Source organism: Bos grunniens, chromosome 3 (assembly GCF_055505025.1).
Source record: "Bos grunniens cultivar Pamir isolate PY7600 chromosome 3, Bosgru_T2T1.0, whole genome shotgun sequence".
NCBI classification, from domain to species: domain Eukaryota; kingdom Metazoa; phylum Chordata; class Mammalia; order Artiodactyla; family Bovidae; genus Bos; species Bos grunniens.
The window spans coordinates 54,699,072-54,987,429 of NC_141167.1; the positions used below are offsets into that span (position 1 = coordinate 54,699,072).

The 288,358-nt window shown below is 38.3% G+C and overlaps 4 protein-coding genes, 1 long non-coding RNA gene, 1 other non-coding gene and 1 pseudogene across 78 annotated transcripts; 3 read left to right on the forward strand and 4 right to left on the reverse strand.

Annotated features, from left to right (window-relative positions):
• The first annotated feature begins 3,467 nt into the window (after window positions 1-3,467).
• NEXN (nexilin F-actin binding protein) lies at window positions 3,468-59,828 on the forward strand. Of its 6 annotated transcripts, XM_086390725.1 has the most exons (14): window positions 3,468-3,607; window positions 26,616-26,694; window positions 27,949-28,140; window positions 28,345-28,423; window positions 28,509-28,657; window positions 34,870-34,911; window positions 36,095-36,292; window positions 36,386-36,562; window positions 38,235-38,423; window positions 46,000-46,197; window positions 53,270-53,491; window positions 57,957-58,142; window positions 58,399-58,756; window positions 58,856-59,828. In XM_086390725.1, exons 2-14 carry the CDS (start codon window positions 26,668-26,670, stop codon window positions 58,867-58,869), a joined length of 2,031 nt encoding a protein of 676 aa, XP_086246851.1. In that variant the 5' UTR covers window positions 3,468-3,607; window positions 26,616-26,667; the 3' UTR covers window positions 58,870-59,828. The 6 variants fall into 6 exon arrangements, with proteins under 6 accessions (XP_086246851.1, XP_086246853.1, XP_086246854.1 ...); XM_086390727.1 differs by lacking the exon at window positions 34,870-34,911; XM_086390728.1 differs by lacking the exon at window positions 27,949-28,140.
• Window positions 59,829-61,253: 1,425 nt separating this feature from the next.
• Window positions 61,254-94,293, reverse strand: FUBP1 (far upstream element binding protein 1). 50 transcript variants are annotated; one of them, XR_015160301.1, is made up of 24 exons: window positions 94,069-94,293; window positions 88,080-88,170; window positions 87,192-87,254; window positions 86,335-86,373; window positions 85,328-85,367; window positions 84,818-84,867; window positions 84,654-84,725; window positions 84,472-84,529; window positions 82,642-82,804; window positions 82,450-82,548; window positions 82,223-82,324; window positions 81,869-81,971; window positions 81,668-81,768; window positions 81,146-81,287; window positions 80,335-80,495; window positions 77,403-77,554; window positions 77,236-77,315; window positions 73,541-73,669; window positions 71,560-71,634; window positions 65,183-65,242; window positions 64,956-65,101; window positions 63,210-63,309; window positions 62,289-62,335; window positions 61,254-61,384 (listed from the first exon to the last, which is right to left on the reverse strand). XR_015160301.1 is itself a non-coding variant. In XM_086390705.1 (22 exons), the coding sequence occupies exons 1-22, from the start codon at window positions 94,186-94,188 to the stop codon at window positions 63,299-63,301; spliced, it is 2,064 nt and encodes a 687-aa protein (XP_086246831.1). In that variant the 5' UTR covers window positions 94,189-94,293; the 3' UTR covers window positions 63,086-63,298. The 50 variants fall into 50 exon arrangements, 21 of the variants coding, with proteins under 21 accessions (XP_086246831.1, XP_086246827.1, XP_086246833.1 ...); XR_015160299.1 differs by having other exon boundaries at window positions 73,532-73,669; XR_015160300.1 differs by having other exon boundaries at window positions 84,818-84,870.
• On the forward strand, window positions 93,397-138,583 carry DNAJB4 (DnaJ heat shock protein family (Hsp40) member B4). 6 transcript variants are annotated; one of them, XM_086390737.1, is made up of 4 exons: window positions 94,372-94,475; window positions 118,707-118,804; window positions 135,319-135,887; window positions 137,278-138,477. In XM_086390737.1, the coding sequence occupies exons 3-4, from the start codon at window positions 135,453-135,455 to the stop codon at window positions 137,509-137,511; spliced, it is 669 nt and encodes a 222-aa protein (XP_086246863.1). In that variant the 5' UTR covers window positions 94,372-94,475; window positions 118,707-118,804; window positions 135,319-135,452; the 3' UTR covers window positions 137,512-138,477. The 6 variants fall into 6 exon arrangements, with proteins under 6 accessions (XP_086246862.1, XP_086246860.1, XP_086246863.1 ...); XM_086390735.1 differs by lacking the exon at window positions 94,372-94,475 and adding an exon at window positions 94,681-94,800; XM_086390736.1 differs by lacking the exon at window positions 118,707-118,804 and having other exon boundaries at window positions 93,397-94,372.
• On the reverse strand, window positions 116,541-116,636 carry LOC147375645 (U6 spliceosomal RNA; annotated as a pseudogene).
• Window positions 138,584-156,189: 17,606 nt separating the features above from the next.
• LOC147375646 (uncharacterized) lies at window positions 156,190-167,337 on the reverse strand. Its single transcript, XR_015160329.1, has 3 exons — window positions 167,202-167,337; window positions 160,966-161,031; window positions 156,190-157,013 (listed from the first exon to the last, which is right to left on the reverse strand). It is a non-coding gene; the product is annotated as an uncharacterized LOC147375646 (long non-coding RNA).
• GIPC2 (GIPC PDZ domain containing family member 2) lies at window positions 164,083-264,060 on the forward strand. Of its 14 annotated transcripts, none has more exons than XR_015160328.1 (7): window positions 164,194-164,652; window positions 194,108-194,293; window positions 205,542-205,722; window positions 229,943-230,049; window positions 235,789-235,870; window positions 252,221-252,342; window positions 263,330-264,060. XR_015160328.1 is itself a non-coding variant. In XM_086390738.1 (7 exons), exons 1-7 carry the CDS (start codon window positions 164,413-164,415, stop codon window positions 263,564-263,566), a joined length of 1,107 nt encoding a protein of 368 aa, XP_086246864.1. In that variant the 5' UTR covers window positions 164,220-164,412; the 3' UTR covers window positions 263,567-264,060. The 14 variants fall into 14 exon arrangements, 12 of the variants coding, with proteins under 12 accessions (XP_086246865.1, XP_086246867.1, XP_086246876.1 ...); XM_086390738.1 differs by lacking the exon at window positions 252,221-252,342 and adding an exon at window positions 251,975-252,048 and having other exon boundaries at window positions 164,220-164,652; XM_086390742.1 differs by lacking the exon at window positions 263,330-264,060 and adding an exon at window positions 251,975-252,048 and having other exon boundaries at window positions 164,220-164,652; window positions 252,221-252,307.
• On the reverse strand, window positions 199,292-199,395 carry LOC147375648 (U6 spliceosomal RNA). Its single transcript, XR_015161789.1, has one exon. It is a non-coding gene; the product is annotated as a U6 spliceosomal RNA (small nuclear RNA).
• Window positions 264,061-288,358: the final 24,298 nt, after the last annotated feature.

Here is a 288,358-nt window from a genome sequence, read left to right on the forward strand (position 1 = left end):
CTCAAACTACCGCACAATTGCACTCATCTCACACGCTAGCAAAGTGATGCTTAACATTCTCCAAGCCAGGCTTCAGCAATACATGAACCATGAACTTCCAGATGTTCAAGCTGGTTTTAGAAAAGGTAGAGGAACCAGAGATCAAATTGCCAACATCCTTTGGATCATCAAAAAAGCAAGAGAGTTCCAGAAAAACATCTATTTCTGCTTTATTGACTATGCCAAAGCCTTTGCCTGTGTGGATCACAACAAACTGTGGAAAATTCTTCAAGAGATGGGAATACCAGACCACCTGACCTGCGTCTTGAGAAACCCGTATGCAGGTCAGAAAGCAACAGTTAGAACTGGATATGGAACAACAGACTGGTTCCAAATAGGAAAAGGAGTACGTCAAGGCTGTGTATTATCACCCTGCTTATTTAACTTTTATGCAGAGTACATCATAAGAAACGCTGGGCTGGATGAAGCACAAGCTGGAATCAAGATTGCTGGGAGAAATATCAATAACCTCACATATGCAGATGACACCACCCTTATGGCAGAAAGTGAAGAAGAACTAAAGAGCCTCTTGATGAAAGTGAAAGAGGAGAGTGAAAAAGTTGGCTTAAGGCTCAACATTCAGAAAATGAAGATCATGGCATCCGGTCCCATCACTTCATGGCAAATAGATGGGGAAACAGTGGCTGACTTTATTTTTCTGGGCTCTAAAATCACTGCAGATGGTGATTGCAGCCATGAAATTAAAAGACACTTACTCCTTGGAAGGAAAGTTATGACCAACCTAGGTAGCATATTAAAAAGCAGAGACATTGCCAACAAAGGTCCGTCTAGTCAAGGCTATGGTTTTTCCAGTGGTCATATATCGATGTGAGAGTTGGACTATAAAGAAAGCTGAGCACCGAAGAATTGATGCTTTTGAACTGTGGTGTTGGAGAAGACTCTTGAGAGTCCCTTGGACTGCAAGGAGATCCAACCAGTCCATCCTAAAGGAGATCAGTCCTGGGTGTTTATTGGAAGGACTGATGTTGAAGCTGAAACTCCAATACTTCGGCCACCTGATGTGAAGAGCTGACTCATTTGAAAAGACCCTGATGCTGGGAAAGATTGAGGGCAGGAGAAGGGGACAACAGAGGATGAGATGGTTGGACGGCATTACCTACTCAATGGACATGAGTTTGGGTGGACTCTGGGAGTTGGTGATGGACAGGGAGGCCTGGCATGCTGTGGTTCATGGGGTCCCAAAGAGTCAGACACCACTGAGTGGCTGAACTGAACTGAACTATTTAGCCTCACATGGCCTTCTTGTTCTTTGTAGAATATGTCAGATAGCATCTTTCATGGGGCCTTTGCACTTCCTCCCAGACCAATCTTCTCACAGAGATCTCCAGATACTTACATGGCTCATAGGCTTTTCTCATATGAGGCTTTCTCTAAACTCTTATCCAAAGGGATAATATCCAGCCATTCCATTCCCAGCATTTCCTACTTTTCTGCTCTGCTTTATCTGTATTGCTTATTACTAAGCTGTTTATCTGCTTACTGTCTGTCCTCTTCCACTAGAATATATGTCATATGATGGCAGGGCTTTTTGTTTTGTGACTGGTGTATCCTAAGTAGAACTAAATATTTGTTGAGTGAATGAATAATGAATCGAGGGGAGAAGACACAGCTTTGCATGCTGTGGGTAGCTAGCAAAGTTTATAGAATGAAGAGCTTTGTTGTGTCTGGTGAATCTGCTGAGTAGATCCTTTAGGAGAGTTTCTCTCACTTCTTTAAGTCATAAATATAAAAGTGTAATTATAAATTGGTAAGTGTAGGGAGGAAGAGTGGAATAAGAATTTGTAATGGGACTGATACGTGCATGCATGCTGTTGTGTCCAGTTCTTTGTGATCCCATGGACTGCAGCCCAGACTCCTGTCCATGGAATTTTCCAGGCAAGAACACTAGAGTGGGTTGTCATTTCCTACTCCAGGGGATCTTCCTGACCCAGGGATCAAACCAGTTTCTCCCACATTGTGGGTGGATTCTTTATCGTTGAGCCACATTGAAAGCCCAGGGACTGATACAGATTGGGGTAAAAGGAAGACTGCTCTGAGAAAGCAACATATAAGCAGATAGCAAAAGCATATGTTGAATTTAGGTAGGTGAAGAGTCTAGGGAAAGAGAATTTCATACAGGGGGAACAGCTTATGCAAAGGCTGGGCAACTGGAGTGACCACAGAAAATTCCATGAATCGAAGAAGGTCAGGGTGATGGTACTGAAGGGAGCAAGATAACAAGTTTAAATAGCTGCTTTTTAATTAACCAATCTAGAACTTTTCTGTAATTTAAGAATGAATGGCTTATACCTCTTAAAAGAATTGCCATCCTGAGCAAATAGTGTATGGGGATGGGGTGGATAAAGAAGGTTGTAGTTAAGACCAGAAGACCTTTTCAACATCTTTGAAAATGTAACCTGAGCACCACTGTCTTGCTAGTGCTAGAAGTTGGAGGTGGTTGTCCCTGGTTTGTGTAGATGCTAGTTCAGTTTTGTTTATTCATTCATTAAATTGATATTCATCTTATGCACGCAGTGAAGACTTGAAGATCTCCCCCACCAGGAAAATGTCCCCATTAAATGAGTATTTCAGGTTTTAATATGGACTGTCTGATGGCTTTAATTGACAGGCTGATGGTCCAGATTGAAAATATTCAATCTAGTTCTAATATTCAATTAGCTGGTGCTAATATTTGCAAGATGCCTTAATGTGGATTTAGAAAGACCAGAGATGATTTGCCCTCAGTTAAGGAAAACTGGGATATTATATAAATCTTATTTCTTTTTACGCCTCCTCCTCCGCGTCCACCCCTCTTTCGCATCCTCTCTTTCGTCCACTTTTCTCTATCAACCATTCTGTTGAGAGTAAAAGACCAGAACCAAGAGAAGGAGAGCAACAGACAGATGAAGTGGTCCCGGGTCTGCTGGTCTCTGCTCTCAGCAGTAAAAGGAAAGTTGGCTGAGGGGCGACGCTTTGGATGAAGATGAGGTGGTGGTTTGGCTACTTAGACCCCAGAACCGATAGCTCAGCTGAGAAGCAGGCCCTAGAGCAAACCGTTAGTGGGTAGAGGGAAGGCAGCTGCAGCCTGTTTCCGAATCCCACTCCAGTAGCTCCCGCTCCTCACTGGGGAGGCAGCTTCCTTTCCCCGGAGCCCGCCGGGACGCGAAGGCGGACCCGAGGGGAGGGGGTCAGCTCCGGGATCCAGAGTCGGGCGACCGGCAGGTCCCGGCGGAAAGTTGGCAGCCACCGCCCCCCTCGCCCGCCTTCCTTCTCGACTCTCCACCCCTCTCTGGGCGATACGGCGGAGGCGGGGGTTGGGGGAACTGGCCTCGTGTTTTGGAACAGCTGCAGCCGGCTCTGGGCCCGCCTGGAATGCGGGAACAGGCTGCGCACCAGGACTTTTATGGAAACTTGCTGTTGGAGCGGGCGGCGGCGGCGGCGGCCAGAGAGATCGCAGCGGCTGGAGTGGCGGCTGGAGCACCCGGACCCCTGCCCACACCCCGGCGCCCGACGCGCACAGCCTCCGCGCGCGCACCCCGGACCTTCGCGTGTCGCTGGCTTGAGGAGGGTGAGAGGAGTCGGGGGGACGTGGGACTGGGGCGGCCGAGATCGAGCCGTCGGCTCCCCTTGGGGGACTGGCGGGGGCGGCGGGGACGCGCGCCGCGGCTCCTGGCCGGGGTCCATCCAGCTGTGTGGATGTGTTGGTCCTCGGCGCGAGCGAACCGGCCCTCGGAGCCGCATCCCCGGGCTCCGCGCGGCGCGGGGCGGGCCGGGGCGGCCTGGCTGTCTCTCCGCGGTCACCGGCCTTGGGCAGATTCTGGCCGCGACATCCCTGCCCAGCTCCGCAGCTTCAGCTCAGCTTGCGCCCTATGTGTGCAGTTTCGGGAGCTTTCTGGGTCCCGCAGGCAGTGATCCTCCGGGAGTGATCTTCTGCAAGTGGAGCGGGCTCCCGACCCCTTGCTCGGTCCCAGTGGGCCCGGCAGGTAAAGTGCCGCGTCCTCCCCCACCACGTGCCCCCGGCGCTGTCTCCTTGTCCGCCGGCACTGCCTGCTGTTTTTGAGAGAAATCATTCCCTGTCTGTCCCAGTGGGAGGCTGGGGAGTGAGATGTGATTTAACTACCCGTCGTCTGCCCCCTCCCTCCAAACTAGTTTTTCGCGATTCTGTCCGAGGTCGGATGTTGGGAGTTGTGCAGCTAGAGCTGAACTTGGAATGAGTGATGGAATCACCTCTCGAGACCTCCCTTGACTATATACTCTTTAAAAACGCCAGCCATTCCAGCTGTTTGTAAACTGTGAAACGCTCTACAAATGCTAAAATATATATATATATATTTATTATTAATGGCTTTTGTAAAGAAAATAGCCAAGTTCAGAATCGTTGATGGCTTCAAGGTCTTCACTTCATATTTATTTAAGGTCCAGAATGTGAACAAAGAGTTGGAAAGCGGGGTGGGGGGAAGAGAGAGAGAGAGGACAGAAGGAGAACAAGATAAAAATAGCATAAGGCTATGTCCTAACAAAATGTCTGTCCTTGGGTAGGAGGCAGGTAGAGAAAAGAAATAAGCCATAATAAGAAAGAAATCAGTTCCATGAGCGAAGCAACTGGAGCATCATTCACCAGCTAAATTTTGTTAATGAATTCATGTGTGGGCCCACGGGTCTTCGAGTCACAGCATAACTATGTGTTGGGTAGCATGATTAAGTCAACTTAAGTATTTATACCATCTTAGTCATCCGTCAGTCATTGAATGAATTGCATTACTTTCCCCCTGATAATCCTTTTAACAGGTTAAATTTCTGCCCTAAGAAAATGCAGAATACACATAAGTCTGAAATTCTTTTCAGTTTTGAAGTCCAGTAGGGTGGAAAAGTGAATAATGAATTAAATTGAGGGACAAGGTTTGTTTTGTTTTTTTGAGGAGGTATATTTAGTAATAAGGCTTGCCAAGTGGCTCAGTGGTAAAGAGCCCACCTGCCAATGCAGGAGAGGCAGAAAAGTCAGGTTCGATCCCTGAGTGGGGAAGATCTCCTGGAGGAGGGCATGGCAACCCACTCCAGTGTTCCTCCCTGAAGAATCCCATGAAGTGAGGAGCCTGGCAGGACTACATGGAGTCCCAAAGAGTCTGACAGGACTGAGCACACACACATACCAGTATAAATAAACTTTCATTATTTAATGTAGTTAATTAAGATTCTCACAGCTATTAGCCTCCTATTTTTAAAAATATTTTGTATTTTAACTGGAATATTTTAAAGAAAAATGTGGGCAATTCTGTATTTTATCTGCAGTGATTCCCTTAAAGAGCCCAAAGTAAAAACCACAAGATTCTTTAAAATCCAGTTTACCTTAAAACAGTATTGATGTAATTCCATTTTCATGAAAGAGTCACACTTTTAAATCCATTTTAAACTGAAATGTAGAGAATAGCAATTTTTCCTGCTCACCTGAAAATGGAATCTTGCTGTTTTTGAAAATTTGATATGTAAGACTGATCATTGTCAAAATGTATGTCATCTTGAGATGACTATATTTAGCATCAACAAAGGAATGCATTATCTAGGTTTTTGAACAGTATTTTTCCCCTGAAATTACATTTGAGGTATTTGGGTTAGAGTTTCACTTGTGAACAGAATAAAAACTGGGTATGTATATTTGGGTGAGATTAATTGGCAATTTAAGAGCTTCCCTGGTGGCTCAGCAGTAAAGAATCTGCCTGTAGCACAGGAGAGGTGAGAGATATGGATTTGATCCCTGGATGGAGAAGATCCCTTGGAGTAGAAAATGGCAACCCACTCCAGTATTCTTGCCTGGAAAATTTCATGGACAAAGGAGCCTGGTGGGCTACATACAGTCCATGGGGTTGCAAAGAGTCGGACGTGACTGAGAACATGCACACACAATTGGGAATTTAGATTGCTTAGAACCCAAGTGGCCTGAAATGAGATACTATTTCATTTAGGGGGGAAGAACCCCTACTGTTACCTTTGAAACTCATTAAGGGAAATAAGGGCTTCCCCCGTGGCTCAGCTGGTAAACAATCCGCCCGCAATGCGGAAGACGTGGGTTCGACCCCTGGGTCAGGAAGATCCCCTGGAGAAGGGAAGGGCTACCCACTCCAGTATTCTGGCCTGGATAATTCCATGGACTGTATAGTCCATGGGGTCCCAAAGAATAGAACTCAACTGAGCAACTTTCACTTTCACACTGGTGGCTCAACACTAAAGAATCCTCCTGCAGTACAGGAGACACAAGAGATGTAGGTTTGATCCCTAGGTGGGGAAGATCCCCTAGAGAAGGAAATGGCAACCCACTCCAGTATTCTTACCTGGAAAATTTCATGGACAGAGGAGCCTGGCAGGCTACAGTCCATTGGGTCACAAAGAGTCAGACACAACTGAGCATGCGTGCACACACACACACACATGCAAAAGCAAATAAAAATATTAAGTAAAAATACATGCCTAAAAGAAAGAAAACAATGTATTACAGTAAATGTAGAAAAGTATGTAACAGATGGGCAGATATCTGGATATTTTTATATAAAAGAGGACTCTGTGCATTTTATGTTATGCTGGCCAGACACACAAAACATCTTAGTAGTTGGCTTTATAATTAAGAGGGAAAATGACCTATACCATTCTTAGTAATTTCACATATTTCTGTTCTTATTTAAACTGTGGTCTACATCACCTGTATGGTTTCTTTTATGTTCTCTTCCTTCTGGTTTTATCATTTATCAAGATTACATATTTATACACACTTGGAGTTGTTATATTTTCTTCATCTATTTAAATACTCAGTGCATGGTTTGGCTTGACTGTAATAGTATGGGTCTTCCCAGATGGCTCAGCAGGTAAAAAATCCACCTGCAATGCAGGAAATACAGGAGACGCAGGTTCAATCCCTGGGTCGGGACGATCCCCTGGAGGAGGAAATGGCAATCCACTCTAGTTTTCTTGCCTGAAAAATCCCATGCATGGAGGAACCTGCAGGGCTACAGTCCAAAGTGTCGCAAAGAGTCACATATGACTGAGCACATCCTTCACATTGCATGGTAATATACTTTCAATATGGTAGGATGGATGAATTTTTACCCAGAAATCCAGCTATTTAACTTTCAGTCAAGTTTGTTTTTTATTAGAAAATTAATACAACTATGTTATAGTTGTGGTTAAAAATTGGGGGGAACCGAAAAAGGGGCTCTCATCATCTGACATGTAAACTGTTAGTACTTTGATATAGTTCCCTCTTTCTCCACAAATAGGACTTTTTCCCCTCAGAATGCCATATCTCAGTGAAAGTACCTATGTGAAAACATTGATGCAGTATCTGCCATCTAGTAAGTATTCAATAGTTGGTTATTTTTCTCCCCCTCCTTTTTTTTTTTTTTTTTTTTGTCATCTCTTCCTTTTTGTTCTCTGATTAGAAGACAGTCTGGGATCCATCCCTTGGCCAGGTTTTGAGGTTGGTGAAAAAATTTTTTGTCTTGATACAGGCAGTTTGATTTTAGATTATATGGGCTTCTGTTAGAAGTGTAAACCAACAGAGTTATCACCATTCAGCCCCTTACACAAACCCTGGGATTTACTGTCCTGATTCCTAGTCTGATGTTGCTACACGCTGCAAGGCAGTAGAGGAGGCGGGCAATGTCTCTACAAGGCTGGTTGGCAAGAGCCTCCCTGCTCAAACCTGGACCCTGGGTCTGGTTTTGAAGGGATGACCCTATCAGCACACTTAACAAGATGGATGAATTGAAATGCTGCTACTTTGGAAATCCAGGCATGTGATTAACAGAATGGACATTTAGGCTTTAATGACTTAAGTAGATACTTGAGAAACCATAACTTCTTGATGCCTGGACTCATTTGAGGTTGGTGAAATTTGACTTCGCCTTTCTTTCTGGCCCTCCTTCCTGCCATTTCCTTCCTTTTCACTCTGCCTCCCTCTTTCTAGCCAAAACAAGCCCCCACCCCTGTCTCTTTGTATTTTCTTAGTGCTGCTTGTTTATTTAGATCAGGGTCTACAATTTGGGAGCCAAAAAGCCACGTTTAGCCACAGGCATATTTCAAAATTGTACATTTTATATTGAAATATGGATTTTCAGCCTCTCTTGAAAAATTGAAAGGTCTTAGCAAAACTGGTCCACATTTCTGCATAGCAGGGATACTCTAAAACTAAGTAGTGACTCCCTTCTCAGACAGGGCACACAACACACTCTCCTCTTAACACAGTCTCTACCATCCCCTGTTGTTTGATAACTAGTCATCACTGATATACATTATTTGTCAATTATATTGCATAACATTAACTTACATTACCTGACCATAGACACTTGAATATGCAGGGCCCTGATCTAAGTTTAGGGTAAGTCTGAAGCCATGATATGCTGGACTTGGAACCAGGAAGCTGAACTTTAAATGCTATAGATATATTTTGATTCACATCCTTCTCTCAAATAATGTAATCATGGAGCTGGGAAGGAGAGGTTAACTGTCATTGACACACTGTAATTGCTAGTGTCAGTTGAACTGAAAGGAACCATGTTTTGAGAACTAAAACAAAATATTTTAACTGATGGGATTTTAGAAAGTATAGGGGAGATACTTCTGGGAAAGAATTCTTTCCTAGGAACTCTTAAATAATCCTACGTCTTCCCCATCTTAGAAGTCTTCAGGAGAGTTTTAGCAACCCTTACACATTGGTCATAAAGTGCAGTTTACTGCTATTCTTCTACTTAACCGCCCTACCCACTTGTTTGGAGCCAGAGGCCTGGGTCTTTCCATTCCCAGTTATGTCCCTCACTGAAAGGCCATCTTCCACTTGAAGAGGGTTGAGGAATTCCAGTGTGCTCCAGAAATCACCACATCCATTTGCTTGGGAATCCCACATCTGGTTTTTCACGATATCTAGTTTAATGTAAACTGACTCCATTTAATTTTATTCTCTACAATTTTGTTTGTTTGTTCACTCATTCATTCATGCATCCTCATCATCAGCTTTCCTTTTAGAGATATCATACAAAAGTTTCATTTGGGCTCATTTTGGATCAGACAGTTTTCTGGTATCTCTTAGTTATTCACCCACTAGCTCAAACGTGAACTGACTTTGTACTGTGTCCTAGTTGCTAGGTGAGACACTAAAGATAAAAAATGGAGTAGAGCACAGGTTTTCCCTTCAGGGACTCAGAGTATGGTGAATGCTCTTTGAAAAATATTCCACACAGTCATACGAGTGCAAAGTATTATATATTAATATGGAAGAATGACGAGGCAGGTTGAAAATAAGATTGTTGGTGTGACTGCAACCAGAGATTATCATTCTAAGTCAGAAAGAGACAGACAAATGTCATATGATATCACTTATATGTGGAATCTAAAATATGGCACAAATGAACCTATCTACAAAACAGGAATGGATTCACAGACATAGAAACAGACTTGTGGTTGCCAAGGCAGAGGTGGGTAGGGAGAGGGAAGGACTGGGAGCTTGGAGTTGGTAGACGCGAACTATTACATTTAGAATGGATAAACAGCAAGGTCCTAATGTACAGCACAGGGAACTGTGCTGAATATCCTATGATAAATCACAATGGGAAAGAATATTTAAAAATGTGTAAATGTGTGTAAGTGAGTCACTATGCTATACAGCAGAGATTGGCACAACACTGTAAATCAACTGTACTTCAACTAAAAAACTAAATTAAAAACTAAAAAACAAAATGAAAGAAACAGCCAAAGGAAAAAAAAAAAAAGATTGTTGATTATCAGAGAGGAATTATGTACTGGTAGGAGGAAAAAACTCACTATTTTAAGTAGGTAAAATAGGATCCAGTTTCATATTTTTGAACTGAATGAGGTTTATAATGTTTAATAATATAATTTTCAAAGTAGAAGGTTACAACCTTCATTAAATGTAATAAGGTTACATAAGTTTATATTTCTTGTACAAGTAGAAAATGATAAAAATTTAGGCTCACATTTTATGAAGCTGAAAACAATGTTGTTTGTTCTATAAAGAGGTGGGTTTTAACATTTACTTCTAGTATATAGGTAAGTGTTCTGTCTATAACCTTCCTAAAAGTTGAGACAAAGAATTTACTTGAGTTTAATGAAATGCAGATTTAAAGCTGTCACTTTCTTGTCAAGTCTGTTCTCCTTGAGAAAGGAGATAATACTTTCACACGATGAAACAGTTATTGTAAATGATAGAGAGTTATGATTTAAAATTCTTAAGTCTTGCGTTATTTGCTATCTTGAAATATTTTAATTGCACATATAAAAATCAAATAAAGTAACTAAATTTAGAACATTTAGAGGTCAAACAGAGGTCCAGTGAAATTTTAGAATGGGAACATTAGCATGCATATTTTAAGATAATCTGTTATACTTAATATTATATTCTACTTTGAGACTTTCATATTATTTCAAAGTTTGAGTTCTATACCTTAGTATTCAACCTGTAAGTTACTTTATAACAGCCCCAAAGTATATTTTTGAAACACCTTTTATTAAGCTATTAAGTCATTTTAAAAAACTTCCTGAAGTCTACCTCATTAATTGCTATGCCAGTTGATACCAACATTAGTATATTTGTTTATGTATTCATGTATATGGGCTTTCCTGGTGGCTCAGAGGTAAAGAATCTGCTTGCAGTGCAGGCTACAGTCCATAGGGTCACAAAGAGTCAGACAGGACTGAGCAACTAAGCACATCAGTTCAGTTCAGTCACTCAGTCGTGTCCGACTCTTTGCGACCCCATGAATCGCAGTACGCCAGGCCTCCCTGTCCATCACCAGCTCCCGGAGTTCACTCAGACTCATGTCCATCAAGTCAGTGATGCCATCCAGCCATCTCATCCTCTGTCGTCCCCTTCTCCTCCTGCCCCCAATCCCTCCCAGCATCAGTCTTTTCCAATGAGTCAACTCTTCACATGAGGTGGCCAAAGTACTGGAGTTTCAACTTCAGCATCAGTCCTTCCAATGAACACCCAGGGCTGATCTCCTTTAGGAAGGACTGGTTGGATCTCCTTGCAGTCCAAGGGACTCTCAAGAGTCTTCTCCAACACCACAGTTCAAAAGCATCAATTCTTCTGTGCTCAGCTTTCTTCACATCCATACATGACCACTGGAAAAACCATAGCCTTGACTAGACAGACCTTTGTTGGCAAAGTAATGTCTCTGCTTTTGAATATGCTATCTAGGTTGGTCATAACTTTCCTTCCAAGGAATAAGCGTCTTTTAATTTTACATATATACAATTCATGTATATGTATTTCAAGTACTTTTAGATAAAAATGTAGAATGGTAGAGTGAAATAAGTAGTTGACTAGAAGTCAAGAAACTTGGAGTCTAGTTCCTTGTTCTGCTGCTGAACAGTTTACAACCTTGGATTAGTCACGGAATCATTTTGAGCCTCCTGTTTTTTCTTATGATAAATGAATGGCTTTGACTAATTGGTCTTTAATGTCTTTGTGAATAAGCTCTAAAAATTCATAATTCTTAGTACATGTATAACAAGACCCCTAATGTAATTCTGACAGGTAGTAAAACCTGTTCAAAGCTGAACTCATTTTTTTTACCCGTTAAACATGCTTCTAATGGTAACCCTGTTCATCCATTCACTCAAAATAAAAACCTTGAACCAATTCCTTCCTTCCTCTCCTCACCTCTACCCTCCAAATCTAATTGGTCAAAATTTTTGCAATAATGCTCCCAAGACAGCCCCCTTCCCTGGAGGAAGGGACTTTGTCTTTTTGTTCACTTTCATTTCTTCACAGCCTAGGATCATCTCTGGCATATAGTTGGAGCTTAATAAATACTTCTTAAATAAATGAATAAATGGGTTACCACGTCTTGTCAATCCTATTTCTAAAATATCTTTTATGACTTGTCATTCCTAATGCTACCATCTTAATTCAGGCCCTTATCTTTTCTTGCCAAGATCATTGTACTTGTCTTTCTCCCTGTAGTCTTCCCTCATTTTACTCCAATTTTCTGCACTGCTATCAGTCTCTTTTTCTTTTCTATAATACATGTATCATTAAGTTACATGTTTGCTTTAAAAATCCTTTGCTGGCTCCCATTGACTGTAGGATCAAGTCTAAACTTTTTCTTAGTCTGGCATTTGGGAATCTTTCCATTCTGTGTCCAGTCTGTCTTTCTAGTTTTACCATACATTCTCTGGACAACTCATAGCTCCCCAAATTTTCAGTGGGCTGTCAGGCTTGGATGTTTTTGTTCATGTTGCTCCTTTTGCCTAGATGTCCTTACTCTCCTTTCTACTTTGTGAAATCCTCTTATCCTTCAGTATCTACATCAAATGTCACCATTTATCTCTGTGTAATCTGCCTTAAACCCCACCTCCTCCTTAACCCCACCATGATCTTTTCCATGACTTTTCCATATTTCTATAGCTCTGTACATATCCTGCTATTATGTACGCTTACTACTTTGTATTATCATTAGTTGTGGTCCCATCTATTTTTCCCAACAAAGCTAATTGATTTCAAAGGCTGTCACATATATTTTGTATACCATCACCAAGGCATAATTCCTGGTACATAGTAGGTTTCCCTCACAAAAATACTATGTTATAAATACAGGTCTAATCTGTCAAGTTTGAAAAAAATGCATTTTTGATAGATCATAGACAGGCTATAGTAAGACTGCATACAATATTCCCTCAGAACCCTATGCTGGATACTTAGTTGTCTTCATTTAACATCAGCACTTAATATGCTGGATTGGCATTCTTAAATCCCTTCTGTGTACTGTTCTTGGTCAGTCAGTCATGTCCAACTCTTTGCAACCCCATCGACTGTAGCCTGCCAGGCTCCTCTTGTCCATGAAATTCTTCAGGCAAGAATACCATAGTGGGTTGCCATTTTCCTTTTCCAGGGGAGCTTCCCAACCCAGGGATCAAACCCAGGATTGAACCTGAGTCTCTTGTGTCTCCTACATTGGCAGGCAGATCCCTAACCATTAGTGCCACCTGGAATTAAATCCCTTTATTATTCATCGTCCCTTTATTATGACCAAACTTGTTGATGAATCACATGTTCAACCTTATCCTTAGGTCATTGTTTTCTCTTAATTTTCGTAACAATTCATCTGGCTTGCCTGAGATCTCAGACATTTAGAAAAGTACAGTGGGGCCTAATTGTTGTGCTGCTGTTACTCCTTTAAGGTGGCTAAAGACCTGACATCTGCCTGCTCAGATAAGAAAAGTCACTTAATACTAGATTAAGAAAAGTCTGTGAGATTCCAGATATAAAATCCCTTGGTATTTAGGTTACTGAGTGTAAGAATTAAGTTGTTAAACTAATCCTTATTTAGTATTCTAGAATACAGACAGGGAGTGCCCACTCAAACTACTTTCTTTTTTGAATTAAAACTGGTGTGATTTGATAGAATATTTTTCCTATAATTCAACAAGTCTCAGAATATGGTTTTAGAATCCTTAGAAGTCCCCAAGACCCTTCAAGGACCCATAGGCCTTTCTTTTATAACTACATATCTGTATGAGGCCATACTTTCTTTACATACTTCAATCAAAACAACATATCACAATAGTTTGAATACAGAAGTAGATATGAGAATATAGCTATCTTTTTTTAAAGCCAGATATTAAAGAGATGTGCAAACATGTAAAACAATGTCATTCTCCTAAGTATTTTTATTTTGGAAAATACATTTTTTTTCATAAAATGTGTTTATGTTGATGTATAGGAGGTTTGTTATTATTTCCCATGACAAGTATATATTTGAAAATTCTCTTCTAATTTTTAATACATTGATATCTGTAGATACAATCTATATAAACAAAAGCCTTCTGAGCTCCTCAATAGCAGGCCTGTACGTTGGGCCCTTTTATATTTTCTTGGTGATTGTCTGTCATCCCATGTGGTCTATGAGTTCCCTGAAAATAAATATTTTATTCTACGTTCATCTTTGTATATGTAGTGCCTTATACTGTCTAGCACATTGTAGAAAGATGTTTAATAAATGTTTTTGAATTAATTAATAAGTACATATTTATTCATTTTAGCTAATTTTTCATTTCCCAATTATTTCTGACTCTATCATACTTATCACCTCTAAGTTTATGAAATAACATGCAAACCACCTAATATATAGCAGATAATAGGGATTCAGTTGTTAGTTTCCACTCTTCTCCTTTATATAATGTAGAGAAACCAGGTCTTTCCTCTAATTTATTATAACTTTTTAAAAATTCTTACATTTTGTTGATATACGTAACTTCATTTTATTAATGACTTCCTCAAATGAGAACTCACCAGTTTTCTTTGAGTGGTTACTTTAAAGTCTTCCCAAGAAAGAATCAAAGGCCAGAATTATAGGGTTTGATTCTGGGCATAATTCTGAGGTGTTAGGAGGATGCACTGCATGGTGCCTAGAATGTGGCGAGTGTAGCTGGAGGAGGATTTAGAGCATCTATAAAGTATTGTGCATTATGCTGAAATAGATATTGGACAAAGTAAATGAAATAGATTGTATTGTTGAAGACAATGGAAAAAGCGAATACTTGTTGAAGCTTAGTGGTGGGTATATGAGGTTTGATTATATTAGTTGCTTTCACTATATTCCTGAAATAATAAAAAGTTAAATAAAGAAGATAGATTAGACTAATATATCTGATATGTTTAATATAAAATTTTTGATTTATGTCAGATGCATCTAGAAACCAGAAAATCTACATATATCTAGAAAAATCTAAGCACATTTTGAGATGTCAGAGACTGAAAGCAAAAAAGTCCATTCTTAGCGTGAAATGCAGAAAACCACCATTGTTAGTTTGGGAAAATACTTCACTGGTAAGGAAGTGGCTTAAGAATTTTCTTGGAGGGAATTCGCTGCAGTCCAGTGGGTAGGACTCGGAGCTTCCACTGCAGTAGGCACGGGTTCCATCCCTGGTGGGGAACTAAGGTACTATATGCACTACAGGGAGAAAAAAAATCTCTCAGAGGTAGAAATAGTCACTGAATATATTTGTCAAGGTGGGAGGTTGAAGGAATGGGAGAAGACAAGGTAAGTCAGAGAGGCTAGGAGAACCTGCAAAAGGGCCTAATAAGCCCAGGTAAGAATTTTAGTTCTGGGCTTATGTAGTTAACATCCGCAGAGCTGGAGTCATAGACTAGAGTTAAAGAGCACAGAGTGGTAGAGAAGGTAGTAGCCAAGTTGATGAAGGTAGAAAGAATGGCAAGCTGTTACATTATTAGAAATCAAAATAACTGGGGCTGGAAGTTACTCTGAATTTTTTTTTTGACTGCACAGCATATAGGATCCTAGTTCCCCCACGAGGGATCGAACCCGAGCCCCGAGCCACCTGCATTGGCAGCACAGTCTTAACCACTAGACTGTCAAGGATGTCCCATTCTGGAGCTTTTGAAACTTTATTTTACAACATGTAACCTGTACTTTAAAATCATTATTCTGATTATATGTGCCAGTTAAGAACTTTGAAGAAATTGTGTTTAATAAGTTTTCCTATAGCAACCAAGGTAACTTTGTGTCCTTAAACTTTGTTTAAGTTTATTGATCATAATGATAATGATCCACATGAATAATAAATATATATGAATATTTCTAGTAAGGATTATTATGTGAAGTTGAAGGAGGGCCTGGGAACTCTCTGCTATACAGCAACAAATATAGCAGCAAATTCCACATAAGTTTATAGACAAGTAGGTGAAACTCATCTATATGTTAACTAATAATATATGTAGAAAGCATGAAAGTGGGAGATGATAAAATGATCAAAGATTGAATGGATATTTGAAATTTGAGAATATATTTCCAAAAGATTAATTTGAAGGAAACCAGAATTGAAAGAGACATGTGTACCCCAGTGTTCATCGCAGCACTGTTTATAATAGCCAGGACATGGAAGCAACCTAGATGTCCATCAGCAGATGAATGGATAAGAAAGCTGTGGTACATATACACAGTGGAGTATTACGCAGCCATTAAAAAGAATACATTTGAATCAGTTCTAATGAGGTGGATGAAACTGGAGCCTATTATACAGAGTGAAGTAAGCCACAAAGAAAAACACGAATACAGTATACTAACGCATATATATGGAATTTAGAAAGATGGTAACAATAACCCTGTGTACAAGACAGCAAAAGAGACACTGATGTGGGAGAGGGAGAGGGTGAGATGATTTGGGAGAATGGCATTGAAATATGTATAATATCATATATGAAATGAGTCACCAGTCCAGGTTCGATGCACGATACTGGATGCTTGGGGCTGGTGCACTGGGACGACCCAGAGGGATGGTATGGGGAGGGAGGAGGGAGGAGGGTTCAGGATGGGGAACAAGTGTATGCCTGTGGCAGATTCATTTCAATATATGGCAGAACCAATACAATATTGTAGAGTTTAAAAATAAAATAAAAATTTAAAAAAAAACCAAAAGATTAATTTGAAAATCTTTTGGAAATATTCAACAGCAGATTTTAAAATGTAGTATAGACAGTTTATTAAGGGAATTAAAAATTGAGTCAAAGGAATGGGATCTTTTAGAGTTCTTTGCTTTGATGGTTACTACATGGATATTGAAAACCTTTTCATGATGGCTTTGGGGATTTATTTTAAATTATAGTTTATTAATTAGCAGGCATGGAGCTAGGCACTAGGAAGGAATCAATCCTCTGTGTTGTAGAAAAGGAACATAAAGTTTACCAAATATGCAGATGAAGGTCCAGGTGGAAGTAAGAGAAGAGCAAAATGTGGACTGAGAATGGAAGTCCCCGACCTTAGGCCTCTAGTGGGAAGGTTGGGGTATGGTGTCTGCTGTCTTCAATTCTGTATCAGGTGTGGTTGATGTTAGAATCTTACCTGAGTCTACAGATAGCATAGTGGGCTGGACCATTAAAAATCCTGTTCCAAGGCTTTTGTTCAGAGTTTTGGCCAGGAGACTATTAATAACATGAGAATAGGGAGAGTGTCTGTCTATTCAGTGCTGCATTTCTCAACATCTGGCAGAGTGCCTGGCACATAAGAGTTGCTTAATAAATATTTGTGTGATGAATGGTGTGTTCTATTTATATTGTAGTCCCACATAATGTTAACCATAATGAGAGTCACACAATATATCCCAGCATATAAAGTGCTTCCTCTGTAAGTTGGCAGGATTTACTTATTCAGTAAACAATTATTATATAAGTCTTCTATATATCTGCTGCTGCTGCTAAGTTGCTTTAGTCGTGTCCGACTCTGTGCGACTCCATAGACGGCAGCCCACCAGGCTCCCCCATCCCTGGGATTCTCCAGGCAAGAGTACTGGAGTGGGTTGCCATTTCCTTCTCCAATGCATGAAAGTGAAAAGTGAAAGTGAGGTTGCTCAGTCGTGTCCGACTCTTCACGACCCCATGGACTGCAGCCTACCAGTCTCCTCCGTCCATGGGATTTTCCAGGCAAGAGTACTGGAGTGGGGTGCCATCGCCTTCTCCGTTCTATATATCAGCACATGCTAAATACTGTGGATACAATGGTATATAAAATACAGTCTATGCTCTCAAAGACCTCACTTTCTGGTAGAGGAGGTGGTCAAGAAAGTGCTTTATTACCACATATTATGGTTGCTGTGTTTGTTCAATTGCTAAGTCATGTCCAGCTCTTTATGATCCCATGGACTGCAGCCCACCATGCTTCTCTGTCCTTCACCATCTCCCAGAATTTGCTCAAACTCAAGCCATTGAGTTGGTGATGCCATCCAACCATCTCATCCTCTACTACTGCCTGGAAAGCTCAAGTCATGTCTGACTTTGCAACTCCTCTCTCCTCTGTCCATGGGGTTGGCCCGGCAAGAATACTGGAGTGGGATGCCATTTCCTCTTCCAGGGAATCTTCTTGACCCAGGGACTGAACCCACATTTCTTATGTCTCCCGCATTGGCAGGCAGGTTCTGTACTACTAGCACCACCTGGGAAGCCCTTATACTGTGGTGAATGCCATAATTAGGGTAAGCATGGGAGTGCTGTTTTAACACACACTAGTGGAGAAGGCAATGGCACCCCACTCCAGTACTTTTGCCTAGAAAATCCCATGGATGGAGGAGCCTGGTGGGCCACAGTCCATGGGGTCACTAGAGTCGGACACGACTGAGCGACTTCACTTTCACTTTTCACTTTCATGCGTTGGAGAAGGAAATAGCAACCCACTCCAGTGTTCTTGCCTGGAGAATCCCAGGGACAGGAAGCCTGGTGGGCTGCCATCTATGGGACTGCACACAGTCGGACACGACTGAAGCAACTTAGCAGCAGCAGCAGCAGCAGAGAAGCACCTAACCCAGTCTCATGAGTCAAGGAAGGCTTCCTGGAGAAAAATGACAGTTTCAGAACTAAAGAATTAGTAGGAGTTAGCTAAGAGAATGAGTAGAATATCAAGCTGAGGGAGCTAGCTGTGTAAAGGCTCAGGTGGGCCAGTATTTCAGGACATGTGATAGAGTGGGAGGGAAGTATGGAGAAAGATGAAACCAGAGAGGTAAACAACCAAAGTGTATTAACTCATTGAAATAAAATGCATGTTGATGTATGGCAAAACCAATACAATATGGTAAAGTTAAAATAATAATAATAATAAAGTGTAGAGTGAGAAGAAAAGGGCAAAGACTGAAACATGGGGGCAAACAACACTGAAGAAGTGTAGAGAGGCAAAGAAACCCTCCAAAGAGAAGGAATGGTTAGAGACATGAAGGAACAGGGAGAGAAATGGTATCATGAGCCAAGTGAGAAGGATTTCAGAATAGAGAAGTGATAGAGTGTCAGATGCAGCAGTGAAGTTCAGAAGGTAGAAACTGTCCATTTTATGGACAGTTTCCCTTAAGGCTCAGCTGGTAAAGAACCTGCATGCCATTGTAGGAGACGTAAGAGATGAGGTTGGATCCCTGGGTTGGAAAGATCCCCTGGAGGAGAGCAAGGCAACAGACTCCAGTGTTCTTGCCTGGAGAATCCACATGGACAGAGGAGCCTGGCGGGCTACAGTCCACAGTGTTGCAAAGAATTAGACACGACTGAAGCGACTTAGCATACATGCATAAAGAGAAAAGGGCTTCCCTGATAGTTCAGTTGGTAAAGAACCCACCTGCAATGCAGGAGACTTAGGTTCAGTTCCTGGGTTGGGAAAATCCCCTGGAGAAGGGATAGGCTACCCACTCCAGTAATCTTGGACTTCTCTTATGGCTCAGTTGGTAAAGAATCTGCCTGCAGTGCAGGAGACCTGGGTTTGATCCCTGGGTTGGGAAGATCCCCTGGAGAAGGGAAAGGCTACCTACTCCAGTATTCTGGCCTGGAGAATTCCATGGACTGTATAGTCCATGGGGTCAAAAAGAGTCGGACACGACTGAGTGACTTTCACTTCACTTCATAAACAGAAAAACATTATTATGCCTAATTTACATGTAAAATGGAAGTTCACAGAATTTAACTGGCTTTCCCGGGGCCATACATCTAATAAATGACCTCATCAAAGTTTTCAGGCTCTAATTCCAGTATTTCTTCCACCATCGTTGTCTTTTGTTTTTGCTTTTCTGGCCACACACACTGCACAGCTTATGTAATGTTAGTTCCCCAACCAGAGATCAAACTTAAGCCCCTGGCAGTAAAAGTGCTGAGTCCTAACCACTGGACTACCAGGGAATTCCATCTTTGTTGCCATGTGTTTGAAAAATCAACAATTAAGTGAGATATTATCATTAAGATATATTTATAATTCTGAATTCTACCAAGGTCCTTAAGCATCAAAAGTTCTAGGAGAAAATTTTGAAAGATTTCATATTATATTTGTATGAAACTTTTGTCCAATTAAAAAAATACACAAATCTGTAAGCTTTTGTATGAGAAGGTTTATGAAATGTTATGACAAGATTGAAACTGTACGTGTTATTTGTTTTTAAATTTTAATTTCATAATACACATTGTACAACATATAATTACAGTCATTTACATATTGAGCAACTTAGTCCACAGCATGGTCCCTGGTTGGCTGACAGAAAAGGAGACAGTTGTGTCAGGGTTGAAGGTTACTGCCCAGGTGCTAGTGATAAGAATCCACCTGGCAATGCAGGGAACATAATGAGACTTGGGTTCGATCGCTCGGTGGGGAAGACCCCCTGGAGAAGGAAATGGCAACCCACTCCAGTATTCTTGCCTGGAGAATCCTATGGGCAGAGGAGCCTGGCGGGCTACATACAGTCCATGGTGTCACGAAGAGTCAGGACTGAAGTGACTTAGCATGCACGAAGGTGACTGTGTCTGTCTGGTAGGAAGGGCATGAGTACTTCAGGCTTGTAGAGTGAGGATAGAGAGAGAGAAAGAAGAGGATTTAAGGAAACAAACATTTTCAGCTGCAAGTTAGCACTATGGCTCCATTCCTTGACTAAAGTTCAGTGTCTGCGACTCCCTTTCACAGGAATTTCCTTGATGGATTTATGGTTTAGTGTTGAGATTCACTAAAATGTGTGACATTCAGCTAATTTTTAAATGCTTCATAGAGTCCTTGTCATGACTTTGTTGGAGTCAATTAATACTTTAAAAAGATTTCATAGGACTTCCCTGGTGGTCCAGTGGCTGAGACTCCACATTCCCACTGCAAGGGCCCTGAGTTTGATCCCCCATCAGAGAACTAGATCCTATATGCCTCAACTAAAGAACCTGCATGCTGCAACACACAAAAAAGATTCTGTGTACTGCAACTAAGACCTGGCTGCAGCCTGGTGGTTCATCGGTAGAGTCCAACTGCCAGTGCCTGCCAATGCAGGAGATGTGGGTTCGACCCCTGGGTCAGGAGGAGCCCCTGGAGAAGGAAATGGCAACCCACTCCAGTATTCTTGCCTTGGAAATCACATGGACAGAGGATCCTGGTGGGCTACAGTCCATGGGGTCACAAAGAGTTGGACACTACTTAGCAACTAAGCAACAACAGCATTAAAAAAATAAAAAGTTTTCATAAAATCAAAATGTTCAGTCATTAAGCAAATAAAATAGTTTGGATTACACTGTTAAATAATGTTCTGTTAGATAAAAATTTAGAAGCCTTTTGTACTTTGGCAATTTAGCAGAATGATAGAATATATCCATGTGTTCCTTAATCAAGAGAATAACATGCATGTGAATATTGTTACTGGGTTCTTCACTGTCCTTATTTGCAGCAGTCAGAGTGCTGCTTGCATGTTGCTGACTTGGGCACTTTAAAAATCAGAGCCCAAACGGCCCCTGACTTCATCCCACATGAATGAGTTTGCTAAATGAATTCTAAACCACAACCAGCTGAGATAGCAGCATTTCATTCAGTACCTGGGAATAATTTCGTAACCTGTCTGTGTTCTGCTTAACGTCAAGAGAATAACTAACTGTTAGCCTGCATCACTTTAAAAGGAAATAAGCTACTTAAATAAAAACTCTGTGATGCTCTCATAGGGTAAAATACCTGTTTCTCAATTCATCCAGCACCGTATTCTGCTACTAGTTGCCAGCTAAAGATTACAAATTCACTAAGTGTAGAGAATACTGTTAATCATGTCTTTTCAGCTTCCGACATATTTCTACTGCTTGGAATTGTGGTTCTCAAATAATTGGATTAAAGGCTCTGTTGATTACACAAGTAAGTCAAAGCTTATAAGCTGGTTGGTATTCCCCTCATCCCCATCACACAAAGCAGTTGTGCTGCTTTCTTGGCATCAGCATAATACAATGGGTAAGAGTGCAGACTCAGTAGTCACACTGCCAATCTGTGTCCCCTTTGTCCACCACTCATTGTTTGTATGGTCTTTGGCAAGTTACTTGACTTTTCTAAGTCTCATTTTCTGTAACAATTTCCATAAGACTTCAAATCCTACTAGAGAAACTCCAAGACATTTTTCTCATATTAATATTTTAAGAAATTTTAAATGACTGAGTTTGGAAAGTTTTTTGAGATAGAGTTTGATAATAGTATTCACTTCAAATGAATATTGTGGAAAATAAATGAAATAATGATTGTTAACCAGCTGGTACATTACCTGGCACACAGTAAAGGCTCAATAACTATTAGCTTGGATTATTATCATCATAAATTATTCATATTGTGATAAAAGGATGTACTAGTGAGATAGTACAATAGTACTAGTGAGAGAATACAATGCAGTCAATGACTGTGGAACAGAATTGTTTCCTGTAAAATTAATAAACCAAATGTAGTCTAATTTATACCTTTAACCCTGGTTCAGCACAGAAAGACAACAGAGTTAGCAATGGAATCCTGCTATCATTTCTACCAGGCAGTGTAATGTCTTTTAAAAATTATCTATAAATCCTACAAATATTTATCTGCTTGATTTTGAAATTTTTTTGTTCAACCTAAAACTATGAAAGATATATAGGTCCTACTGGTTTGTAATTTACACCTTAAAAAACAAGAGCTAATTAACTTATTTTGCTACAATTTTTTTATCCTCAAAGCTCAGAACAGAGTAAACTGTCAGCAAAGGATAGTTTGCTTATATTTTAAGCAATAATGTTAACATTAGTACTACTCAAATTTTCACAGACTTTCAAAATGAGAGCTCAGAATATTGAAATGACACTTTAAAAACTATTTTAAGTGGTTTTGTTCATACTACATTTAAAAAATCAATATTTTATTCTGAATCTATAAAGAAGTCAAAATTTAATTTGAATTTTTTTTTTTAACTAGGTGACAAGTGTTAACTGATCCATTTATTCTCCAGGATTACTCTTGACAGTATCAACAAGCCACACAATTTTATTTAATTTCACCAGGATAAAAAGACTTCCTGCTGGTCAATTAATTCAGCTAAAATGATCAGTCCTTATAATCTCATGAGATTGCACAAATTTTCATCATACACTTTTGTATTACTATTTTAAATTGCACAAATAACATGTTAATATATGCTCACTGGCAGGGAAATGTAGGTTTTTGCTGAAAAGGTTAAGGGAGACCATGAGTAATGAAATCAATCAAAATTATTGATACCTAATAATGTAAGGCATTATTTTTGAGATAACATGTTATATGTTATCTAATCCTAACTAGGAAGCAACAGAGTTGGAATTTAGATCTGATTATCAAATTGTAGTAATCAAACTGTGAGGTGATGAAGGCTGTATTAATACTGGAGCAGTAAAAATAGTGAAGTAATTAATATATAAGAATAAATTTGAAAGTAACATTAACAAATTGTGATAATCTGTTAAAATTAGGATATATAGAAGAAGAATGAACCATAAATAACTCTAAAACTTGAGAAGCTATGACAGTGAAGACTAGGTTTTGTTAGTTATACAGGAAGAAATATCTAATAGGTAACTCTAGATATAATAGAATGGCTCAGGTAAGAGAACAGAACTAGAGCTGTTTGTTATTTTTATCTCAGGCGCATTCATGCATGACCTACTTTTATTGGGCAATTATTGTTAATAATATAGTAAGCACTCACAGACCTACTAAATGACCAAAGTTAGAACTTGTTAATAATTACATGGAATCATGTCCACCTCCCTCCTATCATATTTTCTCCTGCCACAAAAGAAAACTTTAGCCCCAGATGGCTTCACTGGGAAGTTCTTGCAAACATTTAAGGAAAAATTAGTACCAGTTCTGCATGAAACATAAAGAAAAGGAAGAAATTTCTTAGGGAAAATTAAAGAAAAGGAAATACTTCTCAACTCATTCTATGAGAGCAGTATTACTCTGTTAACAAAAACAGACGTTATAAGAAAAAAAAAATCTGCAGACCAATATGCTTTATAAACATGGTTGCAAAACTTCTCAAAAGGTTTTATCAAATTATCAGTATGTTAAAGGATAATGCATGGTGAATTTTATCCTGGGAATATAAAGTCTATTTAACATTTGAAACCAAATTAATGTAGTTCACCATAATGAAGATGAAAAAACATAATTATCTCACAGACACAGACATACTTGGGCCACATGATGAAAAGAACCAACTGATTGGAAAAGACTCTGATGCAGGGAAAGATTGAGGGCAAGAGGAGAAGTGGGAAACAGATGATGAGATGGTTGGATGGCATCACTGACTCAATGGACATGAATTTAAGCAAACTCTTGAAGACAGTGAAGGACGAGGAAGCCTGGCGTGCTGCAGTCCATGGGATTGCAAAGAGTCAGACCTGACTTAGCAACTGAACAACAATAAAATGGGCAAAAGATTTAAGTAGACACTTTCATAAAAGAATATTTACAGATAGAAAAGAAATATACGAAAAGATGTTCAATATCATTAGGTACCAAGGAATGTTAATTAATACCATAATATGATGTCACTGCATACATTTAGAATGTCTGAAATTAAGAAGACTACACTAAGTGTCGGAGAAGGCAATGGCACCCCACTCCAGCACTCTTATCTGGAAAATCCCATGGATGGAGGAGCCTGGTGGGCCGCAGTCCATGGGGTAGCTAAGAACGACTGAGCGACTTCACTTTCACTTTTCACTTTCATGCGTTGGAGAAGGAAATGGCGACCCACTCCAGTGTTCTTGCCTGGAGAATCCCAGGGACGGGGGAGCCTGGTGGGCTGCCGTCTATGGGGTTGCATAGAGTCGGACACGACTGAAGCGACTTAGCAGCAGCAGCAGCAGCATACCAAGTGTTGACGAAGATGCAGAGAAAGTATAGCTCTCATATTGGTGGGAAGATAAAATAGTACAGCCATTTAGAAAACAGTTTGGCAGTTCTTTAAAAAGTTGAACATACATTTACCATAAGGCCTAGCCATTATACTTCATTTATTTACCCAAGAGAAATAAAAAAGCATATGTCCACACACAGACTTGTACGTGAATACTCATACCAGCTTTATTTTTAATAGTAATTGGAAACAACTTAAATGTCCATCTGCAGATGAATGATTAACAGTGGTTAACTCTGGTATATTAATACAATGGAATATTATTCAGTAATAAAAAGAAATGAACTTTTGGTATATGCAATGACATGGATGAATCTCAAAATAATTATGCATGGTGAAAGAAGCTGAACAGTAGAGTACATACTTGTATGATTCCTTTCATAGAAAACGTAAACTAATCTACAAGTGATAGAAAGCATTATCTGCCTAGGAATGGAGGTGGGAACAGCTGAAAGAAAAGGGAGGTTAAGGGGATCTGGGATACTTTTGGGTGTAAGTATATATTCAGTTTTTTTCTTTCTTTTTTTTTGGCTACACTGTGTGGCTTTGGGATCTCGGTTTCCTAACCAGTGATTGAACACAGGCCACGACAGTGAAAGTGCTGAGTTCTAACCACTGGACCACCAGGGAATCCCTATATATTTATATCTTGATTGTGCTGATAGTGTCCTGGGTATATACATATGTCAGAACTCATTGAACTATGCACTTTCAAAAAATATAGCTTACTGTATGTCTATTATACCTTCGAATTTTTTAAAATTGAAAACTTAAAGCCAATAGGCAAATTAAAATAAAATTGTAAAAAATATTCAATCAATACAGAAGTAGGCAGAAAAGGGGAATGGCATAGGTACACACACATGCATGCATATGCATTGTTAAAAGTTTGAAATTACATGAAATAAAAATGACAGAATTAAAGGAATAGACAATTCTATATAGGTTAAGAACTGCTGCTGCTAAGTCACTTCAGTCGTGTCCGACTCTGTGTGACCCCATAGACGGCAGCCCACCACGCTCCCCCGTCCCTGGGATTCTCCAGGCAAGAACACTGGAGTGGGTTGCCATTTCCTTCTCCAATGCATGAAAGTGAAAAGTGAAAGTGAGGTTGCTCAGTCGTATCCGACTCTTAGCAACCCCATGGACTGCAGCCCACCAGGCTCCTCCATCCATGGGATTTTCCAGGCAAGAGTACTGGAGTGGGGTGCCATTGCCTTCTCCGAGGTTAAGAACTAGACCAAGACAAATTTTTTTTATTAAAGACGATAACCCTGTATACGAGACAGCAAAAGAGACACTGATGTATAGAACAGGCTTATGGACTCTGTGGGAGAGGGAGAGGGTGGCAAGATTTGGGAGAATGGCATTGAAACATGTGAAATGTCATGTATGAAACGAGATGCCAGTCCAGGTTCAATGCACGATGCTGGATGCTTGGGACTGGTGCACTGGGACGACCCAGAGGGATGGTATGGGGAGGGAGGAGGGAGGAGGGTTCAGGATGGATTTTCTTTAAAAAAAAAATAAATAAAATAAAGACATAGAAGATCCAAATAACATGATCAACCACCTTGACCTCGTTGATAACTATAGAATAATACGCATCCAATAACAATACAAATTCTTTGCACAGGCACTTGATACATTCACTAAACTATTTTGGGTTATTAACTTACAAGGATTTTTTTAACACCGTGCACCTTATACCTTCTATACCCTAAATCTTGGGGAAAGAACTGAGAGTTACTATAGTTAATTATGTGCTTAGATTATATCATTATTTTTTGAGGGGTAATAAATGTGCTATTTCTCTTTATAAAAATATTTATATAGCACATTAAAAAATTAAGTCATCAAAAATTCTTACTCAATACTAATATTTTTTTCAGGAGCAGAAAATTACAAAGCTTCATAATCACCCCAAGACCACATAGAGCAAACATGAATGATATTTCCCAAAAGGCTGAGGTAAGCTTTTTAACTTAAAAGTTAAAAAATGCGGGAATCTTAGAGTTGACTGCATAACTGCTGGAAGGGCAACTGGTGGAAAGGTCATCCACAGAAGTTCATAGTAACATAGTGTCAAGATTTAAGACATATGAAGAGATAAAATTCACAAGCTGGTCTCAGTATTTTCATTTGGATTCTTATCTAGGAAGCATGATTATAAAATTGTGTGTGTGATGGTAAAGTGGATGTGATGGCTAGCATCTTGAGTAAATTTTAACATATTGACAAATCTTAGAAATTGTTTTTTCAGTATTAAAAAAACCAGAATTGACATATACTCTTATGAGAAATCAATGACACCATAAGTAGAAAATAAAATAGAGGCTGTGTATGCCACAGATTAATTAATCAATTTGCCATTAACACTAGGAGAAGGAGTTTGTTGTTCTGAGGCGATGAAGTTTTATTTACTGAAACTTCTTTTAGAAATCAGTGTAATTTTCAAAAAGATAAAAATAATTTGGTTTCCTGGTTTCAAAATGGAGGAAACCCATTTCTCCAGCCTTTTAACAGATTCCTCCTTCTTTGGAAAGCTTGTTTGTCATTTGGAAATTTTCCCTAGAGCACATCCTACTTGGAATGATACCGCATTCTCACGTATTTTCAGTGTTGGCTTAAAGAAGTTCTAGATGGGCAGTGCAGCAGTAGTAACAACAAAAATCACTGCTTGTGCACAAAGGCCATGGCTCACCTCAACCACAAATGAGAAGCAAAGGCTCTTCAGTTTTCCTCATATTAGATACAGAAACAAGCAAGAAAATTAATATATAAATTAGGCTTAAGCTCTTTGCTATGTTTTCAACTTATCTAACTTATTAAAATTAGACTTGGTATCTTTTAAGCAAGTAATGTAAAATCTGAATCTTTAATAATGAAATAGGTCAGTAGAATACAGGTTGTTTTGAAATGGAATGCAGTCTTCAAAGTTTATATTTTTCCAGCGTTCAGCTTCAGTGGAACACATACAAAATGGGACTTCCTTGCAATATATTAGTAACATTTTTACTCTCATATTTTCTGTAATATCATCTTTCATACTTAGATTTTAGAAGGTATCTAATCTGATTCTTATACAAATAAAGGTTTCAAACTCATTTCTATATTCTGTTTTGATAAATATTTCTGATATTGCTTATTCTGATCTATCTTTACCTAATTTCTTCCTTTCTTATTTTTTTTTAACTTTCTTCTCTTTATTTTCTTCTAACGAAGATTCTGCTTTCTTCATCTAAACCTATACCAAAAACCTATGTGCCAAAACTTGGCAAGGGTGATGTAAAGGATAAGTTTGAAGCCATGCAGAGAGCAAGGGAAGAAAGAAATCAAAGGAGATCTAGAGACGAAAAGCAAAGAAGAAAAGAACAATATATTAGAGAGAGAGAATGGAACAGGAGAAAGCAGGAGGTTATTTTATTTTATTTTTATTTTATTCTTGTGCAAATTTTCACCATTTGAATTTACATTTTATTTATTATTCACATTAACCACATTTCATATTAACTGTACTTAAAATATTTTCTGCATTTATAAGCTAATTTCAAACTCTGCATATAATATGATTTAGTCTGAAGTTTTGACATGTTCATGTTAATTTATTTACCCATCTAGATTAAAGAAATGCTTGCTTCTGATGATGAAGAAGAGGTATCTTCTAAAGTAGAAAAGGCTTATGTCCCAAAGCTAACAGGTAAGCCACTTGAGGGGTAAACTGAAAATAAAACTGCAAACAAAGAAACAAAACAAAATGTCAAACTTGTTTCATATATTCTTAGGAACTGTTAAAGGTAAATTTGCTGAAATGGAGAAACAAAGACAAGAGGAACAAAGGAAGAGGACGGAGGAGGAACGAAAACGCCGAATTGAGCAGGACCTTTTAGAGAAGAGGAAGATACAACGTGAATTAGCAAGAAGGGCTGAGCAGGTATACAATAGATATTCAGTCAGTATTTGCTGCAGAAACTAATTGTACAGAATAAAACTAACCAGTATGTTGCCTAATCAAAGTGTTTTACTATAACATAAACCTATTAAATAGCAGCTAGCCTGAAAGTAAGGTCTTAAGCACAATATTTAATATCGAATGCCTAGAAAGATAAGGGCAGAATGTGTCTATTTCAAGGTTGAGTACTGAGATGACTTTTGTTATGTACTGTCTTATTCTGTCCACATTCTGTATTTTTCTTGACACATTAGGAAATTTTACAAAGATATAAGGCAAATTCACACATAAATTATCCAGACATGTAACAAAATGCTGATCTTTTAATAGCAATCAAAAATACTTGCTGGATATTATCAAGCACTAAGGCTTAATTAGAATATCTTCCTACTCAATTATTTGTAACATGTAACAAAATTAAGTCACATTTTATTCAATAATGGTATTATTAGCAAGTTGGGGATGGTGATAGGAGAGGGGAGATAGGTGTGACAGTCATGTCCTTTACTAGCCATTCCTGATGCCCATAGCCATGAAGAACAAACTAGAAGAAGAAAGACATTATTACTATGATTTTATAGAATCTCTTAATGAACTTAAAATTCGCATATATTTTCTTTATTTTTTTTTAAATTTTATTTTTAAACTTTACAATATTGTATTAGTTTTGCCAAATATCGAAATGAATCCGTCACAGGTATACCTGAGTTCCCCATCCTGAACCCTCCTCCCTCCTCCCTCCCCTACCCTCCCTCTGGGTCGTCCCAGTGCACCAGCCCCAAGCATCCAGTACCGTGCATTGAACCTGGACTGGCGACTCGTTTCATACATGATATTATACATGTTTCAATGCTATTCTCCCAAATCTCCCCACCCTCTCCCTCTCCCACAGAGTCCATAAGACTGATCTATACATCAGTGTCTCTTTTGCTGTCTCGTACACAGGGTTATTGTTACCATCTTTCTATACTGTATTGGTGTTTTTCTTTCTGGCTTACTTCACTCTGTATAATAGGTTCCAGTTTTATCCATCTCATTAGAACTGATTCAAATGTATTCTTTTTAATGGCTGAGTAATACTCCATTGTGTATATGTACCATAGCTTTCTGCTCAAAGGATGAGAACTAAGAGGCTGGTAAAGATTTTAAAATACTCAAGAATCTGATCTAAGTTCCAGAAAAAGTTAATCTCTCAAAATGATTAATGATTGTAATGACATAGAAACTTGAAATTCTAATAGTCAAAATGAACATTTTATTAAGTAAAGAACTGATCAGTTCACAAAATTTCTCTAATATATTGATATTTGTTTTATATTATAAATGATCTGTAGTCATAGAGTTGAAAAAAATGCCAGAAGACAGTTATATTGCTTATGTACTTTAACCTTGTCTACACTGTAGGATCAAAAGAGATGATTAACATACTGATTTTAGTGAAACTAAACTAGTACAATAACGGTATTTATCTCTCAGAGTTTTATTAAGATTATATGAGTTAATAAGTGGAAGCATTTAGGACAGTGCCTGGTACAAAGTAAGTGGGCTATAAATGAATGTTTCATCTAAATAGTAGTACATATAAATAAAATGTCATGAAACCATTTTAGTTTTCCCTTCTCTCATCAACATTTTAACAAGTATCCTAACATAATGTTCACAGTATATTGTCTCTTTCATAACCATTTTTATTGCGAGGTTGTACTTGGCTCCTTTTTGCCTTTAAGTGTCTTAAATCTGTTTGCTATGTTTCTTTCAGTTCCTACAACTTTTCTGAACAAAAGTGACAGGGACTTCCCTGGCAGTCCAGTGATTAGGACTCAGCACTTTCTCTGCTGGGAGTCCAGGTTCAATCCTTGGTCAAGGAATTAAGATCCTACAAGCTGCACAGCATGGCCAAACAAACAAACAAAAAACCCCAAAACAAAGAGAAAAATGACAAAGAAGGCAAAGCATATGCCATATTTGCATGTCAAGGAAATTTACTCTGACTTTGTGAATAACCACTTTTATGGCACAAGTAGCCATTTGTATGGTGGCAAATAATGATATATGCCAGATGAAATTATAGAAAAGAATTGGGATTTTCTATATTTTATCACTTTGTATTTCTTTGTGTAAAGAGAGAATGGTATACTTTACCTCTGTCACCTCCAGTCATCAAAGATTAGGATTCATTTTTAAATGAAATTTCAGAAGGGGGCACAATTATTAAAAAATGAACATTTTAGGTTATATGTTATAAATATAAAACATATCACTATATGTAATTATATTTATAATACAAATTGTAAAATAAGGTAATACAATTATAGTAAAATATATAATTAAAATATATGGTGCTTGGCAGGAAATAATGAGTATACACATGGGGTTAGTCTACTTCTTTGAAATCTTGTGTTCTCTTCCAAGAAGCACTGATTACACACTAGACTTTGAGACCCACTACAACCCCATGAACTGAACATGCAGGCAGTGGCTTCACAAAGAACTATGTATGTGTTGAAGAGGCGAATTTGAATCTGATGAAGACATAGGGTACTCAGAAAGAAATGGAAAACAGCTAATCCTGAAAAAGAACCATTTTAGTAACTATAGATACTGTATGGCAAGAGAATCTTGGTTAATAAAAATTTTAGCCTATTGAATTATTTGAGAATATGTAGGTAGAGCAATATAAACTATTAATAGTAATTTCACTTTGTAAATATGGGAAATCTAATTTTAAAACCTAATTAAGTATATTTTCCACTCAAATCTAATAAAATTTAATCTATCTTTGAATATAAGAAGTAAAGCATGATATAGGTAGTTAAGAAGAGTCTTAATGAAAAATCATCTTGTACAAGTCCATTACTATAGATAGGATTTTTGAGTCAGATGAGTAGCTGAGTAATGTTCGAAATAATTACCAGTTCTGAGATTTTAGATTATTTTTGTTGTTCAGTCATGTCCAACTCCTTGCAACCCCATGGACTGCAGCACACCAGGCTTCCCTGTCCTTCATCATCTCCTGGAGCTTGCTTGCTCAAACTCATGTCCATTGAGTTGGTGATGCCATCCAACTATCTCATCCTCTGTCGTCCCCTTCTTATTATGATGAATTAAAAATAGAAATATTTTGTATATAGCATGTTGGAATCAAACACCAATAAAATTTGGGGGAGATCTTAATTTGGTATAATCTAGTTATCTTCTAGGGTATTTTGATGGACAAGGTTAACATCTATGAAAGTAGAAAAAGAGAAGTTATTGGTGGGAGACTGAGCTGTTACAGAGAAAAGGGAGCAAGGAAATTGATTTGGGAAGGAGCAAAAGGAGTTTTTTCCCCCCATGAATCAAAAGAAAGAGTTGGGAAGCAACTCTTCCATGGTAGCTTCTGAAAACTAGCACTATAATTGAACTGAATGTTTCAGTTCTCTGTGAATATACTGAGACCATGAATGCTTAGGCAAATTCATCTTTTTCCTTGTTTGTTGAAACCCAATGAAAAACATTCTATCTTTTGTTGTTTTGATAGTGGTTTAAAATGAGCAAAGAAGAAAGCAAAAACAAAAAACACCGAACCAAACAAAGAAAAACTCCTCCAAATATATTGGGTTGGCCAAAAAGTTCCTTCAGTTTCAAAGTATAAAGAAAAGACACATTTTTCATTTTCACCAAGAACTTTATTCAACAACCTATTCACTATTTCATTCCACTACATTTCTCAGGCAACTTCATAATTCCATCTTCCAAAAACTTTCTATCTTTTTGATCAAACAACTCTTCCAGGTACCTTTTACAGTCTTTCAGGGAATTGAAGTTTTTTCCATTAAGATAACTTTTAAAAACCAAAATAAATGGAAATCTGAAGGTGCAACAGCTGGTGAATATGGTGGATGAATCAGAACTTCCTAGCCAAGCTGTAACACTTTTTACCTGGTCGTTAAAAAAACATGCAGTCTTGTGTAACCTTGATGGAAGATTATGTATTTTCTGTTGTATAATTCCAGATGGCTTTCATGGAGTGCTACTTTCAGTTGGTTTAATTGGGAGCAGTACTTGTTGGAATTAATTGTTTTGTTTTCCAGAAGGAGCTAATGATAGAGGACTCTCTTCCAGTCCCACAATATATATAACATCACCTTCTTTGGAAGGAAGTCAGTCCAGCCTTTGGTGTGGTTGGTGGTGGTTCATTTTGCTTTCCCCATGATCTCTTCCATTCCACATTATTGTACAGTATCCATTTTTCTTTGCTTGTCAAAATCTGTTTTTAAAATGGAACATTTTTTGTTATGTTTAAGTAGAGAATCACATTCGGAAATATAGTCAAGAAGATTTTGTTGTTGTTGTTTATGTGGAACCCAAACATCAAAACAATTAGCATAACCAAGCTGGTATAAATGATTTTCAGTGCTTGATTTGGATATTTTGAATATGTCAAATATCTCACTCATGGTATAAGACTGATTGTTCTCAGTTAATGTCTTGATTTGATCACTATCAACTTTAACTGGTCTACCCAACCATGGAGTATAATCCAGCAAGAAATCTCCAGCACAAAACTTCGAAAACCACTTTTGACAGATTCCATCAGTCAGCACCTTCTCCATGCACTGCACAAGTCTTTTGTGCATTTCAGTTGTGTTTTTACCTTTCTCAAAATAATAAAGCATTTTTTTATTCCACCTTCAGTATTAAAATGGCTGCATGAAATTCACCAATTTTGGTAAGTTTTTTAAAATGCACACAGATATGACAACTGTCACAATACAATCTAACAAAATTGTTTCAAATGAAGTTAAAGGCAACTAAATGCTACTAGAGCCAGCTTACAGAAAAACCCAAATGAATTTTTTGGCCAACACAATAGTTTATTATCTACTGCAAGCTAATAAAAATCTGAAAAGGTGGTAGCACCAAGAAAAAGAAATCTGGGGTTAAAAAATTTAAATTTTTTTCCCTATGCTCTCAATTTCTCACTTCTCACCATACCTCCTAGAACTTTTTATTGAGATTAACACAAATTGTAGAGTAATTATTATCAATCTTTTGAAGGGAAATAATTTTATAATTATTTTATTATAGATCTACTAAAATTTTTCTTAGTATCATTTATCATTCAATAAAAGTTTCATCATTTACACAGCAAATCAGTATAATAGATAATTCCATAACAAAGCAAATTATTCTGAACAAAACTATTTAAAATAAATTATTAAAATATACAATAGATTTATTTTTAAAAAACAATTTGTTCAGAATAATTTATTTTTCAAGAAAGTTGATATCTTAATAAAATGGGTAATTTCTCCCTTGACAGAGACTGTAGAAAAGAGGGATGATGAGAGAATAGGGATTAAACCAGCCCAGTTCCTAGTATGAGCAGGGTACAGCCGAATTCCCTTAGCCTGAGTGAGGAACAGACTACTTCCAGATTCTTTCACTGGTGTTAGGAATCAAATTAAAACAATAAACAATTTGAATTTTTACTGTATAACCTTTTCATTTTCCCATTGTTTATGTTTCTTTTTCCTGAGACTTCAAACATTGTACTATTTAAATCATCTTTCTGTCATTTCTCACTCTGTTATGTACATTAGCCTCCTAACCTTATTGGCCAAATGGAGCTCCCTTCTTTGGAATGAGGGCCTTTCCTATATAGATCTGGTCAAAATATACAATAAACAATTATGATTGTTTTTCCTTCTAAACTAGACATGTGAAAGCCTGTACCTTTCACTGCACTTTATTATTGTGTCAGTTATATTTTGGCCGTATTGTAAAATATAGTCATGATGGTTGCTAATGATAGCTTTTCCTTTCATTGTGGCAGAGAATGGAGAAATGTTTCTGTATCTCAGTTTAAATTGCTTGTTTATTTAATAACTGTTGGTTGTAAGCTCACAGCCATGTTGTAAGAACTTGGTCCGTTATTCAAATTCCAGAATTATAAAGGTAGGCTTTATTTTAATTTTTTCTTAATGTACTGTTCCCAATATATTGATATCAAAATGCAAAAACTAATAGAAGGTTTAATCTCTATTTAAAAGGACATAATTGGCTAATTTGGAGCAACACAAAAATACTTCCAAAATTCTAAATTTTGAAAATTTACCATAAATCACAACTAAATTACTTTTCAGTTATATGTTTAAAGCAAAACGCAGAAATCTGATGTAATGTAATTATATGAAATTCTTATTCAATAGATTGAGGACATAAACAATACGGAAACTGAATCAGCACCAGAGGTAAATGGACATTTCCTTTAATGAAACATTCACCTAAAATTATCCAGTTCACAAATAATCTTTCAATTAAAAAATTAAGAGTTTTATTATGAATATAGCAACAATAAAAAGGACAAAAATATTTTGCAAAGCAAGGTCATACTTTTGCACTTTCAAACACTATAGCTTAGTGTTTATGGAGAAAAGTATGTTTTTGCTCTCATGGTTCAAGTGGAGGCACAAGTCTGAGTTTGAAATACTCTGCCAAGACTATATATTTCTTGAACTGTTACTAATAGTTGAGACTCTTGAAAGCTAACGTTGAAAAACGCAGTTTCTTTTCATCGTTTGTCTTCTTTCCTCAGAGTTCCTGATAGTTTGTTTTGGTTATTACATGCTAGCAGAGAGTACAGTATCTATTACCATGAAGGAATGTTCAACAACCACAACAGTTTTAGATCTCTTCTAATCTAACATACAAAGTTAAATATCAATCAATTTGATCGTGTGCCTAGACGTACAGACAAATAAATTGGAAGCAGTTTTACTTCAGGGGCATGTGTTACAAATTATAATTCTTTACTTTGTTTTTGAAAAAAGTTCGGAGGCAGTAATAGATGATATAAAAGAACTAATTAAAATGAATTTCAAAAACAAGTTTAAGAATATGTGAATAGGACCAAATACCAAAGAGTTTTGTCTATAATATAAATGTTTTCTAGATCACTTGGAAATACTGTTTTTTTTTTTCCTCGCTAAATGTCGGTTTTATTAAATATTTAAGAACTTACATGGAGAGAAAAGCCAAATGCAGAAAGCTTTCTTGTGTGTTTAAACTGAATCTATCCACCATCAAATTGATTGAGAGTATGCTCACATGCACATTACCTTTTGTGGGATGAATGCATGATAGCGAAATTTAGATAATGTCACATGGTTTTATCTGAACACTGTATTAACACCATCTTCTAGGAAAAAGGATGCTTCTAGAACCTTGTCAGCAATGGATTTCAGTAAGATTAATTCATAATGTACAATGAATTCAGAGAAAGAGCTATTTAATAGAAATCTGTAAAAACTGTATTTTTATTCTTCATAGCACTGATAGCAATGTAATGAAATCCACCAATGATGGAAGTAATGTCCCGTGGAATCTAAATTTTGATTTGGAAGAAATATGCTAATCACCTATTTTATAAATTAGGAAGGAGATGAATCACTGCTTGTAACAGTGGTACCTGTCAAATCACACAAAACCTCTGGAAAAATAAAAAAGAATTTTGAAGATATAGAAAAAGAACGAGAAGAGAAGGAAAGGGTCAAGTATGAAGAAGATAAAAGAATAAGATGTGAAGAGCAACGCCGATCTCTCAAGGAAGCAAAGTGTCTTTCGTTGGTCATGGTAATTTTTTTTTTAAGAACAAATAAAAAGTTAAGTTGAGTCAAATCATATCCTTTTATGATTAACGGGTAGGTTTTCATTATGTTTTCTTAGGATGATGAACTAGAAAGTGAGGCAAAAAAAGAATCACTTTCTTCTGGAAAATTGAAACTGACTTTTGAAGAATTGGAAAGACAAAGACAAGAAAACCGAAGGAAGCAAGCTGAGGAGGAAGCAAGAAAACGTTTAGAAGAAGAGAGGCGTGCTTTTGAAGAAGCAAGGCGGCAAATGGTAAAACAAACTGATGTATATGTAACATTTATATATGTGGATTATAATACATAATTATAAAATACATAATTATATATAATGTATATTACAATATTATATAAATTATATGTATAATATTATAAAAATGTTATCTGTAAAGCATTCAATATTAAGGGAGGTAGCTGGATTTGGAAAGGTTCATTGCTATAAATTTAAGGAGATCTTCTATGTAGAAGGGTCTGATTTTGAAACTGTATATATATTCCATATATAACATGCATCCATATTATGTTCTAGTTTTCATTTTGGGATATTTTATCTAATATTCTCCAAGTTTTTATAAATTGTCATAAATATACAAAATATTTATTCAGCAGAATAATTATTCAACTCTTTGTTAGTTCAGTCTGCAGTGTGTTTAATAGCATGGTGCAGCACACTTTCAAGTCTAATCATAAGTATACACTTAGTGTCAATGTGTGTATACACACACACACATATAGTGAACATATACGTGTGTATAAATGTATACAATCTAAGTGGTTAAGAACATGGACTGTGGAGCCAGACTGCCTGGATTCATACATCTAACATTTATTAAATGTGTATCCATGGACAAGTTATTTAACCTCTCTGTACCTTTCCTCATTTGTAAAATGGTTAAAATAATTGGGCCTACTTCTTAAATCATTAAATGAGTTAACACAGAAAGCAATGAGCATCTAGCATATAAGAAGTGCATTATTTTTTATTTATTTTTATTTTGCAATTTTTATTTTTTTGACCATGCAGTGGAGCTTGCAGGATCTTAGTTCCTTGACCAGGGATTGAACCTGTGCACCTTGCAATGGGAGTGCAGAATCCTAACCACTGGACCACCAGGGAACTCCCACTAAGCACTTTAAAATCATTAACTGCTATTATAGTAACAGATTTACCAACAAAAAAATAAAACTGAAATAAGAAAACACTGATTCCAAATTTCATTGCAAGAACCGAAGAATGGAACATATATAATTTTTTAATTTTTCAGACTTTCTTGATCAACTTTAAATAATGATGTTCTAAGGACTGTACCTCCAAAATTTTAATGTTCTATATATTTTGTTTGAAAATGTTGTTACTTTTGGGCAGTTATAGTTGGATATCTACACATTTTAGATATCACTGGTGGTCAATTTAGTGAAAAGACATAGTAATATCATTAATTAATTAAATCATAAATTTCAATGAGTATTTAATTAATTCATATTATATTAGTTTTAATTATAAAATCATTAAATTTGAATTGTGTATAAAATAGCTCCAGATATTTTACCCATTTAATTACCACAGTTCATAGTAAAAAAAAATCCATGAAAATTACAGAATGACTTTATTATCTAAGAGACTGTGTGTGTATACTGTTTGTACATACACACACTTTTAAATAACCCCTAATTTTTCCAGCTTAGATTTTTTTGAATCATATTAGATTCATATTTTTGAATATTAGATTATTCTAGAATTAGAATATTAATCTAATATTAATTAGAATATTAGAGGAAATATTAGATTCATATTTTTTGAATCATATAAAGGAAGGAGATTTTGGTCCCCTATGTGAGGTGACTGAGTCTGTGCCTTTTGATTGATAATTCGTTCCTGTCTTTGATGAATCTCAGTTCTTAATACTGAGTTGTTTGTTGGTTAGGTAAATGAAGAGGAGGAAAACCAAGACACAGAAAACATTTTTAAAGGGTACCGCCCTGGTAAACTCAAGCTCAGTTTTGAAGAAATAGAAAGACAAAGGAGAGAAGATGAAAAAAGGAAAGCAGAAGAAGATGCCAGAAGAAGAATAGAGGAAGAAAAGAAGGCATTCGCTGAAGCAAGGAGAAGCATGGTAAGACAGAATGTGGCTGCAGGCGGCCACTGGGATTCAGCTTTTTAGAGTATGTTAGGAGAAAGCATTCAACTGTGGGGAATACCCTATTATTTCTGGAAGTTGTGCCAAAAGTAGGGACGGCATATACGTTTTTAAAAGTCTCCTGTCATAATACCATCAGTTAAAGATCAGCTTCAGTATCATGTTGAAAAGGTTCTGATTAAATTGCCCTGCCTAGTATATATTATCTTCCTTCTCTGAGAAGGTGTGTTTTTTAGAACTAAGTATCTAAGCTGAGGGAGGGGGGTTCCTACCCCCACTTTCCCTTCCATTCTCTCCATTCTCTTCTGCCTAGCCACATTTCCTCCTTCCCTTCCTCACTCCTCCTTCCTTCCCTCCTTTCTTTCCAAGTTCCATCCCATCAGGATACATTAAATGACCAAAGCCATTTAACCACAATTATTTAACTCTCCAAAATGCTTATCATCACTCTGGATATTGCTACCCAACTTAACTCTGCTATAAAATTATACTTCTATACCATTTTAATGTTTGTAAATATACAATTATCTGACAAACTCTATTTTTAAGTACATTGACATGTGAATGCTGCACAACCTTCTTGAAACATTTTCATTCGCTTCAGTCATATCACGACCTGATTTTCTTCCTCTATGTCTGGGTGAGCTTCAGACACACATTCCAAGTGTTTTTTTGGCCTCATTCCAATCCCAAAGAAAGGCAATGCCAAAGAATGCTCAAACTACCGCACAATTGCACTCATCTCACATGCTAGCGGAGAAGGCAATGGCACCCCACTCCAGTACTCTTGCTTGGAAAATCCCATGGATGGAGGAGCCTGGTAGGCTGCAGTCCATGAGGTGGCTAAGAGTTGGACACAACTGAGTGACTTCACTTTCACTTTTCACTTTCACGCATTGGAGAAGGAAACGGCAACCCACTCCAGCATTCTTGCCTGGAGAATCCCAGGGACAGGGGAGCCTGGTGGGCTTCCGTCTATGGGGTTGCACAGAGTTGGACATGACTGAAGCGACTTAGCAGCAGCAGCAGCAGCAGCACATGCTAGTAAAGTAATGCTCAAAATTCTCCAAGCCAGGCTTCAGCAATACGTGAACCATGAACTCCCAGATGTTCAAGCTGGTTTTAGAAAAGGCAGAGGAACCAGAGATCAAGTTGCCAACATCTGCTGGATCATAGAAAAAGCAAGAGAGTTCCAGAAAAACATCAAGAACACTGGAGTGGGTTGCTATTTCCTTCTCCAATGCATGAAAGTGAAAAGTGAAAGTGAAGTCGCTCAGTCGTGTCCGACTCTTATCAACCCCACGGACTGCAGCCTACCAGGCTCCTCCGTCCATGTGATTTTCCAGGCAACAGTACTGGAGTGGGGTGCCATTGCCTTCTCTGACACTTAAATGAGTCCTGAGAACCTTAAGCAGTTCCACCTTTCATTTGTGCCTCATATCCAGTCACTCACTAAGTCTCACTTCCTATATATCACTATTAAAATTCCCCTATTTCCCACTGTTGTTCAGTTGCTGTTATGTCTGACTCATTGCGACTCTGGACTGTAGCACGCCAGCCTTCCCTACCCTTCACCATCTCCCAGAGTTTGCTTAGATTCATGTCCATTGAGTCAGTGATGCTGTATAACCATCTCATCCTCTGCCGCCCTCTTCTCCTCCTTTTGACTTCAATCTTTCCCAGAACTTCCTACTGCTACAACTATAATGCAGGTCACTGTTACCCGTTGCCTCAGGCCAACTCCTAATTAATTTGCTTTGTTGCCTATAATCTATTCTTTCCTATAAAGCCAGGAAAGAAAGAAAGAAAGTGAAGTCGCTCAGTTGTGTCTGGCTCATTGCAACCCCTGGACTGTAGCCTGCCAGGATTCTCCGTCCATGGGATTTTCCAGGCAAGAATACTGGAGTGGGTTGCCATTTCCTTCTCCAGGAGATCTTCCTGACCAAGGGATTGAACCCAGGTCTCCCACACTGCAGGCAGAGTCTTTACCGTCTGAGCCACCAGGGAAACCCATAAAGCCAGGAGAGTTCTCCTGATGAAACAATGGACGGAGGTTCATAACATTGTACAGGAGACAGGGATCAAGACCATCCCCAAGAAAAAGAAATGCAAAAAAGCAAAATGGCTGCCTGAGGAGGCCTTACAAATAGCTGTGAAAACAAGAGAAGCAAAAAGCAAAGAAGAAAAGGTAAGATATACCCATTTGAATGCAGAGTTCCAAAGAATAGTGAGGAGAGATAAGACAGCCTTCCTCAGTGATCAGTGCAAAGAAGCAGAGGAAAACAATAGAATGGGAAAGACGAGAGATCGCTTCAAGAAAATTAGAGATACCAAGGGAACATTTCATGCAAATATGGGCTCAATAAAGGACAGAAATGGTAGGGACCTAACAGAAGCAGAAGATATTAAGAAGAGGTGGCAAGAATACACAGAACTGTACAAAAAAGATCTTCATGACCCAGATAATCACAGTGGGGTGATCACTCACCTAGAGCCAGACATCCTGGAATGTGAAGTCAAGTGGGCCTTAGGAAGCATCACTATGAACAAAGCTAGTGGACATGATGGAATTCCTGTTGAGCTATTTCAAAGCCTAAAAGATGATGCTGTTAAAGTGCTGCACTCAATATGCCAGCAAATTTCTAAAACTCAGCAGTGACCACAAGACTGGAAAAGGTCAGTTTTCATTCCAATCCCAAAGAAAGGCAATGCCAAAGAATGCTCAAACTATTGCACAATTGCACTCATCTTACACACTAGTAAAGTAATGCTGAAAATTCTCCAAGCCAGGCTTCAACAGTACGTGAACCGTGAACTTCTAGATGTTCAAGCTGAATTTAGAAAAGGCAGAGGAACCAGAGATCAAATTGCCAACATCTATAGGATCATCAAAAAAGCAAGAGAGTTCCAGAAAAACATCTATTTCTGCCTTATTGATTATGCCAAAGCCTTTGACTGTGTGGATCACAAAAAACTGGAAAATTCTTCAAGAGATCGGCATACCAGACCACCTGACCTGCCTCTTGCAGGTCAGGAAGCAACAGTTAGAACTGGACATGGAACAACAGACTGGTTCCAAATAGGAAAGGAGTACATCAAGGCTGTATATTGTCACCCTGCTTATTTAACTTTTATGCACAGTACATCATGTGAAATGCTGGGCTGGATGAAGCACAAGCTGGAATCAAGATTGCCAGGAGAAATATCAATAACCTCAGATATGCAGATGACAACACCCTTATGGCAGAAAGGGAAGAAGAACTAAAGAGCCTCTTGATGAAAGTGAAAGAGGAGAGTGAAAAAGTTGGCTTAAAACTCAACATTCAAAAGACTAAGATCATGGCATCAAGTCCCATCACTTCATGGCAGATAGATGGGGAAACAGGGGAATCAGTGCCAGACTTTATTTTGGGGGGCTCCAAAATCACTGCAAATGGTGACCACAACCATGAAATTAAAAGATGCTTACTCCTTGGCAGGAAATTTATGACCAACCTAGACAGCATATTAAAAACCAGAGATGTTACTTTGTCAGCTATGGTTTTTCCATTAGTCATGTATGGATGCAAAAGTTGGACTGTAAAGAAAGCTGAGCACCGAAGAATTGATGCTTTTGAACTGTGGTGTTGGAGAAGACTCTTGAGAGTCCCTTGGACTTCAAGGAGATCCACCCAGTCCATCCTAAAGGAGATCAGTCCTGAGTGTTCATTGGAAGGACTGATGTTGAAGCTGAAACTCCAGTATTTTGGCCACCTGATGCAAAGAGCTGACTCATTTGGAAAGACCCTGTTGCTGCGAAAGATTGAAGGTGGGAGAAGATGGGGACGACAGAGGATGAGATGGTTATATGGCATCACCGACACGATGGACATGAGTTTGTGTAAACTCTGGGAGTTGGTGATGGACAGGAGGCCTGGTGTGCTGCATGCAGTCCATGGGGTCGAAAGAGTCAGACACGACTGAGCAACTGAACTGAACTGTTCTTTTTTTTAAAAAAAAAAAGTGAATTTGATTGTTACTACTTTGCTTAAAAATTTTCTACTTCCATTAAAGCAAAAATCCAAACACTACAATTTTAAAACAAATTTCTTTACAATCTTGCCCTAGTATTTTCTCATTTCATTTCTTGATTCTTGGTTAATCTGCCATGTTTGTTCCAGACATAGTAAATTTCTTTCCATTTCTTCAAAATGCTATGCTCTGATCTCTGGAACTTCATAAATACTGTATGAAACACGTTATCCCTCTCCTTTCCCTGTGCTCTGCTCTCTCCTGTTAGTATATTCCATTTCCTCTGGAAGCCTTTCCTGATAGTGCAAGTTCCAGAAAGGGTTCCTTTCATGTACTCTTAAAGCATTTTGTGTTCCCCCAGTGTAGCAGTAGTGCTGTTTTCTTGTTGCTTATGACTGTCTTCCTCACTCAGTGAGGCTGAGACCACATTGAGTACGTGGCATGATGCATTCTAGTGTAACAAACTTCCTAAAATGCTTGTGGAATAAGTGATATTAAAACTATTTTATGTATATTATTAGGTAATCCTTGATTCACAAATGGTTTCTACACAGAAACCCTACAAAATTCTGAAAGCACTTAATTTTTAGAGAACAAGCTGGTTCAGAACCGCTAGATGAGAAGTAGCTGTGGAGATTAAGAAATCTAGTCCTGGGGCAGATTTTTAGGCCAAATCTGTCTTTTATCATGATGTACTAGTGAGAAAAGTGCAGGGTTAGGGTTAGGGTTAGGTGCAGGGAAAACTAGTGTCCTAGAGACATTTCTATACTAGGAACAAGAAACTTTTCCCTTCCTTTATGTGGTTTTCTTATCTAGGACCAAGTATTGTCATTTCATTGTTCTTGTTCAGTCGCCCAAGTCGTGTCTGACTCTACGACCCCATGGACTGCAGCACGCCAGGTCTCCCTGTCCCTCACCATCTCCAGGAGTTTGCCCAAGTTCATGTTCATTGCATCGGTGATGCCATCCAGCCATCTCATCCTCTGATGCCTTCTTCTCCTTCTACCCTCAATCTTTCCCAGCATCAGGGACTTTTCCAATGAGTCATCTGTTTGGATTAGATGACCAAAATACTGGAGCTTCAGCTTCAGCATCAGTCCATATTATAGCTCAAGTAGCTCATATATTATTTAAAAATTTGGGGGGTAATATGTGGATTGTAAAACTATATAAATGTTGTTTCTGAGCTGCACTGGTTTTGTGGTAAAGCCTGTCATTTATAAAATTTGGAACAAATAAATAATTACCATTTGTTTTTCCTTATTCAAGTGTCTAGTTCAACCACAGGGACATAATTTAAATGAGAGGTTTATGTATGTACTTTCAGGGAGAAGGCAATGGCACCCCACTCCAGTACTCTTGCCTGGAGAATCCCATGGACAGAGGAGCCTGGTAGGCTGCAGTCCATGGGGTCGCTAGGAGTCAGATACGACTGAGCGACTTCACTTTCACTTTTCACTTTCATGCATTGGAGAAGGAAATGGCAACCCACTCCAGTGTTCTTGCCTGGAGAATCCCAGGGACGGGGGAGCCTGGTGGGCTGCCGTCTATGGGGTCGCACAGAGTCAGACACAACTGAAGCGACTTATCAGTAGCAGTAGCAGTTCGGGGAATATAATTAGGTAATTTCTTGTTATCCAAAGTGTATTGCAAGTCAATGACTTAAAAGCAGAGTTGTTATTTGCAGTTTAGAGACTGCCGGTATACAATGATATTGTAATAATAAAACTGCTATTTGGTAGCTTATCTTGGTGTCAGGCACACTGCAGAGTGTTTCCAAACTTTATGTGATTCTCATGACAATTCAATGAAAGTTGTTGCAGATAGGGAAATTCAGATCTAAAGAGGCTATGTAACTTGTCCGCGGTTGCAACTAAATCGCAATTAAATGGCAGTTAGACATGTAATTTATAAAATTATGAAAAGGTAGTCTAAATAGTTATTTATAATTTTATTAGACTTCTAAAGTTTTGGATCTTACCTTTTCCATATAGTATTTGTATTGACTTTGGATAAGTTAACTTTTTATTGCCTTAGTTTCCTCATGTGTTAAATGGGGATATTAATAACACCTACTTCATATGGGTATAGAAAAATAAGTCAATGCATGTAAAATGCTTAGAATTATTCTTGGCAGTTGTTAAGTATTAACTATTATTTATTTTTAATTAGCCTGACAGGAAATAAATCAATATAATAAAATCACAGCATTAAGTGATTATTGCCCAATTATGAAGGGATCATAATGATAACTCATTCAGTTAAAACCATGATTTAACTGAAACACTCTATTTTAATTACCAGAATTGAGGTTCATTTTACTTTTTAAAAAGTAAATTATTTTTTAATTTTTAAAAAATTTATTTGTCCAGAGAAAATAATTTTCTTCTTATCAGGCAAGTAGTAAACAGTTTGGTCTGAGAGCAGAGAGTTTCAAAGTACAAGATCTTCCGTGTTGACGCTGGCATCTGCAGACTGATCATCTTCCTGTTCTCCTACCTAGGACCAAGGAGAGGAGCAGTTCAGTTTACCGAACTAGGGCAAATTACCAAACTCGAAGCTTGTTTTCCTTAATGGGCTACTGAGAAATGTGGTGTCCCCTGTGAACCTCCTGTCACTTCTCGGGGGAACGGCACTCAGCATGGCGTGCAGGCATCTTTGCTATTTATCGCTACGTCTCAGTGGCTCCTGGTTCCATTTTCCCCTCTTTTATTACTTTAGAACAAGTTTGCTGGTAGTCTTGAATGCAGTATTTGTTTATTCCAAAAGATCATATTTATAATAAAATCATTGTAGAAGGAAAAAAAAAATTTATTTGTTTGACTGTGCCAAGAGCTAGTTAGGGCATGTGAGATCTTTGATCTTTGTTGTAGCATGTGTGATTTTAGTTATGGCATATGGGATCTAGTTCCCTGACCACGAATCAAACCTAGGTAGGCCCCCCACATTGGGAGCATGGAGTCCCAGCCACTGAACCACCAGGGAAGTCCTGAGGTTCATTTTAATCCAATTAAAAAGTTTTCCCAATATTAGAACATCTTTTAAATTTTTTTAATGAAAATTTTTGTTGTGTGCTCGGTCTCTCAGCTGTGTCCGACTCTTTGTGATGCTGTGGACTGTAGCCTGCCAGGCTCCTCTGTCCGTGGGAGTCTCCAGGCGAGAATACTGGAGTGAGTTGCCATTTCCTCCTCCAGGGGTCTTCCCCATCCAGGGGATTGAACCGTCATCTCTTGCATCTCCTGCATTGGCAGGTGGATTCTTTTACCACTGTGCCACTGGTAAAGGAAGCCCCTAATTCAAATTACTCATAGTAAAAGTCAAAGTATTTATTTGTGTTCATTGGAATGGAGACTAGATGGTCACCATTTTCTCTGTTACTACAAATACTTTAGTCTTATGTTTTCTAATAATTATTCCTTGTTTTATATTTTTAAAGAGAATTTTTGGTTTTTAGTCAATGTGAAATCTTTCTATTCAAGAGCTATTCCCTTTTTACTATGTATAATTCTGGTAAAAGTGATAAAAGAATTATTTTAAATAGGTAGTAGATGATGACACCCCAGAGATGTATAAAACAATCTCTCAAGAATCTCTTATACCGGGAAAACTGGAAATTAATTTTGAAGAATTATTAAAACAAAAAATGGAAGAAGAAAGACGACGAACAGAGGAGGAGCGGAGACATAAACTAGAGATGGAAAAACAGGAATTTGAACAACTGAGACAAGAAATGGGAGAGGTAAGATTTTAAGAAATATCCATTGATATCCCACAAATATTTATTAATCTAAGTATTTCACATGTATTACCTTACAATGACTTTCTAAGTATTATTATTCACATAAAGGACACTCCTATGAGGCACTTGGACAAGTTTAGCATAGTTGAGTTGAGTGTACCTTTCCAGCCTGCTATAACTCTACTCCTGCTTGCTAGTTTGAAACATATATAATTCCAAGTGACTGAGATATTACAATACTTAAGTAAATATTTCTTCCTATATACCTCACAGTTGTGTGTGATTACACCATGATTGAGAACTGTTGTTCTAGAGTGCTTAATATACCCATTTATACTTATTTGCCTTGAATCAGAATTAAACTGACCATCAAAATAAGAAAAACCTACAAGAGTACCATGGATGCTAATAGGAGCATCAGTTTGGCAAGTCTTTGAATCATTTTACAGGCATACTTCATCTCATTGTGCTTCACATGATTGCACTTTACAGATACTGTGTTTTTTTTAACAAATTAAGTCTGTGGCAACCCTGCATGGAGCAAGTCAGTGGACGCGTTTTTCCAACATTTGCTCACTTTGTGTCTCTGTATAACATTTTGGTACTTCTTGCAATATTTCAGACTTTTTCATTATTATTATATATGTTATAGTGCTGTGGGATCAGTGACCTTTGTTGTTACTATTGTAATTGTTTTGGGCCACCACAAACTGCACCCGTATCAGATGATGAACTTGATATATATATTATGTTCTGACTGTGCCACTTACTGGCTTCCCCTCACCTTGGGCCAATTTCATTACACAAAAGTACTGAAATTAGGACAATTAATGGCCTCTAAGTGTTCAAGTGAGAGTCTCATGACTTTCACTTTATGCTTGGTTGAGAAGTGATTTGTCTCACTTTAAAAGCTAGAAATGATTAAGCTTAGTGAGGAACGCATGTTGAAAGCTGAGATAGGCTGAAATCTAGACCTCTTGTGCCAAATGGTTAACCAAGATGTGAACGCAAAGAAAAATTCTTGCAGGAAATGAAAAGTGCTACTCCAGTGAACACATAAATAATAGCGAAGTGGAACAGCCTTACTGTCATGGAGAAAGTTTTAGTGGTCTGGATAGAAGGCCAAACGAACCACAACATTCCCTTAAGCCAAAGCCTAATCCAGGGCAAAGCCCTAACTCTCTTCAATTCTATGAAGAGTGACAGATGAAGACACTGCAGAAGAAAAGTCTGAAGCTAGTAGAGGTTGGTTCTTGAAGTTTAAGGGAAAAAACCATCTCTATAACATAACAAGTGCAAGGTGAATCAGCAAGTGCTGTTGCAGAGGTTGCAGCAAGTTATCCAGAAGATCAAAGATAATTAATGAAGGTGGCTACACTAAAAAATAGATTTTCAATATAGGCAAACAGGCTTATATTGGAAGAGGATGCCATCTAGGACTTCCTTAGCTAGAGAGGAAAAGTCAGTGCCTGGCTTTGAAGCTTCAAAGGACAGGCTGACTCTCTTGTTAGGGGCTAAAACAGCTGGTGACTTTAAGTTGAAACCAGTACTCATTTACCATTCTTCCTATGCTCTATAAATGGAACAATGAAGCCTAGATGATAGCACACCTGTTGACAACATTGTTTACTGAATATTAAGCCCGTTGTTAAGACCTATTGCTCAGAAAAAAAGATTCCTTTCAAAATATTATTGCTCATTGACAGTGCACCTGGTCACCCAAGAGCTCTGATGATGTGATGATATTAATGTTGTTTTCACGCCTACTGGCACAGCATCCATTCTGCAGCCCATAGGCCAAGCAGTAATTTCTACTTTCAAGTCTTATTATTGAAAAAATAAATTTTGTAAGGCTTCAGCTGTCATGATGATCTTTTCTTTTTGTAGTTCTTCTGTGTATTCTTGCCACCTCTTCTTAATATCTTCTGCTTCTGTTATGTCCATACCATTTCTGTCCTTTATTGTGCTTATCTTTGCATGAAATGTTCCCTTGCTATCTCTAATTTTCTTGAAGAGCTCTCTAGTCTCTCTCATTCTATTGTTTTCCTCTACTTCTTTGTATTGATCACTGAGGAAGGCTTTCTTACCTCTCCTTGCTATTCTTTGGAACTCTGCATTCAAATAGGTATATCTTACCTTTTCTCCTTTGCCTTCTGCTTTTCTCAGTAACGCCTTGTCAGACAACCAATTTGCCTTTCTGCATTTCTCTTTCTTGGGGATGGTCTTGATCCCTGCCTCCTGTACAGTGTCACGAACCTCCATCCATAGTTCTTCAGGCACTCTATCAGATCAAATCCCTTGAATCTATTTGTTACTTCCACTGTATAATCATAAGGGATTTGATTTAGGTCATATCTGAATGGTCTAGTGGTTTTCCCTACTTTCTTCAGTTTAAGTCTGAATTTGGCAATAGGGAGTTCATATTCTGAGCCACAGTCAGATCCCAGTCTTGTTTTGGCTGACTGTATACAGCTTCTCCATCTTTGGCTGCAAAGAACATAATCAATCTGATTTCAGTATTGACCATCTGGTGATGTCCATGTGTAGAGTCTTCTCTTATGTTGTTGGAAGAGTGTGTTTGCTATGACCAGTGTGTTCTCTTGGAAAAACTGTTAGCCTTTGACCTGCTTCGTTTTGTACAAAAAAGATCTTCATGACCCAGATAATCACAATGGGGTGATCACTCACCTAGAGCCAGACATGCTGGAATGTGAAGTCAAGTGGGCCTTAAGGAAGCATCACTATGAATAAAGCTAGTGGATGTGATGAATTCCCATTGAGGTATTTCAAATCCTAAAAGATGATGCTATGAAAGTGCTGCACTCAATATGCCAGCAAATCTGGAAAACTCAGCAGTCACCACAGGACTGGAAAAGGTCAGTTTTCATTCCAATCCCAAAGAAAGACAGTGCCAAAAAATGTTCAAACTACCACACAATTGCACTTATCTCACATGCTAGTAAAGTAATGCTGAAAATTCTCCAAGCCAGGCTTCAACAGTATGTGAACCGTGAACTTCCAGATGTTCAAGCTGGATATGGAAAAGGCAGAGGAACCAGAGATCAAATTGCCAACATTCGCTGGATCATTGAAAAAGCAAGATAGTTCCAGAAAAACATCTACTTCTGCTTTATTGACTATACCAAAGCCTTTGACTGTGTGGATCACAACAAACTGTGGAAAATTCTTCAAGAGATGGGAATACCAGACCACCTGACCTGTCTCCTGAGAAATCTGTATGCAGGTCAAGAAGCAATAGTTAGAACTGGACATGGAACAACAGACTGGTTCCAAAGCAGGAAAGGAGTACGTCAAGGCTATATATTGTCACCCTGTTTATTTAACTTTTATGCACAGTACATCATGTGAAATGCTGGGCTGGATGAAGCACAAGCCGGAATCAAGATTTCCCGGAGAAATATCAATAACCTCAGATATGCAGATGATACCACCCTTATGGCAGAAAGGGAAGAAGAACTAAAGAGCCTCTTGATGAAAGTGGAGAGTGAAAAAGTTGAGTTAGAACTCAACATTCAGTAAACAAAGATCATGGTATCCGGTCTCATCATTTCATGGCAAATAGATGGGGAAAGAGTGGCAGACTTTTTTTGGGGCTCCAAAATCTCTTCAAATGGTGACTGCAGCCATGAAATTAAAAGGCATTTGCTCCTTGGAAGTAAAGCTATGACCAACCTAGACAGCATATTAAAAAGCAGAGACATTACTTTACCAACAAAGGTCCATCTAGTCAAAGCTATGGTGTTTCCAGTAGTCATGTATGGATGTGAGAGTTGGAGTATAAAGAAAGCTGAGTGCCAAAGAATTGATGCTTTTGAACTATGGTGTTGGAGAAGACTCGAGAGTCCCTTGGACTGCAAGGAGATCCATCAAGTCAATCCTAAAGGAAATCAGTCCTGAATATTCATTGGAAGAACTGATGCTGAAGCTGAAACTTCAGTACTTTGGCCACCTGATGTGAAGAACCGACTCACTGGAAAAAACCCTGATGCTGGGAAAGATTGAAGGTGGGAGGAGAAGGGGACAACAGAGGATGAGATGGTCGGATGGCATCACCAACACGATGGACATGAGTTTGAGTAGGTTCTGGGAGTTGGTGACGGACAGGGAAGCCTGGCGTGCTGCAGTCCATAGGGTTGCAGAATCTGACACGACTGAGCTGAACTGAGCTGATGGTGATTTCTCCAATGAATATGGACAAAACCAACTGAAAATCTTCTGAAAAGGATTCAACATTCCAGGTGCCATTACGAATATTCATGATTCAAGGGAAGAAAGAAGTCAAAACATCAAATTCAGAAGAGTTTAGAAAAAGTTGATTTCAACTCCACGGATGATTCTGAGGGTGTCAAGATCAGTGAAGGAAGTGACTGTAGATGTGCAAACAGCAAGGGAACATGAATTAGAAGTGGTCTCTGAGGATAGGAATGAATTCCTTAAATCTCATGATAAAAGGTTAATGAATGAGGAGTTGCTTCATATGGGTGAGCAAAGTGCTTTCTTGAGATGGAAGCTACTCCTAGTGAAGGTGCTGTGAAAATTCTTAAAATGACAACAGAGGGTTTAGAATATTGAATAAACTTAGCTGACAAAGTACTAGCAGTTTTTAGATTGACTCAAATTTTGAAAAAAATTCTACTGTGGGCAAAATGATATCAATGAGCATTGTAAGCTAGAGACATTATTCACAAAAGAAAGACATATGATTCACAAAAGAGTCAGTTGTTGCAGCACACTTCATTGTTGTCTTAAGAAATTGCCACAGCCACTCCAGCCTTCAGCAATTACCACTCTGATCAGTCAGCAGCCATCAACACTGAGGCAAGAATATCCAACAGCAAAAAGATTACGACTCACTGAAGGCTCAGATTACCATTTTTTAGCAATGTTTTAAAGTTATGTACTTTTTTAGACATAATGCTATTGCACACTGACTATAGCATAGTGTATGCACTAGGAAACCAAAAAATTCATGTGACTCACTTTATGAAGATGTTTATTATGGTGGTCTAGAATTGAATTCACAATATTCTCAAGGCATGCCTGTATTATAGACTCTACAGGGCCAGCTTCATGAGCATGCACCTTGTGCCCACATAGGACCCCAGACTCAGAGGGTCACACTTAGGATTTAGTGTTCTGAGGTTGTCTTTGAAATTTTAGAGGTTTATCTTTCAATCTCTGTGTTATAAGTAAAAGTAGTTGGACAGTGGAGCCTGCACTAGTCTTGGCACCTTGCCTCAACCACTCATGATGTCTCTCTGCTTGTATCCATGGTGGGCTCTTGGCACCTCTTCTCCTACCTCCTGATGCCGCAAAACCCTGTTTAACCTTCCTACCCCTGGACACTTCTTTGCTCCTTCTGGATGGCCAAGCAGTTAGAGGGGAGGGTGAAGGAGGAGACCAGCATTCTACTGTCACCTTAGGCTTCTGGCTGGGCAGCAACACAAGCAGCAGTCTAGGATGCATGCACAACCCCATTGCTTGGGGTGAGGTGAGCACCCCAACTCAAGTAGGACTGGTAGTGTAATGGCATGTTTCACAACTGACTCTGGGGGGACTTCTTGCCAGCTCCTGATCTAGGAACGGAGTGGGTTCCTTCACAGAGGTTGCAGTCTCTTAGAAGCTGACTCTGCCACGGGTTGGAGCAATTGACCTGTACGGATATTTACTTCTTTGCCCAAATCTACCAAGAGATTAGAAATGCTGTATATATAGTTAATAAGAAAATATAATGAATATGCTACAGGAAAATACTGCAAGGTCTAGCCTTGGAATTAAAAAAAAAGTAGTAGGATTTATTTTATAAAGGAAGCTGAAAATGAATTGTGTGTCTAGAAAAATGAAGTAAACTAGAATATATTTTAGTATACTATTGAGAAGTAATCTAATTAATATATAGCAAGTTAACTGTCAGACATTCTGATGCTACTCTGTGTCTGGGAGTTTTCAATCAAGTAGAAAGCCAATTTCAAGATTACTCAGATTGTAACCGATTAGTCAACCATTAATTTTGATCAGCTACCTGGGAACCACTGTGATATGATACAATGTCATAACTGTTAATTTCTATTTTAGGAGTTGCTCATTTTCACCCAGATAGACCAAAATGTGGAGGTAGTATGAGGAATAAACTTTTTCTTTTGTTGAATCAAAAAATTAAGCCTCATGTCAACATCATCCACTCTAACTCTCCCTGCATACCGTTTGCCCCTACCCAAACTCCAGTCCCACCTTTTTATTTCTCTGCCTGGAACTCTAGGTCTTCCCCAGGAAAAGTGTACCAGGAATAACTGGAATATTCTACTACTCCATTAGGATTTAGTTTAAGAAGTATACAAATACTTTATATTTGTGAAATATACAATATTTTGTGAAAAGCAAAGGGAAAACTTGAATAAAAAGTATTCAAGATACAATGGATAAGGAACTGGAGCCTGATTTTCACTGACTCCTTATCTTTCTTGGCAGAATATAGAGAATACAAGTGATATGTAGCAAAATATAAGGATTTTATCACACTGTGTCTGTAGAAATGCTTAATTCAGAGTATTGAGTGATATTTGACTATCATCAAACCAAAGGCAGGACTAATTTTTAGAGATACTGTGGCTCTACATAGAGATGAAAAGATCATGTCCAGTGGACTGAGACCAGGCAAAAGGCCACACAGTATCAGAGTCAGAATTAGAACTTCTCTTAGCCCAGTGATTTTTAAAAATTTTCTTTACCTCCCCCTAAAAATTCCTCTACAATTCCTCATAAAAGTTAATCCTCATATGCATATTTTAGTTTTACCAGGTTATAATGGAATATTAATAAGCTTTCAGCCAGTCTCTAGTTAAGTAGTATTTTAAATAAAGTAAGATGTTATCTGAAGTCTTAAATTTGTAGCACCACTTTTAATTAGTAAATTTAGGCATAGTGTTTAGGGGAAAAGTTATTTATAACATTTAGTTTTGGTTTCAAATAAGAAATAGTGAACTTTCTGGATAACTTAAGTACAAACTAATTTTATGGTATTTAATATATAACAATCTTAATTTTTTTGAAGGAAGAGGAAGAAAATGAAACCTTTGAACTGAGCAGGGAATATGAAGAATTAATCAAATTGAAAAGGAGTGGTTCTATTCAAGCTAAAAATTTAAAAAGCAAGTTTGAAAAAATTGGACAATTGTCTGAAAAAGAAATTCAGAAAAAGATAGAAGAAGAACGAGCAAGAAGAAGAGCAATTGACCTTGAAATTAAAGAGAGAGAAGCAGAAAACTTTCATGAGGTATATACATACATATAGTTTTATATTTAAGTTGTAATACAATAATGGATTTAACAGAAGTAACAATGTCTTTGAAGTAAGTGTTGGTACATACAATTAACCATCAGAGTATATAATAATCTGGGAACTAATACAGAGCAAAATCATATTAAGATCTTGAGACTTTTTAAGATTTTGCTATTCTAGTATTATTCCAAAATGACTTTGGAACAGAGAGAATGAGAGCCTATAGTGAACATCAAATGGTTCACTCTAGCAAAAATAGCTCAAAAGTAAATCTTTATTGGCACAAGTTTTTACTTTGAATCAGTAGGAACCAGTGTATTTTTGAGTTAAACTCCAGGGATTATTCATACCTACTTAAAGATGAGGACAACAAAGCCTATGTTATCTGCTAAAGTCATGCTAAATCATTCAGGTACAGAACCTAAATAAAAATTCAGGTGACATGAATTTGGTACCTCTGGCAACCCACTCCAGTACTCTTGCCTGGAAAATTCCATGGACTGAGGAGCCGGATAGGCTACAGTCCATGGGGTCGCAGAGTCAGACATGACTGAGCGACTTCGCTTTCACTTTCATATGTAAAATTAGGAGGTACTCACTAGATGACCATAATGTCCCTTCCAGTTTAAGGACTAGTTCCATGATATGAATATTGGTTTAAATAAGATCTGGAAAGCTTATTGTCAGAATTGCCATTTTGTTGTATCTAACACATACTCTTCTAAAATTCATTCTCATCAAATATTCAACTATAATACAAGTGTCAGAATTTGGGAGGGCATTCAGAGGAGACTGTTGAATAAAAATGGTGAAACTATGGGCAAACTCCAGAACTATAAGCAATTCATTGAGACAGGGAGAATGTGAGCACAGCACAAGGTAACGAAGACACAAGCACCAGCAAGATGACCCATCTTAGATGCCATGTTAAACAACTTTATTGAGGTGCACCGAAGGGATTTTTTTTTTTCTCTAATTTTATTTTTAAACTTTACATAATTGTATTAGTTTTGCCAAATATCAAAATGAATCCACCACAGGTATACATGTGTTCCCCATCCCGAACCCTCCTCCCTCCCCATACCATCCCTCTGGGCCGTCCCAGTGCACCAGCCCCAAGCATCCAGCATCATGCATCGAACCTGGACTGGCAACTCGTTTCCTACATGATATTTTACATGTTTCATTGCCATTCTCCCAAATCTTCCCACCCTCTCCCTCTCCCACAGAGTCCATAAGACTGTTCTATACATCAGTGTCTCTTTTGCTGTCTCGTACACCGGGTTATTGTTACCATCTTTCTAAATTCCATATATATGCGTTAGTATACTGTATTTATGTTTTATTTTTAAAACATGGAATGATATTATCAAATAGGTATCTTCATTGCATGATCATGTTTAAGCTAAAGATGGTTTTGGATTCACGTATTAAAAAATTATTTGAAAGCCTACACCGGGGCTACATTGGCAAATAAACCTGCGTAAGTCCTGGCTCATATGGTATTTAGAATCATCTAACAGGGGTAGGGATGTAAAATAATGACTGGAAAGTAAAGTCACAAACAGCTTCAAACAATTATAGGTGATAGGATAAAAGGTTGTAAAACTAGTTGTTAGCTGAAGGGCCTTTTAAACCTTGCAGGCACTATGATTTAGGAATAATGTTAGTAATCAAAGTTTTAGGACAGAGTATAAAAAGCTAGCTTAAAGAATCCTGGGGTCATGGAGGATGAACTGGGACAAGGTAATGAAGCTGGGGGCAAGGGAGAAAAACTGAGTTACAGGCAGGTGGTTGCTGAGAAGGCTAACATTTCTTCAAGATTACTAGGGAAACTAGATACAGAGAATTCAGGAAGTCTGGAGAGGAGAGGTGGATGAACAAATTGTTTCGGACCTGTGAAGTTTGAGCTATATTTGGACAAGTAATGTCAGTCTGAAACATAGGTATTGAGCTCAGTCAAGAGGCAGGAGCTAAAGACTAACTTTTCTGGATACTATTTGAAAGTACAGATGTAGATAAAGCCATCTTGAAAGGGTTAATAGTTGTCAGATGAGTAAAATCCTGGAAAACATTAACATTCAGTGGATAGATGGGCCACAAGATCAGTTGATTCCTTAGAGATAAATCACAGAAGGTAAAGAATTTAAATCAGGATGCACTTGCTCCCCTTTTCTGGTTAAACGTAGTGAAACCTCAGAGCAGTCATACCTAGCCCTATAAAATTTATAGGTAAGAATAAGAGAAATGATGCTGGTGGTTTCTTGCTTTAATGCTGTTACTGGCTCTCTTGTATAAAAGGACATAAGATTAGGACTTGGCTGACTCTCTAACCCATGAGGATGTCCTGAGTTGAGTTTCCTGTGAGGAACCTGACATTCTTATCTCAATAAACTAAGGGTCACTGAAATATTGTATTAGCATAGTTTTGGCAGAGTATAGTCAACTTCCAGGGTAGGACCTGTCCCTTCTGATTGTTTCAGGTTTCCTTCTTTAGAAAATACCTTCTTTTTATATTCCAGACATCTTTCAAGGCCTAACTCATTCATGTAAACTTACCTAATCTAAGAATTCCATCCCAGCTCCTGTAGCCCTTAACTGTATCAACATTTGGTACATAAATCACTTAACTGCCTAATAGTGTTTGATTTTCTAGTTAGATTCTCCAGAACCATGCTTTACATTCTCTTTTATCCCAAATTCACTGCTTAATTGTATTGCCTGTAATATCCACATGCTGGGAGTACCAATGCCCTACAAAGAATGCACCTAAAGAACAAAGATCATTCCATTTATAACATAATTCTCAGTAGATCCATATCCTGTTAAAACTTCTAACCTGGCTTTACAGGGATTCAAGGAAAAGCAACTGTACTTAATAACCATAAGACTATTCATAAACTTTCTCCAAGTCAGCTTCTACTTAAAATTTATTTTCTAAAGGCAGGTTTTAGGTAACTACATAAATAAAATTTTTGAGTTTACACAAACTTTTATACAAAAATCTAGAAGTTATTAAGAGGGAGGGATCTAGCCAGAATAGTAGTTGTTATACTTGCTGAAATACACGATCTTAAAGATTTGTTATGCAAAGAATAACATTAAATATTCAGTGTGAACAAAAAGGTCCATTTTTTTTTCCATGTAAGTCTTGGAAAAGTCTGTTGAGATAAAACCGCAGTTTATTAGTTTGCTTGTTTAACAAGCAGACCATTGTTTTAAAATGTATTTTTTGCCCTATCTTTTAAATATAACAAGAAGCAATCATACCAATAAAATTCATTAGCAATAATGGTAGTCTGGTATGTTTATCAACTGAAGGCTAAATAATGGCATGAACAGAAGTTACCCATCAAGTCTCTAATTATGTCTGATATCCTAGCATTTTCCAGTATCAAATAAAAACTGGATTCAGGAGAACCAGGAAAACAGTCCAACTTACTTTTAACATCTACATTCATTGGAGCTGTGGTGCAACACTTCACACTATAAAACATTGATGAACCAATATTTTTCTTATACAGGCAATTATTTTATAGCCTATTTCAAAATTTTATTTTTTTGCATTGGATATCTGGAAGTAATTTCCTCATAGTACTTTGAAATACAAATGGTGAGATTTCCAGATAAACTCACAAGAGTCTAAGTAGTTTAGAGACCAAGAGTCAACTACAAGCAAGGTATTTTTGAAACCATGGGTTAACTATACTCACAAGACCCCATTCTACTAAAACTGCTCTCAAAGGCCAGTAAGTGACCTTCTTATCACCAAACTGGTTTTACAGACATGCTACCTGACAGTTCAAATTCTACTCTTACATTACCCCTTTATTTTCATGGCTTCCAACTCTTACCCCTAAATAAATTGACTCAGAACTGGATTTCCTGTTTCCCCAAGTTTCAGTCATTGCCTCTTTCAACAGCTGTCTTATTTTATTCTACCTGTACACATTCTTCTTTGCCATTGCTTTTCGATAAATTATTTACTGGATAGAATTCATCTCAGTTATTAACAAAAAAGGGTGAGGAAGAAATCATGAAGTGGGAAATAACAAAATTGCATTTCTGTACTATGAGGTCGGGTAAAGAGTTAAGTGGAGACTCTTATGAAAGTATTTTAATAATTGTTAATAGTGTATGATTTCCTCATCCTTTTCTTTACTCAGTACTATTAACAAGCACTGAGATTTGGTTGGGCAAATAAAATACACTAGGACTCCAGAGACAATGTGTGATAATTACACTGGGAGAACAATTCCAACTGTTAAAAAAGAGTATTTCACAAGTGAACTTTCATCTTTCCTAAACTGGGGGATAGTCTGCAGTGTAGCAAATAGCATAACCCAAACATGTTAATTTTCTTGTGCCTAGGCATCTTCAAAACTATTAACATTTTAGTTCTTGTTGGTTTTTAGAAAGTAAACAATTCTTATTCTTGTATTGTATTCCTCTTGTAAAGGAGGAAGATGTTGATATTAAGCCTGCAAAAAAAAGTGAGGCTCCATTTACTCATAAAGTGAATATGAAAGCTAGATTTGAACGTATGGCTAAAGCAAGAGAAGAAGAAGAACAAAGAAGAATTGAAGAGCAAAAGTTACTACGCATGCAGTTTGAACAAAAGGAAATTGATGCAGCACTACAAAAGGTACCAGGCTTTCATATCCTTTCTTTCCCAAAGATGATTTCTGAAAAACAATGAAATTTAAGGAGGGATTAAAAATACATTTTAATAGCTTTCAAATCAGTGAAATGTTAATGTAAAACACTTTATAGTAAGGACACTTACATGTTCTTTACTTTGGGGGAAAATATATCTACCTCCAAATTCTATTACTAAATCACTCTCCTGAAAACATGACTACAGTATAAATGCCAACCTGAATGTATTTATTTTAATACAGAAACGAGAAGAGGAGGAGGAGGAAGAGGGTAGCACCATGAATGGGTCTACCATTGAAGATGAAGAGCAAACCAGATCAGGAGCTCCGTGGTTTAAGAAGCCTCTAAGAAACACATCGGTTGTAGACAGTGAGCCAGTTAGATTTACTGTTAAAGTAACAGGAGAACCCAAACCAGAAATTACATGGTGGTTTGAAGGAGAAATATTGCAGGATGGAGAAGACTATCAATATATTGAAAGAGGAAAAACTTACTGCCTTTATTTACCAGAAACTTTCCCAGAAGATGAAGGAGAGTATATGTGTAAAGCAGTGAACAGCAAAGGATCTGCAGCTAGCACCTGTATTCTTACCATTGAAAGTAAGAATTAATCCCTCTTTGAATCTAGAACTTTCATTCTATTTAAAAATTTTTTCTAAAAAAAAAAAAAAAAATCATTTTTCTTCTTCTCTTTTTTAGCTGACGACTACTAGGTCCCCTTCCCTCTCCCTGGAACACACCCTCTCTCTCCGACTTTCTTACTACATCCATCTTTTCTGTGGCGGGGCCAAAAAAGGAAACTGGAAGTGCCACTGTGTTGACTTCTTATTCCTTTCCCTAACAGTCTTCAAAAAACAAGCTCATCTAAAAAATACCTTTTTCCTTTCCAAAAGAGCACCAGATTCATCACCCCATTATGCAGTGTAAGTTAATGTGTAATTTAATGGGGCAAACGGGGGAATTTACTCAATTATTCTATCAGAACCTATTACAAACACTGTGTATTTTTCATGTTTACAGCATTAAGTTTTAAAGAAATTATAAACAGGACACATTTTGCATGAAAAGATTATCATTTATGAACTAGTCACACCTAAAATTAGTCTGAAATAGATGAGTTAGTGAATTTGGAACTTATCAATTTAAGTGGGCTTTTCCCCTCAGTAGAGTATCATTTTGGTTGTTGTAGTTTCAAAGTCTTTCTGGAGCAGGGAGATGAGGGGGAAGGGTTGTCATTTCTCCCTCTATGCAGAGAGAACACAAAACAAGAATTAAGACTTTTAAGAAACAACTGTCAGAGCAAATCTGATGGATACCACTGCCTAATATGGAATGTTGGGAATATCAAACACGTATTTTTCAAATCTGTGTAATATATATTCAAGCTTATAAAAAGCAAATTTATGTTCTGACTTTCCTGAGCAAATTATATTTTAATGAGAAAACTTTGTATTAATAGTTCATGCAGGACAAAACATAAAGATTTTCAGATCTAAGAGAATTAGATGTAGGGGAAAATGGCACAATCATCAATTTTGAGTTTTTAAAGTGAGTTTGTAAATAATTAGCTATCATGTTCTATTATCAAGTTGTTTTATATTTTAGTTTTCTGGAAAACAATTTTATTTTACAATGTAAACCCATAATAAAGTCACTTCTGTATTTAAGAAAAGAGACAAACACTCCTTAATAATATTCACCAATGTACATTTATTTTTTTTATTGAGGAAACCATAATCAATACAAAATTACAGCAATCATGTACCCCTTTACATACAATGGTATTAAAACAAACTAAACCACAGTTTGTAAAGTATTCAATTTACCTCAAGTCCAAGCTGCATCTCCCTAAGACACTGTTCCCATCACAGTAGCCATTTTAAGCCAATCTTCTTTTTACACGGGTAGTTTCTGTAGAGAACACTTTTCTCAGGACGAAAATGCATTGAGCATGCATAAGAAAAAATATATATATGTGCAAATACATTTATGAGTTCCTATAAGGGGTATCACTGAAGAAAATAAAATCCTGGGACTTATTTGCTTTCTTAAAAGCACCAGTTAAAAAAAAAATCCCTCAGAAGTTTATACTGTGGCAAGAAAACTCATGACTAAACAAAAAATAAGGTTATTTTCAGAATCAAAATTATCTTTAGGTATTGTTATAATACATTTTAAAGTGAGGCAGAATTTTCAGAAAATAAAAAGACATCTTTATTAACTAGTAATTTCTACAACCTTATTCTAAAGAACATAACTTTGCAGGTAGAAGTGGTTCTCCTGGCAAGAGTATTCAAACAAACATTATCACTTCTGAATATATTCCTATCTTCCTCTTAAGGTATTGTTTACTCCTACACAAACCCACTCCTGTAAATTAACTACTCAGGTATTTGTCTAAGAATATATTTTACAATGCTCATAAACAACTAGTATTAAATCACTAATTTTAGTATTAAAACCATTTTCATTTATTAAAAATAAAAGTATACTTCCCATTTCTAAGAGAAACATCAAACTATAAGAATTCTAATTACCACCACACTATGAAATCTTAAAAACAAAAACATATTGTCAAGTGCTAAATAAATCAATTTCAAGCCAAACATTGTCTCTACCACTCCTAACACCACTGCATTCAAATCAACTGGCTCACCTTTTCTGCTTTCCATTTATTTCAAGGTTAAGATTAGCGCCATTTAAAAAATGCCTGCAGTATCAATGAAGGCTTATGCTAATGAATAAAAAAATTCTCATGAGATAGAAACAATGCCCCAATATCTATTAGCATTCATATGTATTTTCTTTTATAAAAATGCAAACTACAACTAAGCAAAACTTGACAGGCTCTTAAGGTTCAAAGAGCTCCTTTATATTATCAATTTTAACATTGACTATTAAAACACATATACACACACATAAATGTGGTGCAATAACTAACTTTCAAAATTTAACATTTCATGGAACATTTAAGATCAAGTGAATAGCACTTTAAAATGAAAAGTGATCAAAAGCAGGCACAGTACACCCTGTATCATATTACGTATGGGAAAACATTTCATTTTTCTCAGTTACGATTTGCCAATTTTACCTTCTACATTGAGCCCTTCTATGGTCCATGCTCATCGGCTCACCAATGGCATACACTCAAAGGATTCCTCTTTATGGGTAACTATCTCAGGACCTGATTTTATGAGCTATGATTTGGTGCTTGCAGCATCTTCAGCACTGTGTGTGAAAATGAAGGCAGTATTTTTGAATATTTTTCTTTGTTGCAAAGATAAGCAGGAGTTTTAAAAGGATCAGCACATTTTAGAAACCGAATAAACAAAACTGATATGATGCTGCTTTAATACATTCATCTTAACTCAAAATATTTACCAGTTAAAATTATCTACAAGAACACACAAACATTTAAAACTGGCAAAAAATAAAATAAATGCAGCGTCAAGTTATTAAGGTATTATAAATCAGAAAAATATTGGTTGCTATACAGATTATGATAGGTTATTTGCTATACAGTTAACATTTCACTGATGCACATGCCTTTTATCAAACATACTGCCAGTATTTCTTTCGGTGTATATAAATAAGAGTTAGGAAAACTGAGTTGTCTTAAGGAAAAAAGGTCATAATAAAACTCTGACCCATAACGCCCTTACTGAATTGCTATAGTTCAAGAACAAGAAAAAAAGTAAAGACTCCATAGCTTTGGAGAGCAAAGAAAATGTCTTGTCAATCATAAACAGACTGTGAAGGCTGTTGAAGTTTCTGACCAAATGATCTCCTAAATCTTGAGAACTATGTAACTTTCCTTTTAAAATTCTAACAATTTTTCTGTATTAGGGAAAAGATTATAAAAAGTTTGGATGTAGTTTAATTACAGCAGCAATCTACTCTTAATTTTCTTGTTTTAATAAAAAGAAAAATCAAAATAAAAACATCACCTAGAAAAGTAAACAGTTGTTTGAACAACTTACAGACTTTCCACTGAAATGGTAGCATAAATAACAAAATACATTTTGGGGAAGCAGTAGCAGATTGCTTTTGAATACACAACCACAAAAACCTCACAGGGACAACATTAATGTACTGAAATATTTATTTATATATGTCCTTAGGTTGTGCTTACCTGTTGCTTTTTGCAGCAGAACCTAAGGTGGAAGGTCTGGGAAGGCACTGTGAAGTATAAATAATTGCACTGTTTGCAATTAATAAAGATTTTAAACCTTAAATGAATCAAAATCAACAGCCTCCAATTTGTGAGTACTGAATCCAACTGAAAACTATCTCTTCAGTTTAATTAATAAATGCACCACTTTCCTAAAAGGTCATCTATAAAACAGTATCATGCAAAATACTGAAACTGTTCACATCAATACCCTACTCTTAAACAGATAACTCCTTAACTATTAAAACTTCAAACTAGAACTACATATCCATATCTAAATAAGGGCAAGGGAAGAAGTCACTCTCGGTTCTATAAGATAGTCAAAAACATTTCAAAACAGCTACAATGAACTGTACCGCTATTTTCTACCCTATAAATAATCTCAACATTTATGTCCTGTACATCTTCCTTTTATAGTATATTCAGAACAACAAATGGTGCTCCCCTACCAATGAAAGAACTAGTATACATATTTAGGAAATGGTATTAAAACCACTACATTGCTTAATATTTGCAAACTGAAAACCACCCTGTCTGATACATTTCAAGTCTTTCATATTAATATATAAGATATGCATTATTTTACACTGAAAAGCAATATATTTTAGGAGCACCAATGAGTAATACTATTCAACTTTGTTAATGATGAGTTTTCTTTAGCTATAGCTAAAGCATATCAAAAATACTTACCCATTAAGCTCACTTAAAAAAAATACAGACCTATGAATATTCTATGTTAAATTAAGAAGCAGTTATGGTTTCCAAGATATAAGCACTGTATTCCAACATAATATTCAAACAAAGTATGGCATTTGCATTATGTGGAACATTGACAAAAAGATACTGTTGCAGTTCATCAATTTGTCATTCTGATGTACTTACAGTGCAATGCTCCTTGAAGGAACACAATCAAGGATGATACACAGCACAGTCCTCCTCACCCCTACAGAGCTAGTTCTATACTGGCTGGATCAAACCTGCACTTCAACAGACAATGGCAAGACAGACTGTATTTGCATGTAGTCTAATATATTAATATGCAAAGAGCCAACAAATATGCAAAGAGTAAAACAATGGATTTCAACAAAATATCAGAACTTCAGCATGAGTGTTATAGAGTAATAAAATGATTCAAGTACATAAAAAAATTAAGTTGATTCAATGATTGGACTTGTGCATTTACAAAACAAAGCTTATCTATACTGCAAAAAGGAAAAAAAAAAAAAAAGGAAAAAATAGCTCAAACATTTTCATACCGCAATAATGTTTCAATGGCAGATGCACTATAGCTATACTTTTTGCATACTATTCACTTTTTCTACCCTACATTTAGAAAGAAACACACTAATATTGCATACCTTGCAAGAGCTCCTTTACATGAAAAAAAAAATACTGTTCTTATTATAGACTACTCATATTTACTATTTGAAAACTGTTTAAAATTAGTTATGCTGAAACAGTCTTGGAAATCAAGTAATTATCAAATTAAAAACAGAAAGGTTAACTGTTATAGCAGCAGTACAGGTCTGAAACAGTGGTCATGTATAAAAGGAAATTTCACTGTTAATGCAATGGAAGTATGCCAAAAGATCATTGTACACACATGCAGTTTTTAATCAAACAGAAGGAAAAAAATGAAGATATCAGGATTACTTGTGCTGAAAACAGCCAAATACAATAAATGGAAAAGATCCTCCAATCTACTACTATACTGCAAGGGGGAAGAAAACATGCCAGTGTTTAAAAACTCAAATTAATATTTCATGGGGAAAGCTTATATATTTGTGTATATGTATCTTAATTTATCATTACTAAGAAATTATGAATTCTTTAAATACCCACATATCCAACTTACCGACACAGGAGGTTTCATATCATTTATTGTAAAGCACAAAACAGGCATTTTAAAAGTGAAAGTATACATTGAAAAAAGTACATTTATATCACAAAGCATTAACCACATAATAGTTGCAAATACATTTGCTGGAATGTGTACATCTACACTAAATACTAAAAACAAACCAATTTTCATTTCTACACAGAAATATTAACCTCCTATCAGTAGTGATAGATATTTTGTACATTTTCAAAAAAAAGAAAAAAGAAAGGAAGAAAGAAAGAAAGGAAAAACACTATTTAAACCAAAAACAAAATTAAGATCTTCATCAAGCCGTCTGCATCCATATATTTAACAAAGGTTTTTTTCCCCCACACAATGAAGCAAATACTGTATTGTCCACTTCTTATTATTGGCCCTGTGCAGAAGAGATACATAAGAAATACACAAAAAGTTAAAGAAAATCCTTTAAATGGAGCTAACTCAGGAGTGAATCCTCTAAGAAAGAAAAACTGGTTAATATAAATGGTGGTGGCTTCTTGCATGATTTGCAAATCCCTGGGGGAAAAAAGTTTATTTTTAAAATCAAAGGCATTATAGAAATATTCAGCACTCAGATGCCAGGAAGCATTATAAAAAAACAAACAAAAAACCCAAAACAATATACCACAGTACTTCATTTATAGTTTTGCCAGATAAAAATTTAAAAGGCAAACAGAATCCCAGACAAAAGTAAACATGCATAGAACATGACTGAAGTTGAAATCAGCACATTAGCAAATTTATTATACCTGAGGTGCTGGAGGATGCTGTGGCATTCCCTGGGGACTTGTCTGGGCATAGTAGGCTGCTTGTTGTCTATAGTACTCAGCCCAGGCTGCACTATAATCTGGCTGACCACCTGGTGGAGCACCCGTAGGAGCAGGAACTGCTTGACCTTTTGAGAAAACAGAACAACTTTGTTGCTGTAACCACAATTAAAAGCCCCAAAGAATCTCATTTCTAATAAAAACAATACCTTGCTTCTTGTAATATTCCTCCCAAGCCTTTGAATAATCTTGTGTCTGCCCTTGTTGACCTAAAAAAAACCCCCTAAATTTTAATACAAAATTATATCCACTGTAAGTACAAGTTATAAAGACAAAAGCACAGAGGGTCAGAATTGCTCCTGTTCTATTTTTAATATTCCTTAGTGTCAAAACCTACTCTGTAATTAAAAAATCAAAATACTCTTTAGTTTCTTTTTGCCATACTATCATAACTTTCAGTTCTTTAGCATTACTCTTTAATAAAAAACAAAACTATCTACATAGTTTCTTGATTCAGTTACAGTTTTTATAAACTGTTCATATTCTAAATTAAGTCTGAACATGCAGTCCACTGTTCCCCAATGGTTATGTTGCGGGGAATGAATGGACCACTATTTTTGGTAGTTTTCTTCTCCATTTGGATTTGTTATACTACAGGTTTTAAAATAAAATGAAAATCTTCAATGAAGAGAATATTTCTTGAGAAACAAAAACCCAGTTAAAAACTATTATTTTAAGATCTGGCCAAGATTTGTTCTTTCCAGATTAGTAACCTATAAACTATGTATAACACTAATCTTCAAGATATCTTTTAATAAGATATTTAAAGTTTTAATATGCTATGCCCAAATGATAACAATTTTATTAAAAATAACCTGATGCAGGACATAAAAAATAATCACTACTGAAGAGGTTCTAAGCAACAAAATCAATGAAAGACAAAACTCAACAGCTTTCAGAAAGAGGTCTTTTTTCTAGGTGACTTTCCTGAATTAAGAGACTAAAAAGACATAATCAAATGTAACGCATGAAACGTGAATGGGCTCTGTATTAAAAAAATAATAATAATAATGACAACCCTACCTCTCACACACAAGTAGCTACAAGGCACTTTTTTCTGACAACCAGGGAAACTTAAATATTATTAAAAATTTATTTAGAGCAACAGCTTGCAACTTACTTTGAAATGGCTCAGGCACCAAAACAAGTATATATACACACAAAGTACATATGACAAACTTTTGAAAATGGTGAATCTGGACAGAAAATATACATATAGGTGTTCGCTATACTGGTTTTCCAATTTTTTGAAGGTATTAAAAAAATTAAAAGTTGGGGAGAAAGAGACCATAATTTTTCCTATTTCTTTATTTGAACAGATTTTATTTAGTTTGCAATTCATTTGGCTTTATGAAGTTATGACAACCAGACAAAAAATACTCAGAGAAAGCTGTTTTATGTTTGTTAGATGGTGCCATACCAAGGCAATTTTAGAAAATAGTCTATTATCATCACAAAAGTGGTTAAAGAATAAAAGCAACTGAGGAAATAAAAATTGAAGATGTATGGCTTAAGAAACATAAGAAACTCCCCCTAGTTATACAGGCAGCAGCACAGAGAAATCCTATATTCTCTTAACAAAATTATCACACTTTCGTTTTTCCATACTTCTTTTAGGAAATGAATTTAATATTTTGATTTTATGAGACACAATTCAAGTAAATCTAAAACCAGTTTCAGTATTTAGACAACTGTCAAATATCCTGGTACTAAGAATAAAAAAAAAACCAACACACATTTTTTTTTTTTTTAAAACAAACTGCCCACTGCAAAGCCTTCTGACTTGAGGCCAAATTTATTTAAGGCAACGACGACGTCCACTACAGGTTTAAAAATGGAACTAAACTTCATTAAAAGACACTCATTTTTAGAGAGGAAAAAAACTACAGTTACCATGGAGACATATCAAGAAAATATCAAAACTCTAATTTTCACTGAAAAAACACCCCCAAACTCAAAATATTCCTGTGGAAAACTGAAAGTAAACATGTTATACTCCAAGAAACATAAACACGTGGTTAAGTCACCAACATCTGACACTCCAATCTTGAAAGCATCCATAGAAAAACTCATTCCACTCCTATATGAAGAGCAAACGCGATTCTTTTTGCTCAGCTATAAAGTAGGGAAAGAACTTTTCCCGTCTAATCTTTTTATGTTTTGGATCTTCCTCTAGCCTCTTGCCCTTTGGAAAGTAGGGAAAGAACTTTTCCCGTCTAATCTTTTTATGTTTTGGATCTTCCTCTAGCCTCTTGCCCTTTGGAAAGGCATGTACTTAACCTGTTCCCTTTATTCTTTCCCTCAGTTCCGAAACTGTTTTGACGTGAGACAGTTTAGTTTATACTTCAGTAGAACATTACTTAACATTTACATATAACGTGACAATGTAAGAATCTTAATTTCATTTCATTTCAGAGATAAGACTTAATCACCCTAGAGTTCACATGCAACATTCCATTACAGCCTAAGAGACAGTTCCGCTTGAATAGATTCCATCCTCAGACACCTTTATCTTTCCCACAATCACTCTCTCTTGGCTCTTTTAAAGGCTTAAGGTATCATATGCTAGGTATCATATGCTAAGGGTTCAGAGTTCACTGTATCAGTGCTTGACATTAAAAGGGCCTCTCTGAAGTCAAACTTATCCCCAAATGTCATCACTTACTCTCTTTTCAAATAGAAACTTCCTATATCTCTATTTTGAAGCCCTGTTTCTCTTTAGGGAGTTTACTTAGAAAAGTTTCCTTTCGTTCTAGCTTCAAAAGCACATACATCCAGATTACTGTCATTCCTTATATGGCAGCAATATGAATTTCTTAGTTTCTTTCATTAACCTTCAAGTATCTCATCTTTAAGAATTTCTCTCCTAAGTTTTCTTTGTGCTAATTGCAGGTAATTTAGAATTCTCTTAGAAAACTAATTTAAAAACAACTTATCTGTTTTCAACAGAGGTCTATTTTAATAAGCAAACTGAAAAATCTATAATGTTATTGTGGATTTTCTTAACAGAAAAAGCTGAAAAGGCTTCAAAGTCTGGGACAGTTCTAGTATGGTGACAAGGGCACTGGATGGAAATCAGGACATCCAGAGTCCTAGGAAATCCTACCTCTGCCACTTGGAAGATTAAAAATCTCTACAAATAAGGGAGTTAATTTGGAGATAAAGATCATTGTCTCTCCCTGGTATTCTAGTACTCTTTTCTTTCCCTCCTATTTAAAAACATCAAAGATTCAACTGATAAGTTTTATCCTTTAAGGTCTCTTATTTGTAGCTATCCTAAAAAGGTCTTAAGGACAAGCAATGCACTTAAAAGAAATCAAAGTGGTTAAGCAATCAATCATATACCAAAAAAATATCCAAAACAGAAGAAAACTTCCACAGGAAAAATAGACCTTGTAGCTATCATTAAGGGAGAAGGAAATGGCAACCCACTCCAGTGTTCTTGCCAAGAGAATCCTGTGGACAGAGGAGCCTGGTGGGCTGCTTGCTGTCCATGGGGTTGCACAGAGTCGGACACGCCTGAAGCACCTTAGCATGCATTCATGCATTGGAGAAGGAAATGGCAACCCACTTCAGTATTCTTGCCTGGAGAATCCCAGGGACAGAGGAGTCTGGTGGGCTGCCTGCCATCTACGGGGTCGCACAGAGTTGGACATGACTGAAGCGACTTAGCAGCAACAGCAGCAGCTATCATTAAAGATCACCTAACATTATTTAAGATTTACATTTAAAGGGAATCATTCAACCAGTTCACTTTGCTTATAAAATAACAGCTTATACCTGCAGTGCTACAGAAAAATAACAAGTGAAAAGAAGGCAAGGGTTAAGGAGGATCTTCAGTCAAACATAGTGTTTTAAGTTATTTCTATACCACCTTTTCCCACAAAGGTTTCAAGACAGACCAGCAGACTACCTCTATAATTACAATTTTATACAGCAGTCAGCAGGGAAAAGAACACAAACAACTTTTTAAAAGGCAAAGTGAAATGTCTACCCTTAAAAATAAAGATTTGAATGGTTAGAACTTGCAGATTATACAACATATTTTGGGTGAGTAACACGTGAATTTATTAAATACCTAAGTCTACCAACAGGGTTTGTTTTTACCCAATTTCAGTATTAATGTAGGAATCATATAAAGCATACTGCCCATTGTGAAAAGAAAACTCTTTAACCTTTAGTAATGATACTATTTCATAAAAGCTAGTGACCACAGGTCATGTCCACTATGTTGTTAAGGAATGATTACTAAAACAGCATTCTGGGTTATTCTCAACAGTATCCCCATTTGGGCAATAAATTGTGTGATCGCCCTAATTACAGTATTCTGTCTTCAAGTATTTTTAAAATTTCTTTTTGCAGAATTTTAGTTGTTATAGGTCTGCCTGAGATAAACTGGGTCAAGCTGGGCCACAAATACATAAATTAATGAATTTGTTACAACCTCAGGAATAACATATAGCAACTTTTCTAGAAAGCCTAAGAGGAGAAATTATTTTTCGTTTTTTAAAAACACAAATTAGCTGTGTAAAACATTCTCATCACCAGTTTTATGTACTTTTATATAAAGATTAATAGAATCACCATTCTGGAAATTTTTTTCTGTGAAAAATGGCAAATATTCTTTGGCAAATAACCCTGAAATTTACACTGAGAATCAATCACAAGTAGACTGTTATTTTATGATAAACCTATCACCATAGATACTTTCAATATCAGTGCAGAATGGGCAAGTTTATATGATTAGCTTGTTTGTCATTTCATTTTAAATGACTAAGAGAATAAGCACATGAGAAACAGCCAGATCTATCCAGAAGTACATCATTGGATTTGAAATGGTCCCTGAAAAATGCAAACATAGGAGACAGGTTTGGACGGCTCAGATGGTAAATGCCTGTCTACAATGCCGGAGACCCGGGTTCGATCCCTGGGTCGGGAAGATCCCCTGGGGAAGGAAATGGCAATCCACTCCAGTACTATTGCCTGGAAAATCCCATGGACAGAGGAGCCTGGTAGGCTACAGTCCATGGGGTCGCAGAGTCGGACATGACTGAGCGACTTCACTTTCTTTCATTTTCAAGAGTTCCAAAGTCTGGTTCCACCACTGTGTAGTTGTGGGACTTGTTTCCCAATCCGTACATATGTCAGTGAACAGACAGTAGCCCCCCACCACCCCCATCCATGGTTTTGTTTTCTGCAGTGAAGTGACCTAAGGTCAACCGTGACCTGAAAATATTAAATAAACAATTCATAAGTTTTAGACTGCACATCATCCTGAATAGCAACATGAAATCTCATGCTGTCCCTTTATCTGGCATATTCCACCTATTAGTCACTCAGCAGCTATCTTGTTTATATAATGTTGACTGTCCCAGTACTGCAGTGCTTGTGTGTCCAAGTAACCTTTATTTTACTTAATAATGGCCCTAAAGTACAAGAAGAGTGATGCTGGCAATTGGGATATGCCAAAAAGGCTTTTCCTTTAAGTGAAAAGGTAAAAAGTTATCTATTTAATAAGAAAAAAATTGTATGCTGAGGTCGCTAAGATCTACAGGAAGAACAAATCTATTAAACTGTGGCAGAAAAAAAATTCGAAGTTTTGCTGTCACTCCTCAAAATCCAAGTTACAGCTATAGTATGTGACACATAGTTACAGTGTGTGACATATGGTTGGTTAAGATGGAAAAGGCATTAAATTTGGACAAGGTATTTTGAGGGACAGGTCATTCATGTTCACTTGCATTCAATATACTCTAATTGTTCTATTTTATTAATGTTGTTACTCTCTTACTGTGCCTAATAAATAAACCTGATAATAGGAAAAAAGCATAGTACATATATAGAGCTTAGGACGATCTGCACTTTCAGGAACCCATGCGGCGAAGTACTTAGAACATATCCCCCATGGGTAAGGGGGGTGGGGAACCACTGATACAGTATTTGCAAAGCACTTTTATTAACAACTGTACTCTCCATTAGAATATAATAACCAGAAGGGCAGAACTCCTAGGTGTTGTGCCCACAATCACATTCTCAGCATCTATTTCTATGCTTAGCATGTAATACACGTTCTATGTTTAGTGAATGAAGAAGACAGCAATTCCAGGTGACTGTTTCTTTTTTCATATATGCATATGTTTTAATTAACTTCCTTTATCACTGTAGGTTACTTCTGTATCTGTTTATTTTGCAGAAAAAATAACACTGCACACAACCAATTATTGCTTGGTGCTCTATATTTTAGTTTCAACTAGTAAGTGGCTGATAAATTGTGTTTAGAAATAAAAAAACTTCTTAACCACAATTTAAACAATGATTTGTAATGACCATGATACTTCTGAGAGTTCAGTGATTTGGGAATGTATCCTTCTACACGTCAAGATTTTAAATTACTGGACGAAAGAAGTCCAAGGTACTAAAACCATGGAAAAAACATGCTTTTTATCAAAACCTTTAACCTTTTAGTGTGGTATTTACTGAATATTTTAGTTTAATAAAATGCATAAAAATGAAATGTAGAACATACCCATTTTCTTGTAGTACTCTTCCCAAGCCTTGGTATAATCAACCTGTCCAGCTGGAGCTGGATTCTGCTGATCTCCTTATTCAAGAAAAACATAAAAAAATTATGATTAAGGTTTTTAGGAAGCAATTTTGGCCGCTGGGGTGTTTTTGTGTACGTGTGAGAGGAGTTGGGAGTAGTCTGTCATGGGGAATGAGGGGAGGGAAATGCTGTGTGGTAGTGGCATCCTTGCTGGTGCCAAAGACCCACCCAGGATTCTGGGGGAAGAGACAGAGTGGGCAGAAAGATGCTCCATCTATTTAGAATAGTAGTTACAGTGAGCATAAGTAAATTCATTGGTCAAATAAGAAAACACACTGAAGATACCAGGTCTTTCACCATGTATAAGCATGGAAAACAGAAAAGCTAGGAAAAAACTTTCAAGTCTTAGAATAGAATTGCAGGTTATATGAACATACAGTTTAAAAATTATATACACATATGGATATTTATGTGTTTTTATACATATGTAGGTATGCATGCATGTAAATTCATTTCCTAGCTCTGCACACTGAATGGAGCTAGTAGCAATAACACCTCAGTGGCAACAAACACAACTATTTAGCTTCTAAATATCATTATCTACTAAAAAAAATTAGGGCTCCTTGGAAAAACGGTTAATTCAAGGGCTGAAGCTCCAAAAACACAAAGTAAGCATCTTATTGTCCAAGAAAGCAGGAAAGTGCTGAAAGAACTGACAGGCATGTCAAAAGAATACAGGAGCCATCGTGAAGGTGCTCCTGACTGGCCAATCTGGCTAAGTTTAAAATAAAACCTATTAAATCCATACTGACATAAATAGAAAGAAAAGGAAACCTCTTTCTTATAGTAAAATACCACCTAATAAATGTAGAAAAATGATGGAAGCAGAAATTATCATATTTGTAATTGAATTAGGTAGGTACTATCAATGAAGGCTAAGGCCTTCAATGAGGAACAGAATCCTAAGTTCAGCTGAGAAATCTTTTTTCTAAGGAAGTTTAGCTGTAGTGTTATGTTTTGATCAGAAAGGTAATTTCTCTTTGCTCTAGCAGTTTTATAATTTGTACTAGTTATTTTTGTTCTCATTTTTTAAAAAAAAGTTAAAATTATAAATCACGTCTAATCAAACTGAACTGTAAAACTTCTACTGTGTCTTTAAGGAAACAATAAAATTATCCCACTTGTCCTGCCAAAAAGAGAATAGAACAGTGGTATAATCACTGTATAACTTTCCTGCTGCTGCTGTAACTCTCCAGACAGTATTAATTTCAAAGAGAAAAATGGTGTTTTTATAGAACCTTGGCAGACCTCATTCATTTTTTTGCAGTATTCTTGCCATATTGTATGTAAGCAGGAACCTTGATCATGACCTCATCTTCATGAGAAAAGGTTGAAGGGACCTATGGTTGACCCATAAGCATCTCACAAAAGGTCTGTACTCTTTTGAAAGAAAAAGATAGGAATTATTTTTGACTGGTGAGAAATTGTTGGAACAACTGGTAAAATGGGGTAAGGGCTATGACTTGGGATAGTAAAAACAATCAGTGTTGATTAACTGATTTTGAATGCTGTGTGATGGTTATATATATTTTTTGAGAAACACAGAAAGGAGTACTTAAGAGTAATGGGCCATTAAGTCTACACTTTGGTCTTAATGATTCTGAAAAAGACTAATGACAATAGATATGGACACATAAGATAGGGTAATGGAACAGATGGGGGAGATACACATTTAACAGCTAGATTATCTGGGTATTCTTGGTAATGTATCTTACAACTTTTATTGGTTTAACAGTTAACTCAAAGTAACTTGTTTTTAAAAACTGAAGGCTACTTACTTAAGCTATTATTAACTAAGTATTATAAATATGGGGGTATTATACACTGATGTACTTCATATATATTTCCAAACACAAGTTTTCACTTCTATATAAAAAATAAATTCTTTAGTTACCATAGTTACCTTGTCCATTGGTTTGGGTTGTAGTTGGTGCACCAGCAGGAGCTGCAGGTGGTGGCTGTGCTTGTTGCTGGTAATAGTGAGCATAATAAGCAGCCCAAGCTGCTGAATTTGGATCCGTTCCTGTTTTAGCTAGAATAAACAAAGTTATACATTTGCATCTAAAATCCATAATCAATTAATCACACACACCCCCCTCTCTAGCAAATAAACAGAACTCCAAGTTAACTGGACATTAAAAAATAGTAGGTGGAAACTTACAAATTCTTCTATTATTTTTACTGCCATATTATTTTAGAAAACTGAGGCTCAGATTAAGTTCCTAGAAAACTAGCTTGTGGCAAAGCTGGGATAGGAATGAAGATCTTTTGGTTTCAAATCCAATGCTTTGTCTCCTAAATGCTTTGTCATCCTGTGTGGTTTTCCTAAATCAAGTTTGCCTCAAGTACAACAGTCCTTATGAAGAATTTTCAGGAACTAGCCCATACAAGAAACAATTATTTTATAACTATGAACTGTCCTATCTTCTTTCAATGAAGAGCCAATTAAAAAATCTTGGAAAAAGAAATTGAGATTAGCCGTATTTCATCTCATCATATTCCAGTGATTATCCTAAAAGATAAATTTGATGTCACTGTCCTATTTGAAATTATTTCCTGGTGTCTTTAGGACTAATAAAACTTTTAAGGACAGCATATCATTCAACGCTTTTACCAAGATATTTGGACACCCTGGCTTATACTTTCCTTTCCAGCCTCTCTCTGCTGTCGGTATCTTTCCAACACTCAAGGTCGGAACACAGTAAACTGGCTGTATTTTTCAAGTCATCATGCTCACATCTGGGCCTTTCAGCACGTTACACTTCCTCTGCACTTTACTGACCCTCACTCAATTTTTCATAAAAAAACTGATGCATTAACAGTATGGGACTTTTCAGTCAGAAAAAGAAATCTTCTTACTGATTCTTTTATACTTGGGAGCATCATAGGATGCTATATCTTTATTAGTTTATATCCTCAAGAAAAATCCTGGTAATTTCCTTAATCAGTCTAAATCTATATGAAAACCAGTCTACACATATGACTAATACATATTGAGAACTTACTAAATTCATGCAATATAATATTCATTCATCATTTTATAGATAAAACAGACTTTAAGTTCAAAACTTGCTTGCTATCCCATAATTAGTAAGTTGTAAGAGTAGGACTTATTCAAGTCTCTTACCTTCTGAAGTCAAAGTTATGGGACTTACTGCACAAATCTTTCATAATCCATTGATTTTTTACAGGAAGACTTAATTCAGAGAATACTGACTTTATTGTGAATACAGGCCCACATTAAAATTCCAGGGTATTTAACACAAAATCACAATTTCATTTTTTTTAATTTTCATTTCAATTTTATTTAAAAATATTTTGGTTTTACAAGCAATATCTAACCCTAAATGCTATCTTTTAGCTAAATGGTTAAGTAACTTCTTTCCCAAAGGCACTGCTGAAACCCACATTTAGTTATACCAATTCTTAAGAGTGGTGACTTCACCACTACTCCAAGTGGGAAAATGAGATTGTAATACAGAGACCACTTATTTTTTAAAAAGAGCAAAGGAAGATCCGCTTTTTCTTTCTATACAGAGCTGCTACTGCTAAGTCACTTCAGTCGTGTCTGACTCTGTGCGACCCCATAGACGGCAGCCCACATGGTTTCCCCGTCCCTGGGATTCTCCAGGCAAGAACACTGAGTGGGTTGCCATTTCCTTCTCCAATGCATGAAAGTGAAAAGTGAAAGTGAAGTCGCTTAGTCGTGTCCAACTCTAGTGACCCCATGGACTGCAGCCCACCAGGCTTCTCTGTCCATGGGATTTTCTAGGCAAAAGTACTGGAGTGGGGTGCCATATACAGAGCTATTCAAACATATAAACCATTTTTTTTTCAGTAGCTTGAATGAACAGAAAATAAAGTTATATATAATTTTTGATATTTGGTCTTCATCAGCAACTCTCACTTCAACGGCATGGCCTCATACAAGGACATCAACCTTTCTAGGCATAAAGAGTATATGAGGAGCTACATTTTTTTTTTTTTTGGAGAACAAGTGCTTTACGATGTTGTGTTGGTTGGGGCCACTTCTTATTTCCATCATTTTTTTCAATCTTACTACTTACCTGAACAGAGCACCCAAATAGGTGCAATCCTACAGATTCAAGTTAACCAATATAAATCTGCCCCTTAATTTTCTCAGTGTCTTCAGTGGTGTGATTCCTCAGCTTAGTAACACCATGCCTTAGCTTACAAGAGGGAGAGAAAAGTTTTTCCACTCTTTAAAGACTAACTTTTAGACTATTATACAATAAATCATATTTGACCTTTCTTCTGATAAGTCCTTCTATTAACAGCACAGTATTGCTAACACTTTAAGTACCCTCTTCTGCTACAGAATGTAAATTCATTACTCATACTCAGACGTCAGCACACTTCTTGAATGTGTGAGTTGAGGTTATTTGCTGTCATGTTGTATCATCATATTCCAAAAAGCATACCTCTTGTTATTCCAAAGAGCATGAAAAATGAAAGCGTGTGTCACTCAGTAGTGCCTGACTCTATGTGACCCCATGGACTGTAGTCCACCAGGCTCCTTTGTCCATGGAATTCTCCAGGCAAGAACAGTGGACTGAGCTGCCACTCCCTTCTCCAGGGGATGTTACTGACCCAGGGATTGAACCCAGGTCTCCTGCATTGCAGGTAGATTCTTTACCGAGTTACCAAAGGCATACCTCCTATGAAATTAAGGTATGTTAAAATATAGGACCACTCTCAAATACTAGAAATGTTTAATAAAGTTCACTAAAATAATTGCAATCAAATCATTTTAGCTGTTTTTAAAAATATATATACATATACATATATATATATATATATATATATATATATATATATATGCGCAATAGTATGAAAAGGAATCCTTAATTCAGTACCTTCCTTGAAACTACTCCAGTGAAAAGGTACACAGTAGGTGAGAAAAAAGGACCATAAAAATTACTGGTTTCAATGAATTCCCTCTTTGACCGTAATGGAAAGTAAACTACAGGGTAGGAAAAGATTCAAGAATAGGATAAAACGTAACAAACATATAAATCCAGATCTGAACAGAAAAAATCTTTATCTAAATGAATTTTAAGAGTTCCAACATGCAGATATTTAATATAGGCCTGACTTTTACTAATATGTGAAGTTATCATATCAGGAATACTAAAATAGACAATATACTTGCATATCTTATTTGAGAATCTATGCCAAAGTATTAAAACACTTCAGTTGACCCACGTAATTTTGTAAACAAATGTACATTATTCTTTCAAGGAAAATGTCACAATTAACAGACAATATATTTGATGGCACTAGCATCTAAAACCTAACACACTGTACTTCTTCCTATAGCTTTGGCTTTTAGCATTCAGCTGTATCATTTTAGAAACAGAGAAAGCCAAATGCAGGAAGAAAAACACTCATGAAAACAGACCATATTCCCAACAGTCTTATTTGCTATAGCAGAACCAGAAGCTAACACTCCTGCTAAAGGAGTGAACAAGTGCAGACAATGCACACAATATAGATTCAACACTAGGAATACCTAATGAATGTAACAGGAGTGGCAAGCAAAAACACAGATTATACCAAATGATAATCATCTTTTACCTGGATCTGGAGGGGCTTGTTGCTGCCAATGTGGGTATGCATTTCCCCACCCTTGGGGAGCATAAGGGGCTGGAGGGCCACTGAAAAGACAGAAATCAATTTAAAAATACAACTTACCAAAATCTGTAATCTTTGAAGAAAAGCCAAGAGCAAAACTCAAAACTTACTGAGGAGCAGGGCCAGGCGGTCCTGGATTATAAGGTGCAGGGTTATATGGTCCCATTGGAGTTCCTGGTCCAGGAGGCCCAGGAGGCCCATGGGGGCCAGGGACACCATGGGGCCCATGGGGTACAGGTGGCCCTAAAGGATTTACTGGGCCCTGCAAAAAGACAAAAATCACAAAGACAATAAAGGTTAAACATTTCAAAAGTCAAATAACCTTTCATTTCTACACCTTTACCTACCTGTAATCTAAAATTTATGTTTTTCCTTCATTCCTTACCCATGCTGCAAAAATCTAACTCTACCACATTGAGACATGTAAAATTAATTCAAATTAACAGTATTAGCAAAGACCTGATACATTTCCTTTATCTTCTACTCTTTTCAGACTACTCCCTTTTCCATTATTTCCCTTTCCTTGTACAATTCTTACTTTTACTATTCCTTCATCATCTTAATCACGGAAGCTTACCAAACATCAAGTTCTTTCCTTTACCTCTTCTCTCTCTGCATCAACTCTACATCTACTCTCCTAACATTAATCAGAGAAATATCTTAACAACATAGTGAAATGGCTGATGAATATTTTACCAATAATGAATACTAAACCAATAATATTTAGCAAGTTCTTCTTCAACAAAGTAGCCTTCCTCCTAGCCCTTCTGTCACTGAACCACTTTTGAATCAATTAAGTTCATTTTCTCCCTTACCCTTTATCATAATTTTCTAAATACATCAAGGATTTCCTTTTAATTGATTTAGTAAGTCACAGACTACTTCATATCCATTTCATGTTATAGTATAATTAATAATGCTTAGTTGATTCCTTTTTGATAATCCCAACTTGTAAGGACAACTAGATTCACCTGCTCTAAAATAAAATACTGTTAGTACTCACCATGTGACAATTTGGACAAAAATGCTTAATCTATATTTGGTTGTCAATTTTCTCACAATAAAGCTAAATACTTCATGACTTTTAAAATCCCTTTATTAACATTATCCCTCACTTCTATTAGCCATAACCTATCCTTTCTAAAGAGTAAAAAAAAAAAAAAAAAAAGATTACTGGAAAAAAAAAGTAGCAACATTTTATAGGGCAGGCATGCTTTTAAGTGATAGACACACATACTTCAAACATTTCATCCCTATAACCCTATAAGGTAGGTATAATTATCCTTACTTTCAGAAGAATGAGAGGCAAAAAAAAGTGTAAATATCTTCCTCTAAGATCATGCAGTCAGTAAATAATTGAGAGTATTTTGAACCTGGACACCTGACTCAGGAGTCCATGTTCTTAACTGCTTTTCCAGAACAACCTGTCTTGTATGTTCATCAATCCAAATGCAATCCTAATTTTGCTAATGATAGCAAAATCCAAAACCAAGGAGCACTAATCATTCTTCTGGCATCAATTCTTGCCATTACTGAGTCCAACAATTATTTTCCTCATGTTTTTGAACAATTACATTTATTCTCCTTATCAGAGAACTTAGAATATTTGTGTGTATTTTTAAGGTATTCTTAAGTGTCTTTTCTACATCTATTTTTGTTTTCCCAAGCATGGAGAAACACCTCATTCAGAGCATGGCAAACATCAAGGAGAATTTTCCTAAGATATTCTAATTATTAATAATAAACTAAGAAGCTCCCTCACAATATGTTAATTCTTCACAGTAAAATAAACATAGTAAAGCAGTATTTTGGGGGCTCCAAAACCACTGCAGATGGTGACTGCAGCCATGAAATTAAAAGACACTTGCTCCTTGGAAGAAAAGTTATGACCAACATAGATAGCATATTAAAAAGCAAAGACATTACTTTGCCAACAAAGGTCTGTCTAGTCAAGACTATGGCTTTTCCAGTAGTCATGTACGGATATGAGAGTTGGACTATGAAGAAAGCTGAGCACCGAAGAATTGATGCTTTTGAACTTTGGTGTTGGAGAAGACTTTTGAGAGTCCCATGGACTACAAGGAGATCCAACCAGTCCATCCTAAAGGAAATCAGTCCTGAATATTCATTGGAAGGACTGATGCTGAAGGTGAAACTCCAATACTTTGATGGAATTTTGCCCCCTGATGGGAAGAACTGACTCACTGGTAAAGACCCTGATGCTGGTAAAGATTAAAAGTGGGAGAAGGGGACAACAGAAGATAAGATGGTGAGATGGCATCACTGATTCAATGGAAGTGAGTCTGAGTAAACTCTAGGAGTTGGTGATGGACAGGGAAGCCTGGAGTGCTGCAGTCCATTGGGCTGCAACAAGTTGGACACGACTGAGCGAATGAACTGAAAGCACTATTTCCTCATTATTTTCAAACTTGGTTAGGTATCAGGATCACCTGGAACATTCTTAAAATTAGACACTGGGCCCTACTGCAGACATTCTGAATTACAATTATATGTTACATGCTGAAATGTAAAGCACACAAGCTGTCTACATTCCAAATTCCCCTAGATGACTGTCTGGAGCCAGTCTAAGAAATAGGATAATAGGATAATGTAGAGTTCTACTTTAATGAGGGGGGAGGCATCTGATTCTTCTTTGCCTCACCAAGGTTGCCCTTAATAAACAGTAAGCAAGCAGTAACAGTCACCAAGTAAGTCCTTAATAAATAGTGACTTCTGGTTAACTATCTATATCTTTTAGTATTTTTCACAACCCTCTACTAACCCTAATGTTGTAACTCAAGTAATGTCATCTTGTCTTATTTACCCACACTCCAGTACAAGATTTTGAATACCTGTAACTATATAACTTTTTTTTTTTTTTTTACTGCTGGACAATCTTTTCTATATTGTTAGGTGTCTGTTGTGATCAGATCTATAATTTTAGAGTAGAAATTAACACTTTTCTTATAGGAACGTATCAATTAATGTCTTATATAACTAATAGAACCTGTGCTAACAACAGGACGTTTAAAGCATACTCACACCAATCTTTTCTTCTATGAGTTGCCGAGCATAGTCTATTTGCTGTGGAGTGCCACGAATTGTAAATAACTTCATATTAGGATCTGCATTAGGTGGAGGATTTCTCTGAAGTTCTATTCTTGCACCAGACTGTTGGCTTATGCTTTTTATGGTTTCACCCCCTAAAATCAAAACACAGTAATTTCTTTAAAGATTCATAGGATACAAGTGGAGCTATTCAAAAGGAACTGATTATAATTAAGGAAGTTTTGAATAGTATCCCATCTGCCAATATGCTATTAGGAGTTTCCATTTATTCTACATTTTAAATCAATTTATATAATATACAATCAATCATAATCATACACTTTAAAGTTTTAAGACATAGTTTAATATGTCTGTACCCAACCTTAAAATGAATTATCGTATCAACACTTGGTTCAAAGAAATTGCTTTTATAAGCAATGAGAAGCTAACACAATGACTTAAGAATTCAAAAACTTAAAAACATGTGTCAGGAAACAGCAAAATAAACAAAAACACTCAAACCATTTTCCAGGTGAGAAGAAAAGTTTTTTACACTAATAATTAAACTGCTGATCCTCTTCTCTAGAAACCAATGTGATTCAAATCCCACTCTAGATTTAAGTACATATAAGGCCCTTCATTTAGGCTTTAGCTGTTACATATCAGCATAAGAACACTTTCCTACTAAAATACAGCCAAAGAAAAATCACTGCTATTCATCTACAACAACAACAGAAATAGCATCCAGAAAATCAGATAAAGCATTAAATTATTAACCACACATTAATAGTTTTAAATACATTGCCTTTTCCTATTATTAATCCAGTTTTCCCAGTTGGGACAATGAAATTAAATTCCTGTAGTCCACCAGGTGGTCCCATGTTCCAGTTGCCTTGACCTCTACCTCTTCCTCGACCACCAGGTCCAGGTCCACCAGGATTACCAGCCTAAAGAGGGCAAAGACAAAGTCAGAAGAGTCAGAAACTCTTCTTTCCACAATAAAATTATTGCATGTCTATTTCCCTCAACTTTCATTTTTTCTAAATCTTAAATTTAGAGAAGCTAGGAGATGCCATCCACCCCCAAATCAACAAACCACCACCACCTTTTATTCTGTTTTACTGTGGTGAATAAACTAGTGCACTTATGTAGCTGCCCTCCTGCTCCAAGATGTGTACCTTAAAGCAATTTAAACTTCCTAGCAATTAATAAAGTTTCATCTAACAGATTTTGATTTAACAACTATGGAGGGGAACTTCCACATTTAATGAAGGAAAATCTTCTTTAATGAAAACAAAGCAATGAACATATTAACATTCTATCAAACCTGAACACTTCGAAGGAGGTCTGTAATAATCTCTGCAGCATGCTGACATCTGTCTGGAGGTCCTGTTATTTGTGCTATTCTATCAGGTGTTGTTCCATCATCTTCAAAACAATGAAACAAAATTGGATTAATTTAACATTAAATTAATGAGTGTTAAAAGAAATTGCCAGCAAAGCTTAGAAAATTAACGTAAGTACTCACCTGGCTTAAACTGAATTCGAACACCAGCATCATTTTGTATTTTTTTAATCATCTCTCCATTTCTTCCTATTACAATGCCAACAGCAAATCTTGGAATGGGGACCTTATGCAAAGAAAACTAAGTATCAGGAAAGCCATTTCCTGAAAAATGTATCTGCCTCAAACCACAGAAGCACTATATTTATATAGAAGAGGTTAAAAAGATACAAAATATACTGTATTCTAAGTTGAAAAGTTGCGGGGGCGGGGAGGACAATACAATGTTAGAGAAGGCTATGTAACACAAAACAGGGAAAATCCTAGTTTATTTATGGACTAGCATTCAATCATTTCTGAATTGGTATTTTTACTTACATCTATTCCTTCATTTCCTCCTATTCTTGACCCATACTCATTTCGAACTTCTCTGAAACCACCTTGATCACGAATTAACTCTAACACCATCTCCTTGGCTTGCTGAAGTACAAAAAAAATTACCCAATTTAGGAAGCGTGTCTCAAAACATTGTAATTAGTCATGCATGTTTTACCCACTGCTATCCACCCCAAATCCCCTACTGTAAAATATAAACTTAAGTTTACTTGAACTTTGTATGGGTCTCCTGTAATCCTAAGAGGTTTGTCAGCACCAGTATTCTGAGGTCCATCTTGGATCATAACCATTTTAACTCCAGCCCGTTCCTGTTAATCACAGAAATCAGACGTATTAACAAAAGGGGAGAAGGAGGAAACAGGCTTCAAAATAGACAAAGTAATCATTTTAAATAGTAATACCTGAAGTTGTTTAATAGTCTCTCCCCCTTTTCCAATTACTAATCCTGCTTTGCTAGCTGGAATCATGATTTCTTGAACTGCATTTCCTGGTCCATCACCATGATGGAAGCCAGGGGCTGGTCTTCCTTTTTCAACAATCTGGTCCAGTAACCGTTTTGCTGATCTGTTAACAAATTAATAGTCAATACAAAATAATCAGGTATTTCGTCCATCCCAATTCAGATTTAGGTGGCCTAAAAGTAAATTTTAAAAATTCAAAGAAAATATCATCAATATAAAAAACTGAAACCATGCAATAAATTTTCCAGGTATATAATCTTCAATATTTTTGAGAACAGTATGAAACTTCCAAGAAGACATACCCTACTTCTAAAGTTATCTCAGAATAAAGCTCATTCATCCAAAAATTAAATGATGCATTTATTTTTAAAACTTTACTTTGGTTACTCATGTTAAAATTTATTTATTCATTCAACAAATAATTTAAATATGTCAACTATATATGCAAGGTACTATTCTAGGTTGGAGTTACAGCACTGAAATAACAGTTAAGGTATGTGTTGATGTGGCTTAACTTTATTAAATAAGTAAACACAGAAGGTTAAATAAATAACTCATCTGTTAAGTGCTATAAAGAATATTAAAGCAAGATAAGAAGGACAGATTGTATGTGTGTGTGAAGGGATGCTATTTTATGTAAAATAGATGAATGAGGAATTCCTTGGCAGTCCAGTAGTTAGGACTCTGCACTTCCACTGCAGTGGGGCATGAGTCCAATCTCTGGTCAAGCAACTAAGATCCGGGCAGCTGCATAGTAGTGATCAAAAAGTAAATAAATGAAAATAAACAAAAACTTTACTGATAAGGAGACATTTAAGCCAAGACCTGAATTAAGTACAGGAGTGACTATGAAAACATCTGGGGGAAAAACATCCCAGGGAGAAGAACTAGGAAATACAAAGGATTCAAATGAGAAGTATTCTTGGTGTCCTGAAAAAATAGAGAAGAGGCTAAACAGAAAAGAGGCTACTAGAACAGAGCTGGGAGAATAGCAAAATATGCAGTAAGAAAGGTGGCAGGGAACCTGAGCCATGATAAAGACACTGACTTCTACTGTAAATGGGAAAGCATTAAAGGGTTTTGAACAAAGTACTATATGAATTGACTCACATTTTAAAAGGATCAGTATGGCTGTACTATAATTGGACAAAGCTAAAAAAAAAAAAAAAAAAAACAAACAACACAACAACAACAAAAAACAGAAACACCTTGCAGTAATACAGGCAAATGGTACCAGAATTAAGGTGACATGGAAGGTGACAAGAAGAGGCTGAATTCTAAATAAATTATGAAAGATAAAATGACCAAGAGTTGCTTATGGATAAATAGGTCATTAAAGAAAGATAAAGTATTAGAACAGTTGTCATACAATGAAATGAAATGAATTAGACAAGTCAAAGTATGGACTGGAAAAACAATGATTCTGTTTTTAACAAGCTAAACTTTGATATGTTTAAAAGACATCCAAGTGTAGAATATACTGAGGAAGCAACAGGATATATACATCTGGAATTAGGGAAAGAAATCAAGGCTGAAGATTCAAGCAGTGACCACCTTTCAAATTTTTTGGTAAAAGAGTCCTGAAAAATAGAAATGTGGGGTTCAAAGATGGTTTTATGTTCAGATAAAGGGATTTTTTTAAGCATGTTTATGTGCTATTAGGAATTTTCTAGAAAAGGGGAAAAGTAATAGTGCACAAGAAAAGTTGGTTCAATTGCAGGGATAACATGCTTCAGGAAGGAGGGACTGGAACATGATTTTCATACTTACTGGACAGACTCGGGTGTTCCAGTTAACATACAAGACCTTTCTGGAAGGCCACCACTATCTACAATTAAAAACAAACAAAAATCTTAGGCCAAGAAAAGAGTAACAGCATCATTTTCACTAACAACTTTAAATATGCTAGTTTTCTTGTGACTTTGAAAATTACAGCAAGAGAATAACATTACCAGGAGCTATCTGTATTTTACATCCAGATTCCTGTTGTATGCGTGAGATCTGTTCACCTCCTCTGCCAATTACTAGTAAGAAAAAAGAAAATTATTTGCTGAAAGGTTTTAAAGTATATTTTGACTATGTCTTTTCAAAGCGTCAAAAAAATTAGATTACTTACTAAATCCAACCATTCCATCTGGAACTTTGTATTCTTCTGTCATTACAGACCTGCTAAGAAATGACAGAAACTAACATTTTTCTTCGAAGAAACATAATTTGTTTACAAATAAAAATAAACATAGAAATCTAACAGCTTCTAAGAGCTTAAACTAAGTTTGTAGGCACACACTTAAAATACTCAAAAGTCAAAATATGAGGCCTATGTAGCTAAAAAAGCACTTGGGGTACAGTTCAGAAGTATCATTTTAAGTTATTTTAATCACTTTAGTTTTTCCAAAGGGTGGCTAATTCCACCCATCCTTCCAAAGTATAAATGTATCTCACTCAAAAAGAAAACTGATCATTCACTATTATCTATTTGAGTCAAGGGCTTTAAAGGATTCACACACACACACACACACACACACAAAGACATGTATATTCACTATATACTAACTTGGTTATATTTCACATTGAATTCAACTAAAACTTGCAAAATACTCTTAGAAAAGCTTTTATTTTACTATACCTTTGCTGCTGATGCATTGGTGGTAACTGTGTTCCAAAAGCTACCAAAAAATTAAATGAAATAAAAATTATTTTATTTAAATTGACAGATGTTTAACAATATCATCATTTAAAGCAATTCTACAATTTCCCCGACATAAGACAACATCTTGAAAAGAATAAAATTTTACGCAGAATACTTAAATCAACAGTCAGCAAGAAACTCAGCGAAAGGGCAGACATTATTAACAATAGCATTAAAAAATGTCCTTTTTCAAGTGTTGTTAAGCAAAGATTAAGAAATGGAACTGTAACACTTATGTTCAGAGCAGCACAACTCACAGTAGCCAAGACATGGAAACAATTTAAACGTCTGTTGACAGAAGAATGGATAAAGGAAGATATGGTATATATACAGAGTGAAATACTATTAGCCATAAAAAAGAATGAAATATTGGCATTCACAGGAACATGGATGCAACTAGATATTATCGTACTAAGTGAAGTCAGAAAGAGAAAGACAAATACCATGTGATATCACTTATATGTGGAATCTAAAATATGACACAAATGAATCTATCCAAGAAATAGAAATAGACTCGTAGGCAGAGAACAGACTTGTGACTGGTGGATGGGGGGTGTTGGAGGGATGGAGTGAGAGGTTGGCGTTAGCAGATACAGACTATACATATATATGGATAAACAACATGTTCTTACTGTACAGTACAGGGAACTATATTCAATATCCAATGATAGACCATAATAGAAAATATAACATCTATCAATTAAAAACTGGGAATCATAAAACAAATTGAATACATAAAATGATTTAGCAACCAAATCTTATAATATATACACTGCCATAACAGAAATGGAAGATTATAAAGATAGAAGGTATATCTTTACAAATAAATTCACTCAAAAAGAAAATTTATGATCTTCAAATAACTTCAAAGATACCACAGAACATAGGAACAAAATCCTGTTATTAAAATTTAGTTTTTAACCAAATTTAAAATAAATACTTACAGTCATTTTGAGGAGCAACTTTCTTAGCATCTGGCTGATCTGCAAAATTAAAGAGTCTTTTAATTTTTTGCCAATAATATAAGACTCAGATCCCCCATACCCAATCAAGAACACCAATATAAACATTTATGGAAGTAGCTGAGGGTATGGTTTATCATTTGAACCAAAACCACCAAACTCAGCCCAAACACTTAGGAATCGAAATAAAGAAAACTGCACTTCTTTCATGCTCTTCATGTTTAAAAGATGCACAGACATTAAAAGAAAATTCTTTTTTACTGAATCAAATCACTGACCTTAATGTATGTCAATCACTTTAGAATGATACAAGAAAGTATTTAGTCCATTAGTTAGCAAAACATCACATGCTAAAGTCTAATGATGCTTCCCACTGTAGGAACTGAAGATTGGAAGGAAAAGAACCTATCAAAATGTGAAATTTTGACATATCAAAAGCTGAGTGTACCTGACAATGAACACAAAGCTATGCAAAATAAGTAAAAAAAAAAAAAAAAAAAAAAAAATCACATTACAAGGCAATCTCAAGCTAAACTGTTCTACTGTTCCTAACCAAACATTTCACAGCATAAACTTCAGCAGAAACTCAACAACTACATGACTTCATCTTTATCTACATCCTTTACACACATGAATACAATGCATACCTTAGAATAGGCAACCTACAGCTCAAAGTACTACATTCTCCTCCCCCCTTCAAACTTAAATGATTAAACATCAGAATGTTGTGCAGCAAAAATTCAGACACATAATCCAAGAAATATTTGTGTCCATTTAAGAATCCACTGGTTTATTTCACGTTTACATACTGAACACAGGTAATAAATAAAAATTCCTGCCTTTAAAAGGAGAGGGCATTCCCTCCCAGTGTGTTGTACTGCTCGGACTTGTCCAAGAGCCATCTACACATAAAATAAAAAGAATACATTACATACAACATCTGAAGCATCATTAGCTCATTTTTTTTTTTGTATATTAAAACCTCACTATAAATGTGAAAGACACTTAAATAAAAGGAAACCAAGTACTCCTGATCAAAAGCTACAAATACATTCTATAAGCTCATTCAGAATCCTCCTTTAAAAAAGAATAAAAGGGCAAAAAGAAAATGTATCAAAATTCATACATCAAATCTAAAATAAAAAATACGTGCAGACTTCTAAATTCAGAAGCTTCAACAATTATGTTTTTTAAAAAAATACAAAGCACTGTATATCTACTGTTTTAAGCCACATTTTGAGTTAAACCTGAAACACAAAACAAGGTACTAAAGCAAACAAAAAGGTAACAATGGTATAACCTGCAACACACAAAAGTAGCAAACTATATAGCAACTTCAACCTTTAAAGTGAAATCTCAAATAACAATGAGAATATAGCATCTCAGATTAATTCATGTATGATGAGAAAAACCAGTGAGATGTTTCCTAGACTTTTACTTCAGTATATTAACAAGTTGTCTGTGCAAACTATCAATCTGGCACAATCCTAAAAGAGGGAACATAGTGTTTTCTACTAAGACAAAACTGGCTGGTTAACTCAAATTTTACCTACCTTGTTTAGGTCTCTTTTTACCCCCTCTCCTTCTGAGGCCAATATAACCCTTACAATTTTAGGAACCTTATGATAAAAGCAATGTTTCAAAAAAAGAACACTTGAAAAGCAATGAAAATCACTTCAACTAAACTCTGTGTAAAACAATTTAAAATATTTATGGCTATAACTTACCTCCATCTTCCAAAGGTCTTTTTTGTCCCCCATAACCATAGTCATTTGAATTCAGTGACGTACCAGCATCACCTCCAATTTTTGCTGCAATCTTAAAAAACAAAACACATCATCAAGGACAGCATCATAGCTTTAACTATTCAGTACTAAATTTCCTCACATATGCTAAATATCTATCACGTAAGAAAATTAACTTGATAGACAAATTAAAATAATTCGATTTATATCATTAATAACTTCAGACAGTTAAATCATTATCATCTGAAACTTTCTGATATATCTCTATAAAAACAAAGAACTAATCAATCAGGAATCTTTAGAAGACTGACTGAAGAACTTTGAGGAAAGTCTGACTCCTAATTCTGTCTTCTCCATGACCATGTGTTGGCTGGCTCAGAGAGAACAGCTGTGAACAGCTTATGAAATGCTAAGGCTATGCTGTCTAACAAGATGTAAAATGCCACTCACATCTGGTCAGTGAGTACTTGATATGTCTAGTCCAAACTGAGATGTACTTCAAGTGTAAAAGACACACTAAGTAGTGAAACTGTGGAACAAATACAAAGCATCCCCCAAATTCTTACACTGAATACAATAAAATGGCAATATTTTACATACGTTGAGTTAAAATATGTAACTTGCATAATACTTCTTCCGGACAATCTTTTTCTAAGGAAATGTGGAGGTGTGGGGGAAACCTGGGAAGTTGTACATCTAAGTCTATTATAGAACCACGTTCTGGGGCAAACGTTGTATAAGAAATACCAGCCTCACAAGTGAGGCAAAACCAGGGGATATTTATGGCATTTTTCTATGAAAAAGGAAATGGAACTAAAATTACTGAGTGCCAACAGACCAAACTGACTATCTGTAATAAACGTTTTATACTCATTTTGTCACTGAATCACCACAACAATTCTGAGATAGAGTGCTTATGAGATAATCATTTTACAACTGAAAAATATCTCAAGAGGCATAGCAAGTCAATGGTGAAGTTCCAATTTCTACAGAGCTCCACGGAAATTACTAAAGGGGTAGTCACCAAAGATGGGTGATGTACTGATGTTATTCTTTGAATCTTGAGTATGTTTGAAATTTTCCATGATAAAAGTTAAAGAGAAAATGAAACTTTTGATGACTGGAATTCTTCCAAAGAGAGATCTTGATGTGGAACTAAACCAAGTGCCTCAGGCTTCATTGTAACTAGAAAACTGTGAAGGATAAGTGTATATAACAACCTGAATTCAAAATGTATCACATAAGTCCTGATACTTACATTATCTGTTCCCATATACCAAATATATTTCCTAGGGTTCCCAGATTTCCCTTTTTCTCATCTGTAAATGTAAACACCCACTACAAAGCATATTAGGATTAAATATAAAAATGCTTGATAAAAGAAGTATGTATTTCTTGATGCTATCTTAATCATCTTTCACTTTCTCAAAAGCTTATTTGTATATTTGATATGATTAATATTCTGAAAATTTTCCTCATCACACCTGAAAGTTGTTTTTCCACTTCAGTTTAAAGCAATGAGCATCTGAACTGTTGCAAAGGAACTTAGCTGCTGGGCACTGATTTATAAGTATTTCAGGTCTGAGAAACAACAATATACATGAAGGAAATAGTTTAGGCTGGCAATACCTTCTGCAATTAGCTTTTATAAATACTCTGAGTTTGCAAAGCAGCACTCCTTGAACTCCAAGGAACTTCTGCATAGAAAAAGGATTCTTAATTGGATATCTTCCTATTTATTGAATAGTTCTAAAAATATCCAAATGAAAACTGATCATTAAGTACACTCAGAAGAACCAGTTAACATATCTCAAAAATTCCAAACCAATACAAAAACATTGTTTGTGTTTAGATGCTTTGGTCCTGTTCAACTCTTTGCAACCCCGTGAACTACAGCCCACCAGGCTCCTCTGTCCATGGGATTTCCCAGACAAGAATACTGAAGTGGGATGCCATTTCCTTCTCCAGGGGATCTTCCTGACCCAGGGATCAAACCCACATCGCCTGCATTGGCAGGCAGGTTCTTTACCACTAGTGCCACCTGGGAAGCCCCCGTCACTAAAAATGTCAGTAAAAATCTTCTAGTAAAAATACTACTATTTGATCAGTTAAGTATATATTTGCTAGGTTACTTCACAGGATTACTTTAAGAGAAATAGTAATCCTTAAAATTCAACCTCTAGCTATATAAAATTCTTATGAGACCAGTAGAACTAAGTGTAGGCAACTTCTTTGATTTTAATTTACAATAAAAATACGAGTGTTCTATTTGGACTCTCCTTGCTTCTCAAAAGGGTAAATATTTTTTGTATTTTCACTGTTTTAGCATTGTCCACCTCTCTTCATTGATTATTCCTAGAATCTAAGAATTTTGGAGTTGAAAGAAAATTTAACAGATTCAGCCATACCACCTCATTTTCAAGAACAAAACAATAAAACCACAAACAATAGCACACAAAAGATTGACTTTCAGAAGTAATTACCTAAATGCCCCAAATGACTATCTCCTAAGTTTCAGTCTACATGCTTCCTTAGGCTTTGGGGTCCAACCGTGATTTGGGGTCAGTGGTAATTCTGGTTTTACTGCTTTGTGTCCTTGCCAAATTTCCTTAAGCATTTTGTGCCTCATTCATCTTCTGTGTACAAAAGAGATAAATAGTTTCTCCACTTACCTTGTAGGATAATTGTGGGAATTAAATGAATTAATACACACACGCTTAGCACAGAGACCTAGTATGTACCACATAAATTGCCAGTTACTATGAACAACTCAGCACACTAGAATTCAACAATGCAGAGTTCACAAGACTTCAAATGTTTGGTTCAAAAATTTTAACAGCCTTTTATTTATACTGGCCAAAGACATACATTTTGAAAGAATGCAATTATTTTCAAAACAAAATTTCATCACTAATTCATTAGATATATTCATTCAATTTAATAAATACTGAGTACCTACTATAGGAAAGGTCCTAATGGATTGTTTCCATGTACCAGAAATGTGAAGAGGCTAGAAATATTACTAGGCTGCCACTTCATTAATATTGTCCCCTCTCTACAGTCCTAAGTCTTTATTATCATAATCAAGCTTTGCTATCCTATCTCAAAATATGTTACTAAAAAAAGCCCCCAAAACAAAACTCTCAAATGCTAGTTTTCACTGAAAGAGAATAATGGTAAATAAAAAGTCAAGAGTTCTATTTTATAAATTTTTCTTTTTATTCAAACATAATAGTCTGAATTACTTTCATAATTATCAAGGAAGAGACTTAAAGAATTGAGTACCTAATGACTAATTTAATAGTTTAGAGGGGAAGTGATGAGGGTTGATAATCTTGCTTAACCTACGATCTACTACTCAGTCTCAGATTTACTTCTATCTTCATATAACTTTAAGGGGAAAAAAGTAGATATGCATTAATTTTCCAATGTTTCAGGGACAGAACTTGTTATCAGTGTGACCACTAAGTATCTAGTCAAACAATTTCAATATCACCCTCTACAGATAAAGCTTGAAATACCCAAATATAATTTCTAAACTATACCATTGGAAACCCTAGAGAAGAAATTTGGTGCCCCTGTGTTAGATTTAGCTCACAGAGTATTATAAAATCTGAAAACTTCACATTAAAAAAAAAAACAAACTATTAGAATTCTCTGGAAAAAAGACCGAGCTTCACTGCCAGATGGCAACAATCAGCTGGAGTAAATGCTACTAGCTTTAACTAGATAGGGTCCAGGGACCCTAATCATTTGTTCTGCTTTCCCGCATAACAAAGAACTGTTCAGCTGAAATGCCAATAGATTTCCCACCAGTATGTAGCTCTTTGAAGGCAATAAGCTGTTCTTATACCTCTTCCTTCCAAAGAACATAGCATAATACTCTGGACAAAGAAAAGAAACTTAAGGTTAGATGGAGATTTTGGAAATACAATTCAGAATCCATTTAATATAAATAAGGAAAAAAGTAGTTCAAATATTAACCTAACTTGTTCCGTAAACCCAAACACCTTTCCCTATACTCCACACCTGAATAATCAGACAAACAGCTACAACCAATATATATGGAAGCATTCTCAAATACCATGAGAAGGGGCAATTCAACTCGAATGCTAAACTTGAGAATATCAGATTTAAGATCAATTCTGTAGAAATAATCAAATCACAGCAAAGACACTTGTAAACTCTATTGAAGGACAAGAAATTCATAGTTTGAGGACAATTTCTATATTAAAAAAGCATTCTAACTTGGTATCCACCTTCACTTTTTCTCACCTCATTTTCCACCCTCCTTCCCCACCCAACCCTATCTCCAATGACTTCACTCAGGTTCTCATCTTCCCCCAAACCCCCATACCTTAGTGCATGCTGCTTCTTTATCCACTGGTCAAACTCTCATTCTTTAATGCCTTGCTTAAAATATCAGTCCTTTGGCAGTAGGGTACCCCACTCCCTTGTGATGTGTACAGTACCTGATTCACAGCAGAACTCTATAAATGTTTACAGGACAAATGGACGAATTAACAGTGCCTAAATCTTGTCTACGCTTTGAAAGCATTTATCAGATACTACTCTTTTGCATTTGGTTCTTTGACTATATCATGGCTTCCTAGAAAGCAAAAAATCCAATTAACACATTTTAAAAAGTCTCCAGTATCGAAGTATAGTGTATGGAACAAACTGATTCAATATGCTGCTTGAATAAATTAATTTCGGTTGAGTCTTCTCTAAAAACCCCTCTAACAGTGTTGCTGTCATTATATTAACGTTTCAGTCACGATTTTAAACAAGTTCAAAAACAGTAAATAAAAATTAGGTAAACAAATCGAATAATTGGTGTTAATGGTATCCCCCTGTTGACTACCTGGAAAATTTATGGTTATAAACAAGTACAGGTACATTTTTATTTATAATGTGTTCACATTATAAAAATATGAGCCGTATGCTACATCACTACAGATTTAAGGATTTTGAGTCAAATGATCCTTTAATCCAACTAGTTAAAAAGTAAGTTAATGAAGTGAACTCCTAATGTTATCAAAACATACCACAAAATTGATTTCTGATTACCATTAGCTTAACACTGTATTCCAAAAATGTCTAGCATCTAATAAGCATCGAATCACAAAGATTCTTACTTTTGCTTTAGACACAAATTCATACCGACTAAATACATTTGAAAATTACATGAAGGTAAAGTTCAAATTAAATCCTAGAGCACAACCTCTTTTCAACAGCTCCCGTTTGGGAAAGAAGTGCCTTCAAGGCAAATGTACGCACCTACGTAATACAAAGAGTCCTGGTCAGTTTACGACTCCGAACTGAGAGGCAGATTCAAACTGAAACTTCGGGTATGAACGACCTGAAGCCATTTTGAGAAGAGGGAAGGAGCCATAGAACACGCGTAAATCCCGCCCTGAGGAAGGATTCCAGCCCGGGATACTAGTGCTCCCTTAATTCTCTTCCTTGAATGTGTGAAAGTGAATGATACCGAAAGATTAACTGCGGGAGAGTTCGAATGGGCTGGAAGCTCTAAAGACTGCTTTAATGACAGGTCCCTTCCCTTACTATGGCTCCTACAGTCCTAGTCCTTTCCCAAACTCATTACTAGAAGCTTCCATACTATTGTGTAAAACTACGCGCGCTTTATCCCATGTAAGTGGATGTTCACTCAGAAGAAAAGGAAATGCTAACTCCTTGGAGAAAAAAGCGCGAGTACCGCAGAAGCGGGAGAATAACCTAAACCCATCTTCGCAGAGCATGCGTTGGGGTTCAAAGTGGCTCATACACTAAGAATACAAAACCCGAATTCCAGCTTATTACCAACGTGGAGAAACGTGAGTCTTCTCACATTTCAGAGGCCGGAAGGGCACTTCTTTCCTCTTCCTAACGCGCGAAGAAGTAGCGGCCTACTCCGCCAGCGGCCAATTACCGTGAGCTGTCGGGATCCCGCCGCGCGGTCCAGACTTACCTGCCGGGCTCTCTGCAGTGCATCTTTGAAAGCATCGTTAACTCCTCCACCACCACCACCGCCGCCTCCGCCACCGGCTGAGCCAGAGGAGGGTGGAGGCACTGTTGAATAGTCTGCCATGCCTACACTACAGTGGCCGCTACCGATTCCTCCCAGTGACCTCTCAGCCAACTGCTAAGAAAGAAAGAAAATGGCGGCCGTCAAGCCTGTATCGCATTCTTGTGCGACCATCGTGCCGTAAAGGGGCGGAGACTAAGAGAAGAAAATCTCGCGACGATTTGAGGCAACGCGCTGGCTTGAGGGGGTGAGGCTAGAAAAAGGCGAGGAGACATCGCGAGAATTGTCTTTATATTTCGCGAGAATGGGGTTTACTTTGGCACCGCCTCTTTGTGCATCCTTGGGCTAAGGTGGTACGATTTTTCCACTTTGGTGGTGGGTAAAGACTCGAGGGGCGACTGCGGTTCGCTTTAATTTTTGAAAGCCCGGAGGAATGGAGTAGTGTCTTATTGGCCGCCGCCTCAGGGAATAGAGTGGGTGGATTTTCCACCGAGGGTCATTCTGTTGTATCCTTGGGGAAGCATGTGACGTCGACAGGCGCAACGGCGGCGCAACAGTGTCTCGAGAGCGCTGCGGCCGGGAGTGCGCCTGGGAGAGAGCGCGCCCCGGCCGCCGCGAGGTGATGCTGCCGAAAACGTCCGCCCGGCCTAGCGGCAACGCGGCCTGATTTTCAGGGTAGTGAAGTGTCCCTGTATTTTACTTCTAGACTGTCAGTTTGGAGTTTTATCACAATTGGGGATGAATTCAGGCTGGAGGCCTTAGTTCTAGAGTTGATTTTACAAAGGTTTTGTGTAAATATTTTGGATGAGGCTGTGACGATATGATTGCTCATTTCTTTTTTAGAAATGTGATTGTTCCTAAAATGTAGTTTTCGCCGGACTTAGTAACCTAATGTCGTATGTAACCATGGCCAGTTTTATTGAGGTCCTTATAGTTATGAACAGCATCCATTTCTTGACAAATTCTTTGTGGCTTCTTGGCTTCTTAGAAATACTGTCCCAAACCTGTGAGAACTCAAATGTAATTTATTGTCATCTGGGAACTAGGTTGTTATTGTTACGTATTTTCTGTTATCTTCAATTACCAGGTAATTTCCTTTTGGAGCATATCGTCACGCATAATTTACTGCAATAGTAGTAGTAGTAGTTTAGACTCAGTAGTAATAGTTTCAGACACATTACAATGCTTTAGGAGTCTATTACAATGATTGTCTTTGTCTCCCTGCCCCCATTTTTTCCGCTTAGGTAACAAAGAATGAGGTAAAATGAACTTTACCAACTTTGGTATTTTGTGTTCAGTGAATCAGTTCTCAAAGTTTTTGTTTAGTCTCTCAGTCGTGTCTGACTCTTTCGAACTCCGTGGCCTGCAGCACGCCAGGCTTCCCTGTGGGTCACCATCTTCAGGAGTTTGCTCAAACTCATGTCTATTGAGTCGGTGATGCCATCCCACCATCTCATCCTCTGTCATCCCCTTCTCCTGCCTGCAATCTTTCCCAGCATCAGGGTCTTTTCCAATGAGTCAGCTCTTTGCAGCAGGTGGCCAAAGTATTGGAGCTTCAGCATCAGTACTTCCAATGAATATTCAGGATTATACCCCTTAGGATTGACTGATGTGATCTCCTTACTGTCCAAGGGACTCTCGAGTTTTCTCCAGCACCACAGTTCTGAAGGCATCAGTTCTTTTTTATTGTCCGGCTCTCACATTCGTACATGGGTGCTGGAAAAACCATAACTTTGACTATACAGACCTTTATGGGCAAAGTGATGTCTCTACTTTTTAATATGCTGTTTAGGTTTGTCATTACTTTTCTTCCAAGGAACAAGTGTCTTTTAATTTCATGGCTGCAGTCACTGTCTGCAGTGATTTTGGAACCCAAGAAAATAAAGTCTCACTGTTTCCATCCTTTCCCCATCTATTTCCCATGAAGTGATGGGACCGGATGCCATGATCTTAATTTTTTGAATGTTGAATTTTAAGTTTCATACTTTTTCCATTGCTAGTCTTACAGTAATTGAGAGAAATATGTGCTGCAGTCTTTGTTACATCTGAAGTTAACGTGTCCACTTGCTCAAGGCCCAAAATAAGTCGGATAACAGTTACATGCACGCAGTACACGTGGGCCATCATTCTCTTATTATTAGCTTTTCCTACCATCTTACAGCTCTGATTATCTTTTTCAGTGTGCAGCATGGTCATCTATTTCAATATAGGGGAAATTTGTATTTGGAAAAGCAGTGCATGTGTTGGGCTACAGATTTAAGCTTAACCGATAAGAAAATCTAAAAACAGTGTTGGGTGGTATTGCTAAATAGACTTTCTTCAGTTGTTCTTTGAGAAAGTCTGCCCAATAAATGGCAGTCAGTAATTGATTTTTTAATACTTTATTAATTAGACATACACCAGTTAGTCCTTATTGACATAGTTAGAGAATGCTATAATTTACCTCCAAAGAGATTTTATGTATACCACAATTTTAGTTATCTCTAAATATTAAAACATCTATTTCTGCTTTATTGACTGTGTCAAAGCCTTTGACTGTATGGATCACAACAAACTGGAAAATTCTGAAAGAGATGGCAATACCAGACCACCTGACCTGCCTCTTGAGAAACCTGTATGGAGGTTAGGGAGCAACAGTTAGAACTGGACATGGAACAACAGACTGGTTCCAAATAGGAAAAGGAGTACGTCAAGGCTGTATATTGTCATCCTGCTTATTTAACTTTTATGCGGAGTACATCATGAGAAACGCTGGGCTGGATGAAACACAAGCTGGAATCAAGATTGCTGGGAGAAATATCAATAACCTCAGATATGCAGATGACACCACCCATATGGCAGAAAGGGAAGAAGAACTAAAGAGCCTCTTGATGAAAGTGAAAGAGGAGAGTGAAAAAGTTGGCTTAAAGCTCGACAGTCAGAAAACTAAAATCATGGCATCCAGTCCTATCACTTCATGGCAAATAGATGGGGAAACAGTGGCAGACTTTATTTTTTTGGGCTCCAAATCACTGCAGGTGGTGACTGCAGTCATGAAATTAAAAGGTGCTTGTTCCTTGGAAGACAAGCTATGACCAACGTAGACAGCATATTAAAAAGCAGAGACATTACTTTGTCAACAAAGGTCCGTCTAGTCAAGGCTATGGTTTTTCCAGGAGTCATGTATGAATGTGAGAGTTGGACTATAAAGAAAGCTGAGCACTGAAGAATTGATGCTTTTGAACTGTGGTGTTGGAGAAGACTCTTGAGAGTCCCTTGGAGTGCAAAGAGATCCAATCAGTCCATCCTAAAGGAGATCAGTTCTGAGGTTCACTGGAAGGACTGATGTTAAAGCTGATGCTCCAATACTTCAGCCACCTGATGCAAAGAGCTGACTCATTTGAAAAGACCCTGATGCTGGGAAAGATTGAGGGCAGGAGGAGAAGGGGACGACAGAGGATGCGATGGCTGGATGGCATCACCGACTCAATGGATATGAGTTTGAGTAAATTCCGGGAGTTGGTAATGGACAGGGAGGCCTGGCGTGCTGCAGTCCATGGGGTAGCAAAGAGTCAGATATGACTGAGCGACTGAACTGAACTGAAATATTAAAAATAACTAAAGACCTCCATTTCTAGGTTTTTTTTTTTTTTTTGGTGAAGTCTTCTGGAAGTATGGATATTTTTTTTTTTTTTTATGGATATTCTAGGATGGACACCATTTGAAATCAGTCAAGACCAGGATTTCTCAGCCTCAGCACTGTTGACACTTTATGACCAGATGCTTTGCTTTGTAGCACTACTGTGCATTGTAGTATGTTTAGCAGCATCCTTGGCCTCTACCCATGGACGCCAGAAGCACATACCCCCCCATACCAATTATGACAACCAGAAATGTGTCTAGATACTGTAGCTGTCCCCTGGGAGGCAAAATCACTCCACAGTGAGGACCACTGCTGCTGCTTCTAAGTCGCTTCAGTCGTGTCTGACTCTGTACGACTCCATAGATGGCAGCCCACCAGGCTCCCCTGTCCTTGGGATTCTCCAGGCAAGAACACTGGAGTGGGTTGCCATTTCCTGACCACCGGTTAGCCTTAATAGCCGTCCCTGATTTTCCTTCAAGAAGATGTATTTACCATCCTTCTACATGCCACTACTTTTTACCTCCACTGCTCCTGAGTTACCATCACCACAGTCCTGGGCTGTTATAGTAGCATTTAGATTTTCTGCTTCTACCCTTAACATTTCTTCAGTTTACTTTTAAAAATTATGAAATTTTGTACAGCGAAGTATATAGTTATATACGTAAGTTCTCAAAAGTAACAAGCACCTGTTCATCCACTTTCCAAGAAGAGTCTCCAAGAAACAGACCATTAACAGTACTTTTGAAGCTCAAAGTTGCCTGTACCTAATTGTATTATAATTGTTTCTTCATATAGGGGCTTAAAAGCTTTATTTAAAACATCAGTCAGATAGTCTTACCTATGTCTTTCCTGCTGTACTTTAAATCCTATCTCCTGGAATGGCCTATGGGCTCCATATGATCAGGCTACTATCTAAACACTTGAGCCACCTGGCTGCCCAAGATCATTCCTGCCTCTAGAGTTTTATATTTGCATTTTCCTTTACCTGATTCAGATGTTCTTACGGACCTTCACATGGATGAATTGTCCTCGTCATTTGGGTCTCAGCTTAGATGTCACCTTAGACCATCTCTGACCTCTGGTTGTGCCATTTTGCAGTTGCTCTCCAATTACCATGTTCTCTTTATAGAATTGATTGAAAATTGTATTATGTTGTAGGTGTTAACTTGTTTATTGTCTCTCTTCTATTAGAATGTTAACTCCTGTATAGCAAGGACTTTGTCTGTCTCTACCATTGACTAGTTCCTAACATGTAGGCTTACATATTTGTTGAATGAATGAATATTGAAAAAAATCCACTTCCACATTTTGGTTGACTCTGTTATCTTGGTCAAGTGAACTTAGCCTCTGTGTCTCAGATTTCTCATCTACATGAGGATCATAATCTGTGTTGGTATCCTCAAATGAGATACCACTGTGAGCACTTCAGAAACCAGGAAATACTATCAAATGGAAATTGGCATTATTAAATGTAGAATTTGTCTTCTGGTATTTAATAATTGGGGCTTCCCAGGTGGCACAGTGGTTAAAGAATCCGCCTGCCAGTGCAGAGGACATAGGAGATGTGGGTTCTATTCCTTAGTCGGGAAGATCCTCTGGAGTAGGAAATGTCAACCCACTCCATTGTACTTGCCTGAAAATCCCATGGACAGAGGAGCCTGGAAGCCTAGAGGCCATGAGGTTGCAAAGATTCAGATACTACTGAAGTGATTTAGCATGCACACTGACCTTAAGCCACTGAACACACGTCAGCACATTTCATAAATAGGAAAGGATGATCCATGGTATGCAACTTCTATACACTTTTTGGATTAAACATCTATGTTCAAATCTTAGTTTTTGTAAAAGCCAGGATCCTGAAATAGCAACTGACTTGTGGAAAACTATAACCAATGACTTTTGACTTGGTTATATGTGAGTTAGTTCTGGATCTACTCAGTCTTCAAACTCACTTGTACTTTGCTTGTAACCATGAACTTCCTGATGTTCAAGCTGGTTTTAGAAAAGGCAGAGGAACCAGAGATCAAATTGCCAACATCCGCTGGATCATGGAAAAAGCAAGAGAGTTGCAGAAAAACACAACTATTTCTGCTTTATTGACTATGCCAAAGCCTTTGACTGTGTGGATCACAATAAACTGTGGAAAATTCTGAAAGAGATGGGAATACCAGGCCACCTGACCTGCCTCTTGAGAAATCTATATGCAGGTCAGGAAGCAACAGTTAGAACTGGACATGGAAGAACAGACTGGTTCCAAATAGGAAAAGGAGTACATCAAGGCAATATGTTGTCACCCTGCTTATTTAACTTCTATGCAGAGTACATCATGAGAAACGCTGGACTGGAAGAAGCACAAGCTGGAATCAAGATTGTCGGGAGAAATATCAATAACCTCAGATATGCAGATGACACCACCCTTTTGGCAGAAAGTGAAGAGGAACTAAGAAGCCTCTTGATGAAAGTGAAAGTGGAGAGTGAAAAAGTTGGCTTAAAGCTCAACATTCAGAAAATGAAGATCATGGCATCTGGTCCCATCACTTCATGGGAAATAGATGGGGAAACAGTGGAAACAGTGTCAGACTTTATTTTTCTGGGCTCCAAAATCACTGCAGATGGTGACTGCAGCCATGAAATTAAAAGATGCTTACTCCTTGGAAGGAAAGTTATGACCAACCTAGATAGCATATTCAAAAGCAGAGACATTACTTTGCCAACAAAGGTCCGTCTAGTCAAGGCTATGGTTTTTCCAGTGGTCATGTATGGATGTGAGAGTTGGACTGTGAAGAAGGCTGAGCGCCGAAGAATTGATGCTTTTGAACTGTGGTGTTGGAGAAGACTCTTGAGAGTCCCTTGGACTGCAAGGAGATCCAATTAGTCCATTCTGAAGGAGATCAGCCCTGGGATTTCTTTGGAGGGAATGATGCTGAAGCTGAAACTCCAGTACTTTGGCCACCTCATGCGAAGAGTTGACTCATTGGAAAAGACTCTGATGCTGGGAGGGATTGGGGGCAGGAGGAGAAGGGGACGACAGAGGATGAGATGGCTGGATGGCATCACTGACTCGATGGACGTGAGTCTGAGTGAACTCTGGGAGTTGGTGATGGACAGGGAGGCCTGGCGTGCTGCAATTCATGAGGTTGCAAAGAGTCGGACACGACTGAGCGACTGAACTGAACTGAAGCTGTAGATAATTTCATTATAATTTATGAAATCAGACTTTTCTTTAGTAAGTTCATTTCCCTTTGCCTAATGTAAATCATCTTAAAAATGGGTGTATAATAGCTAATAATCTAAAACTTGTTTATTGTGCTTTAAGAGATTGGCTAATTGTTCAGCTGAATTATATTTTATAGTCACTGTCAACATAGAAATTAATACTTCATATTTTGTGCTTAGAATGAAACAAATTCAGTGTTTTTAAGCTTATAAAAGTCTTTCCACTATTGAATTTGTTAAATCTGTGTGAAATATTAACAGATTTTTATAGCTCCTGAAGAAAAACAGTCCTTTATGGCTTTTTGGATAGGTGTTTGAGTGGCAAAATTGTAGACTTCTTGCCTCACTTTTATTATCCATCACCTACATCCAAACAACTCTTAGCCAAAAGGATCTGATAACTTCTGATCTGTGTCATTGGAACCGGGCCTGTACTTTCTGAGTGCACAGTCACAACAGATTCAGGTTAGATATGAGGAAGAAAGTGGCCAATTCAAACTGAAATAAGTGGTCCACAGTGTTATTTTAAGGTATTTGATGGTTAATGTTGTTTTAGGGTATTTGATTATTGGTCTTAATGACTTGTGTATCCTTTCTGATTGAGTTTGTAGGATACTATTTCAGACTGTGTGAATGGAATCAGGAAATACTTTTATTTTAAAGGACAAAGTTGTTAACACAAAGGTAACTTGGGAACTTTGAGGAGAACCACGTTTTGACTAGTGTCTGAAATTGGAGGCAGCTTCATGTAGTGAAAAGAACTCTGGACTTGGTCCGAGAGGATCTATCTAGACTCAGGTCCAACCCATGTGCCCTTTGGTAAGTCACATAACTTCTTCCTTTTACCAGCATACTAAAAAGAGAGAACAGTTTAATCTGTTTTTGAAAAGTAAAAAAAAAATTTTAAGTCATATGTTTTTACATAGTGATTTTTGTTTTCTCTCTCAGAAGTATCATCTCACCCTCAGTTTTTAGAAATTTCTTCTCTGATTTGGATGTCAGATTTAATAGCATGTCTTGATTGAAAGGCTGTTAGCGGATTGACAGATCCTCTAGGATTTTGCTGATGACCATTTATTTGCCATAAATCCAGCCTTTTGCCATCCTTGTCATTCCCACCTATTCTTAACTGCAGAGCCCTGGGCCTTTACCCATATCTTTCTCTTTGTCAGGAACACTTCCTCACCTCTTATTTCACTGTTGTCTGTTGAAAATTTTCCATTTTTCCAAAAAACCTGTATAAAACTCTAAAATTTAAAGATTCCTATTTGTTCTCATGTACCATGTCATGGTAATAATACCATAATATCATTTATTGTTTACTTACATTTCACTATATTGTAAGGTTTATGATAGTAAGGACTATGTCTTTTCCTGTGTCTTTACTGCAAAACACACTCTAAAGTGCTATATACTGGGCACTCTTCTAAGTGCTTTGCATGGGTGCATGGTCAGTCACTTCAGTCATGCCCCACTGTTTGTGACCCTTTGGACAGTAGTCCACCAGGCTCCTCATTCCATGGGATTCTCCAGGCAAGAATACTGGAGTGGGTTGCCATGTCCTCCTCCGGGGATCTTCCCTATCTAGGGATCAAACCCATGTCTGCCGTGTACAGATTTTTCACTGCTGAGCTACCTGGGAAGGCACCTCTAAGTGCTTTACATATGTTTAATTCATTTATCTGTACAATGCCTTTATGAGGTAGGTGCTATTAATATCTCCATTTTACTGGGGTACAGATGAGTTAACTAACTTGCCCAAGGTTACATGTTAATAAATGTTAGGGCTGAGATTTGAACTCAGGCAGCCTGACTTGGAAAAAAAAGAATCTATTAAAAAGTCAAGTAATGAAATGTATCTCTCTTAATTTCTAGGGTATGAGTCACAAGTTGTCATTTCTTACTTGGATTTTTAAAATATTTGCGTTAGTTTTTATCAAGATGTAGGCTAAAATTCTTCATGGGAAGGCAGCTCTTAATGTAAGGTAATAAAAATATTTAGATTACTTACAGAATTTAAAGAACATGTGTTGTATGTTATAGAAGCTTGTTTTTCTGTATTGCTGATTGCATTGGTGGATTAGTAATATATCTTACTAAAGAACATAGTGCTTTATGGTGTGTGTGTGTATATGTGTGTGTGTGTGTATACACCTGTATATTTGATGATGCTGTGTTATTTTTCAAATATATTGTTCAAGGGGTTTATGTATTTGTAGTACGTATCACTAACTAGACTGTTAAGACTCTTCAGGACCAATTCCAATGATCTTGTCTTTAATTCGGTGGTCGTCTGCAATTGATTACAGGAGATTTTTTTTTAAATGTTAGGGCTGAGCCCCAACTACCACTCCCAGAGATTCTGATTTAACTGGTCTATATCTGTATCTGTAAAAACTGTAAAAATGTTGATTTTTAAAGTGCAGCCCACACTAGAGAACCACGGGAATACAAAGTCTACGTGCTCCATCAGACTTCTGCTTATTTTTAATGCCTTGCAATTTGCCCTCTGGTTGTTACAGGCATATAATCTTAAGAATTCAAGCTCTAGAAACATTTTCTGTTTCTAAACCCTATCAGCTTTTTGAAAAATGTGGATACCTGAGCCCCATCTGGACCTAGTGACTTATATTTTTGGGAAATACACATTTTAAAAAATTAGCATCTTAAGGAAATTCCCTGGCAGTTCAGTGGTTAGGACTTGATACTGGCCTGTTCAATACCTGGTTAGGGAACTAAGATCCCACAAGCCATGGGGCATGGCCAAAAAGAAAAAAGCATCTTAGATTCTTACGTTCATCATAGTTTGAAAACTGACTTTTATACAAAAAAGTATTTAATAAGTATTTGCGTGAGGAGGCTGAATTAAAATTTGTTTCCCCAGATAGACTGTAGTAAATGTTCTGAATTCAGAGATCTTATCCTATCTAGTTTCCCCTCTGCATAAGAGAGGGCTGTGGTTAAGGACTGCATCTTATTCTTTGGCTTGCCCCATCTGGCTTACACTTTTCTGCTGGTAGAAGCCTAAATACTTATTGAATTGAGTTTTATGTGTAATAATAATTCTTATAATTTTCCTGCCAAGCCAGAGCTAAAAACAAATTGTTGAATATGATTATGAATGTTGGGGCCCCTTGAGGCTAAATAGTGCTGAACAGCATCTTCACTCAAACTTTTTCTAAGAACTTAGAAAGATGTTGAGAATCATCTAGTCCATTTCTTTCATTTTATAGTGGAGGAAATTGTGACCCAGACTACTTGAGTGCTGTGTACAAAGTGACAGAATTAATTGCAAGACTAGATTCCTATCCAGTGCTGCTTATTACATGAAATAACTTCTCTTTCGAAGCAGCAGTGATTGGGTTAAGTTTCAGATAGAGGTTTTCTGCTTTTTAGGTACAATGGAAAGAAGAATCTGTGCAGAACCAAAAACATCTTGGTTTTTAAAATTAGGACATCTGCCTTTACTCACATTTACTTTTTAAGATAATTAGAAGATGGAGAATCTTTGCCGGTGAAGTCCTTAACTGAAGATGTGTGGGTATGAGATATAAAACTCATTTGGCATACAATTTTGTTGTTGTTTTTAGTGGAACTTTGCTTCTCTGTCCTGACATTTCCACATCTCTATTTATAGCAGTGATCTCTTTGGAATTTGCCTTCTGATTCTGTTTGTTCTTTTATGTTGCTTCATATTAACTGATATTCTCACTTCATTTTTTAAAAAATGTACTTTTAAAGGACTGGAGAAGGAAAATAAGGAATAAAATCTTTAAAAGTATCTGAAATTACTATTTTCCTGTAACTTAACTATAATATTCTTTATAACATTATATATTATAGTACCTAATGATAGAAATACTAACTTTTCAAGATAGAATGGTAGTTTATTTTCTAAATTTAAAAACATATGAAGTCTACAGTGAATTCCTTTTATCCAGGATAGATATTACTTTGAGTCTTAACAACTTGCTTTTTAAACTGTACTCTGATATAAGTAAAGATCAAGAAATTTTATTTTAGTTAGAACCTTTAAATGGTATACTCTTTAAGGGCAGGAAATGTCGTATTTACTTTTGAGATGAATGTAGTATCTGGCATCTAGTGGCTACTTATTAATCTATTAATTTATTCGGTTTAGTCAAAATGCTGGGCATTGTTCTAGGTGTCAGAGATACAGTAGTGAACTAAATAGACAAATATCCTTACCCTCGTGAGTGAATGTTGAATGAAACTGAATCACTTTGGAAGGACTCTTTATTTGTTTGTAGGTAGTTATTTACATCAGTCTGAAAAAGAGAATTACCTGGTTGTGCAGTGGTTAGAACTTGGTGCCTTCACTGCTGGGGGCCTGAGTTAGATCTGTGGTCAGGGAACTAAAATCCCATAAAAGTGAGATGCAGCCAAAAGAAAAAAAGAAAAAAAACTTTGAAGGAATGGAAAAGAATAGACTGTAGTTTATTAAGCAGTGTATTGCGGAGTCAGAATGGGAGAAGATACGATCATTCATTATTTAAATATTGATTTCCTAGTGGATGTAAAATTATTTTAAGTAATTACATAATTGCCAGTCTTTGTCATCCTGATTGTCATTTAATTCTTGTGTTTTGTTTGTTGTTGTTCAGTTGCCCAGTCGTGTCCAGCTCTGCAACCCCATGGACTGCAGCACGCCAGGCCTCCCTGCCCCTCCCATCTCCTGAAATTTGCCGAAGTTCATATTCATTACATTGGTGATACCATCCAGCCATTTCATCCTCTGACACTCTCTTCTTCTGCCCTCAGTCTTTGCCATCATCAGGGACTTTTCCAATGAGTTGGCTCTTGCATCAGGTGACCAAAACACTGGAGCTTCAGCTTTAACATCAGTCTTTCCAATGAGTATTCAGGGTTAATTTCCCTTAATCATGCTGTCCAAGGGACTCTCAGGAATCTTCTCCAGTACCACAATTCGAAGGTATCAGTTCTTTGGTGCTCTGCCTCCTTTATAGTCCAGCTCTCACAACCATATGTGACTACATAGGGTTGTGAGAAGACCATAGCCTTACTATATGGACCTTTGTCAGCAGAGTGATGTCTTTGCTATTCAACACACTGTCTAGGTTTGTCATAGCTTTCCTGTCAAGAAGCAGTTGTCTTATGATTTCATGTATCATCCATATGTCAGGTTCTTGTTGTTTTTCCCGCCTGTCTTTGATTCCCACTTGAAACTCATCCAGACCAGCATTTCTCTTAATGTGCTCAGCATATAGGTTAAATTAACAGGGTGACAGCAGACAACCCTGTCATACGCCTTTCTCAATCCTGAACCAGTCAGTTGTTTGATACAGGGTTCTAACTGTTGCTTCTTGACCCACATACGGGTTTCTGAGGAGACAGGCGAAATGGTCTGGTATTCCCATCTCCTAAGAGCTTTCCATAGTTTCTTATGATCCACACAGTCAAAGGCGTTAGATAGTCAATGAAACAGAGGTAGAAGTTTTTCTGTTTGTAACCCTGAGTATAATGTTCTGTTTGTAATTCTGAGTAAAGGCCTCAGTTGGAAGCCAGGGAACTTCATAAAAAATCAGATACCACTGAGTGCCTCTGACTGTAGGGCCCAAAACTGCGTACACACCAAAGTTCTAGTTGTTTATTTGTTGTCAGTGTTTCATCCCATAGTGTGAGCTCCACAGGGTCTAGTCATCACTGTACCCAAGTACAGAAAATAATGCGTCACATAGTAGATGCTATTAATTACTCAGTCCTTGACCACTCAAAATGCAATTTCCTCCTACTCATAGCTACAGTCTATGAGTACAGTCTACATCTAATCTTCATCCAGACCACTCAAACAATAAAAGCCTTCCATTCCAGTATTCTCTTAAAAAGACTTACTATTTTAGACTCTTCACTAACATACTCTTTCCGTTCTTCTTGTCTTTTGACACTTCCCTTTTTTTTTCAGTCTTTGTTACTTCCTGGTTTTATTTGCCAGTCCAGGAATTCCCAACTCCCACTGCCCTTTGTCTTTCAGTTATATCCACTGTTTAAAATCCACTCTAAATCACTTGAAAAAGATTTTGGAATTAGATAAGCTTCAATTCATCATTTGCTACCTATGTGTCAAGTTATTTAACCTGGCCATGTTTAATCTTTTTCAAGTCTCATTTTGTTCTTTGTGCTCTAAGGATTGTTACAAAAATTAAATGAGATTTTGGTAACCATATACAATTGCCTGTAAATAATGAAAACCATTACTAAATAATAACTAAAAAATTTAGATGCAGAGTTACTCTTGGGCTGGTTGATTTAGCAGCTCAATAATATATCAGGTATCCATATATATTTTTTTTTCATTTTTTCCCTCTGCCATCCTCAGCATTTGACTTAGTGCACCTCATGATTGCATAATGGTTGTCACAGTTCCCAGTGTTACGTAGGCATGATTGTAAAGTGGAAAAAAGTTTCTTCTCTTTAAAACAACGAAACCACTGAAAAAATTGGTATGGATGATCTTAATTACAAAGCAGAACTAGAGACGCAGATACAGAGAACAAACATGGATACCAAGGGGGAGAAGAGGGGAGGGATGAATTGGGAGATGGGGATTGACATGCATACACTATTGATACTATGTATAAAGTAGATAAATAATGAGAACCTACTGTGTAGCACAGGGAACAAATCCAAAAAAGGGGTATATATATACATATATGAATCGCTCTCCAACTCTGGGAGATGGTGGGGCACAGGGAAGACTGGCGTGCAGCAATCCACTGGTTGCAAAGAGTTGGACACAACTTGGTGACTGAACAACAACAACAAAATAGCTGATTCACTTTGCTGAACAGCATAAACTAATACAACATTGTAAAGAAATTATATTCCAATAAAATTTTTTAAAATAATAAAAGCAAGGAGACCTTTCTACTACCTCCACCTCCTTCCAGATGCTGACTGATTAACCTTGTGCTGATCAGATCGGAATCACTGGTTTACTCTAGCAAGTATCATACTTGGCTTTGAATAACTGAGATGCATCTTCTGAGGCTGAGAGAGAGACCCTAACTTATTAGTAATAGTTACTGTTAGTACTATGTCTGTAAATCTATGACTCTCTGCTTGGACCCTTTTTTTTTCTTTTTGCTATCTACATTCACTCTAATAAAATAAAATTAGAAAAAAAAAAAAAAAACCTCGAGACTAAGGAGATTATATTAGAGTGAATGTAGATAGCAAAAAGAAAAAAAAAGGGTCCAAGCAGAGAGTCATAGATTTACAGACATAGTACTAACAGTAACTATTACTAATAAGTTAGGGTCTCTCTCTCAGCCTCAGAAGATGCATCTCAGTCTCGAGGTTTTAAAGTTCACTTCTACTGGTTTTTTTGTTTTCCCTCCGTACTGCCTCTATGAATATCAAAGAAAGTGAAAGTGAACTCGCTCAGTCATGTCCAACTCTTTGCGACCCCATGAGCTGTAGCCTACCAGGCTCCTCCGCCCATGGGATTCTCCAGGCAAGAATACTGGAGTGGGTTGCCATTTCCTTCTCCAGGGGATCTTCCCCACCCAGGGATTGAACCTGGGTCTCCTGCACAGGAGGCAGATGCTTTAACCTCTGAGTCACCAGGGAAGCCCTATGAATATCAAACTTATATCCAGCTGCCTATTAGACATTACCATTTGTATGTTTAACTGGCATCTTAAACTGAACATGTCCGATACTGAACTCTCCAATTTCCTCATCTAGCTCTTCTATCTTACTATTTTAGTAAATAACAATTCTGTTCTTTTAATTTACTGAAGCTGAAAAACCTTGGAGTCATTATTGATTTCTCTTACATTCCACATCTGATTCACCAGAAAATCCTGACTCTACTTCTAAAATAAAATAGGACCTTCACTACTATATCATGGACGAAATCACTTGGAGTATTATTGTAATACATTCTTAACTGGTCTTCCATCCTTGCCTACCGTCCTTCTGCATTCTAGAAGCCAGAATAATCCCATCATTTTTCTGCATAAAACTCTCCAATGGCTTCTTACTTTCCCTCAATTCAAGGCAAAGTCTTTAGTGACCTGCAAGGTTCAACACCATCTAGGCATCTGTTATTTCTCTGACCATTTCCCAACTCCTTCACCACTCCTACCCTCTAATTATTTTTTAATTTATTTATTGTTGGCTGCACTGAGTCTTCATCGCTGCATGCAGACTTTCTCTAGTGGTGAGTGAGGGCTACCCTCTAGTTGTGGTGTGCGGGCTTCTCATTGCAATGGCTTCTCTTTTGTTGCAGAGCACAGGCTCTAGGCCACAGGCCCAGTAGCTGAGGCTCATAGGCTTAGTTGCACTGTAGCATGTGGGATCTTCCCGGATCAGGGATCAAGCCCTTGTCTTCCCCATTGGTCAATGGATTCTCAACCACTGGACCACCAAGGAAATCCCCTACCCCACCATTCTTAAATAATCAAGCCTCAAAGATTCCTGGCATTCCCTCACTTCTAGATTTTTGTACTTGAAATTTCCCTCTACCGTATTTGTTCTACCCCCCCATATTTATATTGTTTTCCCCTTCTTTCAGGTCAGAGTGCAAACGTTATTTTCTTGGTGAAGCCATTTATGGCCACCCCATCTAAAATTTAAATTCTCTTATTTCCCTTTTGCACTTTATTTTCCTTAGTACCTACCATTATCTAATATTCCATATAGTATTTTAAAAATATTTTAAATTATATCTTCATTAGAATGTAAAGTACATGAGGCAGGAATTTTTGTTCTCAGTTTATCCCCAACACCTAGGAAAGTGCCTTGGCATATGGAAAATCCTTAAAATGTTTATGAAGAAATGAATGTTGATTCATCTTATGGTTTCTGGTTTTGGCTGGGTCCTCAGTGAGACTTAGTAATCCTTTACATGTTTCTGATTAGTTTCCTTCCTAGTTCCCATAACTGCTGTGTCAAACCATCATTCTGCATCAAATGCCCTACTTTTATTCTTAGCTTCTTAGTTGTGGATGTCCTAATCCTCTTGCCTTCAGATTTATGATTTTTTCCTTATTTATTTTCTCTTAGAGCTTTACTTCTGAGTTTGTTCCAATTTCCTCTATTTCAAACCTTCCTCTCTCCTCTGAGACTTGACTTACACAATTATTTCTTTTCTTACGTATTTGTATGTATTTTTATATATCTCATTTTCCTGTTTTTTTCCTCTCTTGACTATCTTAAAATTAACTTATTTGCTGCTGTTGCTGCTAAGTTTTAGCTTCAATTATTTGCTGACTTTTTGTGATCCAGTGGACTGTAGCTTACCGGGTTCCTCTATCCAAGGGATTCTCCAGATAAGAATACTGGAGTGGGTTGCCATGCCCTCCTCCAGCATATCTTCCCAAGGCAGGAATTGAACCCATGTCTCTCATATCTGCATTGTTAGGCGGGTTCTGTGCCACCTGGAAGCCCCAATCCTTCCTTATCCCTACTTTATTACAAGTCTCTCTCCTTCCCTCAGATTATCTTTAAAAGCTTAAATTTACTATTTCATTTTCATATCTCTTATTGTTCAGTTCATATGTATTAAGTTTTTAGAATAATTCTTGCACATAGTTAAGGACTGAGTGCTTACCATGATTAGTTGTAACTACTGAAACCAAAATCATTCTCACTCTTGTGGGTACTTTTCTGTCACCCTTCTTGACTTTTCTGTATCCTTCATGAAACACTGTCCTCCTTTTGGTTTTGGGACACCCATGATATCAAGTGATATCAAGATGTTTTCAGCTCCAAGTAACAATTTCTTTAACAATAAGGCCAATGATAGATGATCCCAATATTGGTTCAGGGATGCAACCCAGCCTCTTGCTTTCTTTTTACTCTAGCATTCTCACTGTGTCACAGATGTTTACTTTCAGGGTTGTAAAATAGCAGGCACAATATTTTAATTATCCCAAAGCAGAAAGGCAGTGCTGGGTTTTCTCTTGGGTAGATATCTCTTCATAGGGAAGAGAATCTCCTCCAGAGCATTTCCCTTGCATCTCATTGGCCACCTGTGCACCAGTCACTGGCAAAAGGAAATGTGATTACATGATTGACTTAGACTAACCACTAGTCATTCCCCAGGAGCCAGGGGGAGGCATCAACCTTTCTTGAAGGTTCATTACTCTGGAGGAAACTAGATATCTGTTTTCCAGGAAGAAGATAGGAATGGCTGTTTGGTTCATAATCAGTACTGTCTGCCATACCACTCTCACCTGGTTGATCTCTGAGTGCGACTTCTTAGTGTTTTTCATTTTTTCCCCTTTATTGATGTGTCCCCTAAATACTGGTATCCCAAAGTATTCTGTCTGTGATTCTTTCAAGTGTTATTTTTTTTTTTTTTTAAGATTCTTTTGGTGTGGACCATTTTTAAACTCTTTATTGAATTTGTTAAATTATTGCTTCGGTTTTATGTTTTGCTTTTTGGTCATGAGGCATGTGGAATCTTAGCTCCCTGACAAGGAATCAAACCTGAACCCCCCACACACACATTGGACGGGGGAGTCTTAATCAAGGACCACCAGGGAAGTCCCTCAGATGTGATTCTTTTAATCTTTTAAAATACCACCTGTGTTATGATCTTTTCTAAATCTTTATCTCCAGCGAAGACTTCTTTCCTTTAAAAGCCTGTTCAGAATATCCAGCTGTCTCCTGCACATCTTCATCCACATTAAATTCAATTAAATATTGTGCCAGGTTTTGGGAAGTCAAAAAGTAAATAAACATTGCCCTGTATGATCTTTCATTATAGTTGGAACAAGTTATTCCAACACAGCTAGTACTTAGGAATGCAGTTTTATCAGGCAATAAAATTTTCCAAGTATAGAAGTAGCATAGATGAAGGGGTTATAGGCAACTAAATGGAACTCATCTTTTTCTTCAAATCTACTCTTCCTATATTCTATACTTTCACTAGTAGCCCAACATTACACATCTTTGGCCTAATAGTTATGATTCTGGGCTTTCACAGATGGTGCCTGGGTTCAATCCCCGGTTGGGGAGGATACTGCAAGCCACATGGCCAAAAAGAAGATGAAGAAGAAACCAGGGCAATCTAAAATCTTTACAAATTCCCCATATAAAGTTGGTTGGTAAATTGTGTGTATTCTACCTCTATCAGATTTACCCAGTTGTCTTTTTATATCATAGTCTTCATACTTTCAGTTCAGTTCAGTTCAGTCACTCAGTCATGTCCGCCTCTTTGTGATCCCATGAATTGCAGCACGCCAGGCCTCCCTGTCCATCACCAACTCCCAGAGTTCACTCAGAGTCACATCCATTGAGTCAGTGATGCCATCCAGCCATCTCATCCTCTGCCATCCCCTTCTCCTCCTGCCCTCAATCCCTCCCAGCATCAGAGTCTTTTCCAGTGATGAGGTGGCCAAAGTACTGGAGTTTCAGCATTAGCATCATTCCTTCCAAAGAAATCCCAGGGCCGATCTCCTTCAGAATGGACTGGTTGGATCTCCTTGCAGTCCAAGGGACTCTCAAGAGTCTTCTCCAACACCACAGTTCAAAAGCATCAATTCTTCGGCACTCAGCCTTCTTCATAGTCCAACTCTCACATCCATACATGACCACTGGAAAAACCATAGCCTTGACTAGACGGACCTTTGTTGGCAAAGTAATGTCTCTGCTTTTGAATATGCTATCTAGGTTGGTCATAACTTTCCTTCCAAGGAGTAAGCATCTTTTAATTTCATGGCTGCAGTCGCCATCTGCAGTGATTTTGGAGCCCAGAAAAATAAAGTCTGACACTGTTTCCACTGTTTCCCCATCTATTTCCCATGAAGTGATGGGACCAGATCCCATGATCTTCATTTTCTGAATGTTGAACTTTAAGCCAACTTTTTCACTCTCCACTTTCACTTTCATCAAGAGGCTTTTGAGTTCCTCTTCACTTTCTGCCATAAGGGTGGTGTCATCTGCATATCTGAGGTGATTGATATTTCTCCCGGCAATCTTGATTCCAGCTTGTGCTTCTTCCAGTCCAGCGTTTCTCATGATGTACTCTGCATAGAAGTTAAATAAGCAGGGTGACAATATACAGCCTTGACGTACTCCTTTTCCTATTTGGAACCAGTCTGTTGTTCATGTCCAGTTCTAACTGTTGCTTCCTGACCTGCATACAGATTTCTCAAGAGGCAGGTCAGGTGGCCTGGTATTCCCATCTCTTTCAGAATTTTCCACAGTTTATTGTGATCCACACAGTCAAAGGCTTTGGCATAGTCAATAAAGCAGAAATAGATGTTTTTCTGGAACTCTCTTGCTTTTTCCATGATCCAGCAGATGCTCTCTGGTTCCTCTGCCTTTTCTAAAACCAGCTTGAACATCAGGAAGTTCACGGTTCACAAATTGCTGAAGCCTGGCTTGGAGAATTTTGAGCATTACTTTACTAGTGTGTGAGATGAGTGCAATTGTGCGGTAGTTTGAGCATTCTTTGGCATTGCCTTTCTTTAGGTCCTTGTGAGTGCAATTGTGCGGTAGTTTGAGCATTCTTTGGCATTGCCTTTCTTTAGGTCCTTGTAATTTCTCATTTCATTGAATTGTTTGCTCAGTAGAAGTTAATTGAACAGCAATGTATAGTAAGGCCTTATACTAGTAAAATTGTTCTTAAAAAACCAGCACTGTAGGGAGGCTATAAGCCAGTGAGTAGGGTATCGGCATATAGATGGTTACATAGATACTGAGAAAAATGTGGAAACTTGTGGTCAGAGGAACCTAACCCAAGTTGGGAGTCTGATTTGCTCAATTAGAGATTGAATCTCAAAGCAGTACTAAGCTGACTGTGGAGAAGAGGAAAATACACATACACATCACTTGATTTATACATACTAAAGAAATATTACTTTAAAGACATTACTTTGGGTGATTATGTAGTATTCATTTTGCTGTTGCTTAAAAATAATTTTTAACTGATCATAATTTAGATTATCAGTAGTAGTACATCATTACACAGTTGATCTTTCATTATCCATATTTCAAGATATTCATTATCTTGAAATTGGAGCACTCACTAAAATTTATTTATAACCCTGAAGTTAGTACTCAGGGTGCTTTCCATGTGCGTGTACATGAGCAGAGCAGCAAAAAAAATTTGAGTCTTATGTTCACAGCTGATTTCCAGTAAGGCGGTGCTTAACCTTATTTCAGCTCGCATGAACAGGTCTTTGTAGTGTATTTAGTGTGTTTTTGCATTTTTGTGCTTTTTAAAAAAAATTTTACTGTTTAAAGAGATATTTCAGTGATGTACTGAAGTGCTCTCTGATGTTCCCACTAAGCACAAGAAAGGTGTGATGTGCCTTATGGAGGGAATACATGTGTTAAAATAAGCTTCATTCAGGTAGGAGTTAAAGTGCTATTTGACCATGAGTTCAGTTTTGTAATAAACAGTCTTTATACAGGAACACACGTGAAAAAAGGTTATGTGTTGATGAGTTGACTTAATGCAGCATTTCCCTTAGGGGCAATGATTCAGTATTTGCTAATTCAGTGTTATGCAAGTTTATAGAATGTAACTGGTAAATAATGAGATAGCATGAATTTGACTTTTCATTTATGGCTAGGATTGATGAGTTAGATCAAGCTGGACAATATAGAGGTATAATTATTAAAGTATTGTGAAACTTCTAAAATATGTGCCCCTTTTCTGATAAACATCTCACCTCACTACCCTAAGTTTTCTTATATGTTCCCTTTAGCAAACATGCCCAGGTTGAGAATTTTAGTTTACAAGTTTTATTTTACCATCAGCCAGGCTGACATTTTATAAGCTAAGTGTTTATAGTGAAAACTGTTTTTTAAAATTTGCTAGATTTAATAGACTTTTATTGTGTTCACTGCTGTTTTAGCTTGCCCTCTGCCTCCAGTCAAAGAATAATTTATATAAAGCAGGGGTTGGCAAACATTTTCTCTTTAGGGCCACACATGGGCCACAGTCTCTGCTACTGTATGGGGAAAGCAGCAATATACAGTAGGTACTATTTTATGTTTATATTATAAGGGGAGGGATCATGACCAAAATTGTTTTGATTTCAGTAACTGTTGCCAGAGTAGGCTCCGGGAGTTGGTGCTGGACAGGGAAACCTGGCATGCTGTAGTCCATGGGGTCGCAAAGAGTCGACAAGACTGAGTGACTGAGCTGAACTGAACAGTTGCCTTGACTTGCTGCTTTAGCCTAGAAAATAAAAAGGCTGTATTTTAAAATATTAAAAACTCAAACATTAAATCCAGTCCATTTAAAATTAAGTTATTCTTGAAATCCTACTTCTTTCTCTTCCTTTAAGCAATTGCAGTACTTTGGGCTCATTGTATTTGGAGTTAGGCAGTCAATGGCCTAGTTTTATAAAAGTTGGTGAGTACTATAGAATGGCTTATTTTATACATGTCTTAGTACTATTTGCTAGGTTTCAGTGAAGTCTTTGAATCATATTTTAGTTTCCACAATGGCAGTGGTTTAATTATTTATGCCTTTACAGATGCACCCCATAAAGATATTTTGTAGTTAAGGTTAGGTACTGTTTTAAATGTAAAATAAATCATTTTATTGAATTATAAACAGTTGGAGAGCTAAACAAACTTGCTAAATAATCAGCTTATTGCATTCTTGCCAGAGTCTAATAGTTTGGCAAAACAGCAGCTTATCCTTTCCTTTCCTGCCTTACCTCTCCTGCATCATTTTTTTTTTCTCTCTAGTGCTTGTCTTACCTTGAGGAGCTGTTGGTTTCACTTTTCCACAGACTACCTCTCTGACCAGCCAATTAAGTTTTCCAGGTGACTATGATGTCTTCCCTCGGAGAAGGCCTTGGCACCCCACTCCAGTACTCTTGTCTGGAAAATCCCATGGACGGAGGAGACTGGTAGGCTGCAGTCCATGGGGTTGCTAAGAGTCGGACACGACTGAGCGACTTCCCTTTCACTTTTCACTTTCATGCATTGGAGAAGGAAATGGCAACCCACTCCAGTGTTCTTGCCTGGGGAATCCCAGGGATGGCGGAGCCTTGTGAGCTGCCGTCTATGGGGTCGAACAGAGTCGGACACGACTAAAGCGACTTAGCAGCAGCAGCAGCAGCAGCATGATGCCTTCCCTAGCTACCTGTGAGAGGAGAAACTTTAGAAAAGAATAAAAATCACATAAATTCCTCATTTCCCAGTGTTGCTTTTTTATCATTGTGAAAGCATATACTGAGGGAGCGTGTGTAAACAGAACAATTCCCACTACTTTATCCTAAAAGTAAAGTATTTGAAAAAATCCTCACAAAAAAGTCCTTTTTTGTAGATGAAAAATGAGATGCTTTGATTTTTGACTTTATTGAGATATAATTGACAATATTGTAAGATATTTAAAGTGTACATTGTGAAAATCTGATATATGTATACATTGTGAAAGGATTACTATTACTCCCCTCTAATTGATACATCTATCACTTCACATATTTATCTTTTTTTTTGGCCATCCCAGGGTGGCTTGTGGGATCCTGCTTTCCCAACCACGAACCTGGGCCCTCAGCAGTAAAAGCTCAGACTCCTAACCACTGGAATTCCAGGGAATTCCCTTCCTATCTTTTTTAAAAATGTAAAATGCTTTATGAATATGCATGTTCCTTGGGCAAGGGCTATAATAATCTTCTCTGCGTTATGCCAATTAATGTACAACTGAAGTCAGCACTGGGATATTATTTTATAAGTAAAAATAAAATTTTTATTTTTAAATTTTATTTGGCCATGCAGTGTGGCTTGTGGAATTTTAGTTCCCCAAGCACAGAGTCCTAACCACTGGACCACTAAGGAATTCCCCAAAATGAACTTCTCTTTAGTATTCACCTGTTAAGATTTTGTTTTCCCCAAATGTGCATGTAAAAGATGTGTATATATGATATACTTAAGTTCATAGGTTAAGGTTTCTGAAAAGCTGGATCATAGCACTAGTAATTAGAAGAAACCTCTAGATCTACGCTAATACAGTAGCCACTAGCCACTTGAAGCAAAGTACCTGAAATGTGGCTCTCTGAATTGAGATGTTGAATAAATGTAAAATTCACACTGGATTATTCTGAAGACTTAGTACAACAAAAAAGAGTTGTAAAATATCTTATTGATAATTTTTATATTGACTATATGTTGTAGTGTATATCAGATTTATTGAGTTAAAATATATTATTAAAATTTCACATTTCTTTTATTAAAATGTGGATTATAAAATTTTTAATTACATATGTGGCTTTTGTTTGTAACTTACTTTATTTGTAGCTCGCTGCTGGACAGCACTGTTGTAAATTATGTGATCTTTCAACGTAATCAAATACCAATTTACAAGACCCATTTAAAATGACCTAGAAATTCTATAGCTTTTTTTTACTTTCTGATTCAGTATTGAAAAATACTGTACAGAACACTTTGATTCTTCTTTTTGTAATTTTTGACTGCACTGTGTGGCAAGTGGGATCTCAGTTCCTCAACCAGGGATTGAACCCACGCTCCCTGCAGTCGAAGTGCATAGTCCCAATCATTAGACCACCAGGGAAGTCTGCTGCTGCTGCTGCTAAGTCGCTTCAGTCATGTCCGACTCTGTGCGACCCCATAGACGGCAGCCCACGAGGCTCCCCTGTCCCTGGGATTCTCCAGGCAAGAACACTGGAGTGCGTTGCCATTGCCTTCTCCAATGCAGGAAAGTGAAAGTGAAGTCACTGAGTCTTGTCCGACTCTTAGCGACCCCATGGATTGCGGCCCACCAGGCTCCTCCATCCGTGAGATTTTCCAGGCAAGAGTACTGGAGTGGGGTGCCGCTGCCTTCTCCGAGGGAAGTCTAAGAACTCTTTAATGCTAAAATTTAAGAAAGTATGAGATTAGCCCACAGTCTATTCACTAGCCCTGTGGAAGTTTTTCAGTGACTTCTTGTAAAAGGGGGTTGGAAAGAAGGGCAAGTTATTATTGGGCTATTTTATTAGGAAACATTTTAATATTACCACAGAATAAAATCAATTCTATATTCCCCAAAGGGAAATACTTTCTTGAAAAGTGTGGACTATTTATTATACCTGAGTGTCTGCAGATAACACTACTATTTTTTCAATAAACATTAAAGCCATTTTATTTATTTTTTAGAGAGTGTATACTTAAATTTTTTTTTTAATTTTATTACTTTTTTTGGGTAAAGACTGTTAAAGTGGTAAAATTGAATGGATACATTCTATTATAGTGCTTTGTGCTGGGAAAACTATTGTAAAAAAAGCAATGATGGAATCAAAACTTGGAAAAATCAAACTTTGAGAACTTGGGGATTACTAATATAGCTATAGTGATTAAAATACTGGGAAATTTAGGTGGCATAGACAGTAGTCCAAGGAGAATTATGATTGATAAGTCTCTCCTTCCTGTCAAACTTTTAATGTTAGTTTGATATCTTTTCCTGGTGTTTTTGGAAGCTTACAAATATTGATGAAACTTTTTACCTTAGTAAGAGAACTAAGATAATTTCACTAGCTTACTAAGAGAACTTAAAAAGGCATTTCACTATCTTCAAAGTAAATTGACACTTAAGATAGGAAACAAGGTTTGAAATAGTTTATTTCAAAGTGAAAGTGAAGGTTGCTCAGTCGTGTCCAACTCTGCAACCCCATGGACCATGGAGAAGTCCATGGAATTCTCAAGGCCAGAATACTGGAGTGGGTAGCCTTTCCTTTCTCCAGGGGATCTTCCCGACCCAGGGATCACACCCAGGTCTCCTGCATTACAGGTGGATTCTTTACCAGCTGAGCCACAAGGAAAGCCCAAAGTTTATTTTGAAGACCTATGGAATTAGCACTTCTTGAAACATAAAGGAGCAGTCATTAGGTAAAAAAATTGACATTTAAAACTTTCTCAGCAATCTGATCATAACTTCTTTGTGTCAGCTTCTTAAAGTGAGCCTTCCTAAATCTTATGATTTAATCTGATGAATAATTTTATGCTTTTTATTCTGGGCTTTGAGTTCTTGGTCCAAAACACAAACCCTTCCCCTTCCTCTCTTTCTTTCTAAATTATAATAATCTTTCAAGATACTGCACATTTTTCTGAAACACATTTTTTTTCTGAAAAATGAAACATTTTTTCTTTTTCATCTCCACCACTCTGTCCAGAGTGAGCATATAATTAACATTTGTGTAGTGTTTTCCTTTTAAAAGCCCTTTACATATTTTCTCATTCTATATGTCAGTCTAGTGAGGTGGATGATGTTACTCATTTTGGAGAATAAGGGAATAATACCTGGTTTTTCCAGAACTTTGTATAGATGCTAAATAACACAACTAAGAATACTGGAACCAAATTCTCTCATCCCAAATCTGATGCTCTTTCTTCTATGCCTCAATGGCCCCTTTACCCCTGTTTTAGTTACATAACACCATTTAGCTTTTAATTGTTTATGGTCTTTGTATCAAACTATTTAATTTGATTGCTAGCTGTAGACTTGAGATATGTACAGATTTGTATATGGGGAATGAAAATGGAAAAGGTGATAAGAGCTGAATACATCTCTTCTTAATAACAGTTGAAGAGGTCATTAAGAATTCTTTATCAGCCTGTTAGCTTCTGAAAGCATTATATCTTTTAAAGCATGATACCCAGGCTTGCTGCTTTTCCTCTAGACAAGCCACTACCTACCTTAGTGCCAAATTTTTAGTATAATTTGTATTTATTGTTTTATAATCTTAGATTTTTAAAAATTAATTTATTTTTGGTTGCACTGGGTCTTCATTACTGAATTTGGTTTTCTCTAGTTGCAGTGAGCAAGGACTATTCTCTAGTTTCCATGTGTGGGTGTCTCACTGCAATAGCTTCTCTTTGCCAAGCACAGACTCTAGGGCACATGGGCATATCTATTTTTGAAAACAAGTGTAGTACCCATTAGATACTATAAAATGGGCACTCAAATACTTCTGTTGACTGCCTAATTCCAAATATGAGTCCAAATTACTATAATTACCCAAAGAAGGACATTTAGAGTTAAGAAAAAAAAAAACAGGGTTTCTAGAACAATTTAAGTAGATGGTTGTTGAATGTCTTAAAGATACTTGTTTTTAGTTTAAATTTTCTGTTTTGTGACCTGGATGTAGTAAGAAATGAATCTTTTCAAAATATTTTAATTTTTTTCCTGAAGTTATATTTGTACCCATGACAAAATTTTTAGGTATTATAACTTATGCTCATTCCACAAGAATGAGAATATAGAATCCAAATTTCAAACTCATAAGCAATTTGCTGTAATAAATCTATGATAATGATGCCTCAGTGCTTTGAAGGCATTTTAGGAAAGTATAAAATGCAGAGGTAAAATATATTAGATGGCCAGTAGTTTGATTATATGTAATTATTTAGGTCTTATCTAAAACGAGGGCCAAATATCAGAACAGACACAGCCTAATAGTACTCCTCGCACGCCTACTAAGTTGCTTCAGTCATGTCCAACTTTTTGTGATCCTATGGACTGTAGCCTGCCAGGCTCCTCTGTCCATGGGATTCTTCAGGCAAGAATACTTGAGTAGGTTGCCATGCCCTCCTCCAGGCCATCTTCCAAACCCAGGGATCAAACCTGAGTTTCTAATGTCTACTACGTTGGCAGGCAGGTTTTATCACTAGTGCCACCTGGGAAGCCCAATAATATTGTTTATATTAATATTGGGTCAGTGTCTATTTAACTATTGTTAGAAATATCTTAAATCACTATTAGATTGATAACTACTGAAAAGCTCTTTGAAATCTTATCACTAGTTTCAATATCAGATGTATATGCCTGTATATAGATTACATATGAGAAAGCACATGGTAGTGTTTGATAAACTGTAAACATATTATTAAAGGGAAGACATAGAACAGTTTTTTTTAAAAAACATTGATTAAGAGGCTAAAATTCAGAGATAAAGGTCTGAAAAGGGGACATGGAAAGGGGCATGATCTTAGAGGATGCCCAAGTTCTTTGGGGATGATTCTGGTAGTTACTCTAATGCTTTATAAGTAAAATTTCCTCAGTGAAGAGAGACGATTAGTCAGTAGACCTCCAAGTAGTAGCAGAATAGTTTGTATAACTTAAAATAATGAAAACAATTTATAAATAAAGGTCATTGTATAAATTTTAGTGCTTTCATATATATTATCTGATTCTCACAGTAACTTTTGTCAGTTAGGAATTCAGAGAAATTAAATGACTTGCCTAAATTACCTATTAAATGGCAGAGCTGAGAGTAGGAACCAAGCATTGAAATTCTTAGGTCTTTTCTTCTTTTTCTTAAATTTATTGTTAATTGGAGGATGATTACAGTGTTATTTTGGTTTCTGCTGTACATCAACATGAAGGTCTTTATTTATTTTTTCTTTTCTTTTTTTATTATTTTTTGTAGTCCCTTTATGGGAGAAGGCAATGGCACCCCACTCCAGTGCTCTTGCCTGGAAAATCCCATGGACGGAGGAGCCTGGTGGGCTGCAGTCCATGGGGTCGTGAAGAATCGGACACGACTGAGCGACTTCACTTTCACTTTTCACTTTCATGCATTGGAGAAGGAAATGGCAACCCACTCCAGTGTTCTTGCCTGGAGAATCCCATGGACGGAGAAGCCTAGTAGGCTTCAGTCCATGGGGTCGCACAGAGTCGGACACGACTGAAGCGACTTAGCAGCAGCAGCAGTCCCTTTATTCTAGTCCCCTAATAGTTGAAAATGCAATGATGATAGTTTTCTCAAGGCATCTTTCAAGTAATACAGAATGATTGAAGTATATGAAGCAGCAACAGAAATCAAGACTGAAAAGATCTGACTCTAAAATCAAAGATATATATTAAATAAACACTAAACTTTTTATCCACTTATTTTAAAATTGTTATAAATAACAACTTCCTTTTTTTAGGTCAGTTTTAGGTGCACAGCACAACTGAATGGAAGGTACAGAAATACAGAATTTTCCCATATACCTCCTGCCTCTACACATGCATAGCGCCCCCCGCTACATTATCAACATCTCCCACTATAGATGGAACATATGTTTACAACTCATGAACTTATGCTGTGTGTGCTTAGTCGGTTAGTCGTATCCAGTTCTTTGTGACCCTATGGACTACAGCCTGCCAGGCTCCTCTGTCCATGGGGATTCTCTAGGTAAGAATACTGGAGTGGGTTGCCATGCCCTCCTCCAAGGCGTCTTCTCAACCCAGGGATCAAACCCAGGTCTCAATCTCGCATTGCAGGTGGATTCTTTACTGACTGAGCCACCAGGGAAGCCCAAGAATATTAGAGTGGGTAGCTTATCCCTTCTCCAGAGAATCTTCCTGACCTAGGAATTGAACCGGGGTCTCCTGCATTGCAGGTAGATTCTTTACCAGCTGAGCTACCAGGGTAGCCCCATGAATTGATACTAATAAATTATTATCACCCAGAGTCCATAATTTACATTAGGTTTCACTCTTGGTGTTGTGTATTCTATGAGTTTGGACAAATGTATATATTGACATGTGCCTACCTTTCGGTATGCTGAGTAGTTTCACTACCTTAAAATCCTCTGTACCCCACCTATTTATCCTTCCCTTCCCACTGACCCTTGGCAACAGCTGATCTTTTTATTGTCTCCATAGTTTTGCCTTTTTGAAAATAATATATAGCATGTAGCCTTTTCAGACTGGCTTCTTTGATTTAGTAATATGCATTTGTTTCCTCCATGTTTTTACATGGCTTGATGGCTAATTTCTTTTAATTTTCTTATTTTTAAATTTATTTTATTTTGAGAAAGTCATTTTTAGTGCTGAATAATGTTCCATTGTCTGAATGGAATTTTACCACAGTTTATTCACCTACTGAAGGACATTGTGTCCAAGTTTTGGCACTTATGAATAAAGCTGCTATAAACATTCATGTGCAAGTTTTTGTGTGGATGTTGGTTTTCAGCTCTTCTGAGGAATACCAAGGAACATGATTGCCAGATCACACAATAAATGTATTTTAGTTTTGTAAGAAATCACCAAACTCTCTGTCAAAGTAGAAGACATGCCTACCAGCACTGAAAGAGAGTAACTATTATTCTATGCCAGCATTGGTACTGCCAGAGTTCTGAATTTTGGCCATTCTAATAGGTGTGTTATGATATTTTATCGTTTTAATTTGCATTTCCCTGATGATGCTTCTGAACGGTGGTGTTGGAGAAGACTCTTGAGAGTCCCTTGGACTGCAAGGAGATCCAACCAGTCCATTCTAAAGGAGATCAGTCCTGGGTGTTTTTTGGAAGGACTGATGCAAAAGTTGAAACTCCAATACTTTGGCCACCTCGTGCGAAGAGTTGACTCATTGGAAAAGACCCTGATGCTGGGAGGGATTGGGGGCAGGAGGAGAAGGGGACGACAGAGGATGAGATGGCTGGATGGCATCACCGACTCGATGGACATGAGTTTGGGTGAACTCCGGGAGCTGGTGGTGGACAGGGAGGCCTGGCGTGCTGTAGTTCATGGGGTTGCAAAGAGTCGGACATGACTGAGCAACTTAACTGAACTGATTATGTACATTATGGAGCATCTTTGTATGCTTAGGGCTTCCCTGATAGCTCAGTTGGTAAAGAATCCACCTGCAATGCAGGAGACACCAGTTCAGTTCCTGGGTCGGGAAGATCCACTGGAGAAGGGATAGGCTACCCACTCCAGTAATCTTGGGCTTCCCTTGTGGCTCAGCTGGTAAAGAATCTGCCTGCGATGTGGGAGACCTGGGTTCGATCCTTGGGTTGGGAAGGTCCCCCTGGAAAAGGGAAAGGCTACCCACTCCAGTATTCTGGCCTGGAGAATTCCATGGACTGTCCATGGGATCGCAAAGAGTCAGACACAACTGAGTGACTTTCACATTTTTATATGCTTATTTGCCATCTGTATATCTTCTTTGCTGACATGTGTTAAGGTTTTTGTTAAGGTGTTTGTTAAGGTCTAAAAAATGTTAACTCATCTTTTAAACTGAGTTGTTTTCTTATTGTTGAGTTTTAAGAGTTATTTATGTATTTTGATAACAATCCCTTACTAGATATATCTTTTGAAATATTTTCTTCCTGTCTATGCTTTGTCTTTTCATCCTTCTATCAGTGTCTTTTTCAGTAGAAATTTTTAATTTTAATGAAATCCAGCCTATTAACGCTTTCTTTCATGAACTGTGCCTTTGTTATCATATTTTTTAAAATAAAAAGCATTGCCAAAACAAATGTCATATAGATTTTTTTCCTCTGCTCTAAGGAGTTTTATCATTTTCCATTTAGGTCTGCGATCCATTTTGAGTTATTTTTTGTGAAAGGTATGAAGTCTGTATCTAGATACATTTCTTTACAAGTGGGTGTCCAGTAGTTCAAACACTATGAGAAACATCTTTTTTCTATTGTATTTCCTTCGTTACTTGGTCAAAGATAAGTTGACTATATGAGTTTATTTTTGGGCTCCCTATTCTGTTTTATTGATCTGCTTGCCTTTTCTGATCTATTGTTCTTTCACCAGCACCATACTGTCTTAATTACTGTATTTGAAATACAGTGTGTTTGAATACAATGAATACCACGTATAACAGAATGATTTAAGATGATTTAAAATTTTAAACATAGTCAAAATGAGTAAGTAGAAAATATTAACTGGAATATTTGGAAAAGGCCATTTCTTCTTAGTTGGATAGCTTTGTGTGAGTGGATGCGTGTGCTTGTAAATAAGGGTATTTTGTTACACACATGTTACAGTAATCATTTTTCTGGGAAAAAATTCTTCTAGTTCATATGATAAGCACTGTCATAATAGTAGCTAACACTTCCATGGACATCATTATTTGCCAATCACATTTAAGTACATCATACATTTATCTCATTTAATCCTCCCTCCAGCCCTTTGAAGTAGGTAGTAATATCAATCCTGTTTTACAGATAAGGAAACTTGAGGCTCAGAGAGGTTTAAGTCCAAGGCCACACAACCAATAGGTGGTATTGCCAGGATTCTAATACAGGTAGTCTAACTCCAGAGTCTGTGCTTTTAACCATTACACTATCAATATTCCCTGATGCACCTTAGGAGATTTTATAGCCACTATTCAAATATCTCCAACACTGTTAAACAAGGTATAAAAGACTTGGTTTACTTATTCTTGGATAAGAAGCATCAGGGAATGGAAGTTATAATTTACTAACATTAATACTAGATGAGAAATTTCAGGTCTGAATGTACCCAGTTAAAGAATTAATTAAATATTAATAGAAGTTTTCAGCAGGAATATCAGTAAACTGTTAGAAATCATTTGTCTTCAAGTATTTCAGTGATGATGTAAATTTTAATAGTACTTTCATCTGAGACTTTAGAAGGCATACTGTCTTTCTCTGTATTTATTATAAACTGAGAAATGGTTTGTGAGTTGGAGAAATAAAACTTGTTTTCTTATCATCTATGAATAAAGCCAAAGTAGAAGGTAAAGATGGTATCAGTTGAATGATTAGTTATAAACTTCTAGTTTTTTTTTTTGTAGTTAAAATGCTACCTTTAGCTCTCATTATCTAAACATATTTAATATTTAAATTGTGATTATCAAATAAAAAAGAACTCATACTTCTTTAAAAAATAATTTCTCTGTACTTATTATTAAAGTATAATATTCCAAGAAGGGAATTTTGTTAAATCTATTAAAAATAAAATGTAATGTCATTAGAATATTTAATTCTGGCCCTTGACTCCCCTCAAACTTATTATTAAGCACAAAAGCTTTGTTGCTATTAACTTTTATAAACAAAATAATAAATATAAAGTTTTATGATTTGGTTGAAAAATTAAAATCATTTCTTTAAAATACATTTTAACTGTCCTTCAGTTAGAAAGGAACCACCTCTACCCCAGCATAAGAACTTGACCTTGTAAACTGCAACCATTAAAGAATCTCAGTGTTTGTAATTTTCTTTTAATAAAAGGAAGAAAATTGTGTTTTCATGGAATAATCTCATCAGTGTTTGAATAGTAAAAATTAAAAAAAAAATGCTAATTTCATATCTTTTGTTAAAAATATAGAGCCTTAAAGAAATTAAAGGAAAAAAATGTATGCTTTCCTAACTCGTTAGTTTTTGTTCTCTTCATGCTTTCTGCCACATATACACATACCTATAAAATCAAATAAGCAATGATTTATGTAATTTCTAAAGTGTTTCAAATAGACTTATTATGTAATTTTTTTGGTTTTTAAAAATACATTTATTAAATGAATGTTGTTTACATCTCTGCTCCATTTACCCTACAGGCTGCCATTACTGTTCCTTTTACACACTCTATAGTCACGATAATTATTCACAGGGAAACAACTGCTCTTTACCGCACCCCCCCCAAAAGAAAAAGCCACCCCCATTCATCTCAAACAAACTCGGATGAAGAAAATTCAATACAAAGTAATTGTGTAATGGATTTTCAGCTCTTAAGTGGTAGAAGAGACAACTCAGTCTGAAAAAGTAAATGTAAGAGTAAAATGTTTCTCAAGTACTATGTAATTTAATAATGACCATACTGATTTATTACCCTCTTGCGTGTAATTGCAGTGGGTATATTTGTATATATAATTTTTCTTATTATTTTCTAAGGACAAATTTCCAGGTATGATATTTATAGTGCTTCTAAAATCATTTTAAATAAACCATTCCTAAATGTTGGAAAGAATTATTTATACTGCTTATTTTAACAAAACCTAGTTAGAATTTTTTCATTTAAAGTCTTATAATTGCCTCCTTATTAACTTGGAATTCCAAGTTGAGGTGAATTCTTGCATTTCAACGCTGCTACTCTAATCCTTTTGTTATTTATGCTATTTGAAAAAATATGAAAATCGTTTATCACCCTTCTCTCTGCGTGATAAGCCAGATTTCTTTCCATTTGTTGATATGTAATGCATCTTTCAGAAATGCAAAAGATCTAGTAGTCTCTGGCTTCTAAAATCATTTAATATGTCAATTCCTAATAATATTTCTAGCTCTCTGAAAATGATTGAATCAGATAAGAATCTGGTTTTTTTTTTTTAGTTCCCAGAATTGCCCTCCAGAACAATTTAATACTTTTTATACTGCTATACCAGTGTTCTTTGATAATGAATATTTAATGGACTTTTTTTAGAAACTAATTCTAGAATACATTATTTTTATTATATTTTTATTCTACTCTCAGTGCTGGTCCTTGCACTGGATTCCAAATTGCAATATGCTTTTCTAAAAAGTAAGAGTCTTAAGGTAACTTTTGATCTTAGCATTTTCCCCCAAGTTTTTTGGACTTGGAAAGTTTATCTTTTGACATTAAGTATTCCTTGGTGGTACTAAAAATTTTTGCTGAATAGCTTACAAACCTCTGTAACCTGTAAGTAGGCTAGATAGATATTGTACTTTCCTATACCAAGGTGTTTTTAAAGAAGAGTTTTGAGAAATAGTAAATCTTAGCTGTTTAAATTCACAAAGATGAACATTATGAAAGAATTGCTGAATCATTTTCGTAAGGCTGCTTGGTTTATAGAGTAGGCGTTCCCATATTGTTAAAGGTTAACGTGATCACTGCCTTTTCATTATCCTACACATATATGTACATTTAATTTTTCTCATAAATGCTCTTTTTTCTTTTCATTTTACAGACTTAAGATATTTAAATACAGTGCTCTGTGCAATTCTTTTGATATTTTCTTATCAATCCATCTTTACAATATTAGAACTAGGAACAGTTGTGAAAAGATGAAGGAAAAACTATGTAGAAGATAAAAGATTTGAGTTATATACACTGAAAATATTTCTTATAAATATCCAAAATATATATTAGAAAAGCAGGCATCAAAACAGTGTATGATATATGATGTAAACTTTTTAAAATAAAAAATAGAAAACTACAGAAAATAACCATAAATATTCATAGGAAAAGAAAGGATTAGAAGGAAATATACTGACATTTATTGAGAATTATCTAAAGTGGTAAGATAGGAAGTTTTTTAAGATGAAAAACTTTTTTTCTGTCTTTTTTCTTTCTGTGTTTTCCAAAATCTTCAATGAGTGTTTATAATTAGGGAAAATGTGTTTTTAAAAGAAAAAAATATTTCTCATATTATACCTTGTAAATAGCATATCCAGACTGTAAGCTGATCCAGTTAAAGTCTTAAAAGAAATGTGAGTTTTTACTGCCTGAAACCTGATACTTTTTCCTGTCTTTCCGGAAGCAGCACAAAAATTCTTTAAATAGTGACCCTAGGAATGAGGAGGGCGGATCTCATTCTGTTTTAGTTGAAGTAACTAAATCAGATATGAAGCTTTCACAAGTATTAGTCTGCCTGAACTATTAACTCTTGCATACTACAAAAAACCCCACAAAACTTACCAAAATCATCAGCTAAAGACATATTTAAGTCCTTTACTTATTTTAAAATATTGTGTTTGATACTTATGATATATAGCCTTTTACAATGTGAAATTCCTGGCATTTCTGATTGCAGACCCTAGGAATTTTGAAAATGATACAAATTATTTGACAATTTTAATTTAAACCATATTTTAATACTGTATATCTTGAATGACTTGAAGTTGAAATTAAAATAACTTTTCATTTGTATGTATCTAATTTTAATAAGATACTTAATGGCTATAATGATTTTTTTGTTGCTTTTTCACTTAGAATGGATTAAGTAAATGTGTAGTTATGATATTCTATGCTGATATACTGGTTTCTTAATCCACTTGGCCTCTTAAAAAGGAAACAAGTATGGTGGAGCCAGAAGGAAAATGAATAGTTAATCATGGAGGAGGAGAAAACCTAGCTCGGTACTAGAGGCAGCTGGGGAAGTGACGTCCTGTAGCATTTGCTGTTCTAGAAAGTGCAGAGACACGTAGTGAAAATGGGAGGATCTAGAAGGAGGCCGTCTCCCGTGTAGTGTATATTTATCTGTAAGTGAGCCGTTGGGGAAGGAATTAAATACTGAGGCGCTGTCTGCTTGCTGCCTTAAGACAGCGAAGCTGAATTGCTGATTTGCTTTAACTTTTAAAATACCCAGCTTGGTTTATTTTTCTTAGAATCATTGTATTGCTAAGACTGGGGACGCTGTTTTCTTTCACAAAGGGAAATCTAAGTTCATTTCAAGGCACTCGAAATGGGGAAAGACTATTATTGCATTTTGGGAATTGAAAAAGGAGCTTCAGATGAAGATATTAAAAAGGCTTACCGAAAACAAGCCCTCAGATTTCATCCGGACAAGAACAAATCTCCTCAGGCAGAGGAAAAATTTAAAGAGGTCGCAGAAGCTTATGAAGTATTGAGTGATCCTAAAAAGAGAGAAATATATGATCAGTTTGGGGAGGAAGGTAAGAATTCAGTGTATATCTTTCTGTCTCTCTTTTTTCTCTATCAGCTTTCTGGTTATTAAATTCTCTGACATTTCAAAAGTAGAAAGACAAATAATGGATAAAAGCAAGATTTCATCCCTGATCATATGAATGAATGTTACATAGCTATGAATGAAATGTACTTGTTTGTCCTTTTTTGGATTTTGACATTTTGTGCAATATATATGTTCTCCCATTAGATTTGTATTGTTGACATTGTATTTGAAAAGAAACCTTAAATTCCCATACTCATTAAGAAATTGTGTCAAAAGTCTTATGCAACCTGTTTTTTTTTTTTTCTAATGAATTTTCTGTCAGAGCCAATAAAGATTCTTCAGTCATTTAAAATCTTAAGATTGGCAGTTCAAACTCTGGGTAGTTTATATTTTATTCACAAAAACAAAAGAAGTTTTTTGCCTTTTTTCTTATGGCAAAGCTAGTTTAGATTAAACAGGACAGAATCTTCTCTCTGAGAAGCCGAAGGCCCAGGCATTTAGCTGTAGTTGTTTTTGGCATTCTGCCTGGAGAGGAAAGAATTTTCCTGATGTCATAAAATACCAGAACAAGTTTTTAGCTTAATTGTAAACAGTAATTGTGTGCCAAGAAAATGAGATCTCAGAAATGCAATTTTTGACCTAAAATGGCCACCTCCTTAGAACAATGACTGATTTACTTTAAGATAACATTATTTCATTTGAAATTTTACTATCTAGGTGTAGAGGAAGGCATGATAACTTCCCTTTCCTCTCCCTGCCACACTTTTATTTCTCGGATTGTGAGATCTGAAACTAGTTGAATACAGTAAATGGAAGTAAAATTTAAGATTATCCTTTTATCATTCTGGATTTTAAATTGTCCATCATCGCCATGTAAATGTAGCTGTAAAGTAAGACTATTTAAAATTGCTGATTGACAACAAGAACATTTTAATTTTTACAAGTTCTGGAATTTCAACTTTTTATATCAGGACTGTTATTTTATTACTAATTTTTCTCCCCAAATATTATTTTAAAATCATTCATTGTAGTTATGAAAACTTTTTTTTTGCTTTATTGCATTTAATGTTAAATTTCCCTAATTAAAAATCTATCTTAAAATTCAATGAAGTGGTAACTGTATTTTGAGTTAAAAAGTTAAATTTAGTTAAACAGGGTAATTGTGTAGAGGTTGTTTTTTTTTTTTCTTGTTATGCTTTTTCTTTTTGATCTGAGTTGCCCCAAATTGCAGTTTCTGCTGCTATGAGGACCTGCAGTGTCAGGTTCCTGCAAAGTAAAGACTGAAAAAAGCAAGTAGTGGGCAGTTCAGTCCTGCTGGTTCCTTATGGCTGTACTACTCAAAATACTATGATTTGTTTCTTCATCTCAAAAGCTAAGCAAGATTCTCAGATACTACTAGCTATATACTACTCTTTCTGAAGAAGTTATTTTGTAATTTTTGTAAAGAAATCTACAAACACGATATAACAATATGAATTCCCATGAAAAAGCAAATACCCTTTGATTTAATCCACACCTCACTAACAGCCCAAATCTGTCTATAACTAAACCATAAGATTTAGTGTTTCTAAGGATATTTATCTTCAGAATTTTCAAGTCACCAAATGATACATTTTTCTTGGCTTAACATTACCTCTTAATAGTGTTTTTCTTGAGTTATATTTCTCCAGTTTGATTTTTACTGAGCGTCATCAGTGAAGTGAATTTTTAAAAAACAGGATCATCTGTGTACCCCAAGTCTTTTAGATAGTTGATATAAGCAATGAAAGTAATAGTGAGGGAAGAATAAGTTTTTTAAAGCATTGAAATATATTATTCAGAAATACTATTTTCTACTTATATTGCTTTAAAATACAGTTAAAATGAAAGTTATTTGATTATGTTTTAGAAATTATTCTTCCTTTACAGAAAAGCATTAAAATTATTTATCCTTTATTCAAAGTATCTCATTAAGTATACTGTTAAAACATAGAAAAATATTTTTGTTTCTTTGCCTGTCATTGATCTGTTTGTGCTTGCAGGCCTGGTTGCATAGCCCTCTGTGTTTCTCTAGAAGTAACAAAACGCTAATTTACCTGGTACACTTTCCCCCCGAATTATTATATTCTCTTTTACAACCTGAAGCTATGGGAATAAACCATGAACTGAGAATTGCATGAGTTAAACGTGCTAAATTTATATATTTAGGACCTAAGATAGCCAGTGATCCCAGTATATTTGTGTTTTGAAAATGTCTAATATCCACAATTTTAAATGCTGGGTTTTAAAAAAGCTGGATAAAAAAAGAGATGTTTTAAATTTACCGTATGACCCAGCATTTCCACTCCTGGGAATCTATAAAAGAGAAATGAAAATGCAGGTCCACACAAAGACATGTACGTGAGTGTTCATAGCAGCATCATTTGTGATGGCCCCAAATGAAAATATCCGAAAGTATCATCTTTTAGTAAATGGATAAATGAAGTGTGGTATATATGTATACACACACACTACTTAGCAATTAAAAGGACTGATTTAATAAAAATGCTTTGTAAATGAAATAACCTCAAACATTATAAATCATATATAAATGACTACATATTCTATTATTCCATTTATATGAAATGCATGGAAAAGGCAAATTTATAGACAAAACAGATCAGTGGTTGCCTAGAGCTAGAGGTGGTAGCAAGGATTAACTCCAAATAGAAATGAAAATACTCTTTGGGTTGATGGAAATGTTTTATAACTGGATTGTGGTGATGGCTGCACAGTTCTATAACTTCACTAAGACCATGGTATATTTACAATGGGTTACTTTTATAGTATGGAATAAATAAAATTGTTTTATAATAGAGATATTTCTCCATAGTTGAATAATTTGAAAACAAAAAACAAAGGACTACTGACACTTGAAATTGAATTTTGATCTAATTTCTCCTCTAGAGTTTTAGGTTTAGTTCTGAATTGTTCTGTGAATGTCAACAGAAGTTCATATTAAAACACATAAAATCAGATTTTCAGTAACTCATCCTTATAGTGGCCTGGTTTTCTAACATTTCTTTCTCTTCATATCTTTCTTTTTATATTATGTTTCACTCAATAACTTAAAATTTAAATACTGAAAGGTAGTATTTATATGATCAAATCTGTGTTTAGTACATTAATCTTTATACTAGCTATTAATCTTTATACTAGTTTGCTGTTTCTGTTCTTTATATAGTTAATTAACAATCTATTTACTATATATTTAAAAAAATAAGTAAATTGGATTTCTATGAATCAAAACTTTAAAGAATCTCACTGTGCTAGTTAACTCTAAGTAGTGTTATAAATTTGGGTTTTTACATATTCAGTTCAGTTCAGTCGCTCAGTCGTGTTCGACTCTTTGCGACCCCATGAATCGCAGCACGCCAGGCCTCAGCAGTTATTAAAGTCATATAATTTTTTTCCCTTGAAGTCCTGATTTTTCTCCAGTGCTGCTGCTTTTGATAAACTTTAATCAACTAATTAATGGATATCATTGTTATGAATAATATCCCAGACATAATTTTTTTTTGGATTGCAAATTGGTTGGTTGCTTGTTTTTTAAATAATAGCAGTCTTGGTACAACATAAGTAAATGTTGACTCTGGGGTACATTTCTTGCTCACACGAAGTGATGATGGTGTCTAGAAAAAATTTTGGATAGCATAGGTAGTCTAGCTGCATACTAAAATTTTCCATGAGCAGTCAAAATGTATGTAGTGAAAAGTTGACTGTATAGTTGATGACAGGCTTGTTCAAGTGCTGGGCAACGCAAGTGATACTTGCATAATAATTCATGTTATATTGGTGTGAATTTTGGTGGGATTTTCTCAGTCACAGTAGTACACAGTTGACTATTTAGTGTCAAAGCTTTATTGGAGGCTGTTTGTTATCTTTGATGAATGTCAGTTCAGACAGTGTGTGAATCTTCTCAGGGACTCAGTAATCCTGATTGAGTTACCATTTTTGGCAAAGGGCTTTTAGGGAAAAGCCAAACCCATGATGTAATAACTTAAAATGTAATTCTTTCTTTTCATGAATCCATTATACATCCAAAACATTTAGATTTTATCTTGTGAAGGGTTCAATTGGGCAGGCTAGTTTATTCAATTTACTTTATGAACTCTGTTAAATCGTTATACTCTGTGGGATGAAAGATGGAGTGATTGAAATAATTTAGTATTGGTTTAATCACATTGTAATGACCTTGAGTTATACACATATTCTATCATTTAAAAAAAAAATCTGCCACTAGCTTTTTTTAACATTTGGAGTTATAACTGTACCACTAGAATTTAGAGAAAGGAGTTTTGAACGAGTTGTATGTTAAAAGTTCTTGTCCTACTTATGCTTGTCATTGTTTTCTACAAGGCATATCCTGAGTGAAAGGTGCCAAATAGAATAAGATATTTAAAACTGAGAAAGTATGCTGAGTGACTTGAGTAGAGTTTTTTACTATTAAATTTCTCATATGTGTATGTGTAATTATACTTTATATTGTTTTTGTTTCTGCCTTTCTCTGTCTTGACACTGAAGACACATTTTAGTGTTTGTTTCTAACACTTTAAGAATTAGTTCTTCCCTTTATTCAGCAAACATGAGTGGCCGTCATTTTCAGAACTGTATGCATGAACAGTGCAAAAATAAATAAAATGTGTTTCCTGCCCTCAGATTACTCACTGATGAACATATTTGAACCTCTTAGTTTAATTCTCTTGTTTTTTTTTTTTTTTACAGTTTTATAATTTTTAGGTTCTGTTCCTGCTTGTCTCCTTTGTCAGGAATGCCCATAAGGATCATCCAGAAACTTTGCTGAGACTGTAATGATATAAATCCTTGTCAGTATCGATCCCTTAGAAAATCACTATACTGTTGTTTTGTAGGTTTTAGTAGAATCTTTCGTCAGTATGTAGTAGAAAATGCTACTTCAAATATGTTATCTCTTGTGAATTACTAATTGCTTAGTTGAGTCTTAGAGAACAGGATCGAAGAGTCACTGTCTTGGTGTCGGAAGCAGGTTGTCCATAATAGACAAAAATAACCAGCCCAAAGGTCTTACAGGTCAAAAGGGTTTACAGCTCATGATTTCAGTTTTCTTTTTACATGCTGTTGAAATTAATGCTATCATGTGATATGCCTAAGTAAACAATTTCATTATTTAGGATATAGATAGTAATTTTAATGTCTAAAATTTTCTGTTAATGGAATTTTTTTCCCTTTCTGCCATGAATGAGTTCTATTTTAATTTTTAAACAGTGAAAGATGATCTGAAATAAAAATAGTTATTTTGAATATGATATTTTATATCACTGATTTGTGTTCGCTGATAATGATGGTGCTCAAAAGATTTAGGTTACATATTTTGTTTGCATTGATTACCGAAGACCTTTCGATTGACATCTTTTTTTTTTTTTGCTATTTTTAAGATTATATATTTGAAGTAGAGTTGATTTACAGTGTTGTATTAATTTCTGCTGTGCAGCAAAGTAATTCAGTTATCCATGTACATATTCTTTTCCATTATGGTTTGTCACAGGATATTGAATATAGTTTCTGTGTTATACAATAGGACCTTGTTGTTTATCCATCCTATGTATTGTGATTTGCATCTGCTAATCCCAAATTCCCAATCCTTCCCTCCCCCCACCCCTTGAATGACATTTTTTAAAAACCTAAATTTATATACTTCAGATCATCAAACCAGTAGCTTATAAGAGGTTCCCAATTTTTATTTATTTTCTTTTTTATGCATGGAACAAAAAGTTGGAAATAAATTATCGTTAAAGATGGGGATTTGGATAAAGAATTTGAAAGCTAAAAATTTAACTTAGGGTGGAATGATTGGTAGTTATATGGCTCTTTTGTATTTAGTTATAATGGCATTTCTGACCAATATTAATAAATAGCAACCCAAGTTAGCCAAAGTTTATGAGTAATACAATTTTTCCAAGTTTAACTTTCAAGAGTTATAAGTATTTTTCTAACCATGCTTATCTTGTCGTTTAGGGTTGAAAGGCGGAGCAGGAGGCACTGATGGACAAGGAGGTACCTTCCGGTACACCTTTCATGGTGATCCTCATGCCACATTTGCAGCGTTTTTTGGAGGTTCCAACCCCTTTGAAATTTTCTTTGGAAGACGGATGGGTGGTGGTAGAGATTCTGATGAAATGGAAGTAGATGGAGATCCTTTTGGCGCCTTTGGATTCAGCATGAATGGATATCCAAGGGACAGGAATTCTGTGGGCCCATCCCGCCTCAAACAAGATCCTCCAGTTATTCATGAACTTAGAGTATCACTTGAAGAAATATATAGTGGTTGTACCAAACGAATGAAGATTTCTCGGAAGAGGTTAAACCCTGATGGAAGGAGTTATAGAACTGAGGACAAAATTCTCACCATCGAGATTAAAAAAGGGTGGAAAGAAGGCACCAAAATTACTTTTCCAAGGGAAGGAGATGAAACACCAACTAGTATTCCAGCAGACATTGTTTTTGTCATTAAAGATAAAGATCACCCCAAATTCAAAAGGGATGGGTCAAATATAATTTATACTGCTAAAATTAGTTTACGAGAGGTAAGTTAGTAGGATATTGGATTCTGAAACCAAACAGAATTATGCCTGTAATCTTAGGGAATTTATCTAAATAATAACTAACATTAATGTTTACTACACAGCATTCTTACAATTTTCATAAGAACCCTCTAGAGTAGTACTACTACTTTGCGTCTTGTGGATAAGATTATATTTTCTAAGTTCAGTTATTTATACTAACAATTTAAATGCCAATTTTAAGTGCTAACGAGATTATATACAATGAGGCCTACCTAGTATGGATTATCTGTACTTTGTTTTTGCAGTTTGTCAAATCTGCATTGTAATCTCATTACCTTAGTCCATGTATAAGATTTCTTCCAAAGTTGTTAACTTGAGTTAATAATTATATAACAAACAAGGCATTAAAAGGGAAAATAAGTTATGAGGGTACTGCTTTAATACATTAGTTTGTATTTATTCTATTTTTAGGCACTGTTTCTCAAATTGGATTATAATCCTCCAAATATGCCCATGTCAGTTCCCTGCTTAAAATTCTTTAATAACTTCATAGAGCATCTACCATAAAGTCTAAACTCTTTAGCTTAAACTAACAGGTTGTTTTTAATCTAATTTCTATCCATACATGTGTATACATTTCCCTAAGTTTGATATATTATTATCTTGTATACCTCTGTATATATATCTTTGTATACCTCTATGGAACACTGCTGTTCCTTGCTCTACCTCAACACTTACTAATGGTCCGGTGCTTACCTCAAGCAATCTGTATTCCCAGAAGCTAAGAGGGTACATTGAGTGCCCTTTGTCTCAGACAAGAATTCTGCACATACTTCTCTGACAACTTTATACTGTAAAGTTATTATTACTGGTTTGCTTCTGAATCCTTTGTGCATTCCTTGAGGTGGGGTCTGTGTTCATGGTCCCTATATGTTCAGCATCTAGCAGAAATATATGGCATGTATGGTACTCAGTAAATATTTACTGACTAAAACAATAAATATATTTATTGTTCTAATGTTTTCACTCTGGAGAAGTATATAGTTGCTCCTATCTTTTTCTTTCTGGTTCTTAATTTCTCCCTCTTCTCTTCTCCCATTCCATCCTTGCAACTTGAATGTTGTAATAGCAGCCTCAAACAATTCATTTCATTCTAGAACAATGTGAAAGACATTCTTTCCTCCTCTTTTCCTTTTTCCTTTTCCTTTCTTTCCCCTGCTCCTTTCCTTCTTTTGTAAACTATCTGATTATGTGTATCCTGAAGGGACTTTCTAGTGGGGAAAAAGTCTTAAAATTATTGATATTCTTTTGGAGGTTAAAAGTTTACCTTAGAATCATTCTTTACAGCTGGTAATATTTTTGTTTAGACTTTTATATTTGAAGTTTGTTAATTTTATTTGGTTCATTTTAGGCATTGTGCGGCTGCTCAATTAATGTGCCAACCATGGATGGAAGAACCATACCTATGACAATAAATGATATTGTGAAACCTGGAATGAGGCGAAGAATTATTGGATATGGGCTACCATTCCCGAAAAATCCTGACCAACGTGGTGACCTTCTAATAGAGTTTGAGGTTTCCTTCCCGGATACTATATCCTCATCGTCCAAAGAAGTACTTAGGAAACATCTTCCTGCCTCATAGAATGAAAAACTTTGTTAACCATATTTTGATAAGGCACTGAAAATATAAAAGGACTGGCCATTTACTGATGTAGATGTGAATTCTGTATAAAGACATGTAAATTATTTTGAGGGTTCATTACATTGCATGAATAGAGACGGGTCAAATAAAAAGGCAAAAGGGATTTTTGCAGTTAGAGATGAAGAGAAAACTACTCACTGTATTTTATTTCATTTCTCCCAGGTCAGAATTTTTTAGTATTTTGCTTACATGTAAAATTCATTTCTGTGGAGTTAATAGATGTATTTCTAATAAAGTACCAGGCTATCCAAGTACTTTATTTCTTATATATTTACACTGTCAGTGTGATAGCTTCTCATTTATAATGGAAATTTGAATTCTTAACTAAACTATACATGTGATAGGTACTTCTAGAAAAGAAGAACCCAAGTTACTTGGAAATCTGGTTAACTAGATTAAAATAGTATGAAATGCTGCTATAGGGCTGGTACCCATAAAAGAATATCCTAATACATATATTTCACCATTTTCATTTTTAAAGTATGCTGTAGCATTTCTTAATAACATAGTTATAATGTTCTTAAAACAGATGTTTTCTTCATAAAAAGGAAATTAATGGCAATTTATCTCCTGTGGAAATCCCAATTGCCTGAATTACTGATATTTTAGAAATAGGTTGTTTTTAAAATGCCATATATAATTTTATGGAAATTAACTATATATCTTGGACTTAATAAATTATAGGTACATTTTATTGTCCATTAGTTAAGGATAATTTGTTTGATAATAAACGTGTTTTTAGAGGAAATATTGTTACTTGGAATTAATTTTCCAATTACACAGTCTTCTATAACTTACTCATAATATGCTATATGTACCATATGCAATTTCCCTAAAAAGAATAAACTACCACTATGGTGTTAAACCAAAATATGGGGAAAATAAACACTAACTGCTGCTTATGAATGATGTTGCTACTACTTGTTATGCATATAAATATTTTACTTTTTCATATGTATAGATTGCATTTCGTAGGTGTTTTAGTTTTTTAAATATATTTACGTTTAAATAATTATTCTGTTTTCTGTTTTATAGCTATAGTAAGAATGATATTTTGAAACAAAGATTTTGGTTCAAAAGAAATTTTCAGGATAATTGGTATACAAGGTTTATTGGACCCTATCACCTTTTAGCAGAATATGGTCTTCTTTTAGAAATTCAAAACATAGGTTTTAATCACCATATACTTTATACAGCTTTATTGAGATGTAATTCTCATGCTAAAAAGTTTACCATTTTAAAGTACACAATCCAGTTGTTTTAGTATATTCACCTTATATAGCCACTTTGTAATTTCAGAACATTTACATCACCCTAAAAAGAAACCACATAACCATTAGCACTCACTTCCCATTCCTCCAGCCCCTGGCAAACACTAATCTACTTTCTACTTCTATGGATTCATCTATTCTGGACATTTCTTATAAGTGGGATTAAACAATATTTGGCTTTTTTGTTTGTTTCTTTCACTTAGCATAATGTTTTCAAGATACACCCATGTTGTATCATTCAGTACTCGTTCCTTGCTTTATGGCCGAATAATATTCTGTTGTTTGGATATACCACATTCTGTTTATCCATTCATTAATTGATGGGCATTTAGGTTATTTCCACTTTTTTGGCTATAATGAATAATGCAGCTCTGAACATTTTTGTACCACTTTTTCTGTACATAATTTTTTAATTTTCTTGGGTATATGACCTAAGAATAAAATTGTTGGGGATAACCATATACTTTAATTGCAAATGGAAAATGCTTGAAAATGTCAGAGAATTCATAATCATGCATATTTTTCCATTAATTTATAAATAATTCCTTTATAACTTTCTCTAAATGACAGTTAAAACTCCTTAAGGAAATGTGAACATTGTGGAGATTTTCTCACATCTAAAGAGATAAGAGCTGAAAAGCATCAGTGAGATTGGTAGGCATGGTTTCTATGTAAAACCCACTGTCATTATTTTCTTGATTAAGCATTTTCTCTCAAGTTAAATGATTTGTAGATTAGATGAATGATCTTTGGATTAAAGAGTATTTGTTAAAGTACAGAATTATTCTAATACTAAAAAAAGTTAATTGGCATTGCTATATAAACAGTTTATCAGGGATACCCTGGTGGTCCAGTGGTTAGGACTGTGTGCTGTCACTGCCAAGGCCCTAGGTTCAGTCCCTGGTCAGAGGACTAAGATCCCACAAATTGCGCGGCACAGGCCAAAAATAAAAAACAGTATATCAGTATCTCCCGGGTCTTAAAGGGTGTCAATAATACCTTCATGTGTAGTAAGTGCCCAATTTTCATTTGTTGAGTGTTGACTTAATGTAGAAGTAGAGTTTTAAAGTTTTCTTACTTGCTTATCTTATGAAGGTACTTTTGATTTTAAAAGGTTCTCTTTACATTAAACCAGATTCTTGGATACCTGGAATAGTTTTGAAAGTATTGTGGATCTTAGTAAGCTAATAGATAAAATATTACCTATCCTACAACTAAAATTTATTTTTATTTATTTATTTTTTTTACAACTAAAATTTAGTACATCATCTCTGTAGCTATTAGAGTTTGGGGTTTTGTGAATGTAGTTCTTCTTTTCTTTTTTCTTTTGGCCCCACCACGTGTCTTGCTGGATCTTGACCAGGGATGAAACCCCGGCCTATGGGCTATGAAAGCACTGAGTCCTAACCACTGGGCTGCCAGGGAATTCTCAGTTTATGTAAATGTAGTTCTTAGCCATTCTTATAAAGAGGAAACGAGATTTAGGAAAAGAAAACTGGAGATTTATGTCAGTTTTGGATGCAACCTTAAACATGAGAAATAAAACAGAGGCAAAGAACTCTACTCCTGTTTCTGTTAAAGGGATGGCACTGAGATGAAGAGAAAAAACTTGGACCAGAAGGACTCCTGTATTAAATTATAATAGGAGGTCTATGTTAGAGAAGAGCTTGAGAAATATTTAGTTTTGTTTATCTAATAGATTAAAGTTTGCACAGTGTTTTTAATATCAAGTATATATTTTCCATATCTGGGACTGGGAATGAAGGGGTTCAAGAGATGGGATTAACTGAGAATCCTAAAACTTGGAAAATATGAAACTTTTGGAATGAGGGTAGGTTTCTTTTTTATTAATTGCCTGCTTTATATGTCTATTATCTAACAAAGTAAAAATAAATTTGCAAGCATCTTATGGAAACTGAGAATAAGAGATCCTGAAAAGTTTCTAGAAAGCAAGGAATGGTAAACCATATTTATTACTAATTAAAAATATAAATATCACTTTTTATTTAGTACAACCATCATTTTAGTTAGCATTAAAACTGACTTCTGGGTGCAGCCCCCACCCCAACCTAGATCCCCCACCCACCTCATCCCAATCTCTCCCACTCCAGGCCTGTCAAAGTGTGCCCCACTCCTGGGCAGCCCCACACCCCCTGCTCAGGAGCACCACGCTCTCCTCTGTGCAGACCTCCTCCCCACCCTCCATAGGATTGGGTGCTACCTCCAGGCCATACCCCCTCACCTCCTGTGCCCCCTTGTCCCTCTGGTTGAGTTTCCCTGACTCCCAGGAACATGCGCGTTGACCAACCCACCTCTGGTGACCCCATTTCCCTGGCCTCTCTTCTCAAGTCCTTGGGCTCTTTGTGCCCTTTGGTACATGGGGTCCCCTCTTCTCACCCAACCCATCCTACATATTCACAGCCCCTCCTAGGGCAGCCCCCAGACCCTTGCTTGCCAGTGGCTGAGCCTGGCTCTGGCCAGGCAGATTCACCAGCCAGAAGGAAGGGCAGGTGCTGGGCCTCATCAGAGGGCCTGGCTGCTGGGGCTGGGGTGCCAATCCACCTTCCCCACGTCACAGATCCTAGAAAAACATTAATCTAAGAACCCCTTGAGTATGATGACAATTGGGTTGGAAACCCATATGCCCAGGTTCTGAGAGTCTTTATTTCTGTGTGATATCCTCAGCAGAGGGCGGCAGGTGTGTGTGTGTGTGTGTGTTCATTTTTGTCCGTCTCTTCAGAAACTTTGGGTGGGGTCGTTTCTGTTTCCTTCAGCAAGTTCCTGTTTTGTGGTGTTTATGGGGAGAAAAGTCTGGAACCATCCAGAGGTTCCTGTTTGAGAGGTTGTTAAAAACACAAGGTCAGTTACAAACCGTAGGGTGGCCAGCAGGTGCCCAGGTGTGACCCACACAGCCAGGGTCAGTCTCTGCCTTTGCATCTGTATTGAAAGTGTGTATGTGTGTACACACACATTTCCTGTTTTTGTGTGTGTGTGTTTCCTCTTTGTGTGTGTGGCTGTGTGATTCCTCTTTACCTTATTTAGATTTTCTGATTTTTCTATAATGAACTTGCTTTGCATTTGGTGAGGGTGGGGCAGAACTAGGGGTAAGGAAGCATAAACTACAATAGAAAGGAACACCAGTATTTTCAAGTTTGGATTTTAAAGTCTCAAATCCAAGAAAAGAAAAATGAAAAAGAAAAATCTGACATCTTAGGGTTCTGCCTAAAGCTTTTTTTGTTTTCTTTTTCATAACAACTTAAAATTTCTCAGCTAATTGTTTTCCTACCAAATGCTTTCAGAAATGTAACCCTCTCAACTGGGGAAATTGTATTTCACTCTAGCTTTTACAAATTACACTCCCTCACTTATTAAAGCAAACATGAACATTGGCATAGCCCACTTCAGAGTAGTAATTATACAATAGGACTAGTTAAACATTTTATGTCTTTTTTCCCCCAAAATATTTGACTCATAATTCTTGAAGGAAATTTTTCAGAAGGTAGAAGTGGAACCCTTAACTGATAATGGGTCCTCGGTGGTGGTGGTGGTGGTTTAGTCACTAAGTTATGTCTGACTCTTTGTGACCCCATGGACTGTACCCCACCAGCCTTCTGTTGTCCAAGGGATTTCCCAGGCAAAAATACTGGAGTGGGTTGCCATTTCCTTCTCCAGGGGATCTTCCCCCACCCAGGGATTGAACTCCAGTCTCCTGAATTGCAGGTGGTTTCTTTACGCACTGTGCCACCAGAGAAGCCCAGAGGGCCTTGAGTGCTGTGCTTAGTCGCTCAGTCATGTCTGACTCTTTGTGACCCCATGGACTGTAGACTGCCAGGCTCCTCTGTCCATGGGGATTCTCTAGGCAAGAATACTGGACTGGGTTGCCATGCCCTCCTTCAGGGGATCTTCCCAACCCAGGAATTGAATCCAGGTCTCCCACATTGCAGGCAGATTCTTTACTGTCTGGGCCACCAGGGAAGCCCAAGAATACTGGAATGAGTAACCTATCATCCCTTTTCTAGGGGAACTTCCCAACCCAGGAATTAAACTAGGGTCTCCTGCATTGCAGGCAGATTCTTTACCAGCTGAGCTACCAGACCTTAATATTATTTAAAAATTAGTTGCTTGTTGGCAGAGTTCCCTCACCTGTCTGCTTGCATCTCTTACAAGCATCCTATATTAATTAATCTATTTCTTGCCTACTACTTTGCCTCTTGCTAAATTCCTTCTGTGCTGAGACACAAAGAACTTGAGGGTTAGTAAGTCCAGACAGCAGACCTGAAGATCATTCCACAGGCAGAACAACTCATTGACCTGTTTGATTTGGCCCTAGGCATGCTTGGTACAGAGATTTCCTCTTCTGAAGAATTCTGACATAACTCATTGGGGGAAAATATGCATTTTAATTGGCAAACACTAGAATCACTGAAATCTGTTACTACTATATTACAATTCATTAAAATCCGGAAGGATTTCAGAAAAAATTTAGTTGTGGCTTATATAAGTTTATTCTCATTATCCTTGAAGAAGGTAAGTGGGGTTTATTTTAGGAATGCAAGACTGGTTTAGTATTTGTAATTTCTCCAATATGGCATTGTTCTCACCTCCTTTGTGTTGTTCTTGGCAAATATTCTACAAATATACCACATTTTTATATGTTATGGTTGATACATTACATACTCGTTGTTTTATACAATTGCTTCCTAAATCAGTTAAAGAAAGGAGAAGAAAAATGATCTGCATTGTCTTTTATAATTACATAATTATAATTACATATTACCTCATCCAGGGCTCTTTGTTTGTTCATGTGGATTTGAATTACTCTCTGAGGCCACTTGCTTTCAGCCTTAAGATCTTCTGTTAGTGTTTCTTATAATGTGGGTCCACTGTCAACAAATTCTCTCAGTTTTGATTTACCTGGGAATGTCTTTATTTTGCCTTCATTTTTGAAAGGCAAATCCTGAATACAGGATTCTTGGTTGACAGATTTTTTTTCTTTGAGCAATTTTGATATCTTATCCCACTGCCTCTGGTCTCCCTTATTTCCAGTTATAAGTAAACTGATTTTATTGGGGTTCCTTCATAAATGGTGACAACAAGTAGTTAGTGTCTTGCATTCAAGATTTTCTCCTTGTCATTGACCATCAGCATTTTTACTATGATGTCTATAGATCTCCATGCTTATCCTATGTGGAGTTTGTTGACTTTCATGGCTATATAGACTAATATTTTTCAATAACTTTGAGAAGTTTCCAGTCATTATTAAAAAAATTTTTTTTCTTCTTTTTTCTCTCTCTCTCCTCCTTTTGGTACTCCAGTATTGCATGAAAGTGAAAGTGCAGTTACTCAGTTGTGTCAGACTCTTTATGACCCCATGGACTATAGCCTACCAGGTTCCTCTGTCCATGGGATTTTCCAGGCAAGAATACTGGAGTGAGTTGCCATTTCCTTCTCCAGGAGATCTTTCCAACCCAGGGATTGAACTCGGGTCTCCCACATTGTAGGCAGATGCTTTACCGTCTGAGCCACCAGCAAAGTCCACCATGAATTTAATGGTGTTCCACATTTCCTGAGGCTCTGCTCATTTTCCTTCATTCTTTTTTCTGTCTATTCTTTCTTCATTCTCTCTATTCTATTAATTATATCTTTATCAATCTATCGTCAAGTTTGCTAATTTTTTTCCTCCTGCCAGTTCAAATCTACTGTTGAGCCCCTCTAGTGAATTATTTCAGTTATTGTCATTTTAGCTCTAGAGTTCCCATTTGTTTGTTTTTCATAAGTTTTCTGTATTGACATTCTCTATTTGATGAGACATGATCATCGTATCTTCTATAATTAATCATAGTTTTCTTTTGTTCTTTGAAACTATTTATAATGGCTGCTTTGAAATTTTTGTCTGTTAAACCCAACATCTGGTTGCTTCACATGCAGTTCTTATGCCTTCTTACTTTCTGATGGAGGGGTCATACATTGTTTGTACGTTTTGTTATTTATTTTTCGAAATTAAGCATTTTCAGGCAACTCTAGGTACTGGTCCCCACTTTCTTTTTGGACTTGTTATTTATATGTTTGCAGGCTTCCCACGTGGCTCGATGGTAAAGAATCTACCTGCAATGCAGAAGGTGCGGTTTGGTCCCAGGTTGAGAAGATCCTCTGGAGAAGGAAATGGCAACCCCCTCCAGTATTCTTGCCTGGAAAATACCATGGACATGGACAGAGGCGCCTGGTGGGCTACAGTCCATGGGGTTGCAAAAGAGTCATACGTGGCTTAGCAACTAAACAACAATATTTACATGTTTAGAGACTGGCTGAATAGTGAAGTTTATTTTCCCTTGTGATGGAAAGCCTCTGTTATTGCTCTTCAGAGGATGCAGACTTGAGTATGCTCAGTCACCCCGGGTTGACAGTGGTTTTAGTACGGCTTTCTTTGTCTCCCTGACCACACCCTGCGGTTACATTGCTGACTGACACAACACCCTTGGGCCATAAAGTGCTCCACAAACTGATCCAATCAAATTCCTTTGAAAGAACAGTACTGAAATCTTGTTTGAAATTTGTTCTGATCCCAGGAGTCTTCCTCTCACTTGTCTCTTTTCTCTCTCAGGCAAACTAATGATGGCAGGTAGGAACAATATTGCCAGTCTTTCTGAGTGACACCCCAGCTTTCGGAGATGAGTGCTTCTGAGGTGGGGACAATTTGAGAGTGACACCAGATCTCAGCTCGTCTCTCCCAGCGTGGAAACTCTGCCAATCAGTGTAATGGCACTGAAGGCTCCAGGCTTCTCAGCTGTGCCACTCCCAAGGTAGAGCCTTCATCCTAATTCGAGAGTAGAAGAAGCAATCCCTCAACTCTCCCTTGTGTGTGTATGTTAAGTCACTTCAGTCGTGTCTAACTCTTTGCGACCCCTATGGACTGTAGCCCTCCAGGCTCCTCTGTCCTTGGAGATTCTCCAGGCAAGAATACTGGAGTGGCTTGCCATGCCCTCCTCCAGGGGATCTTCCCAACCAGGGATTGAACCCATGTCTCCTGCATTTTCTGCATTGCAGGCAGATTCTTTACCACTGAGCGACCAGGGAAGCCCCCAACTCTCCCTTGCACGCACTCAGAACTTAGCCTCAGCAACAGATAACAGGACAATATGAGAAATACTTGCATCCTGACTTCCTAGAAGATAATCTTCTGACTGGCTTATAATTTCTCCCATTGGAGAAACAGGGTTTTCTTGGCTGTGGTGGTCTGGAGTGGAATTTCCATCTCACTGAGTTGGAAGAGGGAGGGGTAGTGTGGTTCTTGGTTCAAATACCAGATTCTCACTATTCTTATAAAATTGTAGTGGCTTTCCTTGAATAAATGTTTCTTTCTTTATGTGCTATAGGCCATTAGAACAATTTCCAGAGACTTTAAATAGTTGTTTTTAAAAATAATTTTCACCAGTCTCATTGGGGAGTGGATCTGTGGAGCAGATCATTACTGTCTCATACCAGAACCACATAAGTTTTAAATCCTAATAGATTTAAAAAAGCTTCTTATAAGGGTGATTGGTAGTTGCTTATAATATATTTTAGTTGTTTGTATTAGTGCAATTTTTAAGATGCCTAAGCTAGTAATGATATATTTTAACAAGTGTCTTTGGAGAAAGACTATGAATGTGCCTTTATTCTTTTTTTTAATGAGTAATTTTTTGTTTACTTCTGAAGTATAGGCTGAAATAAACTGCATAATAATATAGCACTAGGGGGTGGTCTATTTAAAATATGATCTACTAATGAAGGAAAACAAAACATTGGTGGGAAGAATACTATTAGGCATCAGGTTTTACTAATAACCAACATTTGTGACCTTGGGCAGGTGGTTTAACTTCTCTGCTTTAGGTGTCCTCATTGATAAAATAAAAGGTTTAAAAAAAAAAAAGGTTTAGTAAAACAATCTCTAATATTGTATTTCTAAGAAGGACACTTGAAAATATTGTATTTCTAAGAAGGAAAATTATGGAGTGATGACTTCAAATTTTTCTTTTCAAATTATTTTTTGCAGCAGGTCAAATTTTTAAAATTAGGGTATGATGCTATCTATAGTGTATCTATAGAAAAAGACTGGAACGACTTCCGTAGTGGTCCAGCAGTTAACATTCCATGCTCCCAATGCAGGGGGCCCAAGTTCAATCCCTGATCAGGGAACTAGATCCCACATGCTGCAACTAAAGACCCCATGTGCTGCAACAAAGACTGAAGATCCTGCATGCCACAACTAAGACCCGGCATAGCCAAATAGATAAATATAAATTTAGAAAAGGAAGAAAAAAGACCGCAGAAAAAGAAATCAGAATGTATAACAGTGAAGACTTTGAGATGGTGAGATTAAGGATAACTGTTGCCTTCATTTTAATTTTTCAATTTAAAACATTTTCTTCAAGGAGCACGTGCTACATTTATAGTCAGAGAGTTGTTTTATAATGACCTGTGTTTAAAATCACATGGCATTAAGTAAAGAGAGGACAAATGTCTTTAGAGGTTGATTTGCTTGTCCAGAGTCACACAGCCAGTATTCATTCAACAACATTTTGACTGGTACCTGCTCAGATGTCAGGAGCTGAGGGAAGGAGCAGTGGACACAGACAGCTAGACTACAATGCCAGCCTCCCTTACAACTAGGTGTGGTTACCGAAGTCTCCTCCAGGAAATGTGAGCAGTGTGCTATCTTTTCGTGCACGCAGAATCTAGCTTGTTTTTCTTCCCAAGTCAAGAATTAGAACACTGGAGACTTCCCTGGTGGTCCAGTGGTTAAGACTCTGTGCTTCCACTGTAGCAGGTGTGGGTTCAATCTCTGCTCAGGGAACCAAGATCCCGTATACCAGCAAGGCAAAAAAATTATTAGAACATTTCTAGGACCCCAAAGCACCCTGTGTACCCTTTCCAGCACTAACCTCTTCCCTCCCTTACAGGTGACCAGTGACCTGATTTTACAGTAATCTTTTTCTGGCTTTTGGTATACTTTCTTCTGTATTCCTAATAATATATTTGGTTTGTATGTTTTTCAGTGTTCCGTGGTGAGATTCATATTTCCTTTTATGTTTTGCTGTTGCTTAACATGTCTTTGCGGAGAAGGTGATGGCACCTCACTCCAGTACTGTTGCCTGGAAAATCCCATGGATAGAGGAGCCTGGTGGGCTGCCGTCTATGGGGTCGCAGACTGAAGTGACTTAGCAGCAGTAGCAGCAGCAACATGTCTTTGAGATTTATCTGTTTCGTTTCCTGGAACTGGAGTTCATTTTTATTGCAGGATACTATTCCACTGTATAAGCACACACCACGTACCAAAGATGGATATTTGGGTTGTCTTTGGGTCTTGCTTACCATGTACAACACTGCTGAGAAAATTCTTGTCCGTTGATTGCCCTCAGCACACACGTGCAGAAATTTCTTTAGGGTAAATACCCTGAAGAGAAAAGACATATCTTAGGATGTGTCCAAGTTCACATGATAATTTCTGTTCTCCAAAGTAGTTAAAATCATATTGTCAGAGCTCTTATAAACTGGATGTAAAAACAGCATCTCATCCTGTTCTTCTTTTGCATTTCCTTGACTACCGATGAGTGAGCAGCTTCTCACCTGCTTACTGCTCAGTGGTGTTCTCTCTTTGGTGAAATGAAATGACTGTCCCTGACTTTTTCATTTTTTATTGGGTTATTTCTGTTTTCTTATTGTAGTTCTGTATATTCTGTATATTAATTGAAAAGTGAAAGTGAAGTTGCTCAGTCGTGTCCGACTCTTTGCGACCCCATGGACTGTAGCCTACCAGGCTCCTCCATCCGTGGGATTCTCCAGACAAGAGTACTGGAGTGGGTTGCCATTTCCTTCTCCAGGAGATCTTCCCAACCCAGGGATCGAACCCAGGTCTCCTACATTGCGGGCAGACGCTTTACCATCTGAGCCACCAGGGAAGCTCGTTGATTAAATGTGTTTGCAAATATGTCTTTCAAGGTTGTGGTTTGTCTTCTGGGTTTTCTTCATGGCATTATTTGGTGAATAGAAACTATTAATTTTTAATGTAATCTGATTTCTCAATCACTTCTTGTATAATCTGGACTTTTTGTGTCTTCAGAAATCTTTACCTATCTTGAAGTCCAAAAAATCTTATTAATATATTTTTTAAAAATGTTTTCAATGTTTTAAAAATATTAATCTACCTAGAAGTACTTTTTCTGTATGGTATGAGGCAGGCCTGCAGTTTCATTATTTCCACCTGAATATTCCTTGCTGGCTCATACAGTAAAGAATTTGCCTGCAAAGACGGATCTCCAGGAAGATCCCCTGGAGAAGGGAATGGCTACCTTCTCCAGTATTCTTGCCTAGAGAATCCCAGGGACAGAGGAGCCTGGACTAACATGTTTACTTTTCACTTTCAATCAGTGGTCACAGTATCATTTATTCAACAGACCATCCTTACCTTGGTTGATCAGCAGTGCCGCCTTGGGTATTTCATCTTCTGGAAAACCAGGAATCTAGGAGCAAACACTGTGGTGGTTCCATCAGATTTCAGCTCTGGGTTCAGGCATCAGGGAACTTGAGCTGGAGGAAGGGAGCGAAGGAAGGAGGAGGCGGGCAGGGAGAGCAGCCGGAAGGAGGCTGCAGGACGGGGGCATCCAGTGAGTACTGTGTCTGAGCCCCAGCTCACTCTGAGCTGGAGCACATGCTTACCTTTTTTGAAAAAAATTCAAACTCATGATTTATAAGGAGTTTATTTTTCACATATTGTTGTTTCCAAATTCTCTAAATTTTATTTTTATTTATTTTAAAAAATTTTTATTAGAACATATTGTTTTCATTTAAAAATTTTCAAAGTATCAAAATAAAATTCATTTATCATTTTATTTAAAAAAGCCATTTAGTTATTAGACAAGTCTTTACTGAGTATGTGGTATGTACATCACTGTTGAAGATGTGAACGATACAGTCCCATCACTAAAGACCTTATGTTCTAATCATGGAAGCCAAAAATAAAAACATTTAAAAATAATATATTTTTTGGATGATGATAAGCATTAAGGAAAAAAAAAAGTTGGATAGAAACTGACTGGTAAAGAAAGAACAGTGCAGCCAAAGAATGCCTCTTTGTGAAGAGTGACATTTGTACTCAGACCTCAGTGACGCAAAGGGGGCAGCTGTCCAAGACCTGGTAGGAGAGCATTTAAGGAAAAAGGAATAGCAATTATAAAAGTCCTGAAAAACAGGAACCTTTACTGAAAAGAAGAAAAATACATTTAAGATTTACAATCTAATTTTCAAACAGTGCTGATATAATGTTTCCTAATTCATACCCAAGAGGCAGAAGATAATATTAAAAAAAGAAAATGGAACTAGAAAATGTCAAGGTGTTGACCTCTGATCCTGGCTTTCAGGCTATAGAGACTCAATCAAATTTCTTTTCAGGCTTGTTTTGCCTATTTGTAAATGGAGAATATTTATTTCTTCCTAATAGAATAAGATAATATATAAAGAATACTAGCTATGGACAGTTCAGTTCAGTTCAGTCACTCAGTCGTTTCCAACTCTTTGCGACCCCATGAATCGCAGCACGCCAGGCCTCCCTGTCCATCACCAACTCCTGGAGTTCACTGAGACTCATGTCCATCGAGTCAGTGATGCCATCCAGCCATCTCATCCTCTGTTGTCCCCTTCTCCTCCTGCCCCCAATCCCTCCCAGCATTAGAGTCTTTTCCAATGAACTATGGACAGGATGATATTAAAAGAAAAGTTTACCAACACATTTTAAATTACAGTAAGTTAAAAATTTACATTTGGCTGAAGTTTTTCAAATGAAGAATTTAAAGGACATATGGTTCTATAGCTCTTAGGCTGCTGATTCATATATAAGAGATAATATTCCTGCACATTTTTGGAATTTTAAATTCTTACCTTTTGAAAATAAAAATAAAAGTACAGAAAACATTTACAATCAAAAGTTTTAAAAAACATAATATTTTATGGTAGAAGCAATTTATTTTGTAGTCTTGGTTTCAACCTTTCTATACCAACTGACCTTACATTATTTCTCCCCATTAAGTCTTTTCAAAGAATTTTTTCTGCTGAAGAGACTATATTTGTTAATAAAGATAATTTAATATATCAAACAATGTACCTGCATATCAGCTACTGATAAACAGAGCGTAAACAACTAGAAAAAAAGACCTTGATGTTTAAAAATTATTCTCAGTTATCTGTTTGAGGATGTGTGAGTCCTCAATCAAGGTCCATGAATCAAGGCAAATTGGAAGTGGTCAAAGAGGAGATGGCAAGAGTGAACATCAACATTTTAGGAATCAGTGAACTAAAATGGACTGGAATGGGTGAATTTAATTCAGATGACCATTATATCTACTACTGTGGGCAAGAATCCCTTAGAAGAAATGGAGTAGTCATCATAGTCACACAAAAGAGTCTGAAATGAAGTACTTGGATACAATCTCAAAAACAACAGAATAATCTCTGTTGGTTTCCAAGGCAAAGCATTCAATATCACAGTAATCCAAGTTTATGCCCGAACCAATAATGCTGAAGAAGCTGAAGTTGAATGGTTCTGTTAAGACCTACAAGACCTTCTAGAACTAACACCCCTAAAAGATGTCCTTTTCATTATAGGGGACTGGAATGCAAAAGTAGGAAGTCAAGAGATACCTGGAGTAACAGGCAAATTTGGCCTTGGAGTACAAAATGAAGCAGGTCAAAGACTAACAGAGTTTTGCCAAGAGAATGCACTAGTCATAGCAAGCCCTCTTCCAACATCACAAGAGAAGACTCTACACAAGGACATCACCAGATGGTCAATACCAAAATCAGATTGATTATATTCTTTGCAGCCAAAGATGGAGAGGCTCTATACAGTCAGCAAAAACAAGAGCAGGAGCTGACTGTGGCTCAGATCATGAACTCCTTATTGCTAAATTCAGACTTAAATTGAAGAAAGTAGGGAAAACCACTAGACCATTCAGGTATGACCTAAACCAAATCCGTTATGATTATACAGTGGAAGTGACAAATAGATTCAAGGGATTAGATCTGATAGGCAGAATGCCTGGAGAACTATGGATGGAGGTTCATGACAGTGATCATGAGAAGAGGTTCATAACAAGAGGCAGTGATCAAGACCATCCCCAAGAAAAAGAAATGCAAAAAGGCAAAACGGTTGTCTGAGGAGGCCTTACAAATAGCTGAGTAAAGAAGAGAAGCAAAAGGCAAAGGAAGAAAGGAAAGATATACCCATTTGAATGCAGAGTTCCAAAGAATAGCAAGGAGAGGTAAGAAAGCCTTCCTCAGGGATCAATGCAAGGAAATAGAGGAAAACAATAGACTGGAAAGACTAGAGATCTCTTCAAGAAAATTAGAGATACCAAGGGAACATTTCATGCAAATATGTGCACAATAAAGGCGAGCCATGATACGGACCTAACAGAAGCAGAAGATATTAAGAAGAGGTGGCAAGAATACACAGAAGAACTACACAAAAAAGATCTTCATGACCCAGATAACCATGATGGGGTGATCACTCACCTACAGCCAGACATCCTGGAATGTGAAGTCAAGTGGGCCTTAGGAAGCATCACTACAAACAAAGCTAGTGGAAGTGATGGAATTCCAGTTGTGCTATTTTAAATCCTAAAAGATGATGCTGTGAAAGTGTTGCACTTAATATGCCAGCAAATTTGGAAAACGCAGCAGTGGCCACAGGACTGGAAAAGGTCAGTTTTCATTCCAATTCCAAAGAAAGGCAATGTCAAAGAATGCTCAAACTACCACACAATTGCATTCATCTCACATGCTAGCAAAGTAATGCTCAAAATTCTCCAAGCCAGGCTTCAACAGTACATGAACTGTGAACTTCCAGATGTTCAAATTGGATTTAGAAAAGGCAGAGGAACCAGAGGTCAAATTGCCAACATCCATTGGATCATCAAAAAAGCAAGAGTGTTCCAGAAAAACGTCTACTTCTTCTTTATTGACTACACCGAAGCCTTTGACTGTGTGGATCACAACAAACTGTGGAAAATTCTTAAAGAGATGGGAATACAAGACCACATGACCTGCCGCCTGAGAAATATGTATGCAAGTCAAGAAGCAACAGTTAGAACTGGACATGGAATAACAGACTGGTTCCAAATCGGGAAAGGAGTATGTCAAGGCTGTATATTTTCATCCTGTATATTTTAGCTTATATGCAGAGTACATCATATGAAATGTTGGGCTGGATGAAGCACAAGCTGGAATCAAGATTGCCAGGAGAAATATCAATTACCCCAGATATGCAGATGACACCACTCTTATGGCAGAAATTGAAGAGGAACTAAAGAGCCTCTTGATGAAAGTGAAACAGCAGAGTGAAAAAGCTGGCTTAAAACTCAATATTCAAAAAATAAGATCATGGCATCTGGTCCAATCACTTCATGGCAAATAGATGGGGAAACAGTGACAGACTTTGTTTTCTTGGGCTCCAAAATCAGTGCAGATGGTGATTGCAGTCATGAAATTAAAAGACACTTGCTCCTGGGAAGAAAAGCTATGACCAACCTAGACAGCATATTAAAAAGCAGAGACATTACTTTGCCAACAACGGTCCGTCTAGTCAAGCCTATGTTTTTTCTAGTAGTCATGTATGGATGTGAGAGTTGGAGCATACAGAAAACTGAGTGCTGAAGAAATGATGCTTTTGAACTGTAGTGTTGAAGACTCTTGAGAGTCTCTTGGACTGCAAGGAGATCCAACCAGTCCATCCTAAAGGAAATCATTGAATATTCTGAATCATTGAATATTCATTGAAATCACTGAATATTCATTGGAAGGACTGATGCTGAATCTGAAGCTCCGGTACTTTGGCCACCTGATGGGAAGAACTGACTCATTGGAAAAGACCCTGATGCTGGGAAAGATCGCAAGCAGGAGGAGAAGGGGACTACAGAGGATGAGATTATTAGATGGACATCACCGACTCGATGGACATTGGTTTGAGTAACCTCCGGGAGTTGTTGATGGACAGGGAAACCTGGTTTGCTGCAGTCCATGGGGTCACAAAGAGTTGGACATGGCAGCAACTGAACTGAACTGAAGACTATCCAGGAGAATGTGGCCTAAGTAGATACCAGGGCATTTTTCTCTCCATGCAAAGTGGACAATCAAATGAGCAGCCTAAATTTCTGCACACTGAGGGGATTTCCCTTCAAGAAGTGTTTCAGGGCCACCCAAAGTGGAATGTCATGCAATAGCTTTCCATTTCTGGCTGATGCCAGCAATACTGTGCAGATTCAGGCTTGTGTTTTTCCTAACTAGTCTTTACTTGGCCCCAGTATCACCATATCGTTTCTGTTTAATAAAATGTGTGTGTGCATGCTCAGTCTTGAAGTCATGTCTGACTGTTTGTAACCCATGGACTGTAGCACACCAAGTTCCTCTGTCCATGGGATTCTTCAGGCAAGAATATTGGAGTAAACTGCCATTTCCTTCTCCAGGGGATATTCCCAATCCAGGGATCAAACCCACATCTCCTGCCTGGCAGGTGGATTCTTTACTACTGAGCCACTAGGGAAGCCAAAAATCAAACTATATTACCTTAAATGATGGAAATTATATTATACTGATTATTAGTTTTCAGATAAAATTATAGTTTTAAAGCTTTCTGGGTAAGTTCAGTATTCTAATTTTAATTATCAAGCATGGCAAAATATTTCTGGATAACATTTACTACTATAATTTTTCCAGTAAGACCGAGGAACAGTATGAAAAATATTTGGGCATGTTTGAGAACTCATTATTTGCATGTATTTCAAATTAAAAATGGAACAGTTGGGGACAATTATCTCGTCACCACTAATGACTATCAGGTGCTTACAATCTGTTACCTTTTCCCCCAGCAAATGGATAGTAGATCAACCTCAGATTTCATATTTTTGACATATAACTGCTCCAGAATTTTTACTCTTACATGAGATAATTTTTCCTAAGAAAAAATACTTTTTTTGCCTTTGCTATGTCTTGACATGCTCACATTCAAAGGTTACTTAGTTATTATTTTCATTAAAAATATTTGTTACTCTAAACAGTCTTTGCTCTAAATACTATTTTGGGTTCTGTATAAAGGAAATTATTTGGCCAACTCTGAAGAGTCATCAAGGGCTTACATGCCAACTAATTACTATTTTCAGTTTTGAATATAGTTCTTGAATGATTAAAATATGTGACTTCTGAGACTTTCTAAATCCTACACAGCTTTTTAATATTTATATTAGTATAGAAGGACTTATGTTAATTTAGTTTACTGTTCACATTATTTTTGTTTCTTTACTCTTTTATTTACCGTAACCTTGGAGATGCAGAGTAAGTTGGATTCCAAACCAGAGGATTTTCTCTAAGTGTCCATGGATGAGATGATGCATGTAATATAGTGGACACTATGCCAGGCACGCAGTGGGTGCTCAGTGAACATCTACTTATTATTAACTTTATTCATCCCACTATATTATTTTGTCTTCTTTTCTTCTTCCCACTTTCCAGTTCTCAATTTCCAATTATTCCTACAAGGATTTAATCTGGATTTCAGCTAAATAAGGGTTATTTCTGTGCCTACTTGTCATCTTCAGTTGTTCATTGTTGCCATGCAACTATAAAACACACTATCTTTAGTTCCAGGGAAAACTGCATATGGTTTAACAAATCCTGTGTTTATTTTCTCCCAAGTACTTGCTTATTGGATACATATATAACTGGGGTCGGGGAAGGGAAGGGTGCTGAGGAGGTTGGGTAGTGTGTGTTTTGGTGGGCAGTGTGTATTTCTTCACAATTCCTAATGTTACATGTAATTAGAGGTTATGTTTCCTGGGAAAAACAAAAACAAGTTAGTAAATCTGTCTTATGATTCATCTGATGACTACACCTTTTCTTTCAAACAAGGTAATATTATTGCTTTTGGCGGACGTGTAAGTTTATATTAATTTAATCCTAGAATTTTTTTTTGTGACTCACTCATACTTAGGCTAGAAACATGAAATGCTACTGAGTGGAAATACAGATTAATAACCTAAGTTGAAGTGTAAGCCTAGATATAAAGCAAAGACAATATTTTTGATTAGTTGTAGTTAATCATTTATCTTAGGTAGGAAGAAACAAAGATCAGTTTATTATAGCCAGTCATATTTACTGATATATATTACATATACACGGAGAAGGCGATGGCACCCCACTCCAGTACTCTTGCCTGGAAAATCCCATGGATGGAGGAACCTGGTGGGCTGCAGTCCATGGGGTCACTAAGAGTTGGACTCGACTGAGTGACTTCACTTTCACTTTTCACTTTCCTGCACTGGAAAAGGAAATGGCAACCCACTCCAGTGTTCTTGCCTGGAGAATCCCAGGGACGGGGAGCCTGGTAGGCTGCCATCTATGGGGTCGCACAGAGTTGGACACGATTGAAGCGACTTAGCAGCAGCAGCAGCAGCATTACATATACAACTCTACATGAAAATCTGGAGAGGATACCAAAACGGAATGTGAAACGTGTTTTCTACCCTCAAGAAACTATGTGGTTAGGTAGACAATTTCCCATACAAGAAAAAAGTGAGCATATATGCAAGTTCAAAACTGAAGAGTCATCAAGGGCTTATATGCCAACTAATTAATATTTTCAGTTTTGAATACAGTTCTTGAGTGATTAAAATATGTGACTTTGGATAGAACTATTTCTGGTACAATAGATGGGGTTAAGTGGGCTGGTATTCCAGCCTCTCTAGACCCAACTTTCATTTTTTCCAATTTTTCCTGGAGACATCTGCAGTGTCGACAATATTAGCAAAGACTTTCTTTCTCCTCTGGCATCTGGTTTGGTTCATGGTAGAGTTTGGTCCCGGAGAAGGCAATGGCAGCCCACTCCAGTACTTTTGCCTGGAAAATCCCATGGGCGGAGGAGCCTGGTAGGCTGCAGTCCACGGGGTCGCTAAGAGTCGGACCTGACTGAGTGACTTCACCTTCACTTTTCACTTTCATGCATTGGAGAAGGAAATGGCAACCCACTCCAGTGTTCTTGCCTGGAGAATCCCAGGGACGGGGGAGCCTGGTGGGCTGCCGTCTATGGGGTTGCACGGTCCAACACAACTGAAGTGACTTAGCAGCAGCAGCAGAGTTTGGTCCAGTGACCTGGGGAGGAAAATGAGGTCAGGGCAGGCATATATGTGGGACATGGACACCCAGATACCATATCCTAACTACTGAAAAATAATTGCTTAAAACAAACTGTCAAATAATGTATGTTCTAGCTTCCTATGTGACCAATACATTTTAATAATGATCTAAAAGGTCAGGTTCAATATTTGAGGTTCCCAGTTACATAGAGGAGTGTAGCGGGACATGGGGAGAAACAGGTCTATGCCTGAAGACTACCCCATTCTATTCCTCTGAAGCTCTGCTCTGTGCTCCTCCCCTTTCCCCACCTCATACTGTGCAAAGAGTGGCTCCTGGGCCACCGCCCCCCACCCCCCACCCCACCCAGGCATACTTTTGTGCACATCAGGTGTGGGCCTGCCTTGACCCTGGGAAAAAACTATGCAGTTTTTGGAACCAGACTTGGGCCCACCTGGGCCGGGAAATCCAGGATCCTGGGTATCCAGAGCATGTTCTAGAAGGGAGGGCATGAGTTCCGGGTGACCATATCCCTTGAACCTATGGAGTCCATATCTTTTCCTCAGGTCTAAGGGTAATATTGGGCTTTTCCAGGTGGTGCTAGTGGTAAAGAACCCTCCTGCCAATGGAGGAGACATAAGAGATGTGGGTTTGATCCCTGGGTTGGGAAGATGCCCTGGAGGAGGGCATGGCAACCTACTCCAGTATTCTTGCCTGGAGAGTCCCATGGACAGAGGAGCCTGTGGGCTACAGTCCATGGGGTTGCAAAGGGTTGGACATGACTGAATATGTATGCACACATGAACCTCAATCTGAAAAACAGAAAATTTCAGGCCTGAATTGATCCAAGAGGTTAGGGAAAAGGAAAAAGCTTGGTATGATGACTCAAATATGTCTGGTTTGGGCCACAGAGTATGTGATCATGATTAGTGAAATCAGGAGAAACAAAGATATTTTCAGGAGAAAGGATGAGTTTGTATAATCTCAATTTTAGTCTCCTACAGTGCATTCTCTTTCTGGTAGATTGAACTGCAGATACAAATTTGGAGGTCAACATCTGCTGAAACTGGAAGACTAGAAGTGGTCAATCAGGTAGAGTATGTAGGGTAGGAAGACAAGATGGCCAAGAAAAAATGCCTCACAGAACACAGTTCCTCGAGAGTAGCACTTAGCAAAGACAGGAGAGGTACCCCAACTAGTGAAGGTTGATCACCATTCAGCTCTACAAGAATTGAGTTATTAGTCACTGCAGCTGCTAACTTTTAACACATCCTGACAGGAGGTCAGGGTGAGGTACTCTGTGCTTTGGCACATATTGGCAGAACAAGCTTTTAGACAGTTAAATATTTTCAGGAGAATTTTCTATGAACCTGGATTCTTGCATCTTCCCACAATTGAACAAGCACCAAAACCATTAATGAAGATATCTGATCCTCATGACTAGCAGCAACCTTCTACTGAGATGTGTGCCTGCTTGTATGTACTCCCTTTGCCAAAATCACATATACACTGACCTCCCCCCTTACCTCTTTTGAGCAGTTCCTCAGAGCCCTCCGAGAGGCTGTCTCCTGGTTTATAGTCCTATGTCTCTCAATAAAACGGAAACTCAGAGCTCTCACATTCAGTGTTTTTATTTCAGTTGATAGTTTTGGTGACCACTAAGGGAACCAGGGGCTTCCCAGGTGGAGCTAGTGGTAAAGAACCTGCCTGCCAATGCAGGAGATGTAAGAGACGCAGGTTTGAACCCTGGGTGGGTGCAGAGAGGGTAAGATCCCCTGGAGGAAGGCATGGCAACCCACTGTAGTATTCTTGCCTGAAAAATTCCACAGACAGACGAGCCTGGCGGGCTACAGTCCATAGGGTCACAAAGAGTCAGACACGACTGAAGTGACTTGAGCACGAACACTAGGGACCTAGAGTAGACTTCTCTCCTTTACCTGAATTCTATGTGGAGCTGGAGCCTTGGTACCAGCAGGGCCCCTAGTGAGTGTCTACCTCCTTGGTGTGTCCAGACAAACTGGAGTAAGCTCTTCTGGTTCTTAGATCTTCCAATTATTGGTTGATGAACCAAAGTTTTGTTTAGTGGTATAGAACAGACTCTCCATTTGAAAGATACTGGAGTTTTCTCAGAAAGACACTGAGTGGTCTGGTTGACTAGGTGGGAGGCTGGCCTAACATTTTTCCTAAATGAGGGTTGTCAGAAAGCCAGCCTCCCACCAACACTCAAGTCAGGTTATACAAAACTTATATTTACAAGTACCAACTTAATTGAGAATTAAAGGAAATTTTGTCCCCTCAACTGGTCAAAATGGGCTCTTTTATTGCTTATGCAGTTAAGTTAAAAAAAGCCAGCTTGATGAAATGTCTTTTCACAATCCTGATCCTAAGAGAACAAGTCCTTCTAGGAGAAACTTGCATTTCTCTTTTTGTGTCTTGAGATGTGTATATTCTACCAGGGCTCTTAGGAACTCATCTCTTATCCTAGACCATCTCCAACTCCTGAGACTGAGAAAAAAAAGAAGGGACAGGCCTTTTTAAATTCAGGTGAGTAAACAATGTATTCCAATTGTTGTTTATAAACTAGTGAGTTTTATATTGTAATACTTGATTCATGGCTAAGTTTTAAAATCAAATTGTGAGATCTCTGTGTCTACATGGATATATATGTCTGTGTGTATGTTAGAGATACGATATGTCTCTACCTCCAGATGGTTTAACCAAAATTAATTTGGAAATGAGTTCTATTTAGTTGATTTAACAAAAATTAAGTGCTTACATAAATTCTGAGAAATATAAAAGAAACCAACCCAAATGAATTTCAGGTTCATATGAACTGGGAAATATTCAGTATTAAATTAATATTTATTATTAAAGTTAGTTTAAGTTTGTTGGTTTAATACAGACATATCTTTAGAGCTATCAACATTAAGTATAATAGTATGATTGTACCTAGGTTTACTAGAAGTCAAATAAGACCTTATTATATCCGGTGCAAAATTTATAAGGAAGAAAAATCACTTGGTATGATAACATTGTTTATAAGTAAATTAAATGTAAATAAGATAAGAATATTTAGGTAAACTCTTTAGGAATACTTATGTTTTAGGCATATCTACTTAAAAATAGCTTCTCAGATTTTAGAAACTTAAAATTTTAGAGTTTTACTAAATTAAGTTAATGATGAAAGTTTATTGACTAGGTCATTCTCAAATAAAATAAGATACTGAAACATTAATTACTGAACATTGGGTTTCTTTTACAGAGAAACTAAAGATATTTAGGACTATTAATAAGTATGTTTGCTGCAACACTGAGACATTTTCTATAAGAAAGCACATGTTTTTAAACATTATGAATAATACTTAAAATTTTGCCCATGTATAGGATGATAATGTAAAAGTTCTTAAGTGCTTACTTCTTATTTTTCACTAGAAATTGATTTTCAAGAGTTGAGAATTCTAATTAAAATATGTATTAAAGCTACTAGAAATAATAATGGAAACATTTCAGTATGCAAGAGAAGTATAAGTTGTATTTTCAATAAAAGATATGAGGAGTGAAAATGTGTTTTGTTAAGGGAAAAGAAGTGGCTTCCCAGTTGGCTCAGTGGTAAAGAATCTGCCTGCCAATGCAGGAGACATGGGTTTGATCCCTGGGTGGGGAAGATCCCCTGGAGAAGGAATGGCAACCCACTCCAGTATTCTTGCCTGGAAAATCCCATGGACAGAGGAGTCTGGCAGGCTACAGACCATGAGGTCACAAAGAATCAGATAGGACTTAAGGACTACAACAAAAAACAATCCTTGTAAGCAGAATTGAAACATTTGTCTTTTCTCTCTACCTGATTCCTCCAGAAATTGGAAACTTTTAGGTTCCCAGCAGCCTATCATGTGAATAATGAAGGACACCTCCTGACAAGTGCAGGGATTTCAAGATATCTTAGCGATTTCAAGAAGAGAGGAGTTCATACCAATTTGTAGATATCACAACTGGAATTGAGTTATTAGCCACTGCAGCTGCTGACCTTTAACACACCCTGAAAGGAGATCAGGACACAGATTAAGAGCAAGGCTTTGGGAACACTGGTAGAACAGGCTTCAGATAGTCAAATATTTTGAGAGGAAATTTTTTTATAAACCTGGGTTCTTGCATCTTCCCACACTTAGAAAAGCACTAAAACCATTAATGAAGGTTCCACACGTCTAGCAGCAACCTTCTACTGAGATGTGTGCTTGCTTGCATGTACCTACCCCCTTTGCCAAAATCACATACACACTGATCTCCCCCCTCATCTGAGCAGTTTTTCAGGCTATCTAAGGGGCTGTCTCTTGGGCTATGTTGTTGTTCAGTCACCAACTCATGTCTGACTCTTTGTGACCCCATGGATTGCAGCACACCAGGCTCCTCTATCTTCCATTATCTCCCAGAGTTTGCTCAAATTCATATCCATTGAGTCAGTGATGCTATCTAACTACCTCATTCTCTGCTGCCCTCTTCTCCTTTTGCCTTTAACTTTTCCTAGCACCAGGGTCTTTTCCAATGAGTCAACTCTTGCATCAAGTTACCAAAGTACTGGAGCTTCAGCTTCAGCATAAGCTCTTCCAAGGAGTATTCAGGGTTGATTTCCCTTAGGATTCACTGGTTTGACCTCCTTGCAGTCCAAGGGACTCTCAAGAGTCTTCTCCACTGTTGGAAGGCATCAGTTCTTCTGCACTCAGTCTTGTTTATGGTTCAACTTTCACATTGCACGCACTGGGCTATTGTTGTTGCTCGGTCACTAAGCCGTGTCTGACATTTCGTCACCACATGAACTGCAGCATGACAGGCTTCCCTGTCCTTCACTATCCTCCGGAGTTTACTCAAACTCCTGTCCATTAAGTCGATGATGCCATCCAACCAGCTCATCCTCTGTCACCTGTTTCTCTTCTTGCCCTCAAACTTCCCTGGATCAGGGTCTTTTACAATGAGTCAGCCACATCAAAGTATTGAAAAGTATTGAAGTGGTCAAAGTATTGAAGTTTCAGTTTCAGCATCAGTCCTTGCAATGAATATTCAGGGTTTATTTCCTTTAGGATTAACTGGTTAGATCTCCTTGCTGTCCAACTGAGCTCTTGAGAATTTTCTCCAGGACCACAGTTTGAAAGCATCAATTCTTCGGCGCTCTTCAGTCCTTAGTAAATCTCCAAATAAAACAGAAACTCAGAACTCCCATATTGTACATTTTTATTTCAGTAGACAGAATCCAAAACAGAGGCATGATTTAAGAATAAAGGTGGTCAATGCAGTCAGATACTCCAAAAGTTGAAGTAAGATAAAGACCAAAAAGTGTTTATCGTATCTGATGACTAAATGCTTTCCATAGTAAGAGCAATTTCAGTGACACTTGGGGGTAAAGTCTGATCACAGTGAGTCTAAGAGCAAAGAGGAATTGAGGAAATGCAGCTAATAATTTAAGGCTGTTTTGCTTGGTTGTGAAAATGTAGAGGTGACTGCAGGGGTGGAGGTGTGGAGGACTTGAAAACAATGTAAAATATTTGGGCTTTTGACCATCAGTGGGTGGCACTGAGTGGGGAGGAGAAACAAGAGTCAGCTGGTAGCTTAAGCATAGAGACCCTTGAGGAATGAAGAGATCAGAACAAGGGTCAAGTAAAAAGAAGAGATTTCTTCAGAGTTTGGAGAAAGGAGGTGAGTGGAGTTACAGACAAGGGGTTGGGAATTGAGGAAGTTCAGGAGTCACACTGAATGGCCTCAGTTTCCTCTGTAGAATGAAACAGGGTTTTCTGCAGAGACCAAGGAGGGCAGAGGTGGAGAAATCACTTAGGTAGAGTGCTGAACATTTGGGAGAGAAAGTGAAAGTGAAGTCACTCAGTCATGTCCAACTCTTTGCAACCCCATGGACTGTAGCCTACCAGGCTCCTCCATCCATGGAATTTTCCAGGCAACAGTACTCAAATGGGTTGCCATTTCCTTCTCCAGGGGATCTTCCTGACCCAGGGATCAAAGCCGGGTCTCGCACATTGCAGGCAGACACTTCACCATCTGAGCCACCAGGGAAACTGGTGAGAGAAAGGTACCCAGGAAAAAGTAACAAGGATTACTGAGAGTTGTTGAGGGGTCAGCTGAGGGTATGTGACTATAAATCTAATGTGGTACTAATCTCAAAACTTTTCCTTCCAATTCTGCCCTGCAGGGTATATGCTGCTGCTGCTGCTGCTAAGTTGCGTCAGTGCGACCCCATAGATGGCAGCCCACCAGTCTCCTCTGTCCCTGGGATTCTCCAGGCAAGAACGCTGGGGTGGGTTGCCATTTCCTTCTCCAATGCACGAAAGTGAAAAGTGAAAGTGAAGTCGCTCAAGTGTCTGACTCTTTGCGACCCCATGGACTGTAGCCTAGCAGGTTCCTCCGTCCATGGGATTTTCCAGGCAAGAGTACTAGAGTGAGTTGCCATTGCCTTCTCCAATGGTACAGAGAAAAAAGATGGAGATTGTCTTCCACTTAAATTCTTATCCTCTGTGTACAGACATGAAAGCATGTGGCCTGGCCACAAACATGTGAGCCCCTACCACACGTTTATGACTGTCACCAGAAGGGCCATCATGTTGTATCCTAAGATGTGGTGCTCTGTAGAATCAGCATCCTAAGGCTTTTATAGAAATTGAGCCAACTTTTTTTATTTTTTAAAGAGGGAAAAGAAGCTAGGAAATGCGATGAGGGAGTGGGTTATCAACTGAAGAACATGCACAACCTGAAAGTTTCGAGTTAAGTTTCACTTGAGGACCTTACTCTAGCTGAGTAGACAGCCTCTCAGATAGCTCTGAGAAATTGCTTAGAAGAGGTAAGGGAGGAGCCACGATATATGAGTGTTTCTGTTGGATAAAAACATGTACTGGAATATCAAAAGATTACTGCTAATCACAAAGAACAGACATTTCAAATTAATGACTGTAGAATTTTCCTATGTAAGAGAAGATGAAAGAGTCTGGGTTCACTGAAATTATTCCTTAAGATATGCATCTTAACTATCTAGGGACACTCTCCAAAGCACAGAATGCTTCCTTGTTTCCGCATCCTGAATTCCCCTCAGGGCGCGGGGTAGGGGTAGGGTCAGCAGCAGAGGCTGATGGTTTGATCTTTGTAGAACTGGAAAGGCAGGCAACATTCCCTATCCTGAGGTCCAACTTTTCTTCTCGCAGATCCCAGAGGGCTGGTGGCCCCTCCGCCTGCAGGTGCAGCTCCTCCCAGTGGAGGAGGGGGCCCTGACCAGACGGGGCCCGGCCGAAGGCCCTCTGCTATTGGCCCAGCCCAGGCTGCACCTGCCTCGAGCGGGCGGGCCGCTGGGCACAAAGTCCAGGGGGCCGGCCAAGGAGGCAGCAGCCCGCTGGCAGCGCAGGTGGGCCGCCGCCCTCGGCCAGGCAAGATGCCCCTGGGGCTGCGGAGAAAAAAGAAATTCAACACCAAGGAGACCTCCCGACTGGTGGAGGGCGAGCATACGGATGCGGCTGTCCGCAGCCTGCCCAGCCCTCCGGCGCCCGCCCGCAGGCTGGTTTTCCACACGCAGCTGGCCCACGGAAGCGCCACGGGCAGAGTGGAGAATTTCTCCAGTATCCAGGAGCTCTACGCCAAGATCGCGGGCGTGTTTGAGATCCCTCCGTCGGAGGTAAGGGCCAGGCGCTGGGGCTCAGCATCTCCCACCCCCGCTGCGCAGGCTTAAATTGGCTCCGGCTGCGCTTCCCCGATTCCGAGGTCGAAAGAGGGACGGGGTCCCTCGTGAGCGCCCCAGGGGCAGCCAGATTGTTTTACTGTGAAGGGAAAACGGCAGTCCCAGGACCGGAGAGAGTCACGTTCTCCAGGCTCAATCTGGCTTCTGGGAAACGCGGGACGACCTTTCTTCCTCATGCAAATGAATAGACTCTAGTAGCCCCAGATTCAGCAGCTTTAGCGGCTTTCCAGCGTCGAGATCTGGTTGGTAAATTAACACCCTTCACTTTATCTGGACCTTGCCCTCCTGTTTCCTCTGCCGGGGTGAGATGGCCACGCTGAGAATCTCCAGGATTGAGGGGCTAGGTGATGCCAAACTGAGCCCCACTTTGTCCCTCATATGTCATGTCCAGCACCAACACTTTGGTGTTTCCAAGAAGATTATTATTCCAAGGGTGGATAACTAAGTAAGTTATACTGAACTGCAGGGGACTAGTTGACAGAAATTTCAGAGGGGCTAGCTCTACATTTGACACCGTATCCTTGAAAGGGGACTGAAATTTGCCTTAATTAGATTGATGGCATGTGTGCCAGCAACTGGAGTTTGTTATAGCTAGTTTCAGGAGACATTTATGTGACTTTTTATACTTAACAAGCTAACTGCAAATGCAGGTGTGAGGAGTTAGTCCAAGAAAGTATTTTGTCCACATTTCAAGGAGAAGCACAAGGTCTTGAGGCCTTGAAGGCCTCCCTGGTAGCTTAGGGGGTAAAAAATCTACCTGCAATGCAGGAGATCTGGGTTCATCCCTGGGTGGCAAAGATCCCCAGGAGAAGGGAGTGGCTACTCACTCCAGTATTCTTGCCTGGAGAATTCCATGGACAGAGGAGCCTGACGGGCTACGGTCCATGGGGTCGCAAAGAGTCAGACACAAACTGACCGACTAACACTTTGTTGCCCTGAACTCTTGGGAGTACATAGAACTGTCTTTGGCTGTCTGTCCTTTAATGTTGTTTATCAGATCGGCTCAAGTGAAATTGAGGTAAAGACAAAATTCCAAGATGAGATGAAAGAGATTGAAGCTAGCCTTTCAGGTTTCCCAGGCACTGAGGGGTAGGCAAATCACAAGCCCATTCTGTGATGTTTCAGTTCACAAAGTACTCTTGCAGAAGTAATGTTCTTTGATTTTCCCTAGGAGAGTTAGGTCATTTGGGTAGTTAAGTACAGGATTTGGAGACTGATAAACCAGGCTGTGGATCCAGGTTCTACCAGTTACTAGCTGGGTGGCTTTGAACAAATTTAATTTCTCTCAATTTCAGCCATTTGTAAAATAGAGGTAAGAGCCTCTAGCTTGAAGGGTTATTGTGAAGACTGGAGCACATAGATAAACATCAGATTGCATTGGCATATGGTCAGTGCTTTATATATAGTAACTATTAATAATGTCATTAATACTTAACAATTAAATGAGGGGGCTGAGGTAAAATGTGACTGGCCTTTGGCCACAGTCACATAACTAGTAACAAAAAGGCTGGGCCATTATTTAAACTTGGATCTTCCGGGTTCTAAGCTAAGTGAGCCTGTTAGCATTCTTAATTGAGAACTTTAAACTTCTCTGCTGTAACTAGGGTCTCCAGATTTATTTACTTTGCATTAAGTCTTTGTCATCATAATGTGTTATTATTTTGAGCTCAAGATGCATGACTTTACTCAATCCACTTAATACCTGAGAAGTATTATTATTAGCTCTGCTTCATAGATAGAAAATTAATGCTTTGAGGTTTAGAAAATTTTCAAAATTTGTGTTTCATTTGTGTTTCAAATTACATGTGTTTGTGAGGTTGTTTTTTTGGCTGCCCTTCAAGGCATGTAGGATCTTAGTTTCCTGATCAGGGATTGAACCCATGCCTCCTGCAGCAGAAGCGTGAAATCAACCACTGGACCTCCAGGGAAGTCTCTAAAATCAGGGTTTTTCCTGGCTCCAAATTCCATGAGGTTATATTGCTATATTGCTTCCCACGTTTTCCAGGGTGTCTCAGTAATAGCTTGACAACCATGTTCAGCATTTTTGGTTTCCAATGCGCTGACTTGCATTAGAATTTCAAGACAAACAGTGGGTATTATGATGTGTTTTATCAAAGTTCATAAATTTTTGTAACCCTAGGCATATATCTTAGTATGTTGTTGTTGTCTTGTCATTAAGTCGTGTCCGACTCTTTGTGACCCCATGGGCTATAGCTTGCTAGGCTCCTCTGTCCATGGGATGTCCCAGGCAAGAATACTGGAGTGGGTTGCCATTTCCTTCTCCAGAGGACCTTCCTGATCCAGGGATTGAAACCAGGTCTCCTGCCTTGCATCTGAGCTACCAGGGAAGCCCCATGTGTTAGTATTTATGTATATAAACAACGTTTATATGCAGGTTTTCCATTTGGATTAAAAAGAGTTAAGTATATTCAGGATAAAGTATATATGCATCATCATAGTATATGTCAAAGTATTTCGATACTTACTTTTTAAAATAGTTAATTTTTGGCTGTGCTGGGTCTTCACTGCTGCATATGACTTTATCTAGTTGTGGTGAGCGGGGGCTACTCTCTAGCTGTGGTGCATGGGCTTCTCATCGTGGCGGCTTCTCTTGTTGCAGGGCATGGGCTCAAGCTGTGGGCTTCAGTAGTTGTAGTGCATGGGCTCAATAATTGCAGCACATGAGTTTAGTTGCCCCATGGCATGTGGGATCTTTCTGGAACAGTGATGGAATTCATGCCTCCTGCATTGGCAGGTGAATTCTTAACCACTGGACCATCAGGAAAGTCCTCAATAGTTACTTTTGAAACAAGTAATTTATTAAAATAAAATGCACACCAGTGAGATCCATTTATCATCCCATCCTCCCAGCAAGAGGAATAGTGGTATAAACTTGAGATGTCAGTGGGGAGGAAACCCCCCAAACAAAAAATTTCTCCCTTTTATATGATTATCTCAGAAGTCCTGCCTTTTCTCTAGAGAGGTGGCTCTAAGGATACAAATGGCACTGTCTGAAGAGCTGTACTTTCTTTGCTAAGGAAGAAAGGGAAGGCTTTGGCCTGACCTGATGGCAGGTGTAGCAGATCCAGGTGGATTTACTGGCAGTCTATAATGTGCCCCTGGCTGTGCCAGGCATGTAAGTCTACATGGTGGTCATCCCATCCTTGCCATTGCACTGAGGCAAGATTCTTTTCATTTTGCCATTGAGCTAAGTGAGGCTCTGAGAAGCCAAGCAGCTTGCCTAGAGTCACGGGACTGGCGTGGGGTGGAGCTGGGATTCGAAATGTTTCCTGGTTCCAAGTTCACTACGTAGCAGCCATGGGATTCTCAGTAACTTCATTTGAATTCCAAATACAAACCAGCAAAACTTCTTTTTTAAACAAATGATCTTTTCAAGAAAAGCCTCAGACTCAACCACAAAAATACTTACTGCCTCAGAAAGAGGCTGTTGTGAATCTGATAATTATGGATTTCACCTATTTCCTGGTTCCTGAAGGAGGAAGCTAACGAAAGCTATGGGTTGCTTGCAGGGTGCAGTCTGTAATCATTACCTTGAAACAGATGGCCAATTATGCAAAAAAATCTCTTACAGCTGATATCATTTTTCTAAACAGCTAAACGAGCAATTCAGTAAAGGGAAAAAAAATCTCATCTAAAAGAACAGTTAACTCATAAATATGGGGACACTCTTACAAAAAGTTTAACACCATCTTTTAAAATATTCAGGATTCATTTGAGTTGGTCACTACACTCTTGAGCTGTGGTCATAAAACTTGTTGAAGGGCATTTTGATTATCTGAACCACTGTAATTGTTTGACAAGCATTTGTGTCTTGATGTGTTTTCTTAATTCTCTATTATGTGGAAAGATTGCAGGAAAAGAGTGAATTTGAAAGCTATTAAGAAATAAATTTTGTTAGATACTTTACATATCCAGAAACTGAAACCTCTAAAGATTTCTGAAATGATTAACTTTGATTTAGTTATATTAGTTTGTATGTGATGTAACTACTAAATAATTTGTTGATTGAATGGCTCAAGCAAATACGGCCCCTTGTCTCTCAATACTTAAAGCAGTCAAATACAAGGTACTTGGGAAGCAGAAAAGGCAAAAAGTGTGATTTTTAATTTCAAGCTGTATATTCAACATGCAATCATGCTATTTGTCTTAAAAAAATGAAACAAACTTTTTCTTGTCACCTGCTCCCATCCCTCCACACTATTACCCCATTTCTCCTTTATAACAAAACTCAAAAGTTGCCATCTCCAGTGAGATAACATTTCATGTCTCATTTCTCTGTTCAAGACTGATAGCTCCTCATCTTACTTAGAGCAAAAGTCAACATCCATTGATGGTTACAGGCCCTGGGGCCACTCAGTCATCAGTGTTCTTTATGCTCCACCCAGTATGGCCTCCTGGCTAGTCCTTGAACTCTAGAGCCTTAGGGCTTTTGCATCTTTCCCAGAAGCTATCCCTCCTTAGCAGAATGCTCTTCTTCTTTTTTTTTTTTTTTTGGCCAGATACAACCCAGTTTGAGGGATCCTAGTTCCTTGACCAAGGATCAAACCTGCACCCTCAGCAGTGAAAGCTCAGAGTCCTAACCAGTGGACCACCAGAGAATTCTCAGAATGCTCTTCCTTAAGTCGGCTCTAACATCGCCTTCTCACTGAGACTGGTACCGATCACTCCATTTAAAATTACAGTACCCCTAAAAAAAGAGGGAACAAAACTCCTAAGTTATAGCACCTCCTGTTCCCTTCAGCACTTAATTTCCTCCATTGATACTAACATCCTGTATATATTTAACTTGTCTTTTTCCTCTCCCATATACTAGAGTATAAGTTCCACAAAGAATTTTGTCTATTTTGTTTTCTGATGCAGCCCACAAGGGCCTAGAATTGTACCTGAAACATAGTTGGAGTTCAAAATATGTTGAGTAAAAGATTCTTCATGAAAATATGGTATTTAAAATCCTGAATCTTTAGCATAAAGCTTTAGTACTGATTACAATACTGGTATCTTATGTATGTGTTAATTTCTTTTTTTTTTTAATACTATAGTGTGAGGAAAGAAACTAGTCTTTGAGGGGGTTAGGCATGAGGAGCATCACTCATATCTTCACTGGGGAGTAGTAAGAGGGTGAAGTATGAAGACTGAGAAGCTAAGTAAAAATGACTTGGATCCAATGTTTACGTGTCCACAAATTCCAGAAATTGCAAAGCTGGAATCTCTGTAAGTAGAATGCTTCCTAAGTAAGTTAAGTGTATGGGGTGCTGTCTCGTGAAACCTTCCAGAAACTGAAACTGCTTGCTTTTCTCAACTTGCTGACGCCAGCCCTGAGCCCCTGTGGGAGTCAGTATTCTGTCATCGTGGCACTTTCTGGAGACTGTGAACAGTGATGCAAACTTGATCATTTCCCAGCAATGGCAGATAACTGGCAAGTTGAACAGTGTCTTTCTGGTTCCCATATGAGAAATCTAGGAAGATAGAACAAAATGGGGCTCATTGACTTGTATGCTGCTCTCCTAGGAAAAACAGTAAAAACACAGGTAAATGAAGGAATTGGGAGTTTGGTGTGCACTTTATCATTGAGATCCGAGGATTATGAAGCAAGCCCAACAATACTGAGCAGAAGTGTGAGAAAGAGAAAGTCAGTTCCTGACATCTGGGAGCTGACCTGACGCTCACAGGCAGGTCATGATGGTTTCATGTTGGACATGATAATTTCATAGAACATCAGCATCAGAAGGGACCATTCTGTGACTGTGATGGGTCAGACAGAAATAAGACTACTCTGTAATCATGTCTGAACAGAGACAAAAATGCAAACATTGTCCATACCACAAAAATAATCAGACATCCTCTTGCCTTGACTAATATAATTGACTGAAGCTCCTTTTACCAACCACAGCTTTACTTTTGACATTTTTTCCCACCTTTTAATAAGTTTACTAGGATATTGAGTCATAGATTTGGCCCCACTTCCTGACAGCAAGTCCAAGCTTCCCTAACATCACCTGACACAAGCCCAAATCTTTTCTAATACCCTCCTACTCAGACTCTCCCCACAGTTCTCCATGGTGTGCTGTCTCCTTTGTTGCAAGGGACAGTAAACTAGAAATGAGAATTCCTGGTGGCTTTTGACTGGAAGGCATTGACAGTGGTCTATTACAACACAGATTCTAAAGGGGCACCCTGAATATGATTTCCCTGATTCCACCCATCCTTTATTTTTTTTCTTTTAAAAGTTTTTTTGGTCATGCCACACAGTATGTAGGATCTTAGTTCCCTGAACAGGGACTGAACCCTTGCCCTTGCACTGGAAGTGGGGGTCTTAACCATTGGACTGCCAGGAACTGTCCCACACCCATCCTCTATTTTAATATTGATGCTCTGATTATACCAGTCTCAAAAAACTACAGGGCTCCCAGTTACTGTCTTATTCCTTTCAGGCTGCTATAAAAAAGTAATACCAACTGGGTAGCTTATTAAAAAACAAAAACTTATTACTCACAATTCTGCAGGCTGGGAATCAAGGTGCTGGCATGGTTACCCCTGAAGGCTCAGTTTCCTAGTTCATCACCAGCACCTTCTTTCTGTGTCTTCACTTGGTGAAAAGGGCTAAGGATCTCTCTGGAGCCTCTGTGATCAGGCACTAATCACATTTATGAGAGCTCCACCCTCAAAATTTGAGCAACACCCAAAAACCCCACCCATTGACACTAGGATTTCAACATTTGAATTTTAGGGGAGGGAAGATAAGCATTCAGACCATGGCACTTACAAATAACCCCCACCAGCCAAATGTTTTCTAGTCTGGCCTGCCTGTCTAGAGTCCTGCCTCGTGTGTGCTTAAGTCTCATGTCCTAACCACCTTTTAAATCCAGAATGTTTAACTGTTTAAGTCCTCTGTGCCTTTTCTCTTGATGTTCTCACTTTTTTGTTCTGATAGCTCCTACTCACCTCTCGAGTCTCAACTGTCACCTCCTCGAAGAAGCCTTCTTTGTGAATCTGTCAACCTAGCCATGTTTAATACCCACAACTGCATATTTTAACATAGCATTAGCACATTTAGTTACTTCCCTATCTCTTACTGAGGGCTGGGAGGATATTTTTCCTTAAAATCTCATTTTCAGAGTTGCTAGATGGTTTAGATGCTCCATTAAAGTTTAATAAATAAAAGTAGATGATGGAAGATATATGTATATGTCAAACAGATTCATTTTGCTGTACAGCTGAAACTAACCCAACATTGTAAATCAACTGCTGCTAAGTCGCTTCAGTTGTGTCCGACTCTGTGTGACCCCAGAGACGGCAGCCCACCAGGCTCCCCCATCCCTAGGATTCTCCAGGCAAGAACACTGGAGCGGGTTGCCATTTCCTTCTCCAATGCATGAAAGTGAAAAGTGAAAGTGAAGTCGCTCAGTCATGTCTGATTCTTCGCGACCCCATGGACTGCAGCCTACCAGGCTCCTCCGTCCATGGGATTTTCCAGGCAAGAGTACTGGAGTGGGGTGCCATTGTAAATCAACTACACCCCAATAAAAATTTTAAAAAATAGATGATGAATCCAGTAGGAGATGAAGCTGAAGATGTAGACAGTAGTGAGATTACAAACGTCCTTAAAGGTGTATAGGTTTTATTCTGTAGGCAATAAGAATAACTCAACTGTTTTTCAGCAGAGGAGTGATCCCTGGCTGGTGTTTTATCAAGTTGAAACACAACTGACTATTCATTTGCTGTGTTTTCTTCATAAAGTTTTGTTTAAGTCAAATAGGATGGTATTTTCTGGAACTGCGCAGTACTATCTGAGAAGTTCTAAATATACTACAATCATTATGTGTGCTCACTATGCCTATTGAGCATCAGCCTTGGTTTTATATGAAGAATGCAAGCAAAATCAAAGAAACAACTCCTGCCACCTGCCCCCCGACAAGAGCTGTAACTCGTTTTGAGAAGTGGGAAGTTACTCTCACCAGCCTGTCCTATAGACCTCGTTGCTATGAGGAGGATAAGAAATGGATTTAAGATTGTTGCTCTGTGTTCTGGAGATCCTCTGAAGTAGGTGTGTAAACAACAGTAGAATCAAGTCTGAACCCCTCCCCAAGCCTCTGCTACCTCACAGACAGATGGTGGCCCCTTTGCCATCCCTCCCCTGCACCCACCCCTCCAGACATCCTGAATGCATGTGGTAAGAGATGGACACACTCAGGTTACCTTGGACAATGTGTATGTATTTGTTAGGACATACAGGGAGGTGAGGAAGCCCAGAATCACCTCTGTAGCTGGACAGTCCAGTTCTGTAGACTGCTGGAATATCACTCATGCTTGTCTGAGTGAAAGCAGTAACTTTAGACTCTGGGAAACCAAGAGCAAGTCCTTTACCTTCCCTCTCTGCCACTCTCTCCCTACTTCTTACTCTTTTAGTTTCAAATTTTATTTATTGATTGGTCTACTTTTTATCTGTCTTGGCTGTGCTGGGTCTTTGTCGCTTTGCACAGGCTTTCTCTAGTTGTGGCGTGTGTGGGCTACTGTCTGCTGTGGTGTGAGGACTTCTCATCGCAGGGCTTCTCTTGTTGCTGAGCACAGGATCTAGGTGCATGGGCTTCAGTAGCTGTAGCACTCCAGCTTCATAGTTGAGGTGGGGGGCCTCAGTAGTTGTGGTGCACAAGCTTAGTTGCTCTGTGGCATTTGGAATCTTCCTGGACCAGGGATCGAACACATGTCTCCCACATTGGCAGGCAGATTCTTATCCATTGCGCCAGCAGGGAAGTCCCTCTTACTCTGTTCTTGACTGTCCTCTCCTTTGATTTTGCTCCTTTAAGGCCCTTATTGCCTCCTCTTTGTGTCTTTGAGTTTTGGCCTCTGTATTTGTGTCCCACTCTGTCTCAAACTTGAACTGCTTGAGAATGAGTTTCTGTTGGTGAGTCAGGGTACAGGACAGGTGGGGCAAAGGTGGCCTGTGGATCAGTGCTCGTCTCTGGTCCAGTGTAGGTCCTGTAGTACAAAGGCAGATGAACAGCAGATAAGGAGTCCTGTTGGAGAGGACACTGGGGAGAATATGTAGCCCGAGACTTCTTGATTTAGGGGTGTTGAAGATATCTTCCATGGCTTGTACAGAACATGAGACTATTCTTAGTTCTCTGATTTTTGTCTATTCTCCCCTTTACCTGGAAAAATACTGTGATTCTTTCCCCATTTACTCTGTTAAAAGATAAACTGAGCCTTATTAAAATTGAGTATATTTGAACAAAATTGATTTGGGCAGCAGCAAAAACCAGAAGGGGAGTTCTGTGCCAACAGGAGTCAGAGGCAAGGTTTTTATAGAGGAGTGTGTGCATGCGTGCTCAGTTGTGTGTGACTCTTTGCAACCCTATGGACTATGGCCTACCAGGCTCCCCTGTTCATGGCATTTTCCATGCTAGAATACTGGAGTGGGTTGCCATTTCCTACTTCAGGGGATCTTCCTGATCCAGGAATCAAACCTGCATCTCTTGCATCTTCTGCATTGGCAGGTGGATTCTTTACTGCTGTGCCACCTGCAAAGCCCAATTTAGTTATATGTGTATATATATCTTTTCTTTTTCAGATTATTTTCCCATATAGGTTATCACAAAGTATTGAATAGAAGTCCCTATGTTATACATAGGTTCTTATTGATTATTTTATATATAGTAGTGTGTGTATGTTAAACCCAAACTCCTAATTTATCCCTCTCTCTCCTTCTATCTTCCCTCTTTGGTAACCAAGATGAAGTGTTTTAAACTCAGTAAAAATCTTGGGAAATAGAATGCCATGTATCTGATTCAATAAGGTACAGTAATATGAATTGAAATAAAATTTTAGGAGCTAAGACATTTTCTGCTTTTGTGACATCAAATATGTTTCTTAGACATTTGGGATTGTGGTATCACACAAGTTCTTTTGTAGTTACCTCAAAACTTTTTAGATATAAACATGAGAGCTATAATCAATGCTATGCTATGCTATGCTAAGTCACTTCAGTCGTGTCCGACTCTGTGTGACCCCATAGACGGCAGCCACCAGGCTCCCCGTCCCTGGGATTCTCCAGGCAAGAACACTGGAGTGGGTTGCCATTTCCTTCTCCAATGCATGAAAGTGAAAAGTGAAAGCGAAGTTTCTCAGTCATGTCCGACTCTTAGCAATCCCATGAACTGCAGCCTACCAGGCTCCTCCATCCACGGGATTTTCCAGGCAAGAGTACTGGAGTGGGGTGCCATTACCTTCTCCGGCTATAATCAATACATAAGATATATTCCTAATCCAGCCTGTCTCATCTCTTGACCTCCTCTTCAGTGTTATTAATTATAACCTACCTTCCCTTCCATTTGTTGGCTCTTAGTTAATGAGCCAGAGAAGGCAGTGGCATACCACTCCAGTACTCTTGCCTGGAGAATCCCATGGATGGAGGAGCCTGGTGGGCTGCAGTCCATGGGGTTGCTAAGAGTTGGACACGACTGAGCGACTTTACTTTCACTTTTCACTTTCATGCATTGGAGAAGGAAATGGCAACCCACTCCAGTGTTCTTGCCTGGAGAATCCCAAGGATGGGGGAGCCTGGTGGGCTGCCATCTATGGGTTGCACAGAGTCGGCCATGATTGAAGCGACTTAGCAGCAGCAGCAGCAGTTAATGAGCATATCTATGTTTGACCAAAGGCCACCAAAGGAAAATGGTTTCTGTGGTTTTGTTTTATTCATTCACTAAATCTCCAAGCAGAAATAACTCTCTGAAGCAGAAGTCCACAGTGGAGCTACATAGTAAATGTTATTTAAAACCAATTGTTAATTTAATTGAAAAAATAATATATGCACTTAGTGGAAAGCGTATCCACTTTTTTTTTGGTGGGGGGGGGGGGTGGGGTGGGAACCATAGTTCCCTAGTCCTCCTTCCCCAGAAGCATCTGGCTTGGCCACTTTTTGACCATCTTTATAGAAAAATAAAATTTGTGAATTTATAAGTATGTGTGTGAAAGTAAATACATATCTATGTGGATGTAAACCTCCTTTCTACTTTTAACCAAATTAGGAGCATACAATATATCTGTTCTGTACAGTTGGTAGTAGCAGAAGCAAAAAGTGGACCTGACACTGAAGCCTGGAGATGACAAGAGTCACTGCAGTCTTTTCAGGGTCACAGAGGGCCATCAGAGTGTCATTCATGTCAGGAGAGCTGATAGTGTGTCTTTAATGGCAATGAGCCAATTTTTAGTAATTTCTAAGAAGCCTGTCTTCTGAAAATATTTCCTGTACTTTTGCTTCCCTGTGTCTCCTTATGATAAACCCCTATCACCTGACATAACCAGAGGTATTCATTTTTTTAAAAAATGGAAGTAGAGTTGATGCATAGCATTATGTTTCAAGTATACAACATAGTGACTCAAAATTTTTAAGATATATTCCATTTTTAGTTATTATAAAATATTGGCTATAATCCTGCTGTTTTACAATGTATCCTTGTGGATTATTTTTTATATATAGTAGTTTGTACCTCTTAGTCCCCTATCCCTCTCTTTCTCTCCCTCCTTCCCTCTCTCTACAGGTAACTACCAGTTTGTTCTCTATATCTGTAAGCCTGTTCTTTTTTTGTTGCTCTTTATTAACTAGTTTGTTGTACTTTTTTTAGAGTCCACATATAGGTGATATCATGTAGCATTTCTTTTTTTCTGTCTGACTTGTTTCACTTAGCATAATGCTCTCCAGGTCTATCCATGTTGCTGAAGTGGCAAAATTTTTTTCCTTATGGCCGAGTAGTATTCCACTGTATGTATATACCACACCACCTTTGTCTATTCACATTTAGGTTGTTTCCATTTTTTGGCAATTGTAATTAATGCTTCTGTGAATTTTGGTGTACATCTAAAGGTGTTCCTTGAAACTATTTATTCAATAAAGCAACTAACAAATAGTTTTGGGCTAGATACTTGCCAAGGTAAAGAAAAGAGGAAGCCAACTGAGAATGGATGACTGCCACTGTTTCTCTGTATTGTGATCCAAAAACTGCTTCTTTTTCTCACTGTCTTAGAAACTCTAGCTTTTCTGTTTGGGGTGTACTGAGTACTCTGAAGTTTTGGTGATTAAAATGTGGAGTAGAAAGTTGAAGCTTGGACATGGCTAATACCAGGGAGGTCCTATGGCTTCTACAGATAAGTGAAAGGGTAGAAAGGATCTTAGATCTTGTCAGTGATAGAATATTTGCCTTTTAGGGATGTATTTGGATCCAATTAGTAGTGGCTAAGAGGCTCAAGAACACTAGCACTCCAGAAAGTGCATCTGCTATTGTATAAAAATCTCCATGGAGATAATCAAAGCACACATAGAGGAAAAGTTCCAACCTTAAAAAAAAAGGCTAAAATCTAGGATCTATATCTCAGTCTGTAAAAGTCACAGGTTCTTAAGTTACAGTGTTAACTTTAAGTGGTCTTACAGGGATACACAGTAACAAGATTGAAGAAATAATAATTCTGTATCCATTCTTAGAACAATTTGCATAGCCATATGTTGCATTAAGTAGTAGTGTTTGTGTGATTGGCATTAACAACCTGTTCTTCATGATCTAGGGCCAGAATGTAACTTGATCTAGGGCCAGAATGTAACTTAAACCTTCTCACATCTGATACTAACAATGTGTTCTGGGTATAGTTAAATATTAGGTACTGGTCATGATTTGTTACTCCCTTTCTCCTTTTGTATTCTTTATACTTCCTGCTTCCTATCTTAATTTTCCTGCCTTTTTGTAAAGCTAAGTGGGGGAGGGAAGCACAGCTTGAGCATTGAGAAGGGAGTTATTGTTGAACACCTATCATTACTACTTAACCTGTGCTATTTTGTCTGAAATAGCAGTTCTTAACAGCACTCCCAGAAATGACTGTGATTGATAGATGAGGCAATGGTAGCTCAGAACAAAAATAAACTACTCAAATCATGTAGTCCAAAGAGATATCTTTTATCTTATGTTTGTCAAACTCCCAGCTCATGCTCTTTCCTTTATACAAGTGGTTCTTAATCTTACTGGACCCAAAGTTCCCCTGTAATAACAAATATTTTGCGGCATCACTTTTACTTATCCTGAAATAAATATTTAAACAATAACATCTACCTATGTATATAAAACTTTAAAAATTAATATATTCCTTAACAGTAATACTAGAAACAAATATGGATTTCAATGCAAATACTTGGGAAAACTATCTTAGAAGACATAATGAAGCAGTCAGTTGCTTGTATCTATACTTAATAGCTAATCAGTTTAGTTCAGTTCAGTCGCTCAGTCGTGTCCGATTCTTTGTGACCTCATGAATCGCAGCATGCCAGGCCTCCCTGTCCATCACCAACTCCTGGAGTTCACTCAGACTCACGTCCATTGAGTCAGTGATGCCATCCAGCCATCTCATCCTCTGTCGTCCCCTTCTCCTCCTGCCCCCAATCCCTCCCAGCATCAGAATCTTTTCTGATGAGTCAACTCTTTGCATTAGGTGGCCAAAGTACTGGAGTTTCAGCTTTAGCATCATTCCTTCCAAAGAATGAACTAGTTGGATCTCCTTGCAGTCCGAGGGACTCTCAGGAGTCTTCTCCAACACCACAGTTCAAAAGCATCAATTCTTCGGCACTCAGCCTTCTTCACAGTCCAACTCTCACATCCATACATGACCACAGGAAAAACCATAGCCTTGACTAGACGGACCTTTGTGGCCAAAGTAATGTCTCTGCTTTTCAATATGCTGTCTAGGTTGATCATAACTTTCCTTCCAAGGAGTAAGCATCTTTTAATTTCATGGCTGCAGTCACCATCTGCAGTGATTAATTTAAAAAGAATAGAACAATAGAAATAAGACAGGAATATTTTGATTCTATGTTATCTTTTGCTCTCTTAAATATTTGTAGATATTTGTAGAACTATTTAACAATAATAGGAGCAGCTGATATGTTTTATGTTAAATTCAAATAACATGGACACAGTGACTTGACTTTCTGAGATGAACAACTCTTGATAAGGTTCTATGCAAATAAGAAAGGCTTTCTTTGGTTTACGTGGTAATTGCAGTCCAGGAAAACTCATAACAAAGCCTACTTTATCTGTAACACAGAGGATCTAGGTTTTAATCATTATGTATATATTCTCTTCCCGACATGAATCTCTAGTAGGACATTTGAAAATCATGCAGGGGACTTCCCTGGTGGTCCAGTAGCTAAGACTCTGTACTCCCAATGCAGGGGGCCCAGGTTCAATCCCTGGTCAGGGAACTAGATCCTGCATGCAACTAAGACTCAGCACAGCCAAAAAGAAAAAAAAAAGAGAGAGAAAATCATGCAGAATGCCAAACAGCTCTTCACTGAGCTGAACCTCTCTGAGATTAGACTTCATGCAGTATCCTTACCTCATCCTCTACCTCTCCCAGTGCCAGTGGTGTCACATCATCATTGTAACAACCAAAAAAGCTCCCACAACATTTCAAATAGTTTTCCAGTATCACCTCACCCACCCACTGGCAACATTGCTTTATGCCAGTTTGCTGGAGGTTGAGCACTTGCTCTGTGCTGTGAAGCTAGGCAGTAAAGGAGGGGGCAGTGGGCAAAATGGGAAAGCAACAGCAAGGGAGAAACAGTAGAAAGGCCTCCTGTTTTACGTTTTTAGTTTTAGGATCAGTCTTATCGGACTGTAATTATACGGAGTGAAACATGGATAGTTAAATTTGTGAGATTCCAAGCTTTTGCAATAGCTCAAAGCTACGTATCTGCTGTGGCTATTTCACAGGCTTGTAGGATCCTGTGATAGATAGTCAGGGTGGCATGACAGCAATGCTTTAGGTCAGTCTAATGAGGAGGTGGTTTCTGGGTAGGATGGTGTACCCTGAGTTTGGTGCCTAGAGATGCCACCGAGGAGCTTCAATTTTCTCACCTGGAAAATTGAGTAATGCAATCGAACCTGGAAAATATACAAATAATGCCTGCCTTATAGGAGTGTTGTTAGAACTGAATGAAATAGCATATTAGGTATCTAGAACAATGATTCAATAAATGTTAGTTCTTATTCCTTCTTTTCCTCAAAAAAGATGCTTTTTAGGCAATTTTTTGACTAATCTTTTGTAATTTTTTCCTTTTAATTTTTCTATTCTAGACCTGTACAGTTTCATTCTCCTACTTTTTGCCTAATCCCAGAAAGTGTGGAAAGCAAATTTAAAAGTTTGTCTCTATACATGATCCTCAAACTAAGCTATCTCAGTATGGAATTCTATGTTACAGCAACTAATGTGGACTCTTGTGAGAAGGGCTTCTTCAATAAAGCTTAGTGTAAACCTAATAAACTATTTCAGTCAACAAAAATCTCAGTTAAACTTGAAATATTAAATATATTAATTTATTCAGAATTATTTTGCATTGCATTATCGATGCTTATTTCTCTTGAGCCAAAAAATAACTCTGTAGGAATACCCATATTTCTTGTTGTCATATCTCTAGATATACCTGTGACAGAATTTTCCTCAGCATGGAATTCTAAATTATTCTACTCTCTTTTGCCACAGAACACTTAGAGCTCATTTTCAACTCTCCCCACGTTTGTTAAGACTCATAGAATCTTAATTGTGCTTCAATCATGGACACTGACTTCCAAGAAGCTTCTGGGTAAGATTACTTAGGTGCTAAAGGATAGAGGAAGAACTCTACCATTACTTTACTTCAACATGCAAATCACATGTTTTTCCTTTTATCTCATGTTGTCTGGTCTTATCATCCTGAAAAGGAAGCGTGCTTATTTGATCAGCTTAATAGAAGAAGTATTATAAATAGGTGGCTAGGGAACTTATATTTCCTACCCAGACACTTCACAGAGTGAAAAGGAAGGTATTAATAATTACTCTGGGACAACAGGGGTAAACTAGGACTCAGAGTCCCTCTAATTATAGAAAAGGAAAAAAAAAAAAAAGGTGACGTGAGGAAGTTTATTGTACATTTGCTAATTAAGCACCCACAAGTCAAGCCAGTTTCCCGGGCAGTAAGGAAGGTTTTGAATGGTAGGGATTTAGGGACGGTGTGGGGAGAGGAGGGTGTAGGGATAAAAATAGAAGCAGGTAGTGAAGGTACAGTGTCAGCACTAAGCTTGAAGCCAGGAGACTCTGGTACTGCCTGTCCTGGCTCTGGCCTGCTGACACATTCTTGGGAGTTGAGGACGGAACCCTGCAGCAGCCTGCCAGCTTCTTCGGGAAGTTTCCTGGCCCTGCGGGGTCCTCCTCCCCTCTTCTCTAACTCCTCCCTCTACCCCAGTCCCAGGAGTCCCATGGGCAGGAAGGGCAGGAATGTTGGCCAGCAGAGGGTGGGAAGAAGCTGCTTCGTGATGGGGCGGGGTGGGAGCGGGTCATAAACAACTCTGGAGCAAAGGTGAGAGGCTCTAGCTGGGGTTGTGACTAAGTGTCTCCAATGCTATGACAGGATTCTATTCCTGGCAGCTCCTCTCCATGTCTTCCCAGTCTCTCTTCTTGGCGCTGTCTACCCGTGGGGTGGGAGGTGGCTCAAAATTGAGCAACCCAAGCCTAGAAGAATTTTTACACACTCTCCCTTGCATCTCACCGGCCCTACCCATGGGTGAGGTTTTCTGTGCATCTCAGGCCTTCTAATGAATAAGGGTCTAAGGTGGTTAATAAGTTGCCTCCACTCCCTCACCCAGCCCCTAGTCACCTCTCATCGAGGGAACCCCATAGTACATTTTCCCTTGTCTCCTCTTGCCCTGTCACTCTGCAGTATATTTTTCTAATGTCTTTCAGGTGTCCTAGTTTAGAATAAAAATCAATTGCAATTTTTCTCTCTTCTCAAGATGTTTACAGTTTCTTGCATGGCCCATTTTCTTCATAAAGCGCTCATCTCTTTCCGTCAGGATCATATCCTCTCATCACTCTGTTTTGACCCCTGGTGGCTCCCCATGCTTGCTTCCCAGTTTTCCATGATTTATTTGGATGGGTTTTTTGTTTTGTTTTTGTTTGGCCATGCTGCAGGGCTTGTGGTCTTTTAGTCCCCTGACCAGCAATTGAACCCGGGCCCTCAGCAGTGAACATACAAAATCCTAACCACTGGACTGCCAGGGAATTAATTCCCTTGGGTGGTTTTGAAATATCACATACCTCACAGATATTTCATTGTAAGTGTTACAAGTCTGCTTCCTGGTTGATATGAATGATGTAATACATGAGCATTTTGCCAAACAAATTTCAAAATTTTGTTTAAGGACCTGTTGGGGATCAAATAGCTATTTTTTTTTAAATTCATGTTTGTATATTTAGTAAACTGGAAAGTTTAGTCATAGGTCTCTTTACTAATAATTATAATTTAATATCTCACAAACTGCTACATTCTTGGATGTAAAACATCTCGTTATAGTTTCTCCTTCCCATTTGAGGTTCTCTTGCATCTTAAGTGTCAAACAAGAGGAAGCTTTTAAGAGGATAAGTGGTTTACAAACCTGGAAAATTTGAGACAGCACCTGACATAGGGAATATTGGTGATTTATGATGTCTTTCAAATTGGCACGTAACCTTGCAGCATTATTATACTAGGCTAAAGCTCAGATATCTCCTCTGACCTGAAGCATATTGTGGAAGAGGATAGATATATATAGCTATCCATGTTTGATTTATCTTACTCGTTGCTTTAGTGTCTATGTAATATCCACAAAGGCAAGACTAAAACTTATTGCTATTCTTTTAACCTTTTCATATGTTTCAAGAATTGGTTTGAGATTATCAAGGACTTTCTTTGATAACATAGTTGCTTTGATTAGATTTCATTAACAAAGTAAAATGTTTGTTTGGTTACTCTGGGAAGTCATTTCATAGATTAAAACATGTGACTTGATTTTCCTTTTTTGCGGGGTAGGGAATAAAATTATTTTTGTCACATTATTTTGTCCATTAAAAAAAAATGGGGGAAAACAGTGGTTGTACCAGGGAAAGAACAGTACAAAGGATGAATCACCTTTTATTTAAGAAGCCACTGCTGACCCAGGACAGCTAATTTAGAAGTGAATCATTTATAGAAAGTTCTACATAGTTCTAGGCAGGGCTTTGTACAATATCCTTATGAAGGTCTAAAATAGAGCATACAGTATCAGGTTTCTAAATATCTGTCTTGTTGCCAATTTTATATCTTTGAGAAACTGAAACTTTTTTCTAGATGACTGTAGCCATTGTCAAGGTGAAGGCAAAGATATCATATTTATAAAATGATATATATTAAAAAAAACAAATCTTTAGAAATTTATTACATGTGTTATACTGAGAAAATAACAGATCTTAAATATCCATTTAATTCCATTCATTTCTTTAGGTTATGGTCAGTTTTAAAATAAACTGGAAGAAATAATTTAAAATGACATATTAAGTCAAACAATGTATTAATAGTAAAAAAAATTATTTGTCTGTGTTGGGTCTTAGTTGTAGCATGCAGAATCTTTGGTTGCGGCCTGCAGAACCTATCAGTTTCCTGATCAACAATTGAACCTGGGCCCTCTGCACTGGAAGAGTGGAGTCTTAGCCACTGGACCACCAGGGAATTCCCTGTATTAGTATTTTGATATTAATCAAATTATTAGGTGGTTAATAACAATATTTTGATTGATATTTTATTTTTTAATACATTTGATTCTTAAAATCCAATTACAAAAGCTCCTTTTTGTAAGCTACCTTAACTCATTTTTTTTTTTAAATTAAAAAACATATTTATTTATTTGGCTGCATGAAGTCTTAGTTGCAGCATGTAGGATCTAGTTCCATGACCAGGGATCTAACCCCAAGCCCCCTGCATTGGGAGCGTGGAGTTTTAGCCACTGGACCATCAGGTTAGTTCCTTAAGTCTTTTAAAGAAGTGGGTGGTTTATTAAATAAACAGTATATTTGGCTCCATGTAGAGCAAAAACTTTGTAGTCTCTGCCTTTTAGGAGTTTTAGGTTTAAAGCTGAATTTATATTTACATCACAGCTATGGTATCATGGCTTAGAAAAAGCACCAAAGTCTGAATTCCAGTTTTGACTCTGTCATTCACTAGCTATGTGACTTTAGACAAATCATATAAGGGGTGTTGAGCTTTTTTTTTTTTCCTTCTGCATAGGGTGTAGTGATGCCTGCACTTATGACCTGATGCTCTGAGCTAATGGATTAGCTGAGCTAATGCTTTAGGAAGTGATCAGTAACTTGGATCTCTCTGTGCAGATATTAGGTATGAGAGAGGCAATATTGTAGGGGAAAGAGCTTAGGGTTGGATAACCAGGGCTGAAGTTACATGTGCACCAAATACTACTTAATCACAAACTGTTTTTATCTCTCTAAATATTTATGTTCTCATCTGTAAAATATTTATGTTCTCATCTGTTCTCATCTCTTTAAATATTTACATTCTCACATCCTATGTTCTCATGAGATAAAAATCTCATCTCATTCTATGCCTCTCACATAGAATTGTCATAGGATGAAATGAGGTAGTATGTGGAAATGCCTGGTACACATAAGTGATCAATTAGTGTTTCTGAGATGTTAATTTTTATTTACTTTGTTCTTCCAGACCTCTATCTTCCCAGTTCTTTCACTTTTACAGTGGTCTACTAGAGCTGGGAGCCAGTTTCCAAACTGTGTAGAGCTGAGAGGGATGGGCAGGTGTCCCAGTCATGAATGTCATTGAAGAATTGTTTGAGTTCTAGAAGTTCCTTGGTACAACACATCTACCAAATATTTTGGGGAATCACGTAGAATAAGACACTCAGTTTTTGGAAATAGTTTTGAGTAATATAATTCTGTCACTGACGTGGCTATAGTTTCTTTTGTTCAAGCACTCAGGATAAGTGGGTTATCTTTTTTATTCAATAATTATGCTTAGTTTCAAGTTGTTTTTAATTCCTGCTATTTTAAAGGCAATTGACTAGATGGAAATACAGTCTTTTTTCTCTTTTTGGGAAAAAGTCTGTGAGGTTTAGATAATAGCCTAAATAATTCTATCTGAGAACAGCCCAGAAGAACGTTAGTCATTAACAAAGAAAACATAATCCAAGTGGTTTTCTTGTGTACAAAGATGGTGGTATTAACTCCGGATGAAAGTATGGTTAATTACTAGGTTTAGTATTATTATGTACTTTCTCGTCTTTATTTTCTGTAATGACATTGGCTGATATTTCTATAATGCTTATTTTAGAAAAATATAAAGAGTTATCAAGGTTCTTGGTAGATTGAGGTGTAGGAAAGTAGTTGTATTAAAGTATTTGGTAACACTGTTATTTTAGATAATCACAGGAGGTAACTGTTTTAGTTGCTTATGTTTAAAATCACATTCCCAAATACTGAAACGCGAGCCATATAAGCCCATAATTTCTTCCAGAGATTTTGGAACATGTGGAATCTTGGGCCAACTCAGTTCCTGTTTAAGGAAGGCATTAAACAAAAAGTTGGAAATGGACTTCCTGGAGTTTTAAAAATGAATCTGATGTGTTTCTGGAGAGATTTGTGATCTGTGGGCCAGAATATCTTTTGAAACACTAATGGCAAATGATTTATTTAAATGTATTCACAAGGCATACTTATGGAATATATAATGGCACCACCAGAGAAAAAGTAATATTATTTTATATTAATGGCTCTATACAGTAGTTCAGACTCTTATCATCCTAGCCATATTGAGTTTCTAGGGTGAATAATCATAACCATGTGATAAGAACTGAAAAATAGGAATTGAAATATAAAAGCATGGTAAAAAAAATGGTCATAAGTTACACTCAACAAAAAAAGTTGAAGGATACTGTAATTTATGGGAGAAAATGAAGTCCATCCTGGTTATGACATTAAAAAGGAGCAAATCTAATTTTCAGGAAAAATAATGCAATTTAAGAAGCTGTCAAATGTAGGTGTAAATATTATTCAAGGAGCACCTGTATTCCAGGGATAATACTAATAATAACCTTTAGAAGCACTTTTATGTATACTCTCTTACTGAGTTTTAGTAATAGCTGTGTGATGTAGACCAAGCTTTCCTAATGCCAGGATGTCCATGAAGACCAAGAAGGTCAAATGACTGAACTCGTGAGAGAACAGAATTGGGACTAGATGTGGGTCTTTTACCCCTTAACCCACTGTTTCCTTCTTTTGTTTACTGCTATTTTTTTCTTTGTTTTTCATAACCATTCCAAGTATAACATAGCTCCTTTCTAGATATCTGTTTTGCTGATATTGGAGTAAGGGAAGGCTTTACTTTGTGCCTGAAATTTTTGAGAGGATATGAAATTATAGGATAAGAATGCATAACACTTCAATGCCTAGCATTTCATTGCATAACACTTCAATTCATAACAATTACATAACACTTCTATGTATTAAAGGAAACACAATTCACCATAGACCTCAGAGTTGCCTCTTTTTTTTTTTTTTAAGGCTAAAATGAGATAGGTAGAAAGAACTTTTAAACTGTGAATTATAAGGAGATCCTGTAGGCTAGTGGTTAGGATTCTGTGCTTTCAGTGCCTTGGCCCAGGTTCAGTCCCTGGTTGGGAAACTGAGGTCCTACAAGTGGTGTGGTGAGGCCAAAAACAAAACAAAAAAGCCCCCTGTGAGTTATGAAGACACAAAAAATACCCCCAATTAAAATAAATAAATTTATATTAAAAAAATAATTCTATCAGTTAGAAATCTGTTAGCCCGGAATTGGTTGGTGAAATTATTGGCTTCTGGGATAGGACTGTATATCAGATAGGATTTTTTCAGCTACAAGTAGCACAGAGCTAGTTAAACTGCCTAAGACAACTTGTTTTACTTACGAGAGATATTGTGGTTGCCAGAGCTGGTTATCAGAGCAACTCACCAATGTCAAGGACCTAGGTTCATTCCAAATCTTTGCCTTTCTTGGTGTTGATCTCTTCCTCAGTTAGTAGTAAGGTGGTGGTGGAAGATCACATACAGGTAAGGGTACCTACAGGGGCAGAGGGGATGGTTGTCTTACTGTGTTTGCTTCTTAGGAATGAAAAGATACTTCTCTGAAGCTTCCTGGACTTGCTCCCATGTCCTGTTGGCCAGGATTGGGCCACATGCTTACTCCTGTCACTGCTTTACTAGTTTGAGCCTTATGTCTGTAACGGAGGAGGTGAATTTTCCTCCAAAGCACATAGAAGGTGTAAAAGTGAAGTCACTCAGTCGTGTCCAACTCTGTAACCCATGGACTGCAACTCACCAGGCTCCTCTGTCCATGGGATTTTCCAGGCAAGGATACTGGAGTGCTTTGCCATTTCCTTCTCCATTTCCTTCCCCTTGACCCAGGGGTCAAACCCGGGTCTCCTGCACTGCAGGCGGATTCTTTACTGACTGAGCTACCAGGGAGGCACTTCATACCTGTTATCTGAATATTACGTTAGGAGGGGAAGCGGGTAACAGCTTCCAGTGCCCATTACTGAATGTCTTCAGGTGAGACGGGATCTAGAGGCTGTACCCTTCTGCATGTGTCGGCTTTATCCCCAGGGTCAGTCTTCTAATGTTGAAGTGACAGCTGCGGTTAGTCACATCAGAGCGGGAGAGATACCTTTCTAGAAGCTTCTGTGGAGAAGAAGATTCCTTCCCCAGAAATCTTAACAAATCCTTTCTTGTATCTTTTAAAAATAATTTTATTTGTTTGGCTGCCCTGAGTCTTAGTTTCGACATATGGGATCTTCTATCTTTAGTTGCAGCATGTGAGATCTAGTTCTGTGACCAGGGATCAAACCCGGGCAGCCTGCCTTGGGAGTATAGAGTCTTAGCTACTGGGCCACCAGGAAAGTCCCTCTTCTTTGTATCTTACTGGCCTAAGTTGGATTATGAATTAGTCATTAACTGATTTAAACCTAATCATGATTCATTTCTGATGGAACTGAGGGTGGGGTCACTCGTCCCCAAGTTACCATATGGCTTAAAATAGGGAGTGAAAGGGCATTTAATTGAAGGGGCAGGGGAACGGGTACTGTAGATGTTGATGTCCAGCACAATAACAATTTAAGGCTCTCTGTCTGGCCCCAAACGGCCGTGGCTTTCTCCTTGCCTTAAGCTGTCTCTCCTATAAATCAGTGACAGGCATGCAGTAAGACAAATATGACAATAAGATGAATTCCTACCTGCCAGAAGTTTACAAAGCAGCACATGGTAAGTTCCACAAGAAATGTATAAAATTTGATAGGTGTATAGAAGATGAAGTAATAGCATTAGCCTAGGGTGTTGTTAGAAAATGTTGTTTAGCTAGACTTTATTGGATGGGGAAGATTTTGATAAATATAGACTAGATTTAGAAGTCGAGTTTCAGCCATGGCATTTTTGGCCAAAGGAACGACATGTATAGATATATGGAGATGGGAAAAATACAAAGTATAAAATTATTAAAGACAAAAAAAATTGTTAAAGACATGGGATTCTGCTGGGGTCCAGCCCCGGCTGATCCAGGGTATTCGAAGCGGGGACGGCATCGGCGAGGATCAGGATACAATAGCTTCAGTTAGATATTAATTAGAGATGTAAAGAGTAATAGAATGAGGATAGCTCAGTAGGAAAATTCAGTGGAGAAAAGAGGCTGAGTAGCTTGGTTTACATGGGAGACCAATAAAACTTCAAGACAAGAAGCTTGTATCACTTACGTAGGCCGCAGGTGTCCTTCCGTTCTCCCGAAGGAGAGGAGACACTGAGGCCTCCCCGGTGGGATCTTAGAAGCCCAGGCATAATTAGTAAGCATGGCGGGTTCTGCGCTCCAGATGGAGACTCAGCCAGAGTGAGAGAGAGAGAAAGCGACATGGGGAGACTAGTCTTTTGAGGAACTGATCCCAATTCTTTATTTTCCATGGTCTACTTTTATACACTGAGATGTTATGCAAAAGTCACGCGGGGTCAGCAGTCCTGACTTTTATCAAAGTCAGGTGCTTCATACAAATGTATACAGAGGTCTTAGGGGTGTTACATCATCTTCTGGCCAGGGGGCCTGCTGACAATTTATGACCCCGTCCTTGTGACAGCGGTCAGTCAACCAGGACACTTATTTCTCCAGGGCTGATTATTCTCAAAACAGACGCCACCCAAATAAAGTTACATTCCTATAGGGTGAGGGTATAGTGGGTTTTAGTTAAGGAAAGAATTTACTTAGCCTAAGGTCTAATGTGATTTATATTAAAGGTTAATACTTATTTCTTCTATATATTCATTAATGTGTGTAAGAGCAGGGGATATGGAGACTTCGCAACAAACATTGGCTCAACAAATGAAAAACCCTTCACCAATACAATTTCTAATCAGCCCATTATACTTACACTAATAGTTTTCTAACTTTTCTAAGGAACCTGTTTTTAGAAGGTTTAAAGCATCTCATGCCTCTCACGGTTGGGAGGCTGTGAACAATCACGTGTGGCTGGACAAGCCTGTCAGGCAGGCTAGAGAACCTTCAGAGGAGTTTGTAGGTTGAAACACTCTTGTCACGCCCAGGAGTTTTTATTAACTGGAGCTCTAAGTTAACTCCTTCTCCGAAAGAGGTGGTGGGGGACAGCCCCCCGTAAAGTCAGAGGTGTAGGTGAGAGCACAAAGTAGTAAAGTAGGCAGGCTCTGGTTATGTGGGTAGATGCTCGAGGATTTCCAGGGGGACTCCTGAGGCTTGATCCCGCCTTTGCGTATGTTGAGCCTCCTTCCTCATGACCTTTGCCATGGGCCGAGTGCCTCACTCTGGCCCCCAACAGGATTCTAGAACAAAGCTGCTCAATGGTAGCTGCAGTGTTCTTGCCTGGAGAATCCCAGGGACGGTGGAGCCTGGTGGGCTTCCGTCTATGGGGTCGCACAGAGTTGGACACGACTGAAGCAACTTAGCAGCAGCTAAGTTGATCCTTGGGTCAGGGAGATCCCCTGGAGAAGGAAATTGCAACCCATTCCAGTATTCTTGCCTGGAGAATTCTATGGACAGAGGAGCCTGCTGAGCCCCAGTCTGTGGGGTCACAAAGAGTCAGATGCAAAAGGGTAAACATATGTTAGATCTTAAAAACTTATTAAAAATGTAACTCTCAATTTCATTTTTAAAATAAATGATTAGATGTTGAAATGATATTTTGGATATAGGGGGTTGGTTTCACCTATATCTTTTGTTGATGTGATTTTTTTTAGAAAATTTAAAATTATGGTGCCTGTGTTACATTTCTATTGGGTAGTACTGCTTTAGGGAGAAGGCAATGGCAACCCACTCCAGTACTCTTGCCTGGAAAATCCCATGGACGGAGGAGCCTGGTAGGCTGCAGTCTATGGGGTTGCTAAGAGCTGAACACGACTGAGTGACTTCACTTTCACTTTTCACTTTCTTGCATTGGAGAAGGAAATGGCAACCCACTCCAGTGTTCTTGCCTGGAGAACCCCAGGAACGGGGCAGCCTGGTGGGCTGCCGTCTATGGGGTCGCACAGAGTTGGACACGACTGAAGCGACTTAGCAGCAGCAGCAGCAGCAGCAGTACTGCTTTAGAAAGTGAAATAGTCATAAGTACTCCATCAAGCTTATGAAAATTGGCAATGGTGTTGATAAAACACCAAATATAGATACCCCAGAAGATGTTAAGGATTTCATTTTACAATAAAAATCATCAGAAAGGTACTTCTAATGGTTGGATAATTTTCCTCATATAGTACCTTACTCTGAGTTTACTTTCCTTTGATTTAATTTGTTCACCAGACAGTATAAAAAATGATGTTAACTACCATGTTGTCCTGACTTTTACCTAGTATATCTCTGGAAGCGAGTATTTCTTAGAAGAGCATTGAATCTATAACTGCTTCAGTGTTTCTTTTCTTTTATTTTTTTCCCCTTTCTTTTGACATCAAACATTATAGTGCTAATTGGATAAAGTCATAATTTTCTCATCCACAAAATGAGGTTAATAAAACTTAGTACATAGGTTGGTTTTATTAAATGAAGTAAGTGAATATGCAGAAAATGCCATTAGGATATCAACTGAGCAGGGCACTGTATTAAGCTTCATAGGAGAGAGAAAGATGACTAAGATCTCATCTCTGAGTCAGGGTGACAAATACATGTTACACCAATTGGACTTGAAGGGAAGGTGACTCAGACACTCAAATGAGGTGCTAGATTTAAATGATGTGAGAGAAGTAGAAAGAGTGATTCCACCCAGGCAGTCACATCCCTGCAGAGTCTGAATAAACAAGAGCATGGGGATAGGGTGGGTGCATGGGTGGCAGGCTTTTTAGATTTTGGATTGAAGGAAATGTCTGAATGGAGATAGGAAAGTTCACAATATGTATGAGATTCCTTTTTTTATTGTTTTAAATCTCTAAGACTCTTAATATATTGTAACTGGATTATGTTGCCCCACTGTATGTCAGTGGATCATTGCCTAGCCTGGGAGTCTCTTGTGTACGAGGGCTGGTCCTAGTCATCTTTGTACATCTAGTATGCACCACAGAACTTGGCAAAAAGCACCTGTCCAATAGAGGATTGTGAGTAGATGAATGAGCATGAACTTTCCAGCATTTAGAGAGTCATATATCACTTTTTTACTTTTCAGTTCAAAATACAGTATCTATGAGGAGTCTTTGAATCTCTAGACCTTTATGACATATAGATGTATTCACTGATAAGTTGTGCATTGAGATCGTCTGAGTGATAGGATTTTTTCTTTCCTTGAGGGACTAATATAAAGCCACAAAGTTTCAGTTACCTGCTGCTACAGAGGGCTCTTCCTCCACCTCCCAGGGACCATGACATTTCTGCTGATTTTCAACACAACCTTCTGTGGAACTCCATTCCATGGCTTTATGCCTTCCAGGAAAGAAACCCTGATGCCTTGTCTGCCAACTGCTGGCTGCCCGGAGCGGAACATAATTCTGTCTTGGAGGAAGCATAATGGGGAAGGGTTATACCTAACAGGAAATCTAGTATTTACTTTGCAGTGAAGTACATGAAAAGATTGAAAGAAAGGATGCAGCTTAGCAACTAGATGTTCACTTTGTGTGGGATTTCCTTTGGGGGCCTTTTTCCCCTACCCTATTTTATCATCGTTATGTTTTAATGTTTTATTTCCTGTCTACTCAGTAAGTTGCTTTATTAGTGGTGGTTGGATCTACTATGAACACCATTTAACGATTCACTGGAAAAAGAATAAGGAGAAAACTTTTCTACTCACTTTCCATCATTTTTAGAAAGGAAGTGAGAGAAAAGCTGTTTTCTATGCATACTACTTCTCCCTTTTATCCATTAATAATCAATTTTGTTAGTGGAGTAATTAATACTACTGACTTCACAATTGGAGTAAGAAATTGGGGCCATTATTGGCCTAAATGACTTCTCGTCACTCCCCACCTTGAATAATAAAAATTTAACACCAGCAAATATTTGCAAAGAGTTAACTATAAAGCCAAATGTATTATGTCCTCACTGGGACACAAAAGGTTACGTTAAAGGTCCAGCAGTTATTAGCACAGCTCACCAAAGACCTGGGTGAGAAAAGGAAAGGGCAGGGGCAGCAATTCTTGCTTGCAGACACTGATCCTTCGTACCCTGCGGCCTCTTCCTTGTCCTCATCACTAGCTCCTTTCATGTACCTCTGGGATTTGATCAGGCCTTTGATGAACATGCTGGACCTCTAACTGTAGAGCAGAGAGAGCTGTTCCAATTCAGACATATGTTAGTAGGGCTTAAAAGCCATTTAACAGGTAGTAATAGTGCAGTTTTTGCCTCCCAGAGGTTTATGGGTGTTTATGGTTTAAAGCTCAAGCAGGGAAATCAGAAATGGTGTGAAACTTGGAGAGGTAGAGAGAGGGTTGGAAGTTGAGAGCTGAGGCCAAGGCTCAGGAATGGCAATATCTATGGCAAATGTTACTTGATAACAAAAGGTACAATTTTTCACTTAGTCATTTTGGTATAAAAAAGCTGCATTAAAACATCTTTGGTATACAGAAGGTACTCAGTAAATATTTATTGAACTTAATCTTTAAACCAATGGCATGTTTTTTAAATTTTTAAAAAATATGTCTTTATTTATTGGCTGCACCAAGTCTTAGTTGCATCACACGGGATCTTTGACCTTTGTTACAGCGTGAAGGATCTTTAGTTGTGGTGTTCAAACTCTCAGTTGTAGCATGTGGGTAGTTCCCTGATCAGGAATCGACCTGTGACCCCTGCATTGGGATCAAAGTCCTAGCCACTGGACCACTAGGCAAGTCCGCAGAGGCATATTCTTAACCCTCCTTCTCCTCTTCCATTTTGTAGTTGGGCCCTACAAATTACTGAAATTATGGTTGGCAAGCTTGAGTAGCATTGCAGATTTTAGCAAAATAAATTGTATTTTTTAAGGAAAATGAGGTCAAACAAAGACTTGGTAAATGTAAGAAGTCCCTTTACAACCTCCATACAACTTCTACCATCCTGTGTATCTAAGCTGCATTAGCCTCTCCAGCCCTCACTCAGTTCCTCCATTTTTAGACCCAAGGGATTGGACTAGTCTTCAAGGTCCATTTTAGACATGTTTTAAACAATTTTTTAAAAAATGACTTCATTCACCATTTACTTTTCTCAAGCACAAAAATACAAGATCAATAAAATTTTCCTTATTTAAAAAAAACTTATGAGTTTTCCAAAATAGTGTTGGCTCTATTTTCACTGTGTTATACATATCATGACCTTTGGGAACACGGCCTTTGATGTCAGCATTGTAAATAACAGGTAACAAAGCAATGTAAACCTCTTTGAAGTTGGTGAGAACTGATCTTGAATCCTGGCTCTGACAAGTACTATCTTTGTGACCTTAGGCAAATAACTTACTCTCACCAAGGCTCAATTTCCTTATTGGTAATATGAAGATGATAATGTATTTAAAAAGCTGTTGTGAGGATTAAATATAATAATGGATATAAATTGCTCAACACAGAGCCTGGCCTGCAGGAAACACGCAATTCATATTACCTAATGTTAATGACCAGAGAAGGCAATGGCACCCCACTCCAATACTCCAATACTCCCACTCCAGTACTCTTGCCTGGAAAATCCCATGGACAGAGGAGCCTGGTAGGCTGCAGTCCATGGGGTCACACAGAATTGGACACAACTGAGCAACTTCACTTTCAGTTTTCACTTTCATGCATTGAAGAAGGAAATGGCAACCTACTCCAGTGTTCTTGCCTGGAGAATCCCAGGGATGGGGGAGCCTGGTGGGCTGCCGTCTATGGAGTCGCACAGAGTCGGACATGACTGAAGCGACTTAGCAGCAGCAGCAGCAATGTTAATGATATAACTGCTGGCATTGTAAACTGTAGACTATTTCACTGACATTGTAAATTGAAGTATTGATTGAGTAAACTAATGATCAGAATGTTTTCCTGATGGAAACTGACTTAAAATATTTCTGTTTCTTTGCAGATCTTATATTGCACTTTAAACACACCTAAAGTTGACATGGGAAAACTCTTGGGAACACAAATAGGTCTTGAAGATTTCATATTTGCCCACATAAAAGGGATCAAAAAAGAAGTGAATGTGTACAAATCTGAGGATTCACTTGGTCTCACTATTACAGATAATGGTGCTGGCTATGCTTTTATAAAGGTAAGTATTTAAACAAAACAAAACAAAAACAACAGTGTGACTTAATTGAGGGTAACACTTAAGAAAATTTACCAGGTCAAAGAAAGTTTGAAATGATCTTTAGTGAGAACTAATTCAGTAGGAATGGATGGAGTGGTAATGTTTCCTTTAAAAACTGTTTCAAAGACCATTCTTTTGTTTACCCTTTCCTTGAATTTTTTCCCCTTCAGTTTAAACTTCCTCTAGGATTTTGCATTTACAGACGAGGAAAGCCTGGCCCTGGTGCCTACTCATCCATATGGGCTCTTGTACATCTGTAAGCTCATCATCTGGTGACTTCCATGTTGATTTCCATTGATTTAGTGTTATTTCGAAGTGCATATTTATTTGGCCACCTATTTTAAACAAGGCTCTTTAAAAATTTCTAAACTATGTACAGTTGGTTCTTGAACAACACTTTTGAACTGTTGGGTTCATCTATATGCAGATTTTGTTCAGTAGGAAATGTTATACTATAACAGTCTATGCTATGCTAAGTCACTTCAGTAGTGTCCAAGTCTGTGCAACCCCATAGATGGCAGTCCACCAGGCTCCCCCGTCCCTGGGATTCTCCAGGCAAGAACACTGGAGTGGGTTGCCATTTCCTTCTCCAATGCACGAAAGTGAAAAGTGAAAATAAAGTCGCTCAGTTGTGTCTGACTCTTAGAGACCCCATGGACTGTAGCCCACCTCTATAACAGTCTAAGGTTGGTTAAATCTGTGGATGTGGAACTGTGAATATGGGGAACTGCTGACATGCTGGGATTTTGTACAGGGACTTTCCATTGAACAAAGGGTCAGCACCCCTAGCCCCTGCATTGTTCAAGGGTCAGTTGTAATTACTTTATCTAAATACAAAGAGCAATATAGAACTGCAAAGGCAAGAAAAGGAAGTTTGAAATGGTATGAAAAACTTTTAAGAACTGGAGTGGTAAAAAGATTCATCTCTTAAATAACAATTCTATTATTATAATAAGTAGTTTGTTTTTTTTTTTTGCTGGGGTGGGAGGGACATAGGGCTTGTGAGATCTTAATTCCTCCAAATTGTGAGTCCCTGTAGTGAAAGCTCTGAGTCCTAACCACTGGACTGCCAGGGGATTCCCTGTAATGAGTAATTGTAGCACTGACTGTTACTGAATGCGTCTCAGGCATGTTGCATACATTTTCTCATTTAATGCTTACAATTCTATTGGATACCATGTTTCCTTTTTAATTACTTAAAAAATATTTGGCTGCTCTGGTTATTAGTCACAGCATGTGGGATCTAGTTCCTTGATGAGATCAAACCTGGGGCCCCTGCATTGGGAGCATGCAGTCAGCCCCTGGACCACCAGGGAAGTCTCTTGATTACTTTTTTGTTGAGGTGTAACAGATATAAACCTTTAATGAATGTTCACAGATCTGTGTAAATACCGCCCAGAGCAAGGGAAATTTCATTTCTACCACCTAGAAGGCTCCCTTGTTCTCCTTCTCTGTCAATACCCTTCCCCAACAAAGGTAGCCATTAGTTTGACCTCTATCACCATAGTTTTGCTTATTCCTGAACTTCATATAAGTGAAATCACATATTACTTACTCTACTGTTTCTGGATTTTGCTCAACATGTCTATGAGGTTCATCTCTGGGTAGGCGCTATTATCAACTTATTATTTTATAGACATAGAAACAGGTTTGGGATGGTTAAGCAGCTTGCCCAAAGTTATGCAGCTAGACAAATTCAGGATTTGAATCCAAGCTATCTGATTCCAGAGCTGGCGGTCCTAACCACTGAGCAAAGAATTACTAATGAATTTTCTTCATACTTTTTTTTTGTCCAAACAAAATAAAAAATTTTGCTGATGCGTCGTCATCGTTGAAAAAAACTAGCCTTAGGGAAATTATCCTCTTAACTGTGAATAGTGCTTTATTTAACTTCCCACTTGATAGAACAGCTATTTTTAGCTCTGCAAAAGATATGACTCTGCTGAAGGTTGAGTGGGTGACCAAATGGAAAATCTGTGAGTTGGGAAAGTCATGTGGGATTATCTGGGGGAAGCTCAGGACATGAGGCACATGGAGCAATGCCTTTCTAATGTCAGCAGGGAAGGGCTTGGAAGTTTTGCAAACACGCATGGAGTTTTTAGATCTTAGCCTCTGATGTCCAGAGCTGTGTTTCTATTTTTTTATGCCTCTTCAAACATGTGCCTGCCTCAGAGTACTAGTCACTAGCCCCATGGAGACAGAGAACATGGTGTCAAAGAGAAAGTGGAGTCTAAGCCAAACCTCTGGCTTATAGTTCAACTTAGAAGAGAGATGAATATCATACTGCATAAAAGATTGATGTGTTTTTTTAAAAGTTAAGAGGGGACGATTTCAAACTTCTTGAAAGTTGTAATAATACAAAGAACTCACACGATACCCTTTACTCAAAAAAAATTTTGCCATTTGTCATATTTGCTTAATTCTCTTTCATGTATATATATATGAACACACTCAAATCTATATGTAAATTTTCCTGAGCCATAGGAATAAGCAGAATGCACATATAATATCTCTTTATTCCTTAATAATTTAAAAATGTAGTTTTTAAGAACAAAGATATTCTCTTCAATATACCTACAGTATAGCTATAAAATTAAAAAAATCTAATAGTGATACAAAACTCCCAAACTAATCTAATGTTCATATTGCAGTTTTTATCAGTTGTCCTAATAATGTATTTTTCCTGGTATAATTCCGATCCAGGATCATGTATTTTATTTAGTTATCATGTCTTTTTAGTGGTCTTTAATCTAGAACATGGAGAAGGCAATGGCACCACACTCCAGTACTCTTGCCTGGAAAATCCCATGGACGGAGGAGCCTGGTAGGCTGCAGTCCATGGGGTCGCTAAGAGTCGGACACGACTGAGCGACTTCAATTTCACTTTTCACTTTCATGCATTGAAGAAGGAAATGGCAACCCACTCCAGTGTTCTTGCCTGGAGAATCCCAGGGATGGTGGAGCCTGGTGGGCTGCCGTCTATGGGGTTGCACAGAGTCGGACACGACTGAAGCGACTTAGCAGCAGCAATCTAGAACAATTCCTCAGCCTTTTATAGGATGTCCCTTAACGTGGACTTTTCTGATGTCTCTTCATGTTGTGAAAGAGGTTATTGTGCATTTTTGGCATGAAAAGTAAATAAGTGATGTTGTGTCCTCAGTGTATTACGTCAGAAGGTGCATTTTATTGGTTTGTCTCAATATTCATGATGTTAATTTTTGTCCCTTGTGTACTCAGTGTCTGCCAGTCTTATTCACTGCAAAGTGATGTTTTCCTTTGTAATATCTGTGGGGAGATACCTTGAGATTATGTATATATCTTGTTCTCTTACTTGCACCCCACAGATTTAACATCTATTGATAAGTCTTGCCTGACTCATTTGCAAAATGGTGATTTTTATAATTTCATCATTTCCTATATTTCTTTAAAACATTCTAAGAAAGCATGCCACTTATTTATTATCTATTACCAATATGGTACATGCTTAATTGCTCAGTCATGTCTGACTCTTTTGTGACCCTTGGAGCTCCTCTGTCCATGGGATTTTTCAGGCAAGAATATTGAAGTGGGTTGTTAATTTAAAAAAATCACCTATTAGCAATGGACACATGATTTTTTAAAATTAATCTTTATTGCTATACAGTTGATTTACAAGGTTGTTCTAGTTTCTGCTATACAGCAAAATGAGTCAGCAAAATGTATACATACACATTTATCCACTCTTTCTTACATTCTTTTTCCGTGTACGTCATTACAGAGTATTGAGTAGAGTTCCCTGTAGATACGGTAGGTCCTTAGCAGTTATGTATTTTTTGTATAGTAGTGTGTATAGGACACATGATTTCTCATTCAGTGGGTTCATTACAATCATTTTTTTTATTTTTATTTTTTAAATTTTATTTTATTTTTAAACTTTACAATATTGTATTGGTTTTGCCAAATATCATTTATTTTGATGCTCAAATTTCCTGAGGTTTGGTCTGCAGGAGTCCCATCCAGACAGCTCATGTATCCTTTTGATCTGCCTCCCATAATTTTATTGAGCAGTTCCTTCTTTTCTGGTACAACAAGATGTTCTAAACTCATCTTTTATCTTCTTTTCTCCAGACTGAAAATCAGCCATGTGTTCAAGGAACTCTTTTGTTTGTTTGTTTTCAGTGAGAACTGGTATTTCAAAATCAAGATCTGAATGCTGGTTGCATGCATTCATTGCTACCAGTGTGTCACTGTTTTAGATCCTTTCAGGTGCCATATAAGAGGTTCAAAACATGTATTTTAGAAATTATGAATTCATAATTATGCCTTCAGTTCTAATCCTGCCTCTAATCCATAATTATGCCAAGTGTTCTTCCTTGGCTTCCCAACTGAAATATTTACTTTCAAAATTATTGAAATATTTACTCATTTCCTTAGTTCTGTAATATGCACAAAACAGTTTCAGAATTGCTATATATTTGTACTCTGAAAAATGAACCTATTAAGAGTTCAAGATTTGTAGGGACTTCCCTGGTGGTCCAGTGGTTAAGACTCTGCACGAATTCAGTCCTTGGTTGGAGAACTAAGATCCCACATGCCATGTGGTGTGGCCAAAAGATTAAAAAGATTTCAAGGTTTGTATGTCCTTTTTGTCTTTAAATGCATGTATACAATCAAAGTATTCTCTTCAGGAGTTATGTGGAATAGGTTCTCACTTTCTCCTCCTCCCTTCACCCCATAATCTTTATTCATTTGAAATACTGTTGAATCCGTTTGCTTCTCTTTGAATTGAGGTTTTCCTCTCATGTTGATTTAATTTTCTGAATACATAAAATGATTTCAAAAGTCAAAACTATAATAAAAGTTGTATTTATAAATGTCATTCCTTCCCTGACTCCCATTACTCATTTCCCCCACTCCTTAAAGTAATCAATTTCATTAATTTCTGGCTCACTCTTCCAGTGTGATTTGCCAAGATAAGCAGAAAAAGTGGAATGTTCCAAGAGTTTGCATGTCATCCTTGTTCAGGGGCTATTCTAATCTCTGTGTGGTTCCAATTTTAGTGTATGTGCTGCTGAAATGAGTACTTATATGCTTTTAGCAGTGGTTGGAAGTCAGAGTAGGTTGATGTAAGGGGATTCAGACAAGGGTAAGGAGGCAGGAGTCCCTGATTAAGAAGGCAGAGCAGTGTGGCCCACAGGACCATGGGCTTTAGAATCAAGCCTGTTTTCACTCTTGTTTCCATTTATTTACATGCTGGGTGACACCTTAGACAAATCATTGTATGCCTTCTTTCCAATAGCAATATTAGCACCTACTTTATATGATTATTTGGGTATAAACTAATGATATATCTGCAATGTTTGAGAGTACCTATAATTGATAGCTAATATCTTAATAACAGCAAATCATCATATAATTAGGAGATGAGACTGATGGCAGAGAGATGTATTTAATAGTACTGCATGGTGCTCACACTAGAGGGGTTGGATAAGAGGGGTGGGAGGGAGGTCTAAGAGGGAGGGGTATATGTATACTGATGGCTGATTCATGTTCTTGTATGACAGAAATCGATACAACATTGTAAAGCAATTGTCCTCCAATTAAAAACAAATTGAAAAAAAATAGTACTGCATGCTGCTGCTGCTGCTAAGTCGCTTCAGTTGTGTCCGACTCTGTGCGACTCCATAGGCAGCAGCCCACCAGGCTCCCCCATCCCTGGGATTCTCCAGGCAAGAACACTGGACTGGGTTGCCATTTCCTCTCCAATGCATGAAAGTGAAAAGTGAAAGTGAAGTTGCTCAATCATGTCCGACTCTAAGCGACCCCATGGACTGCAGCCTACCAGGCTCCTCCGTCCATGGGATTTTCCAGGCATGGTTCTCCTAAATGAGCCTCTTCAGGTGGAGAGACAGCAGACTTACATATTTGTAACTTTTGTACCCAAATGTTAACATTTCCCAGGAAAAAGTGTATAAATAACTTAATCAGAAAAATCATAGTATATTTACAACTAACTTTGCAAATTCCTAAAATAGTGTAATACTAGAGTTGGGGTACATTTTCTATAAAGGGTCAGATAGTAAATATTTTAGGCTTTTTTAAAATTTAGGGTCATACAGTTTTTGTTGCAACTACTCAACTTGACATTGTAGCACAAAAGTTATATACAATACTTAATAAATATAGATGTCTTCCAGTGAAACCTCATTTATGGACACTCTAATTCAAATTTTGTATAATTTTTGCATGTCATAGATATTATTTTATTTTTTCCTGACCACCAAAAAAGGTAAAACCATTTGTAACTCATCAGTTGTATAAAAGCAAGTTGTAGACCATACTCAACCTGTGAACCATTGTTTGCTGATTCCTAGTTTAAGTGAAGAAAATACTTTTAGATTCAAAATAAAGATAAGGCCTTTACCATGCAATTAAGACATGAAAATCGAATTGACTTCGAATTAAAGTAACTTATAAATAACCACAGAATGGTCATTTTCAGAATGTCTTCATATAGAAATCTTCATGATTTGAGGTACTTTTACTTTATTAGAACTAAATCACATTTTAGCAAGATCCTCTAAGAAATACGGTATTCATTTATTTCTAACATTTTGATTGTTTAACCATCCAGAACTAATAATTAGTAAGGTTGGACATGTACAAGGTCAAGAGGTGTGGGGGGTTCTGGGATGGGAGCTAGGATCTCTGAGAAGAGGTATGTACAGTGAGAGTATAAGTGGTGAGAAGTGGTGATCTGAGAAAAGAGGTAACATTGAGATCTGGAGGCCTTGCTTGATACAGATGAAGAACAGCTTAGTAGACGTAAGAAAAAGTAAAGTAGGAGGGTGGGAGTTGTTAAAGAATCAGAGTTCAAAGATGATAGTTCATTTTTTTCTAGCTTTATTGAGGAATAGTGGAAAGTGGAGTCGCTCAGTCGTGTCCGACTCTTTGCCACCCCATGGACTGTAGCCTACCACGCTACTCCATCCATGGGATTTTCCAGGCAATAGTACTGGAGTGGGCTGCCATTTGCTTCTCCAGGGATCTTCCCGACCCAGGGATTGAACCTGGGTCTTCCTCATTGTAGGCAGACGCTTTACCATCTGAGCCACCAGGGAAGAACACCATGTAAATTTAAGGTGTACAGTGTGCTGATTTGATACACTTATGTGTATTAAAATGACTATCAAGGTGATAGGATACATAAGCTGGGATAACTACAAACTCAAACTCTAATCCTGAGGTCAGAAGACTTTGGATTCTTCATCTGACTTTTCTTTCTTTCTTAACCAGCCATGTGGTCTTGAGTTAGTTAGATCTGGGTTGATTGGGAGTGTTTTGAAGAAAGAGCATGATGTCTTATAATTATACTACCTCTGTTTGAAACCCAGTTTGCTTGCTTATGAGCTATGCTTCTTTGATTAAGCAGTGTCATTGTTGTGCTTTGAGGTCCTCATTCACTAATGGAATATTAAACATTCCCTCCCAGGCTTATTAGGACTAAATGAAATAACTATGTACAATTTTTATTTGAATGTTTATTATTATGAACAAGGTTTGAGGTCAGTATTTGGAGGGTCAGTAGCAGAGACTCAAAGTTGCTGACCATGAGGGCAAGATCAGCTCAGACAACCTTGAATGAATGCTTGCGACTTTGAGGATGGTAGAGTGCCATCCTAGAGTTCTGATATGTGATGAGAAGATAGAGTTTTGTAATTATATGGGATGAATTTATAGAAGTTAATATAATAATGATCTGAAATATTTGGGAACTTCTAAGTTTAATAATATTGTAAATCTTATCTTCTAAAAAATATTTAAAGTTGTCTTTACATTTTGTAGCATCAAACTCTAAAGCCTGATGACAGAAAGTTCCAAGTGTTATAGAGAATGATATTAAGTGACTCAGCAAATATAAATATAGAATTAATACCTCTTTTTTTCTCCGAAGTCCTTTGTGCCTGAGCAGCACTTTTAGCAATATTTTTAACCCATATCAAGTTATGGTATGATTATTAAAGTATAATAGATTACAGAAGCTTGTCTCAGTTGCTACCTCATTCTTTATTCTATACTTAGGAAGTTGGGGTTCAGGTAACCCACATAATATAGCATCAGTGTCTCCCACTTTGCTTCTACATATGATTCACCTTATGATACCCTTCTCCAAGTTTCTTATGTTGGTTTTCCTCTCTCTTTATCCCAGATTCTTATCTGCTGGCTCTGATGATTACCTATGCTTTGATTTTTCTCTTGCTCACCTGGATTCTCACCTTGCTGCCTGCTGACTTCTGGTAATTGTCTTTCCACTCTCTGGACACTGATCTGGCTACCTGTGGCTACTCATAGGCTCTGGTTACCCTATATTCTGTTACTCTGCCCTTCATTTACTGGTTTGATTCATAGTTGTCTTTAAAATCTTTCAGTTTTATATAATGCTTATTTTATAAATAAAATGACAACAATAAGTCTTAAAAATGAAAAATATGTGGAGCTGAAATTTGTATAATGTAGGTCATCAAAGGAAAAATAGGTTCAAGATGTATCAAGAAATAAATTAGAATAAAAATTAAGAATGAGTTATAGATTTTCACATTCTCCAATGACTTAAAAATGGTGAGATGACAAAATATTAATTTTTTTCTTTGTTTCTTAAGCTCTAGTCTTTTGTTTAATTTCACTTATGTTTCTATGACAGTTTAGAAACTCCAATTGTACTGAGTGGTATCATGTGTTGTGGTTACCCTTGTTTGTTTCTGTAGCTTGTAAGTTGAATATGGATTTACTAAAGAAAATATTGTCAGATTATGAAATTTCAAGGTTTTTTGCTTTATAATTAATTACTTGTAATGATAATAATTTCCACTTGAATTGGCATTATTGTATCATTTGCATAAAGCATTTTAACAGTTATTACAGTGAACATAGCCATGTTCTTGAAATTGGGTGATAAAAAAGAAACCTACTATAGGATTTGGTATATTGTAATAAAGTTTAAAAATTAAAAATGACTAGCCTTCCTAGGTTAGTCTTCTACAACTTGTTTTTTCTTGTGACAATATTATGGAGATGCTAGGGTACATGGGATCAGTTTTTCTCTTAACTCTTGGACACAAGGATCAATCCTCTACTGACTCAGAAGATGTTGTTATTCTACCTGATAAAAATGCAGGATACACACAGATCTATTACACAATAACAGCTGCTGCTGCTAAGTCGATTCAGTCTTGTCCGACTCTGTGCGACCCCAGAGATGGAAGCCCACCAGGCTCCCCCATCCCTGGGATTCTCCAGGCAAGAGTACTGGAGTGGGGTGCCATTGCCTTCTCCAACACAATAACGGCAGCCCCTAATAATTCTATCGGGTCATTCTCAAAAAGGATTTGTGATGCCCAGGGCAGATTGTGGCCTGCATTTTGCCGTGTTCTTCAATGCTGTTGAAGAGTTTATGTATCTTCTGCTGGGTTGTTACCTGTGTAGAGTTTTGTGGAAGTTCTTGTCCCTAAAATTCTTTCAGAAATTATTAGTATTATCTTAGGGAGTCTTACGGAGAATGCAGTGGCACCCCACTGCAGTACTCTTGCCTGGAAAACCCCATGGACGGAGGAGCCTGGTAGGCTGCAGTCCATGGGGTCGCTGGGAGTTGGACACGACTGAGCGACTTCACTTTCACTTTTCACTCTCATGCATTGGAGAAGGAAATGACAACCCACTCCAGTGTTCTTGCCTGGAGAATCCCAGGGACAGGGGAGCCTGGTGGGCTGCCATCTATGGGGTCGCACAGAGTCGGACACGACTGAAGCGACTTAGCAGCAGCAGCAGCAGGGAGTCTTACATCTCATTTTGAAAGTCTGGACTATTGATGTATTGTTTTCATACCTGTGATAGGAGGGAATGGTAACCTGCTTCAGTATTCTTGCCTGCCTGGTGGGCTACAGTCCACAGGGTCACAAAGAGTCAACAGGACTGAGGTGACTTAGCACACACGCACACACCTATGATAGAGTTGCTGCTGCTGCTTCTGAGTCACTTCAGTCGTGTCTGACTCTGTGTGACCCCATAGACAGCAGCCCACCAGGCTCCCCTGTCCCTGGGATTCTCCAGGCAAGAACACTGGAGTGGGTTGCCATTTCCTTCTCCAATGCATGAAAGTGAAAAGTGAAAGTGAAGTTGCTCAGTCGTGCCCGACTCTTATCAACCTCATGGACTGCAGCCCACCAGGCTCCTCCATCCATGGGATTTTCCAAGCAAGAGTACTGGAGTGGGGTGCCATTGCCTTCTCCGATTATAGAGTTAGGAAATACCAATTTGGCATTTCTACTTGGGTCCTAAGTTCTCCTCACCTGAAATATATAAATAAAAAGTGATATGTAAATGAAAATCCTTCTCATTGGCTCCCCGGTGGTGACTACACCTATCTACTACATATCAATTTTCTTGGTTAAGGTTGTACTAATTCTTGTCTTGGCTTTGTAACTAGGGTTTAAAGAATGTAGTCAATAGAAAAAGCTCAAGCTTTATTCTGATGTAATGTACCTTAGTGATTGAGCAACAACAATAACAATGGGTCTCATGTTGAAATGATTCAACAACAATTTTCGGTAGGTATTGTGCTAGGCACAGGGCGTGCGATGGTGAATAAGAGCATCTCTATCCCCAAGGATATTACAGTTCAGTAGTGGAGTTTGTTGTTGTTTAGTTGCTAAGCCGTGTCCAACTCTTTTACCAGCCTGTGGACTGTAACCCTTCAAGCTCCTTTGTCCATGGAAAAGTGGAGGCTGACAAGAAAATGGGAAGTTGCACTGTGGTCTGTTGAACTTGGCAAGTTGCTTGATCTTCCTGATCTAAGACATGAGACTCTCATAAAGGTTGTTAAATGAGATCGTGACTGTAAAGTGCTTAGCTTCGAGCTCAGCACATGTAGCAGAAAGTACTACAGAGGCATGAGATTAGGCACCTTGCCTAATCTTGGAGGAATGGGCTGGCAGTTGTCAGGAAAAGCTGCTCAGAGGAGATGGTGACCTGATGAAGCTGAATTCTGAATGATAAAAAAGAATGTTTGGGAGCAGGATGCTTATCTTTGTTGTTTGGTCTTCTCTGTCTTTAACTGAACATTAAGCTGCATGGATGGGTTTTTGTCAATATATTATACATAATGTCTTACGAGCTTGAAAAGTAGTGTTGCATGTTGCTATTTTTTTTATTATTACCCTTAATTTTCTTTCAGAGAATTAAAGATGACAGCATAATTGATTCAGTTAAAACAATCTGTGTGGGGGATCACATTGAAGCCATCAATGGAGAAAATATCGTTGGGTGGCGTCACTTTGATGTTGCTAAGAAGTTAAAGGAACTAAAAAAAGAGGAACTCTTTACCTTGACATTAATAGAACCTAAGAAGGCCTTCGGTAAGTCATTTTAGCTTATCTTTCTCAGGGAACTGAGTACTGTGATATGGTGTCATGTGCTTTTGAATATCAGTTAAGAACATAGGAAATGATAGACAACTCTACTTATAAGGAAAACAAACATAAAAGGAGAAAAAAAATGCTTAGAAGAACATTTTCTTAAAAGGGCATTTGGAGTTATGAAGTCTAATGTCTAGTGACTATGAATTTGTTCCAAGCTCGAAGAACAGCACACTGCATTGATTCATCTTGCTGAGCAGGGAGATGTTTGACTGAGCTCTCTAAACAGTAGTAACTGTCATTCAAGGACCTCAGTAGCAGAAACTGTAGTTACACATAGAATTGGTATTTAAAGTAGCTATCTAGTCTATTTTAAATACTTCCTTCAATACTTTTCCTCCACTGGCATTTTGAACTTGGCAGCATGGAATGGTAGGGAACTGCTTCTGCTTTGGTGTGGCATCTGTACTCGCTTGGTTTTAGCCATGGCAGCTGTGTTCCAACTGTTGTTCAAACCCCCAGGGCCATCTCATCTACAGGAAAATGTGCCAGCCTCTCTCTCTCACTACCCTTAATCACAGCACTATTTTAATGAGCCAAATGATGGCCTAGTGTTCATCAGTGTTAAAATATCTTCAGCAGAATCATCCTAGGCCTGCCCTTACTCATCCGTGACTCCACCTACCTTATGTTCTTTCGTCTATCGCACAACATAAAGATTCCTTATAGTTTGTTTCCAGTGTCTGTTTTCTCAGGGCAGTTAATGACAGTGATGGGAGAATGTGGCAGGTCTGGACAATTTTATTTCCCCACCCTTAACAAGTAAGGGGCAGATCCTAGACATATGAAATTGAAAAAATTTCTCTGGCTTCCAAGTGGTTCTGTGCCATGTAATAGAAATGTGGTGTAGGTGGCATTGCTTGTGGGAGACAGAGTTCCAAGAAGATGTCAGAAAAGGATGTCTTATGCCCTTGCTGCTCCGGGAGAGGCCATTCTAGGAACTACTGCTGTAGATACCATGATTCTAGATGGTGTATTATAGCATCTGAGCTCACTTACCACAGAGGAAGGTGGGCCAGCACTCAGATTTCCATCTAGCAGCTCCTTCTTTTTTCTTTTTTTCACTTAAAAAAACCTTTTATTTTGTATTGGAGTATAGCCAATTAACAATGTTGTGATAGTTTCAGGTGGACAGCAACGGGACTCAGCCACACATATACATGTATGCATTCTCCCCCAAACTCCTCTCCCACCTGGGCTGCCACATAACATTGAGCAGAGTTCTCTGTGCTGTACAGTAGGCCCTTGATGGCTATCCAGTTTAAATATAGCACTGTGTACATGTCGATCCCAAACTCCCTAACTATTTCTCCCCCCAATCCTTTCCCCTGACAATGATAACTTTGTTCTGTAAGTCTGTTTTTGTTTTGCAAATAACTTTATTTGTATAATTTCTTTTTAGATTCCACATATAAGGGATGTCATATGATATTTCTCTTTCTTGGACTTACTCCACTCAGTGTGACAATTTCTAGGTCCATCCATGTTGTTGAAAATGACATTATTTCATTCTTTTTAATGGTTGGGTAATATTTCATTGTATATATGTACCACATCTTCTTTATTCATTCCTCTGTCGATGGACATTTAGGTTGCTTCCATGTCTTGGCTATTGTAAACAACGTTAGCAGCTCCTTTTGAAATGGCTTTGTTTAGTAACCAGCTTCCCAGACATCATAGCATATAGAATGATAGGACGTAGGCAGTTTAAGATAAATAGTATTTGATTTAGGTTCTTTGTAAATCTAAGTTTTTCTCTTAGAACAATTCAAGTAATATAGTTTCTTTCTATATTTATCTCTACCACAATCTATTTTCCAGAGTTAATCTCTTCCTATTTTTCCTTGTCTGCATATAAATTTTGTGATCCCTATGTTTTTTTGTAGAGAGTTGCTGATACACCTTAAGTTGGATGTTAGGTTGATAATAGTCTTGGATGTTACACAGAGGTCATTGTATTTAGCTATTCCTGCTCTATGATTTGGAGAAGGCAATGGCACCCCACTCCAGTACTCTTGCCTGGAAAATCCCATGGACAGAGGAGCCTGGTAGGCTGCAGTCCATGGGGTTGCTAAGAGTCAGATACGACTGAGCGACTTCACTTTCACTTTTCACTTTCATGCATTGGAGAAGGAAATGGCAACCCACTCCAGTGTTCTTGCCTGGAGAATCCCAGGGATGGTGGAGCCTGGTGGGCTGCCGTCTATGGGGTCGCACAGAGTCAGACACGACTGAAGCGACTTAGCAGCAGCAGCAGCAGCAGCTCCATGATTAGAGTTTTCCTTCAATATTTGAGACACATGTGTAGATAGTTGGTGTACTTTACTGCCTTACATGCCTGCAGTGGCTGAACCTGGTCTTTGCTTCATGTGAATTCCATGGACAAATTTGAAAAGGACAATGAATAGGTTTTTCCTAATGAGGTTACGTTATTTTGGCAGCTCACATTCTGGTGATAAAGGTTAAGGTACCTAGAGATTGATTTGGGAGCAGTAACAAGTTTTTGTTTTCCAAGGTTTCAAAGGCAGCTTCACTCAATTTAACCCAAATTATACCTGCTGGTCTATATGCATTTTCCACTCTGTTGATTGATCTTTGCCTCTGGGCTCTAGCCTGGGGTCTTTTAGAATAGGACTGGTTTCTCTGCCTAGCTTTGAGCCCTTAATTTTGGTGCCTTTCTTTTTTGCCTCTTGGATAAAAGCAATTCATTTGTTTCTCATCCTGTGACCTTTTTCCAGCACTTAGCTTTTCGCTGGGAAGGCAGTATACATCAGGAGGTTCATGGGGGACCAGTCTTGGCCCCATTTTCTCCATCCCAATCTTATCTTTTGCTATGTTTCCTTCCCGCCTGTGTTTTTCTAGCATTTTCATTGATGAATTGATTCAAATGTAAAGTTCTTCATGATTATCTGACTCTCTGTCATCTTGGATTGCTACCAGGAGAAAGGGCCAGTCTAGGTAAGGCAGAATTTTATAGCTTCAGCCAAGATGACCTAAGTCATTTCTGGGACTTTACCAAAAGCTGTCAGAAATAGCCACACACTCCAGTGTCTTGACGTTTTCCTACCAACTTCCCAACAATTTAGCTGGGGAAGGCATGTGGACTGTGTCCCAAAATACGGGAGGGAATAATGTAGTTGGCAGCGATGTGCTTACACAGCAGATACAATGAGCTGCTGATGAGAAACTCCTTGCTGCCCACTCTATTTCTATATTTTACATTCACCACTACCAACACCCAACTTCTGGGGTCCATATATGTGTCCAGATTCTTTGAGAGCTACACAATAAGCACTTTCTAACGTTAGGAAATGTCAGTTTTTGGAGAGACTATCAGTTTGGTCTCAGAAACAAAGACAGTTCAATCAAGTCTTGGAAAGGTAGGAACCAAGCCTGTTTCAGGGATGTATGAACCAGGAACCCTTCATGCTGCTGCTGCTGCTAAGTCACTTCCAATGCATGTATCTTTAGGTTACTCCAATTAGGATTCAAATTCCTTGGAGGGGGAGTTTATTAGGTCATATGTCCATCTTGATAGCAGAGAAGGCAGGCTACTTAACTGACAGGTGAACAGTGAAGGGGAGGAACTTTCTTTTTGGGTAGGAAAAGGCAGATTTCCATGCCTTTAAACCATTTCTTTGGAGAAGGCAGTGGCAACCCACTCCAGTACTCTTGCCTGGAAAATCCCATGGACGGAGGAGCCTGGTAGGCTGCAGTCCATGGGGTCGAGAAGAGTCGGGCATGACTGAACGACTTCACTTTCACTTTTCACTTTCTTGCATTGGAGAAGGAAATGGCAACCCACTCCAGTATTCTTGCCTGGAGAATCCCAGGGATGGGGGAGCCTGGTGGGCTGCCGTCTATGGGGTCACACAGAGTCGGGCACGACTGAAGTGACTTAGCAGCAAACCATTTCTTTAAGCTGTTACACGTCTTTTAGGTAAAGAAGTGTTTGTTTTCTTTTGACTTTGATTCTAGCCATGCATGATGCTATCAGTCTGAGCATATCAGAATGAGTCTGGAGAGAAAGAGAATATTGTCAACTGGCTTTAGGTGTCCAATCTTAAGGATTTTATTATTCCACTAAGTGTTGGGTTCTGTATAAATGGCTCTTTAGTACAGGGCCATCTGGAGACCATGACAATATCAAGCTCTCTTTCAGGGAAGGGCTAAAACTCTTCTTGATGCTGGCCACCAAACTTGGAAGGGGCTTCACTCCATAGATTTGGACTGCACTCCTGGAAGACCCTTCATTTATATATTCCACAAATAATTTGAAAATCGGCTGTGTTCCAGGTACTCTGCTAGGCATGGCAGATATTAAGAAAGAAGACTTAATGTATAGCTCCTGCCTTTTGAGGCACTCACAGCCTAGGAGGCTGTCATGGACTGAATCATGTCCCCCTAATATTTGTATGTTGAAGTCCTAGTCTCCAGTACCTCAGAATGTGATTATATTTGGAGATAGGATCTCTAGTGAGGTGACTAAGTTAAAATGAGGTCATCAGAGTGGCTCCTGGTGCAATATGACTGGTGTATTTATAAGAAGAGGAAATTTGGACATGGAGGCACATAGAGGGAGAATACCATGTGAACATAAAGACAGCCAAATGCAAACCAAGGAGATAGACCTCAGAAGAAAGTGACCCTGGCAACAGACTTCTGGCTTCCATAACTGTAAGAAAACAAGCTTTTGTTGTTTAAGCTATGTGGTTCTTCATTGTGATAGTGCTGGGAAATTGAGGCAGAGGCCAATAAGCAAAAAAAAAAAAAGAAAGAAAGAAAGAAAGAAAGAAAATATAGTGCAAGTTCTTTTACTATGGCAGTAGATCTTGGACTTCCTGACAATATAGAAGGTATAGGTAAGGTATCTTAGCAGTTCTTTGGCCCTGGGCAGATGGTAAGAACATACTGATATGTTTTCATTTAACAAATAATTGAGTAATTAGCATACAATGGTCTTAGGGTACAAGTTTGCTGGGGTAATAGTCATTGTTTATTGAGAGTCTCCTGTGTGTTCCATTACCACACTACATAATTGGTATATCCATAAATAAGACCAGTTCTTGCCTTCAAGAAACTCATATTTAGTGGGAAGAGATAGATACAAAAAATTTCAATAAAGGATGTTAGAAGTGATAGAAGGTACTGGAGGTCTTAAAGATGGGATATATCAAACCAACCAAGGAGTTTAGAAAAAGCTTCCTGGAGAAGGAATTTGAGCTGAATCTTAAGAGGCTGACTCAGAGAACAAATTAGACAAGGTTGTCCTAGGATGTAGGACTAGAATAAGCAATGTGCAGAATCACAGAGCAGTGTTGTGTATCTCAGAATATGATGTCTTGGGGGTGTGATTAGAATAGAGGTTCTGGTGGTGGTGTGGCAAGAGAAGAAGCTCAAGAGTCACTGTGACCAAATTATCAAGGGCCTTATGTATGCAGCTAAAGAGTGGACAGTGGAGAACCACTGGGGGGTTAGGCAGTGGAGAACCTTAATGAGACTTGGATTTTAGATAGGTATTTTGGAGACGTGTCAGAAGCTAAGGCATGATTTAGAGGTCAGGAAATCAATAAAGACTGTTGTGTTGAGAAGAAGAAAGATGAAATCCTGAATGAAGGCAGTACCAGTAGGTATGGAGATAAGAAATGGTTTCTTGGAACAGACAGTAGTGTGCTGGAGCCATTCATACCCATCTGTTTCAATTCCACGTTCAGTGGCATCAAGTTGGTTGCTTGAAATTGGCCCTGGGTGGGTGTTTACATCATGGAAATAGGCAAGTGCTGCAAGTCAGGGCTGCTGCTGCTTATTTTTTTTTTAATTTGGAAGGTCGATTGTCAAACATTTACCTGCATACCACTGAATATTTGTTTGTTTGCCCCAGGTCATAGTTGAAGAATGCAGGATCTTCCATCTTCACTGTGGTAGTGGGATCTTTAGTTGTAGCATGTGGGGTCTAGTTCCCTGACCAGGAATCGAACCCAGGGCCCCTGCATGGGATCACCAACCACCACTGAATATTAAGAACGTAGACTTGGTAACCCATTGGATGTAAAGATATAGGAAAAGAAATCACAAATTGTGACTCACAGATTTGTGGATTGTGTGTTGCCATTCTTTGAGAGGAGGAAAACTGGAAAAGAAAGATTTAGGTGAGGAGACAGGGAAAAGAGATTGTACTTACAGTGCAATTTTGAGTCTTAAGAGTTTGAAATCTGTGGGGCAATTCAGCTGGCTATCTGTAAGAGGTAGGTGAGCATTTAGAATTGGGACCTACAGAATGGGATTTCTGAGTACTTTGAAGCCATGGAAATAAAATCCAGTTACCAGAGTAATAAGAGAAAAATGACAAGACCAGAGCTGTGGGGGAACCCTGCATTTAAGGACTAGAAAGAATAGTCAGCACAGTGAGGAATGGCTGGACATGGAGAAGCCAGTCTCTGGCTGGCCTTTACCCAAGCACTCAGGAGCAAGTCACTTGTCTCAAGAACAGATGCGCCATTGCAGTTTTCCTAACTTGGCTGTGGGGCTCTGAAGGAGGAATAATGGCTATTATTATAAAACATACCCTCAGAATCACCTCTGCTGGTTTAAATCACTGTTTTCAGCTAGTAGGTCTCAACCAGTGTGTTGAGAACACAAAATAGAATAGAATTGGAAATTTCATAGTGCTTTGTGCCTAGTAAGGGTAAGTGTTTTGGTTTCAATGTTTTCATATATGCATATATGTGTATTTCAGTTAGGTATGTATTTATGGGTCATGATATAATGTATATGGGCTTCCCTGGTGGGTCAACTGGTAAAGAATTTGCCTGCAATGCAGGAGTCCCCAGTTTGATCCCTGGGTTTGGAAGATCTCCCAGGGAGGGGATAGGCTACCCACTCCAGTATTCTTGGGCTTCCCTGGTGACTTAGACCGTAAAGAATCCGCCTGCAATGCAGGAGACCTGGGTTCAGTCCCTGGGTTGAGAAGATCCCCTGGAGGAGGGCATAGCAACCCACACCAGTGTTCTTTCCTGGAGAATTCCCATGGACGGAGGAGCCTGAGGGGCTACAGTCCATGAGGTTGCAAAGAGTCAGACACGACTGAGCGACTAAGCGCGCGCACGCGCGCACACACAAACACACACACACACACACACTATATATATATATTTCTCACTTTGTATCACAGTAGCAACTGGTTTAAATGACTCCCTTGTTAGAACCTTGTGATTTAATGGGAAATCTTATTCATACCTAACATGGTTTCTCCTGGTCAGCTGCTTTCAGATCCAAATTTTCCTCCTTCTAGCTAGGAGTTGATGGCAGCCTTCCCAGTCCTTATCAAGTAGCGGCTGGAATGCCTCTAGTGGTAATTTTTTTTTTTTTTTAGGGCATGGCTCACTTCCTTTCCTCTTTTGCCAGTGAAAAGGAACATGTCTCCACAATGAGCTCAACCCTCCAGAGTCTGCCCTGTAAACCTAAGTTTCCCAAGGCTATGAAAATTCATTCTTCCATTTAACTGGCTTTAGTATCAGACTTGCTCAACTAGTTTGTTTTCCTATGAGGTCTTTGATAAATATTATGAGACTTTGATTCAGTTTTATTTAGATGAGTCTCCACTTCACTTATCCTGGAGAATTTCTTTACTTTGTTATTGTTGCCCTTTATGGAAAGAGGTTTGTGGAAGGAGGTCTGAAATATTTCTGTGAAGTGTTTTGAAAACCAAAAAGGGAGTTGAAAGAATGTGTGCCTCCTAAAGCATTGATAGTCTTTGTTTTGAGGTTAGATTTTGTTACAGATCTCTGGGCTCTGTCTTCTTTTAGAGACCTCATTTCTGTGCTGTGTGCCCATCAGAATAGGATGTTCAGTATGTGAAGTACGTCCGAGTCCTTTGAGTCATTCACAGCTGGAAAACTCGGACCTCATCTTTGTGATTCAGCCTAACGGATGTGTTCATTTTCAAGGACTAAGTCTATTTGCTATTAAGGGAAACTCTATGACTTTTTAGATAGACACTTCAAACACTTAAAAAATAATTTCTATTATTCATGGTATTTCGAGTGAACATTATTCAAGCAACAGTGCTTTTGGTACTTTTATATGTACTAAGGCATATGTTGCTAAAGGGACACCAAAGTGTAAGTAGTTAAATCCATAGACTCTGCCACATCTGGGCTGTGTGTTAATATGATATTGGATGAATTAATCTTTCTGTGTTTTGGTTTCCTTCCACAAAAATAAAGATCATAGCATCAACAACATTGGGCTGTTGTGAGGATTAAATGACTAAACACATGAAAATAATTGTAGAATAATCCCTGCTGCATAGAAGTGTTTGGTAAAAGTTAGCTGCTAGTATTACTGTTATCTTGAAGGTATAGCCCTTTCTTTAAGGAGTAATTTTATTTTATTTTGAAAACTATTTATTTATTTGGCCACTCCAGCTCGTAGTTGCAGCATGTGGGATCTTTGATCTTTGTTGCAATATGTGGGATATTTAGTTGCAGCCTGGGGGATCTAGTTCCCTGACCAGAGATTGAATCTGTGCCCCCTGCATTGGGAGTATGGAGTCTTAACCGCTGGACTGCCAGGGAAGTAAAGAGTAATTTTAGCAATAAAATGAGCCCACATGAAGCAAGGAAAGCAAAGTGGGTGAGTTGGTGATTAGCAAGTGTTTGTTGAGAGCTCTGGCCCTCTTCTGTATCCTGGAAGGACAGATGGTAAATCACATCTCATATCAAATAATGAAATATATCAGTATGTCATTGTCATAGCTGCCATTCACTTTCCTAAGTACTTTCTAAATTGGAAATAATTTAATCCTTACAACCATTCTAAAAGGTTAGGCAATCTGTCCAAGGTTTTAGAGCTGGCTAGTGAGGGAGGGAGGTAGGCTTCTAACCCTGCAATGAGCCTCCAGAGCCAGCTTCCTAACACTTATTATGGATGAGTCAGCATGTTTTTATTCTCCTCAAGGAGCTTGCAACTTACATAAAGAGGCAAGTACATTAACACTCAAGTAGTTCTACCAATAGCAGTCATAGTTACCATTTGCAGCAATATGGTATAAAGAATAAGAGAATATTAGAAGCAATATGGTATAATGAATAAGAGCATAGATTCTGAGCCAGACTGCTTGGGTTGAATTCCTGTCTCTGCTGCTTACTTCTTATGTGATCTTGGACTACTTACTTATTCCCTTCTATGTCTGTTTGAAGTGAAGTGAAAGTGTTAGTCACTCAGTATTGTCCAACTCTTTGTGACCTGCCAGGCTCCTCTGTCCATAGAACTTTCCAGGCAAGAATACTAAGTGGGTTGCCATTTCCTTCACCAGGGGATTTTCCCGACTCAGTGATTGAATACGAGTCTTCTGCATTGCCTATGGGTTCTTTTCCCCTGAGCCACTGCGGAAGCCCCATGTCTGTTTACTTATCCATAAAGTGTCGTGGGGGTTGAATGAGTTAATATATGTAAATCACACACAATAATGCTTGACACATAGTGCTACATAAATGTAAGTCATTGCTACTAGGATTTCTACTATTCTGGCTTGACTTAATCCTTGTGTTGTTCCTATGAGGATTTTCCTGATAAGTAAACTGAGGTTTTGGGCAGTTTTATACCTCCTGGAGGTCATTTAGTGCAAGTATAGTACTCCATTCTTGTTTACTCCTGAGGCTTCTGTTCTTAACATTCTGTGTTACTGTCTGTTTGACAGTGGTGGTAATGGTGGTGGTTTAGTTGCTAAGTTGTGTTCAACACTTGCCACTCCAGGGACTGTAGCCCACTAGGCTTCTCTATCCATGGGATTTCCCAGGCAAGAATATTGGAATGGGTTGCCATTTCATTCTCCAGGGAATCTTCTCAACCCAGGGACTGAACCTGAGTCTCCTGCATTGCAGTTGGATTCTTGACTGACTGAGCCACCAGAATAGCCCCTTTCTTAGAATATAATGCAAACCATATGATCTATATGCTGTAATACAGACTTAAACAAAGCATAGTTCAGCTGAGAGCTGATATTCCATGGTTGGGAATGGTCTTGAGGCTGAGAGTGAGGGAGGCTAGAAGATGTGGTAAGATTGGGAAGGCATTTCCCCAACAAATAAGCCATGGGACAGATAGCTTTAGCATGTCCCAACAGTATCGAAGACCAGTGTCCCAGTTGAGTTCAGTAGCTTAGGTGTGTCTGATTCTTTGTGACTCCATGGACTGCAGCGCACCAGGCTTGCCTGTCCATCACCAACTCCTGTAGCTTACTCAAACTCTTGTCCATTGAGTCGGTGATGCCATCCAATCATCTCATCCGCTGTCATCCCCTTTTCCTCCCCACCTTCAATCTTTCCCAGCACCAGGGTCTTTTCCAGTGAGTCAGTTCTTCACATCAGATGGCCAAAGTATTGGAGTTTCAGCTTCAGCATCAGTCCTTCCAATGAATATTTAGGACTAATTTCCTTTAGGATGAACTGGTTGGATCTCCTTGCAGTCCAAGGAACTCTGAAGAGTCTTCTCCAACACCACAGTTCAAAAGCATCAATTCTTTGTCACTCAGCTTTCTTTATAGTCCAATTCACACATCCATACATGACCACTGGAAAAACCTTTGACTAGACAGACCTTTGTTGGTAAAGTAATGTCTCTGCTTTTTAATATACTATCTAGGTTGGTCATAATTTTTCTTCCAAGGAGCAAACATCTTTTAATTTTGTGGCTGAAGTCACCATCTGCAGTGATTTTGGAGCCCCCCAAAATAAAGTCTGTCACTGTTTCCATTGTTTCCCTATCTATTTGCCATGAAGTGATGGGACCGGATGCTGTGATCTTAGTTTTCTGAATGTTGAGTTTTAAGCCAAATTTTCACTCTCCTCTTTTACTTTCATCAAGAGGCTCTTTAGTTCTCCTTTATTTTCTGCCATAAGGGTGGTGTCATTTGCATATCTGAGGTTATTTATATTTCTCCCAGCAATCTTGATTCCAGCTTGTGCTTCCTCCAGCCCAGCGTTTCTCATGATGTACTCTGCATATAAGTTAAATAAGCAAGGTGACAATATACAGCCTTGATGTACTCCTTTCTCAATTTGGAAACAGTCTGTTGTTCCATGTCCAGTTCTAACTGTTGCTTCTTGACCGGTATACAGATTTCTCCGGAGGCAGGTAAGGTGGTCTGGTATTCCCATCTGTTTAAGAATTTCCCACAGTTTGTTGTGATCCACACAGTCAAAGGCTTTGGCATAATCAATAAAGCAGAAGTAGATGTTTTTCTGGAACTGTCTTGCTTTTTTGATGATCCAACGGATGTTGGCAATTTGATCTCTGGTTCCTCTGCCTTTTCAAAATCCAGCTTGAACATCTGGAAGTTCATAGTTCACATACTGTTGAAGCCTGTCTTGGAGAGTTTTGAGCATTACTTTGCTATCGTGTGAAACTCCAAGATGGCAGAGTAGAAGGACATGTGCTCATCTTCTCCTGCAAGTAATCCAAAATTACCAGCATCTCATTCCCATGGAACTCCCCATGAGAGGTGATAGGACCCCTGATAGAGTTGCAAAGGGAACTCAGAGCTGTAAGAGCTGTCTCCTTGCAATCTGAGGTTAAAGCGTCTCTGTGCCCTGGGCATGGGTGTATTGACTTGGACATTGAGATTCAGGGTAGCATCTGTGTTGCACTGAGCACCGCATCAGTCTTTTGGATCCTGAGAGGGGAAGACTCCAAAGCAAAACCAAGACTCAATTTCTCACCAAGGTTGTAAAGTGAGGGGCTCCTAGTCAGATTCCATCTGATATTCTTTTCTCCAGAATTGTGGAGCAAAAATTTAAATCCACTGCAGAGATTTAAGTTGGTCTGTATACTCAAAGCTATGGTTTTTCCAGTAGCCGTGTACGGATGTGAGTCGGACCACAAAGAAGACTGACACTGAAGAATGGATGCTTTCAAACTGTGGTGCTGGAGAAGACTCTTGAGTCCCTTGGACTGCAAGGAGATCAAATCAGTCAATCCTAAAGAAAATCAACCCTGAATATTCATTGGAATGACTGGTGCTGAAGCTCCAATATTTTGGCCACCTGATGCAAAAAGCCCACTCATTAGAAAAGACCCTTATGCTGGTAAAGACTGAAGGCAAAAGGAAAGAGGGCAACAGAGGATAAGATGGTTGGATGGTACCATCAACTCAACGGGCATGAGTTTGAGCAAACTCCGAGAAATAGTGAAACATGGGGAAGCCTAGAGTGCTGCAGTCCATGGGATCACAAAGAGTTGGACATGACTAAGCAACTGAACCAAACTACATAAACTAAGAGCTCTCAGAGCAAAGAGCTGGACATGCCTTAGCAACTGAATGATGAAGAAAGGGTAAAGATATTAGTAGGTGAGGAAGATTGTTGAAAAAGATTACAGTTGAACTTGGCCTTATAAGATGGCAGGGAAAGTACAGACAAGGAAGGAGGGCTTCCTGTGGAAAACAGCCTAGTCTTGGAGGGACTACAGCAAATCAGGCTGCAAAAGCAGCTCTAAGCCATGTTAAGAAGATCTCTGGAAACTAGGTGGGGAACCTGAGCTTGTTGGAGAGGATAACAGGGAATCATTGAGATATTAGAACCAAAGAATGAAGTAATGAAATCCTTTGGGGAATTAAGCCTGGAAGAGGAATGTTGGCTGTATTTGATTAGAGGAGATGCCATGTCAGAGGCTGCTGCAGCAGTCCAGGAGGAAATAATAGGGCCTGGGATTGGAGGCAGCAGTGGGAATTTGGCTGAATAATATTACAGAGGCACAAATGGGGGTTGGAGGTGGGATTATGCTCTTTAGCTAAAAGAGGGAGGAGACAAGGGTTTGGAAGAAACAAATGTGACCCCAGGTTTCTATTATCAGAGCCTGTGATAAAAGTGGTATTTGGAAATGGGGCAGTTGGATGTAGTAATGGTTTGGGAGAAAGGGAGAGAAGTTTAATTTTAGATACATTGCATTTTATGTGACAGTGATGCTCTCATGTATTTTTTTTGGCAAAGATTTAAGGTCAAATTTGGGGGCTGGAACATGCCACTTAATCATCTCTTTATGTCCCAGAGTTTATTCTGCCCTTCTTATATCTAGATAGACCTGGGTTTGGCATTTACCACAAAGATACTCCGGGAGAAGATAAATGAGGAGCCAAGTTCTCTTTCGTGGGGTGTGGCGGATGTGTTAGATGAATGCTGGGTGTAACTGATAAATGTGTTTTCCATGTAAAGACTCAGCTGGATAAAGTGAAAGTCACTCAGTTGTGTCCAACTCTTTGTGACCCTATGGACTATACAGTCCATGGAATTCTCCAGGCAAAAATATTGGAGTGGGTAGCTTTTCCCTTCTCCAGGGGATCTTCCCAAATTCTCCAGGCAAGAATACTGGAGTGGGAGCTTTTCCCTTCTCCAGGGGATCTTCCCAACCCAGGGATTGAACCCAGGTCTCCCGCATTGCAGGTCGATTCTTTACCAGCTGAGCCACAAGGGAAGCCCCGCCTTGGATAAAGACCCAGGCTAAATATTCAGTCTTTTCTATTCTAGCTATAAACTCTCATTAAGGAAAACTTATTAAGTATTCGTGTTTTTAACCCATGAAAAGTAAAATTATTATATTCTATTATAGGAAAAACTCTGTCATCTGTATTAACCAGTTCACTTACCCTAAACAGTGATTGATTTCTTAGAACTACAACATTTAAGGAGCCTTTGGAATTAATGACAACCACAAATAGAAGGTAGATAATAGTTCTTGGCTGTTTGTAGGCTTAGTAATTAAAATAGCAATAGACAAAGGGGTCAAAACTGATGCTAATATGTGATATGTCTTCCTTAATATGGTGTAACAGTGTAAAGGTAATGTCACATTGGTAAAATTGCTCTTTTTCTAATAATGCACATTCTATTAATAACAGTATTTGTATAATGGGAGTTGTCATATAATTGTAAGAAATGGATCTGACAAATTACACTCAAAATTGTCAGAGTGTGTCTTCAGAAAAAGTTAAGCAGATAAACAGTTGTCTTAATGTATAGTAAAATGTTTGATAGATTAAATGAAAAGGCAATTACAAAACAATGTACAGTAATATCCTTTTTTAAACTATATTTAAATATAGAAGAAAAATGACTTGCAGTATGTGTGTGTGTGTGTGTATATATATATATATATATATATATATATATATATATATATGTGTTAACAGTTATCTCTGGCGGTGGGTTTTAAATGACTTGTTTGTACATGCTCAGTTGCGTGTGACTCTTTGCGGCCCCATGGACTGTAGCCTCCTAGGCTCCTCTGTCCATGGGATTCTCCAGGGAAGGATACTGCAGTAGGTTGCCACTTCCTACTCCAGGGAATCATCCCAATCCAGGGATCAAACCCATATCTCGATCTCCTGCATTGGCAGGCAGATTCTTTACCAAACTGCAGGTGGTGATTGCGGCCATGAAATTAAAAGACGCTTACTCCTTGGAAGGAAAGTTATGACCAACCTAGATAGCATATTGAAAAGCAGAGACATTACTTTGCCAACAAAGGTCCGTCTAGTCAAGGCTATGGTTTTTCCAGTGGTCATGTATGGATGTGAGAGTTGGACTGTGAAGAAAGCTGAGCGCCGAAGAATTGATGCTTTTGAACTGTGGTGTTGGAGAAGACTCTTGAGAGTCCCTCGGACTGCAAGGAGATCCAGCCAGTCCATTCTAAAGGAGATCAGTCCTGGGTGTTCTTTGGAAGGAATGATGCTAAAGCTGAAACTCCAGTACTTTGGCCACCTCATGTGGAGAGTTGACTCATTGGAAAAGACTCTGATTCTGGGAGGGATTGGGGGCAGGAGGAGAAGGGGACGACAGAGGATGAGATGGCTGGATGGCATCACCGACTCGATGGACGTGAGTTTGAGTGAACTCCGGGAGTTGGTGATGGACAGGGAGGCCTGGCGTTCTGCGATTCATGGGATCGCAAAGAGTCAGACACGACTGAGTGACTGAACTGACTGAGTGCCATCTGGAAAGCCTGACTTTTTTCTTTAGGTTTCTTGTATATTTCACATTTTAAATATAAACTATTAACTTTTATAACCAGAAAACAGTTATTTAAAAAAAAAAAAGACAAGGATTCCTAGTCTAGGAAGTAGAGAAATAGAATCATTTTGCTTTTAGAGGCTTTATAGTTTTTAATTATATACTCTTTTTAGAAAGTTTACTTTAGTATTATCTTAAGTGGTTCTATGTTAGAAATGTGGTGGATTACACTGTATCGACTTTTTAAATTGGTGGGATTGTTTTTGCAACTACTAAACTTTTTAAAAGCTGGAGGAAAAATATGTGTAATAAACCACTAATAAAAGTGAACAGTTTTTGAATTCCCATAAAATCATCCTATGGATAAAATAAGTATAGAAGGATGAAAATACTTTAGCCATCCTTTAAAATTCTTTGTATTAATATTAGAGTCTAGAGGTTTATAATTTTTTTTTTGTAACACAGTCTCCTCTGGATTAAAATTATCCCAGAGTTGCATTCTGTAATTTCAGGGAGTTGTGAAAAATAGGGTTGAGTTTTTCTTAGATGACACCTTATCTAAAAGAACAAGATGATTTTTGGCATAGTATTTCCCTTCTGACACTTGTCATACACTGTTAAGTCTCATCAAAGGAGCAGTTAAGTCACTTTCTTTAGCCTTTTTTTGTGGGACGGTGGGGTGGGGAGGGTTGGGTCACGTGTTGCCAGCCCTTTGATCCAATAGCTGCCTTGTGTATGTGGCATCCACTTATCTCCTTTTCCTTCTTATCTGTGCCAGCACCCTACCAGCTGAATCAAAACAAAAACAACCCCATTGCTAAAGACATATGAGGAATGTTGAGGAGAGGAAGGACACATAGAAAAAGGGAATGGACAGTTAAAATTTTTAAATTCTGGGGCAAAGCTAGATATTATGTCAGCTATTCAGAGAGAGAGAGAGAGTGTGTGCGTGGTGGGGGTGAAGGTCTAGAGGGGAGCACAGGAGCTGTTTATGGACAGTGCTGTTTGTATCAGTTCAGGCATTGGAAGTTCTTTTTATTTTTTAAAAAATTTTATTTATCTTGCTGTGCTGGGTTTTACTTGTTGCATACAGGGTCCAGTTCCTTAACCAGGGATTGAACCTAGGCCGCCTGCATTGGGAGTGCAGATTCTTAGCCATTGGACCACCAGGGAAGTCCTGGAAGGTCTTTTTAGAAGCTTCATTGCTCAGACACAATTCTGTATCTGTGAGGTATCTTTCAGTTGGAGACAGTAGAAAACCTTACCAAACTGGCTAATGCAGAAAAGGGAATCTTTTAAATCAACCATCCATGAGTGATCCATCAACAAAGCTCTATGTAAGGGCACATACAATGTGATCAGGACCCCATTTATTGTCCTTCCTTTCTGTTCTGCTGCCTGAAGCATCAGCTTCATCATCTATAGGTCATCTTAAGGTGGCCCAAGATGATGGTCAGCAACGGCTGGGACCATGTGCTTCCTTATTCACACAGAACAGAAAAGGAGAGTGTCCTTGTCTCAGAATTTCTAGCAAAAGTCCTTGGATTTTTTTCTCGCTGACCTTTGTTCACGTGTCCACCTCTGAAACCATCACTGTGACAGAGAGGATCAATTAGATTCCATTTGTGTGGCCCATCCCTGATGCTGGGAGCAACCGGCTGGGAGAATTTCTAGTACCTGGGACTTATTAAATGATCAGTTTTTTAAAACAATCACCTTTATTTTATTTTTTAAAGATTTTTTTTTGATGTGGACTCTTTTTTAAAGTCTTTATTGAATCTGTTACAATATTGCTTCTTTTTTTTTAAAAATAAATTGTACTTTAAAATTGTGTTTATTTATTTTTGGTTGCATCAGGTCTTCGCTGTGGCTCGGGGTGGCTACTCTCTAGCTGTGGTGTTTGCTCTTCTCGCTGTGGTGGCTTCTCTGTGGTGAAGCACTGGCTCCAGGCACGCGGGTCTCAGTAGTTGTGGCTCACTGGCTTAGTTGCTCTGCAGCAGTGGAGTCTTCCCAGACCAGGGCTTGAACCTGTATCCCTTGCACTGGCAGGCAGATTCTTAACCGTTGGACCACCAGGGAAGTCCTCCTTCTGTTTTTTTTTTTTTTTTGGCTGCAAGGCATGTGGGCTCTTACCAATGGTGGATATTGATTCCATATCCTCTTCATTGGAAGGTGAAGTCTTAACCACTAGACTGCCTGAGAAGTCCCAACATTACCTTTAAATTGTCCTCCCCAGATGATCCACGTTATTGTCCCTAGATGAATTATAGTATATATATATATATGTGTGTGTGTGTGTGTATATATTTATTTCTTTGAAATAAAAGTGTGCTCTAAGACAGGCACTAGTATAAGAAATGGCAAGTAATGCTTCATAATCATATGTAGTGAGAAACTCTATATCTTGATGAAATTTAAAATTGAAATTGAAAGTTGCTCAGTTGTGTCCAACTCTTTGCGATCCCATGGACTATAGAGCCCATGGAATTCCCCAGGCCAGAATACTGGAGTGGGTACCCTTTCCCTTCTCCAGGGGATCTTGCCAACCCATGGGTTGAACCTAGGTCTCCCACATTGCAGGTGGTTTCTTTACCAGCTGAGCCACCAGGGAAGCCCAAGTGTCTGAAAAGGAGGGCAGAGAGCTGCAGACTCCAAAGTAAAGTTGTCAACTCTAATTATTATTGTTTTGTAGGCATGTGCCAGCCTCCAAGAGAAACTTAACATTTGATTTTTGATGAGAAATCACCCAACTTTTAAAAGTTGGCAATTAATTTAAAAAGTCTGAAAACACTGCCCACTCCGCAAACATGCCTGTGGACCGTGTGCCACTGAGCTACCTGTTGACAGCATTGGCCCATAAGAATTATCCTTTGTGCTCATGTCCTTTTCCCCAGTGTCAGCCATGCTCACTAAGCTTCTTAGGTACCCAGTGGTAAAAAAATTTCAAGTGATTTATTCCCAAGAAGGGTAGAGGCCTGATAAACTGAGAGCCGTGCAGTTGGGAGGGACTCTAAAACATCCTGTCCATCGTTTGCTTTTGGAGTCTTGGAACCCAGGGTCTGGGGCACACTGCCTTCTCTTTCTTCCCTTAGCCTTGCTGTCTTGGACCTTCATGGCTGGGTCTTTGCTTATACATTTTGCCCAGGAAGTTTCTGGCTCATGAGAGGGAAGTACGGGAGCCCACTTGGACCCTATGATTAATACAGTGATGTGATGACATCTGTTCTTGTGAGTCTGGTTAATGTGAATCAGTCCCTAAGACTCAGGTCAGCTCTGGGAACACTGGAAAAAAGCCTTTCTGGGCCTGCAATGCTGAAGGTCATTGGCATATACAACTTGCAAAGTCCTGCAAGTCCTGAGTTGCCATCTGGCTGCCGTTTTGTTGCTGTGTAACTCCAGAGCTGGAAATTATAGAAATGAATTAGTGAATCTGGTGAAGTAGCTTAGTTCACCTACACAGGTGGTTAGAGGAGGAGGCTGTATATTTCCTGTTCCAGGATGGGGTGTTGATGTGTCTGCTCACTTGATCACATGGTGTCATGTAACTCTAACAAGAGACGTTTTGAGTGGGGATTGGGGGCTCCAGTGAGATGGACACTGGAGGGCCCCCACTGCTCAGTGCTCCCCTGAGGGGCTTGGCTTAAATTCAACTGGGCCACTTTGGAGAATCTGAGTATGGTAGTGGGTCATCTTTTGTTTGTACCCTTCTGTAAATGGAAGGGAAAAAAAATCACAGTTCTACAGGAGATAGAATGAAAAGGAGACCTTTGTATTTGAAGTGATAGCTTTCTGAACATTCAAAGAGAGACTTAAGCATGTTTCTCATCCCGAGAAAAGCAATGCAAGTGGTTTTGTGGGAGAGGGTGTGGGAAGAGCAGATGGCTCTCTTTCCAGGGTGGATGTGTCAGCAGAAGCCAGTGCCTCAGCAGCCGCCCCTGTGTGTGAGTCGGACCACTGGGCATGGCACCTTTCACCCGGCAGCCGTCTGAACGCGTTAGACAGCATTCTATCTAGCTGGTGTTCTCAGTGCACACGCAGATGAGGTGTGGTGGTTTAGTTGCTAAGTCGTGTCTGACTCTACTGAACCCATAGACTATAGCCTGCCAGGCTCCTCTGTCCATGAGATTTCCCAGGCAAGAAAACTAGAGTGGGTAGCCATTCCCTTTTTTGGGGATCTTTCTGACCCAGAAATTGAACCCAGGTCTCCTGCATAGCAGGCAGATTCCATACTGACTGAGCTACGAGGGAATCCCTGCAGATGAGGATTTATTCCTAACTTCACAGAATTTGTAAATGAGTAGCTGTGTTTTAACTCAGAGTCTCTGATTATTAAGTCCATCTCTTGTTGGATACAACTGTGTCTGTACGTACCCTCCTCTTATGGACATCAGGGCTCTGAGCCTACTCTGAGTTGTACTCCAGGCCAATTCAGGCCCTCAAGGGAACAGAACAAGAGGTTGTTCTGTGCAAAAGCAGGAGAATGCCCCACCGCCCCACACACACCCTGTGTGGGTGGGGGAGCTAACCCACACAACTTGGTTTACTTGTTCTCCGCCTGAAGACAGGGCCTTGGCTGATGTCAGCCCTCCTCTTGTCCTGGGGTTCAGGGTGGGACCAGAGACAGACATCTCCCCACCTCCTCTGTTCCCCCATCTCTCCCTGAATGTCAGGATGTAGCAGGGGCCGGGCTGTTTACTGACAATGCCAGTTAAAATGGTATCATAAAAAATGACAAGTAGATATAAGCATTTTATTTAAAACATAAATCTTCATTCTTTCCCTACTCTTCAGATGTAAAAACTCTGAGAGGACACAAATTGGAGTTCCATTAAGTCTTTCTTTAGTAATCAGAATGGTAATGCACATCTATGGGTTCTGTTTCATATCTAAAACCCAGATATGTGAAATGCTGGATGTTTAAAGATATTTTCCTAATCTCCTAGTGTCATCTTGCCCACACTTTTTTTTTTCTTCCCCCCAACTCGCCTTTATGGAATCTTTCCAAAGCAGTTACCCTGGTTTTCCTAGTAATAATAACTCTTCTGTTTCACACTTCTTTCATCAGTTCATATAGTTTTAAATTAAATAATTAGAGTAATAGATATAATTGCCACAAAAGGGTTTGGGAGACGACTGCTTCCTGGTGACATCATCTCAGCTGTGGGAGCCTGCTGTGCACCCTTGAGCTGTGAGTGTCCTGTGCTCTGGGTGACATGGGGTGGGGCAGGGGGGAGCCCGGAATCTAGTGGATCCTTGGAGCTGCAGACTGATTACCAGTGTCTCCTGTGTGAACTGCATTCCTCCCATCCTCATCCCCAAGAGAGGCCGTATGCATATCCATTCATGAGGAGTGAAATGGTGGATTTAGGGCTCAGCCTGGTTGGTTTGAGAAGCTTAGACGGGCCAGCACCCTACAAGTAAGCCAGATTAACAATATTTACAAACATTAAAAAAAAACAAAACTTTTCTTTCCCCTGCAGGCTAACAGGACCATCCTGCCTGGTTTTATGTATAAACCGGTTGATTTACTTCCCTGAATCAGGATGGTAGAGGAACATGGCTTCTGTTTCTTCAGCCATAAAAACTGCCTTTTGGGAGGCTAAGCCAGACCTAAAATTTCAGCTTTTGTTTTGGTGCCACCAAGTGGTTGGCTTTGAGATAACACTTTGGAGCCGAAGATGACTTGACAAACATAGTGATTAAAAAAAAAAAAAAATGGGGTGAACAGGCAGTGCACAGAGAATTTTTAGGGCAATGAAACTACTTTGCATGATACTGTCATGATAAAGACATGTCATTATTCATTCTTCCAAACCCACGGGATGTGCAGCACCAAGAGTGAACCATGATGTAAACTGAACTTGAGGTGATGTGGTGTGCCTGTGTAGTTTCATTGATTGTAACAAATGTACCACTGTGGTGGGGAGTGTTGATCATGGGGGAGGTGATGCATATGTTGGGGCAAGATGTGTATGGGAGAGCTCTGTCTTCTCAATTTATTGTGCACTTAAAGCTGCTTTAAAAAGTTGTTGTTGTTCAGTCACCAAGCCATGTCTGACTCTTTGCGACCCCATGGACTGCAGCACGCCAGGCCTTCCTGTCCCTCACCATCTCCTGGTGTTTGCACGAGTTCACATCCACCGAGTTAGCGATGCCATTCAACTATCTTATCCTCTGTCACCCTCTTCTCCTTCTGCCCTCAATCTTTCCCAGCATCAGGGTCTTTTCCAATGAGTTGACTCTTCACATCTGGTGGCCAAAGTATTAGAGGTTCAGCTTCAGCATCAGTCCTTCCAATGAGTATTCAGGGTTGATTTCCCTTAAGATTGACTGGTTTGATCTCCTCGCAGTCCAAGGGACTCTCAAGAGTCTTCTCCAGCACCACTGTTTGAAGGCATCAATTCTGTGGCACTCTACGTTCTTTATAGTCCAACTCTCATATCCATACATGACTACTGGAAAGACCATGACTTTAAAAAATAAAACCTATTAGAAAACAATCTTCCACTCTACATCACATTTTCTCTTTTAGCTACTGGTGTTTCAGGTGAGAGCCAGGTACATAGAGACATAGGGAGGCTGGCTGACTTCTCAAGCCTGGATGACAGTCCCTCCAGCATTCCAGGGCCTGGGTCCTTAGCTTCATACATCCCAGAAATCTTTAATTTCTCCAGTGTATTAAGACTTGGGCAATTCTCTAGGGTTATGCATGCTTACCAAATTTACAAAAGACTTGTTGATAAGTCAGAACGCCTGTGTATTACTTTGCAATCAGAAATGTGTATGTAGTGGTAGACCAAACACAGGCGTTAAGTGAGCATTTCCCACCCTTCAGCACACTTCCACAGGAAGACACATTATATGGAGTAGGTTGCCTGGTGAAATCTTGGTGGATGTGTGTAAGGTCGTTTATCTTGGAGGTTAGTATCATTCAGGTTGAGACTGTCTTGACAGCCATACACCTCTGTACATGACTCCAGCCTGGTCAGTGTGAAATCCTGGTCAGTGCTGGGGACTGACCTCACCTTCTTCTTTGGGTATTCTGTTGGAAACTCTGTGCTGAGTGAGCATTTTCCTCCTGTTAATTTTCTTCCCTCCGATGGGACACAGTGTGGCTGCCAAGGCAGATGCTGTAAACTTGCCGATACAGCTCTAGTCTCACGAGCATCTGTCAGGCCATCATGATCAGCATGAGCTCTGTCAGCTATCATTTAGAGGTTTGGGGTTAAGGGAACTGTCCTGGGTGTCACAGGATCATTAAAAAAATTTTTTTTTTTTTAAATATGGACCATTTTTGAAGTCTTTATTGAATTTGCTACAATATTGCTTCTGTTTATGCATTGGCTTTTTGGCCACAAGGCATGTGAGATCTTAACTCCCCAACCAGGGATGGAACCCACACCCCTGCATTGTAAGGTGAAGTCTTAACCACTGAACCACTAAGGAAGTCCCTCAATTAGTATTTTTAATAATTTCACTCTCAGAGGAAAACTTATGTGTTTTGGTGACTCTGTCCTCAAATACATGCTAAAATTAACATGTAAAATCCTACCCACCTTGGAGTAGATCCCCAATAGTGAAACAGGGCTTGCTAAAGATGAAAATTACCCTTGATTATAAGGAAGGATGCATTCATGCAGACCACCTGATGTCCTTCAGTGCTCTGTACAGATCTCACTACCCGCTCACACACCACAGGCTGCTCTGCAACTCTGCATTGGAGCTCAGTTATCTCCCGGGCTGGTTGCTGTGTCTTCCCACCCCCACCTCCATCCTTGCCTCAAACTGCTGCTCCAGAGTCCTCAGTCAAGAGGACTGGGGGGATACCTGCAGGAGTTCAAAACTGGTGGCCTGTGATTGGAACCTGATCCACAAATCTTTTATTTTTGTCATTGTGTTGTTTTAAAGTTTGATTTAATTGCTAAAAGTTAAAACTCTGGCACAAAACAGTATTCATTTTCTTTGCAAACAAACAGGAGATCTGTCTACGCAGTGTTTACTTTCTGACAGGGCAGGCAGTCTCTGGAGTGGCCTAGATAGGGTCCTCTTGGGAGTCATCCTCCATTTCCATTCTACCCTTTCACTCATTTATGTTACTGTCTGATATTGAAGGATGACTCTTGGTATGTTGGAAAAACACAACCAAAATAAAACACACACATAGAAAGGAGCAGCACCATCGTGAACTCTTGCTCCATCATGCTCCCTGTTCTCTCCTGCCTTCTGAAAGGACTTCCTTCCTGGGAACCTGCTCCTAGCCTCCTGAGGAGCCTGCCTATCTCATCCATCCACCTCTGAATGTATTCCTTGTGCTTCCGAGAGGTGTGGTGGTGAAGTGTTGTGGAGGAAAGCATACAGACTTTGGGGTCACAAGACCTGGATTTGAATCCCAGCTCCAATTGTTTCCCTAGTGGCTCAGATGGTAAAGAATCTGCCTGCAATGTGAGACCCAGGTTTGATCCCTGGGTGGGAAGATCCTCAGGAGAAGGAAGTGGCAGCCCACTCCAGTATTCTTGCCTACAGAATTCCATGGACAGAAGAGCCTGGCGGGCTGCAGTCCAGGGTGTTAAAAAGAGTCAGACATAACTGAATGACTAAAACTTCACTTCCAATCTCTGAGTTCAATTTCCTTTTCTGTAAAGTGATGGCTCTAACTTGCCTCTTAGGTTAGTGTGAGAATTAAATGGGATTTTGTATTTAAAGTGTCAATCAGAAGGTAGGTCCTCAAATAATGGTGCCTCCATCCCTGTCTTCTATTAAGACATGACTCTTTCCCTTCTTCATAACCTTGATGAAGTCCAGCTGCACACCAACCTCTGCCTTCATGCCACATAGACTTCTTTACTCTTAGAATAAAACCAACTGTTTTAATTTTTGTTCCTTGTAACTTCCAGTCTTTCCCATCAGCACATTTCACATATTCCCTTTTCTTTTTTGTAGTCAGACCTCCCATACCTCTCTATCATTTGAGAGACTCTTGCATGAGAAAAATGGATGACAGGTGAATTTATTTTGGGAAATTCTATCAGGCATAGATTTTATAAAATTTTACAATAACTGTACAAAAATTTATGGTGGAAACTCCATTAGCTTTTATAGCCATCATTTGAAATTCTTAATATGTGTACCTTTCCCTATCCATTGTATTTTTATAGATATGGAGCCCAGGTCAAAAGCTGGAAAGTCATCAACAGGAAAGATTGGTACCGGAAGGGAGACACTTCGTCTGAGATCGAAAGGTCCTGCCACCGTGGAGGAAGTGGTATGTTAGGTTCACTTAATCCTTATTCGGCTTGGAAATGCATGAACATTCATGTTTGTCAGAGCTGAAAATAAAGGTAAAATCACAAGATTAAGTAAAAGGCTTTGTATTCTAATTAAGGCATGGTCTTTAATTCATTGTCTGCTTAGACAATATGAGTGTTATTGAAGGCATTTGAGAAGGAAATACAGAAACTAAGTGCGTGAGGAGAGATTGTGATACAGCAGTCCTCAGCTACCTGCAGTCAGTTTTTTCTAGAGTATACAGACATCTGGACTGCCTAAAAACTTAAATCAGCCAAAGCTCTCTGAGATCTAAGAAAAAGTCACTGAGCCACCTGTAGGAGTAAACAGATTTGAGATTTTGATAGTGAAAGATGATGTTCATGAAAACCAGTCTCCTCAGGCAAAGCATTTGATAATCATCTGGTCTCCTCTTTCATGTCCCACACCCCTTCCATCAGCAAATCCTGGTGGCTCCACCTCCACAGCAGACCAGAGCGACCAACTTCTCCCCACCTCTGGCCCCCGACTCTGACCCAAGGCAGCAACAGCTCATCTCAACTATTATGGTCACTAGTTCATGCTTCCTGCTTTCTCTCTCCCTTGCCTTCTTACCCTCTTTACCCACACAGCAACTAGGGTTATCCTTTGAAAATACAAATGAGATTGTTACTTTTCTGTAACAATCTGTTGGAAATCCTCTAGGGGGTTCCCTCAGAGTAACAAGCTAACATCCTCAGAAGGACCAGCATGATTTGACTGTGTGTTTCTACTCTGATCTCATCTCTCTCTCCTCTTGCCTCCCCCTGCTTCAGCCGCTTGAGTCTCTTTACTGTCCACAAACACTCTAAATGCATCCCTATCTCAGGACCTCTGTATGAGGTGGTATGTCTGGCTGAATTTCTGTCTTTGTCCCACCCTGTCTAACCTCTGAGCATAATATAATAGCAGTTCCTGCCACCTGCCCTCTGCCCAGTCTTCCTTACCCTTTATTTTCTCTAAGGCGCTGAACCTGTTGGGCCTCATTGGATCTTTGTTTCCTTTTTGTTCCTTGTCTTGTTCTCATCTGTCCTGATCACTGCCATATCTCCAGCACCTAGAACAATGCCTGACACTTCAGAGGAGCTCAGATCTTTGAATTTAATGAATTAGTGAGTGATTCATTTATGCTTGATGGGAGGAAGGGTTTTGCTGATTGGCTGTCTATGAAAAGGTCAGTATTTAAGTGAAAAACACCAGGAGAAGAGATGAATGGAGGGAAGGAAAGCAGAAGAAGAGGGCAGCAGTGGTGAGGATTCAAAGTGGCAAATGGCAGGCCTGCTCACCACAGGAAGACAGCAGTGATGAAGCCCTCCTGTGGGGGAGGCAGGACAGCAGGCTTCTGAGCTCTAGACTGCCTGCCTGAGGTGGGAGGGACGTGTCTGTGTATATGTACTGTCCTAGGGCGTCCAGCTGCTTGAAGAACAAAAGAGTGAGACAGATGAATGGTAAGGAGGCTGTTATTGTAGGATCCAGAGCTTGTGGGGGACGTTGTCAGGGTCAGTCATGGGTGTGGTTTGTTGGAGCAGATACTTAAGGAACCATGAGGCCAAGGTTGTCATCTTGAACGTTGGAGTCACCTAGGATGTTGTCAGTTTTGGGGACTCCAGAGGAAGATTCCGAGTTGGGTGTCTTGTTCCTGGGTGAATGAGTAGATTGAAATGGAGGCTGGTGACAGCGGAGAGGGCCGGGAGGGCCAGAAGCATTTTGAAAGTGAGAGATGATGAGGTTTGTGAAAAAACCCAGGGCAGTAACTCCTGGTCGTTTCAGAGTCTTTACTTTTTCAGTGCTCAGCCTGCTGCCTGGCATACTGCTGAAGGCCAGTAAGTGTTCATTGAACAAGTGAACACACCTAGGTGGAAGAAAGGAATCTGTAAGAGGGGGGAAGGAGCTGGGGGTCCCAGCTGTGCTCTGCAGTGGAGGCTGGGAGGGGAAAAGCACCGACCTTCAAACTGCTTGCATAGAAACTGGAGTCGGCAGGAAAAACTCCATGTCACTTCAGGAGGGAGGCTATCTTCTAACAGTTAACGTGGATCACATATATCTGTTTATTTATGAGCAGCAGTTGTGTATCAGGTGCTGGAATGAAAAAGAATAACTGAAGATCTGCCTGAGGAGGTGGGAAAGATTCATTCCAAGATAAACTCTAAATCTCTCTTCCTATTTGCATAGCCTGTTTCTTGAAATAGGGCAATTAAAATAGCTCATAATAAAGGGGGGGAAAAAACTAGTTTGGCACTAATATTAAATTTGATACAAATTTAATACCTATGATTTAATTTCAAACAGTAAAGATTTGAAACCATGCAGCTCATCACCTAGCACAAATTCTGAAAACTGAACAATACTCCACTTGCATGAGTTACTTGGTGTGTGTTTGTTGAGACAGGCACAGTCCAGGGGCTGGTAACACAAAGGTGATTAAAGACCTTGTTTTTCCTTTAAAGGGAAGGGGCATGAAAATAAACTGTTAAAAACCAGATTGTTTTGTAATGTCACAAGGAAGGGGCTAGCTGATGAGCTATAGTTAGGAATCAGTAAAGGGGGAAATTGGGAGAGTTGCCTCCATAAGAAATAGTTGAGTTAGTTACAGATGGAGAGAAGAGTGTTCTGGGCATGAAATGATAATGGATATGGGAACCTTGTAAATGTCTATGAGGCTGGAGTGTGGCTGCTGAAAGTATCTGGTGGGAGGTGTTGAGACTGGAGATAGAGGCCTGGGTCAGGGCGTGAAGGGTCTGTAAATAATGCTAAGGGTTGGGGCGGGTGGCTATTTAAAGATTGCAAGGGGAGCAGCAAGTCGGTTTTGTGTTTTAGAAAAATCCCTTGGTTCTAGGGATGGAATGCTGAACAGGGTAGATTTGCGAGGGTGAAGATTACAGGTGCGGAGACCCATTAGGAAATCTCTGCACATAAGAAAAGACGAGGGAGTATTATTCAGTCAAAAGAAGGAAATCCTGCCATTTGTAGGATGTGGATGGACTTGAACAATAGTGTAATATGTCAGAGAAAGACAAATATTGGATGACCTCAGTTTTATTATCTCCCCCTCTCCCATTCCAAACAAAACAAACCACACCTTGTGTAGAAACAGAGCAGATTGGTTGTTGCCAGAGGCAGGGAGTTGGGCAGGCGGGCTGGGTGACATGGATGAAAGGGGTCAAAATGTACAAACCTTCAGTTATAAGTAAGTCCTGAGAGTGGACTCACAGCTTGGTGATTATTGTTGATAATACTATATTATATATTTGAAAGTTGCTAAGAGACTAGATCTTAAAAGTTCTCATCACAAGGAAGAGAAAACTATGTGTAGTGATGGGTAACTAGACTTACTGTGGTGATTTTTTTTTTTACAGTATATACACATATAAAATCATTATGTTGTATACCTGAAACTAATAGTATATGTCAATTATATTTCAATTAAAAACAATTAGGACTGAACCCAGGCAATCAGAATGTGAATGGAAGAGGGTTGATGAAATCAAGAGCTGTTTAGAATAGTAAGATCTTGGTGGCCATTTTTGTGTGAGGAGTACTGATACTTGTTGCAATAACCTGCAATGTGTATCTGTATAAATGCAAAGATAAATACCTAAGTTACTTTGCATAGCCTGTCACTTTACGCAGACTATTCAAAATACATTGTAAATAAGTCAAGAGTGATATATCATGTCTCTTGTCTCATTGTTTTAAAGGCCTAGTTAATATAAATAAAAGTACATGAAAGTTGTAATAATATCCTCAAGGAAATAAAAATAAAATTTTAGTGTCAGATCAGATCAGTCGCTCAGTCGTGTCCGACTCTTTGCGACCCCATGAATCGCAGCACGCCAGGCCTCCCTGTCCATCGTAAAATGTATTTTAAAATAAGTTTTGAGAATATAAAACAACCTATATTTATGGCAGTATTCAAAGTATTATGAATTTTTTGCAACTTAATCTTGAATTCAATATTTGTACCTATGGTCACGCATTTAATATCTTTGGGCAGTTTTTTTCCCCAGCTCTGAAGTGATTTAAAACCAAATATTAAAATAAACATAGAACCAGACTTTACCAAATATTAAACCAAGATTTTTAAAGAACAATAAAATATATGTGATCATGTTTTTTCATAGAAACTTTTACTAAATAGTTAGGAAGAACAAAAATATTTTGGTACCCTTAATACACATATTATATATGTAATTGATAAAGAATGCATGCAGTAGTCTCTTCTTATCCACAGCAGACACATTCCAAACCCCTCAATGGATGCCTGAAATTGTAGATAGTACTGAGTTCTGTGTATACTGTTTTTCCTGTACATATATACCTATGATAAAGCTTAATTTATAAATTGGGCACAGTAAAAGTTGATGACAACTAATAGTTAAATAGAGCAAGTATAAAATGTACTATAATAAAAGCTATGTGAACGTGGTCTCTCTCTTTAAAGATTTTATTTTACTGGACTCACTCTTCTTGTGCGAATGTGAGATGATAAAATGCCAGTGTGATGAGATGGAGTGAGGCGCATGATGCCGGCATTGTGACGTAGCATTAGCCTTCTTACTCTAGGTCAGAAGGAGGATCATCTAGCTGTGATGATGGGGAAGGTTGGATCTCAGGAGCAGATGATGTTGATGGTTGGGGGTTCTGGGATGGAGCAGATGGTGTGAGGTTTTATCATATTACTCAATGGCACATAATTCAAAACTTAGGAACTGTTTATTTCTGGAGTTTTCCATTTAATATTTTTGGACCTCAGTTGACTGAGGTAACTGAGGAGGAAAGCAAAACCACAGATAAGGATGGGTGACTACGGTACAAATAATTAGACGTATGTGTTTAGGATGTTTTACTCTTGGGGTGAGTTCTGCCCTTTTCAAGGCACACAGGACCCCTTGAGATCTAGTCATGTCACATGGGATATCTTGCAGTCCCTTTAACTTGCTGTACTTTTCTATCAGACTCTGTGACCCCACATAGACTTCATGTCTCTGTTGTCTTCTATCTGTCCTGGTTTATCTGACACCAGTTAATTTTGAAAACACAGTTCTTAAGTCACCTTTCTGAAGTCTTCCTGGACTCTTAGAGATTTAAATTTACTTCCACTGGGACTTCCCTGGTGGTCCAGTGGTTAAGAATCTTCCTGCTTATGCAGGGGACCTGGGTTCTATCCCAGCTCTGGGGAGATCCCACATTCCGTGGGGCAACTAAGCCTGAGTGTTGCAACTACTGAGCCCATAATTCTAAGGTCTATGAGCTGCAACTACTGAGCCCTTGAACCTCGCCTAATGAAGCCCACACACAGCAAAGAAGACCCAGCACAGCCAAAAATAAATTAATAAATAAAAAAAATTTATTGCCCCTATGATGCCTCTGTACCTTTGACATCCTTTAGAAATTGTCCTTATTGTGGTTAAATAGCTATTTTTTTCACATCTCTCTCCCTTCTAGATTGCTAGCTACTTGGAGACAGCATTCCTAGTTTTTCTTCTTTGAATCTATAATACTTATCACAAACACTAAAAATAAGTATTTACTGTATTGATTTGTATTGAATTACAGGGCACATTCTAGATATATTTCCATTAAAATTAGCTGAAGTACACAACCAGGAACTGGCTCTACTTCAGATTTCCCCCATGTGTGCCTCAGCATTCAAGAGATTGCATGTAAAAATGTCTTATTTCTCTTTTCTTCGATAAAGCCTTCTGAAGCCAAGGAAAAGGCGATTGGAAAGGTTGATGATCTTCTTGAATTGTACATGGGAATTCGAGATACTGATTTAGGTAAGATCATACTATTTAAAAAAGTCATATGTCTTAATTTTATGGAACTTAATGCTTATTTATGTCTTGCTTGCATTTATAGTCAATTATACTTTTCAAGGTAAAAAGTGTTTGTGGAGTGATCAAAAGCATAATGAAAATGAAGATAATATATAAAAGTAAAAAGAACACTTGACCCTTATCCCTTACTAGTTTTTAGGCCTGAAAGCCAAGTCAACTTTTCTAAACCTCCAGGTTTTTTTTTTTTTTACAGGAAAATGTTTAACTATTTTTGAAAAGTTGAAGTAGGGCTGATCTTAAAATATTGTGTTTTAGATGTATAGCAGAGTGATTCAGTTATATATTGATATATATTTTAGATTCTTTTCCATTATAGGTTATTACAAGATATTGAATATAGTTCTCTGTGCTATACAGTAAATCCCTGTTATCTGTTTTATGTATAGTAGTGTATATCTGATAATCCCAAACATCTAATTTGTCCCTCCCTCCCTTTCCCCTTTGCTAACAGTAAGTTTGTTGTCTATGTCCTTGAGTCTGTTTCTGTTTTGTATATTAGTTCATTTATATTATTTTTTAGATTCCACTTATAAGTGATATCATATGATATTTGTCTTTGACTTACTTCACTCAGTATGCCAGTCTCTAGATATTAGCATATTTTTCTTTATCTGTCTTACTTCCACTCATGTTGCTACAAATGGCAATGTACCATTCTTTCCTATGACTGAGTAGTATTACATTGTGTGTGTGTGTGTATATGTATATATACATATCACATCTTTTGTATCCATTCATCTGTCAGTGGACACTTAGATTGCTTCGATGTCTTGGCTATTGTAAATAGTGCTGATATGAACACTGGGATGCATGTATCTTTTTGAATTAAAGAGTTTTGTTTTCATCTTTTCTGGATATATGCCCAGAATGGGATTGATTGCTGGGTTATTATTATTTTTAAATTAATTAATTTATTTTAATTGGAGACTAATTAATTTACAATATTGTAGTGGTTTTTGCCATACATTGGCATGAATCAGCCATGGGTGTAAATGTGTTCCCCATCCTGAACCCCCCTCTCACGTCCCTCCCCATCTCATCACTCAGGGTCATCTCAGTGCACCGGCCCTGAGCACCCTGTCTCATGCATTGAACCTGGACTGGTGATCTGTTTCACATATGATAATATACATGTTTCAATGCTATTCTCTCAAATCATCCCACACTCGCCTTCTCCCACAGAGTCCAAAAGACTGTTCTTTACATCTGTGTCTCTTTTGCTGTCTTGCATATAGGGTCATCATTACCATCTTTCTAAATTCCATATATATGCATTAGTATACTGTATTGGTGTTTTTCTTTCTGGCTTACTTCACTCTGTATAATAGGCTCCAGTTTCATCCGCCTCATTAGAACTGATTCAAATGTATTCTTTTTAATGGCTGAGTAATACTCCATTGTGTACCACAGCTTTCTTATCCATTCATCTGCTGATGGACATCTAGGTTGCTTCCATGTCCTGGCTATTGTAAACAGTGCTGCGATGAACATTGGGGTACACGTGTCTCTTTCAATTCTGGTTTCCTTGGTGTGTATGCCCAGCAGTGGAATTGCTGGGTCATATGGCAGTTCTATTTCCAGTTTTTTAAGGAATCTCCACACTGTTCTCCATAGTGGCTGTACTAGTTTGCATTCCCACCAACAGTGTAAGAGGGTTCCCTTTTCTCCACACCCTCTCCAGCATTTATTATTTGTAGACTTTTTGATAGCAGCCATTCTGACCAGCGTGAGATGGTACCTTATTGTGGTTTTGATTTACATTTCTCTGATAATGAGTGATGTTGAGCATTTTTCATGTGTTTGTTAGCCATCTGTCTTCTTTAGAGAAATGTCTGTTTAGTTCTTTGGCCCATTTTTTGATTGAGTCATTTATTTTTCTGGAATTGAGGTGCAGGAGCTGCTTATATATTTTTGAGATTAATTCTTTATCAGTTCCTTCATTTGCTATTATTTTCTCCCATTCTGAAGGCTGTCTTTTCACCTTGCTTATGGTTTCCTTCGTTGTGCAAAAGCTTTTAAGTTTAATTAGGTCCCATTTGTTTATTTTTGCTTTTATTTCCATTACTCTGGGAGGTGGGTCATAGAGGATCCTGCTGTGATTTATGTCAGAGAGTGTTTTGCCTATGTTTTCCTATAGGGGTTTTATAATTTCTGGTCTTACATTTAGATCTTTAATGCATTTTGAGTTTGTTTTTGTGTATGGTGTTAGAAAGTGTTCTAGTTTCATTTTTTACAAGTGGTTGACCAGTTTTCCCAGCACCACTTGTTAAAGAGATTATCTTTTCTCCGTTGTATATTCTTTCCTTCTTTGTCAAAGATAAGATGTCTATCAGTTCAGTTCAGTCGCTCAGTCATGTCCGACTCTTTGCGACCCCATGAATCGCAGCATGCCAGGCCCCCCGTCCATCACCAACTCCTGGAGTTCACTCAGACTCACGTCCATTGAGTCAGTGGTGCCATTCAGCCATCTCATCCTCTGTCATCCCCTTCTCCTCCTGCCCCCAAACCCTCGGGCATGTGGATTTATCTCTGGGCTTTCTATTTTGTTCCATTGATTTGTATTTCTGTCTTTGTGCCAGTACCATACTGCCTTGATGACTGTAGCTTTGTAGTATAGTCTGAAGTCAGGCAGGTTGATTTCTCCAGTTCCGTTCTTCTTTCTCAAGATTGCTTTGGCTATTCAAGACTTTTTGTATTTCCATACAAATTGTGAGATTATTTGTTCTAATTCTCTGAAAAATACCATTGGTAGCTTGATAGAGATTGCATTGAATCTATAGATTGCTTTGGGTAGTATACTCATTTTCACTATATTGATTCTTCCGATCCATGAACGTGGTGTATTTCTCCATCTATTTGTGTCATATTTGATTTCTTTCATCAGTGTTTTATAGTTTTCTATATATAAATCTTTTGTTTCTTTAGATAGGTTTATTCCTAAGTATTTTATTCTTTTCATTGCAATGGTGAATAGAATTGTTCCTTTATTTCTCTGTTTTCTCATTTTTAGTGATAGGAATGCAAGGGATTTCTGTGTGTTAATTTAATATCCTGCAACTTTACTATATTCATTGATTAGCTCCAGTAATTTTCTGTGAAATCTTTAGAGTTTTCTATGTAGAGGATCATGTTATCTGCAAACAGAGTTTTACTTCTTCTTTTCCAGTCTGGATTCCTTTTATTTCTTTTTCTTCTCTGAGTGCGGTGGCTAAAACTTCCAAAATTATGTTGAATAGTAGTGGTGAGAGTGGGCACCCTTGCCTTGATCCTGATTTTAGGGGGAATGTTTTCAGTTTTTCACCATTGAGGATAATGTTTGATGTGGGTTTATCATATATGGCTTTTATTATGTTGAGGTATGTTCCTTCTATGCCTGCTTTCTGGAGAGTTTTTTTTTTTTTTCTCATAAATGGATGTTGAATTTTGCCAAAGGCTTTCTCTGCATCTATTGAGATAATCATATGGTTTTTATCTTTCTATTTGTTAATGTGGTATATCACATTGATTGATTTGTAGATATTAAAGAATCCTTGCGTCCCTGGGATAAAGCCCACTTGGTCATGATGTATGTTGTTGGATTCCGTTTGCTAGAATTTCGTCAAGGATTTTTGCATCTATGTTCATCAGTGATATTGGCCTGTAGTTTTCTTTTTTCAAGGCATCTTTGGTTTTGGTATTAGGGTGATTGTGGCCTCATAGAATGAGTTTGGAAGTTTACCTTCCTTTGCAATTTTCTGGAAGAGTTTGAGTAGGATAGGTGTTAGCTCTTCTCTAAATTTTTGGTAGAATTCAGCTGTGAAGCCTGGGCTTTTGTTTGCTGGAAGATTTCTGATTACAGTTTCGATTTTGGTGCTTGTGATGAGTCTGTTAAGATTTTCTATTTTTTCCTGGTTCAGTTTTGGAAAGTTATACTTTTCTAAGAATTTGTCCATTCCTTCCAAGTAGTCCTTTTTATTGGCATTTAGTTGCTGATAGTAGTCTCTTATGATCCTTTGTATTTGTTTGTTTTTTCTTGATGAAAGTGAAAGAGGAGAGTGAAAAAGTTAGCTTAAAGATCAACATTCAGAAAACTAAGATCATGGCATCCGGTCCCAACACTTCATGGCAAATAGATGGGGAAACAGTGGAAACAGTGGCTGACTTTGTTTTTCTGGACTCCAAGATCACTGCAGATGGTGATTGCAGTCATGAAATTAAAAGACATTTACTCCTTGGGAGGAAAGTTATGACCAACCTAGACAGCATATTAAAAAGCAGAGACATTACTTTGCCAACAAAGGTCTGTCTAGTCAAAGCTATGGTTTTGCCAGTGGTTATGTGTAGATGTGAGAGTTGGACTATATAGAAAGCTGAGCACAGAAGAATTGATGCTTTTGAACTGTGGTGTTGGAGAAGACTCTTGAGAGTCCCTTGAACTGCAAGGAGATCCAACCTGTCCATCCTAAAGGAGATCAGTCTTGGGTGTTCATTGAAAGGACTGATGTTGAAGCTGAAACTCCAATACTTTGGCCACCTGATGCGAAGAGCTGACTCATTGGAAAAGACCCTGATGCTGGGAAAGATTGAGGGCAGGAGGAGAAGGGGATGACAGAGGCTGAAATGGTTGGATGGCATCACCGACTTGATCATGGGTTTGGGTGGACTCCGGGGGTGGTGATGGACAGGGAGGCCTGGCGTGCTGCAGTTCATAGGGTCACAAAGAGTCAGACACGACTGAGCAACTGAACTGAACTGAAATGAACTGTTGCGGTTTCTCAATTTTCATTTCTAATTTTATTGATTTGATTCTTCTCCCTTATTTTCTTGATGAGTTTGGCTAATGGTTTGTCTATTTTATTTATCTTCTCAAAGAACCAGCTTTTAGCTTTATTGAGTTTTGCTATGGTCTTCTTTCTTTTGCATTTATTTCTGCCCTAAATTTTATGATTTCTTTCCTTCTATTAACCCTGCAGTTCTTCATTTCTTCCTTTTCTAGTTGCTTTAGGTGTAGAATTAGGTTATTTATTTGATTTTTCTCTTGTTTCTTAAGGTAAGCTTATATTGCTATGAACCTTCCCCTTAACTCTGCTTTTACTGAGTCCCATAGGTTTTGGGTTGTTGTGTTTTCATTTTCATTCATTTCTATACATATTTTGATTTCTTTTTGATTTCTTCTGTGATTTGTTGGTTATTCAGAAGCATGTTGTTTAGCCTCCATATGTTGGTATTTAAAAAAATTTTTTTTTACTTTACAATATTGTTTTGGTTTTGCCATACATCAACATGAATCCCATATGTTGGTATTTTTAATATATATATATATATATATTTTTTTTTTTCCTGTAGTTGACATTTAATCTTACTCCATTGTGATCAGAAAAGATGCTTGGTATGATTTCAATTTTTTTGAATTTACCAAGGCTATATTTATGGCCCAGGATGTGATCTATCCTGGAGAAGGTTCCATGTGCACTTGAGAAAAAGGTGAAATTCATTGTTTTGGGGTGAAATGTCCTATAGATATCGATTAGGTCTAACTGGCCCATTGTATCATTTAAATTTTGTGTTTCCTTGCTAATTTTCTGTTTAGTTGATCTATCCATAAGTTTGAGTGGGGTATTAAAGTCTCCAACTATTATTGTGTTACTATTAATTTCCCCTTTCATACTTGTTAGCATTTGCCTTACATATTGCGGTGCTCCTATATTGTGTGCATATATATTTATAATTGTTATCTCTTCTCCTTGGATTGATCATTTGATCATTATGTAGTGTCCTTCTTTGTCTCTTTTCACGGCCTTTATTTCAAAGTCTATTTTATCTGATATGAGTATTGCTATTCCTGCTTTCTTTTGGTCTCCATTTGTGTAATATATTTTTCCAGCCCTTCACTTTCAGTCTGTATGTGTCCCTTGGTTTGAGATGGGTCTCTTGTAGACAGCATATATAGGGGTCTTGTTTTTGTATCCATTCAGCCAGTCTTTGTCTTTTGGTTGGGGCATTCAACCCATTTACGTTTAAGGTAATTATTGATAAGTATGATCCAATTGCCATTTACTTTGTTGTTTTGGGTTCGAGTTTATACACCTTTTCTGTGTTTCCTGTCTTGAGAAGGTCCTTTAGCATTTGTTGAAGGGCTGGTTTGGTGGTGCTGAATTCTCTCAGCTTTTGCTTGTCTTTAAAGCTTTTGATTTCTCCTTTATATTTGAATGAGATCCTTGCTGGGTACAGTAATCTGTCTTCTTTTTCTGGGACTTCTATGATTCAAATGTTGGGTGTTTCACATTGTCCCAGAGGTCTCTGAGGTTGTCCTCATTTCTTTTAATTCTTTTTTCTTTTTTCCTCTCTGCATCATTTATTTCCACCATTCTATCTTCCACCTCACTTATCCTATCTTCTGCCTCAGTTATTCTACTGTTGGTTCCCTCCAGAGTGTTTTTGACCTCAGTTATTGCATTATTCATTATTGATTGACTCTTTTTTTATTTCTTCTAGGTCCTTGTTAAACATTTCTTGTATCTTCTCAATCCTTGTCTCCAGACTATTTGTAACTCCATTTTGTTTTCAAGATTTTGGATCATTTTTACTATCATTATTCTGAATTCTTTTTCAGGTAGACTCCCTATCTCCTCCTCTTTGGTTTGGTTTGGTGGGCATTTATCATGTTCCTTTACTTGCTGAGTATTTCTCTGCCTTTTCATCTTGTTTAGATTGCTGTGTTTGGTGTGGCCTTTCTGTATGCCGGAAGTGTATGGGTCCTCTTTATTGTGGAGGTTCCTCCCTGTGGGTGGGGTTGGACGAGTGGCTTGTCAAGGTTTCCTGGTTCGGGAAGCTTGTGTCTGTTTTCTGGTGAGTGCAATGAAGTGTCCAGTAGTGAGTTTTGAGGTGTCTATGGGTTTGGTTTGACTTTGGGCAGCCTGTATATTTAAGCTCAGGGCTATGTTCCTGCATTGCTGGAGAATTAGCGTGGTATGTCTTGCTCTGGAACTTGTTGGCTTTTGGGTGGAGCTTGGTTTCAGTGTAGGTATGGAGGGCTTTTGGATGAGCTCTTATTGATTAATGTTCCCTGGAATCAGGAGTTTTCTGGTGTTCTCAGGTTTTGGATTTAAGCCTCCTGCCTCTGGTTTTCAGTCTTATTCTTATAGTAGCCTCAAGACTTCTCTATCCATATAGCACAGATCATTAAACATCTAGGTTAATGGAGAAAAGATTTTCCACAGTGAGGGACACCCAGAGATGTTTGCAGAGTTACATGGAGAAGAGAAGAGGGAGGAAGGAGATAGAGGTGACCAGGTGGAGTAGAGGGGGAATCAAAAGGGAGGAGAGCAAACTAGACAGTAATCAAATCCCTATGTGCTCTCCACAGCTGGGAACACCCAGAGAGGTTCATGGAGTTACATTGAGAAGAGAAGAGGGAGGAAGGAGATAGAGTTGATCAAGAGGAGAAGAGGGGAAGTCAAAAGGAGAGAGACAGATCTAGCCAGTAATCAGTTCCCTAAGTGTTCTCCACAGCCCAGAATACCCAAAGAGATTCACAGAGTTAAGTAGAGAAGAGAAGGGGAGGGAGGAGATAGAGGTAACCTGGGGGAGAAAAAGAAGAGTCAAAAGAGGGAGAGGGCAATCAAGCCAGTAATCATACTCCTAAGTAAAAATGGGTACTGAAGATTGGATTCTTAAAGGTACAAAATTGATAACAAATACCAAAAAGCAAAGATAAAAAATCTAGAGTAGAGGTTAGATTCTCAAAAATACAATATTAAAAAAAAAACAAAATCACAAAAATTATTAAAAATATATATGAAATTTGCTTTAAAAACAGGGTCTTTTTTCTGCAAGGTAATAATAGGTTATAAAAATAAAAATTAAAGGAGTAATAAGGAATTTAAAAGTAAAAAAATTTTAAAAATAAAAAAAAATGATAATAGTAAAATATACCTAGGAATTTCTCTGGAGCTGTTGTGGGCAGCATGGAGTCAGTTCAGTTTCAAATAGTTCCTTGTTCCAACTTATACTTCTCAAGGTCTATAGGCCCCTTCCAATAGAGTCAGTGCTAACTACAGGGTTTTAATCTGTTGCACCTGTCACTTCCAAAGTGGTTCCATCTGTTTATTTTGGCTTCTTCTGGGTGCAAGTCTCTTCAGTGTCTAATTTCCACCCTGGCACAAGGGGGTGAAGGCGGTCACTTATTTAGGCTCACTTTTTCAGTTGTGCTGTGGGGAGGGAGGAACACTGCAAACAAATATCACTGGCGTGTGTGGGGAGTGCTCACAGTGTCTGGGCCACATTGGGTTTGCCCCCACTCACGGCATGTGTGCTTTCCCAGTCTACACTGCTCAGGCTCCAGGTTGCTCTGCAGGGGAACTGTCTAAGGCAGGACCTGGGTTGCGTGCACTTCCCAGGTCTAAGCCGCTCAGGTTCAGGTTCTTGGGTACTCCACAAAGGCGTTTTATGCCCTTCCCAGGTCAGAGCAGCTCAGGTGACCAGGTGCTTGGTGAGTGCACTCTCCCCAGCTGGGCGGTGCGTCTTATCACCTCCCTGGTCCCAGCCACTAGATTTCATGGGTGCACAGCAGGAGCGCTGTGTGTCTTCTCTGGGGAGCTGATCTCTGGCTGCGGCCCTCCTGGCGGATGTCAACCATCCTGGATTCCAGGAAGACTTGGTTAGCAACTGGGAGCCTGCTCGTAGTTTGGTAGAGAAGGCTGTCTCTGGGGCCAAGATTGCCCCCTTCCCGCTCAGGCTGTCGCCAGCCTGCTTCTCTGCCTCCGGCGGGGATGGGCTGGTCTAGCTCTCCTCTGGTATTTCCTCAGTCCTTTGTTCTGTGAGCTGCCTGGCAGTGCCTTAGGCTAGAGCTTTTCACGGGAAGGTTCTCTCTCTCTCTCTCTCTCTCTTTTTTTCTCTCTGTCTCTGGCTATCCCGCAATTTGGGGTGCTATCTCACGTTAGCTCCCTCAGATTGTCCTCAGGGCATTCAGGCCTGGTCCTTACCCTAAGCAATGCAGCCCGCACCTCCCTGTTCAGCCCCCACTTACTGGTGGTGGATCCGAGCATCTGGGCTACTTCTCCATTGGGAGTTGTGGTTAGGCACATAATCTGTGGGTTTTATTTATTTTTTCCTTCCAGTTATGTTGCCCTTTGAGAATCCAAAACTCCCCACAGACCCGCGGGTGAGAGGGTTTTCTGGGGTTTGGAAATGTCTCCTCTTTTACAACTCCTTCCCCGGGATGGGTCTCTGTCCCTAACTCTTTTGTCTCTCTTTTTATCTTTAATATTTTTTCCTACCTCCTTTTGAAGACAATGGGCTGCCTTTCTGGGTGCCTGGTGTCCTCTGCCAGCATTCAGAAGTTGTTTTATGGAATTTGCTCAGCGTTCAAATGATCTTTAGATGAATTTGTTGCGGAGAAAGTGGCCTCCCCGTCCTAGTGCTCCACCACCTTAGGACTGCCCCTCCGGATTGCTGGGTTATATGGTAGCTCTACTGTTAGTTTTTTAAGGAACCTCCATACTATTTTCCACAGTGGCTGCACCAATTTACATTCTCACCAACAGTATAGAAGGGTTCCATTTCTTTCACACCCTTCCCGGCATTTGTTATCTGTAAACTTTTTGATGATGGCCATTCTGATTGGAGTGAGGTCACCACATTATAGATTTGATTTGCATTTCTCTGATAGTTAGTGATGTCAAGCATCTTTTCATGTTCCTGTTGGGCATCTGTTTGTCTTCTTTAGAGAAATGCCTATTTAGGTCTTCTGTACCATTTTTTGATTGGGTTGTTTGTTGTATAGCTCTCTTAAACTTCAGATTTTAATCTACAAATAATATTTTCTGCATAAGCTGTTTTTTGTTTTATGGACTTAAATAATATATATGATAATAGATGTTAACTTGATTTACTGTGGTGATCATTTAACAATATGTTGAGTTCAGTTCAGTTGCTCAGTCGTATACAACTCTTTGTGACCCCATGGACTGCAGCATGCCAGTCTTCCCTGTCCGTCACCAACTCCTGGAGTTTACTCAAACTCATATCCATTGAGTCAGTGATGCCATCCAACCATCTCATCCTTTGTCATCCTCTTCTCCTCCTGCCTTCAATCTTTCCCAGCATCAGGTTCTTTTCCAATGAGTCAGTTCTTTGCATCAGGTGGCCAAAGTATTGAAGTTTCAGCTTCACCATCAGTCCTTCCAATGACTATTCAGGACTGATTTCCTTTAGGGTTGACTGATTGGCTGTCCTTGCAGTTCAAGGGACTCTAAGAATCTTCTGCAACACCACAGTTCAAAAACATAAATTGTTCGGTGCTCAGCTTTCTTCATAGTCCAAATCTCACATCCATACATGACTATTGGAAAAACCATAGCTTTGACTAGACAGACCTTTGTCGGCAAAGTAATGTCTCTGCTTTTTAATATGCTGTCTAGTTTGGTCATAGCTTTTCTTCCAAAGAGCAAGTATCTTTAAATTTTATGGCCCAAATCTGCAGTGATTTTGGAGCCCCCAAAAATAAAGTCTCTCACTGTTTCCATTGTTTCCCCATCTATTTTCCATGAAGTGATGGGACTGGATCTCATGATCTGAGTTTTCTAAGAATGAATGCTGAGCTTTAAGCCAACTTTTTTACTCTCCTCTTTCACTTTCATCAAGAGGCTCTTTAGTTCTACTTTGGTTTCTGCCATAAGGGTGGTGGTCATCTGCATATCTGAGGTTATTGATATTTCTCCTGGCAATCTTGCTTCTAGCTTTTGCTTCATCCAGCCCAGCATTTCTAATGATGTACTCTGCATATACGTTAAAAAAACAGGCTGACAATATATGTTCTTCTTGACATACTCCTTTCCTGATTTGGAACCAGTCTGTTGTTCCATGTCCATTTCTAACTGTTGCTTCTTGACCTGCATACAGATTTGTCAGGAGGCAGCTAAGGTGGTCTGCTATTCCCATCTCTTGAAGAATTTCCCACAGTTTGTTGTGATTTACACAGTCAAAGGCTTTGACATAGTCAATAAAGCAGAAGTAGATGTTTTCCTGGAACTCTCTTACTTTTTCGATGATCCAGCAGATGTTTGATCTCTGCTTCCTCTGCCTTTTCTAAATCCAGCTTGAACATCTGGAAGTTCATGGTTCACATACTGTTGAAACCTGGCTTGGAGAATTTTGAGCATTACTTTGCTAGCGTGTGAGATGAGTGCAATTGTTCAGTAGTTTGAATATCCATTGGCATTGCCCTTCTTTGAGACTGGAATGAAAACCGACCTTTTCCAGTCCTGTGGCCACTGCTGAGTTTTCCAAATATGCTGGCATATTGAGTGCAGCACTTCACAGCCTCCTCTTTTAGGATTTGAAATAGCTCAGCTGAAATTTTATCACCTCTACTAGCTTTGTTCATAGTGAATGAATGCTTCCTAAGGCCCACTTGACTTCACATTCCAGGATGTCTGGCTCTAGTCCAGTGATCATACCATTGTGGTTATCTGGATCATGAAGATATTTTTTGTATAGTTCTTCTGTGTATTCTTGCCACCTCTTCTTAATAGCTTCTGCTTCTGTTAGGTCCATACCATTTCTGTCCTTTATTGTGCCCATCTTTGCATGAAATATTCCCTTCAGTTCAGTTCAGTTCAGTCACTCAGTTCAGTTCAGTCACTCATTCATGTCCGACTCTTTGCGACCCCATGAACTGCAGTACACCAGGCCTCCCCATCCATTACCAACTCCAGGAGTCCACCCAAACCCATGTCCATTGAGTTGGTGATGCCATCCAACCGTCTCATCCTCTGTCATCCCCTTCTCCTCCTGCCCTCAATCTTTCCCAGCATCAGGGTCTTTTCCAATGAGTCAGCTCTTTGCATCAGGTGGCCAAAGTATTGGAGTTTCAGCTTCAACATCATTCCTTCCAATGAACACCCAGGACTGATCTCCTTTAGGATGGACTGGTTGGATCTCCTTGCAGTCCAAGGGACTCTCAAGAGTCTTCTCCAACACTACAGTTCAAAAGCATCAATTCTTCTGTGCTCAGCTTTCTCTATAGTTCAACTATCACATCCATGCATGACTACTGGAAAAACCATAGTTTTGACTAGACGGACCTTTGTTGGCAAAGTAATGTCTCTGCTTTTTAATATGCTGTCTAGGTTTTCATAATAATATTCCTTTAGTATCTCTAATTTTCTTGAAGAGATCTCCAGTCTTTTCCATTCTATTGTTTTCTTCTATTTCTTTGCATTGATTACTGAGGAGGGCTTTCTTCTTTCTCTGTGCTTTTCTTTGGAACTGTACATCCAAATAGGTATATCTTTCCTTTTCTCCTTTGCTTCTTCATCTTTGCTTCTCTTTTCTCAGCTATTTGTAAGGCCTCCTCAGACAACCATTTGCATATTTGCATTTCTTTCCTTGGAGATGTTCTTGATCACTGCCTCCTGTACAATGTCATGAACTTCCATCCATAGTTCTTCAGGCACTCTGTCTATCAGATCTAATCCCTTGAATCTGTTTGTCACTTCCTCTTTATGATCGTAAGGAATTTGATTTAGGTCATCCCTGAATGATCTTGTGGTTTTCTTCAATTTAAGTCTGAGTTTTTCAGTAAGAACATATTTAACAATATGTACATATTTAAAAGATATGTATGAAAAAATTTTGTAAATGATGTATGAAAAGAATTTAATACATCAGATTTAATGGATAAATTATATATTTATTACAATATTAAAGTTGTACCCATCTAATAAGATTACTAAACCTTGTGAACAACAAATCACATAAAGAAAGTAGACACACTTGGTGTGTGACTAACAAGGCCATTTGAGCATTCTGTGCATTTCTTATTTCATCATTAGAATGTCAGTGTTGACTTATCTATTAAGACTCTATCAGTTGCAAATAACAAATGAAACAATGAACTCAAGAAATCTCCAACTGGTTTAAGGGGAAAAAGGAGGGAAAATGTCTTGGTTCTTACAGCTGAAAAGTTCAGAGGTAAATCCTGCTTCAAAAATGGTTAGATCTGGAGTTCTCATGCTGTCATCAGGATGTGGTTTGTTTTCTCTCAATTCTGGCTTCATTTCAAGTCTCCATGGTATCCCCTAACAGCTTCAGACCTTCCCTCATGGAGCCACAATGACAGTCATGGCTCCACCCTCTACAGCCTCCTGATGGCAAGCACAACAGGAGAGGGGGAGGGCCTTTATCAAGCCATTCAAACAAAATGCTCAGAATTGTCTCATTGTCTCAAGTGAACCAGTCACAGAGACCAAGAAAGTGGTTAGGTCTGGGTCACAGGCTCTGTCTGTGGAACAGAGAGAGACTCTGAAGTACAAGGGCTGAGATTGTGAAGGTCCTGGCCTCTCCCATGTTGAAGCAAGATGATAAATTAAGAGTTCCCTTTAAGAAGGGCAAGTGGGTGCTGGGTGGGGAAATAGTGAATGGGCATGATAGTGGTGGGGTTTGTTACCTGTCTGCATCTGTGTGTGTTGGCATGAGTGTGTTTGTATCAGATATTTAATAAATTTTTTAAAGTCAAAGACTTGGAATATTTGATTTACTTGTTACCAGGTAAAGTATTTTACTCTGCATCAGCTAGGAATGTTTAAAACTCATTCTTCCTTTTCTACTTCTACTCATCTTCATTTTTTCTTATAGAGTTTATCCTAATTTCTTCCCTGCCTGTCTGAACTTTAAAACCAAAATTTATGTTGGCTATACAGATGATGTAATTAAAAAAAAAGGGGGTACTCTTTTCTAGTTCCTTAAAGAGAAATATAAAATTTGCATATAATACCTCACTGCTATACACGGATCCAAAGTTAGAGCTGAGATGATCCTATAGAAAAGAAGTGCTTTAAAACATTTCTCCCAATCTATTTGTATTTGGAAAAATATAGAGATTTGCATAAATGATGTGGGCCTGTAACAGTTATAAAATGAACTTGCCAATGAGAGTAAAGGGGATTTAGAGATGTCAATGTTCTTAAACTTAGGTGAAGTGAAAGTTGCTCAGTCATGTCCAACTCTTTGCTTTACTACCCCAGAGACTATACAGTCCATGGAATTCTCCAGGCAAGAGTACTGGAGTGGGTAGCCTTTCCCTTCTCCAGGGGATCTTCCCAACCCAGGGATTGAAACCAGGTCTCCTGCATTGCAGGCAGATTCTTTACCAGCTGAGCCACAAGGGAAGCCCAAGAATACTGGAGTGGGTATCCTATCCCTTCTCCAGCAGATCTTCTTGACCCAGGAATTGAATAGGGGTCTCCTGATTTGCAGGCCAATTCTTTTCCAACTGACGTATCAGGGAAGCCCGCTTAAACTCAGGTAGTATATGTTAGAAAAATAATATATCTCTATTCAATTAAGAGGTTTTCATATTGTATAAATATTGTAAGATTCAGGCATTAGGGTATCAGTTGCTGGGTCTTGATAAGCTTTAGGAGAACCACACTTTAAAAAAATGAGAACTTAAAGCAGTGCTCAGCTTTAGAACTTGATTTTGGGTATAGGTCCTATTGCTACTTAAGTATAAATTAGGCATAGCTAAATAAATTATATTTAACAATAAAACTTTTGTTATTAAAATATACAAGTGTATAGGGAAGAGTGTTGGGCAATGGTACAATAATTATAGATGAATTAAGAAAGAATCTTAATTAAAATAAGATCCTTACTTTAAGGATCAATTTTCTTTCACTTTGACAAATTCAGGGCACTAAACATTTCTCACAAATTCCTTGTAAATTAACTAGTAATCACTTTATAAAGTTAATTAATCATCTGTAGCAAATTCTCCAATGACACAAAAAGTCATTATCATTATACATGATTAGCAATGTGATCAGTCACCTAGGGAGGTAAAGTTTAAGGAAAGTAATTATTTGGAGAATGTCAGCCATTGTTAAATTAGGAGTTTCTCTCATTATTCATATCTGATTAGCATGAAATATGAATCACAAATGTGACACTGATTCAACAGACAAATGAATATACTTGTTTGTATTCCAAGTATTTCTTAGCTTTCAGAAATGTTAAGTCTTAATGCAAATTACATTGGTATCATGTTATTTTGGAGTTGTTAATATGCTTTTGTTAAAAATTTTAAGAAGTAATATGGCAATAAAAGGACTAAAACCTGAAACACTATCCTCAGAAAAGCACTAGTATGTGTTTACCATTCAGTTAAGTTCAGTTCAGTCGCTCAGTCGTGTCCGACTCTTTGCGACCCCATGAATCACAGCACGCCAGGCCTCCCTGTCCATCACCAACTCCTGGAGTTCACTCAAACTCACGTCCATCAAGTGAGTGATGCCATCCAGCCATCTCATCCTCTGTCGTCCCCTTTTCCTCCTGCCCCCAATCCCTCCCAGCATCAGAGTCTTTTCCAGTGAGTCAACTCTTCACATGAGGTGGCATTAGGAAATGGCAAACAATTTGAATGAGTTTATGAAGGGCTCCCCCGGTGGCTCAGTTGGTAAAGAATGCAGTCAGTAAAGAATACTTGCAATGCAGAAGACCCTGGTTCGATCCCTGGGGTGGGGAAGGTCCCCTGGAGAAGGGAATGGCTGCCCACTCCAGTATTCTTGCCTGGAGAATTCCACGGACAGAGGAGCCTGGCAGTCTTTTTGCGGGGTCGTAAAGAGTTGGACACGACTGAGCAACTAGCACTGTGTTCTTCTACTGCTGTGAAGGGAATAGTACGTCATTTGGCTGTAAAGTTGTGACCTATTTCACAACCAACCCAATGTCAGTTGGTGTGGCTTGCCTTGGAATGTTATCCATGGGAGAAAATGGTTTCTGGAAGATTTTGAGTCCTGTAAGACCTTATATGGGATTGACCTAACTTAAAGGAAAGTTGTCAAGCAAGTTTCTTCATGAATATTTAAGGCAGTAGTGTAAATTGTATATGGAACTACAGTAGGTTCTGATGATACCAGTTTAATTTATAAAGAGATCTAGAAATGTGTCAGAAGGAAATTTGAATGATAGTTTCTCAGTAATTTTTTTCCTGTAAAATCTTATTTGCTACGTCACTTCAGTCATGTCTGCCTCTTTGTGACCCTATGGACTGTAACCCGCCAGGCTCCTTTGTCCATGGGATTCTCCAAGCAAGAATACTGGAGTGGGTTGCCATGCTGGAGATCTTCCCCACCCAGGTATCGAACCCATGTCTCTTATGTCTCCTGCATTGACAGGCAGGTTCTTTACCACTAGCACCACCTGGGAAACCCTGTAAAATCTTTAAAGATCTTTTAAAAGTGTATGATAATATTATTTAGAGATAATGACATTTCTTTCTAGAATTATTTTCTTTTCTTTTTTTTTCAGTGAATTCAAAGCAATGAACACTATAGAAAGTCATCCTTCTCAGATAAAGCCAAAGAAATTTTGGAAATAGATTTTCCTTAAACATTCCATGCTGGCTCTGTTTTTTGATGTTTGACACATATGTAAGTTGCTTGAAATGGGTCGATATTTATGGAAACTCTTAGGGAAACTAAGTGTTGGAGACCTTATGTAGAGGCACAGTTATAGATTTAATGGTTAAAATTAACAATAGTGGTCACTTCAGTTCAGTTCAGTTGCTCAGTCGTGTCCGACTCTTTGCAACCCCATGAATCGCAGCACGCCAGGCCTCCCTGTCCATCACCAACTCCCGGAGTTCACCCAGACTCACGTCCATCGAGTCAGTGATGCCATCCAGCCATCTCATCCTCTGTCATCCCTTTCTCCTCCTGCCCCCAATCCCTCCCAGCATCAGAGTCTTTTCCAATGAGTCAACTCTTCGCATGAGGTGCCCAAAGTACTAGAGTTTCAGCTTTAGCATCATTCCTTCCAAAGAAATCCCAGGGCTGATCTCCTTCAGAATGGACTGGTTGGATCTCCTTGCAGTCCAAGGGACTCTCAAGAGTCTTCTCCAACACCACAGTTCAAAAGCATCAATTCTTCGGTGCTCAGCCTTCTTCACAGTCCAACTCTCACATCCACACATGACCACTGGAAAAACCATAGCCTTGACTAGACGGACCTTTGTTGGCAAAGTAATGTCTCTGCTTTTGAATATGCTATCTAAGTTGGTCATAACTTTCCTTCCAAAGAGTAAGCATCTTTTAATTTCATGGCTGCAGTCAGTGTCACTTACCTTTATCTAAATCCTGCTATGTGCCATTTTCTAGATTTGAGGACAGATTCAGAGACATTTGGTAACTTGTCCAAAATCAGCTAACAAATTAAGGACTGAGATTTAGTTTTGGGACTTTGATTCCAAGATTTTTCACCTGCAGTGGTATCTTATGTCTAAAAGTTATGTTTAAGTATTAAAAATGGAAAATATAAATTGACCTATATCACCAAAATAGGTTTGTAATTAATAATGATGTAAAGGTTATTGAGGGTGCCCCTCATAACTCAGGTGGTAAAGAAACTGCCTGCCAGTGCAGGAGACTCAGGTTTGATTTCCAGGTGGCTCAGCTGGTAAAGTATCTGCCTGCAAATTGGGAGACCTGGGTTTGATCCCTGGGCTGGGAAGATCCCCTGGAGAAGGGAAGGGCAACCCACTCCAGTATTCTTGCCTGGAGAATGCCATGGACAGAGGAGCCTGGTAGGCTACACTCCATGGGGTTGCAAGAGTCGCACATGACTTAATGACTAAACCACCACCAGAACATGTTAGCTAGCATCCTTCATGGGGCCTTGGAACTTCCTCCTGGACCACTTTTCTCCCAGAGATCTCCAGATATTTACATGGCTCATAGTTACATGCATCTTCTGATATTTCCATAGTTCACTGCGTCACTTTCCTCAAGACGTTCCAACTTCCCAGGTGATAGCCGTAAAGAACCTGCCTACCAATGTAGGAGGTGTAAGAGACGTGAGTTCGATCCCTGGGTTGGGAAGATCCTCTGAAGGAGGGCATGGCAACCCACTACAGTATACTTGTCTGGAGAATCCCATGAACAGAAGAGCCTGGCGGGTTACAGTCCATAGGGTCTGAAAGAGTTGAATACGACTGAAGCGACTTAGCATGCAAAGATTATTCAGTAGCGGTATTAATATAAAGATATTCTAAGTATGGCCACTAGAGGTCAGCACTTAGCTGCTTTATGTGGTATAACAAATTCTGCATTTTAGTGGTATTTTTTTTTTTTTTTTGGCCAGGTTAAATTCAGGTGCTAAATATTGTTGTGGCATATTGCAGATATAATATAGTTAATAGATTAAAAGCATTTTAGTAGCTGTCACTATGTTAATGTAATAAAACTTTCTAAAAAGTACTTCCTTTTTTGAAAGTTTCTTTTGCTTTTCTCTTAAATCAGAGATTCAATCTTTTATAATACCAGCTAATTTCTCTTGTAAAACATATTTAAAATCTATGTTTATAATTTATAGACATAGCAAATTTATGAACATTAGCAAACAATTCATAATTTGTTCAGAGCATGCTCTGTTCTTAATTTCTTTTAAAATATAATAGCAAATTACAGGTTTTGCAAAGATCTGTGGCACATTATATTACATACAATATTTCCAACATAACCATGAAGCTGCCTAATTGATACTTTTCTTGCTTCTACAAGACCAGGGGTTCATGGAAGGCAGATAACTTGCTCAGTTTTTAATCCCAGCTCCTACCCCAGTACTTCTCCCAGAGTAAATACTTGGTAAATGTTTACTGACTGAATGTCTGTTAAGAGGCACAAAAATAGTGAATCCACTGGGAGTAAGAGTCCTGATATCATTTTTGAAGCTTTAGCCATTGAGCAAATTATTAAACTTTGAACCATAATTTATTTGTCTTTGTAAAAGGGTATTTGTCTTTGTAAAAGGGTATAATATTATTGGGTTGCCAAGGCATTACATTAAATATGTATAAAGTTTCTGTTGCATCATGAATAATAGGTATAGCTATTATCATTCTTAGCAATGATTACTAACAATTATTACTAGTAATACTGGTAGTGGTAGTAAAGGTAGAAACATGCAGTGGGTCTGGCCAACTCTGAGCCGGTATTTAGTATGGAAGTTTTTCTTTCTGCTGTGCCAACATAGTGAGATTGTACAGTTTGGACTTTAAGGTTGTTGTTTGGGCATTTTAAACCATCTTCTTTTTTCTTTTTTTTCATTTTGTGACTAAGGAACACAAACCAGAGATTGCAAGTCAGGGTAGGTCAGGTCCAGGTTCCTGAGCTCAGTGTACTAGACCGGGCTGCTGAACTTCTTGAGGCACCAGAACCATGGAGCAAGTTGTTTCTTTTAGCTTGTGTGTGTGTGTGTGTGTGTGTGTGAGAGAGAGAGAGAGAGGGAGGGAGGGAGGGAGGGAGAGGCTGATTGATTCAGTGTCCGTCAGCGAACATCTGATCCTGGTCATTGTTTCCTCCAGCATTTAAGAGCATCAATCATATGCACCATTATTTTCTGCTTCTGAATGGTCTGTAGATTTCCTTATATCTTTTATTTTTTGCTTTATTGAAATGTATTTATTTTTAATTGGAGGATAATTGTTTTACAATATTGTGTTTGTTTCTGCCAAATATCAGCATGAATCAACCATAGGTAAATGAATGTCCCCTTCCCCTTATATCTTTTATTTGTGCACATCTTATTTTTTCCTTAAAGAGATTGTATGATTGTCAGTATGATCTTCAGGTAACTGTCTCAATAAAGGCTGTCTATGAGAAAGGCCCTATGAGAAATATTTAGCATTGCAGCATAAACAAAATTCTGAACTTGAACCCTACTTTTGCAATATTTTAAGTTTTGGCTGCTCTTTCACATCCTGGCTACAGGATCAGAGTTCTGGGCCTCACTTTCTTGAGTGCATGCTAACTGCGCAGGTGCAAAAATTCTTTAAGTGTAATTACAAGGATTCTTTCTGTACCTACCCATCTACCAGCACATACTGTATATAAGATTCCAAACTAGTTCCCCTGGGCATAAAAGACTGACTAAACTTTCAAGATCTATTGGGAGTTTATTTTTTTAATAGGGGTGATATGTAGATGAAAATAATGACAATGTAGAGCAATGTTAAATATGCTCTATAAGACCTTATTCCTCAAAGTGTGGTCTAGGGACTGGCATTGCCTGAGGGTCATTGGAAATGCAGAATCTCAGACCTTATTGCAGAACTACTGAAGCAGTATGTGCATTTTGCCAAGATCTCGGACAATATGTTTACATATTCAAGTATGATAGCACTTTGAAGGCAGAAGGCTTTAGGGAATGCAGATATCACTTCCACCGGTTGGGGACCCAGAATTTCATGGAGGAAGGAGCCTTGAGGGAGACAAAGGAGTTTAGTGGTAGAGCTGGGATTAGGAGGAGGCTGTCCTGGGCAAAGGTAGGAAGGAGAGGAAAGATGGTTTTTTTGAGTTGTCAGATTTCTAAGGTACAGCATTAGTGCAAAGGAGTAAGCCATTTGGGAGGTGGGGGTACTTCAGAGTGCAAGACTAGGGTGTAGAGTTTTTAAGATTGTACCTGTGACCAAAGGAATATTTTCATATATGTGAATGACACAGTCCAGAGGTGGAGAGGAGCTTCCTGGTCCTTTCGTCTTATTACCTATAAGGATCAGAGCTGTCCTTTAGGAAGAGAAATCTAATGTGCCTCTGAGAGGTGGTTTGTGACTAGACCCAGAGATTAAAGAAATAGCATGGTATAACCTCAACAAAAGGTAGGGTAGAGAGATGCTCATCAGTCCCCAGCTGTTCCAGTCATTCCAGCTGAGATGCAGACATGTCAGTGAAGAAGCCAGATGAGGCTTCATATGACTCCAACTCCTGGTGTTGACTGCAACAACATGAGAGACCCCAAGGGAGGACCACCCAGCTGAGCACAGTCAACCTGCAGAACTGTGAGCCACAAAGGTTGGGGGTGGTTTACTGAGCAGCAACAGAAAACTGTGATGGGAAGCGATGGTGACATCTACCTTTTAGGATTGTCACAAGGGTAAAAGAAGATTTTTATTTGCTGAATCCTTAGCCCACAGCCTGGAACAAAACAAGCCTTCATTGTGTGTGTGTGTGTATTATATATATACACGTATATAATATATGCTATATATGTATATATAGCGTAAAAGGAAATAGTATGGTGGCAGTGAGGATGGAGTGAAGATTAGAGAGGTTGCTGAAATAGAATCAAGGGGAGGCAGTGTTTGGTACACAGGCAAGAAGAGAAAGGTAATAGGGAGAATGATTGCAGTGTTAATGACACTGGTAGCAACAGGAGGAGTAGCAGTTCATTCCGAGAGAAGTCATTTGGTTCCTTGACATGCTGGCTGAGATGCTAACAGAACACAACTAGAAGACTTGTGTACCCCTTATTCAGAAAGGAATATTGTAAACTTGTGAGAGAAGTCAGAGATGGAGCAAAGCTTCAGGACTTCTCTGCAGCAGCCATGGTGAAGCTAGTGTTGTGGTTAAGACCCAAGGCAAGACTACCTGAGGAGTGAAGGGACCCAGGCAGGTGCACAGGGAATGTCGAGTCTGTTTCCTGAGCACCTGGCTCTCACTGTGTGGAAATGCACTCTGAGGGCAGCTTTCCTCCTTTCTTGACTGTGATACTGTCGAGAGCAGCATTCCTTGTAGACATTAGAGTGTTTCTCAGTGGCATAGGAAATGATTTCTAAAATACAGCTGGTACCCACGAGTGCATATAGTTTTACTGCATCAAATAGGCCATAGCTAAAAAAAAAAAAAAAAAAAAACTCAAAAACTTTCTCTCCAATTTGGATTTATCTACTGTATTTTAAATTTTCTTCCATTGTGTGTGTAGAGGTCTCTCTCCCTAATATTTTATAATGGTGATTTTCAAACATACAGTATGGTTAGAAGACTTTTAAAATAGTATTTCATAGCAATTGCCTAGATTCTAACAATATTTTTATTTTATTTATTTTTTTCTCTTCCCTTTATTTTATTTTTTTAATTAAAAAATTTTTTTATTATTATTTTTTTACTTTACAATATTGTATTGGTTTTGCCATACACCAACATGCATCCGCCACAGGTGTACACGTGTTCCCCATCCTGAACCCCCCTCCCACCTCCCTCCCCATACCATCCCTCTAGGTCATCCCAGTGCACCAGCCCCAAGCTTCCTGTATCCTGCATCAAACCTGGACTGGTGATTCGTTTCTTATATGATATTATACATGTTTTTTTTTTTTTATTCATCTAATTTTTTACTGAAATTGAAGTACATGCCAGGCACAATGCTAGGCTCTTTTCAATATATGACAGGAGAAGTCTAAAGAATCCACTTGAAGTTTAAGACTTATAACAGATTTACTTTACATGGGATAGTTATTTTGTTGATGGAAACAATGCGCTGGTATTATTAATTCATAAGGTCATAAAAATGATAACTTGAGTTTATGATAAATATCAAAAGTTAAGATGAAAAACTATTCTAGAGATAGAAGATGGAAAATAACAAACCCAAGACCTACATTTTGAAAATGTCAAGCAGAATTTTGAGCTATCAACTAAAAATTAAACAAAAATGCAGATAATTAAGATTGTTGTTGTTCAGTCTCCAAGTCTTATCCTACTCTTCACCACCCCATGGACTGCAGCACACCAGGCCTCCCTGTCCCTCACCTTCTCCCAGAGTTTGCCCAAGTACATGTCCATTGAATCGATGATGCCATCCAACCATCTCATCCTCTGTCGCTCTCTTCTCCTTCTGCCTTCACTCTTCCAGCATCAGAGTTTTTTCCAATGAGTTGGCTTGTTTGCATCAGGTAGCCAAAGTATTGGAGCTTCAGCTTCAGCATCAGTCCTTCCAATGAGTATTCAGGGTTGATTTCATTTAAGATTAACTGGTTTCATCTTCTTTTTGTCAAAGGGTCTTTCTTTTTTTTTTTATTTTTTTATTATTTTATTTTATTTCATTTTATTTTTTAGCTTTACAATATTGTATTGGTTTTGCCATACACCAACATGCATCCGCCATGGGTGTACACGTGTTCCCCATCCTGAATCCCCCTCCTACCTCCCTCCCCATACCATCCCTCTGGGTCATCCCAGTGCACCAGCCCCAAGCTTCCTGTATCCTGCATCAAACCTGGACTGGTGATTCATTTCTTATATGATATTATACATGTTTTAATGCCATTCTCCCAAATCATCCCCCCCTCCCTCTCCCACAGAGTCCAAAAGACTGTTCTATACATCTGTGTCTCTTTTGCTGTCTCGCATACAGGCTTGCTTTAACGTACACTTCTCTTTTTACCCATGCTATGCAGAAATTTTTGTAAAAATGTAGTGTGATTGTAATATAAAATTTTTGTACTTATTTTTCAGTAAATATTAAAACAAAAACATTTCCTCACGTTATTGCAAAGTTATAAACATTGTTTAAAATTACTTCAAAATAGTTCATGTAATTTATTTCATCAAGCTAAAGGTGACTTCATGATCCTGTGTCTTATTAAATAAAAAAATGATTCTGTATCTTATGTTTTTTTAAAACAAAATATGAATGCTAAATTCTTTTCTATTTTTAAGACTTTTTTTTAAAAGTATAGATTCTCTTATGTGAATAAAATGAAGATACTGTGTTGAAGAGATATCTGTACCCTGTGTTTGTAGCAGCATTATTCACATCAGTCTAAGAAAATAGACTAAGGAAGTAACCTAAGTACCTATGGGCAGGTGAATAAAGAAGTTGAGGTATGTATACAATGGAATATTATTCAGCCATAGAAAGGAAATCCTGCCATTTGTGACAACATGGATGAGACTTGAAGATATGCTAAGTGAAATAAGTCAGAGAAAGAAAAACACTGTATGATCTCACTTCTATGTGGAATCTGAAGACAAAACCAAACACCAAAAACTAAGCTCGTGGAAAAAGATCAGATTTGTGGCCACCAGAGGTGGAGGGTAAGAGGAGGGAGAATTGGCTTAGGGTAGTTAAAAGATACGAGCTTTGAGCTGTAAGATAAATAAATACTGGGAATGCACACATGCTGACTATAGTTAACACTGCCCTAGGATATTTATGAAAATTAAGAGGATAAACCCTAAGAGTTCTCATTACAAAGGAAAAAACACTCTTTGGTATCTATGTGAGATGATGGATGTTACTAAACTCATTGTGGTAATCATTTCATGATGTGTATAAGTGAAATCTTTATGCTGGGTACCTTAAACCTGTACAGGAATGTATGTCAATTTTATCTTAATAAAACTGGAAGAAAACATACAGATTCTCAGAAGTGGAAATAGTAATAATAGATCAAAGGATGTGAACATTTAAAAGATAGATACTTGTCAAATTGTTTTTCAAAAGCCAAATTTATTAATACCAAGGTCCACACCAGTATATTTGAGTGTTTGCTTCACTATATCCTGGCCAGCCTTGGCATACATTAAAAATACACAAAAGTTTTAAGAAACTTGGCAAGGCCTTTGGGTTGGAACAGATCTGCCTGCAGCTGGACCTCCTTCCCTTTTGAAGTATGTATTTCTAGGTTAATGGTAAATGGAGAAGCTTTGGGGTCATGGTTGAAGCCTGGGGCAAGGTGAGAGACAGGGGGATTATAAAGGGAAGAGATTCAATTTTCCCTCACTTTTTGTTGCTTAAAATATTTTTTGAGGCAATCTCAAAACATAGAAATGTTATACAGTACAAATTTTTTTCTCTTGAACCATTTGAGAATAAATGAACAATATACTATTGCCCCCAAATACTTTAGTGTGTATTTCCTATAAACAAAGGTATTCTGCTGTCTAACCCTAACATAACTATCCAAATCATGAAATTAACATTGATACATTACTAACATCTAATCATATCCTGTTTTTATTTCACCAAGTACCTTAATATTCACTACAGCAAAAGAGCACGTTCAAAATCCTGTGTTATTTTTCCTTGTGTCAATTTGGAACAGTTTCCCAGCCTTGATTTTTATGACCTTCACACTTTTGGGGGGTACAAGTCAGTTATTTTGTAGAATGCGCCTCAGTTTTGGATTATTTTTTCATAATAGCATTCAGGTTGCACCTCTGGCAGAAATATCATAAATGTAGTGCTGTGTTCTTTTCATTATATCTTACCTGGAGGCATAGGACTTTGATTTGTTCTGTTTATGATGGTATGTTGATGACTTCTTTAGGTGGTATCTGCTAAGCTTCTCCACTGTAAAGTTATCCTCTTCATAATAAGTATTTGGTGAGGATATATTTTGAGGCTATGTAAATATCCTGTTCCTTGTGAATCAACCAACCAAACTTTCATCCATCTATTTTTCAATCAACCAATCATTTCATTATGGATTCTTGGTTTCCTGTTTTGTTCAATAGGATTATAATCTATGACCATCACTAATTCTGATGCTCAGATTGTCCCTCATTGGGTCAATGGGAATTCTTCCATTCTGATTTCTGTGTCTTTTCACATGTTCCCACCATTTTTTGGGAGACATTAGTTTCTGGAGGAGACATTCTTGGTTCATATTGTACTTTGCCTACTCTAGCCCTGGAATCAGCCATTTCTCTGAGGAACTCTGATTCTTTTTAGGGGAGAATGATATTTAACAACCAAGATCTGGGTGTTTTGTCTGCTCATTGCTATTGGGATGTCACTTCTCCCAGGCCCTCCCAGTGGATTGGGGAATGTGTGTGTTCATGTCTTTACCTCTATAGTTTTTCATCTCTCTCTAAAAATACGTATTTCACTGATCTCTACAATTCTAATTTAGCAGAGTTCATTCTAGTTTTCTCCTTTTTCTTGTTAATCTTTCCCTCACAGTGACAAAACTTGGTTCCCATTATTTAGTGTTTATATGGTTATGTGATCCGTGCCCATGTATATAACCAATGTCTCATCATTGTGGCTGCTGTCTTCCTCTCCCCTCCCCCATTTCCCCCTTCCCACACCTGGACTCCACCCTATATCAGGCTGTCCAGCCAAGAGGAAGCCCTTTTTACTTAATTAGGACTTTGACCCCTGCCCCAGGTCACCCCAACCACATCCCACTTCTGCTCTGATCATGGTGCTCCTCTATGGGCCACATCTCTTCCCTTCCCCCAGCCTACCCGTGTTAGTACTGAAATGTTTGAGATGAGAAACAGTTCTTAAATGTCCTTAAGAGATCTAGTGGATTTTCATTGGAAGGCCCAACCTCTTGGCTCATTCATAGAAATCATACAACCTTTGGTTTGTTTAACCTTAACCTGAGGACTGCCCTGGTGGTACAGCGGATAAAGAATCTGCCTGCCAGTGCTGGGGACATGAGTGTGATCTCCGGTCTGGAAAGATTCCACATGCCATAGAGCAACTAAGCCCATGAGCCGTAGCTACTGAGCCTGGATGCTGCACTACTGAAACCCGTGTGCCTAGAGCCTGTGCTCTATACCAAGAGAAGCCACTGCAGTGAGAAGCCTGCTCACCACAGTGAAGAGTAGCCCCTGCTTACACAACTACAGAAAGTCTGTGTGCAGCAATACAGATCCGGCACAACTATATATATATATATATATATATATATATACACACACACATATATAATGGAGAAGGAAATGGCAACCCACTCCAGTATTCTTGCCTGGAGAATCCCAGGGACAGAGAAGCCTAGTGGGCTGCCGTCTATGGGGTCGCGCAGAGTCAGACACGACTGAAGCGACTTAGCAGCATACATATATAAACATTAACCTGGGGGAAAAAAAGAGGCTGGGCTTTGGCATTTCCCTTTACCCAGCAGATTTTCACCCAAGTCCCAAATCGTATCCACACTGTCTCTTCTCGTAGCTAGTGCTTTAGAGGAATTACAAAAAGCCAGCTGTCTTATGGGGTCCCCGCCAGGTGGTACAGGTCTCATGGGAATGTTTACTGCTGAAGATGCTGGTTTCCCAGACTTAAGATATGTCCAGGCAACTCATTAGAAAAACAGAACCAGGGCACCATCTTCACTTTATAACCCAAACTGGAAATGGACTCAAAAAGAGCTACTTCAATTCCATGAGTAGACAGATTTCTCCCCCTTCTCGCCAGCTTGATTGTTCCATTACAAACTGTTATTCTTTGTCCTTTTTTATAGTTGTGGGTGGGGGACTGGCAGAGGGGACAGAACGAGCTAGTGACTATGGGGAAGTGGGGAAGGGTGTACTCTGGGTTTCCTGTCTGGATTAGCCACAGGGTTTTCTTTTAGGAACTCTTGCTCCACCCACAGGAACACCAGAAGTTCCTACCTGATGGACTTCAAGACAGAGGAGAGGTCAGGGTAGCAGCTGCAAACCTGGGTGCAGAGGATAGATGGTTTAAAACATCTTTGCTAACTTGATATGTGATGATAGCATCTTATTTTGTGCTAGAAGTATGTATTATGTATCTGTGTAACTTTTAGAAAATGCTTTTCTTGTTGCCCTTTTTCTCAGTCCTCTGATGTTGTTTCAGGTATCATTAATTTTTTAAAATTATTTTTGATAGCTACTACAATGTTTGAAGCTGGAAAGGACAAAGGTAATCCAGATGAATTTGCTGTGGCACTTGATGAAACTCTTGGAGACTTTGCGTTCCCAGATGAATTTGTCTTTGATGTTTGGGGAGTCATTGGTGATGCCAAACAAGAATGATTATGATGCGAATGATCGACTCTGGAAGAATGAACCATTGTTCCTTAAGAAAAAAGTAAGATCTGCCTTCAGACACTGTTATGGACTCTGACTTGGTTTTATGTGTATGAATACATTCTTTTGAAATATAGTCTTGATTTTTGGGCACTTTTTAAATGCAGTTGTATATGGAGTATGCTTAAGATAAATTACCTCAAATGTAACCAATTTTAATATTCATTCAAAAGCTTTTTAAAAGTTAGTTTTAGAGAATATTTCTAGATAGATAATTTTGTTTCCCATTGACAGCCGTGTTTTGTTTTTCACATAAAAGTTGATTGCAATAGCTTTGTAATTCTTTTTGCAAGATCTTAACACAGTAAAAACTGGGATTGCAGTATAGTTTGCCTCATACAGTCTTCATTTTGTTATACTAGTTTTAACAGGATGGGTTCAGAACATGAAATGTGAATCATGCCTACTAGATGTCTAGTAACATATATGTATTTTTAAACCTGCTGAGTAAGGGGAGGAAGATTCCTACAGCCTGTTAAAGTCTATGGCCTACTTTCTGTCTTTATTAAAACAAGGATTGATTAACTTTTATTTTTTGCTTCTTTGTAATTGCTTTCTTGATTCTTAAACTTGTTGAAATCTATTGTGTTGTATATGTGTTTGCATGTGTAGAAGAAGGTGAAAAAGAGGAAGATAGGTTAGAAAACACTAATATTTAATTTTTTTAAGCAGTTCTTACAACATTATTTCTTTTCCACTCATACCTACTCTTATGTTACCCTTTATAAGCATTCCAGAGAAAGTTTTTTATAGTCTTTGTAGAACTTTTCTTTTGAAAGATGTTTACTCAGAAAATAGCTGTGATTGAGGACATTTTTGGGGGTGGTTAAAGAGCAAAACTTTTAAGCCTCCTGAACTTTTAAGGAGATGCTATCAGAATAGATTTCCCCCAAGTGAAAATGCAGGAGGAAGGGAAAGTTGAGAAAAATATGTTCTATTACTTTGGAGTTCTAATGCACTCTCTCTAAAACCTTACATTATTGAGAAAATTGAGGGTAAATGACTGTCTTATCACTGTTACTTGACATTTTACAGATGTAAGGGAAATGGAAATGAATGGTTTCAACATAGATCATTTAATAAGGCAGAGCATGGTGTGACCAAGCATTTTTCTAAAGTGTTAGATGGAAAATGCTGCATGCTGCCATAGTAATCGGAAATAATAACCTGTGTGAGGTATATTCTAGGAAATCAGAAGTAGTTCCCTTTTCATGCTGGGTTAATGCTTAGATAACTTGTTTTCTGGTGCAACTTCAGTTTTACTGCCTTCCACCCTCTTTTTCACATACATTTAATTCTTTGAAGCTTGATATTCTTTGTCTCATTGATCTGAAACCTTCACAGAAACTGTTTGTCATTAACATGAAACAAAAATAGTTTATAGGAAGTGGATTGTCTTACTGCCCTTGCCCATCATTTGGAAATAGGATCCAGCTCAGGCTGTAGTAATTTGTTGCTACTTGTTTAGTGAATTTCTTTTGGAGGTTCCCACGTACCTGTTAATTCTTAATACCATTTCTTGTAGAAGAACATACTATAAAAGAGCTGATATTTTTTGGGATAGGGAAGTTATTGGATGACTTAGGAGGTTCACAGAAATATTTCAGTTTAAACAAAACAAATTTTTTGGCACTAGATGTTAAATCTGAAATGATGAGGCATTGTTTATTATTGATGCTGTCTGGTTCTCTTTCCCTTTTGGATATGGATGAATGTTGACACTTGGTACAAATTCCCTGTGATTTATGGAATCCCGTATTTACAAAGTGGTTGTCCTTACCATGATTTCTCTAGAATTTTTATGTGTAAGGTACTGACAATCATGTACAATTGCAACGGTAACTTGCTTGTTAACATTACATGAGCATTTATCATTAAGGGTCTTAGCTGGGCACAGGTGCTTTCTTAGTAATAGGTTTTTGCCTTGAAATGTTCTCTCTCACCTCTACTGCTAAACTGATAACAAGGTCAGTTTCTTTATGTCATTTTGTTCTCTTACCTGAAAATATCTCTCTTTTTTGTGCCTTTGGTAAAATTCCCAGTGCATTAAAAAAACAGGTTTCAGGTCTTACAGTCTACAAGATGGGGATACCCTTCTACTGTTACAATGACACGGACATTTTTTGAACTGTGCCATGTTTCTGGGAACCACTAAACATTTTCAGAATTCTGTTGTTTTTTCTCAAAGAACTTTTTTTTCATAGTGGAGGATGATTGTTTTATTCTTTTTAAAATTTTGATTCTTGTTTTATTTATTTTATTCTTATTTTCCTTTCACACAAAACAGCACCTTTCAGTGGCCACTAAGAGCTCACTCCATTTTTTCTTTCCCCCGTGGAGAAAAATCAAAGGATGTTTGAACTTTGGGTTCTTGAGCATAGCTTGGGTCTGACCAGGTTTACACATTCTGATGATTACAAATGAGTACATTTTGGGTTTCTGTGATGTTTCAGAAACACCGTTATATAATTATACCATGTGAAACTCTTTAAGAATTCAATTATAAAAGATTTAATCAGTTAACCTCTTTTTGAAGCTGCTATAGCCAATAGTCTAATGTGACAGATATTTAGCTAAATAGAGATAATTTTTCCAAATAATGTTTAATTTGCAGTATTCCCCCACACCTTTAACAAGTAGACATTTTCCAAGTGAGGCACATTTATTTAGCTCGTTGTTGTTGCTAGACCTCCATCAAGTCCAGAGAGGGCCTTCCTGTTTCCTTCAGTTATTGCCTCCCTAGCATAGTAGCAAAATGAATTTCATCTGCAAATGGTGTTTTCAAAATAATGGTTCTTCTAATAGAGCACAATTATCCACCAAAGATGTAAAAGAATGATCATATGATTACCCTTTCACTCAGTGATACAGCTGAAAAATATGGATACTAATAGTATGCTGTGATTCTGGAGGAAGTAATAGATTAAAAGGACAGGTGAGTATTTTACTCAAGCTGTGGGTGAGTAAGGAGATAGAAGCTGCTATTCAACTCACAGTCCCAAGTATTAGTGCTTTGTGTAAAATGCACTTTTATTATCTTCTTGACACAGGTTGAAAGCGCTATCAGAGTAATTTATCATGATTATAAAATGTTTCTAAGATTGTGAAGTGTACCAGTGGCACAGCCTGTCCCTACCTGTTACCTGAAAACCTAGTTCCAAGAAATGACTCACGGTTATTATCTGCTAGAAGGGCAAGCAAAAGTTGAATATGACATCTTTATTTCATTGGAGGCATTACATCTCCATGACACTTATGTACAGTCATAAATATTTTCAAGCTATAGAAAAAAATAAAAAAATTCTGAAGGATAGTTTTAAGTAAACATTTTATACTTTGAACTGTTTGTGCCATGCGTACAGCATTGACTATATACAGGTAAAATATTCTATTTTTTTGAAAAGAAATTTTTTTTCTCTTTTATAAAAATCATATCTTACACTTTAAGATGTATTTTTGAGATTGAACTTGGAAATCTATTAATATGTGAAATTAAAATTATATTTGATATTGTTTAAAAACAATATTTGCTGTATTTCTACTTACAATGTATAAAATTTCATGTATTGATCAAATATAAATTATTTGCAAAGCTAACATAACTTTATATTTCTTATATTTCAAATAGAACTCAAATAAAAAGCTTTTAATGAAAAAAAGTGATGAGTGTTTTTATGACGAAAACAACAAAAATTTGGGGTTTTAAATGTCAGACTCCTTAGTTTTGTCCAAATAAAGGGAATAACACACGTGATTGTCTAGGCCTTTGTGTTTTTAGCATGTGTGGTGCTGTGCTTAGTTGTGCAGTCGTGTCCGACTCTTTGTGACCCCATGGACTGTAGCCCGCCAGGCTCCTATGTCCATGAGGATTCTCCAGGGGAGAATACTGGAGTGGGTTGCCATGCCTTCCTCCAGGGGATCTTGCCAACCCAGGGATTGAACCCAGGTCTCCTGCATGGGAGGTGGATTCTTTACCATCTGAGCCACCAGGGAAGCCCAAGAATACTGGAGTAGGTAGCCTGTCTCTTTGCCAGGAGATCTTCCCAACCCAAGGATTAAACTGGAGTCTCCTGCATTGAAGGTGGATTCTTTACCAGCTGAGCTACCAGGGAACCTGACCTCCACCCATGGTGTTCCTCAGGCCTTGGGCCTATCCCCTACTTTACCTCTTCTTAGGTGACTCATCTGTTCTTGTGCCTTTACACATCATTATATTTTTAACCCCCAAATCAGAAGGTTGGGCCTCTTTTGGAGCTCTACCCTCAGATATTCAACTGTTTCCTTGACATCTCCACCAAGTGTGTCAAATCCTTAGCATGTCTGGCATGAAACATTAGACTTTTCTTAAAAGTCTTACTTTCCTTAATTTTCTGTAATAGGAAATGGCATCATAATTCACCTCATTGCTCTTTTACTTTGTCAAATTCAGCAGCAAGTCGTTTCAATTCTAAAAAATACTTACTGAATATGTCTACTTCTTTCCAGTGTCACTGCCGGCTATTTTATCCACATTTTATCATTTCCCTGTGGTTGCTCCAGCAGGCTCTTTGCTAACTGGTAATGAATGTGCTCTAAAGAGGTTTACTGCAGGACATGAGTGTTCAGATTCCTTTAAAATGAAAGTGTCAGTGCCTCATTTTTTTTCTTCTCTGAAAAGGTTTGACATGAAGCTCTCTTCTTTCTTTGAAGGAAGGGGCACGACTTTTTGGATGACTCAGCTTCTACTAAAAGTTTCACAGAGTCTACTGTGAAAGAACTAGGGGGACAGAGGCAAGACAAAGAACTTTCACAGGTGCAGACTAAAGCGGGGAGGGGAATGAGGAAATTTCACAGGGGTAGACTAAAGGCTATGGGCTAAAGTGTGTGTGTGCACGTGTGTGTGAAGGGCAGAGAGAGGGCAGGTCTTAGGGGCCCAAACGGAGGAGGATGGGACCTTGTTTTCCTGCAGCCACATTATGGTTAGATGGAGTGTTTACACCGACAGGAACAAAATTCTTTGAAAGATTTCCGATCTTTCATCATGGCACACAGGGAGACAGACCCATAGTGAGGAGTGGTGTTTGAGCACCCAAGACCTGTGAGGAAGCTTGAATCATTGACCAGAGAGCACCAGCCTTCACAGAGCCAGTTCCTCCCACCCCGTATTTGTTTCTATCATCAGTGTTTAGCGAAGGTTTTGTCTGTCAGCAGAATTGCTGGTTGTCCTGCAGGAGTGTTACCTCATCAGTTGGAACATCTGGCTTATTACTCTGACGGCTCAATTTCCAGGCTCTTTTTTCCAGTTTTCATACATTTAATGTATATGTATATAACCATAAACAACATGTAGCATTGCTCTTTGTGTTCTTACAATTAACTCCAGTTGTATCACACTGACTGTGCCCTTTTGCAACTGATGTTTTTCATTTAATGTTATGTTTTTGAGACTTAACCATCTTTTTTTTAACCCTAGAATAATTTTATTTTTAAATGTCGTGTAGGACATGCAGAAAGTGTATGAATGGTTGAGAAAAGGGAACACCTGTAACTACTACCCAGTTACAGCCCATCACTGTCACCCCGGAAACCCTGTTGTTATTGTCTGAATGCTTGTGTAGCCCCTGTATGCATGTGTTGAACCAGACTCTTTTTTAAAAATTACACATAAGCTTTAGAAAAGTGAAATGGTCTCTTGAACACCTGGTGACATGTGGGGGGTTACTTCTATACTTGGGAGGCTGACCTGAGCTAGCACATGACCCCCTGCTGAGACACTGGCAAATGAAATATTAATAGGATGGCAGAACTCCTTTTCAAGCTCCTTACTGTGCCCTCTAAAGCGCTGCCTGCTCCACTGACTCCCTCAGCTCTGTGCTCTGCTTATGTTGAACTTTCTTTTGACCTCTGTGCTCTTACCTTTCTCAGATCTTTTTCACTTGCTATTTTCTCTGCCTTGAACATCCTTTCTCCTATTTGCACAGCTTGGTCCTTGTCATCTTTCTGTTGTTAAAGGCCAGTTCTTTGGAAAAGTCTTTTTTGGTTTTCTCCATTTCCTTTATTCTCTGTATTCTTGATCTCAGCCTTTGTTTCCATCACAACACATTGTTATTTGTGATTATTTTCTTAATTTGCTTTTATTCTGTATTTCCTATTTGAATATCAGCTTCTTCGGGGTGGGAATGTTTATGTCGTTCTCGTAGTTTTACCCCCAGCACTCATCATGGAGCCTGATATATATCAAGCACTAAAAAAGTAATTGGACTTTCCTGGTGGTTCAGTGGTAAAGAATCTGCCTGCCAATGCAGGAGATGTGGGTTTGATCTCTGGGTTGGGAAGATCCCCTGGAGAAGGAAACAGCAACCCACTCCAGTATTCTTGCCTGGAGAATTCCATGGACAGAGAAGCCTGGTGGGCTACAGTTCATGGAGTCACAAAAGTTAGACACAACTTAGTAACTAAACAACAACAAAAAAGTAATTATTGATGAGAAATTTCAACAAATATATGTTGAGTGCCTACTGTGTGTCCAACCGCAGGAAATGTTATCACCTCACCGAATCCTCAGCCTCCTCCAAGGTAGGTCAAGATTATCCCCATTTTAAAGATAAAGAGACAGGTACAAAAAAATTAACTTGCTCTAGGGCACATATTTTGGTTAGTGGCAAAGACAGTATTTGAAACTAGTTTTGAATTTGTCCTGAACTCTCTGCAAAATTGATCCTGTTAATACTTTACCAGAGCAATGTTCTGAATCACTCAACTGATGAAAGATGTGGAGGGGATCAAAACTAGGAGAACAAGGTTTATAGACCTAGTTAACTGCTCTTACTGGCCTGAGTAAGGGAGCAGATACACAGAGGTCAGGCCAAGAAGTATAAAGTAACAGATTTTAGGTTAGAAACCATATGCTAAAGGATTTTAATAGTTTTAGGTTAAAAAATATTAGTATTAATAATAAGTCCAGATTTTTTATAGTCACTGGCATAATAATTTCTTGCTAGTTTGACTGGAAAAAAAAAACAAACAAGATTAAGGAAAGAAAGTCCTGACCATTTTTTGGAGAAAAAGGACTGGCCTTAGAAATCCTTCAATGCTTCTTTGGGTTGAAGTGATTTCATGGTTTAGTTGTTTTGACTTGGGCTTTGGGTATATTGCTTCTGGAGTCATTATTTGTTTATGTTTCAGTAAACTATTAAGGAGTGACTGCTGTGTTCTTCAGACTTGTTTTTAATAGGATGCAACAAATTAAAAAAAGCAAAAGCTTGTTATCAGATACACTGCATGCCATTTACTGTTTGAAAATGTCATTAGCAATTGAAGTTTCATGGAGCATGGAATCTTATCATTAACCATTTTAAGACTAAGATACTTGAGTTCTGAGAAATGAATTGGTAGTTATATTGTTTCAGAAGGCTTATTTGTGGACTCATATTCTTAATTTATATGCCAAAGGGGTGAGTTTATAGAGATGATTATAAATTCCCTGAACATATTCCCTACTCAGTTCTTTTGTACACATGAGTAGTCAATTTCAACATATTAACTTTTGAGTTGATGAGTAGGGAATATTTGTGAGGCTTCCCTCAATATTAAACTGAAAGTAAGACTATTTGTACCTGTGGTGATTTAAAAATTAAATCAATCATGTTCCTTCCAGGGGGTTACATATTCATTTGTAATTTGGACATGTTTATTTAATTCCTATTGAAATGAGGTGGAAAGAAATTCTGAGTGGGAAGTTACACTGACTGAGATAGAGGTGGAATTTTCAAGTGTGATCATTCTAAAAGTCCAAGGAGTAAGTCTGTGGTTCTTCTTTTTGATTTTCTTGATAAACATTGTTAATAACCTTGGCTTAATCTTTAGAAATTAATTAGCTTCCAGAAAGATTCCTCCAGGTGATCTAATGCTTATTTCATTAACTAGAAACTCTCCACTACCTCCTTGTCCAATATGGCAGAATTCACTAGGCAATTTAATACATTTACCTTGGCTGTCCAGAATGTGGCATTACCTGCCTTGACTTCTCCCTTGAGTCTATCTTCCCCCATGTGAACCTGAATAGCAGATCAGGTATTTGTTATACTTTCGTTGTATCCATTCTGACTTGTCTACAGATTTTGAGCTCATCAGAGATCCCACTAAGCATAGCCCCTTGACAACTAAAGTGCCTTTGATACCCAGATAGCTTCTCCTCTGACTCTTGGGGATTAGATCACGCAGTTTCAGGTAGTATTCAGAGGGATGACTAATTCTACAGAACCAACCAAGATTCCTCTAGACCCGAGAGGCAGAGAAATGATTGAGTGCTGATATGCTGCAGAAGTAATTATGGTTAATATCCTGTGAAAATTACAGCCGGTTTCATATCAAGCATAAAATTAAATAGGAACATTTAAAACGTTAAAACCTCATCCATGACTTCAAAACTTTTAAATAAGATTCAAGCAAACAGTTAATTGTGAATTTACTTGTTCTTTGCCTGAATAAATAAAACAAGTTGAGCTTCGTTGGACTTCATACTGAATATCAAGGGGATGATTCACATCACTAAAAAGCTTGTTTCCATTGAGATAGAATTCTGGCCAGACATTGATTCATATGTTACTCTTTCAATAGTTATTACTTGAACTAGCTTTTGTTCTCTCTGATATTTTTCTCATTTGAATAATTTACCAACAAATTTGAGGTACATCAAGGACTTTTACGCTCATCATAGGATATTTCCTTCTTGTTGTATATTAGCTCTATTAACACCTGATGTTACTTGAGAGATTCATCAACTATCGTTAAAGATCATTTGTTAGAAACAAGAGTGTTTAGAGTTGGAATTATAATAATTTCCTTTCATTATAATAATATAGAATGGCTTTCTTACAGATCATACCTGTAAATTCAGGTCCAGGGTATGTATGAATGATTTCCTGCTGCTGTATGAGGTAGAGTTGCCCATAAAAGAAGCAGTTGAATCACAAATTAACACCATCAATTCAAAATGTTTTCTTTGGGTTTTATGACTGGTCATGGTACAACAGAGGCTCACAGAGAATGCTGCTGCTACTGCTAAGTCGCTTCAGTCGTGTCTGACTCAGTGCAACCCCATAGACTGCAGCCCACCAGGCTCCACTGTCCCTGGGATTCTCCAGGCAAGAACACTGGAGTGGGTTGCCATTTCCTTCTCTAATGCATAAAAGTGAAAAGTGAAAGTGAAGTCGCTCAGTCATGGAGATATTAAAGCAAATGGAAGTTGGCAGGAATCAGTGGCTTCTAGAAAATTTCCCTTCACTAGACCTACTGAAAAGCCCTGCTGTAAGCATTGATTTTATTTTGAATATCCAAAGTCTTTATGTTGTTTTGATTATAAGGATTTCATAATCCCTAGAGTTTAGTAATTGGTTACAGAAATAGCATGGATGCTTAGGTGGTTAATGATAGTTCAGTTGCTCAGTCATGTCTGGCTCTTTGCGACCCCATGAACCGCAGCATGCCAGGCCTCCCTGTCCATCACCAACTTCTGGAGTCCACCCAAACCCATGTTCATTGTGTCGGTGATGGCATCCAACCATCTCATCCTCTTTTGTCCCCTTCTCCTGCCCTCAATCTTTCCCAGCATCAGGGTCTTTTCAGATGAGTCAACTCTCCACATCAGGTGGCCAAAGTATTGGAGTTTCAGCTTCAACATCAGTCCTTCCAATGAACATCTAGGACTAATCTCCTTTAGGATGGACTGGTTGGATCTCCTTGCAGTCCAAGGGACTCTCAAGAGTCTTCTCCAACAGCACAGTTCAAAAGCATCAATTCTTCTGCGCTCAGCTTTCTTTATAGTCCAACTCTCACATCCATACATGACCACTGGAAAAACTATAGTCTTGACTAGATGGACCTTTGCTGGCAAAGTAATGTCTCTGCTTTTTAATATGCTGTCTAGTTTGGTCATAGCTTTTCTTCCAAGGAGTAAGCGTCTTTTAATTTCATGGCTGCAGTCACCATCTGCAGTGATTTTGGAGCCCAAGAAAATAAAATCTGTCACTGTTTCCATTGTTTCTCCATCTATTTGCCGTGAAGTGATGGGACTGGATGCCATGATCTTAGTTTTCTGAATGTTGAGTTTTAAGCCAACTTTTTCACTCTCCTCTTTCACTTTCATCAAGAGGCTCTTTAGTTCTTCTTCCCTTTCTGCCATAAGGATGCTGTCTTCTGCATATCTGAGATTATTGATATTTCTCCTGGCAATCTTGATTCCAGCTTGTGCTTCATCCAGCCAGGCATTTCACATGATGTACTCTGCATATAAGTTAAATAAGCAGGATGACAATATACAGCCTTGATGTACTCTTTCCCCAGTTTTGAACCAGTCTGTTGTTCCATGTCCAGTTCTAACTGTTACTTCTTGACCTGCATACAGATTTGTCAGGAGGCAGGTAAGGTGGTATGGTATTCCCATCTCTTGAAGAATTCTCCACAGTTTGCTGTGATCCACACAGTCAAAGGCTTTGGTGTAGTCAATAAAGCAGACGTAGATGTTTTTCTGGATAGCCAGAATGTATTTATATAAATTGGTAAACTATCTGTGCCACCACACTTCTACTTTTAAATAAAACCAGTTTTTTAGTGAATTAGAAATAGCTAGCATCTTTTGCAGATATTTATGTGAAAGTTGGTGAAACATTGGACATAGAATAAAATAATACCACCCAAGCAGACCCTGTTGTCTTAAGAAAACATTGTGTACGTTATAGGATTTTCTTTTTGAAGATATGAAGCAAAAGTGAGCTTCATAGATTACTTGTTGAGGTGTGTGGTGGGAGGCAACTTGTTGGTATACACCCTTTTCTGTATTTCTCATTGGTCATATGAGACATCAGGGCTGTTTTTAGTCTGGGACTCAGGGAGCGGGCTACCGTCCACTGTGTTTTTGTTTCGTTTGTATTTTACTTGTTTGGTGATTCAAATGGTGCAATTTTCTTACTTTTCCTTAAAAAGATCCTTTGTTCCTATACAAAAGTGGACTTTTCTTAGGCTTACTTCATTATTATTGGGGATTCATTGCAATGGGTACCGACAAATCATATTAGGGAACTAGTATGCTCCTAATTGATCTAAATGAGCAAATGGCTTTCTTGCATCCCTGTTGTTCATGCCAAAGCATCTTCTCAATGAATTACATTTTTACTTTCCAAATTGGATTTTGTTAATGCAAGTGATGCTAAATGGTAGTGATACTTTCCTTTATTTGTGCTAAGAATTGATCTAACTGAATGCTTATTCTCTAATTATTTTAGTCACTGACTTGTGGCTACTATAATTCCACCCCTGACTATTTGATTGTTGTGATACTAGTTTGGCCATTCTCATAATAGGTGTTTTGACTTTTGCTTTAAAAATTGTAGATAATTAATATTTTAAATGACCCACACACTGAGAAATTCATGCTTCTGCAAATCTCTTGGCTATAAGATGTCAAGTTGAGTGATAATATCATTGCTATATCATTTAATGTACCATAGAACAAGCTTTGCTTAGAATTCCATTGTGGCAAGGCAATGCTGTAGAAATGTATAACATTTTCAATTTTGGGGAAAGTCTGAAATTTTGTATACCTATCCCTCGTACATGATGATAAAGCCTTTTATATCTAATAGTGTCAAATTCTTTTTCCTTCTTTTTCAGTTAGATTCTTTCATCTGCAATAAGTGAGAGAAATAATTAATATATATAAACATATCAAAAGGAACAGTAGGGAAAAGTGGCTCATAATGGGAGACGTATTGCAAAATGGTTAAAGAAATGACTTGGAGTCATTCAGACTTGAGTGCTAGACCAGGGCCACAACCTACAGATTGGATAATTACTTCTCCAACATTCCATTTCCTCATCTCTTAAATGGGAATAATAATACCTATTTGCTGTGGGGTTGTACTAAGGATTAGATTAGAGTATATACCTAAAGCACTTAGCATTTTATCTGGAGCAGAGTAAATATTTAACAAATGTATTATTGTTGTTGTTACACTTTCAGGTAGATGTTGAGTTTTTAAAAAAATTATTTTACTGAAGTATAGTTGATTTACAATGTTGTATTGTAAATCAAATTGTAATGTTGTATTGTAAATGTTGTATTGTATTGTATTGTAAATGTTGTAATGTTGTACTGTAATCAAATTGTAATGTTGTTAGTCATCAGAGTGATTCAGTTGTACTTATATGACAGGATGAGATGGCTGGATGGCATCACTGACTCAATGGATATGAATTTGAACAAACTCCAGGATGGGAGATGGTGAAGGACAGCATCGCTTGGCGTGCTGCAGTCCATAGGGTTGAAAAGAGTTGGACATGATTTAGCAACTGAACAACAGCATTTATATTTTCATCTTCTTCTCCATTATTATTTATTATAGGATACTGAATATAGTTCTCTGTGTTATAAAACAGGACCTTGCTGTTTATCCATTCTATACACCAATGGATAGTTTATATATAGAAAGCTTCCAGTAATCACAAACTCCTAACCTATCCATCCCCTTTTGCCCCCTCCTCCTTGGCAAAGTCTATTCTCTATGTCTGTGAGTCTGCATTTGTTTCATAGAAAAGTTCATTTTGTGTCCTATTTTAGATTCCACATGTAAGTGGTATCATATGGTATTTTAGACATTGAGTTTTATAAGCTGGTAGAGAGGTTCTTGTATATGATTGCAGTGAGCTATAAGTACCTAATTTGCCTTCTCATACCTTACCATTTAAATAATCTTGAAGAATATGGAAAACTATGATATTCAGCAACAATCTTCCCTGGTTGAGAAGGACTTTCCACCACCAATAAAATATGTAATTTTCTGGAAAAAATTACCTAAATTGATTTAATGTAAGTAGAAAATCTAGTTCATCACCTCCCAAATGACTCTTTATGCACATAGTTAGAAAAAGTGAGTTTTTTCAAGTTTTGGAAAAAGATAAATCCCATTTTATAGAACCTGTTGCAGAGCATAAAAACATAATGCTAAATTTTTATCAATTAATTTAAAATAGTAGCATAATACTGCAGATGGTGACTGCACCCATGAAATTAAAAGACGCTTACTCCTTGGAAGGAAAGTTATGACCAATCTAGATAACATATTCAAAAGCAGAGACATTACTTTGCCAACAAAGTCTGTCTAGTCAAGGCTATGGTATTTCCAGTGGTCATGTATGGATGAGAGAGTTGGACTGTGAAGAAGGCTGAGTGCCGAAGAATTGATGCTTTTGAACTGTGGTGTTGGAGAAGACTCTTGAGAGTCCCTTGGACTGCAAGGAGATCCAACCAGTCCCTTCTGAAGGAGATCAGCCCTGGGATTTCTTTGGAAGGAATGATGCTAAAGCTGAAACTCCAGTACTTTGGCCACCCCATGCGAAGAGCTGACTCATTGGAAAAGACTCTGATGCTGGGAGGGATTGGGGGCAGGAGGAGAAGGGGGTGACAGAGGATGAGATGGCTGGATGGCATCAGTGACTCGATGGACATGAGTCTGAGTGAACTCCGGGAGTTGGTGATGGACAGGGAGGCCTGGCCTTCTGTGATTCACGGGGTCGCAAAGAGTCAGACATGACTAAGCAACTGAACTGAACTGAACTGATATAAAACTTGATAAAATTTTTGAACGCTTGAACAGAGTTTTGGATACAAAGATGATCAACATGATGGAATGTCATTGAAATGCTTTATTTAAAAACATTTACTATCATGAGAAAATGTATAATGTTAAGTGAAATGAAAAGACATATTACATTTAGGATACATTTTGTTAGCAAAGTATATAAAAGGAAAGTAATTAATATAAATATTAACAGTAGTAAAATCTGGGTATTACAATTTGGGTGACTTTTGTTTTCTCCCTTGCACCTTTGTCTGTTTTCCAAATTCTCTACAATGAGAGAATTATATATTATTTCTATACTTGGAGAAGTAACATTACTATAAAAGAAGACTGACTACATCAAAATATTATCATGAAAGATATAATAAAATTGATAATATTTATGAAAGAAGATTTGCTAGACACTTTCACATGACTAAATTTGCCTTTGGAAAGCTTGGGAGGTTTCTATTTTTAAATTTTTATTTAAATTAATTTATTTTTTAATTGGAGGATAATTGCTTTGCAATATTGTGTCAGTTACTGCTATGTATCAGTTCAGTTCAGTTCAGTCACTCAGTCATGTCTGACTCTTTGCGACCCCATGGACTGCAGCAAGCCAGACTTCCCTGTCCATCACCAACTCCCGGAGCTTACTCAAACTCATGTCCATTGAGTTGGTGATGCCATCCAACCATCTCATCCTCTGTCATCCACTTCTCCTCCTGCCTTCAGTCTTTCCCAGCATCAGGGTCTTTTCCACTGAGTCAGATCTTCACATCAGGTGGCCAAAGTATTGGAGTCAGCTTTAGCATCAGTCCTTCCAATGAATATTCAGGACTGATTTCCTTTAGGATGGACTGGTTTGAGCTCCTTGCAGTCCAAGGGACTCTCAAGAGTCTTCTCCAACACCACAGTTCAAAAGCATCAATTCTTCAGTGCTCAGATTTCTTTATAGTCCAACTCTCATATCCATACACGACTACTGGAAAAACCATAGCTTTGACTATACAGAACTTTGTTGGCAAAGTAATGTCTCTGTTTTTTAATATGCTGTTTAGGTTGGTCATAGCTTTTCTTCAAGGAAACAAGTGTCTTTTAATTTCATGACTGCAGTCACCATCCACAGTAATTTTGGAGCCCAAGAAAATAAAGTCTGCCACTGTTTCCATTGTTTCCCCATCTATTTGCCATGAAGTGATGGGATTGGATGCCATGATCTTAGTTTTCTGAATGTTGAGTTTAAAGCCAGCATTTTCACTCTTCTCTTTCACTTTCATCAAGAGGCTCTTTATCAGTTGGATCATCCACAGATTCTGGTAGATAAAATTCATCTGCTTAAATTTTTTTTTAATTTTTAAAGGATAAAATAGAAAATGAAGAAACATTAAAAGAGAAATCTGGGAAACCTGGGTTTAATTTTTCTTCATTTTCTATTTTGTTCTTTAAAAATTTTTTTTTTAGTCAGATGAATTTTATCTACCAGAAGCTATGAATGATCCTAATTTGGAATATAGTGGTGTTCTCTAGGGGATATTTAATGGTTGGGGGGCTTTCTCTTTTAATTTTTTTCCTGCTTCCCATAATGTAACAAAAATAGGAGAAGGCTGATTTACCAAAAACACAAAAACAAATAACTTTTATCAAAAATGTAACACAATATGGTAAAGCAATTATCCTTCAATTAAATATAAATAAATTTATTAAAAACTTGTTTTACACATAAATTCAATGAACAAATTAGAAAATACTGTTAGACACATTAAAATAATTTAATATAGCGAACAAAAAAATTTATATACTAACTTGGATCTTATGTTTACAAACTAACAAATTGAATTTAAAGCTGTAGAAGTATCTCCCTGCACAATAATAGCTGCTCAAATAGTACATGAAAAAAATTAATTTCTTCAAAAACTGTTATACTCAATGCTCTTCTCCAAAGAGATTTTATCTGGAAGAATCCTAGAGTATTGATTTTCCCTCTTGTTCTTTGCCTTAACATAATATTCTGTTTACTGTGTAAGATCGCTGTAACTTTATGAATTTTTAAAACCTTTTAAAATCCATTTACATTACTTGAATTTCAAACTGTTTGGCACTATAAGGATTATTTAAAGCTTCCATTAGGAATTTTGGGATAACATTGATCACATGTATACATTAAATATTAGTAATAGACATTAATCTTAGATATTCCATTGCTGAGAGGAAATAAAACATTATTTATAAATAATAATAAACATTTAATAAATATAATAATAATGTATTAGTAAAATATTCAGTTCTGAAAGTTGTGAAGGGGAAAAAACACTTGAGATTTTAATACCCAAAGATAAATTCTTAATATTTTGATGCATATACTTCCAGTATTATTTCTATGTGTTACTTATATATTTTAACAAAGTGATTATATTATTTGTATAGCACTTTCTATATTGCTCTAGATCTTGATTTAAAAAAATTTAACAATATAATTATTTCCAATGTTCTAAATGTTCTTCTACTAGATGATTTTAATACTTTAATATTATTATTAATTAATGATGACTATTCTACACTGCAGATGGTGACTGCAGCTATGAAATTAAAAGACGCTTACTCCTTGGAAGAAAAGTTATGACCAACCTAGATAGCATATTCAAAAGCAGAGACATTACTTTGCCAACAAAGGTTCATCTAGTCAAGGCTATGTTTTTCCCTGTGGTCATGTATGGATATGAGAGTTGGACTGTGAAGAAGGCTGAGCGCCGAAGAATTGATGCTTTTGAACTGTGGTGTTTGAGAAGACTCTTGAGAGTCCCTTGGACTGCAAGGAGATCCAACCAGTCCATTCTGAAGGAGAACAGCCCTGGGATTTCTTTGGAAGGAATGATGCTAAAGCTGAAACTCCAGTACTTTGGCCACCCCATGCGAAGAGCTGACTCATTGGAAAAGACTCTGATGCTGGGAGGGATTGGGGGCAGGAGGAGAAGGGGATGACAGAGGATGAGATGGCTGGATGGTGTCAGTGACTCGATGGACGTGAGTCTGAGTGAACTCCAGGAGTTGGTGATGGACAGGGAGGCCTGGCCTGCTGTGATTCATGGGGTCCCAAAGAGTCTGACACGACTGAGCGACTGATCTGATCTGATCTGATCTGATATCATAATTTACATGCGCTTCCTTGGTGGCTCAGACAGTAAAGAATCTGCCTGCAGTGAAGGATTCTCTGGTTCAATCCCCGAATCCGGAAAATCCCCTGGAGCAGGGAATGGCTACCCACTCCAGTATTCTTGCCTGGAGAATTCCATGGACAGAGGAGCCTGGTGGATTACAGTTTATGGGGTTGCAAAGAGTTGGACATAACTGAGTGACTAACATTTTTACTCTTCAGATCATAATTTATATACAGTGAAAAATTATATTTTATTTATATTTTAAAAATAGCTTTCAGGTATTATAAATAATGTGGTGATAGAGTTTTTTTTTATTTCACATTAGGGGAACACAAAATCCCCTAAAGACATACACATTCCAAAAAAATCCATCAATTTATCATCAGAAAAATATGATTTTATCTTATCTAAAAACTTAAGTGTAAAATAAAAAAACTTGACTTTTGTTATTTACTTTTATATACTTACAGACTGTGAAGGAAGGGAGTTGAGGGAAATAAAAGAGACTTCTAAGGTAAAGCCGAGAAATTGCAAAATGACCAATTTGATAGGATGATGTGGTAGGCACATTCCTAAGATGGCTCCCAGGGATCCCACCTATTGGTATTCATGTCCTGGTGCAATTTTCTCCTTGAGAGTTGGCTGGGCTTCATGAGTTAGTTCTAGACAATAGACTATGGCCGGACTTCTGAGAATGAGTTAAAAAATACTGCGACTTCCCTGTTGCTAACAGATCCTCTCTGTTGTCTTCTCTCATGCTTTGGTGAACAGCTGCTGAGTGGGCGAGGCACATGTGGCCAGGAGATGAGAGAAACTTCTGGCTCACAGGCAGCAAGGAATTGAGGTCTTTAGTCCAACTGCATGTGAGAAGCTGAATGCTCCAGCAACCATGGAGTGAGCTTGGGAAGTCAGTCCTTCCCGATTTGAACCTGTAGATCCTGGGCCAACCGCTTGACTGAGAGACCATGAAGCAGAGAGTCCAGATAAGCTGTGCCCAGACTCATGACCTATGGAGACTGTGAGCTGAAAATCTGCACTGTTTCCACCTGCTAAGTTTTGGAATAAATTGTCTTACATTTGACTAGAAAGAAAGGGCAAGAATGAGTTCAAAGATCATGGAAAAGAGGCTTGTACTTGATTTAATAGGAAACAGTAACTTGCTTTTTAGGTATCTTTTGCTGAATGGATGATACTGACTGTATTTAAACACTTTAAATCTATTTAAGCACCATAGAAAAGTTAGGAATATGGAAAAGTTCAAGGAAAAAATAAAAATCATGCATATTTTACCACAAATACATAATTAAAATTATGTTGATACACATTTTTCAGTTCTTTCTCTCAAAGTTAAATTATTCTCTAATAGTATTTTATAATCTTGCTCCTAACCTAAACATGTACTATATTTTCCATTTCATATTCTTCTATCCATCTTTTAAATGACTGTACAGTTGCCCGTTGTTTAATATATTGCAATTTATTTAACCAAACCTCTATTAGTTGACATTAATACTATATTTTAATGCATGAAATTTGAACTGTCCCAGAAAATCAAGGTTACCAGGATGGCACTTATATTTTGTTTCATGCTTTGCTTTAACTCATAGACATAAGTGGTAAATTTTCCAAGCTAAAGGAGGATATAACTTTTATAGCCAGCTTTCCCAGGCAAAAAGCACATTACTCTCCAGAAAATCTCATCAAGGGCATTTCTGTCTAGTGTTAAATGAAAGGGCTTAGATATAATCAAGTAACTGACTAGTGGAAAGAAGTATTGGGAAGTAGTAAAGCGTGAGTCATCTATGACCTCCTTATTTAAACAAAGTTTTGGACTCCAAGGTAAAAGGAAATCATCTTTTGAAATGAAGCTGAAACAAAGAAATAGAGAAATGTTATAATAAAACACCTGCCTGTGTTGGCCTTAGTTGAGCTTGAAGGATCACACAGTGGCCCTATGTAAGTGGGACAAAGACCCCATTGTGAGCACGACAACCAGCAGGGACACGTGTTGTGACATGATGTTCACATTTGACAGAGAATATCCATAGTGACAGACTTTTTCCTGGGCTCCAAAGTCACTGCAGATGGTGACTGCAGCCTTGACATTAAAAGATGCTTGCTCCTTGGAAGAAAAGCTATGACCAACCTAGACAGCATATTAAAAAGCAGAGACATTACTTTTCCAACAAAGGTCCATCTAGTAAAAGCTACTGTTTTTCCAGTAGTCATGTATGGATGCGAGAGTTGGACCATAAGGAAGTCTGAGCCCCGAAGTGTTGATGCTTTTGAACTGTGGTGTTGGAGAAGACTCTTGAGAGTCCCTTGGACTGTAAAGAGATCCAACAAATCAATCCTAAAGGAAATCAATCCTGAATATTCATTGGAAGAGTTGATGCTGAGCTTGAAGCTGAAATACTTTGGCCACCTGATGGGAACAGCTGACTCATTGGAAAAGACTCTGATGCTGGGAAAGATTGAAGGTATGAGGAGAAGGGGATAACAGAGGATGAGATGGTTGGGTGGCATAATCAACTCAATGGACATGAGTTTGAGTAAGCTCCAGGAGTTGGTGAAGGACAGGGAAGCCTGGAGAGCTGAAGTCCATGGGGTCACAAAGAGTGGGACACAACTGAGTGACTGAACAACAACAACAAATTCTTGTGGATGAGATGTTGGAGTTTGAAGAATCTCAAGGCAGTTTCCTCAGATGTAATAGTCTGTACTCTAGACGAGGAATTCTGCTCTTGCTCTGAAAGCTGTGAAATGATAGCTTTATTTAATTGGTGCTTTACATATATTGATGATAAAACTTTGGGTTTCTTCCCCCCAAAATGTACTCTATGAAGTGAAAAGCTTTTTGGTTTGCTGTATATGTATTTGTATATATGCTATGAATAAATCTCAGTTGTTCAGTCATGTCCAACTTTTTGCGGCCCCGTGGCCTGTAGCTGACTAGATTCCACCGTCCATGGTATTTCCCAGGTAAGAATATTGGAGTGGATTGCTATTTCCTTCTCCAGGGGATCTTCCTGACCCAGGGATCAAGCCTGCATCTCTCTTTATATCTATATATCTGCAGGAGAATTCTTGGAGCTTTGAAGGAGTGTCTGACTTGTGATTGCATCAGAATTTCCATAATGCTACACATAAAGTGAAACTGACCTTGCATTTCTAACAGCGCACAGGGATTAGATACGAATGCTTCAAAAAGGACTTTTCAAGATGAAAAGCAAAGTGCAAATATTTGAAGGTGGTAGAAAGAAATATTAGAAAAGAATTACAAATGAACACTCTTCTTAATTAACCTAGAAAAATAACTAGCTTTTTAGAAAAAAAGAAAAAACCAGGTGGGTGGATGAATAAAAGAAAGCAGTAAAGTTCTTACATAGCTCATTTTTGATATGTCCTGTTGCTCCAGTACTGTTGCTTGGAGAATCCCATGGACTGAGGAGCACGGCGGGCTGCAGTCCATAGGGTCACAGTCGGACACAACGGAAACAACTGAGCATGAGCACATTGCTCTAGGGAACAAAGTGTTTTCTTGACTTGAGCAAGCCCAGCAGGCCTTGGGAACTTCAGTTCAGTTCAGTCACTCAGTCGTGTCTGACTTTTTGCCACCCCATGAATCGCAGCATGCCAGGCCTCCCTGTCCATCACCAACTCCTGGAGTTCACTCAGACTCACATCCATCAAGTCAGTGATGCCATCCAGCCATCTCATCCTCTGTCGTCCCCTTCTCCTCCTGCCCCCAATCCCTCCCAGCATCAGAGTCCTTTCCAATGAGTCAACTCTTCGCATGAGGTGGCCAAAGTACTGGAGTTTCAGCTTTAGCATCATTCCCTCCAAAGAAATCCCAGGGCTGATCTCCTTCAGAATGGACTGGTTGGATCTCCTTGCAATCTAGGGGACTTTTAGGAGTCTTCTCCAACACCACAGTTCAAAAGCATCAATTCTTTGGCGCTCAGCTTTCTTCACAGTCCAACTCTCACATCCATACATGACCACTGGAAAAACCATAGCCTTGACTAGACGGACCTTTGTTGGCAAAGTACTGTCTCTGCTTTTGAATATGCTATCTAGGTTGGTCATAACTTTTCTTCCACTTGCTCTCATGTAAATCCTTCAATTTTGATGATCTAAAGAGGTCTTGGAGTCTCAGCCTGTGTACTTAGTGGGGCTGTAACCAAACCACATCATATCCCTTTTATTTATTTATTTTTGCCCACATGGCATATAGGATATTAGTTCCCTGACCAGGGATCAAACCTGTGCCACCTGCATTGGGAGTGTGGAGTCTTAACCACTGGACTGTCAGGGAAGTCCCTATGTGCCTTTCTGATTTTTTCTGTTCCCTCTGTTAGTTTATTTTTCTTCAAATATCCATTTATTAACTTAAAAAATTATTGAACAATTATTGAATTGTTATTGTAAGGCCTGTATTTTATCACATACAGGGTACATAAAGATGTGATTCCTGCCCTCAGGGAGCCTAAAAACTGAGACCTAGTCCTAACCCTTGCACTAATCCTTTGCTCTGAGCAGGAGAGTAGGGACTCATTGTTCTAGATTTTGTTCTCATAGTTCTAAGGTTTGCTTTCTTTTTCACCAGACGTTCTATTAACTGCTATTTTTAATTCTGTTATTAGTAATATTTCTTGCCACCTGATTTAAGTTTTCTTTTATGCCTCCTCCCTGGTGGCTCAGAAGGTAAAGCGTCTGCCTGCAATGCGGGAGACCTGGGTTTGATCCCTGGGTCGGGAAGATCTCTTGGAGAAGATCTTCTCCAGTACTGTTGCTTGGAAAATTCCGTGGACGGAAGAGCCTGGTAGGCTACAGTCCATGGGGTCGCAAAGAGTCAGACACGACTGAGCAAGTTCATGTTCACTTTCACATTGTGCCTCCTCAGTACTCATTTCCCTGACTTTTTTTTCTTATCTTTATCTATACGGTAAATGTGGAAAAAAAATACTTATTTAAGTAATGTTTTTATTAGATAGGAGCTTAATCCTGACAGTATTAATTTCAGACTTATGTCTTAGTATATTTACAAGTTTCCTGAGGACACAGTAATTGAAAAATCTTCATTTAAAATCTAATTTAAACTTTAAAAATAAGAGGTACAAATGTAAATGATATCCTGAAGGCAATGGCACCCCACTCCAGTACTCTTGCCTGGAAAATCCCATGGATGGAGGAGCCTGGTGGGCTGCAGTCCATGGGGTCGCTAAGAGTCGAACATGCCTGAGCAACTTCACTTTCACTTTTCACTTTCATGCATTGGAGAAGGAAATGGCAACTCACTCCAGTGTTCTTGCCTGGAGAATCCCAGGGACAGAGGAGCCTAGTGGGCTGCCATCTGTGGGGTTGCACAGAGACTGAAACGACTTAGCAGCAGCAGCAGCAGCAAGTGTTTGAGACTAAAAAGTACTTGGATTAAATCCCAGGCTAGTAAAGTATATAAACTATGAAGTTACTATAAAAAAGGTTTGAGAGAGGAAGGCTCATTTTAAATATAATTGTGACGATTAATTTTATGTGTCAACTTGACTGGACCACAGGGTGTGCAAATATTTGGTCAAACATATTTTGGGCATTTCCGTGAGGGTGTTTTTGGAGGAGAGTAACATTTTAATGGGTCGGGTGAAGCAGACTGACCTCTATAATGTGAGTCGGCATCATCCAATCAGTTAAAGGCCTAAACAGAACAAGAAGGCCAACCCTCACCCAAGTGAGGGAAAGTCATTAGCAGACGGTCTTTGGACTTCATAGCTACCATCAGCTTTCCTGGGCCTGTGCCTGCTGGGCTTGGGACTAGAGATGCATCATTTCTCCTGGGTCTCAAGCCTGCCAGTCCACACTGCAGATTTGGACTTACCAGCCTCTGTTTTCATGTGAGCCAACTTCCGTAATAAATATATACATATACACACATACATATATCCTATTGGTTCTGTTTTTTTGGAGAATGATGAGTAATACAATAATGTATGTAGCATTTGCTAACAGTATGCTTATTTTAGTACTTTATACAGTGTAGATGCTCAAAAAGTAGTTGATTAATTGACTTATTAATCATTATGCTCATGGGCTTCACAGTCATATAAATAGTTTTGGACTCTGGTCCTGCTATTTACTAACTGTGTGAACTTGGTCAGTTCTGTTCCTCAGTTTCTCCATATTTAATACCAAGATAATATTAACTTCCATGTAAAGTTGTTGTGAGGATTAAATGAAATAGTGACAGAAAAGGAAAGCAGAAGCTTTGATGAAAGCTTGGACCATTTGCTTTGCTAACAAAGGTCCATCTAGTCAAAGCTATGGTTTTTCCAGTAGTCATGTATGAATGTAAGAGTTGAACTATAAAGAAAGCTGAGCACTGAAGAATTGATGCTTTTGAACTGTTTTCGAGAAAAGTCTTGAGAGTCCCTTGGACTGCAAGGAAATCAAACCAATCAATCTTAAAGGAAATCAGTCCTGAATATTCATTGGAGGGACTGATGCTAAAGCTGAAACTCCAATATTTTGGCCACCTGATGCAAAGAACTGACTCATTGAAAAAGACCCTGATGCTAGGAAAGGTTGAAGGCGGGAGGAGAAGGGGATGACAGAGGATGAGATGGTTGGATGGCATCACTGACTCAATGGACATGAGTTTGAATAAGCTCTGGGAGTTGGTGATGGACAGGGAAGCCTGGCGTGCTGCAGTCCATGGAGTCCCAAAGAGTTGGACATGACTGAGTGAATGAACTGAACTGAACTGGACCATTTACATCCATTCTGGGCCTTCCTTGTGACCAACAGTTCTATTTATTCATAGAACATGGGGCAGGGTGTGTTTAGTTTTATAGATGCTTTCAGAAAAGACTATGGCCTCCATGGCATTTTATAGTCTGCAGTGGATCCAGTTCAGCCTTCCCTCTCTGATGAAGCTAACAAATTCGTGTTTGTCTTGATACCAGTCATAACAGGTCAATGCTCTGAAAGTACTAGTTCTGAACTCATATAGTATGAAAATTGATTTTTTTAATATAAAACTTTTTTCTGCATTATCCCATCAATTGGAATTGAGGAAACACGCAATGACAAAACGCTTCTAAGAATTCAGGAACACTTTTAAGTGAATTTATATAAGAAACTCAGATACTGCTCAAGGTCCCCTGAAGATCAGATTAAATTAGGCTTGAGCTCTATTTCTAGGATCTGTAACAGGCAAAGTGCTACTCACGATTCCTTGAGTTTCCCGTCTTTAATGCCTCATGCTTCCTTTTACTCCCACTATTTTTTTTTTTTCTATTTCAAATGAGCCCAAGGGCCAAATCCAGAAGCTCAGCCCCTTAACCATTTCCCACAAAAAAGTAACCATACACAGAATTTTATGAATGTGGTAGCTTTCTAAAGATCTGAGCAATCCTATTGTTCACTACGAAGCCTATGCCATTGTGCTGACTCTACCACCTCTCTTTTCTGCTCAAGGCTTTCAAAGCCCATGCTCCTGCCATGATCACACGCACTGATCATGTGCATCCATGATGGTGATGAGTAGAGTCCCATCTCTGCCTCTGACAGCTCTTCCTATGTGAGAAGCTACATCAGCCTACCTGGCTCCTCCAACCTGTCGTACATTCTGTTACTCATCAGTGAAATATCTACATGTTTGTGTCAAATGGTAGCACGTACGTGTAGGTATATCCACAGGCAAGATTTGCTGTTCCTGTTTAACATCTCCTTATAATAATTACCGTTGTCAAGGGGCTCCAGAACCCAACAGATTGGGACTACTTCCACAAAAATCTCTCTACTATCCATATACTTTACGGAGATGTTATCCATGGATTGATTTATTTATATTTTCTTTCTTGTCTGCTCTTGTTAACAAAAACTTAAAGTTCACCTCAGTTAAATAAACTTATGCATACTAAAACTTTTAGCTTCTAGCTCTCTTATGACATCATTGTGGGAACCTTATCGTCAATATTTTCTCCTCGCCTACCTATCCTCACTCCAAAATTTGCTAATGGTATTGATATTCAAAAGGGAGGCGGTCACCCATTTTCTTCTTTCTGATTGTTCAAGAGC

Excerpts from the sequence above, each read along its gene's own strand:
- NEXN (XM_086390725.1), top strand. The coding sequence starts at position 26,668 with ATGAATGATATTTCCCAAAAGGCTGAG. Across the intron at positions 53,492-57,956 it reads AAGCAGAAAACTTTCATGAG|GAGGAAGATGTTGATATTAA; the intron begins GTATATACATAC and ends CCTCTTGTAAAG. Across the intron at positions 58,143-58,398 it reads TTGATGCAGCACTACAAAAG|AAACGAGAAGAGGAGGAGGA; the intron begins GTACCAGGCTTT and ends ATTTTAATACAG.
- FUBP1 (XM_086390701.1), bottom strand. The coding sequence starts at position 94,188 with ATGGCAGACTATTCAACAGTGCCTCCACCCTCCTCTGGCTCAGCCGGT. Across the intron at positions 87,255-88,079 it reads AAGACCTTTGGAAGATGGAG|ATGGCTCTTGGACAAGTCCG; the intron begins GTAAGTTATAGC and ends TTTTATGTGTAG. Across the intron at positions 84,871-85,327 it reads CCAATGCATCAGCAGCAAAG|CAGGTCTGTAATGACAGAAG; the intron begins GTATAGTAAAAT and ends GTCATTTCTTAG.
- DNAJB4 (XM_086390732.1), top strand. The coding sequence starts at position 129,079 with ATGGGGAAAGACTATTATTGCATTTTGGGAATTGAAAAAGGAGCTTCA. Across the intron at positions 129,290-135,318 it reads TGATCAGTTTGGGGAGGAAG|GGTTGAAAGGCGGAGCAGGA; the intron begins GTAAGAATTCAG and ends CTTGTCGTTTAG. Across the intron at positions 135,888-137,277 it reads CTAAAATTAGTTTACGAGAG|GCATTGTGCGGCTGCTCAAT; the intron begins GTAAGTTAGTAG and ends GGTTCATTTTAG.
- GIPC2 (XM_086390738.1), top strand. The coding sequence starts at position 164,413 with ATGCCCCTGGGGCTGCGGAGAAAAAAGAAATTCAACACCAAGGAGACC. Across the intron at positions 230,050-235,788 it reads CTGCCACCGTGGAGGAAGTG|CCTTCTGAAGCCAAGGAAAA; the intron begins GTATGTTAGGTT and ends TCTTCGATAAAG. Across the intron at positions 235,871-251,974 it reads AATTCGAGATACTGATTTAG|GCTCCTTTGTCCATGGGATT; the intron begins GTAAGATCATAC and ends GTAACCCGCCAG.